We start from the raw sequence: 233,817 nt of genomic DNA, 5'->3' as shown, positions 1-233,817 counted from the left end.
AATGAGCAGACAAATCAAAGTGAGAGAGCATTCTGCAAAGTGACTGGCGTGCAGGCTTTATAGATGTCGATGTCACGAAAGACAAAGAACGAAAGAAAAAGACAAGACGGCAGAACTATGTCAGACTAAAGGAGGTGTGAAAAGTGCAAAGTGTGATCCTGGTTTGGATCCAAAATGAGGGGGAAATTTGAAGATGGTCTGTGTATTAGATGACAGTGTTATATCAGTGTCAAATTAAGTACAGGAATTGTGTCTTGGTTATGTGGGAGAATGACCTTTTTCATAGGAGATACATGCTGAAGCATTTATGGGTGAAATGTCATAATAAGAAAGAGAGAAAAAGAGAAAGCAAATGTGGCAAGATTGCTAAGAACTGGTGAATCTAAATGGTTTGTCAAAATACAAAGTTGGAAGGGGTGAGCTTGAGAAGCTAGTGTGGAAGAAACTGACCAAAGTGTTAGTTGAGAAAGAATTTGACTGGCCTTTGTCCCTAGTTCCTGGAGGGGAGACTAAATCCTTGGAATTTCCCAAGTATTAGAAGTAACATTCATGGTAGGCCCAAGTATTAGAAGTAACATTCATAGTTTATGCCAAGGAGGTGACTCATGGTGGCCCCTAAATGGTTTCACGACTTGGGCTGGCCAACCATGTGATTAAAGAGCTGGGGCTTTGAGCCCAAGGTTGGTAGGGGAGGCAGTCCAAGGAGGGGGCCTGGAGATTGAGTTCAGTCTCCAGCCAATGATTTAATCAGCCATGCATATGTAAGGAAGCCCCTATAAAAACTCTGGACACAAAGCTCAGTGGAGCGTCCTGGTTGAACTCATCAATGTGTTGGGAGATTCCACAAGGAAAGGCTTCTGTGCCATCTTCCAGTTGCACCAGGAGCCAGCACAGTAGCCCAGCATGCAGGACCCTCTCAGACCTTGCCCTAGGCGTCTCTTCATTTGGCTGCTCCTCCTGATTTATATCCTCTGTAATAAAACTATAATCATAAGAACAGTGATTTTCTGAGTTCTATGTTCTGTGAGTTGTTCTGGCAAGTTATTGAACTTGAAAGGGGTCATGGGATCCCCTAAATTTGTACTCAGTGAGTCAGAATTGCCTGTGGCCTGGGGCCCTTCTGAATTTGCAGCCAGTGTCTGAACTAAGAGCACTCCTGTGGGGACTGTGCTCTTGAACCTGTGGGATCTGTGCTAACCAGCCAGTTAGTGTTTGAGCTGAAGGGCAGCACCCCCGCTGGCGTTTGTAACACGGAACTGGATGAAGAACTCACCCTTCTCTCTGTGGCCTGCGTCAGTTTCTGGGCGACCTCCTGCACTTCCTGCCCTAAGGATTTCCTCCTAAACCACCAGATTCTCTTTCTTCCTTGGATGTCCTTGGCCCCAGTTCCACTCCCCACAACCTAGCTGGTGGGCTCTGGGTTCCTGCTCCACCACTGCCTTCTTTCCTACCAGAAAACATCTTTATGGAATTAAAGCCAACCTCGGGCATCCTCCCCCACTCAGTTAGGACCACATTGTCTCAGAATTAGGTAAAGTGATGTGTATGCGTTTGGGAAGTGGGGAGTTGTCTCAGCATCATAATTTTTCTTCTCTCCAATTCTTTTATTTCCTCCTCAGCACAACTCCGGAAGACGGACAGGATGAGTCTGAGAATTAGGGGTTGTCAGGAGGGATCTCTGGCACCACTGAACCCAACCCCCTCATATACAGGGAGGTAAACTGAGCCAGTAAGAAGGAGTAACAGGGCTGGGGTTGGAACGTGAGCCCGCTGACTCTTAGCCCAGGCTGCCTCCCCTTGACTGGGCACAGAGGCCCCTGCCCTGTGGGCAGCCATCCTGAGCCTGTGCCCTCCCATGGACGTGCACACAGAAGGAAAGGAGGCGAAAGAAGGAAAAGTGAGTAAACCCACTGGCGGGGACAGAGATACCTCCCATCCAGGCACATCCACAGCCTTTCCCTGCATCAGCTGGGACCCTGGAGGCCAAGAAGTCATTTCTGCAGGGTGTGGCAAGGCCAAATTCAACCTCCAAACACCACTGAGCTCGTTTATAACTCATTAGACATCTTTCACCCATGATTTTCAACAGCACATCTCAACAGGAAATGCTCTTCAGGGAGGGATAAATTAGGGGTTAGGGAATTAACAGACACACATTACTATGTATAAAACAGATAAACAACAAGGACCTACTGTATAGCACAGGGAACTATACTCAATTTCTTGTAACAGCCTATAATAGAAAAGAATCTGAAAAGAAAAAATATATATGTATGTACATGTATAACTGAATCACTTTTGGAGGGAGAGTGTAGCTCAGTGGTACAGTGTGTGCTTAGCATGCACGAAGTCCTAGGTTCAATCCCCAGCACCTCCACTTTAAAATAATAAATTTAAAAATAATAAATAAAAATAACTGAATCATGTTGCTGTACACCTGAAACTAACATTGTAAATCAACTACACTTTAATTTAAAAAATTAAAAACAGGAAATGCCCTTCCCTATACTTCATTTATTGGAGCCCAATTCATCTTTCAAAGGCTTCTCGGTGGGCCCGCCCCTCCCATCGTTGCCATCAGCATTAACTGGTCCTCCTTCTGTGCTCCTGCCGTCCCTTGCTCATCTCACCGTGCACCCGTTGTCTCTGAGACTAGACCATGAGTCCTACTCAGCTAATATTCCTATGTGCCTAGACTGGCAGCTGCAGAGACCTAGTGGTGTTCAGAAATGTTAACTAAATGCTTGGCTGACTGAATCTCTTGTTATAAACTCAAGGAGAAAAGACTGAATTCAACTCAATGCAAGCACAGACCGAGAGCCTGCCATGTGCAGTGCCCAGTGCCCAGAGCCTGGTGCACAGATCCCTGCTCTCCAGGGGTTCACAGCCTACCTGGGGGAAAAGTCACAGAACTAAATGATGATGATAATTATGATACACATGTATCATAGAATTTATCATACAAATAATGTCGTGCAGTGCCTGGTGTGGGAACAGTGTTCTTTGCCCAGTGATATAGCAGCCTACACTTTAGAGTGGTTTTGAAATGTATTTGATCTCAGAGCACATACATGGGAGCTGCTCTTATGGTCAACTTGTCGGCCTGCAGGGCTGGCCCAAGCCCGATTCTGGAGCCAGATCAGCCCAGATCCTAATGCCACCCCTGGCTTTTATGAGCTGCGGAACTCTGGAGCAAATTGTTTCCATTTATCTGTGCTTCAGATCTCTACCTGTAAAACAAGAGCCGTGACGGTGCCCGCCTCACAGGACTGCACAGCAGATCAAATGGGATAACGAATGATGCCCAGTGAAGGCAGTTAATATTCTTATCCAGTGGTGGTTATGCTGGCCGTCTCCTGTTGGCCCCTTCAGGTCCTCTCTCTACCCTTGTCCTCCTGGCCTCTGTCGGAGCCTGCCGACAATCGATCAGGTCCAGAAAACCTGTGCTGCAGGACTGAGAAAGAAAGACAAGACTAAAAGGTGGGGTTGAGAGGGTCTCACTCTAGCCCGCAAGACGCTAGGTCAAGAGTGGACGACGAGTTTATTTCTTGCAGTTAATTTATATGATTTTAACCCATTAGCTCATACATTCCTGCATGTAGGCAAAGGTATTGTTTTAAGGCACATTAACAACGTGTACTAAAATCATTAACTTGTATATTGTTACAGACATCATTATTGTTTACAGTTCTCGTAAAACTAAGATTAAGAGTTCCTGGAACCAAGATGATAAACTAAGGCATTGTTCCTCTAAGCTAACATCTTGACTCGTGTACTATTATCTCAGGTGATTGTTCTTCAGGCTAAGATTACTAACTTGCAGGCCGATTGCATCTCTCCTTCCAAAGGTCCTTAGTGACTTGATAGCTCAGGATGTTCCTTCAGGCCTTAATGCATCTGGCACATTCCTCAAAGGGGTGGCGGGACAGAGATTGTCCTTGAGAGATCAACCTCAGAGCCTGACGCCCTGCACTGTGGGAGTTTAGGCCCAACTTCTGTGCTCGGCAGTCCTCAGGTCATGAGTGGCCCCCCGCAGCCTCCTGGCCACTGACATCTGCAGACACTTGCAATCGGCTCCCTGAACCTCTGGCTTTGGCCAATGGTGGGCCCAGCAGGAGAAAGGAGAAGACAGTCAGGGTATTTACTCTGCATTTTCTCTCCCTCCAGGATCTCCACTGGCTGCAGGGTCCCTCCACATGGCTCTCTGGCTCTGGGGCCCCACACTGCTCCCTCCCCTCACTCCGCAGGCCCGTCACTAGTCCTGGACACTGCACTGTCCCTTGGGATTTCCCTTCACACTGCTGTGCCTCTGTAAATAATCCTTTAATTAAATTCCCCTCAAACTACCCAATATAAGTGTGCCATCTATTTCCTGCCCATACTCATCAATACAGGAATTGGTTCCAAGAGTAGTCTCAAATGGGATACTGGGAGTGGATGGATCACCAGTTCAAGGAGGACAAGGAAAGTCTCTGTGCAGTGGGGGAGAAGCGCCCAGGAAATCCACTGCATGCAGAGTCTCACCACCTCTCAAGCTACCGCCGGGATAGCGCGAAAGGCAGGGTAGGGCCCTGCATTGCTGGGGAGTGGAGGAGCGAGATGAAATGGCTTTGGCTCTTCTACACTCTGGTGTGGAGTCCTGTGGCTTCTGATGGCCTCAGGGAACACGTGCAGGGGAAAGGAGAACTAAGAGTCATCAGTATCTGAGGGGGAATGTGAGTGAGCCATGAGGACTTCTTGATGGGACCTTGAAGAGATCCCCCATCTCCCACAGACAGAGGGGCTCACATGGCTGATTAAATGCCTCTAGGTCTCTTACGCTAAGGTGAGGGCATTGATGGGGAAGGGGTGGAGCCCAGAGATGGGATAAGGATATCTGGGCAGACACAGACAAGCCTGGGAACTCTGAACCCGCAAATTCTTTTGAAGGGTCTTGTCTGTGCAGACAGCCTCCTCCTGTAGTGATCCTGTCTCCCAGGACATCAGCCTCAGAACCCTTCCCACTCCACCCCTCTTTGGCCCCAGGCCCTTTGTGAGTTAGATCCCAGCCCAGCCTGGGTGAAGAAGCTCTGGGCCCACGCTAAGAGGAGAATGCCCAGAGTCACAGGCCCTGCCAAACTGACTTGGCAAGAGCCACAGGAGCATGCATGGAGAAGATTCTAGGGGAAACAGACCCAGGAGGGTGGAAAGTTAGACCTGGTTTGGCCAAACCCATGGCTCAGGATGCTCATTCAGGATTTTGGACTTAATGTGTTGGCTCGAGTACCTGGAAAAAGCGTGAGTAGTCTGTTAGGTTGTTTAATTAAAGTCTGGACTTAATGTAGCCTAGAGTTAATAAACTTAAAACGCCAGAATTTCCTTGGCATACTATAGAGGAAGGAATCCAAAGTCTCAGAGAGACAGGAATGCTGGATTGGATTTATTATGTGCAGTCTGCTTCGCCATCCCTAGCCACATATGTTAAGGGGGCCTGGAAAACACTCCCTTTACCAAAGCAGTAAGAAATGCATTGGTGAGGACCACCAGCAACCTTGGCTTGCTCTGCTGGTGGGGCTCCGTAGGCTGGAGATGCTAGTGGGAGATGCTAGAGACTGGAACTGAATACCCTGACCTGGATGAGAATAATGGTATCCTGGTGGGGCAAAGAGCAGGTGGTGATGCTTAACAGCCAAAGGCAAAGGAACCACAATGACCCATAATAAAGCATGGGGAAGAATGGTCATCAGGTAGACAAAATGATAGTCCCGTGGGCCACAGTCACCCCTTTTCCGCAGGTGCTCCAGGACTTGCTCAGCAGACCCACGGTGGCAGGGTGGAAGCTATATTTTGGCTCAGTAATATGGTCTTCCTCTCTCTGAGGCTAATCTGGCTGCATGTCCATCCTATTTACAGCCCAGAGCTGAGTCCCTGAGTGGACACCATTCTCACCTGATCATAGATTGATTTGTTTGGGCCCCTCTAGCATGGAAGGGCTGTGCTTTATCCTCATAGACACATATTCCAGGTATGAATTCACCACTGCTTATGTCAACACCACCATTTATGGACTCACAGAATACTGTATGCATCACCATGGCATTCCACATAACATTGCCTCCAACATTGGCACACATTTTATAGCCAAGGAATGAGCTCACACCCAAAACATTCACTGGTCTTACCATGTGCCCCATGACCCAGGAGCAGTTGGCCTGATAGAATGGAGGATTGGCCAGCTGCAGGCTCAGAGCAGAGTTAAGAAACTACACCCTGCAAGGTGGACGTGCTGTCCTGCAGGATACAGTGTCTTCTTTAAGCCAAAACTAGAATTGTATATAACTGAGAGGCGGGGGTAGCAGCAGCCTTCTCACTATTATAGCTGAAGTCTATAACCTACTGGATGAACTTTTGCTACCCACCCCCATAACCTTGCCCTCAGGAAGTTTGGCGATCCTAGCATCCAAGGGAGAAATGTTTGCACCAGGCAAGGATCATAGAGTTGGAAGCTGAGATGGCCCCAGGCCATTTTGGTTTCTCATGCTGTTGAACCCACAGGCAGAGAAAGGGGGGCGGTTACTGTAAGGTCTGGGTTGACTAATCCCAATTACCAGAGAACATTAGGTTGCTACCACATAATAGAGGTAGGCACTAGGTCTGGGGATTCACACAGTGCCTCTTAATAATCCTCTGCTCAGTTGTCCTGGTTAACAGAAAACCTCAGCAACCCACAATGTCAAGACTACCGAGGACTCAGACACCACAGGAATAAAGGCCTGAGTCACCACCAGGCAGAGAACCCAGTCCAGCCAAGGTGCTGTCAAAGAAGAAGAACCTGTCACTGGAGGTGTAGCAGCTGGCCGTGATTATGAACTTGGGCCTCAAAACCACTCTTCCCCTGCTAACTTATGTGAACACCGACGGTAGGAAACATTTTAGATTCCAGTGGACATATGACCCCTTCGGTATCACTGGAAGAGAATTCTACTTGCAAGTTCAGCAGACACACGGGCTGACGCCCCGTCTGCCCCTCTGGTTACAATCTAATCAGATAGGTCAGATTTATGCTCAGTAATCATTTGGTAATATCAGCAGTCTTCTCTAATAAGTACTGCTACGTTTCCTTAATTTTCTTTCTCACATTCTATGTGGCTCATCTCAGTTTAACAACAGCCCTGGGTTTTCTACCTGGGTAGGTGAAAAAAGAAGGGAGAGAGAATCTGCTGTGTACCAGGCACTCAGGTGGGTACTCATATTTCACTGAATTCTCCCAAAAACCTTGTGAAAAGAGCTTTGGAGAGAGACAGACCTGTAAACACATCTCTGCAATGAATGCCCAGCTCCACCACTTGCCTGCTAGAGAATCTTCAGTGACTTCGTTTTTCTGAGCCTCAGTTTACTTGACGGCAAAACCGAGATGATAATACCCGATGCGTGGTTTTGAGGATTAAATGAGATGTCTGTGAACACCACCTGGCTCTAGATAGCGGGTCTGCAAATGGCAGGTTTAGTCCCAAGTGAGAAGCTCAGAGCAGAAATTCAGCTCTGGGATCTAGGGCCACATGTCAGAGCATCCTCACTGCCCTGGGGAAGGGCATTTTTAGTACCAGCAAGACTGTGGAGTCAGGTGGAGATTCCCGGGGCTCCTGGAAGGAGAGAACCGATGAAAGAGAGGGCAAAGAAAACTTCCAGGCCAACCCGTGTCCAGGAGGCTGGCAGTGGGCCAGTGGGGTAGCTGTCGCGAGATGGCCCAGACGAGCAGTGAGCAGCGGGGTGAGGGAGGTGGCTGGCGGTGGGGGAGGTTTCAGCCTTCCCGTCCCTGGGAAGATCTTGAAACTCAAAGAGCGAAGGAAGCCAGAGGGCTCGTCCCCATCTGTATTGTGGTAACTGAGCCCAAGAGGCTGGAAGGCGGGAGAGTCGTTAGGGACACCTGCCTCCCTCCCTCCCCCTCCCGGCGGGAACCCACCGAGACTGCGCGCACCTGGGCGCGGGCTGCGCCTGGGAACACGTGGCGCCCGAGGCCTCCAGGCTGCCCCACGGGAAAAGGGGCGGGAGCGCAGCGCGGGCTGCAGGGGGGCACTCGGGGCGCGGAAGGGTGCAATCGACATGATTATTAAAATACCATCAGACGGAAATGGAGTGAGGCTGACACCAGAATAAAGAATAATGTAAAGCAGGAAATCCGGAGAGCCAGGAACAAGTAAACCCAGCAATATAAAAGACATTAACATATGATAAAGATGTTAACAAGTAATAAAGAACGTCTCGCAAATAGTGGGGAAAGGAAGGATTATTCAGTGAATAGTCCTGGGGTAACTGATTAGCTCTTTGGGAAAAATAATGAAATTTAGATGCACATCTTCTATAATATACCAAAATTAATTCAATTCCTCACGGAATTAAATTGGGGAGGGGGTAAAAGTACACACGCACAAAAAGACAATACAAGTGGAAATGTATGGATCCTTTAGAGGGGCGAGGACTTTCTAGGCTTAAAAGGGATGAGATAAATCCCAATAGGGAAGATGGATACGTTAGTTCATACAAAACAAAAAACTGCAGGTTAAAAAAAAAAAGTGAAATTTAAAGTAGTCAATGAATTGGGAAATGGCTCCAGCCAAATACATTATACAGAGGGTTGGTATCTTTAATATGTGAAAGCTTTTCAAAATCAGTAAGACACTAGGACTATGAGAGGACAATGAACAGACAATACAGCAAAGGAAGCGACTAAAATGGGAAAAGAATGTTTTGATAAGAGAACTGAGATTCCATTTTTTGCTAATTAAATTAGGGTTTTAAAATTTTTATTTTATTTTTTAAAGAAATGCCAGATGGGCCTTTCGTATGTTGTGGTGGTTTTATACTAACACAAATTAGTATAACAGATGTGTGTCAGGAGCCTTAAAATACAGAGGTCTTAGATGCTCAACATCACTAATTATTAGGGAAATGCAAATTGAAACCACTACTACGAGATAACACTTCACACCCATTAGGATGACCACTATCAAAATTTAAATTTAAATTAAATTACCATATGATACAGCAATTCCACTTCTGGATATATACACAAAAGAAGTGAAAGTAGGATCTTGAAGAGCGATTTGCACACCTATGTTAATCATGGTTAAAATGGAGCAACCACTGAGGGATGTCCAGTGAGAGATGAACTGATTGGAAGCAAAATGTAGTATATACATACAGTGGAATGTTAATCAGCCTTTGAAAAGGAAGAAAGTTCTGACACATGCTACAACATGGATTATGAAGCTTGAGACTGTTATGTTAAATGAAATAAGCCAGGCACAAAAAGTCAAAGACTGCATGATTTCACTTTAATGATGTAGTCAAAGTTATAGACAGAAAGTAGAATGGTGGCAGCCAAGGGCTAGGGGAGCAGGGATGGAGTGTTTAATTTTGTAGGATGAAAAGAATTCTATAGAGGGTTGTGGTTGCACAACAGTGTGAATATACTTAATACAGACAAACTATACACTTCAAAATGGCTAAAATGATAAATTTTATGTTATGTGTATTTTATTACAATTTAAAACATTTTTAAGTTAAACAAACAAAAAACCCACAAGAAAACACAGAGGACTTTAAGCCAATTTTAAGGAAATAAGTATGAATTTGGAAAATGCTTTATAAACGACAATATCTACTGCCTCAAACAGGAAAACCCAAAAGTCTAAAAGTAAAGGAATGGCTAAATAAACCATAGTATACTGTAGTTTTATGTTTTAATAATATTTATTTTCCTGATTTTTAAAATAATACAGATTCATCATAGAAAATTTAAGAAATAAACAATTATTAAGACGAAAATAAAAACTATCCAAAATCCTAACATGCAGAGATAACCATTGTTAACATTTGGTCTGCTTCCTTCTAGGAATAATTATGTATTTCTTATGTAAAATTGGATACATATTTTCCATTTAAATTTATATCCTGTTTATTTAAACTTTCTGTATGTAATTATGTATACACATATATCAAGAAAGAGAGAACATTTATTGACTTCTTACTATGTATAAATAATAATGCTAGACCCTCTTCATGGATGTTCTTATTTAAATATCATTCCCATTGTACAGGTGTATTTATTATTTGTTATTACCTTTCCCATCATACAGATGAGGAAATCGAGGATTAGAGAAGTAATTTGGTGGAAGTCGGACAACTCCCAAACAATGTAGTCAGGATTGAAAGCTAGGCATTCTAGCTTCACAGCCCATAACTGAACCAAACTCCATTCTATATCCCATGTCATTAAACATTCTTTTGAAAACATGATTTTAAAAGCTGATGCACAATATTCACTAATATAAAAAATACAAACATTAATTCATTTAACCCTTCTCCTAGCATTAAACAATTAGGTTGTTTTCAATTTCTCTTGGTTTTTTGTTTGTTTGTGGGGTAATCAGGTTTATTTATTTATTTAAATAGAGGCACTGGGGATTGAGCCCAGGACCTCGTGCCTGCTATGTAGGCACTCTACCACTAAAGCTATACCCTCCCCTCCCCTTGGTTTTTTAATATAATACTTCAAAGAACATTTTTGTGCATAAATCTTTGTCTTATAATGACTGAATCTCTTATTATTGCATTAGGGTATATACCTAGATATGAAGTTTCTGGGTCAAAATGACAGCTCCAGTTAAAATTTAGTGGAGTCATTGAAAATGGCATTTACATTTTAAATGGCCATTTTAAACAGTAGTTTATTTTTTAAAAGGTGTTTGATGTGATGGAGCAGGGAGTATATGAGAAATCTCTGAACATTCTGGTCACTTTTGCTATAAACCTGAAACAGCTCTAAAAATTAAATTCTATTTAAAAGGGCTGTAAATACATGAAAATGCATTTATTAGCTTTTTGGCTATAATAAAGCCAGCCATCAGAAAACAGTTCAAGCTCTGGCTCTGTCACCTGCCAGCTATGTGGCCTTGGTCAGGTCACTCAATCTCTCTGAGCCTCCTGGTGTAGGAAGGGACTGTGAGAGACTGGGGGTGGGAGGGGCCCCTCCCCCGGGGAAACGGCTCCGTGGTGGAGCAGCTGAGATGCAGCTGGGCCTGTGGCCTGTGAGGCAGTCTTGTGGCTGCCTCCTCCCCCAGCCCGCACCTCAGGTCTGCAGCTGGGTCCTGCCTCCTCTCAGGTGGGCCATGGCCGGGACTTGGCTTCTGCTTCTCCTGGCCCTCGAGTGTCCAGCCCTGCCCACAGGTGAGCACCCTCCCTGCATCCCTCTCTGCGCCCCATTCGTCTGCCCAGCCCACTCCATCATGCTAGGCTTCCCTGGGTGTGGGCAGGATGCAGGGAGGCAGGACAGGGGTATTTGAGGGCCCTCTGGGGAGGCTCTCCCCAGAAGCCCATCGTCCCCTTCCTCATTGTACTCCACCTGCCAGCTACCGCACTCCGGGCTCCCAAGTCCTGCTCCCTTGGAGTCCACAGAGTTGGTAGGGAGGGCAGTCAGTCTCGGAGATATAGAGAAACCAGAGTAAGCTGGACAGGTGTCCGTAATGGGCGGGAGGATAGCCAGATCGTGTTGTGCTATGTAGGGTGGTGGGACACAGGCACCATTGTGAGGTCCCCCCTTCCTGTCCAGTCTCCTGCCCTCAGGGCTCAGGGTGTCTTGTGTTTACTCCCAGCTCCCCTTACCAGTGGGTTCTCAGAAGTCTCAAGGCCCCAGCGACTTCCCGGGTGAATTTACCCACCCTCCCCAGCCCTGGTCGTTCAAAGATGAAGGCTGGAGACAAAAGACTCAAATTTTGAGAATCCCAGCTTCATCTACAAGCATGTTTGTGGTGGGGGAAGGTCCTTGACCTTTGAATTATGGCCTCTCCGTGTTCTAAAGCTGGCCCCCAGTATGTCACAAACTTTTCCTTGCTAGGGAGATAAACCACACCCATGTGGAGCAAGGAGAGTCTGTGGCAGGAGGCCTGAGCTCTGGGAGGGAAGCAGCCAGAGTGAGGAGGAGCAATCCTGGGAGGCTTCATGGAGGAGGCAGACACTCAACTCAACTTGGGGAATGTCTCTCTGTACGGCTGAAAGTTCTCAGGAGGTCGAGCATCCTGGAGCTCACTCCCAGCCTTCCCTCCTCCCTTTGTTTGTGATGTCTTATTAACATGTGTATTGATGATAATACTAACACTTTCCTTCCAAGTTGTTTTATATTCATGATCTTTATCCTTCACAGCAGTTTTACTGGGCTGGTGTTATTAACCCCATTACATTTATAGGACAATTTAGACTCAGGAAATTAAATGGATGAGTCAGGAGTCAAACCAACTCTGTCTGAGGCCATGTCCCAGGCTTGGTCCACTGTGTCATATAGCAAAATCTTAGTCATTCTTCCAGATAGGGTGGTCTGTGGGATCTGGAGTCATAGAGATCTCAGTTCAAATCCTGAGTGGGCTACTTACCATCCACCTGCTTCTAGGTCAGTTATTTGACCTTCAAGAAATCTTTTGTGAGCATCCCCGATCTCTAAGTCCCCATAAGACCTTCTGGCATCCTTCTCTGCACCCTGGGGCATTTCTTTAGCCTGCCTGCACTTAACTCATGGTGCAAATTTGTTGGTAGGTTTTAACCTTTGAGATTCTACTTATATGAAAAGATATCCAACTGTTCAAAAATAACGTTTATATATTAAATGAGTCATCTTTCCCAAAAAGAATAAGTATGGAAAATCAGGACCATTCTGGAAAAGGTAGGACAAATGTTTACAGTCCTCACATGACTTACTTTTATTTTTTAACTTTAAAATAATACAGACATACACTTTAAATGGATGAACTGTATGGTACATGAATTATATCTAAAAAGGTTATTAAAAAATAATACAGACTTACAGAAAAGAACCAAGAATAACACAAAAAAGACTCATGCACATTCCATTCAGATTAACAAATGGTTAAAATTTTGCCATATTTGAATCAGATTTTTTTTAAAGAAACAAAAAGTTACAGATACATTTGAGGCCCCTTATGATCTCATTACAGATCCTATTTTCTTCCCTTCCTCCCCAGAGGTAACCACTCTCCTGAGGCTGGCACAACAAGGTACTGTAAGTATTTGTTTGCATCTGCTGTCCCTCTCATGGGACTGAGATCACTGAGAGCGGGGACAATATTTTAATTAATGTTGTATCCCCAACGCCTGGCACAGAAAAGTTCAGATATGATAGATGGGTGATGGATGGATGGAAGGATAGATGGATGGATGAATAGAAGGAAGGGTGGATAGATGGATGGGTGGATGAAGATATAGATGGGAAGGAGAGAGAATAGATGTAGGGAAGATGGACGATGGAAGAAAGGATGGATGAATGAAAGGGTGGAGGGAATGAAGATGGTTAGATGGATAAATGCAAGGAGAGAGGGATGGATGAGTGGGTGGAAGGATAGACTGCTACTGTGAGATGCTGGCTTGGAGGGCATGGACAGATCTAGCCCCACCACAAGTGTGTGCTCTCTTGTAGGTGCGGGCAGCACACCCTTCCCCTCTCTGGCCCCACCAATCACACTTTTGGTGGATGGAAAGCAGGAGATGCTGGTGGTCTGCCTGGTCCTTGATGCTGCACCTCCTGGCCTCGAGAGTCCCATCTGGTTCTCAGCTGGCAATGGTAGCTCACTGGATGCGTTCACCTATGGTCCTTCCCCAGCGGCAGATGGCACCTGGACTAGCTTGGCTCAGCTCTCCCTACCCTCTGAAGAGCTGGCAGCCTGGGAGACCCTTGTCTGCCATACCGGGCCTGAGGCTGGAGAGCAGAGCCAGAGCACACAGCCCCTACAGCTGTCAGGTGCGGACAGAGCCTGCACCCCTGTGGCTGCTCCCTGCCCCTGGAACCAGGGTATGGTGGGTGGGAGGACAGACTCCAGACCATGGGACATGAAGGGCATCCAAGTGCCAACCATCTAGGCTCAGAGCAGGGTGATCTCAGGGCCCTGAATCCTGGGATTTGCAACTGTGATATCTCATTCAAATCCAGGCTCTGATACATGACTTCTAAGAGGTAATAATGTCTCCTCCCTCCTAGGGTTAATCTCTCTAAATATACACCTGGGGTTACTGTCTGTATATAAATTACCCTTAATATGACACCCTACTCACCAGAACCAGACAATAATCAAACAGTAAATTGCTACCACTCACTGTTTACTCTGTGCCAGGCACGGCAGTAAACACTTCACATTTATGAAGTGGGTCCTATTACTCCCATTGTACAGGCACAGAGAGGTAATCCAAAGCCAGCCATTATTATTACTGGCCAGAAGACTTACATCCTCTTTTTGGATTATGTTAGTTTTGTCATCTTCCAAATGGAAATGTTTGTTGAATAAATGCCCCACCTTCCAAAGAAGGCTGCTAAGAAAATTGATTCATTGTCTAAAAGAGCTGAGGCACCTCAGCCTCCCAGGGGAACAGAACAGGGGCCAGCCTGGAGGGAGGGAGATCTGGGCCCCTCAGAGGACTTGCTGCAGATGGACTCAGAGTGTCCATTGCTGGTTCCTTTGTCCATTTATCCAACATGCCATGAGCGGCTGCCCTGAGCAGAGCTGGGGCATAGCACTGGGGTGGAGGACACAGCCCATCCCATTGACTCACTCCCTTCTCTTTGCCTGGCAGGAGGGGCTTCCTCAACCAGGACCTGCCTCTGGGAGCCTCTCCGAGGTGAGTATTGTGGGCCAGGATCTCAGGCTCTGTTGGGCTCTGGCTTCATGGTCCCCTTGGGGATTAGTGGGTGTTCCCTGAAGAGGCTGCCTTGCTAGGCTAGGGCACTGGCTAGCCTGGGCCTCTGCCAACCCGCAGGTCAGATGGGGATTAAATCCCCTGATCCCAGCCTAATTTCTGGACACTAGTTGAGAAAAGCACGTGAGAGTTAGCAGAAGGGTCCTTGAAGCTCTCCATGGGCAGCCCAGAGGGATGGTCTCAGCATCAGAGCCTTGGGAGATTCTTGGGAGTCCAGGGAGACTTGGGAGACTGCGTGGTGGCAAGTCCAACCATCTGCTGGACACAGAGTCATGACCCAGGTTCTGCTTCCCAACCAGAGAAATTTGAGCTGATGACTCTCCTCCTTATGGGATGCTAACTCCTGCCTGACCTTCAGTCCCCTTGGTTGTTGAGGAATAAAAGAAAATGAAGGCTAGGAAGGTGTTTATTATTCCCAGACAGAGCCTGAGGTTAGACGCCAGGAAGGACGTTCCCTGATTACCTTTTGTCTGGTGAACATTCTCCCGCGGGGCGGGTGGAAGGCTGAACAGCGGCCTGCGGGGCCGCTCACCCGCGCCTTCTCTCCCGCAGGGACGCGGGGCCAGGCGCTGCGGCTGGGGGCGCTGCGGCTGCTGCTCTTCAAGCTGCTGCTGCTGGACGTGCTCCTGACCTGCAGCCGCCTCCGCGCGCTGCCCGCCGCGCGGGGGAACCCGGCCGGGCCGTCCTGCCCGAGGGACCCCGGGCTCCCCTTGCCTCTCGCGGCCCCGCGGGCCGATCGCCTTCTCTTCCCGAAGCCTCCGCCGGTAGGATTGCCCGCAGCCCCCACCGACAGGCTTCGCCGCAGTGATGGGGGGCCCACAGGGCTCAGCCTGTCCGCCCCGCCGGCGCTTCAGCCCCGCAACGGTCGGGATCCCAGGAGCCTGGTCTGGGAAGATCGGGCCGCTCGTGCTCAGGGCCGGGTGCTCCAGACCCGCCCTCAGTATTCCTGCCTCAAGCCTCGGAGCATTTCTCTGTGATCTGCCTCCCCCAGCTGACAGGAGCATCCTGGGGGCTAGGCTCGGTCTCCCCTCCTCAAACTGAGGGCCAAGGGAAATGGCTTTGTCTCTCCCATCAGACTGGAAGCCCCTTGAGGGTGGTGATCGACCCAGGCACTGGGACATCTGAGGTGCAGATAACTGGAAACAATTAAAGGAGAACTTATATGACACAGGCAAATGAAAAATATTTTAATTCATGTCTACTCTAGGAGGAGGGAACTGGGTAGATTTAGAGGAGGCAGAAATCTTGGAAGATTTCCTGAGGGTAAGAGCCTGGGAATTGCTGAGTGGGGCCAGGGGTTGGGGAGGATGCTGTCCCACCTGTCTCCTTTCCCCATCACCAGGCATGAGGCAAGGCCCTCTCTACATTCATCTCCTCACCCTGGCCCAATCTCTTGAGAGTTGAGGGCAAGGAGCCCAGGAACCCAGGAAGATGGGGTGTTGGGCCTTATGTGAAATCTTGTACAGACTTGATGGAAAAGAGCAGGGCCAGGATCCCAGGGTGACGAGATCATAACCAATGCCAAGATCACAGGTCATAATTCCAAACTTACACGTTATTAATCAACAAAGGGTCACTATTCACTTGACAAATATTCAGTGAGAGTCAGCTCTGAGCCAGGCAGGCACTAAAGAGGGTTTTGTTTTATTTCCTGAAGAGAGTTCTTGCACTGATAGAATGTGAAGCTCCCACACTGGAGTGTAACCTGTGTGTCCCCTGTTTACCCAGTGCTGGCAGGAAATCCAGCCTTTCCCAGGGTTTTCCCTCCAATAATCACCCCAAGAATCTCTGGGTGCTTTCATGTGACTCCAGATGTCCCCTGGGCAGCATAGGACAGTTTCCTGGATCAATGGCCCTACTTTAGTCTTCCTTCCCCTAGAGTGGCAGTGGGGAATTATGCTCCAACACCCCCCCCACACACATGGCATCAATGACACTCCCAGCTTCCCTGAGCCTGTGTCCTCAAAGCTGCTGTTCAAGGAAAACCCTCACCTTCCCCTCCATCGTCCATCTCTCCCCAGCCTGGAAGGAGATTCTCCCACCTCTTTTTTGGATTCTTGAAGGAGGGAGAGGGCAGAACTTCTAGAATGAATCTGTCCACCATCCCCCTAACACACAGACTGAGGAAGGGGTAGGCTGGGTGGCAGCGGGGGTGTATCCAGCCATAACCTCAGACTTTCTCCAGCTGCTCTTCCTTCCCAGGTCTCAGCCCAGATACTGAGGCCAGAGCATGTGCCAAACTAATCTGTGTCTCAGTAAATGCCCTCAGAGACCCATTTGTTTATTCTGGAAGCAGACTCCCCTGAGCTTCAGTGCTCTTTCCTCTCTTGCCCTCATTTCCCCAATTCTGCCCTGCCCCGGACTCTAAATCCCAACTGAGCTGGCTTAACATTATTTCCCAGGCGGACTCTCTGGCCCTGGAAATCAAGTGCTATGGTCAGACTCTGAGCCTCTCTGAGCCTTACGAAGCCTACAGAACATGGAGGCCCTCAGGAGGTGTCCTCATCCTGGTATATACACTGTGGAACTCTACATACCATGGCTCCTGCTTATCCAAAGTGCCTTGTCACTCACACAATTGTTTTGAGCAAGCAGCTAGACCAGGAAACGACAAGTCGATGCACTGAGCATCAGTCTTTTAAGTCTTTATAAAATAGCATAAATATCTAACCTCTGGGAAGGAAACATAGGCACTAGAGAAACAGCGGTTTATGGACAAAAATGGAATTTGCATACAACTTCCCAGAGAAGCAGCCTTGGTCTGCGTGAGTCCATAGGACACTGAGCTCAGAGGTAGCCTGAAGCAGCCCAAAGACCCAGAGTCCTCCTCTTGAGGACACAGTGGGGTGGAGGGGTTGTTCATTGAGCCAGGCTCCGAGTTGTTGCCAGGGAGAAGGGAGGAAATGCAATCGTTCATTAGCCAAGTCCCTGACTTCTGGGACCTCAAAATCTAAAGACATAAATAATAGGGCAGAAAAGGGGATGAGGTCACACACTAAAAAAATAAATAAATAAATAACCCGTGAACTTTTTACAATCTGCCCAATAAGCTTTAGTTCCATTAACCTATTTGAGTTTCCCAGGAATAGGCAAGCCTTGAACAGCAGCTAGGAGGATCACTTTTGTCATCATACAGACAAAAACTGAGGCTCGGAGAGGAAGTGATTCGTTCTAGTTCTCACTGGGGCAAGTCTAGGGTTACTGGGCATAATAAGAAAGCTGCCTGAGGGCTGGGGACCGTTTGAGTTCCGGTCTCATTCACAGCGCTTACTAGAGTGACTGGAAATTACAACAATAAAAACAATCATTATAGTAGTAAAATTTTAAAACAAGTGCTCATTCAGTAAGAGCTTGCTGTATTATGACCCGAGAGGGGGAAGTGACGTGCGAGGAGGCGGAGAAGGTATGTGTCGGCCTTTCCCACGTCTTCCAGGACCAGAGCGCTGCTTCCTCTCCCCTGGTGCTGGTCTCCTCTAGCCCCTCCCAGAGCCTCCGTTAGGGGTGGGAAAAGATGTGCCATAGGTCACTGAGGACACCATCCGATCTCTCACTGGCCGAGGCCAAAAAAAAGATACTTTTCCCATTCGCTAGCGGGCAAACCCCCAAAAGCCCATTGGCTGCGTTGTCCGCGGGCCTCCGTCGGCTCTGGGGGCGGGCCGAGGCGGCCGGAGGAGGGAGCGCGCTGGGGGCTCGCGGTTGCCCCGGTTACACCCAGGCACGTGTGCAGTCCCGGGAGCGGCTCCGGGAAGCTGCCCAGCGCGCGCAGCCGGAGGAAGCGCAGCCCGGTCCGCTCGGGTCGGGCCCGGCTGGGCCATGGAGCCGTTACCTGAGCCCGTGTCCCGGCCCCAGCCCGTGCCCCGCTGTCTCCTGCTTTTTCCCCTGTTATTGCTCCTGCTGCTGCTACTGCCGGCCCCGGAGCTGGGCCCGAGGCAGGCCCGAGCAGATGAGACCGACTGGGTTCGGCTGCCCAGCAAATGCGAAGGTGAGGGGGCGGGGCCCATGAGGAGTATGCTGCTGGGGGGGCGGGGCTTGCGGAGAATAGGGGTGCAAGGTCCTGGGCTCTGGAAAGAGTCTCCGCTCCTCGAACCTTCTGTGTGCCTGGCGCTGTTCTGGACGCTGGGGATGGGGCGGGCGAGAGATCAGGTCTCGTTGCACCTGGAGCTCAGAAATCGGTGGAAACAAGCAATTATAATCGGGGTAGCAGATGCCGTGATAGAGGAGGTACAGGGCTTTGGGGGCTGGGTAAGGAGCATTTAATCTAGCCTAGGGCTGGGGAGAAGGCTTCGTCCAGGAAGCGCAAAGAGTGATTAGGAGTTAGACGGGTGAAGAAAAGTGAAAAGAGAGGGCCCCACTCAGGAAGCCACAGATGCAGAGGCCTACAAGCAAAGGATAAGTTTGAGGAACTGAAAAGAGCCATGTGACTGGTCTTGGGGGAAGAAGAGCTTGAGACTCTCCCCTTGTTCCCTCACCCAACCTATTTTGTGTAATTAGAGTCTCCCCCGCTGGCTGCGAGCCTCTTGAGGGCAGGAACCTTGGCTCGGATATTTATTCACACTGTGCTTGGTAGGCACCCAATGAATATACTTGGAATAAGTATGAATAAACGGGGGCGCGGGGCGCTGTGGGTGTGGGTGGAGGAAGGAGGAGGGTCCGAGACCCATCATTTTGGGGGAAGAATGGAACCTGGGGAAGCTTGGTGAGGGAGGAAGGTTTTAGGAATGTGGGACAACAGTGAATCCCAAAGACATGGGTGGAGATGTGGAATTTCAGAGAGAGAGAAGAGAGCACCAGCACACAAAGCGGCCATCCAGGACTGCCGACGGCCTCCCTTTTTTTCCTCCCCTTCATTTCTTGGTTTCCTCCTCAGACCTTTACAGCCTATTCTTCCTTCTCACCTCCCTAACCCCAGCCTCCCACCCCTGAAAGTTGGCTATAAATCTATTGCATCCAAATTCGAAGCCTACGGCTGGCCAGATGTTCCCTAAACTGTGGGAAGTGGGGGTGGCCCAGGATGCATAATCCTTTCATCTGAGAGATTAGAGGTGAGATACTTCCGAGAGGAGCTGGCTTCACTGGCAGGCCTTCCGATGTGGGTTCTAGCCTGTACTTTACCCCACTCCCTTGAATAGACAGTCAGAGGGTTTGGATGCCTTCCTGTCACTCTTCCTCTAGTCATAACCAATAGCCTTTGAGGGTTTCACTTCCCCTTCTCATTTTCTATCTTATTCTGATACCACAGAGCCCTTACTGTTTCTCTTATTATTCTCATAGCCTAAGAAACTCACATTTCTTTTCCTTAAGAGACTCAAAGAAGCATAGAGCTGGCAAAGATCTTGAGATCATTCTAGTCTGACCTGATGTTGTAGGTAACTGATAAAGAATAAAAAGGACTTTCAGTCGCAGGATGGCTTGGCAAACTCCAACCCTTAAGTTCCTCTTAGTAGTGTATTTACGTTTATTTACCACTGTTATACCTTTATTATTAATGCTGACTGGCCCACAAAGTCTGCCTCCTGGCTCAGTAGTCTGAGTGGAACAGGCTTTGGCCCCGAGGAAGGAGAACCTGCCCAGAAAAAAGCAGGTAGATGTCCATGAGGATCTGGGGTCTATGCTACGGATCTCCTCCAAGTCTGGTTCTGGGTGGAATCCCCAGAGGGGGCTTGACAAGGTTAAGTTTGGAAGAGTTGGGAAGTGAGGTTATGGTAGCCCTGTAGGGCCTAGAACACTGTGGGAGAGGAGGGCACGGGAGCCAGAGAAATGATGAGCTTGCACAGAGGGCAGGATAGAGGAGGGGAGGGAGCCCAGATGGTCCTGGATGGAGAGCCAGGGAGGTGAGACACCCTCAGTTCACTGCAGACTCTGAGATCACTGGCTTATATCTTGGAATTTTCATGTGTTCCAAGTTCTCCAAGCCACGTATTAATGGGTATGTTTTAAAGTTCCACCAAGTAAGCCTGCAGGGGATTGATTTGTTTTGGTGGTAAGTTGGTTTTCTACCTAACTCTGCTGTTGGTGTTATAAAAACGCTGATGGCATTTAGGCTGCAGACCATATTTCACTGGGAGACATCAGAAGCTGCTCGACCACAAACACATTTTCTCTGAGCAATGTTTATCAAGTACCCAACACACAAAGTCCCAGACTAGAGGAATAAAGAAAAAATCCAGTACATAATCCTAATACTGAGCACCCTTGTGGTCTAATTGGAGAGACACATGAGATGACCATGGCCCTTAGTGAGAGCATAGATCCTGCAGAGTCCCAGAATGAAATCAAGAGCAGGTGGGATTCATCCAGAAGCACTTACTGGGGGAGGAGGCTTTGAGGGTGAGGTTGGGAGAATGGGCAGACAAGCCCCAAAGCCCCTAGAGGGCATCAAGCATTTTTCTAAGGCCTCGGGCACTTCACACTTCCAGTGCTAATGCTCCTTATGCAATGGTAATTATTTGTTTAACTACTTTCCGCTCCTTTGGACTGAGTATCTGGAAGGGAGGGACCTTGTTTTCATCTCTGTATCCCCAGGCAGTGCCTGACACATAGGAGTTGTTTAATAACTGTTCGAGGAAGAGTAAGTGGAAATGAGAAAATGAATGTACAAAAAACAGAAGAAACAGGCCTCTGGGGGAGGAGGGAGCAAATTAACTTGGTAGGAATAGAGAGCTGGTGTTGGAACAACATGTGAAAAAAAGTAATAAAATAGCCGTAAAAGACATTTGGGGGACAACTGGAGAGAAGTTTGAGTGTGGACTGAGCATTAGATGATACTGGAATTATTGCTAATTTTCCGAGGATTATAATTGTTTTATGGCTAGGGAGGAGAAGGTCCTTGTTCTCAGGAGACGGGTGATGACTTATTTAGGAGTGAAGATCATGATGTCCGCAACTTACTTTCAAAATGGTTTAGCAAAAACAACGTGTGTATTGTTGAGATCTATTATTATCACATTGTTTCATATTATACATTGGTGGGAGAGTGTGGTAAATCATTAATGAGTGGAAGGTATATAGTTATTCATTGTACTCCTTCAGCTTCTCTATATGTTTGAAATTTTGAAAGTACAATAAATGATTGAAATGAAGTCAATAGGACAAGGGCCAAGACTGGACTTGGGGCAGTGGATTTTGGAGCCAAGTTTCCTTCACTCAGTGAACTCCATTTGGTGGTCTGGTGCTAACTCCTTCTCTGCTCCAAGCATTGACTCGACCCAGTCTAGGAGAGGCATCCACTTGGGTCTGTTTTGCTGGGAGCCAGCTCCCGTCAAAGACCCGGATGCACTCAGTAGGCTGTGCTGTGTATCCCTCCCATAGTGTGTAAATATGTTGCTGTGGAGCTGAAGTCAGCCTTTGAGGAAACTGGCAAGACCAAGGAGGTGATTGACACGGGCTACGGCATCCTGGACCGCAAGGCCTCCGGAGTCAAATACACCAAGTCGTAAGCGAACAGGGGACCCACTAGCCTGGCCTGCTTTGTTCCTTGGGGTTTCAGTGGCTTGAAGTTTCCTTCTCCCTTCCCATGGGAAGGCAGCTCTAACAGACCTGAGTTTGCCCACTGGTTCTCCCCACAACTGACTGTGTGGGCTTCATAAATCCCTGCACTCTTCTGGGCTTCAGATTCCTCATCTGTAAAAGCAAGACTGTTGGACCTTCTCAGTGATCCCTAGACTCTTGGATTTCATGGACCAATGTTTAAAAATATAGGATTGCCTAAAACTTTTAATTTTGCCAGATATAAATATTAAAAACAAACCAAAAAACACTTCCATCAACTATGATCATCCTTTCGAAATGAAATGATAGCTTAACATCAAATTTTAACACATTTTGCTTTATTAAAAAAAAACTACTGAATCATTTAGCTTTATTAAAAAAAATTCCTTCCCATAGAGCTGTTAAAATTGTATCTCTCTGGTCTGTGTTCCAGCATTTCAGAGCCCCCAGACCAGATGACCTATCTTCCTTCCAGCCCTGACTTCCCGTTGGTGAGATGCGCAGGCGCTGGGGTAGTAGGGCTGGAGGGATGGACCACTAACCCACTGGGGCGAGGAGGGGGACTCAGGCCCTCTTGTGCTGCTGTCTTGGCAGGGACTTACGGTTAATCGAAGTCACTGAGACCATCTGCAAGCGGCTCCTGGACTACAGCCTGCACAAGGAGAGGACTGGCAGCAACCGGTTTGCCAAGGTTGGGTTTGTGCCTGCCCTTCTTCCCCCCTGGGGCCAGGCTGCTGGTCTGGGTGCCGCTGGAGGATCGTGCCCTCGGAGCTGCCCTCCTTGGCCTCTCCTCGATCTTCATCCATTGCTGTTTGCACCCCTGCCCTCCTGAGTGGCTGACTTTCCAGTGTCCATGGGCACATTCCTGATGGCCTGGGCCTGCCCATCGGGTCCTGCCTCACCCTCAGGCAGAGATGCTCCCAGGTGGGAGTCCCCGTGAAGACCTAAGCACTTGCACAGGGAGAACTCAGGATGTGCGGAGCTGTAGGGGTTTAGAGAGATGTCAGGAGACTCTTGGAGGTGGGTAGTGACTACCTGGTCACTCCTTTGGGCCCACAGGGCCCCTCCCTGGACCTCCATCATGGTGCCTTTATGACATTTAATGCACTTACTGTGTTCACGAATGCTTCTCTCCCTGGAAAAGGAGCTTTCTTGCAACAAGACTCATATTTCTTTGTCTCCGCATCTTCCATGCCTGGTAAGAGAGCCGTCTCCCACGTTTCTCTGCCTAAGTACCCTTCTAGCAAAGGAGCTCCATCAGAAACCTCTGGGACACCCAGAGGAATAGTCTCAAGCCACAAGAGTCTTGGGTTTTCTTAATTTTATACTAATGTTGTACTCAGTAATAAATCTGTTTACTTTCATGTAAAAATGTTCAAAGTTATTTTCCATAGCAAAAAATAAAATAAAATAAAATAAAACCGAACCAACCTAAACATTCACCAGTAGGGGAGTGGTTAAATAAATTAATATGGCCATTCAGTGGACTATTATGCAACTGTGAAGCCAAGAACAAGGTAGCTATTTGTGAATGGAACTAAAACCATCTCCAAAATATATTATTAAGCCATTTAAAAGTCAAGGTGCAGAATAATCTGTATGATTTATACTGCTGCTTTGCAAAAAGCGGGGGTGGAGGCGAGGAGGATATATTTGTGTGTGCGTGCACGCATTATCTCCAGAAAGACGAGGAAATAGACTGTATGTTGTCTCTGGGGAGGAGACCTAGGCTAGCTGGCAGAAGTATTTCTACAGAACCAGAGTCCTGCCTGCCTCGCCTGTGCCATCTTCCCACCAAGGAAAGACACAAGCCGGGGGAAGAACCTGAAGCAGGGGTGGGCATGGGTGTGGGGGAGTGAGTGTGCCCACCACAGGGAGGGGAGAGAGCAGGACACACTAATTTCCTGGAAAAGGAGTTTGGTTCAAAGGGCCTGAGGGTGACATCAGAGCTTTTTGAAAGGACAGAGTACGTGTGTAGAGGGATTATGGGACTCTGGCCTAAAAGAGGGGAGAGGAGATCAAGTGTGAGAAGCCATCGGGGGTCTTGATCTTGACTTCGAGCTAGGTCCTTGGGCCTCCAGCAGCACCGGGAGAGGAAAGGTGCCTCTCTCCAGCCTCTCATGTCCGGTCCCCTCTTCCAGGGCATGTCAGAGACCTTTGAGACGCTACACAACCTGGTGCACAAAGGGGTCAAGGTGGTGATGGACATCCCTTACGAGCTGTGGAACGAGACCTCGGCCGAGGTGGCCGACCTCAAGAAGCAGGTATGGGCCCCTCTGCCCTTGGAGGCAGTTGTGCCCCACAGGACTGGGTAGGGGGATGGGTCTGAGGCCGCAGAAGGCTATCAGGAGCCAGGGGACCATGTCAAGTCATTTCACCTCCTCTGGCTTCAGCCTCCTCAGGGGAATCACAGCCACCCCCCTGTCCGGCAGTGGGTTGTGAGGCTCGGCCGGGCTCCCCCAGGAGAAGTCAGTGCCAGGGCTTTGCCAGTGTGAGGTGTTGTGATTATTTAACAGTGCGATGTACTGGTGGAGGAGTTCGAGGAGGTGATCGAGGACTGGTACAGGAACCACCAGGAGGAGGACCTGACACAGTTTCTCTGTGCCAACCACGTGCTGAAGGGCAAGGACACCAGTGAGTCTGAGGGCTGTCAGCCTCAGTTGTATGATCGTTTTGTCTGCTCCCCCTCGGGGGAGGCGGGTAGGGAGAGAATGGAAAAGAAATAAGAAATGGGCATCGTAGCATCTCTGTCCTCAGGGAGCTTGATGGGACAGGTGGGAAAGGCCCAGACATCCCCAGTGGCTCCGCCGTCAGTGCTCCTTACCCAGCAGACCAGCTTGTTGAGGGTGTCTGTCCTCTCACCCAGGCTGCCTGGCAGAGCAGTGGTCTGGCAAGAAGGGGGACACAGCTGCCTTGGGCGGGAAGAAATCCAAGAAGAAGAGCAGCAGGGCCAAGACCTCTGGTGGCGACAGCAGCAAACAGAGGAAGGAGCTGGGTGGCCTCGAGGGAGACCCCAGCCCTGAGGAGGACGAGGGCATCCAGAAGGCATCCCCCCTCACACACAGCCCCCCTGATGAGCTCTGAGCTGAACCCAGCGGCTCCTGCTGACCAAGACCGCTGACCTGGAAGCAGAAGGGTCTGGGCTATGGCTCTGGCCTCAGGCCTCCCTGCCTCGGCTGTGCCTCTTCTGCCGCGGACAGACTCCAGCCCTGGAAGAACTCAGATCAGCTGCAGCTGGCCCGGGCCGTCCTCTTCCCTCTGCCCACGGAGCGCCCCTCTCCTGACACAGGCTTCAGACAGGACTGCCGAGGACTCAGCGTGGACTCGGGTGGGCAGGGTTCGGAGCTGGACCCCAGGACTGCAGCTTGGAGCCTGTCACCCCCTCACTCCTCCTGGCACTGGGAAGCAAGACGGAGACCCCCAGCTCCTCCTTTGCCCACCTTCTTGTGGACAATTTGTGCTCTGCCCAGCCCTCCCCAGGGCTCACAGAGTAAAAACCATTTGGCCTTTTTCGTCCCAATTTCTGAGTCCCCTTCAGCCCCTCAGAGGGCCCCAGAGCCCATTATGGCTCTTCCTGCTCCTCACCTTCCAGCCGTGGGGGATGAGGTTGAGAGGCTATTCCCATCCTCTCATTACTAAGGCCTAACCGGCTGACTGTGGGGAACAGCAGGTGTGGGGAGGGCGGCGGGATGTGAGGTGAGGCTGAGCACAGTGCTTGGGCCTGGGACCTGCCCCTCAGCTGCACTTGGCCTAACTGAACCCCCCAGGGTGGGAGGGGCCTCACTCGTGCCCTGGCACCTGGCTGCCCTCATTCCTTCCCTGCATCCCACCTCTCCTCTCTCCCCCAAGGTCTTCCTGTTTGTTGTGTAAAGTGTACACGAGTGACCATACTGGTTCCCGCCCCTGCCCTCCACCTCTGTCTGGCCCTGCCTGTTGGTCTTGAACCTTGTTCCCTGATGACTACACCTGATCACTCTGCACTTCCTAACTGTTGTGCCTGGAGCCTAGATGGGAGGACACCCCAATCCCCCAACAACAGCTGGTTACACCATGTTCTCTAGGAGCAGGGGAGGAACGGGAAGGCTGGCCTCTGGGGAGAAGGGGTGGGAAGCTCAGGCACCTCCCCAGTTTGTCCTGAGGGCAGAGATCAGTGGCGTCAGTAGCAATGGTGATGATGCTAGTGCTTTAACCCTAACAGTGCACTTGGGTGGTAGCTGTTAGCCCCATTTTGTAGAAGGAGAAACTGAGGCTCAAGTCAAGGGATACACCTGAAGCCCTCCTGCTGGTAGTGGTAGACCTGCCCTCAGACTCTGGCTTTGAGCACCAGTCCATTGTATCCGCAGGATCCTGCTGCTGCAGGACCCCTTCCCCGCCGACACCTGGCTCTGACCACGTGGTTCATATTGAACTGGTTTGGATTCTTACCCTTAACCCCCCCCCCCCACTAACAAGTCTCTTCTAAAAGGAAAATAGGAAGCAGCTGTTGCTTCTTGGAAGGTGAGAATGGCGGAAGGGGCTGCCACATCCCCAGGAGCACCTGCGCTGAGGCCAGCAGGTAGGACCAGCACTGCTGAGGGGTCCCAGACTCCAGCTTCCAGAGAAGAGCCTCTGGGGTCCCTTCAACCTGGGCTCAGTCCCTCTTTCCCTCCCCGAGGTGGGGACACCAAGGCCATAGAGAGTGGGGCAAACTGGGAAGCTGCTTCTCTGGCCTATGAGGCTTAGAACAGGCCCTTGGAGGATGATCCTTTTTGGTCTGGCCCCCACCTCCGCATCTCCAGTGCTGATACCACCCGCTGTTGAAGGGGCCATGGGCAGAGATTCCAGTCCTGGACTTTGTTCTGAACACAGGAGACAACTGGGGTCAGGCATTGGAACCCAGGGCTGTCTAGGGTTTGATGGCCAGTCTGACTCCCTCATCCTATCACTAACCCACAGCACTTCAGTGCCTGGCTTACTTCCATCCCCAGAGTTTCACTGTCCTTAGAGTAGGATGAGGCAAGACCTATCCCCTTCCTGGGGTGTTGGCCCAGGGGCCGAATCCCAGGCCAAGGACCAGCCCAGAGGGCGGGCAGCTCTGTGACTGTGTTGCTCTTTGACCTGTGGCTGCATGATGAGCACCCTCTCCCGCCCCCCACAAGGCCAGACATATTACACACTCACTAGCTCCCCACCTACCCACCCCAGCAGGCAGCTTCTCCCTGGCCCAGCCTGGAAAAGAAAGAAGGCAGGATCTGGCTTCCCCACCACACACAGGCTTCTTTGAACTTGAATATTGCCTCCCACTTTCCCACATCCCTTCCCTCGATGAGGTGAGGGTACTGTCTGAGCTTGAGTGAACCTGATTTCAATCCCCTTATTAGAAACCTGATGAAAATAGGGTTTCCTGCCCTCACATGGACATGAGAGTCACTTGGATGCTTGTTAAACATGCTGATGTCGGGGTTCCCCTCAGACTTCCTGGGTGGGAGATCCAGGAGTCCATGTGGGTCTTAAGATGAGGCCAGGTGGAACCCACTTCACCAGGAAAAATTTGGGTCTTGTGTTCAGAGGGGCCAAGGCCTAATGAAGCCACATCTGGTCCTCAGAGGCACGAATTGTCAGAACCTCAGAGAGGATCTCTCTCCCTGTTGGAGACATGCATCACCCAGAACCACAAAGGCCGATGGGCAAACCTCAAGGTCAGTTTGTCAGTTTGTTCCAGTTCAGTGATAAGTCTCAGGTGCTGGGGCTCTGTAGTCTCAGAAGTGGCTGCATTGGGACCTCTCTGTATTTGTTTTAAGAGAGAGCTCCTAGGAGTCTGGCTCCTCCCTTTATTTCCAAGTTCCTGGGCGGTATTAATGTGCAGCATCTTTTTGCAAGTTAGAAAGTGGTGCTTTTCACACCTTTGACTCCCATCTGTCCGAAAGTTATTTTAATAAAAGTTTTGTTAGAGTAAGACACCTGACTGCCAGAATTCCTGCCAGAAAATGATAACAAATATACAAGCTCATGAGTTTTGCAATTTGCATTGAAGCCCCTTAAATATGGAGAATTTGTGCAGTGCACAACCTGTCCACATGTTCACAGCTGCCTTAAATCACTTTAGGTCACAAGTACGAACAAAATTCATCTCATTTTTTGATCTTGAAAGAAAAGCACATGTTTTCGTGACAGATGCATGGTCCACACCTAACTGGTTTATGGAAGGACTCTGTACTAATCCTAGCAGCAGAGCCAGCTGAATCCCTCTTGAACATCCCCTGATGCCCTAGTTTGAGCTATAAGGAGTTTCACTGAAATAATAATAGTAGTCACTTTTTTGAGTGTGTGTTACTATGTGGCAAGCACAGCTCTACGTGGTTTTACATAGTTAATTCACTTAATATTTAATGATCTTCACAAGGCCGTGGATTCAAAGTAAAATACAGGAAAGTCCACATAGGTGTACAGCTCAATTAATTTTTACAATCTGAACACCGAAGTCACCAGCACACACATGATACATTGTTACCATCACCCAGAACCCCCCACTCCCTACACACACGCTCTACAAAAAGAATGGGGATTTTTGTCTGTTTTGTTCACTGCAGTATCCCCAGCACTCAGAGTTGCCACTTAATAACTGTCTGTTGAATGAACAGAGCACAGAAAGGTTAAATAACTTACCCAAGGTCACACATTTAGGAAGTGGCCCAACCAGGTTGTGAGTCCCAGTGGAATGGCTTCAGTGTCCTGGGGCATAACCCCAATGCTGTAGAACCCTGCAGCCACAGCCAGTTGGCTCAGACCATCTTTCCTCCACGTGGCTCTCTTCTAGAAGGCACGCTAATCTATTTATGTCTTCAGAGTTCCATGTTGGACATGCAGTTGGGAGTGAGTTAACCTTCAAGTCTTTCTCCCTTTTCACTTTACAGTTGTGGATAGTTTAAAAGCAGCTGACCCTGACACTGCCCTCTAGGGCTGGCTTCTCTTCACAATTTCTTTAAGAGGAATCCAGTTTTCTTCATTCTTTCTTTAAAAGTGTACCGTCCACTTATTAAGGTTGTACTGGCCAACAGAACTTAAACTCCCACCAAGATGATTGTGATTCTCTACAGGGAGGTGTTGCACATTGACGGAGAAGTGGGCTGACCCCATCACCAGCTCCAGGGTGGCGACATCTATCCTCATCACTTCTCTAAAATAGAAAAGGTTCTCAATCTGAAAAAAACAAGACACTCAAAAAGCCGGATGTTATTTTGTTAGGAATTATACTCACCAAAGTGGTCTTGCTATTTTATTCTTCATCTCATCAAGAAGCCATCTGCTAAGTCACCTGTTTCAATGAGTGGTCCTGGCTTCCATCCCCAGCACCTCCATAAAAAGAAAGAAACCTAATTACCGACCCTGCCGAAAAAAAAAAATCAGCAAAGTATGAAATGGTCAAAGAGAACCTCTTTTCCACACATTGGTGGACTTCTCATAGATAACACTAAGCTTAATGGTAATGTCGCCACCACCAATTTGTGTTACAACCATCAATTTAGGAACCACTTTTACGCTCACTTGATGGAACTTTATTAAAGCAGATTAAGTCTTTCACGGTATATTGAGAGGCCAAAAAAGGATCCATTGTGATAAATCTGCTAGCAGACTCCATGCTGGTGGGCGGCTTCCCACCCCACCCACAGCGTCCCAGTGTTCAACAGCAGAGAAGAGTTTTTCCTAAGGGCTTGGACTAGAGTTTGGAAATGGGCATACCTCCTCTGAACAATGAATTTCTACCTGTTCTGAATCAAAACAAAAATAGCCAGGATGTCTGCCATTTGTAGTCAATATACATATACATAATTCACAATTTTAAGATTTTAATGTGTCCTCAAACAGGAATAGCCTTGGAGTTTGTCAGGTTGCAGCCCTATTTCCAACCTAGAATCTTTTTTGCAAATATACATTTGGGGATGCAGAATTTAGTCTTTTCGGCCAATTACAAATAATAAGCATTGCATATTAAAAATACCACCGATCCTTGTTTTCAGCTAAGTGAAAGTATAAATTGATATGTATTCTGTGACCTTCCCTTCCATGGCCCAGGACCTCAGATTTGGGTTATCTAAAATTCACAGGGACTAATCGAGTAAAACAAAAGGCAGTTTTGATATATTTCAGTGGACAAAGAACGTGGACAATTTAGAGATGAAGGACTGCAATTACTTGGTACATTTTGGTAGTAATTAAAGAAGATTACAACAATTAGATACAATTTTCTACCCATTGAAATATCAATGAATAGTATCTTCATGTAGAGAAGAGTTGAAACAAACATTTGTTTTGGGTGACAGCATCAATTAACAGAAAAATTCCGTTTGGAGAATGATTTCATCATAGTCATCCACATGTTCACTCTCTTGAAAAATCGTGGGAGCATTTTAAATGTTCAGAGCTTGGGGAATGATTAAACAAGTCGCAGCACATCCACTCAGTGTAGCCAAAAAATGCTTTATGCCAAGTAATTTATGGCCAAGAGAAGAAAACATGGTTTTGAGAGTTAAAAGTGGAAAAAGAAAGAAAAAGTGCTTTGAAATTGCATGTGTACTGTGATCTCAACTTTTAAAAAATGCTTCTGGATGAGAAAGAAATCAAATAATTATTAACTTCAGAACAAAAATCTTGTCTTTGAAATGGAAAGTGCATTTAGAAGCTATTCACAACTTACGAGTTTTTAAAAATCCAAACTTGCCATCAGCATTCATATTATTTTAAAAAATCATATTATAAACTCCCCAGTATAGTGTCTTTCTAAGCCTGTTGCCAAAGACCTGTCTGTGGGGTCAGTGTGAACACGAGACTCCATTACTTGGGCATGGCCCATTCAAGACTGTCTCTGTGCCAAAATAGAAAGGTGAGAATGATTATAAATCTTTGGGATTCCTCCAGCTCCAGGATTCTATAGGTCATAAAAGATGAGGGGAGGGGAGGTTTCTTTGTTCCAAACTCCATAACTGGCCCTTTCTGAAGCCAGAAGAACAAAGACAGGTGAGGAAGGCTGTTCTTGCTGTCTGGGGCTTCTCTGGGTGGCACCATCTTCCTGAATCCACTTCAGTCCAGGGTCTTGCCCCAGGAAGAGACTTTATGCTTTGAGGAGGAAGGGTAGATGTATACTAACCAAATGAAAGGACCAATTTATAAAGTAACAATGAGCAATATAATAGCAAGAGCACCAAGCACTCCCACCCCGACCCTGGACTTCCTACGCTGTGGCCACCTCCGTGGAAAGCAGTGGGTCTTTAGAAGTGCGCTTGGTTGGAGAGGAGTTGGAACAAGACTCCATCTCAGGTGGCTCACAGAAAAACCTGAAGCATCACTTCCACGACAGAAGAGCACTTGCCCCCCGCCCCCAGGTGAGAGGGATGATCCCTTGGGAACTGCTCCTGGACTTGGAAAACCAGGCCAGCACTTTCCCCAGACACTCCTCATTCTTCCCTTCCCTGGCTGGCCAGGCTCTCCTTCAGCTGGACTTTTTTCCACTGTGGACGGTTCAGCCCTGGGCGCTCATCTCTGTGGACTGTGAAGTTTCTTTCCAGCTTGGGACAGGGGATGGAGCGGGCCATCTCACAGCTCCTTCTTCTCCTGGCCCCTCCCGGGTCCTCCTGCGCACTGGGTTAAGTAGATAGGGGCCTGGGAGGGTCCTTTCCCGCCGTAGGATCGTCCAGAGGTCGGATCTTAAGGAGGGTGGGAAGGACTCGTCCAGGATTGCCAAGCAGTGCCCTCCCCGCGGCCCTGGGCCCGGAGCCCAGCAGGGGCGTGCCCCCGCGCTCACCTGCCATTGGGCAGGTGGGGCCGCCGGCGCTCCGCCAGGGGCCGTGTTATAAATGCCGAGCGGGAGGCGGCGGCGGAACAAGGCTCGTCGCAGGATGGTGGACAGCGTGTACCGGACCCGCTCCCTGGGGGTGGCGGCTGAAGGGCTCCCGGACCAGTACGCGGACGGAGAGGCAGCACGCGTGTGGCAGCTCTACATCGGGGACACTCGCAGCCGCACTGCCGAGTACAAGGCCTGGCTGCTCGGGCTGCTGCGCCAGCACGGCTGTCAGCGGGTGCTCGACGTGGCCTGCGGCACCGGGTGAGTCGGGGCAGGGCACAGCGGGACCCGGGGTAGCAGGCGGCCGGGGCAGGCCGGGGGTTAGCGAGGGCCGGGGGAACCGGGGGCTGGCGGTGGATGGGGGGAGACAAGACCGGCTCGGCCCAGGCTGCCGGATCGCGGGACCACGCAGGCACGTCGGGGCAGCCTCCTCTGCCGACCCGGAGCCGGGCCGGGGCGCGACGCCAGGGCGTGAAAAAAGTGCCCAGGCAGAACGGGCAGGGCGAGGCTGACGGCAGGAAGAGCGCGAGGAGACCCAGGGAGGGAGCAAGGGTGTGGGCACAGCGGATTCGCCTGGGGGGCGGCGCAAGGACCAGGCTTTGAGGTCAGATCTTCGCTCCTCTCATTCCTCGCGTGATGGCCTTGGGCAGCATTAACAGTTAGTACTTGTTCAACTTTTGCCCCGCCAAAGCCCTGTGCCAGGTGCTCCTGATAACATCAGTTTTTAAAATCCTCACAAAACCCAACTGAGGTAAGTAGTGATACCCGTTTACAGTTGTAAAACTTTGGCCTCGGAGAGGTAAAGGTGGAGAGGAAGTGCAGACCGAGGCTGGTTAGGGTCTGACCTGTGCTCTAAACCACCGTGCTACATGCCCTTCTGTGCTCAAGTGAATTTCCAGGAGCCTCAGTTTGTCCCCTTCCTCAAATGGGGATAACACCATCTACCTCCATGTATTGCCATGAGGATTAATGCACATTTCTAGTATGCTTGGCTTGGAATAGATGCTAAAATATAAAAGTTGCCACTAAGTGATAGATTTGCCAGGTCATTTGAGGTCAGTGGAGAGAGCCTGGGAACAGGAAGCAGAGAAATGGACTCTGAAGAGCTGAGGAGACGGAAGTGTCCAGCACAGGGCCTCCTCCTTGCCTTCCCAGGCCCCTCTGACTGCCTCTCTCTGCCTCTCCCTGCCTCTCCTTCCTGGTGCTGCCCAGGGTGGACTCCATCATGCTGGTGGAAGAGGGCTTCAATGTGACAAGCGTGGATGCCAGTGACAAGATGCTGAAGTATGCACTTAAAGAGCGCTGGAACCGGCGGCACGAGCCCTCCTTCGACAAGTGGGGTAAATGTGTCCAGTCAGGCCCCCTCAGCCCAGCCCCCAAGGACACAGTTCTCTCTGCCCTGGGATCCCTTAGCTCCTGTGGTGGGGTGTTTTGTTCTTCTCAAGGAGGACAGTAAAATTACTGTCATTTCCCTGAAATGGGAGGCTTAGGCACCAGAATGAGGTATCAAGTATGAGGGGCTAGTTTTAATTACGTGTAGTGTCTTGTCCCCCTCTCCCTGAGTAAAAACCCATAAGCACAGAGCCCTCCTTCCCATGGTAACCATGGCTTCCTCCTCCTTGGACCCCTGTTCCTCTTCACCCGTCTTGTTCATAATGATCCACTCCCCCAGACTGGATGTGTGTGTCTTGAAGGGGAAATTGAGGCAGGACCGCACTTGGTGGTGGAGGGTACTGCTGGTACCTGATCCCTCGTCATCTTCCCGGCCCCTAGTCATTGAAGAAGCCAACTGGTTGACTCTGGAAAAAGATGTGCCTCAGCCACCAGAGGGTGGCTTTGATGCTGTCATTTGCCTTGGAAACAGTTTTGCCCACTTGCCAGACTGCAAAGGTGAGAGAGGGTGTGGCCCTGGGCACAGACCCTGCTTTAAACTATATCCTTTCCAGACCCCTGGGGATGAGAAAGATGGGAGGGAGACTGGTGCTGGGGGCTCTGGGCAGACGTAGCCTCTCTGCCCCTGCCTGGAGTTCAGGGGACCAGAGCGAGCACCGGCTGGCACTGAAGAACATCGCAAGCATGGTGCGATCAGGGGGCGTGCTGGTCATCGATCACCGCAACTATGACCACATCCTCAGCACAGGCTGCGCGCCTCCAGGAAAGAACATCTACTATAAGGTGGGGCCCCTGAGGGAGGGAGGGACCAGAGTGGGAGGTGTGATCCTGGCCCCACGGTAGATGCAGAAGCTAATGCAGCCTGCTACCACCACCTGCAGAGTGACCTGACCAAGGACATCAGGACATCAGTGCTGACAGTGAACAACAAGGCCCACATGGTGACCCTGGACTACACGGTGCAGGTGCCAGGGACTGGCCAGGACAGTTCTCCTGGCTTGAGGTACCCACTGAATGAAGCAGGGGTTGGGGGGAAGGGTGCTGAGCCCACCAGTCCTCATGGTTGGTCGGGGGCTCTGTTGCAGTAAGTTCCGGCTCTCCTACTACCCTCACTGTCTGGCATCCTTCACGGAGTTGCTTCAAACAGCCTTCGGGGGCAAGTGTCAGCACAGCATCCTGGGCGACTTCAAGCCTTACAAGCCAGGCCAGGCCTACATTCCCTGCTATTTCATCCACGTGCTCAAGAGGACAGACTGAGCAAGGCCTCAGCTCCCCAGACCACTGCCCAGGAGCTGCCAGGCTCTGTCTGGGGAGGAGGGGACCAGTAGCCCTACACTAAACCCAGCCCCCAGTGCAAATCCTGGGGTGGGTGAGGGGAAGGGCAGTCTGCAGCTGGGGAGCAGGGATTTGGGTTCATACAGATGGAAGGGGGAACAATATAGTCTGTGCCTTTTTCAGACTGTATGTGTTGTGTTTATGTCGTAAGGATCAGGCTTCTGTGGTACCCACCTGCCCACCCCTGGGTTTACTCCTCCACAGCCTTGCTCTTCCCTACTCCAACCTTTCAGATCACACCACCAGCAGGGGGCAGCATACACTTTATTTTCAGCCACAGAAGGTGCTCTCTCAGGGCCCCATCCCCAGAGCTCCAGGCCCCACCTCTTCTCCTGAGCAGAGAGCCTTAGTCTTGGAACTGGCCTGGAGGGCAGGAGGGGATGCCTCCTGAGCTCTCCTGGGGCTCCTGATGCCACTCGGCACCCAGGGGATCTCCCGGAGGCAGGCAGCCGTCAGGTGGGTTGACGGCAGCAGCCTGAGAAACAGCCTTTGCTCTCTCAGGTCTCTGGAGATACCCAGGTACCTTTTGCCACCGTGGGCAGGGTCCCAGGCCGAGGAGGCTCCTAGCAGGCAGCAAACTTGCGCTGGATGCGCTTGTAGCGGAGCAGCTCCTGCTCGCTGACTGAGGGCTGCAGCCGGGCCGCAGCCTGCAGCAGGTCCTCCATGGTGAGCAGCAGTGCGGAGCTCCCGGGCTCCAGGCCTGGGGGTGACGAGAGTAGGTGAAACCTAGCTGGGGCACAGAGGCTGTGGTCTGCGCCCGAGCAGGGGAGTGCCTGGGTAGGCACCTTCTTGCCCAGAGCCCCTAATGGTCCACAGTCCCTCCACTGAAATCCAGAACTGGGCCTGGTGCCCACTAGGTTTTTGGCTAACCTATGGGGCTGGCAAGTGGCTCACCTTCCTCCAGGTCCCGAACCCTGCGTTTGAGGGCAGCTGTCATGGCATCGGAGCACAGGGAGTAGAGGTCTGCGCCTGTCAGCTGGGGAGGGCAGTGGTCCAGCACGTCCACCAGGCTCACAGAGGGCTCTAGCCTGAATCTGTTGTGGGGAAACAGGAAAGACAGAGTTTTACCTGGCTTCCCTTCCCCTGTCAACCAGCATCCCTGACCAGCTTATTCCACACTCATCCCCTAACCATCCTGAGGCTCCAGCCCTTCAGGAATCCCCCCCAACAGGGCATACTTGCGCGTGATAGCACTCAGAACACGGAGCTGAGAGGCGCGGTCCTCGCTCACCCCCACGAACACCAGCTTGTCAAATCTTTAGGGAGATATGTGGGCATAAGTGGCAGCGAGCCCAGCATGAGGGTGGAGAGGCACAGGATGGGGGTCAAGGGACAGGCCCAAATGGTCCTGGTGGAGATGAGAGGTAAGGGGTGTGCACCTGCCGGGCCGCAGAAGGGCAGGGTCCAGGAGGTCTGGTCTGTTGGTGGCTCCGATCACAAACACATCCTGAGTGCTGTGAAGCCCATCCAGCTCAGCCAGGAGCTGAGACACCACCCTGCAAAGGAGGACGTGCTTGACGCATCCTCAGCCTCCCTCCTGCCTGTGTTTCCCTCCTTGCAGGCCTTCTCCACAGGGCCCCCTGCTCAGTCATACCCCGTGTACCCTTCTGTGCAGGCCCCCATTCTCCTCAGCATTCCACACCCAACTCCACGGCCCCTTTTAGTTTCCATTATACTGTCTCAGAACTGCAAGGGCAGAAACTCTTTGGGCTCCAAAGACTAGTGCAACCTGTCTCACATCCCTCTGTCCTGCGCCCCAGACTCCATCCTGGCTCAGACCCCTACCTGTCCATCACACCTCCAGAGTCTCCACTTCGCCCCCGGCTTGGGGCCAAGGAGTCCAGTTCATCAAAGAAGATAATGCATGGAGCCGCGGCCCTGGCCCTGGCAAACACTGGGAGAGAGGAGCCCCAAGATGGGGAGGCTCAGTGGGATGTGAAGTCAGGAGATGGGGAGGGAAACCCAGGTTTGACAATTCATCACTAGCACTTCAGGTACTAGGCCCTGCTGGGCAGGATCCTGACTTGTGGAGAGGAAGACTAGCAGTGACCACGAGCAGCCTGAGGATGGGGAAGGCACAGGGGCCACTGGGGTTGGGGAAGGGCTGAAAGCCCTGCCCCTCACAGCTCACTCACCTTCCCGTACATTCTCCTCACTTTGGCCCACATACATGTTGATGAGCTCGGGCCCCTTCACGCTAAGGGAGAGGATGGGAGAGGGTGAGACTCGGCAGATGCAGAAACACACAACTGACCTCCAGGCCAACCCCTCCTGCTCCCTGGCCTGCTGCAGCCCCCAGTCCACCCGCCCTCCCTTTGGGGCCCCCTTGCTACCTGAGGAAGGTAAGGCTGCACTCGGTGGCTACTGCCTTGGCCAGCAGGGTCTTGCCGGTGCCAGGGGGCCCGTGGAGCAGAAGGCCTGAGCGCCTCAGGCCCAGGCTCAGCAGCTCAGGGTGCTCCAGAGGGAGCTGAATGGTCTCCAGAATCTCCTTCTTCACCTCCTGCAGCCCACCCACATCATGCCAGGACACCGAGGGGATCTAGCAGATGGAAAGGGCACGGTTGGGGACACGCTGGTGGAGGGACCTGTGGCCCCGCCTCCAAGGACCTGGAGTGTCTACCTTGGGGGCTCCGACGGCCTGGGAGTGAGCTGACTGCAGCTGCTCCAGCGCCTGCCCGAAGTCCTCAGCCAGGAGAGGACAGCCAGCAGCACACAGCTCCCCCTCATCCTCCTCACTCAAGCCACCTCCAGAACTGCCAAGAAAAACCCAGGGAGGCCTCTGGAGGGCCTGATGTAAGGCCTCCTCCCCATCAGGGTCCTCGCCCTCCTCCCTTCCTCACCAGCCCTGTCACCTGCACCACCTCTGGCTGCCTCACCCCTCCTGTGCCCCATTTCCTTACCCTGAGTTCTTGATCCTGGTGCAGGCTGCCCGGCTGCTGTGGGTCAAAAGGGCATAGAGATCCCCCACCACAAAGCCCTGGAACCACGGGAGAGAACACATGAGCAGGGCATAGCCGGCAGGAACCCAGCTGGAACAGGGGCCCAATGCCAATACCTCGGGGTTTTCTACCCTGACTTGCAGGGCAGCAGGAGGAGTTCCCCCAACAAGGAGTGCAGGGAGGCCTGCATCCCGCCTCGGTACTCACTGCACACCGCCGGGCCAGCTGGGCCAGGTTCACCTCTTGGCCCAGGGGGAGGTGGGCAGTGAGGGCCTGCAGGATGCTGAGCCGCTGCCCCTCTGACAGCACGGGCACCTCCAGCTCGTGAGGAAACGCTGTGTGCACGTCCGCAGGGAGGTCCTGGGCCCGGCTGGTGGTGGCCACAACCATCAGGGGAGGGCAGCTGCAGACAGGGAGTGGGCACTGAGGGCGAGAAGGGGGCCTGCCGGCACAGAAGGGCAGGGAGAATGGTGGTGCTGGGATGGGACAGGGAGATGAGTGCCCCAGAGCATCCTGGGTGGGGCTCCCCCTCACACAGGGAGCTCAGTGAAGGTAGAGGCTGTTCTTTTACTCTGACCTAGTGTCCCCCAAGAAATACCAGGGGCTGCATCCTCCTCCCTCTGGGAACCCTCATCTCAGGGCTGTCTGGAGAGCAGCCAGATGGGCGACATGTCTGAGAAGCCACCAAGGAGTGGGGAAGAGAGGGCGAAGGCTGAAGAGAGGTAGGAGGGTGCGCCACACCCCTTAACAGGCCCAGTGATGTCCGATACCTGGTGAGGGGGTCTTCATCCAAGAGGAGGCGGCGCAGCGTGGCCACCACACGGGCATCCTCACCTAGCCCATCCCGATCCCGGCCCAGCAGGTCCACAGCTGTCAGCAACAGAACCACAGGCCGGCAGCGCCGGGCCCAGGAGAAGGTGGCCTGCAGTTTTGTCTCCACAGCCCCACTACTATCTGCACAGAGGCTGGAGCAGGGCACCTGGGGAGGGGGTCCCGATGGGCCTGTGAGCAAGGGGCAAGGGTGACTGGGGCAGGAGAATGGGGGAGGGGTCAGAAGAAGGTCCAGGCCATCTCTTTTTGGGAGGGCCGGAATGCGGGAAGAAGGTAACACTAGCCAAATCCTAACTCTTTTTTGCCCTAATCTCATTCCCTGGACTGTTTGCCGACACCTTGAAACCCCCTCCTTCTTGAGAGCATCTGTCAGTACAGCTCAGCATCATGGGACCATGCCTGACCCACTGGCCCACTAGGCTAAGGTGGTGGGGCCCAGCTAGTATCCCAGGGAGGAGGGGCTGGGAGGGGCGGGCAGAGGGAGAGGGAGAGGCCGGCTGGGGAGGAGACACAGTTGGGGTCTGCTCTCTGGGGACCCTCACCTTCAGTAAGTGGAGCCCAAGGCGGCTGCAGGCAGCAGTGACTGCAGTGGTCTTCCCGCTGCCCGGGGGACCCCGGAGAAGGACACTGCTAGTTCCTGTCAGCAGGGCACCCCTGCAACCAGAGAACAGACATCTGTTTCCTCCAGTTCCTGAGACTCCCCAGGAACACAGGGAACCTCGGATGTAGAAAGCAGACACCTTCCTTGAGGCACCCCTCCCCCCAGGGCTGTCACCACACGGTGAGGCCACATTTCCCACACCACCTGTGGTACTCGGGCAGGGGCAGAGAGCGTATCCAGCAGCTGAGACTCCCTTTTGTCATCAGTAAAGCCTCTTTCTATTTGGTTCTCTCTGGTCTGGATTATATTGAGAGGAATTAGGGAGGGGTCTGTAGCTATACTTAGACCAGTGGTATGAGGACCTGTGTCTCTTGGGGCCAGGGTGGTGAAGGTCAGGATGGCTAGTGGGCTCCCCAAGGGGAAGGGCACGCTCCGAGACGGATGTCTCTGGGGAGATCCTTCCTCCTTAGCTAACTTTGGAGGATGGAGGTTGTCCCAGGAAAGGGGCCTGGGAATTTGCTTCCAGACAGGATATGGGCTAGTGGCCTGGGCCTAATGGTCTGAGAGAGGTCCATGCAATCCCACTCTGGCCAGGGCATTAGGAGTACTTGTCTGGCCTGCTGCCCCTCCAGGGATGTTCTGAGCAGGCTTTTCTCACACCCTGAGCCTGTGGTCACTCACCCTGGCTGGAGGCGAGGCTTCAGGACAGCACAGAGCTCGGTCACCAAGTCCTCCAGGCCTGGAGGAGACAAGCTGCTCCAGGGAGTGGACTCCCCTGAAGGGCGTCTTGGAACGAGGCTCAGGGTAGAACCCACCTGTGAAAGGTGGGAAGAAGCTTTAGTCTCTGGAAGTCCTTTCTGATCCTTTTCCAGGTCTACTCCCACCACTGGGGCCTCACCAAGTACAAAGAGGTATGGGTGGTGTTAGCCAAGTAGGCGCTGGTTGGCCCGTCCGGAGCTTCCCCAACTGTTTTCTTCACTTTAAAAAACATCTCCCGCCACCTGCAAGCAAGAGGCCCAATGAACCCTGGGTCCAGACCCCACACACACCACTCTCCACGGACAAGGTGGATGTCTCAATCAGAGCTCCACTGCAGGGACAAACTCAAGAGAAGTGCAGATAAATGCCCCCAGACATGGTGGAGGTGGGGAAGAAGGAGGGGGCAGAAGAAAAACAGGCAGTCTTTCTTACCTCCCTGATTGGATCACATGCATTTTGAGAGCGGGAGCTATGTGGGTCCTCTGTATCCCTCATGACAACATCACTTGAGGGTGGGTTTCTCCAAGTAAATGGCCTACCCACCTGCTCCAATGGGAGAAACCACTGCCGCACCAAGCAGTGACCATCTGACCACTTTCACTGGCTTCAGATTACAATCTCTCCCGCAAAAACATACCCACCAAGGCCGCCCAAAACCTCAGAGGAAAGAGGTCCCTTGGCTCTTATTCAATAATTCACAAGACCTCATCGCAAGCAGATAATAATGACATTTAATGATTCATGATTCTCTGTTTTGGCCACACATTAGAATTATCTGTGAAACTTTTAAAAACCAACATCTCTCACATATTGGATGATTCCATTCAGTAGGTTAGTGGTTGCCAGTGGCTGCGGGAAGGAGGGAACAGGGAGTGACTGCCACTGGATGGAGATTTCTTTTGGGGGTGATGAATATGTTCTGGAATTAGTGGCACTGACTGCACAACCTTGTGAATATACTAAAAACCACTAAATTGTACACTTTAAAAGCATGAATCTTTGGGTGCATGAATATCTCAATTAAAAAATTAAAATTTCCTTCTTTTGAAAAAAATAATAAGACTGCACAGGCCCCAGCCTCACTCTGATTCTGCTCTAATATATCTGGGGTGGGACACAGGCACGTGTATTTTTCAAAAGCTCCCAGCCATCACCGGGGCTGTGCAGTCACTGGCTTGTGTTAGAGGGAGATAGTGTTACTCAACCTACTAAGGAGGGAGAGGGTGGGTAGCAGATATCAGCTACTAGTCCAGTTTTCCGAATGAAAATATGATGAACTACTCCCTCTTTAATCCTTAGGCAGCAAGGCAATAACAGAGCCTGGGCCTAATTAAGGTCCAGTCAGGGTGTAAATTCCTCCAGGTAGAGGGGAAGCCTACCAGGTTAGTATTAGGAAACTCGTGAAACTATGACGGTAGACAGTGATTGCGGTAAAAATTAGAACATAAGGAGAACTGTCCTGTTGTTATTCACTGTAAATAAATGACAGGTGGATCCCTAACCTAGACTCTCAGTCAGGCTGAACATTGAGTCAGAGTGCCCAGGGCGAGCAGCAGAATCCAAGGAGGACCAGCCCGGGGAGGGGGAGGGGACAGGGAGACACCCCTCTCCCTTTCCTGCAGAGTGGATGGACCACCTCAGTGAGTACACGGGCCAGACCTCTGGAACATTATCTGGACACTGCTGGGGAACACTGGGCTGTGTTCCTGAGAGCCAGATGGGTACCGCAGCCTTGCGACTGGGGAGATTGAGCACTGGCCAGAACCAAGCCCTGAATGTTGACCAAGGACAAATCAGGAGCTCCAGACAAGGCTTCTCTCTTGGCAGAGGACCCAGGCTGGCTCGGCCAGAGTCCTTGGGCACAACAGGACTCTTATGCCCAAGTTCCTGCAGGCTGGCCCCACCACCTCACTGAGAGTTCCCTGAAAGTCAGGATAGTGTTGCCTACCAGCTGCCTTCTCCTAGTAAATCACCACGGGATATCAGTCCTGGGGTTTGGGGGTACACATTCTCTCCCTTCACAAAAGGCCAAGGTAGCATCTGAATTCTTTGCCTCACCATTTTATACCGAACCTCTGTGGTCAGAGTCAACAGGAGGAGAAAGGTTGGACTCCTTGTTTTGGGTCCTTGTCTCAGTTATGCTCTATTTCTTGTTCTTGGTTGAAGATAAGGAAAGAGAGAAGGGCTCTCAAGGACAGCAGCAATCCCTCCCTCCCCTGCCTTGGGAGAAAGGGTTGAAAAGGAGCATGTGCACACTTCCTCCATTAGGGCAGAAATCAGGGCCTGGGTCTCCTCGTGCTGAGTGTATGGGAGGTGTGGCCCAAATCCTGACCCAAACAGCACTGGCTGAGAATGGAAAGCAAGGAATCCCTCCTTGGTCTAGGCCATTCAACTATTCTTAATGCTTTACTTTACCTAGGACCACCGATCAATTTAGGGATAAACACCTCCCAAAGTCAGCACGCAGGGGTTCTTAATCTTCTTTCAGTCACATGTCTATCTGAGAACCTGAAGAATGTACCGTCTCTCTAGGAAAATGTACATGACAACCACAACATATTCCTATGCACAAAATTATTCCATTCAACTTGAGGGGAGTGGGTCGTAGGACTCCCGCACCCAGGTCAAGAATCCCAGCTGTAGGACAGGAGGCAGCTGCGTACCTGGGCAGTTTCTCTGGGCTTCCTTCCAGGATCTCCACTTGCCCAACTGTTGGCACACACAGAACATCCCCTTCCTGGACTGCCCTGTAACACAGCAGTGGCCCTGGTCAGCTCACAATGGGAGTCAAGAGCATAGGCCTGACACATCACCGCATGCCCACCTCCAAGATGCAGACTATTTCTTAGGAGCCTCCTGCCCACCCAGAGATCTCAAGCAGTTGTCCAGAGAACAAGTCTGACCTAGAATGAGCTGGGGGAGATGGCAGAGAGGCTAGAAAGGGGACCCGAGACCAGAGAGGGGCCAAGTAGGATCCCAGCTCTCTGGGGGCCTTTTCAAATCAGAGTGGTTTCTCAGTTTCAAATGTCCGGATTCACCTCATGGTCCAGACTTCTCTTCTGTTGTCTGCCTGGCACACCAAGAGGCTTCTAGCCACAATGTTGCCTTAAAATGTGGCTTTTTAAAATCAGAGGCTCTGTGGTACCTGAATCCAAGGCATGGGATAAGACAGGAGCAACAAGATGCTATCCTCCTGAAAGGGGTAAGCAGCTAACCTGGGTGTCTGAAAATGCCGGTAAAGAACGTGGTCGTAATTTCCGTGAGTGCTGTAGTGAGGAGAGGACACAATTTCGATGTGTAACTCCTTGGCAAACGGAGGCCCAGGCAGCACGGAGCAGCTTCCTTTGTCTTCAGAGGTGCTGGAGCACTCCAAGTACCTCTATTAGAGAAATCCACTACTTACAACCTTCTCCCAAGGAGTCAGGCTCTGCCCAATCTCTCAGCAATCAATGTTTCTGCTTTCATCCTTTATCCTTCCCATAACCACAAGGCTTGATACCCAAGGCAGCAGAGCTGAATACCTGTTTAGAAAACAGAAACCTATCCTTCTAATGAGCACCAGGAAGAGATTTTTGACCGTGACTTTTCTGACTCTAGCTCCAAAAAGTTCACCAGTAAAGATAACTGTTCTGTGAAACCTTCATGTTAGCCCAGAGCCAGTGAAATGGTAAAGACATGTAATTCTCACAAATCCTTTAAGTGACACCAGGCAGCCACTGGGTGAGGAGAACGTGGTAACCATTACCAGGCAGCCGTTGGGAATATTAACTGGACATTAGTGGGGACCCTTTGAATTCAGGCTGTAGTTAAAGGGTGTGATCTCACTGAAGCTGAAAAGGTTGGGTCAGCTGAATGAGTTCCAGCCTGAGTTCTCCAGCATTTTTCCTCCAGTCAGAAGGAAACATACATGGCTCCCATTCACGCATATTTTATATCTCTTCTTGACATCCACAGCACTAACTGGCTGTGCCAGCATTACTTAATAGAACTTTCTACACTAATAGAAATGTTCTATATTTACAAGTGGCTATTGAGCACTTGACATGTGACCATGTAACCAAAGAACTGAACTTTTAACTTTATTTAGTTTCAACTGATTTAAAAAGCCACTAAGTGGCTAGTGGCTTCCATATTGGACACTGCAGGCCTAAACCATGTATCTAGGTGCTTAATTAAACATTAGACTATATTTGTTCCTCCAAATCTTTTTTAAAAATACTTTTTACTAAACATTTTTTAAAAATATCTTTTTGAGGAGGAGGTAGGTAATTAGGTTTATTTATTTATTTTACTTTTTTAACGGTGGTACTGGGGATTGAGTCCAGGACCTTGTGCACGCTAAGCATGCGTTCTACCACTGAGCTATACCCTTCCCCCTTCCCCTCAATTATCTTCTTGAAGTAAGTTCCTAAAAGGCAGAAAGCAAAAACCTCTCTTGGATATATTTACTAAAATATTAAAATTAAATACCAAGCAATAAAGATAATAAAGAGCCTTTCCCTTCAAGGAATTTACAATATATAACTGGGGGTTGGATTACACAATTAACAAGGCGGAATAAAACAAATGCTCTCTGAAAGGCACAAAATGTTATAGAAGTAATGTTAATTAAATTTGTGGTGGTGAGATTTTGTAAGGCTTTGAGCAGGGGGTGGCATCCTTAGATTGGTCTTCAAGAAAAGGATGGTAAGATTTTAACAGAGGAGGCTAGAAGAATAGGAAGGAACTTGAAGTCAAGGATAAGCATGAGTGAAAGCACTGAGGTATCATCCTCCATGCTACTCTGCACAATGCTGGATATACTGCAGCGTTTCAACAAACTGATTAGATTTAGCAGATTATACATCTGGTGGTAATTTGACTATGACTCTCACCTTTCACCTAAATAGTGAAAGTCCTTCTCATGTACCACCAAAATATTTTAATTGTAGAGAATGGATAAAGTTAAGAGGTCTTAAGGAGAAAGCCCAACAAGATCTAAGGAGAAAGGGACCTAAATTCTACAGAACTGGTCCTCCCACTCAGTTCAAAGAAGAGGGGATAAGGAGGAGGAAGCATTCCTGACCTCAGTCCTGTATCCTACCTGAATTCTGAGCTCTCCCACTTCCAGGGGATCACAGCCGAGATTAAAAGCCAGAGTGGCAGGCACGAGGGCCAGTCCGTCAGCGAGGGGCTCTCCCAGCTGTCCGGAGCTGGGTCCCAGCCTTTCAGAAAGGTTCCAGCGAGGCTCTAGGACCTGCACTGTGGCCAAGTGTGGCAGGGAAGTGTTCGATGTCTCTCCGGCTCGGGTCACCCACACCCATTCGCCCTGGAAGAGGCCGAGGGTACGGAGGCAGCTCCGGCTCACTCCCAGTGAATCGCCAGTCCCTCCCAGAACTCCCCGGAGTCGTCGGACTGTGCCGCAAGCCGCGAAGGAGGACACTACGGGCGGGGGAGGGGGCCGGCTGCAGTCCTCAGTCTCCGGACCCAGTTTGGCCCGCCCACGGAGCTCTGTCACAGCTAGCCGTGTCCCTGGGCCCAGCAGCCCTTGTAACGCCGGCCGCGTCTCCAGCACCCGCGGTCCGGGAACTGGCAGGGCCTCTCCGCGCCTCACCAGCAACGGTCCGACTCGCTGTCCGAGTCCGGGCCCCGACGAGGTGCCAAGCAGCGCCCAGCCCAGGGCTGGGGGCCGCCGCACAGGCCGCGCCCGCACCCACGCTCCGGATCCCAGGGCCAGGAGCCGCAGCAGCGCGCGGCTAACCAGCAGCTGCGGGGGCCCGGGTCCCTGCTCTTCGGTGCCCGCGGCCGGCGCCTCCAGGGCCGCCACTAGCAGCGCCGGCCCTGCCGGGCTCTCCCCTGCAGGTCGCAGAGCCAGCACCAGGCCCAGCCCCGCCGCAGGCCAAGGGCCCCCGGGCGGCAGCAGCACCGCCAACGGGGGTGTCTCGGTCGGGAAGGGGTCCAGCACCCGCAAGACTGCCAGCGCCATGGTGACAGTAGACCAACAAGCACCGTGAAGGAGCGCGGTTTCCGGAGCCTTAGAGCCAGCCGTCCAGGCGACAAACACACCGCTTCCGCTTCCGCCGGGGGAGGAACGAGGGAAGTAGGCGGGGCGTACGGTACACGGAGCATGATCCTGGAGGGTGAGCTGCACCTTGGACTGATCAGCGTGATACCTCGATGGCAGTAAGGCGATCGCTGCAGTTACACACGCGCCCTTTGAGACGTGTTTACAGAGATTTACCTTACGCGCCTGCTCGGGGAGTAACGTCCTGTCAACTAGCCTGCCCCATAGCATGTACTTAACAGTTTATTGAATGATCAATGAATGGTCCAGTGCCCCTTGAACCAAAGCTGACCCCCTGCTGGGAGCTGTGGAGTGTTTAGGAAGGAGTCCACTCTGCGAAACTGTAGGCACTTAGGTTTGGGGGTTGTGAGGAAGATTGCACGAGGGAGTGGTAGGATTATAAAACTGTCTCAGACATGCTTATGGATATGTAGTGGTTGCTGGCTGAATAACTATATGTGATTCATGTAGCCCTGAAGTGCTTGGTGCTGCCACACCTGTTTCAACACATTCTACACAAAACCCACGTTCCAGCGTTTCTTGTCCTGTTTTTTGTCCTGTTCGATCTACTCCCACCAAATTTGAAGTGAAGACAAAGCAGCTTTGCATTTTCATCTCTCCAAAACTGGCTGCTCTCCCTCCACCAATCCTTGCAGACTGGAGACCCATTCCTGTTTCTATCCTAGAGAGGGGTGGGCAGCAGAGCAGGCAGAAGAGAAGGGTTCAAGGCTTCAGTCATGAGTACAAAACCAACAGCTTTCTTCCCGTCTGTGCTGTTACTTAGAGTACATCCTTGTCTTCCGCTCTGTATAAGACACTTGGACACTGGTTGGTCACACTTCCAGTTATTAACAATATACTTGCATTTAGAATCAATGGTTTGATTGGTGGCAGTCTACTCTTTCTGGACCTTGCATTCTCTTCCAACGATTGCCCAAATTTCTCCTTTCCTTCATCTTGAGGCAGTCTTCTACTTTGTACATTATGTATTCCTGAAAATTTTCTGAAAATTTGAGAGGTGAATATTATATTTTCATGTTATAAGATATTTCTATCCCTAGAGAGACAAGGAAATATTTTTTAAATGTTTGATTATAGTTTCTGGAGGTACCTTTAGTCCTAAACCTGAAATTGCCCAGTTTCACATCTTTAAAAAAATTAATTTATTAACATTTTTTCTTTTTCTTTCTTTCTTTTTTTTAATGGAGGTACTGGGGTTGAACCCAGGACCTTGTGTATACTAAGCATGTGTTATACCATTGAGCTATACACCACTCCCACTCCCCAACCAGTTCTATATCTTTAAAACAGCATGCAAGAACAGTCCTGAATTCACAAGGATGGAAGTTCCCATTTGGTAGTTCTAAACTCTGTGGCTCAGTTCCCTGACTCTCAAAGGGAACAAGGACCCGGAGGATGATGGGGTGGGTCCAAAGAGGATATGACTGCTTTACACAGTAGCAGGCAAGATCCAGGCCTCAGGGCTATAGTGCTCCTTGAGGCCTTGGGAGTGGGTAAATACATCTGGTATCCTGCTTAGGTCAGCACCCATACAGACAACACAAATATTCGTCCACAAATAAACATCCTTTCCTCCCAGGCTCTTCTCCCAGCAAATAATGGTTGGTATGCTGTCCACTCGGCATTACCTTGAAATCGTCATTAGTTTTTTTTCTTTTTTTTTTAAAATATTTTGGGGGGTAGGTAATTAGGTTTATTTATTTACTTATTTATTTTAATAGAGGTACTGGGGATTGAACCTAGGACCTTGTGCACACTAAGCTTCGCTCTACCACTGAGTTACACCCTCCGCCTATCATTAGTTATTGAAAGCCAAATATTACTTCTGTAAGATAACCAGGAGCCTTGATTTGTTGCCTTTACTTCCATGCCTCTTGCTTACTCTTCAACCCACTATAACTTTCCTTCCACTCTTTTGAAACTTTCCTGCAAAGATTCCCCTGTAACCTCTTAACTGCAGAATATAGGTGATACTGTTTGATCTTGATCTTACTCAGCCTTTCTCTGGCATTAACCTGACACTATTGACCAATCCTTTTATACTTCCTTTGCCATCATGACACCAATTTTCCTCCTACATCTCTGACGGCTTTCAGAAGTCATCCTCGACCCCTCCCTTTCCCTTACCATCCTTCCCACAATCCGATGAATCACCAAATCCTGTTGATTCTACACATTTCCCAATTTTGTCCTTTCTTCTCCATGCCTATGGCCACTGCTTTATAACATTATTCTCCTGTTCGAGGACTTCAGGCAGATTCTTGTGCCTTCTGCAGTTTCTTCAAGTCAATCGGCTACTGGAGTTGACTTTCTGAAACATACTCCAGTCACCTCGAGGTTTGTGTAATTTAATACATTGTATCTTAATCATCTGTTTATGCACCACTGTGAACTTCACCAGACTGTGAACTCCTTGAGGGCAGGAACTGATCTTATCCATAGGACACTGGCTTGGGCTGGGTGGGGAGTAAGGGATGCATTTCGTCAGACACTCAATAATGAGGTAGCATTTCCATTGCATTCGCAAGTGCTCAGGTCTAGCTGGTTCCCCAGCCCCAGTGCAGTAGGAACGGGGATCCTCTGTCCAAAGTTGCAACAAGCTCGGGATTCTCATCTCATTTCACCCCAGTCCCGATCTGCCAGGCTTCCCCTTTGAAACTCCTCCAGCCTTTCCTAGGAAACAGATGCCCTCGAGGACTTCTGGGAGCTCTCTCCACCGATTTTGCGTAGGCAATTAGTGCTACGTTACCCTGATGAAGAAAGGTACCCTTCATTTTAGGGCTTCTTTCCTTCAATTCGGACTGGGCGGAGTAGCAGTGGGGAAAGGAAAAAGGCTGCGAAGAATGGACGAAGCCGACGCACAGCAGACGCCGAAGTGCGGCACTTTGTGCTAAACCCGGGTTTCCCCTGACCCCCGCCTCCCACGCTAAGCTCGACCCCCTTTAGGGCGGGACCTTCCACTTCAGCCAATTATGGGAGCCGAACCCTGGCGGTTTGTACTCTTCCTTTCCAATGAGAAAAAAAGGAAGCCGCTTGGCTCCAGCGGCCAATCGGAGAAGGCGGCGCCTGGTTGTCAGGCAGGTTTGTAAGAGTTCCGGCCAATTGGAGGCGCAGATACCGCTCGACCGGGGCGCAGCGCGCAGGCGGTGGCGAAGAGAAGCCGAGCGGGCCGAGTGCGGCCGAGCAAAGCCGGAGCCGGAGCGGGGCCGCAGGAGCCGGGCCGGGTCCGGACGGGCCGAGATGCCCTATAAACTGAAGAAGGAGAAGGTAAGCGTGGCCCTTTTCCTCGTGCCTCCGCCTCGGGGCCTGCGCGGAGCTCTGGGAGGGGCCTGAGCCAGGCCCGGGACAGCCCCAGACTGACCCTCCCGTCCGGCCCCCGGAGGACTCCCAGGGCCAGCCCTCCGCCCCCGCTGCTGGTCGCACCCCTAGCCTGTGCCGCAGCTGGGAAATCTCCCACCCTTTGCCCGGGATGGAGTCCCCCCACATGCACCTCCCTCCCCTCCTCCGTGCACCGACCCCTGGCCCAGGGTAACCTCCTCCCTCCTGATCCTGCCTCACTCCCAGGTCACTCCCCTGCTTTTTCTACCCCCATCACCTCCCCATCCCCCACCCGTTTGCCGTTTGGGACAGCCCCTCATCTGAGACAGCACCTCCCTCCAAAACTGACCACCCCCCTCCCCAACCCCGCGCAGCCCCTTCTCTTCCCTCCTCCTCTCACCCGCCTGGGCCTGGGCCTGCTTTCTCCACCATCCCTACAGCCCCTTCTCCCTCCCCGCCAAGCTCCTTGACCTAGAACGGCTCTGCTTTCTCTCTCCTCCACCGAATCTGGCCTAGGCCCCTCCCTCTAGTTCTTCCTTAACACACAAACTTGTAAGCCAGGACTGAGCCCTTCCTTCTGCCGATGGAACCTAAGAACGTCAGTGTGTCTGAGCGCATTCAGTGCAATCCCTAGTGATATAGATGAGGAGACTGAGGCCCCGACAAGGGGACAGGGGAAGGGACTTGTCCAAGGTCACACAGCCTGCTGGAGGCCCAGATGTAACATCAGATTTCCTGACTTAATGGCCTCTTTTGTACCAAAGCCCCTCTGACAGGCATCAACCCACTCCCAGGTTCATCCTAAACCGGTCACCTTTCCTAATCTGCGCAGACTCCTCCTCTTATTCCTAATCTGAGGATAACCTTTGTATTTTTCCTTTTCCAGCGCTGGGTTTCTCTTTCCTGGGCCACAACATCCTTAAATTGGGATTCTGCCCTCACTATCAGATTAGTTTTTCTTCTTACTCCACAGGGCAGCAACCTCTGGACACCCTTGCCTTTGTCCTGGTGTCCTGACACAGACTGTCTCTGAATGTTGTTGCCTTCTTTCACCTTCCTCTTCTACCTCTGAACCGCCTTCCCCTCTTCGTCCCTGTCTTTCTCTACCCTCTATTTCCTGCTGTTGCTGAGGTCTGACTCAGAGGTGTGGTTCCTTTGAGGTACAGACTCACACAGAGGATGCTAGGATACCAGTTCCAGCCTCCGCCAGCTTCTACTCTCCTAGGGCTGGCCCCTCATGGTGGGCGCTGGCTCTGGCCTGGTGTTCTGCACACCCACTTTATGACCCCGTGGTGTCTTGCTTTCATTTGCCTTCTGATTGGCTGGGTTACTGGGCTGCCGTCTCTGACCTTATCAATTAGTCTTTTTCCGGGGGCTGTTGGAAGTTTGCCAGGAAGCTCTGATTCTGGATTGTCCCCATAACCTCTCAGGGCCTAAAGTTCTGAGTGTCGGGTTGGTGATGGTGTAGCAAGCACAGAACCTCCTGGGGTGCTGTGCTAGGCGGGTTTGTGTGCCCTCCCCGGGCTCCGTGCCCTTGGGGAGTGGGTATGCTGAGGTGGTTTGGGCAGCTTAGCTGTGGATGATGCACACACAGATCAGCCACATCAAGGGCTGGGGGGCTCCTTCCAGGAGTGTGGAAGGCATGGAATTTCTAGGAAAGCTGCGGAGGTCCACACCTATCTGTAGTTTTTCATCTGATAGAACAGATACTGCCCCATCCACAGAAAGCCTTTCACTACTAGAGGATTGAGAAGAAGAAAAATTCTTAGTCTTGCTAGGACTACAGGTGTAAATGTTTGGTTGGGAAACAGTATTGGAAGGATTGGGGTGCATGAGGCCAGGCATCTCTGATCTCCTTGAAGGTTTAACTCTGTTTTTGATTTCTAGTTGCACTTGGCCTCCTTCAGTGGTCGACAAATCCTGACAATGTGACTGGGGTTTGCCTGGGTAGGGTGGGGGCAAAGAGGAGGTGGGATGGAGGATCTGTATTGCTTATCCGTCACCTCTCCCCTTTCTCCTTTGTCTCTGCTGGTCCCGTTCCTTGCCAAACCTCACAGCCTCCTCCCTGAAGACCATCCTGAACCCCCAGTTGGGGGTGAGCTCTCTCTCCTCTCCTGAATTTGCAGAACACTTGGTAGGTCACTTATGGCCCTTTTGTGTTCCCTTGGACTGGAATTAAGACAGGTCTTTTCTTCACCCTTGAGATAATAACTAAGCTCCATTTTGGTTTGGCATCTCTCTTGCACACAGTAGGCACTTAATGGATGGGTGAAAAGTCAGTCCTTGCGAGTATTTGCATCCTTCTTCCCTCATGTTCTAATCTGGGACTTCTCTCTTTTAGGTTCCTGGGTGGGGTGCCCCTGTCCCCTCCCGCTTTCTTCTTGTTCATAATAATAGTAATAACACTGACTGACATTAAGGTTTTCACATGCCAGACACTGTGCTAAAGGGAATTAGGGACTATGATTGTCAGCACTCAATAGAATAGGAAAGTGAAGCTTGGTGAGAGTAGTGACTCGCCCATGCTTACCTAACAAGTAAGAGTTGGGCCTGGACCACCGGGCTGTCTCCATACCACAAGGCTGTGCACCTGATGATGGGCTGGGCTGAAATGTGTGCATGTCACCTGTTCTGCAGGAGCCAGGGAGCAGGGGTGGCGGGCCTGGTTTCCCCACGCCTCCACACACCTACACACACTCAGGCAGCCGGGATTTCTCTTTGACATGTTCCCTGAGAGATGTGTCTGAGTGCTGTAGGGTGGGTGGAGGAGTACAAAAAGGAATGAGGAGCTTATGATCACGTAGAGAGATGAGGTGTGTGTGCAGATGGGTCAGCTTTGTCCGAGAGGCCCACGTCTGGGGTGTGTGTGCAGATGGTCACCTAGGTGTTGCATCCTGCCCTCACCCCCCTCATCCTTTTCCCCTCCACCCACCGCTCTGCACCGCTCCCTGGCCCCTTGGCAAGCAGTGAGTGTGCCCAGCCTGGGCGGTGGGCATGGGAGCGCGCTCAGCCCACTGTGAGGGGCCCTGCGGGTGTGACTGCCTGGGGCTGCTCCACGCCTGGGAGTGGCTTTCTACCTCCCTGCCCCCGGATTCCAGCCCACAGGAAGCTCTCTCCTCCCCGAAATCCTTTTCCCCTCATTGTCACAAATACTTGATTTAACACTTCTTACTGAAGGGGCTCAGGTGCTGTCAAGTCACAGAACCTCAGAGCTGGAAGTGATTTCCAAGGTCCTCCAACCCGATCTTCATTTAAGGCTTGAGTCCCTTGTGCGCCATGCCTCGGTGGCGGGGTGAGGATGACTTGAATGCACCTCTGCTTGAATACTCTCAGGACTGGGGGATTCACAGCCTCACCAGGCAGCTGCTTTCTGTGCAGCTGCTCCTGGAGAAAAGTCTTCCTCTTCTGGAGCCTCAGTCTGTCTTCCTGCCCTGAAAGGCAGGGCCTGGCTCTTGGGACTCTGGATCCACACAGAACAAGTTGCATCTTTAGTCCACATGGCAGCCCTTCGTTTATTTGTAAAGATCTTTCTTGCTACCCCACCCGCCGTGACTCCTCCTTCCATTGTTAACTCTCCCAGTTCCTGCAGCTGTTGCTCTCAGGACATGCTTTTGAATCTACTCCCAGTATGGGTTGTATTTCTCCCGAAGAAAACCTAGCATGTGTCTTTGTCCCTCCCAATGTCTGATGCTCCTGACTGAACCAGATCATCCAGAATGGCCCCATCAGTGCCAAGGATGGGGCGGTTCTGTGTCCCCCAGAGCCAAGTACTCTGCACAGTTCTGTTAACTGGACAGCAGGTCGCGTGAGCTGCCGTGACAGCCACAGCACGTGGGTGATTTGTGTTGAGCTTGTAGGGAGACCTAAATCCCCAAGTATTTTTCACATTTTCCCCATCCTTTCCCTGGGCAGTTGCTTTTTTTGGCCGGAAGGATAGGAAGAGATGCTGGGCAGGTCAGTGCTCTGAGCCAGTGGCCTGGTTCCTGAGGGAGACTTCGGACTAGTGCTCACTTTTTGTAGCCATTCAGGGCTCCCCCCGTCCCTGTCTCTGCGCTTGACTGCTGAGGCACTCTTGGGCCAAGCCTGTACCTGTTGTCATCCCTGGGCCCCCTGATTATGCCAGTAGCACTTTCTAGTCTGGGTGCCATTTGTGACATCCAAAAATGGTATTCCAGGTCTTTGCAGGTGGCCTTGAGGGTAGAGTGGTGACTCCCTCCCCTCCAGCATGAGAACCTCAAGCCCCCTCTGCCCGATTTACCCCGAAACCAGTCAGAGCAGCTCATTCTGTGATACTTTTCCCTTAAGACTCCTCACCCTGGTTCTTGCTTGACATACACCAGCCTTGTGAGGCGACAGACCATGGTCATGCTGAATTGTCGTGTCTTAGAGACGTCTTCCTAACCAGATTCTAAACTCCTTGGCACCTTGGAGGGACTGAGTCTCCTTGTGTGTACCCTAACTCCCATCCCCACTGCCTCAGGTTCAAGTTAGGAGCTCAGTGGTTCTGACTGATGGACTGATTCAGTTGATGGAGGAGAATTACAACAAATACCTAAGGGATGTGGATAAGGCTCTCCCTTGCCCAGCATCTGCTAACTCTTCCCTCATCTCCCTGCAGGAGCCTCCCAAGCTTGCCAAAGGCACAGCCAAGCCCAGCAGCTCGGGCAAAGATGGTGGAGGCGAGAGCACGGAAGAGGTAATGAACTTGGGCACAGCCCTAGTTACGGTGCAGGTGCGCTCCAGCTCTTCATGGCCAGTGGGGTGAGGGATCCCGGGGGGCCAGAGGTTATCCGAGCAGAAGGGAAAGAGGCTTTCATAGCCAGGGAGGGGCCTGGACAGCCCGTCCAGACTGCCCTCTGGCAGGCTTTCCCTTTGGCTGCTATGGACCAAATAAGCCCTCCAGTTCTTCCCACTTCCCAGCGATTCCTGTGAAAGTCGATTCTCTGTCTACCAACTTGGAGTGTTGAGAATTCCTTCCCTCTTAGGGCAAAAAGCTAGGGGTCCTGGGGAGGAGGGAAAAAGTACATTGGTTGCTCAGTGGGGCGGCGAGTGGGTTCAGCATAGCTCTGGGCAGGGCAGGGGGTGGGGATTGGCTGGTGTCCCTGAGTCGAGCAGGGCTGGGTCCACGGCCCTTGGTCCCAATCAGATGGGAGCTACTGAAGGACTGTCGTGAGCAGAGGTCGCCACAGCTTGGCAGTCTAGGGCTGTAAAGCAATAAATGGCAATAGAAGCGTGCATAGGAGGCAGGGCACTTAAGGAAATTCAGAGTGTAGTGTGTCTTGGGAAGTTTGGGAGTGTGCTTAGTGGGATGCTCTGGATGGTGAACAGTCCTGGGAGCATGTGGTGCAAGTGCCTGTGTTACCCGGAAGCTGGTGACCGTTGGTCTTTGTGCTTCCTCCCTCCCGTTCTAAACTGTTCAGAGGGACGGAGGCTACCAGGCAGCGGAGCGCTCTAATGACGGGCAGGTCTTGTGGTTTGGAAAGGGGAGAGGAGATCAGTTAACAAGGGTTTGATTGGGGTTAACTCTGGATTTAGATTTTTCTGGGTACTCCTGGCCCCGTCACCTCCAAGGAGAGCCAAGCACTTTTCACACCTGCAGCCATCATTTTACTTGACTAATCAGAGGAAGCTGGGTAGGTTTTCCCCATTTTACAGACATGGGACTTGAGGGCCACAGAAGCAAAATTCCTTCTTCCTTTGCACTTACACTGGCATCCAGACATGTCTGTAGGCCAGTCCTTGTCCCTCAGTGCTGGCACTGTTTTTTCCTGGATGTGTTTCTCCCCAGCAGACTATGAACTCTGAGGGAAGGAGGCCCACACCTGTGTGCTGGTGCCCAGGGTTCACAGATCACCAGGAGATGCTTCTGGGGAGCATACCATCCAGGCTCAGTCTCCCCTTCAGGAGCCAGTAACATGCGTGGGACCCCGCTGGGCAGGTGGTTGGGAGGCTGGGAAGGTGGTTGGGAGGCTGTTAGGCAATTGACATTCAAAGCGGCAAGAGACTCAGAAACAGGATTTAAAGGGACAGGAGGGAATAGCTCAGGGGCTGCTTCCCATCTCTCACCTTTTTTTTTTTCAACATGTTAAAACCATTCAGTTTTATTAATTAACATATATTAAGTTCACAGATAGTCTAAATAAAGCCTTTTACAATGCACTGTATGATCCTAAGTCAAAATACAGATTACAGGAATTCAGAAGCATTCTTATTCTTCTGATATACTGATCTGAGAATTGTGATTTCTATGGTTTACAAAATAGAGGCTAATAACTTAGGAAACATGGATGTACATTAACTTTATGACCTTTTAGGGAGGAGTAGCCTATGCTTTTCTTGAAGATCTGTGAAGATGTCTTTATTTGAACTGTATCAACTAGTATTCATGACTTCCATTGCTTTTATGAAGATACATCAGGATACTCCTGCCTGTTCAGTTACTAGACAGACTGCCTGTCATTTCCTGAACCACCCACCCCCATCCCCGGGCCCAGGACTCACTCAGGGCTCCTGGCACCCAGCACCACACCACAGCCGCACTTAACCACAGCTGTAATGGAACAGTTCCGTGGGAATTCATTGTGTATTGGTTGTCTCCTGTGTTAACACGTGAGCCCTGAGAGGCTCTTGCTCACGCCAAAGGCCCTGGCACACACACCTGAGGCACCAGCATCTGAATGCATCAGTGAGTGAATGAGGAAACAAACCAACTTCAGATGAGAGCTGGAAGGAACCTTACAGCCTCCCCTTTTGTGGGTAGGCAGATGAAGGCAAATGAAGCAGGTTAAGTATGCTGAGTCCAGCTGATGTGATTTCTCCACTGCCCTCTGGAAAAGGAGCATGTTGCGTTCACCTTGGGCTCTGCTTTGTGAAACGCTGCTCAGGGCTCACCTGGTTGAGGCAGCTGCAGGAATTCTGCTCCATGATTTTGGGGGAAACGTACTTACATGTACGCAGAGTGGCCTTAGGCAGAGGGACAGTAGAATAGTTGGCTGCCAGGCTGGGAGGCCCAGGTCATCAAAAGCTGTTTGGTACCCTCCTTCTCTTGCCCTTTTGCTAGTCCCCAGTTTTGGGCTGTCACAGCCAAATTTACCCAATGTCCAGCATTTGTCAGTCTTTCTGGTGTATCCTAATAATAATTATAGCAACCAACATTTATTTTATTGAGCAATTACCTGTGTATTAGTTTCCTGGGTCAGCCAAAACTAATTACCACAAGCTGGGTGGCTTAAAATAACAGCAGTTTATTCTCTCACAGTTTTGGAGGCCAGAAGTCTGAACTAAAGGTGTCAGCAGGCCATGTTCCTCTGAGGTTCTAGGAAAGAACCTCTCCCGTGGCTCTCTCCTAGTACCTGGTGGCTGTGCAATCCTTGGCGTCCCTTGGCTTGTCGATGCCCCACTCTGGTCTCTGCCTCTGTCCTCACTCAGTGTTCTCCTGTATGCCTGAGTCTCTGTCCACATTTCCGCCCTCTTATAAGGACACCAGTCATGTTGGATTTACGGCTCACCCTAATCCAGTGTGACCTCATTTTAGCTTGATTACATCTACAAAGACCCCGTTTCCAAATAAGGTCACATTCACAGATGTTGGGTTGACGTGAATTTTGGGGGGACACTCTGTACCAGGAACTGAGCTAAGTACTCTGCATGCATTTAATCTTATAATCTTCTCATTTAATCTTTACAACACTCCCCTGAGGTCATCTGTTATCATCATCATCCCCATTGTACAGACGAAACTGAGGCGCAGTGACAGTAAATAACTTTTACTCGACAGTGAAACAGCAGAGCTGGAATTCATCCCAGGTCTGTGTGCCTTGGGGGCCAGTTCTCCTGTGTTCTCAATGACCTGATATGCTGGTTCTGAGATTCTAGAAGAGTCTTACCATGGAAAGGAGCCTTGAGAGGTTAGGACAGACTCAGTGGGACCTGCCACTACTGTAGGCCAGTGGTCTTTCCTGATCTGTATTCAGAGAAAGCAGTTCAGTGCTGTGGACTTTTCTATGTGCTGTGCCCTGTCCTGAGTTCTGGGAGCAGGGACAGAGGGAGGAAGACATGATCCCAATCTCCCCAATTCCCTGACATCCTTGTAGCCAGAGTTGTTATCCTAAAAACATTTTTGCTCTCCTTTAACTTAAAAACCCCTGTTGGCATCTCATTGCTCATAAATTCAGGTTTGCACCCCCGGCCATCCTGAGCTGCCCCTCCCATTCTTCCAGTGCCCCTCGTGGTGTCCTACCCCTCGGACTTGATGTCTTCCAACACGACAGGCTTTTTATGGCTCAGGGCCCATACGGATGCCTTCCCATTGGCCTGGACTGCTTTCTCTCTCTCCTTTCTTTCTTTGCCTAAATCCATGTCAAATCCAAGGTCACATCTTCAGGGATGACTTTCCTTAATCTTCAGGCACATGTTGTCACCCAGCCCTCTGTGTTCCCGCATTCTTTGGCCTCTGGTTTGGTGATGCCTTGGCTCTAATGGCCGCTCTCCTGTCCGTCTTGCCCACAAGGGCCACGTCTTAGTCACCTGTTACTCTCTACTATGTAGCATGTTTATTGAATCAATGAAGGAAGGACTGAATGAAGCCCAGCCAGACAGAGCTCCAGATGTCAGTACAGGAGAGAATGCTTCTGTGATTTTCAGGGTTTCAAACTAAAATGATCTTTATTCTGCTAGTTAATTCATTATGCAAAAGCTGTAACATTAATCTCTGTTTTTCACTGATAATTTTATCTTTTGCCTTTCTCCTGTAGTACTTTCTATTGTGCTTAAATTACATTCCTACGTCCTACTTTATCTATATTTAAATATATGAGTTTAGTTATGACCAGTGGCTGTGTTAGCATCAAGTTGGAATAGGATTGGTTTAGAGTGGGCAAGCTTGGTCGCAGTCTCTTGAGTGTGAGCATGGTGTGGAAATTCAAAGCCCCACTTGATACCAGAGGCCTGAATCTAGGAAGGCTTCTTGGAGTTCAGATCGTGTTGTGAGTTTAGAAGTGGGAGGAGGAGGTTCTTCAGGCAGAAGAGATGGCCACTACGGAGTCTCAGAAGTGGGACCAGGCAGGACACAGGCGCAGGTAGCGGGCAGGTTGGCCAGCTTACCTTTGGTCAGTGTCCACCCATGCCCTGATGGCTGCAGAAGGTTCTCCTGGGGACACCTAGTCTCCAGCCCAGGTCAGTAAAGGAGAAGTCGGAAGCTCGGGCTTTTGGGAGAAAGGGTTGAGCGTGAGTGAGTTGCTGCCCTACACCCATACGGCCCTTCTGACGAGTATGTTTCATAAGCAGAGTGAACAGACCCGGGTTTTGCTGGCCGGACCAGCTGTCTCTCAGATGCTTGTTGTATCTGGGGCCTGGGAGCTAATGGTCCTTATAAAACCAGGGTGGCCCAGTGGGGTGGGGGTGGGGTGGGCTAAGCCGGCTCAGCTGCTCTCCAGCCTTCAATACCACCATCCTGGTGGGGAAGGGACCTTAGGCATCAACTCATTGGGTGGTTTTTTTAAACTTTGATTTTCAGCCATGCAGCCTCTGTTCTCTTGAAACCTTACTTGGAGAATGTTTGGCAACCTACTGATTTAGTCCATCCCTCTCATTAGCAGAGAAAATTGAGGCCTGACTTTGCCCTTTCTGGGAAGAATGCCTCCTTTCTCTGAATGTCCCTCAGTGGTTCAGGGTGTCTGCATCTTATTTGGGAGGAGGGAGAGGCGTGTCCTTCCTGAGTCTTGTTCCTCAGCTGCCACTGTCTCACTAGTGTTTCTCCTTCCCACTCTGCTCCCCTCACTGTGCAGGGCTCAGTTCTGAGGGTTCCTAAGTCAGGACAGGAGGGGCCTGTGGGGACATGCCTGGGCTTGGCGCCCCCATCAATCAAGCAACCAAGCATTTGTTGAATGCCTATTACATGCCAGTGCTGAGGAGACCCAGAGGGGTACAAGCAGGGTCCTGGCTTTCAAGGGACTTGCATTCTAATGGGAGGATGACATGTGAACAGCTCGAGCAAGAGGTGCCACTGGCGATGATCACAGAGCCAATGGAGCAGACGAGTAGTGTCGGGAGGTTGGGGCGGAGGGATACACAAGGCCTGGACTGATCTGAGAAGGCTTTTTGGAAGAAGGTGGGTCTTGAAAGATGCACTGCTTTCTTGGGTTCCCCCATTTTAAAGCAAGGAGGATAACAAACTCTGAGGAGTATCTGAGGTGTGCTGGTTTCAAGAATTTCCAGGCTGTACTCCTAAAATCCAGGGATAGGATATAAAATAATAAAATAATAATAGTAATAATAACAACAACAACAACAACAACTGCTTATAAAGCACTTCTGTGTGCCATAGGCTGTTCATTTAAATCCTTATGACAACCCTGTGAGCTCGGTACTATTGTCATCCCCATCTTACAGATGAGGAGAGTGAGGCACACAGGGGCCTTGGGACCTCCTGGAGGTTACTCAGCTAATAAATGGCAGAGCCAGGAGTCAAACCCAGGTAGTCAGGCTCAAGTCTGTGCTCTTGACTCTTAAACTCCACAGATAAGGGTTTGGCTGTTCCTGCCACAGAGAAACGGAGGCCTGAAGCAGGGGACAGCCTGATGCACACCAGGCCCTGGCCCCCCAGCCTTCTGTCTCTCTTCCCTATCTTCCACTGAGGAGTGATCCATCCGCCACATACAGGAAGAGAGACCCCAGACTCCAGGGTGCCTTGTCCTGTGCAACCAGAATCCCGTTGGTGTGGTCACGGCAAGGGAGGTGTGTGACCACTGCTCTTGCCCCACTTCTTTGTGTTCCCCTGGTCGAATTGGTGTCTGGGGCTCATTTCAGGTGCAGGAGAGGGCCAGATGGCCAGAGCGGTCATGAGCTACACTAGACCTCAAGGCCTGCCCCAGGGCTGGACCCAGTGCTCCTCTCCTGTCTCTGATCCCCAGATAGGTCACAAGCTTGATATAATTGTTTCTATAAAAAATTCAAGAGCATACACAGCATAACATTTCTGTCTTCCTCCCTCCCCTCATCCCAGAGGATTTCCTCTTCTCCCGTTCTTACTGTCTGAAGTAGGGGCTGGGGAGGAGGTGAGCATGGCAGATGTGAGGACGGGAGGACGACTTTCCTGTGGGATGGGTACCCGGCTGGATGTGACCTCATTCCTCTGGTTCTGCTGCAGTCTCTGCTCTTGTTGTGGGCAAGGGCTGTCCTGTGGCTCAGCCTCTCCCCTCTCCCACCAGGGGGTTATCTGAGCAGTACCTGTGGGTGGGCTTCTGCAGGTGGGATTCATGGGGCTCTGACACCCATGTCTGGGAGGAAGTAAAGAAATAGCTTTTGGAAATTAGCTGTTATTTCTCCCATTGTAATATAAGCAGTGTCAGCTTGTAAAAAATGTGGAAGTAGGAAAAAGTCATCTATCATTCTGCCATCACAGGAGATAAGTCACAAACACAACGCACTTGTTCTTTTTTTTTCTTAATTGGGTTTTGGGTTCTATGCATGTGTTTTAATGCGCGTGGGCTCATTTTGTATATACAGGTTTGTATTGTCCCTATTTAACTTAGCACAGGAAGCAGTTTTCTTCATTCCATTGTTGTAGGCTTTTTGTTTTGTTTATAATTTTTATCACTGTGATAACAGGTACAGATAATACTCTTGGGCTTGTAATGAAAAGGGCCCTCTTCTGGTGTTTTGTGGCAGTCACTTTCAACTCCTAATTCTTTCCTTGCAGATTGACTTTTATACTCCAGATAAGATTCTTTTACTTTAATTTTGCGCTTTAGATATTATCTATTGACTTCCTGATTTGGCAAATTAAGGCCCTAGTGTCTATACCTCCATGCAGGCATTTCCCTTCCTCTCAGAATACTTATCACACATTTTGGGTAATATTTTTCACAGTCGAACCATGTATGATTACATTTAGTACATAGTTTTCATAAACATAATTTTAACTCCATGGTTTTCCATGTCTATTTATGTATTTGCTGTTATAAATAAGACTGTAGAAAGTGTGTTCACACAAAGCCTTTTTTTATATTTAGGACTTTTCTTAAGCAATATTTCTAGTAGTTAAACTACTGAGACATCGGAAAGAATTTCTTTTACCTTTTAACTGAAGAATGTCACACAGTCAGTAAATGATAAAATACAATAATCGTAGGTGTACTACTTAATGAATTTTTCCATATCCTTATGCTATGAACCACCTCCCAGGTCAGTCAATATATAGCATGTTTCCATTACTGGGAAGGTTCCACTCAGCCCTTCTCAGTCAGTACCTGCATCTCCCCACCCCCGCACCACTGCCACTCCTGCGGGCAGGAGAGCCACTTTTCTGACTCACAGTGCCATCAGTCCATCAATTAGCCTTGCCTGTTCATGAACAGGAACGATTATTTTGAAGGCTCATGAGGCACAGGCCGTGGGCATCACTTGGGAGACATGCCTTCTTGACCCCTGCCTTCCAGGGCTCCTGCCCGTAGTTCTCTCTGACCTGGCCTTGGCCCCTTTGGGGCAGGAGGCAGCTGCTCGCCATCCAGGCCTGTACAGATGGACTGGGGGCCAGGGGGCTGGGCGGTGGGCCAAGCCTGGGGTGGGAAGTATAGCTTGGCGAAAGGACTTCAGTGAATCGCTCATTTGACCAGGCCCAGCCCCAGCCACAACCTCAGCCGCAGCCCCAGCCTCAGCCGCCGTCATCCAACAAGCGTCCCAGCAACAGCACACCGCCCCCAACGCAGCTCAGCAAGATCAAGTACTCAGGGGGGCCCCAGATTGTCAAGAAGGAGCGGCGGCAAAGTTCCTCCCGCTTCAACCTCAGCAAGAACCGAGAGCTGCAGAAGCTTCCTGCCCTGAAAGGTAGTCGGGGAAGGTCAAGGGGGCTGGGGCACCAGGACTTGGGCACAGTGAATGTTGGCAGGATGGAGGTTTGGGGATATTTTGGGGGCATGGAAGTTCTAGAGAATGTGAGGGGGAGTTGCACTGGAGCTGGGGGGGCCAGGGGAGCAGGATGGTGGCAGGAAGGGGTAGGGGAACACCTTGCGAGGCGAGTAGGGCACAGCAGTGAAGGACCTTGGAGGAGATCTGACTGTGGCCTGCCTGCCCCCAGACTCGCCCACCCAGGAGCGGGAGGAGCTGTTTATCCAGAAGCTACGCCAGTGTTGCGTCCTCTTTGACTTTGTGTCAGACCCACTCAGTGACCTCAAATTCAAGGAGGTGAAGCGGGCAGGGCTCAACGAGATGGTGGAGTACATCACCCACAGCCGCGATGTTGTCACCGAGGCCATTTACCCTGAGGCCGTCACCATGGTGGGCACAGGGAACGGGGAACGCGGGCAGGACAGGGGCCCTGGAGAAGCCCAGACGGAGCTCTCACCTGGGTCCTGCCCCTCAGTTTTCAGTGAACCTCTTCCGGACGCTGCCACCTTCATCGAATCCCACTGGGGCCGAGTTTGACCCTGAGGAAGATGAGCCCACTCTGGAAGCCGCTTGGCCGCATCTCCAGGTACCAGGGCAGTGGGGCAGTGTCCTGGCTGCGGGGAATGGGGCACCCTGAGCCTTGAAGTGAGGGGGCCGTCCCAGTGCCTGGAGAGTTCCCCTAAGTGGATGCTCCTTTCTCCCCACAGCTCGTGTATGAGTTTTTCTTACGTTTCCTTGAGTCTCCTGATTTCCAGCCAAACATAGCCAAGAAGTATATTGATCAGAAGTTTGTCCTTGCTGTGAGTCCCGGAAGTTCCTGCCTCCCCTCCTTCTAGTCCATGCACTCTAGCCCCTCGTCCCCTCACTCCAGTCTCAGCCGCTCCTTCTGCTGACTATAGGTACTGTGTGGGGTTTCAGCTGTGTCTGGTACAAACTGACTGTGGGGGTTAAACAAACCTACTTTGCCCTTAAGAAGCTTCCAGCATAATGGAAGGAAACAAAAAAGCAACACAGTTACCTCCTCCCCCTCCCCCGCCATGGACACTTGCATACCCAGATGTCACCTGGGTTAGAGCAATCTGATAGAGTCACTCTTCCCAGAGGCTTGTCCCCACACCCCTCTCCAGAGAACCTCTGGGCTTCCCTGGCCAGGACCCAAGTCACCCCAGCCCCAGCCTTCCCTGGCTCCTGCCTCACTGGAGCCTTTCCTCCCGCCTGCTCCCAGCTCCTGGACCTGTTTGATAGTGAGGACCCTCGAGAGCGGGACTTCCTCAAGACCATCTTGCATCGCATCTATGGCAAGTTTTTGGGGCTCCGGGCTTATATCCGTAGGCAGATCAACCACATCTTCTACAGGTGAGGCCAGGAGCCTGGGCTCAGGAGCAAAGCCAGTCCCCACTGAGGTGGGGTGGGAGAAAGGAGGCGGGGTGGGGCTCTGCAGGATGCTGGAGGGGCCTCAGGGTGACAAAGAGAGCTTCTGTTTTTCCCTCAGGTTCATCTATGAGACAGAGCATCACAATGGGATTGCTGAGCTCCTGGAGATCCTGGGCAGGTGAGAGGCAGGGCAGAGGCACACATGTCTGAAAAGGTTGGGAGCGTGGGTGTATTGAGCTTGGACCTGGCCTTTTGGTCCTAACAACCCTCTCTTAACTCCCAGTATCATCAATGGCTTTGCCTTGCCCCTGAAGGAGGAACACAAGATGTTCCTCATCCGTGTCCTGCTTCCCCTCCACAAGGTCAAGTCCCTGAGTGTATACCACCCCCAGGTGAGCAGCCCTCCTCCCCACGATCCCTGACCCTGGTGGCAGAAAAGGAGGGAGGCAAGGTGGTCCAGCCTGCGATGGGGCGGCAGAGGGAGCAGTTGGGATAATTCCTCTCCACCTCCCTTCTGTTCTGGGATTTGATTTCTTTCATCAACCTCTTTGCAACCTTCTGAGTCCTGCACCTCATCATCTCCTTTCTACTGCAACTTTTTGCAGCTGGCGTACTGCGTGGTACAGTTCCTGGAGAAGGAGAGCAGTCTCACTGAGCCGGTAATTCCCCTCCTGGGCCCTGGGTCCACCTCTCCCTGGCAGTACTTGCCATTCTGCACCTAGTGGACGGTGCTGTGAGCAGCTGCTCAGGAGGGATATGGCCCACCAGGTGACATGGTTTCTTCTCTAGAGGAGCAGTCAAACCTCTGTACACCTAGGAAACAGACCCAAACCAGAGAAACATGAGGTCCCCCAAGTTGTGCCCACAAGGATGTGGGGGAGAGGACAGGAAGGCCTCCTGGAGAATCAGGCAGGTGTTGAGTGAGAACTTTATCCCCATGTCCTCCTCTTCTCGCAGGTGATTGTGGGACTTCTGAAGTTCTGGCCCAAGACCCACAGCCCCAAGGAAGTGATGTTCCTGAATGAGCTAGAGGAGATTTTGGATGTCATCGAACCTTCAGAGTTCAGCAAAGTGATGGAACCACTCTTCCGCCAGCTTGCCAAGTGTGTCTCCAGCCCCCATTTCCAGGTGAGACCCAGACCCTGATCATCCCAGGCCCTGCTTCCCAGAAAACAGGAGGGTCTTCAGCAAAGTGAACTGTATCCCCACTGAGTCCTGCCCATCCCCACCAGGTGGCTGAGCGCGCCCTCTATTACTGGAACAACGAGTACATCATGAGCCTGATAAGTGACAATGCTGCCCGGGTCCTTCCCATCATGTTCCCTGCGCTCTACAGGAACTCCAAGAGCCACTGGAACAAGTAGGGAACTGGGGAGGGGCTGGGCAGTGGGGATCTGGTTTTGGAACCTGGGAGGGTGTGGATGAACTCAAGAGCCAGTGTCTCATCTAGTCCCTCAGCAAGTGGGCTGGTGCCCACAGCACATTAATAGGACCTTGAGGGACTGACCAGGGAGAAAAAGATACTCAGGTGAGAGATCTGTGCTACTAAGCAACAGAGCAGTGGCCTGTGTCTCATCTCTTCTTGAGGTCAGATATTCCGTAGCTTTGGAGATTTAATTCCATGTTGTGAGAAGCTGATGTGATCCTCTTAGTATTAAATCCCAGTGTTGTAAAAAAGGCTTTCCTGCCAAAAGCAAGTGTGCCATGGTGTGGACAGTCTGTCATGGTGCCAGGAGGCCATCAGTGTGGGCTGGAGGGCAGGGAGTAGACGGGAGAAGGGAGCTCTTGGAGCATGGGGTGTGGGGAAGGATGGACAGGTAGAGCCATATTTGTAAATGCCAATCTCAAGTCACATGTCTTGGCCAGCGAGATGAGCTGACACTGTACAAAGGTTAGTGAAATGGGAGTAGTCCATGAGAAAACTCTCAGCAGAGACCCTCGTGGGAGAGCAAATTGCGGTCCTGGCACTGAGGGCGGGCTCAGGCCTTCTGTACCTCGTCTTTCTTCCTCGTGGTAGGACAATCCACGGGCTGATTTACAACGCCCTGAAGCTGTTTATGGAGATGAATCAGAAGCTGTTTGATGACTGTACACAACAGTACAAGGCAGAGAAGCAGAAGTGAGTACCTCTCCTCGGGGGCTGTTCATCTTCCAGCCTGGGGGCTGTTCTCTCAACCCCAATCCTGTCTTTTACTCCCTCAGGGGCCGGTTCCGAATGAAGGAAAGAGAAGAGATGTGGCAAAAGATTGAGGAGCTGGCCCGACTTAATCCCCAGGTGAGACTGTTCTGCCGCTGCCCTGGACTGAGGGGTCTGGCTTGGGCTGGGGGAGGGTTTGTTTGAGGAGGAACAGGAAGCGAAGTCACTGGTCCATGCCTCTTTTCCTCTCAGTATCCCATGTTCCGAGCTCCTCCACCACTGCCCCCTGTGTACTCGATGGAGACTGAGACCCCCACAGCAGAGGACATACAGCTTCTGAAGAGGACGGTGGAGACAGAGGCTGTGCAGGTGGGAGGGTGTGGGGGAAGGGGAAGCAGAAAGAACAGACAGCCCTGGGAGGCAGAGGAGATGGGAGCTGCAGAGCCAAGGAATAAGGGGGGGAACAATAGCAGCTCTTGGGAGTTGGTCACTACTTCTCACCTTCCGCGTACCCACGCACAGATGCTAAAGGACATCAAGAAGGAGAAAGTGCTGCTGCGGCGGAAGTCAGAGCTGCCCCAGGACGTGTACACCATCAAGGCACTGGAGGCGCACAAGCGGGCCGAAGAGTTTCTAACTGCCAGCCAGGAGGCTCTCTGACCTCCTCACCTTCCCGCCACAGGGCCACAGCCCACTCAGCCCTGGGACACTGCCCTGGCCCTCCACCCTCTGCTCCCCACTGGCTGACTTTGGGCAAGGCAGTGCCTCTCTACTCTAGGGAGGGGGATGCAGCACTTGAAGCAGGGACTCCCACAGAGTGGTCCCTCTTCTCCCCCAAATGTGTTCATGACTCCCTGCAGCTAGTACAGACAGGCTGAGCACCTTGATGCTCAGCGCTCAGATGACTTGGGGATGCCTGGCCCCCTCCTGCTCCTCACCCCACAGCTACCTGAGGCTGCTCTGAGAAATACACATGGGAATACATACGCTCCTCTTCTGTCCTCTTCAGTCTCATTTGACCTCCAGATGTCTCTCCTTCTCCCCCTCCACTGCAGGCATATAGGGAACAGCAGGAGATGATTCTCACCAAAGTTCTGTCAAGCCCCATTGGCCCCTGGAGTTAGTTAGCTGGAGGGGAGCCAACCCCCAAAGGCACAAGTAGACCCCTGGCTCCAGCAGTGTGCAGGCTGACAGAGCTGCATGATTTCCTCTTGCTCCCTGCCTGACCAAGACAATGTGGGAGGGCAGGAGGAGAAAAGCCAGAGGCTCTGGGTGATAGGTGAATAGAGCCCAGATGGACCAAAAGAAGGGCATGAACAAGCACCCACCCTGTGCCCTCTCTTTGGTGAGCAGCAGCCCTGGGATCACTGACATGGAAGGGACCTCCCTGGGGCTGACTGCTTTCCTGTGCTGATGGTTCCAAAGCTGGGAGGAAGGAAGCAGGGAGCAGTGCCCCAAGCATGGCTCCCCCCAACACCTATTTATTTCCTGTTTGTGATGATGGTGGGCAGGCCCTCACTTGTCCACTTTAGGCACCTTGAAGGGGCAAGGGTCTGGGAAGGGCTGGACCCAGGTTCCAGGGGCGCAGGCAGTGCAGCCTTTGGCTGTGTACATAGGGTGCTTTATTCTCCACAGAGTGATACATGCTATGGTGGGTTGGGCTTGGGCCGATGTCCCCATATGTACAGAACTGAATAAAGTGGGTCTCTGAGAAGAAGTCTGATTTGCCTTGGTGTGGAAAGGGAGACAGGAAGATGAAGATGGACATTACAACCAGGATGTGTTCAGTCCTGTGCTGGTTATGGCCTGGAATGCAGGGAGATAAGGCAGCTCTCAGGGTGGTCACTTCCAGGCAGGGGCAGCCTGCCGGGCTTGGAGGGCCTTCTGTACCACATCTTCCCACTGGGCATCTGATATCTCCCGAGCCCAGGCAGGAACCCCGGGCGCAGGCAGGCTTACTCCAGCCATCGTCCTTTTCACCAGCTCTACGTGTTCTGAAATTACAGGCAGAAACCAGCTGCAGGTAGAAACAATGGTAACAGCTCCCCTCTCCACTCACTGAATTAACCCAGAGCTTTTGGGCTAGCAAGGTCACTGAATCCTTTTTATCCCTAGGCAAGCCTGCTCATCCCCCAAGTCTAGAAGAACATCATTTCACCTGGATCTTAGATTACAAACTTGTTTTAGAAATGGGGTGTTCCTCTGTGATTTCCCTTTACTGGCTCTAACCAGTCCCCTTCCTCTATAATTATTCCAGAATAAAAGAATGATCTCTTACCTGGGTCCATGGGAATAGAGCTGTGGTTGCTCAATGCTGTAGCTCCCCCCTCATCTTCATCCTCGCTTTCTAATGGTGGGTCTGGCAAATGAAGCCCCAGAGCCTGCAGAGCCGGAGAAGGCAGTTCAGGGCCAGCCCTGCAGGGGTTCTAGCTTCACCTGCTCAGGAACAATGCCTCCTCCACCATACCTGGATCCGGTCCTGGATATCAGCAACTACATCTCCATCTCCCACTGGTGCCAGCTCCACTTCCTCTTGTTCAGGATCTTGGTTCAGGGGCTGGTAGGAGTAGCCAGCTGGGCCTGCCCCCGTTTCCTCCTGCTCTTCCTCTGGCTCCTCACTGCTCCAATCCCCAGTACCTTCTGTAGGGCCCTGGTGTGGCCCGAGTTCCTCAGTCTGACTGGGGAAGATACGCTCAGGACCCATGGTGTCTCCCCCTAGAACTACTGCTGCCATCAGGCAGGGGCTGCAAGAACAAGGAGGTAGGAGAAGAGGGACTGGATGAAATTAGGTCCACCGTCAGCCTTTCATCCATCTCCCGTGGTCTCCTCCTGCGTCCACAAAACATTTAAACGCCCCAAGCTTCCTGCACCCCACCCACCTCAGCCTTTCCTAGTTGCTCCACCTCTTAAGTTGGTTCTTATCTCCAGCCGGGGCCCACCCGCCTTGCTCTGCCAATTCTTCAAAAAACAGCCCAACCGGAGGCCATGCCCCCTCCCTCCAACTCACTTAGGAACTCCGGGTTGCCAAACAAGCTCCCCTAGACAAGGAGTACCCGCCCCTTCTCTCCTCCCCAAAGGGTCCTCATCAGTACCACCTGACAAACGCCCTCCAGGCCCCAGGGGCTCCTTCTAATGGCCCCAGCTGCAACGTCCCCTACCCGCCCCCGCTGATTCTCAGCACCGGTGCTTCCGCGCGCCTCACCAGCTCAGAGCCCGCGGCCGAACCCGCACCTTCACTTCCGGCGGGGCAGGACGTGCCTGGGCAACTAGTCCCCCAGCCCCGCCCCGCGTTCATGATTGACGCGAGCGGGGACGTATAGTTCACCCCTTGCCCCGCCTCCACCATCTTCTGCCCAGACAACAAAGGACTACATCACCCAGAAGTCTCGCGGCTTTGACACAACTGCACATGTGCATAACCTCCTCCGGCTCTTGCCCACTCCTGAGATCCCTTCACGTTCCTCCCCAAACCCGTGGACTACAAATCCCGGTAGGCTTCGGGCGCTTAGCGCTGGTTGCACGTGCGCACACAGCTGCCCGCTGGAAGGTCCGAGCCTGGCTGTGTTTATCTCGTTGGGGACCGAGTCGTCGGTTGGCGCGCAACGGGTTCTAGGCTGCAGGCAGCGCGAGGACCCGCGGCCCCGCCCCGGCCCGGCCTGGCAGGTAGCCCCGGGTGGGTTGAGGGACTAGGAAGATTATAGGGGCTGGGGACACCCATGCCTAGAGCTGGATTCGTGGGGGAGGGGCCTGAGAGAGATGAGATGGGGGTGGGGAGGGAGTTAGGGGGATGATGGGAAAGGAGAGTGTTAATGGGGAAAGGAGGGCTCGGGGAAGATGGTGAGGAGATCGATGGGAGACACCTGGTAGCTAGAGAAAGCCCTAAAGGGAATTGGAAGGAAGACCAGGTTATGAGGAGAACAGGGAAGCTGAGGATAACGGAAGCAAAGGGCGGGGGTGTCTGGCGTTGTGGGGGAAGGGAGGTTCGGATGACTGGAAGAAGGCAGGGATAGCGTCATATACAGGGAGGAAAATCTCTGGCCGAAAGAGGTCAATGAATATTAGCTTTCTATCCCTTAGAGGAAGAGGGCTATCGGAGTGGAGCTTGGAGTTGTGGGAGAAGGAAAAAGGAGAAAATTGCAAAGCCCTCAGGAGTTCGAGAAGGGCCAGAAACGGGGAGTGAAAATTGCAAGAGAATAGGAACGGAGTTAGGTACATTAAAGGATTTGAAGAAGCTTGAGAATGCGGCAGTGATGGAGGATGGGAGAGACCCAGGGATAAGAGGAGCTCCTGAGACCCTGCAGGCTTGTCATCCGCGAGCTTGAGTTGTCCTCACTTATGGACGAGAAGCTAAGTTTTTTTTTCTCCACCTTTGGATGGAATTGCTTCTCTCTTCCCCTGTGAATTCTTTACTTTCATATAGCTGAAGGGGGAGTAGAAGCTATGAGGGAAGATGAAGAACTCCCATTCTTAAGCTCTTCCACCTCCTTCCTATCTGTCCCCACAAGTCCAGATCCGAGAGCTTTTGGATTGAGGACAGGAGTAATGAAGTGAGAGTGGTTTCCTGCTGGGGCTATTTCAGGTTTGACAGAGTGGCTATTTAAAGCATGGGGTGGGGGGTTGAGGGAGGTTGGGTGGGGTCGGGGAGGGGGCTGGCAAGCCAGCCGAAAGCCAGAGCTGTGTGTCTTTCTTGCAAGGGGCCTCCTTTACTTGAGCTTTTTCTGCGCCTGAGGTTCTGCCTGGGTCTTCCCTCCGCTAGGGCTTCTTGAAGAGGGAGCAAACGATTCACCCAAAACCAGCAGGTGCTTGCCAGCGACGGCAGTGCCAGTCGCAGGATCTGCCTAGGGACAGAGCCTCCAGATGTACCCTTTATCACTAGGTTGGCAGATTGAGAGACCATGACCTCTTATGCCTGCTGTCTTTTTCTTGTCCTGCGCAAGGGCATTTTTGCTTTCCTTCCAATTGCTTCCACTGATTTGCAGTGCGCACCCCATCCTTAGCCCCTCTGAGGAACCCAAGTGGGAGAAAAGCTGCTGGAAACAGCTCGTTCTTTACCACAATAGCAGGGTTGGGCAAGTGGCAAGAGGAGAAAACCCCTCCTCCTCACTCCCGTTCTGTCAATGCCCAGTAGACACATACCCTTCTGGCTTAAGTTCCTAGTCTTGGCAGCATACCAGGCACAGCTGTCAAAGGAACTCCTCGTGCCTATGAGGGGCCCTGGGTGACCCTGAAGACAACAGCTCAGCTTGACAAGAGCCCCCTAGCTATCCATCCATGGAGGTCCCAACCATCTGTGGAGGTCCCTGCCCTGGATCAATCCCACCCTGTTGTGGATAAAGGGAGTATTCCATTCTAAAAGCCTAAAAGCTTTTTTACTTGGAGGCACTCATGCCAGCTTTCAATAGACCGTCTGGGGCTGGCTGGGCTATTAATAGCTCTGAGTATTTTGAGATCCCTCTCCCCACCTCAAAGAGCACAGAGATTCTTAGAGAGGTGGCAGTAAGCAGAGCACAGCCAGAGAGACAAGAGAACTAACTCACCGGCCTGGGAAGGGGGCTTGGAGCTTGGGCCAGGCCAGGGACGGGGTGGCGCCTCCATGAGTGGGGTATGACGATGTTGAGCCTTGATCAGCAGCCTGAGCTGGCAGTCAGGTCAGACTGGCCCCACCCTTCCCTGTTGGAGAACGCAGGGCCAGGGCTAGCTCCCTGACCTCGGCAGCTCCCCTGGGGCAAAGCCAGCCACCTGAGCTGCGGAGGGGTTGTGTGGGAGGGCCACCAGGGTGACACTTAGAGGCAAGGGCTAGTCTTGGGCAGAGTCACAGTGAGGCGGGCAAAGGCCTCGTCTGAGGAGCCCGTGGCCCTAATTTGTGTGCAGGTAGCAGAGGCAGCAGGCCGTGCCGGGGGGGCATGTTGCTGTAACCAGTGGCCCAGGGGATGTTACGGTGGACAGTGCACCTGGAGGGCGGGCCCCGCAGGGTGAACCATGCTGCAGTGGCTGTCGGGCACCGGGTATACTCCTTCGGGGGTTACTGCTCCGGTGAAGACTATGAGACGCTGCGTCAGATTGATGTGCACATTTTCAATGCAGGTAAGCTAATTTGGGGACCCTCCCTGGGTGCCCATGTCAGGGAGGGCAACGGGCAGCTGAATGAGGTTTGATGGTGATCCCTGTGGCCAAAGGGAGTGGGGGAAATGAGTATCTGGTTTGGGAAAAGGTGGACAGCCTGAAGGGGGGTTCCCAGGGCTGAGCAGAACTGTGCCCACAGTGTCCTTGCGTTGGACAAAGCTGCCCCCGGTGAGACCTGCCACCCGCGGGCAGGCTCCCGTGGTACCCTACATGAGGTATGGACACTCAACTGTCCTCATCGATGACACGGTCTTCCTCTGGGGCGGGCGGAATGACACCGAAGGGGCCTGCAACGTGCTCTATGCCTTTGATGTCAGTGAGTATGGGTCTTGGAGAGGCTATGTTCTGCCAGCTGGTGCCTTGTGGGGCTGGGAAGGGTGTGGGCTGAGGGGGCTGGGAGTAAGGCGCCCCAGAGTCTAGGAGAGAGTGTCAACTTGCTTACCAGGCCCACCCTCTCCCCTCCTTCAGATACTCACAAGTGGTCCACACCCCGAGTGTCAGGAACAGTTCCTGGGGCCCGGGATGGACATTCGGCTTGTGTCCTGGGCAAGACCATGTACATTTTCGGGGGCTACGAGCAGCTGGTAGGTCTGGGAAGAAACTACAGGTTTAGGGTGGGAATGAGAAAGTGGAAGGGGAATTGAAGGTCGTGGAGTGGAAGGCTTTGGTTTGCTTGCAGGTTCTGAGTGGGGAGGGATGGAGGGCCAGAGAGTGACCACTGCCCCTCATTTATTCCTTCCTTCACTTCCTCTCTCTTCCCTCTCAGGCGGACTGCTTTTCCAATGACATTCACAAGCTGGATACCAGCACCATGACGTGGACCCTGATCTGTACAAAGGTCTGCCCTTCTTCCTCTCTCCCAGGTCCCCACCCTCAATTGAAGAAACCATAGGGAGCTCAAACAGTGAAAGCTGACCCTCTTCCCCTCCCACCCTGCTCCTGCCCAGGGCAACCCTGCACGCTGGAGGGACTTCCACTCGGCCACAATGCTGGGCAGTCACATGTATGTCTTTGGGGGCCGCGCCGACCGTTTTGGGCCATTCCATTCCAACAACGAGATTTACTGCAACCGCATCCGCGTCTTTGACACGAGGACTGAGGCCTGGCTGGACTGTCCACCCACCCCAGTGCTTCCTGAGGGGCGCCGGAGCCACTCAGCTTGTGAGTGTCTGTTCCATCCCCACCGAGTCCCCTTCCCACCCATTGTCCCCACGCTCCTAACATTCCTCTCTCCTTCCAGTTGGCTACAATGGGGAGCTGTACATTTTTGGTGGCTATAATGCAAGGCTGAACCGACACTTCCATGACCTCTGGAAGTTTAACCCTGGTAAAGAGCACTGCCTTTAAAGGAGGAACAAAGAGGAATTTCGGGCAAGGGGGAGAATAATCCTGAATAGGTGAGGTGCGTGGGTGGAGAGGATATCTGGAGTAGGCAGGCCTTGAACCACCATATAAATTCTTTTTAGTGTCGTTTACCTGGAAAAAGATTGAACCGAAAGGGAAGGGGCCATGTCCCCGCCGGCGCCAGTGTTGCTGTATTGTTGGTGACAAGATTGTCCTCTTTGGGGGCACCAGGTTAGGAGGAGAGAGGGGAGGGATCCAGGAAGGGTCTCGGCCTGTGACTCACCTGGGAGACATTTGAGCGAGAGGGTCTCGTGGGTCGTCTCTGCTCCTTCCTTCATCTCTCTTTTGATCCCTACAGTCCGTCTCCTGAGGAAGGCCTGGGAGATGAATTTGACCTCATAGATCATTCTGACTTACACATCTTGGACTTTAGTAAGTACACTTATTCCCAAAGTGCTCATGTCATCAGGGTGCCTGTCTTTGGGTGGTGATATCGAGGACTGGGCTCTTTCCTCAGCTTTGACCATCTCCCTCTTCTCCACTCCTCCTTTTAAGGCCCTAGTCTGAAGACTCTGTGCAAACTGGCTGTGATTCAGTATAACCTGGACCAGTCCTGTTTGCCCCATGACATCAGGTATAGTGACTGGTTAGAAAGGGATGGGTTGAAGTCAGTGGGCAGCACAGGCATGACCTGACTGGCTTGGTCTCAGGATGGGGGAGATAGGTTTTGTTTTGCTGGAGATGTAGTGTGCTTGTGGAGAGTGAGCTGGAAGGAAATATAAAACTGTCAGCACGGTAAATTGTGTGGGGAAAAAAAAATCCAGTTTTTCAAACCAAGCTCAGAAACATCACTTCTTCCTGAGACCTGCTTATTCAGTTTTTGTTAATGTGCTGAGAAAGTTTGATTAAATCTTAGAACCTAACTGCAAAGTAAAGACAAGTTTCAGAGCTTCTGGATCACATCAGTTCCAGAATTAAGGGAGGTCCTTCCTAGCTACTTGCCTTTGAATTCCATTCTTAGGTCCAGATCAAGCACTAAGTTATTTTGCGTATAATTGTGCCCTTCTGGGTCATTCTGCGACACTTCCCTCTCCTTGTATCAGTTCAATTTAACTCTTACTTGCTGAGGGTCTCTGTGTTCAGTATTTAGTGACAGAGTATACACGGTTGAACTGATGGATCTCGGATCAGCCCAGGATTGACACATGTGCAAGTACCTAATACCAAGTAGACTGTAGCCTTGGTGTAAGGAGGTACTTGGTGAATCTATGTAGAGTGATAGAATTGCTAAAAAGAGAGGGACTTAATTTTAATGTGGTGGAATGGGTGGAGAAGGCCTCAGGGAGGATGTGAGAGCTAAGTCAGAGCCTTAAAAGGATGGGAATTGAGAGCACAAAGGGGCATTCCTGGTGGAGTGAGGGGGATAGGCTTTCGTTTTGGATCTGAGCAGAGGAGGAAAGGTAGGTTGGGAAGTTTATTGAGATTTATACACAGGTGGTTTTCTCCAAGTGTTGGGCACAAGAATACAAATATGTAAGCAAACAGGAAGTCCACATGAGCTTGCAGGTGGAGGAGTGGGTGGTACTGGATTTGGTGGTGGGTGGTGACTAATTGTTAAACCTAGTAGGGCTGTAAGGCAGAGGTGGCTGTGGGTGGTTGAGCTTTAGGAAGTAGAAGGGACTGGTATGTTCATAGCTTTGTTCAAGCAATTCTGGGCTTGGGGGTGGAGGCTCCCCTTTCTGTCCTTTCTGCCTGTCATTGTTGGCCTTCCAGGTGGGAGCTGAATGCCATGACCACCAACAGCAATATCAGTCGCCCCATCGTCTCCTCCCATGGATAGGGGGAAGTTTCTGCCACCTCCCTTCCTGAGCCTGCTGTTGTCTCCACTGCCCCTGCCCATCTCTCACCCGCCTGCCCCTTTGGACCCTGGACTCGGTATACCTCCACATGGAGTTGTTGGACTAGAGATGTTTTCTGTGCTGTGAACTCAGTGGGGAGCTGTAGGTGGGGAGGGCTAGGTCCCTTCCTCCTTGGGCCGAGGGCCCCTTCCCCTTGGTGCTCTGTCCCATCCACCTCCCTCCAGCTGCTCCTGGGCCTCTGCTCTGCCCCATGCCAGCCATGCTCTGCTGGGAATAGAAGAAGGGAATGGGGTGAAGGGAGAAGCAAGCAGTGTCTGAGCCTCAGGAGCTTCCCCCCTACCCGTATTTCCACTCCTTCCCCCTGCTTGAGCCATGGGCATTGATTGGGAGCTGAGAGTTGCAGCTGTTGGCATGAAACCTCCTTCTCCCTTACCTGGGGAGGCAAGGACCAGCAGATAATCCCACCCTTCCTTAAGCTGTTGCTGCGCCCTGACGCTCTCAGCCAGCTCCGATTTTATAAAAATGAAATAAAAATCTCCATACGTGTGATCTTTTGTGGAATATGATGGGGATGGTAGGAGTGTGCTATGGGGGCAGAGTGCTGAGGTTCTGGCTTCTCAGCCAAGAGCATTAGGCAACTAGACATCATGACGGCTGGACGTAGTCTCTCATCGGCGCGGACAGTGCCATGCGACGGAAAGGTGGCGACTTTACCTCGAGTGGGCGCTCTCTTAGGCCCAGAACCCAAGGGCAGCCCGTCTGACCCCGCCCGGCGGCTCAGCAGTGGGCAGGTTCTGCTCTGCTGTCCTGTGCCGCGTGTACTCGGCCTCCCATAGACACCGGAAGGGGCGGGGCGAGGGCCGCTGGAGCGGAAGTAGCGCCATTCGTCTTCGCCGCGCCGCACGAACGGATGCCGAGAGCGAGCTCTCGCGACTGGGCGGCTGCCGAGTCTCCTGGTGGGGCCCAGGATGATTGGGAGGACTCCAAGGGCCTGGAGTCCGAAGACTTGCGGAAGGGTGAGGGCACGGCGCTGGGCTGAGGGGTAGCGTGGGCGCTGGGGGCGGGGAGAGGATCCAGACGGCGGTGCCCGCCCGGCGCCCAGTAACTCAAGAGTCTGGTGTGGGCTCTAACCCTGTGGACGCCGTCACCATGAGACTGCTCAATTCTCTGACAGACTCAAACACTGGGGCGCCCCCCAACGCACTGGAAAGTGGGGAGTGAGAGAGGATGCTTCCTGGATTAGGACATCCTGAACAGTTTCTTAAAGGGAGGATGAGGGTTTTGCGCAGGGAGAAAACGGATGTTCAAAAGCACAGTCAGGAAAGGGCATGGATGGTTGGGGAATAGTAGGTCAGGAGTCAACAAATTTCAGAAACACTGTTGAGCATCTGTTGTATGCAGGTACAGTTCTAGATGCTTAAGAGAGAATAGTGAATAAAGCAACCCCAAAAAGTTCTCTTACCTTTTAGGGGTTAAAAAACAAAAACCAAGCAAGTTGGTATATGAAAAGACAATAAAGCACAGAATGACATACTTTAAATGGTGAATTATATGGTATATGAGTTGTATCCCAGTTTTTCAAAAAAATGATAAGAGCTTTGAAGAGAAAGCAGAGGCAGGGTTACAGTTTTTAAGTAATCACAGAAGGCCTCGCTGAGTAGGGGACATTTGAGAAATACTTTGAAGGAGGTGAGAGAGCAAGTAATAAATACATCTGGAGGAAGTGTTCCCAAGCAGAGGCAAAATTAAGTGCAAAGGAACTAAGATGGGAACATACCTCCCTGCTTAAGAACTGCTAGGATGCCAGTCGACTGGAAAGGAGTAGGAAGATTAGAGACAATATGGGGTTTTGGTCACGTGGGGGTTTCAGGCTGTTACAAAGCCTATAGCTTTTATTTTGAGCAAGATAGAAGCCATTGGGGAATTTTGAGTTCTGATCTGAAGGATATGTATGTGGAAATAAGGTGGGAGTGCTAAGATCGGATTTGCATTTTCGATGTCTCTCTCTGGGGAGCATAGCTTCAAGAGGATTGAGAGTGGAAGTTGAGAGAGCAGTTAGGAGGCTAGAGCACTGATAAAAGTGAGAGGTGTTGAGAGTATTCTGAACCAGAATAATGACAGTGGTACCTGAGCAAGGGAGGCAGGAGCCCTTGTGGGGAAGCCTGCAAAGGAATAATTTAAAAGAGAAGATGAAAGGGAAGAGGGTATAGCTCAGTGGTAGAGCACATACTTAGCATGCACGAAGTCATGGGCTCAATCTTCAAGTAACCCCATTAAATTCACCATCATCATCATCATCATACCTAATCACCCCTCCTCCCCCCAAAAGAGAGAAGATGAAAAAGAAGAAACTGGCTTGGTCCACCTCCAGCCTTACATATACACCTTAGCAAGATGAGGCCCCAGGTAACGGGAACAGATGGGGAGTTAGGTGTCAGTGTAGCACCGTTACAACTTGTGCTGCCCGGGACCTGCAGTGATGGGCCTTAAGGTTAGGATATTGGAAAGGATCAGTGACCTAAGGAGTAAGGATGGGATGGTGTCTTTGCAGCAGTGGAAGGTGCTGAGCTGAACATCTTGTGGTCCCCCCACCCCACTTCCACAGGCACATCTAACATGTCATTTGAGGAGCTGTTGGAATTGCAGAACCAAATGGGGACTAAGACATTCAAACAATTGGTAACTGGAAACAGCACTAAGAAGCAAGGTTCTAGACCACCTGTCCAAAAAGCGTGTGTTGCAGATAAGCACAGGTGAGGAGCAAGGCCTGTCCCAGTTGGAGGATACCTGGGACCTTGAGTAATTGTCTGCTTTCCTGGATGGCAGGTGGGAGGCCTGTGACCTGTCCTTTGATTTCCCTGTAGGCCTCTGGAAATGTCATCCAAGGTCCGGGTGCCATTTTTGCGTCAAGTTGTCCCCATCAGTAAGAAGGTGAGGAGGAGGCAGTAAGCACTTTCTAAGTGAAAGGACACCGAACAATTCTTTTATATTCTCTGTTCTCTCCAAAGGTAGCCCGGGACCCCCGCTTTGACGATCTGTCAGGGGAATATAATCCTGAGGTGTTTGATAAAACATATAAATTTCTAAATGACATCCGAGCCAGAGAGAAAGAGGTGTGTAGCATGGGACTGGTTTGTGGGGACTCCGAGGGGTGGAAAACTAGAGCACAGGTTAGGGAGTCTGGCAGAAGGGAGTAGGGTGCATCAGTTCACTAGCTGATGTCATCATTGGCAGGTTACTTAACCAATTTCTGCTTCAGTTTCCTAATCATAGAAAGAGATAATAATTCCTGTCTCATAGTGTCATTGAGTTAACACGTGAATCTCTTAGAATAACGCTAGGCACAAAGTTTTAGCTAACATTTACAGAATGCTAACCATCATATTCACCTTTCAATGTGGAGCTTGTGAAAAAGCAGTTGAAGAAGCGCCGTTCAGGGGAGGAGCATGAGAAACTGCAGCAGCTGCTTCAGCGAATGGTGAGTAGGTGAGAATTACCCAGGGAGGGGGAAGTAGGGAGAGCAGGTAGAAGTGGAAGGTGATTCACAGTCCCTCCTATTCACCTGTCCCCCCAATCTCATCTTTGCTCATCAGGAGCAGCAAGAAATGGCGCAGCAGGAACGGAAGCAGCAGCAGGAGCTGCGCCTGGCACTGAAGCAGGAACGGCGGGCTCAGGCCCAGCAGGGCCATCGGCCGTACTTCCTGAAGAAATGTGAGTAGGGCACAGCTATGACCGACTAGTTACAGGGATGGGGGTTGGGTGGCCATAGTGGCAGGATGCTGTATTGGGGGCCTATGAGCTCCCTAAGGGAGGCATGAAGGCTGGATCCTATGGTAAGTTGAAGGAAAGTAGAAATAGTAGGGCAGGGTTGTGTATAACCATTCCTGTATCCCTAATTAGACTATGGTCAGGAAGTGTCACTCGTATCTCTGTTTGTTAGGTTGGGCACAGAGAAGAAACTCATATTGAGAAAGAGTAGAATCATAGGAGTCACCTTGCTTCCACACACCGGTGAACTCCGGATATGTTATGTATTCGAGCAAAGTGGTTAAGAATTACGGGCCTGGGGAAAGGGAAAGGGGGCTTTCTTTGCTTACCAGCTTTTTTTCTTCCTGTGCTCCAGCTGAGCAGCGCCAGTTGGTCCTCGCTGAAAAGTTCAAGGAGCTGAAACGCAGCAAGAAGTTAGAGAGCTTTTTGAGTCGAAAGAGGCGCCGAAATGCAGGCAAGGACAGAAGACATCTCCCTTTGAGCAAAGAGTAATAAGGAACTGTCCTCAGCTCTGCCACTACCCCAGTGAGAAATGCATCTGTGGGGACACCTTTGGGCTTGCCCTGTTCTGATTCTTTCCCATTCAAGGGCGAGAATCACATCTGCCTTGGAACTAGATTGGCTCGGAGATGACTAGAGGGCTCTCTGACTGCCCCAGGGCTGACAGGAGGAGCAGGTCAGCCCTCTGCCATGCCACACTTGCCCTGCTTGGATCTGCTTCATAATATTCTAGTGTCCTTCTCCCATCCGTGCCTTAAAATAATGATTCTGGTGTAGAAAGAGAAGGACCAGTGAGTGATCTTGAGGCCAGTTGAAGGCCATAGAGTCTGTCAGTGACTCCCAGGGCTGGGACTCTGTAGGAGCCAGTTCATAAACACTCTTATTACTCATCTTTTTATTTTGTTTCTTTTGTGAGTGGCGTAGAACTATTGTTTCAGGGACATATGAGGTAGGCAATAAACCTAAGGTTCCCACAGAGTGGGAAGTCAGATCAGAGACCCATCCTACTTAAATCCAACAGCTGAAACAGTCATTCAGAGAGGGAACCAATCCCACAACTCACCTCCTTAGCTTTGATTTTGGATTCAAGGGGTGGTAGGATGTGGGACAAAGAGCTTCCCCAATAACTTGTAAACACAGCTGGCTCCCAGTAGTTGGGTTTTTTTGTTTGTTTGTTTTAGTGTTATTTTATTTGGGGGTGGTAATTGGGTTTTTTAATTTATTATTTTTAGTGGAGGTACTGGGGATTGAACCCAGGACCTTGTGCTTGCTAGGTATACACTCTACCACTGAGCATACCCTTCCCCCCTCAGTACTGTTGGGGTGGACAGTTCATACTAATGTGGGCTGGAAAATCCTCAAGCTGACAATTAAGTTTACAAGGATCTCAGGTTGATGGTCTCTCTAGGTACCTGGCAGAACCAAATACAATCCTCTCTTGAGGACTGAACTTTAAATCTAGGCCTCAAGGAATTCCTTCAGATAGAATTTCAAGGAATATGAGCCTACAGTGAAGACATAAAGCGCACGAGGAAAGAAACTACCATGAGCAGGAGTCGTAAGAAACAATAGGCAATAAAATCAAACCAGCAAGACTTGAGATGTTGGAAGTATAAAATACAAAAAAAAAGTCTTATGATGAAAGAAAAGGTATGCTAATGAAAAAGAGGACCAAATTAGTTTGATTAAAAAAATTTTTTAATGAAAAATATACTATTTGAAGTTACAGACTTTATGATTAAGTGGCAGATTAGACACATCAGGAAGGAAAATGAGCTGGAAGTAGATCTGAAGAGGGTATACCCATGGAGCCCAGAGATAGAGAGAAAGAGAAACTAAGGAAAAGAGGTGAAAAAGCAGACGATAGAGTGAGGTGTGACCCAAACCAAAGTTGCAGAAGGAGGTAATTTTAAGGAGGCTGAGAATTTTCTAGAATTGATAAAATTTATAAACTCTAAGAATTAAGAAGACCAAGTTAATCACAAATAGGATGAGGGGGCAAATAAATGACAAAGATACAGAATATTAGAAAGATTAACATCTAAAAAGCAGCTGTAAAGAAAAAGGGAGGTAGAATTAGAAGTTAGGACATCTGTTATTACTTGATATTTCTTTGATGGGGGAAAGATGTTCTGATGATAAAAATGCATAAAATGTGCTGCTCCCAGTAATTGTAAGATGAGAGCTGTAGCTACCAGGATAGTTTGGCCCAAAGGGAGTGAGGGAGCCCATGCTCCAGGGTCCCCAGTGTCACATGTATCAGTCCTGCTTTAAAGCCAAAAAAACTGATTCTGGTTGATAAAAGCAGACGAAGACTATTGAACTATTTGGCTTACAGAGGAACTAAGGTTGGAGAGAAGCTCAAAAAAAACAAAAAAAAGTCTAGTGAGGGATAAAGTCTGAGCAGTTAAAAGCACTCTAAATCCTACCTTGGAACCAGTGAGCTTTTGTGTGTGTGTGTTTAATTGAAGTATAGTCAGTTTACAACGTTGTGTTAATTTTCTCAGAACCAGTATTGATGTGAAGATGTCACTGCCACTGCAACTGCCAAAGGCAGCACTCCATTTACCCCCTGCTCTGCTCTAGACAGATGTTCCTGGCAGAGGTATCTGATCACCTGGCTGCAAGGGGGAGGCTGGGAAAGCAAATGTCTGGTTTTTTGTATGGTGGGAGGTAGATTCTTCTACCTAGATTTGTGGTGGGAGGTTTCCAAGCGTGAGAAAGAGGTTCAGGTGAAGGGTGGTCAAGAAATCATGATGTATGTCCACTATGAGACTGTACTGGCCCCCAAGCCTGCTACTTTTCCCCTTCGACAAGGAGTCAGAGGAGACTTTGGAGAGCTGAGCTTCAGCTATGGGTTTGTTTGGTTTTGGTTTTTATTGTTAATAGCTTTATTGAGATACAATTCACATGCCTTCCAATTTACCCACTGAAAGTGGGCAATTCAGTGGTTTTTAGTATATTCACAGAGTTGAATAACCACAATTTTGTAACATTTTCGGCACCCCGAAAAGAAATCCCGTACCTTCTAGCAGTCTTTTCCCCTTTCTTCCCAATTCCTCCAGCTCTAGGCAACCACCAAACCACTTTCTCTAGATTTATCTTATATAAATGGAATCAATATGTAGTCCTTTGTGTGCAAATCAGCTAAAGAGATATAAAGAATGAGGCTTTGCAGAATGAGGCTCACAAGGGGGTCAGGGTAGCAAACTTCCATCCCGAGTCAGCCTGGAGGTGTTCACCCTGTAGGGATGAAAAGCCTTGAGCGCAGAGAAGGAGGCTCAGATCTCTTTACTGGTGCTGGTGAGAGAAGGCCAGTCAGGACTGCTTGCCTGGATGGCTCGATTTGGGCATATCAGCCAGGCCAGAGTCAAAGTGGGGTTAGATGGTATGTGTAGGAGCTGGACTGCAGACTGGAACGTGCAGGGTTTGGGGGATCAAGACTGGTGTGTTCTTCCCTTAAGAATCGTAGGCTGGTCCACTGCAGATGAGCAGGTGGGTACCCTACGGGGAAGTGCGGAGCAGGGCGACTGAGTAGGGATGAAGGGGTGGAAACAGGTGCAGCGGGTGAGCCTAGTTAGTGGCCTACAGCTCCACCCATGTAGGAGTCGGTGGGGGCAGCAGCAGCACAGGGTAGCAATGGGAGAAAGTCCCATCTGGTCCCCATGTGTGGTGCACGCTGGCCTGGCTGCTAGAGCCCAGGGGCTGTCCGGTGGGAAAGGGTTGGCTCATAAAGAGAATGAGAACCCAGAGAAGCAAAGAGCGCTGGCCCCAGAGAGCTGGCTCAAGAATGAGGGCACAGCCTGGACCAATAAGAGAAACAGGCTGTGATCTCTGGCATAAAGTGGAGAGGCACCTAAGTGACAAATTGCGGCAGCCCCAGTGTGCCCACTGCTGCCCCAACCTGCTGCTGCCTCCCAGTAGCACGGGCCAGCAGGATGGTTCTGTGAGAACCAGCAGGAGCACCACACTGCAAAGTGGAGCAAGCATGGGCCCACCGTGTCTGTGTTGCTCTGTTGTCTCATCCTGGGCATCCTGACCTTCCTAAGCCCTGGCTTCTTTTTCTCTTGACTGATTTCATTCCAGGAATATCTCAGTGTTGGGTGGCACCCAGTCGCCTTTGGTCTCTCTGTCCTCTCCCATCACCTGACTCTCCCTCATCCCTCTCCCCCTCCTTTCTTCTGTAGCTTTCTCCTAATCACCTAGTCATGGACTCAGGATGCTTGGGTCACTCCCCTCCTCTGCCTCAGTGTGGGTGGGGCCAGGTGAGCCAATCATAGTAGCACAGAGCAAATCCCTCACAGTGGCAGAGGCCTGCCTCGGGCTAGTTGGGGTCCAGCTTTGGGGACAGTGTGCAGCTTGCAGGCAAGGCCCTGGGACTGGTGGAGGCAGAGTGAAGGGAGGAGGAGCCCATGAGGGCTGCAGTTCCTTCTAGGTCGGCTTCCAACCCAGATCCTAGAGCTTCTGAGTGGGACACACGTTAAGGTCTTGGGTGCGCCCAGTGGCTGCAAGGGACCCTTACCTCACCATCCTCCTCAGTCTAACCTCGGGGGGGCACCATGCACTGCAGTCACTGCTGAACATGGCAGCAAGAGGGACTCAGGGGCAAAGCTTTCACTATGTCAAATGCTCCCACACTTGGTACTCGTCAGACTCTCACAGTGACTGCTCCAGTTCCACAAACAAGGAAAACAGCCTTGCTTGATGATGTGTGTGTTACAAGCTGTCCAGCTCGTGGCAAGGTGGGCTTGAGTCCCCAGCCTTCCTGGTGAAAGCACTTCTGAGAAGGCCCTCTGAGAAGACCCTTCCGCGGAGTCTACTTAATCCCCCTGCCCAGAGGGGGATGCACAGTCCTACCCGACTCCCTCTGCCCTTCTCCCCAGGCTGCCATCCTCACCCTGAGTGGCTCCTAGCAGGCATGATGCAGCCTCAGAACAGAGGGCTCTTCCCTGTCAGTCAGGAAAGCACCCCCTGCCCCTGTCAGATTCCTAGCAGTCACCACACAGGTCAAGGAATCAAACTCTTGTATTTTATTCTGTAGAAAGCCCTGGCCCTACCTAGCCCTGGCCCCGCCTCCAGAGTTACCGGAAGGTAGCGAAGCTCTGGGTGCCGGTGCAAGAGGCATAGGGCACGCCCCGCGAGCGAATCTGTAGGGTGTGGAAGGTGAGGGGTGGGTTGGGGCCCGAGGAGCTTGGGTTTAGGGGTTCGGTGTGAGGCTCCATCACAGTCACGGGGACCGCGTAGGACAGCATCTGGGGCCGGTCGTCCTGGCGTCTCACCGTGCCCTTGCCCAGGAGGTGCAGGACGCAGGAGAGGACATCAGCACTGCTGCAGGCAGCCCCCCTGCCGAGGCTGCTGACCAAGCCCCTGGGAGGACATGGTCCCTTCTGCCAAGCTTCCAGCACCTGGTGTGGAGCGGGGAGGGGAAACCACAGGTCAGAGGTGCCCAGCTTCCCCCAACAGCTTCCGGTCCAAGCACACGCTGCCAGGACAGTGAGGACCTGGGGCACACCGCAGCCTCACTCCTCACCCACCCACAGGCTCCACACTGAGCCAGAGGCTTCAAATGTGGATCCATCTCCTCCTGTGGACGGCCCCCCTCAGCCCCCTCACCCCCCACCCACCAGGCAGACAAGCTGGTCAATGTGCAGCCCCTCGTCCCCATGGGCCTTGAGGATTCGGACGATGAGGCAGTTAAGAAGGTTCCGTCTCCTCTCCAAGTTCCGACCCTCTTCGTCCTCAGCTTTCAGGTACGTCTGAGCTGGGATGAGCCACACGTTGCCCCTCCGCGGCCTTGGCTCCTCACTGCCATCTCGAATCTTGAGCACCCCTGAAATAAGCCCTGGTCACTTGGATGGGGACCCACGAGGAGGCTGGCCCAGGCTTAGGGCAGAGTAGAAGCCCCAGTGCCCTAAGTACAAACCTCCTGGGACATCCTTTGGCTCCTGAAAGTCCAGAGGGCCCCTAGAAGAGGTGAGAGGCCCTATCGCCTGATTCAGCATGTCTGGAGACAGCCCCGAGAGCGCCAGCAGACTCTCCACAGAGACGGCCTTAGGAAGGGAAGGGAAGCATCAGGGCCCCCAGTGGAGAGAGTGCAGGGAGGGAAGAGGAGAGACCAGGCGGGAGAGGGCGCGGAAGCACGAGGGGCTGGGCAACCTTTAGCTCGTTGAGCTGCAGCAGCAGCCACATCTGCACAGTGGACACATGCAGAGTCTGGTCCCCAAACTGCAGCTCAGCCCGGCCCAGCCACGTCCACTGCAGTCGCCTCTGAGGGCCACGCTCTAGTGCAGGGCAGCTCTGACCTGAGGAGTGCCAGGGAGGAGGAGGGAGCCAGGGGCTGGTGAGGACGCACCATGGGTCGAGCTTTGTCCCCACTAATCTGCAGAGTGTGGGGCCCAGCATTTATGGATGCTGTGGTTCCTGGTCTGAGCTTCCAGAGCTCGGCCTTCTCTGTGTCTACCTCCTGGGTAAGCTTCAGATATCTGGGAGTCCACCCTGTGCCGGGCAGGCTGCGATCAGTGCCTTCGAGTAGTCCCCATTTTTTAAAGGGAGACAAGACCATGAAATGAGGAAGGACTGGGGTCTTATCAAACTGGAAACAACGTCCCCCCCGCTACTGTAGGCGCTCCCTGAGGGCAGGGTCTGAGTCTCAGGATCATCCCCCCGTGGGGAGCTTAGGTTACAGTGACTGACCAGGAACCAGACACCTACCACTGAGGGAAAGCCCTTTCTGGTGGCCTCAGATGCCTCCTGCCCCCTGTCCTCCCCACCACCTATAAAGAGGGGTCTTATTTTACAGACAGAAAAGGCAATAGTCTGGGAATCGGGTTCTGCAGCCCCACCCAGGCGCCTGCCCTTTTTTCTCAAATCCACCCCATCAAGGCTGCCCACCGCAGGGGCCACCCCCAAGCTCAGGGTCTTTCCCGGTGTCCTATCCTCTTCCCAGCTTCCAGTTCCCTCTGCCCAGCTGCTCACTCTTGTTGTAGAAGTTGGAGTATCGGTTCAAGGTGCCCCTCAGGTAGGCAGGCAGGCAGGTTCTGGGGTTGAGAGTGTGGCAGATGGAGGCTGTGGGCCAGCAGCGTGGTGACAGGACAAGCACAGACACTTCTGGCATTGCCCCTTCATAGTAGAGGTCCTCGTCCTCGTCCTCGTCCTCCGCCATGGCAGCCGCTGTTGCAGCTGCAGCTTCCTCAGCTTCCTCTCCATTCTGTCTCTCGTGGCCCCTGCCGCTGACCTCGTGGCCCACCTGGAGACCACATACAGGGTGCCCCAAAGCCAGCGGGCTCCTCTGGGCTGCCCCGTGCCTCTCTTTCTGCCACCTCCCCTCCCACTTGTTGAGTCCCTTCCCCAGCACCCACCTGTATTTTCTTCTCAGTGTCCTCCAGCTTCAGGAGTTCCTGATCGAGCCGCTGGAGCTGGTAGACGTGAAACTGGCGCTGCAGCTCCTCCGAGGTGCTCAGGCTCCGCAACATCTGCTGGGGGAGGCGGTTGGGGAAGCAGAGGCCGATCTGCTCCAGCACGGCCCCCTCCAGCCAGCTCGAGCCCACGCCCAGGAGACGGTCCGCCATGTAGTGCCTGCAGCACGCACAGCCCAGGCCCAGCCTCAGTGCAGGCGCTCGGCACTGCTGCCCGTGCCGCGACTCCCGCTTGCCAGTACCTCAGCCTCCCAGGCCCGAGAGCTGGCCCTGCCCATCAAACTGCCTCCCCCCACCTCCCACTTCCTCGTGCTACTCACTGGTAATAATGCTCAAAAGTGGTGGCTATCTCCAGGCCAGAGAAGATCAGGACGGTCTCCAGGCATCGCTGCAACTGAGCCAGCATCTCCATCCCCCGGGCCCCACCAATCCGGCTGCCCTGGATCCGCTGGTCGATGTGCCGGGCAAACTGCTCGCTCACCTGGGCAATGGGGAGAGCACAGATCAGGTGAGCGGGATTGGGGGAGGGTCTGAGGAAGGAGACATGAGTGGCCAGCAGCTTCATCAACTGGTCAATAGTTTTATAAAACTCTTTTAAAAAGTCATTAACAACTGTGCATGTTAAGAATATTAACAGTGATGAAAAGTATTTTTTCACATTCAACACAACAACAATTTAACGTGAGGAAACACAGGCACACCTCGAAGAAATTGCAGGAAGCGGTGGGAGGAGGGTTGCTGCAATAAAGCAAGTCACATGAATTTTTTGGTTTCCCAGTGCATATAAAAGTATGTTTACATTATATTGTAGTCTATTAAGTGTGAAATAAGCATTCTGCCTAAAAAACAGTGTATACACTTTAACTGAACAATGCTTTATTGTTAAAAAATGCTGACCATCTCCTGACAATGCAGAGTTGCCACGAACCTTCAATTCGTTAAAAAAAAAAAAAGCGTTATCTGCAAAGCAAGATATAATGAAGAGCAGTAAAACGAGGTGTGCTTGTAACTTATGTGCAGAGATGGTCACACCACAATGTTACTGGAACACGAGCAGCCGTGCTTCCCGCTCCCAGTCGCTGTTCTCCGCTTACCCAGGCATTATAGCATTTCAGTTTGTCATTTGCTTAACTGTGGATCTTCCCTAGGGGGCTTCATCTGTCTTCAGCTCTTATCACAGGGCCTGACACATTTTAAGCGCTTATTAAATATTTGTGGAATGATGGGAGTGGTGGAGTAAGTTACAGTACATCCATTAGATGGAATTTATGCAAAAATTTAAAAGTGAGGACAAATAGCAACACTGAAAATGGTTTTTAAGGTAAGGGTCAGAAGAAAAGAGGATAAAGTACTTTAGCTACTCATGAGTAAACCGTGTAAAATCAGACACACAAATATAGAAAGTTTGCCGAGATATGTTAGGACAGTACAAAGTGGGTCATTTTTTTTCCCTTTATTTTGAATTTTTGATAATGTGGTTCTATACCAGAATATGCTCCTCGCTGAGTGGGCATGGAAGGCTGGGCCACTTTGAGGATGTGGGGAGGGGAGTGTGCAGGGTGAAGCCCAGGGTGAGGGGAGGGCAGGAGGCTTACGTGGGCAGCTCTGAGGAAGGGGAGCTTCAGCAGGGCAGCCGCACAGCCGTTCTGCAGCGCCAGCAAGAAGGCCGCCCGTGGCCCAAACAGCTCGGAGCTCGACTTCTGCAGATTATTAAAGTGTTCGCAGTAGCGGGGCACGAAGTCATCATCCCGCCAGTGTGAGGTCAGAAACCGGTTCACCTGGAGGGAGGGAAGGGGTGGAGTGAAGGAGCGAAGGGCAACCCCACAGGCCACCTGCTGGGTTCCACCCCGCCTCCCCTGCCCACCTGCTCTTCCACCACTGCCAACCAGCAGCGGGTCAGGTTTCTCATGATGCTGCTGGGAAGCCCCCGGGTGGCCAGGGAGCTCCAGTCATGGCTTCTGTTTCTGCCCTCTGTGGAGACAGGGGAAGGGGCAGAGGGAGGCAGGGGCAGCCTTTCCTGACCTGCTGCCACCCGACATGATGGGTGGGGGTGCAGGAACAGGCTGAGCACATAGGGAGGAGAGGGTGAGAGGGACAGACTAGTACGCAAGTCGGGGGCTTGGGGAAATGCCCAGCTCCAGCCTGAACCCCCAGTACTCACTGGGCCGAGGAGCAGCCGCCACCGGAGGGGGCACCTCGCAGGGCTCCACATGCACCAGCAGGTGGGTGAGGCGGCGCACCCGCGAGGAGAAGGCAGCCGCACGGCTCTGGGGGTTGTGGGCAGCCTCCCGACACTCCAGGTACTGGTCCAGCAGCCAGCCCAGGGGACTGACGCCATCCTCATCTGGGAGATGGGAAGAACAAGCCAAGGCAAGGCATGTCTGCAGGGCAGTGGGCTGGAGGGAGTGCAGGGAAAGAGCGTGGGACAGAACAATACGGGAAGGGAGGTAGCAAGGCCCCTCCTGACCTTGTGGTATTGGCTGGCAACCGGGAGACATGGGAAAGGGGGGCCCCTCAACTGTGAGAAGGGGTCTTGGGGGGACCAAATGAACGCAGGTACCAAAAGGGCCAAAAGCACAACCCAGGTGGCTCTAGAGTAGAGCAAGAAGGGGCTGGTAAGTGAGGCTGAGCAATGGGATGGTAAAGGGGGCCGGGCTCAGTTACCGGGGGAGGTGATGTTCTGCACCAGGGGGCTGACCAGGGCCTCCCAGCAGGTCTTGCCCAGTGCTTGGGCGGCTTCATGATCAGGGAGGAAGTGATCGGCAAAATTCTGCTCCTGGCGCAGAGCCCCGTTGAGTCTGGGGAGGAGGACCGAGGAGGAAGGTGTTGGGGCTGGAGGCCTAAGTGACCCCAGTGTGCACCCAGCCTAAGATGCAGGTTACCCCAGGAACAGCCAGGTCCTCCCTTGGGACATCACAACCCCCCTGGTTCACTGGCTCACCCCATTCCCAGCCCACTGCAGAAACTTCTTTCTCTTGCTCTTTCTTCTCCCCAACAAACTGCAGAACATTCCAGCCCCAACCCAAACATGATAACCCTCCAAAGAAGCCGCCCAGCGGCCCTCTGTAACGCCCTGACCTCTGGCACACACAGGCACACACACGCTCACACACACCTAGAGCTCAGGTGTAGGAGGCTCCTGCGGTCCTCTGCTATGTCCTGGCTCCACGCCTGCGCCCGAACCATGTAGAAGAGGCGTGTATGGCGACACAGCTGCTCCCGGAACACTGGCCAGAACGTGGGCTTGGGGCCTAGGACCTCCAACCCCCGAATGCGCGTGTCGATGCCGCCCTGCAATGCACACAGGTCCACTGCCACCGGCCCCACATCCTCGTCCGAAGTGGCTGGGTGGGCCACACCCTGGGGCCCCACTCCTGGAGCTGCCCAAGACCCAGGTTGAAGCCCTGGCCCAAGATCCGCAAGTTACAGGGCGCAGAGCTCCAGGCCCAGGGGCCGCACCCCGTCCTGGCCCTCAGCCTCAGCCCCCAGCCCCACCTGCTGGCAGCGCTTTATGCGGATCTGGATGACGGGCCAGAAGCGGGTCAGGTTCTCCAGGAGGATCACCCGGCTGGCGGAGGGCATCACATTCACCTGGTGGGGGCAGAGAGTGCTCACCTCCATGTGTGTAGATGGGAGTCCTGAAAGCACCAGGGTCTGCTGCTGTCCCCTCACTGTGCCCCTCCCTCCTCTAGCCCTGGGGTGTGTGGGGTCCTGACTGGGAAGGGGGGTTCTAACGCCACCCTCACTGCTCAGGGCCTAATGCCATCACATGGGCACAAGGATGGACTTGACCTTCTATGGGGTCAAGACAGGGAGAAATATAGGCATTTAGGGGTCTGGGCAGGAGGTTGGATCCTGTGGGGGTAGCTTAAGGCATGGGACGAGTTTCCCTACCGAGTTGAGTTCTGTGTTAAGGGATGCGGTGCTGTCACCCCCGACCACCACCACCCTGGCTGGCATGTAGCTCGAGTCTTCACCAGCCACCAGCAGAGTCAGTTGCCTGCGATTGGGGCAGAGGAACCAATAGGGACCACATCTAGTCATGCCCTTACAGACACGGCCAAGGGTCATGTTCGGGGGGTGGGGGTGCTTCCCCAAGATAAACAGGGAAGTCACAAGAAAGCATGGGCGTGTGGCTAAATATGCATGGAGCGCATTACCTGACAAGGACGCCCTGGTGCATGTGCAAGGTGATGGAGTGGGAACCCGCGCTGCCGTTGGACTCCCAGTAGGTCTTGGGGTTGCGGTCGGTCAGCTTGCTGGCCCGGTGCGGGTTGGAGGACACCTCCACCTTCTCCCAGCACTTGTCCTCCTTCACTTCCACACTGGAGCCTGTGGGCAAGGGAGGAGGGATGGAGGTCACAGCCTGGTAGGTGTGGAGAGAAAACAGACGGGGGTGTGGAGATGCGGGGTAACGTGGGGACATGCACGAACCCTGACACAGGTATCTGAGGAATACATCGAAGAAGGGGATGTTGATGGGGCGGTGGGTTCGTCGGTGGTCTTCGATCTGGCCCAGCACCATCTGCACCGGGACAGCAGAGAGAAGGGGGGGAGGGGCTCGGAAACACACATGCAAAAGAAACCCAGCAGCAGTGGGACTGTCTCTAACACTGGCACGGCAGGAACAGACAGGGAAGGGGGAAGAGAACAAATGCCTCCAGGCTCACTGGACTCACCTGCCTTCTCAACTTCAGAAACAGCCCCCCTTTCCTGCCACTGCTTGGGTCATATTCTTACCCAGCTGTGAACCCACAGGCTTCTCCTTGCCCTTCCTCCTGACCTGGATACAGCCTCCCAGGATGTTGGTGGTGAGTTTCCGGTAGAGGTGGGCATGCTTCTCACACTTGAACACCATGTCCCTCAGCTCCTGAGCCAGCTCCAGCTTTCCCAGGTGCTTTTCCAGGGCCTTGGAGATGGCATCTCGCGCTCCCAGCTGATTCAGCACCACAGCATAGTCCCTGCTCACCGAGGCCAGGCGGTGCAGGAAGAGGATCAGCTCCTGGAGCACCTGTGATGGGGACAGGATGGACACAAGTCACTGACTATACACCCACTGTGTGCTGAGTGCCGGGGCTACTGCAATCAATGAGCGAAAGGAGGTAAAATCGAGGCAGGATGCGGAGACACGAGGGCTTGGTGGAACCAGAGAACCAAACAGACTGAAATGGAAGAGCCAGGAGGTGCCCTCCCACCCGGGGGTTCTCCACTACTGATTACGCCGGCAGCAGGTGCAGGGGGCACCTCCCATGGTTGTTTCTTTATAGGCCCAGCTGTCCCAAGAACCAGCTGTGGGGCTGTGTTTTGAGATGCTCAGGCCCCAAGGAAAGACACCTGATGAGGGGGGCAAGAGGGACTAGATGTGTGTGTGGACATTCAGTAAGCCCATCACAGAGCTCAAATCTGGGTAACAGCCAAAGCTGTGTGCTGCTGACACCCACTACCACTGTGACCATAGTTCTCTGGCCCCTTCCCAAGACTTCTGTGCCCAGGATGATCGCTCCACAGCAGGGGACTCTGGGATGTGATGGTCCCCTCTGCCTCCTCCATCCCCCTTCCTTCCACAGGTCCAGCCAAACAGGAACCATTGAGACTCTTAATGTAATATAGATATAATCTATTATGTGATGAAGGAGATGGCAGGAACCATTGAGACTCTTAATGTAATATAGATATAATCTATTATGCGATGAAGGAGATGGCAAATTAGATCCCACCTTTGGGTTTACTTATTTGTGTAACAAAACACAATAAGGATACATAAATTAATACAAATAATAGCCAATGTGGGGCATGTGGAGGACATTGGGAGAACAGGGACTCAGGTGGGAGCTGAATTTTCAGTATATCTTGTTATGTTGTTTTGATTGGTGAACTGTGTGAATGTATGACCTATTTTTAAAAATAAAATTCCATTTTAAAAACAAACCTAAACCAAAAGCACAAAGGCTCCACAGAGCCTTCCACAGCCCCGCCCAGGGGGGTCTGCCCTGCCAGAAGCTGCCTGGCATCCTCTCCCTCTCAGCATCTCCCCAGAGAAGGGCAGGGGTACCTCTCGGCCAGTGTCTGGGGACCGCAGGCAGGCCATGCAGGCATCCATGGCCTCGTGCCAGGGGAGCAGCAGTGCCTCAGGAAAGTCCACCAGCTGCATCAGGATTCTGGGAGCAGGGGGCGGGAGGAGAGAGATGTACAGCCGGCCTCAGAGACCCCTCTGCCCAATCCCGCCTCTCACCACCCCCTCACCTCAGAACCGCCAGGTGCAGGGCCTTATTGGCTGCCGGAGTGTCCAAGCTCCGCATCAGCACGAGGAAGGGCTGGGGCTGCCGCTGCAGCTGCAGCAGGAGTGGCTTGACGTCGGTCTCCCGGGCCCCCTCTGAGCTGAAGGCTTGCTCCAGATCCAGGCAGATTTTCCCAGCCGGACCACAACCCTCCACCAGTCGCTGCAGGGGAGTGTCCGGGCACGGAGTTGGAGCTTCTTTAGCTACAGAAATGGGGAGGTCACAAGAGATGGCCAATGTTTGTGATGTGAAGGATCAGAAAAGGAGAGACAAGACTTATAACCCTTGATCTTATTTCCTAATTTCTCCTAAAAATGTTTTTCATTATTTTTGTCCACCTAAAAGTTAGGCTTGGGGAATGCCATAGCATCTCAATGTACTTCTGTGACAGCTCCATGACAAATTTTTACTTTTCATTCTTAAAATGGCAGAGGAGCCTCCCATCTGCAAACAACAAGAGCATTTCCCTACTTCTAGAAGCATGCAAAAATCTTCTTTTCTCTATCATAGAAACAATTCAACGAGAGCTTTCAAGGATTCAAATCTCCTGCAATATTTTGACTTTACACCCTCCTTTATTCTTTGGAGGCAGCACAGTGTCTGCCTCTCCAATTCACCATTTATCTCTAAATTTCAGGTTCTCCCTAAGGTGCCATCTCTTCCAGAGGGGACTGCACAAAAATCAGCACAGGCATCTCTCCTGGGCTAGTGCCCTCCTAGAGGCCAGTCTGCAGAGCTGCTGTCTGTTTAGCTCCCCCACCTTCCACTCTGGCTGTGGCTGCTGATTCCTGGGGCTGGGCCTGGGCTTCCAGCAGGGATGGGTAGGCTGGCTGCCCTGCCAGGGCCTCAGGCCCGTACTTCCTGTAGACACGGCAGTTGAGCAGGTCCCTGAGAGCGCTGTCATCGAGTCTCTGTGGCAGAGCCAGCAGCAGGTCCTGGGCCAACTCCAGGGGCACAGCCAGCTCAGCAAGCATCTCGTCATCCAGAATCTGTCATTAGGGAGAAGCTCTCACTGCAGGCAGCTCTGCTGGCCCAGAGGCTCCAGAGGCACTTGCCAGGGGAAGGGATCTCTGCATACACCTTCTACATCCTGAACCTTTCATGGCTGGCTCCTCCCAAACAGCTTGCTAACACCTCCAAACATTCTAGACCCCTTCCCTGAAGCCCTTTAAGTTATTGACCTCCCTTTCCAAATGCTCCAAATGCTCCATCACATGGCAGCCCCCCAGCTTCTGTGTCTCCTGGCCCTACCTCCCCATCCAGGTTCTCCTGGAGGATCTGGAGAACCTCCTGATGGTCGGGTCCATCCAGCTTCTTGATAAAGAAGAGAAGCTCCCACCACTCGGCCTGGCTCAGGTGTTCACTCTCCTCAGTGTCCTCATCCTCAGGCAGCACGTAGGGCATGGCGTAGAGCTCTGTCATGGGCTTCCACCGCCAAGAGGGCAGGGCTGTGGAGATGGGTTGTGAGGCCCAGAGATGTCACTGCCCACCCGCCAGACCGCAGCTTGTCTACTCAGAGCTGACCCCTGCTTCCTCTCTGGGCTCACCTACACCCACGGCTCCACTGATCACTGTCCCCTGGTACTCATCAGCCTCAACCGCATCCTCAATGTCTTCCTCAAAGCCCAGAATCTCCAGCATGTGCCAGTGGACCCAATAAGTGCGGCCTGTCGACTCCCACAACACCTGGGTGATACGGGAAAAAAGAGAGGGAAAGGGATGACAAGCTGTGGCCCAAGGATGAGAACATGCAGTCCTCAGGGTACCCACCTGGCCAGGTCTGGAAAAACCTCCAAAGAACAAAACATATGGCATATGGAGAACATGTGCGTGCACACAAAGGACGCCTTCCCCAGATGGCCTGTCCTTGATGTCTTATGCCCCTACACTCCTCCTGGCCTTAACCACGCTGTCTTCCTCAACTTGACCTTTGGGAAAGTCTGGCTAGATCAGTCTCTTCCTGGGAGTGAGTCTTCCGGACCTCTGAGTCTCCTAAAGGCAGATTTTCTCAGTCTGCCAATGGGCCCCACTCTCAGTTGCTGACCCCCTTTTACCAACCCAAGCTTACTGAAGGTTTTCTCTTTGAGTGGCCCCCCAGATATGCCCCATCTGAGACAGACCCCGTCAGTGGTGCACCCCCACCGCACACTGGCTCACCTGCACAGGGGGCACGCCATTGTTGCTCTGCCGGAACTCGCCCTCGTCCCCAGCACTGATCTCCTCGTAATCATCCAGCATCCGCACTCGCATCCCCGGCTGCAGCGTGTCCCTCACGTACAAGGCGTAGGTATTGCCGCTTGCAAACTCAGAGCGAGGGCGAAATCGCCTAGACCTCCTGAGGGAGGCGGGGGCCTGGGCAGGCGGGAGCCCTGGGCCTGCGTCTGCCAGCTGGGGCTGGAAGATGGAACAGGAGGGCCGGGTCGCAGGCCCCTGTCTGCTTGAGGCCCAGTCCCAGCGCATGGCCTGCACCAGCTCTGAGATCAGGGTGCCCATGGCCATGCTGAACTCCAGCTCCAGCCGGCCTCTCTCCGCACTCAGCTCCTCGGGAGCAGAGTTCTGGGCTCCTGGTTCTGCAGTGCTGTCATTCAACTGATCCAGGAGGGATGTGACATGCAAATAGCGCTTCACCAGGGAGAAGAGCAGCCTTCCTGGGACCTGTAGGACACAGTCTTTGGCCTACGTCCACCCTGTCCCAGTTTTAGCCCCTCTCTCCACACTGTCCTCTGTGGACAGGTACAAACGCCTGGTTCTTAGATTTTGTCCACAGCTCCCTCCCAACACTCCCCACAGAATACCTGTGGCAGCTGAATGCCCTCAAAAGACATGGGGTGTTCAGAGAGCGTGGCCTGTGCGAACAGGGCCAGCAGGGCACAGCGGCTGTCAAAATCCAGGTGTTTCTCAATGGCCTCTTGCCGGCTCAGTGACAGAAGGATCTGGGTCCGGGTCCCTGTAACCCACACACCAATCAGTAACAGCTCCCTAACGTCGCCTGTCCCAGGCATCTCTCCTGGACCCTGGACCCTCTCAGTCCAAGCCTTTTACCACCACACACTAAGAATGATATGATTTGCTGATTTGCTTCAAAAGCCAAAGCTTACTGTCTTATTCTTAACTACTATTATCTTATAAGCAACCAGTCTAGACTCTTCTTTTGCATAGAAAGACCATTAATATGAGGTCCTTGAGGATTCAGTCTCCTCTTTCTGCAGAGATGTCCACTCACCCTCCCACCTCCTTTCCTTCCAATCCTAAGAGAAGGGCAACAGAATCATTTGTGTACTGATGAGATCAGAGATCCCCAGTGCCCTGTGAGACCCTAAACTGACACAGCCCCTCTCCTGCTCCCCTTTCCTACCCACCCTGCCCCTCACCAGCATCATGGGAGGCCAGGGCTTGTATCATCCGGCCCGCGCTCCAGCGAATTTGATAATCGGGATTACTCAGCATGTGCATGAGCAAGTCCAGGACTCTTGGGTCTTTGAAGACCCCTGTGAGGGGCTCAATGCTGGCATAGGCACTGAGCACGTGGACAGTGTGAAGCAGAGGAGCAGGAGGAACAGTGCCCACACATTCCTCCAGCTGCCGAAGGGCCCTCTGAATAAGAGACTTCACATCGGTTTCCATCTCCCCCAGCACAGATTTGTCCAGGGAGCCAGCCTCCCCTGCTGACTCCTGGGAGGGCCCGATGACCTGGCCATCCTCGCCCAGCATCTTGTGGCAGTTGGCATAGATTTCGTCATTGGACATCCATAGCAGGATGTGCTCAGCTTTGCAGTCCACTTGGTTGGAGCCCCCTTCCCCATCATCCCCGCGCCTGAGGATGAGCCAGCGGATCTGGTACTCAGGGTGCCCATCGTGGCCCACACGCTGGCGGATCAGCTCATCGGGATAGGCGTGCAAGCCTGGCCCCAGGGGCACTCTGAATTCCCTGTATCGGAGTTCCCCCACCATCCTGGCACCTGGGAACAGAAGGAAAAGAGAACAGGCAAGCTAAAGTGAGAGAGAAGGTCAGACAATCAAGGACACCCAGGAGTTAGGGCAGCAAATGTGGCAACAGCTGTCAGGCTGGGTAGGGTAAAAATCAGGGCCCAGGAGTTGCCTGCTGCAGGCTGGGTGGGGCCAGGCCTAAGGAGAGGAAAGCTGGGGTGTTTGTGCTGAAAGAACTCAAAATCTGGAGACTAAACGGAGGGTCCAAGGCCCTGCATGCAGCATGGAGTGAGTTCATCTGGAGCAGTGGGAAGGGGGCGGTGGGGGGCAGGGCAGCCTTGGAATTAAAGTGAATCCCAGAGCCCTGGGAGAGGCTGCAGCAGACCTGGGAAAGAGGGTACGCGAAGCCCAGAGGCCTGTATGTATTGGACTGCTGGGGATTGAGACTCCGAGTGTGTATGGGAAGGGCCGTTAGGTCCAATGGTTGAAGCAACGGAGTGAGTCTGCAGAGGCAAGAGACCCAGAGACCTGGGTGGTAGAGGCAGGGTGCTGAGAGCCATGGGCTGGGAGGCTGGAGGCGCCAAAGACTGGAGGTACTGGAGCAGCAAGGACGGTGGGGGCGACGCGAGGCCCCGAACAGGGTGCACAGGAGACCCGATGAGTAAGAGGAGCGAAGCTCGGGGGACCGGGATGGAAGACCCGAGAAACCGGGGCGCGCGTCAAGGTGTGGGGGAGGGTGGTAGGCCAGATAAGCCAGAATCCCGAGGCGCGGTGGAACGGGGGATGGGAGGCCCGGTGGGCGAGTGGGCGGAGGAAAATGGGCTCGGGGCAGGGGGCCGCGACGGGGCTCTGGCCACCTCAGAAGTCGACGGGGGTCCTGGCGCGAGGCCTGTCCTTCGCCGAGCTAGGGACGCGGCGCAGACGATGGCGGCAGCGCTGGAGGAGATTTGGGCCCCGCCTGGGCCCCCCGAAGGGGTCGAGGCGGAGAGGCGGGAGGGGGCGTGTCTCCGCTGGACAGGCGGCAGCAGGGGGCGTGGCGCGCAGGGACCGAACGCCCTGGGGCCGCGCCGCCGTCACCGCCCCGCCCGCGCGCGGGTCTGCGGCCTCCGGGGCCGGGCAGGGCGGGGCCTGTCCCCAGGCAGCGGCGCCGCCCGCCCGCTCCGAGATGCGGCTCATTTCCGCCAGGGCCAGCGGAAAGCTGGGGGCCCGGGGAGAGCGCTGGGGCGGAGCTGCAGGTGCCACCTCGGCGACGCGCGGCACCTCCTCCTCCGCGCCGCCCTTTCCTCTTCCTTTTCATCCCTCCCCCTACCTCCTGCCACCGGAAGTGACTTCCCCGCTTCCCAGAGTTAGAACTGCAAGAAACCATGGAGGTCATTTATTTTCCTCTCCTCCATTACATAGAAAAGGACCAAGGCAAGGGGGGCGGCCTCAGTTTTTGCCCCATTCATTGGATCCATTTATTTTCCTTCCCTTCCCCTCCACGGTTGTTTGTTCCTGTCTGCCCCCGCCCCAGCCCAGTATGTACCATCTTCCCTCCCCCCAAAAACCAGAAACAAATGAAAATAGGGGCCACTTTATTTGAGTCCAGGGATATCAGCTTTGGGCAGCAGCTGAGGGCAGCTTCACATAACTCTTCATGGGGGGCAGCGGCCGAATCTTTCGGCCAGCCCAGCCCCCCTTGCGGTGCCATCGTCCGCTGTTAGGCCTCTTGCCCAGCCAGCGGTTCCGCCCGGCCTTGCCGATGACCCGTTTGTTATGATCAACGTTGGATACGCGGCCTACTGTTGCTATGCACGTTTCCAAAACCTGACAGTGAAAGCAGATGGGGGAGAATGCACTGTGGGGAGAAAGAGCCTCACACTGTTGAGGGCCTGGACTCTTGAGCGGCTTCCTATACTCAACGAGAGAAAAGAGAGGACAGGAAAAGCAGAACACAATTGAATCTGAGTGCAGGTCCTGCAGTAGTTGAGGGTGCCAGCCTGACAAGCATGCCTAGTCACATGGCAGAAAAGGACAGACTTGGCTCCAGGCAGTTCTTAACATAAAACATCTGGGAGCTATCCAGGCCAGGAAAGGCACATTCCAAAAATTCCTCCTTTGATGATCCCTCCCACCTGCACCCACACACCCACACACCTGCATCTGTCTCTTGGATGGCAGCTGGATGATAGCCGTCCCATTCACCTTTCGTAGCAGCACACCGCAGGTTCCTGGGGAAGGGAGAAATAGCTTTGCCACCCTCCTCAGAGGAGGAGGTGGGGAGCAGATTTTCAAGGGGCCGTACCCCACACACTGCCCCTGCTTTGCCTTTCAGGAGTAGAAACCCTGAAGCAGGATACATGTAAGGTTTTATGGCAAAACACAAGCACCTCTTCGTCCTTGTTTTCCCCATTTTTCTTTGCCAGTGGACCAGACGTGGGCCCATGCGTTCAGAGAATTGTGCCCACAGGTATCCCTTGCCCTTCCAAACTGTAAGACCCCCAAGCAGCTCCTTTTTTCATACCTGCGGCTCTAATATACTGGGCCCCCCGGCCTGGCTCACTCTCCACATTGTTGACGAGGGTCCCCACTGGCAAGGCCCCAAGAGGATGAGCATCCCCTTCCCGAGCGGCGACTAAAAGACAGAATTTTATCAGCACCAGAACCCTTGCAGCCTCCCAGCCCACACACATCTGGCGGCCATCTCTCACCTGCCATTCGGCTTATGTGGTCAGAGTTCAGGATTATATCTCCAGCCTGCATGTTTTCTGTGGCAATGATCCAGCGTTTCCGGTTACCCCCAGCAACCAGAGCTATATCTGCTGACCTGTTCAGAGTGAGAAACAGGTAAGCAGACCATCTAGGCAGCCTCATGACTTCTAAAAAGCCACAGAGCAGTCATTCAGCCATACCATCATGACCCTACATCTCAAACTTGCCTACAGGGATCATAGCGGACGGTGATGATCTTCTCCTCAAAGGGTCCTGGCTTGGATTCCTGCTCGGGTCGGAACCGCAGAAAGTCAATCATGCGATAACGCTGCTTGTGGCCCCCGCCAATACCATGCACTTGGATTTGGCCTGTGGTCAGGACAGTGCGGGGGATATGACCCAGGTCAGACAAATCAGTTCCCAGCACTAGGAACAGGCCCATCCTAAGCAGAGAGTAGTGCTTCCCAACATTATGACTAGCAGGAAATGATTAAAAAAAAAATTGCACAACACAATGGGGTAAGTGGGGGTGAACACATACATGGAGCTTGGTAAAAAACATGATCCTGAAATTGTATAAAACTTTCAGATAAAATCTCTACAAATTACTGAATTCAGGAAGTTTACTGAGAGCCATGTAACTCATGTTCAATTTCAACCATTGTAAATTTGTGACGGGTGTGAAGAAAAATGTCATGGAACTTCCTGAGTATGTCCAATTCAATTACCTAGATTATCTTTGGGAACACGGACCACTTGTCTGTTGTCTGTATTCTACTCTCTTACTCTCACGCACATACTGAATGCAGAAGGAGTCTGATAAATGCTTTTTAATTACATTTCTCTGCCTGTATTAAAATACAGGCTTAGGGTCCTACGATGTTTTTCCCCTTTACTGCTTAAATCTTGCCCTTGCTCTCACCTTTGTGGTTTCGGCCCCCAGACTTCCTCATCTTCACTGGCATAATGGTATACTTGGTACAACTCTTCCAGGATACAAATTTAGCGCTAAGGGCCACAGAGGTAAGGAATGGGCGGCAGGGAAGCAACATCGAGGCAGAGGGCAGCGGAAGGAGAACATTGTTTGTCACCTAGCGATAAACAGAAATCTCTTTCACTTGAAAGCTAATTGAAGGAGAAGCCTCAGAGAACTAAGGGAGAGGACACAAAGTTTAGCTTGTAGCCTACCTCCTCCTGGAACTGCCCCAGACCAGCTGTCCAAAAACTCCACCCGCCTTCACAGCTTGCACAGATGCCAGAATGGGATGTTTATCAAGGTTTATGTGTGTTGATTACCTCTCCTCATTTGATCCTCTCACCTCTGAAGTATTTCTTCAATGGAATGTTCTCCCTTGGTGCATCTTCTTCCAAATTTGGCTCAAAACTCTCCTTCTCCAAGAAACTCTTCCCTAAACAACTGCCTTCTCCAGGGCTGCTAACTTCCACACATCCATGTACCACCATCAGCACCAATGCCTTTTGCCCATTTTGTTGCATTGTTTCTGAGTTTTCCAGATATGAATGGAGCGAGATCATTTATGTCTTGTTCCCTGCTGTATTTCCAGCATTTCACATAGTAGGTTGGTTTGGTTTTGAATTTTAAGCATGCATCTGCAAACCATCAGTCTGAAAGTTCCAGAGGTAAGACTTAACTTCTCTTTTCTGTGACTTAGTTGCCCTCTAAGGACCTTGTGATGTCTTCATGTTAGACTCTTTTTCTTGGTCTCTTACCCTGAATTCTCTAATCTCAGTAGTAACTCATTCTTAATGGTTATAATAATGGCTAAGAGCCCAGGCTTTGAAGCCAGACTGCCTAGTTCCAATAGTTGGTGTATGACCTTGGACTGCATATCAGTTTTCTCATGTAAAGTGGGAATGATAATAATTACTTTATAGAGTGGTTGAAAGGAATTCATTGATTTAAAACGTCTGTTACTTATGCTTGGCTTATGACAGACACTCAATAAATGTAAGTTATTATTGAGACCTGTACAATATTTGTCTGTAAAGCACTTTCATTTCCAATATCTCGTCTGAGGAATCCAGCGACCCTGTGAGATAGCTGTGCTTACAAAGGAGAAAGCTGAGGCTGGGAGTGGTTTATCCAAGGTCACGGGCCGGCATGACTCTTAACCAGACTCTCATCCCCCAACTCCCATCTCCTGGTGCCCTCTCCGGCAGCCTGAACGGAAACAGCCTCATTTCCGGGTAAGGTGGATTACCTGCGTGGCCAGTAGCAGGCTCGGGTCGGGGACAGCGGCGATCCGGGGCGTCAGGCTCAGAGAGCCAAGAGCACGGGTCAGTACCCGCAGGGCCATGAGCTTGGCCAGAATCGGTCGGGCTCAGCACACCACCATCACCTTTAGACAGGCCGCCTGGCTCTGCTGGATGACGCTAACAGGTCTCGGTGCTGTCGCTCCATCGTGACGTAAAGAGAGACAAGCAGAGAACCAAAGACCAAGTTGGACACACACTCCTTTCCTCCCTGCGCGTGGTCAGAGCCAATCCCGGGGTGGCTGTTAGGTCGCGTGACTGGCTAACAGGCTCCGCCCCTCAGAGCAGTCAAAACAATTGCCTCGAGCGGCAGCCATGATGGATTTAAAGGGGCAGTACCGGCAAGGGTGGCAGCGAGACCGACAGACTGCGGGTGAGTCTTTGAGGGTCCTCTGGGCTGAGAGTTGAGGTCCCGCTACCTCTTTCCTGCACTCCCGGGCAGATGACCAAATGAGCCCCTCTGTCGGATTTCACACACTCCAGTTAGACTCAAAAACTCCGCCCCCCGCGATTCTACCCGCCCCTCGGCCTCCAGACCGACAGACAGAAGGTCTGCCCCGCCCCCTGCGCTACCTATTGACTCAGTGACCTCGGGATTGTCTGGCCCCGGGTACTCGCTCGCGACGCGGACCTCTTCCCATCACCCTTGCGCATCTCGTTCTATCCCCACCCTGGGCCTCAGGGCATGTCGACAGCCTGGGAAATATCACCGCACTCCCAGGCCCGCGAGACCAACCCCCAGCGGTGCGTATCCTTGTGATCCCGCAGCCGCTCAACGGACCTGCCATCCTTCCCTGCATCATAAGGCGTCTGGGAGGCAACCTAAGGTGACTCCTCTCAGAGCCTATTAGAGTGTGATCATGATAGAGACAAAGCCATAGAAGTGACCAGGTCTTCCTCCTCGCCCGTTCCCAGACACGCCCCTTGCTGCAGGTCTCAGATCAAATCTCACTTCGTTCTTGGGAGAAAATAACTCCTCAGGCTTGGGGTAGGAGGTTGGCTTGGGGAAGGAGGAGGGACATTGGTCGTCTTTGAAGACCTGTAGGTAGGAGGTGGGAGGGCATTTGTCCTGGGTGGGGCTCTATGCCAAGTCCTCTGGGTGGCTGTGAAGTTGTGAGAGAAGGGGTGGGAACGCTGGACTTCTGGACTTTGGGCAGGGCAGATCCTTCTGAATCCTTGGCTGCTAGAACAGAGTTTCTTCCGGGCTCCTGCCTGAACGCCACAACCAAGGGCTATCTACAGGGTAAGAAGACTTCAAAGATGAAAAACGAGGCCTTTTCAAGGAAGTAGGAAGACAGCCTGAGACCTGGGGCTTCAGGCTAGTGGGGAAAGAAGGAGGGCTGACCAGGTTGGGAGATGCTGGGCTTAGCTCCGTGGGTGGAGCAGCCTGAAGACCATGAGCCTCTGGGCCTCTCATGTGGGTCCTGTGATGAAGGCTCCTCTTCTTTTCCTTCCCTTCTCTTTCTTCATTTAATTATGAAACCTGTTCTTCCCTTTTTTTGAAACCTCTGCACTTTTTTCTGTGTATCTCCTGTCTGCTTTAACCCCGTTGCTTCTACAACTCTCTCAGACACCCTCTGTGTTCCCTGTAGTGCAGCCTCTCCTCTCCTGATTCCCTTTCCTAGCCCAAGCTCTCTCTCCAACTTCTCTGTTCTCTTGTTCCTTAGTTCGAAATCCCTCTGTTACTTCTCAGCACCTTTGTTTCTTCTGCAGTCTTTCTTAGTCAATTCAATTCCTCTTCTTGCCTCTTTCCAACAACCTTAGCTTTGTGTCTAGTGTCACAAGCTGCCTCCCCGCTGGTCTCTCTCTCTCTCTCCAGTTAAACCACAGCCCCCCCCCAACTCTCATCCCTTCATTTGGATCCCCACCACCCTCTACCCAAGGCGTTCAGCCACTCTTTCCTATCTTTACTCCAGTTGAGCTCTGTTGTTTCTCTGTAGCCCAGGCAAGGGCCCCCTGCCAGGATGTCGGGTCTGGTGTTGGGACAGCGGGATGAGACTGCAGGGCACCGGCTCAGCCAGGAGGAGATCCTGGGGAGCACCCGTCTGGTGAGCCAAGGGCTGGAGGCTCTACACAGTGAACACCAGGCTGTGCTGCAAAGCCTCTCCCACACCATCGAGTGTCTGCAGCAGGGAGGCCATGAAGAAGGGCTGGTGCATGAGAAGGCCCGGCAGCTGCGCCGCTCCATGGAAAACATCGAGCTGGGGCTGAGTGAGGCGCAGGTAAGGGGGTAGAGGTAGTGCCAAGTGGCCTAGCTTCGATGGAGGAGCAGTTGTCTGATTGGAGCTTTGGGGTCGCTTGGGATCCCCATGTCCTAGATGCTTGCATTCATTCATCCAGTAAATACGTAGTAAGCCTGTACAGTGCGCCAGGCACTACAATTCTGGATGCTAGAGACACATCGCTGAACACAACAGCCATAAAGCTTTGCCATCTTGGAGCTTAAATTCTGGCTAGGGGAGGTAGACGATACACAAATAAGTAAGTGATTCAGTATACCAGAGTGATAATTGCTAAGGTTAAAAGGATAAAAATAGAGCAAGGAGAGAGGATACAATTTTAGGTAGAATAGTCGATAAAAGCCTTACTGAAAAGGCGCCATTTGAACAGAGAGTTGAAGATGAGGGAATGAGACGTACAATAACTGGGGGAAGAGCATCCCGAGCAGAGCGGACGCAAGTGCAAAGGCCTGGACCTGGAGTCCTCCCGATGAGCTCAACGCGGGTCAGTGCGGTGCAGTGCAGTGCAGTGTGCAGTGCAGTGAATGAGGAGAAGCAAAACAGAAAATGAAGCTGGAGAAGTAATGGGGGTGGGGGCAGGGGACAGAGTGTTTGGAACTGTAGGCCATCAAAAGGACCTTGCTTTTACTTTGAGTGAGACAGAAGCGATTGGAATGTTTTGAGCGGAGGAGTGATGTGGTCTAAATTAACACTTTAAGAGGACCATCAGGCTGCAGGGTTGAGAACAGATTCTAGGGGAACAAGAGCAGAAATAGGGAGGCCAGAGAGGAGGTTATGATCGCCATCCTGGAAGGAATGGATGGTGGTTTGGCCCAGGGCGGTGGCTCTGGCAGTGGTGAGGAGTTGGATCCAGGATATATTTTGAAAGTAGAACCATCATTCTCCAAGCTACCTCCTGACCCCTGTCAGTCTTGCCTCCTCCCCCCGGTAGGCTCCCCTCCCATCTATCCCATAACACTCCTACCCGGAGTCTGACACTCACAGGATGTGCCCACCTAGGTGATGCTGGCTTTGGCCAGCCACCTGAGCACAGTGGAGTCGGAGAAACAGAAGCTGCGGGCTCAGGTCCGGAGGCTGTGCCAGGAGAACCAGTGGCTCCGGGATGAGCTGGCGGGCACCCAGCAGCGGCTGCAGCGCAGCGAACAGGCGGTGGCTCAGCTGGAGGAGGAAAAGAAGCACCTGGAGTTCCTGGGGCAGCTGCGGCAGTACGATGAGGACGGGCACACTGCGGTGAGCCTGCGGGGCTTGCGGGGGCGGGGTCGCCCCAGGAGTCCTCCTCGAGGGCCAGCAGCCCCCACCTGCCCCAGCCTGGCCGAATTCAGGTCCCAACGCCACTCCAGATGACAGCAAGGGGGAAGTAATAGTCACTCGTTCCGTCAACATTCGATGAAATGACTATGAACATGTCAGGCACCGTGCACTCGCAGGGGATGGACAATGAACAGGGCAGACTGTGGGCCTGCTCTCACAGGTTTATGGGGGAGACAGATAAGCACAGGGGCAATTCCAATTCAGAATCCTAAGTACCCCAGTTAGGGAGAGCACAGCCCAGTTGAACAAGTCCTTCTAAAATTTGCTTTCAAAATATGTGGAATTTAACCCTCGTTCAACAGGCATTTATATATCTCTGTGCCTTAGGCAGTGCAAGATGTCTATCGGGTAGATGTGAGGAACCACAAAAGGGAGTTCCTGTCCTCTTGAGCTTATAATGTAGCTGTAGGAACAAGGCTTACATGTGGGAACATGTATGTGAACACACAAAGCAGCAGTGCCCGGTGCTGGAGGAGTGGTTGGGTGGGAGGAGTTCCAAGGAGATAGGTTCATGGGGGCTGGAATGGTCTGAAAGATTCACAGAGGAGGGGCATACAGGGATGGGTAAGATTTAGGTTGGATTTTTTTATTTGAATGGATTAGGAATTGGGGTGGATTTTGATGGTCAAGGAGGGAGAGGGTTGAGCTTTCTAGACAGAGTGTGTGTGTGCGTGTGACAGATAAGGCTCCAGGGCTGGAAAGGTGGTCTGCCCCAGAGACAGTGGGATGATTTGTATGGGACACACTGGTGAAGCTGAGCAGGAGGGTTGGAGGTGTTTGTACAAGGCTGCAGGGCCTGGTGGGGCAAAGCACTTTACCCAGTGTGGAAGCAGGTTGGACAGTGAGGTTTGGGCACTAAGTCCAGAGTAAGTGGTGGCCGATGAGGGGCATGGGGCTGAACTAGACACTTCAGGTACGTGTCCATAAGGTCAGACATAGCCCTGTCCTCAGGAGAAACAGGACAGACGTATAATCAGTGTAAGCACACAGGGATCAACACAGGACTATAATTAGTAGAGCTGAGGGGGAGAGAGGTGGAGGCTGGGGGATGAGGGTGCTTGGGAAGGAACCTCTCTGGATGTGAAGGAAGGGAAAGTCATGAGATTCTAGCTGAAGCATCTCTGTATTTTACATACAACAGAGGCCTAAGCTTGGTGGGACAGATGCTGGTCTTCCCAGGGGTGGGGACTTGAACAAGGGACTTAGCCTAAGCCCCACCTGTCAGTGATTTCATGGCTTAGAGGGGGCCTGAAGAGGCCACTGGGGCTATCTTGGCCCAGATATGCCACTGCTTCCCTTCCAGGAGGAGAAGGAAGGTGATGCCTCCAAAGATTCTCTGGATGACCTCTTCCCCAATGAGGAAGAAGAGGACCCCAGCAACGGCTGTGAGTCTGCCTCTGGAGTTGGAGGGTGAAGAGGGGCAGCAGGAGGCTGGTCCCAGCTGTGGCTCACCCTGAACACAGGGTGCTCACCATCCAGGGATAGGTTCTCCATTTCCCCTGGAGATGGGCTGGGGACCAGTGCTTTGATTTCCTAAGCCTCCTCCTTATTCATCAACATCTATTAAGTATTTAGTGTGTGTTGGGCACTGTGCTGGGCACTAGGGAGACCACGATGAGCACAACACAGGTCTCACCAGTAAAGAATTCACTGTCGAGTGGGAGGATGACCCTGGAGGGGAAGAGCATGTGTTCCTCTAGGGGAAGAACCAGCTCTTTCTTACCTCTGTGTCCCTGCACAGCCCCTGGCTCATGCTGGCTGTGTAAATGTTTGTTGAATGAATGAATGACTGGGGGAGCAGATGGGATTGTGCTGGACACAGAGGCAAGAGAATGGGCAAAAGAATAGTAGTTGAGGCTGGTCTCTAGAGGGAGCCTGGTGGGGGTGGGCACAGGCCCAGAACAAGACGTGGAGTGGGAGTGGGGGAGGGAAAACAGCAAAGGGAGAGGCAGCGTTGTCTGAGGAAGTCTCCTAGTCATTTTCTGCGGTGATACAGTGTCCCGCGGCCGGGGCGCCCAGCACAGCGGCTATGAGATCCCAGCGAGGTTGCGGACTCTGCACAACCTGGTGATCCAGTATGCAGCCCAGGGTCGCTACGAGGTAGCTGTGCCGCTCTGTAAGCAGGCACTGGAGGACCTGGAGCGCACGTCCGGCCGCGACCACCCTGATGTGGCCACCATGCTCAACATCCTGGCTTTGGTGTACCGGTGAGCACTGCCCTCCTCCTTGCCCAAACCTGCCTCTACGTTCCCACCTTCGTCCACCTTTGGCTCCCTTTCCTCCTCTCCATAAGGTACCTCTTCCCCCTCCATGGTGTACCCCACCAGGGGGCTTTCTCCTGTACTAGGACTCTTGCTTTCATCCTTGAGCCCTTGATCTCAGAGCATACACATCTCTCAGCTCTGGGCAGGGTCTCTTTCTCTCTGTTTTTGTATTTTTTGTCCTGTAACTTGTGGCCTCCTCTGGGCATGGCAACACTCCAGTTGTGTCGGTGAACCCTTCTCACCCCTCCCACCAGGATTCCCTTCATGGGGGACCCCAATCCCTAAATGTACCTCAGTTGTCCCAAAGGGAAGGAGGTAAGGAGATGGCTTGGGGGCAGAGTTCAGGGTAACCCCTTTTCACTTTTGTCCTCTTACAGGGACCAGAATAAGTATAAGGAAGCTGCCCACCTGCTAAATGATGCCCTCAGCATCCGAGAGCGCACCCTGGGCCCGGACCACCCTGCTGTCAGTAGTCCTTGCCCTCCTTACCCTGTGCCTTCTTAGCTTGTCCACCCTCAGCCCACTCCCTGGGGGTGTTCAGGAAAGAGGTGTGAGGATGCCTTTCTCTCAGGCACTGGCTGCTGATCCCAGTGGTTCTCAACTCTCTGAGATCCAATGACTCCTTTTTTTTAAATTAATTAAAAAAATTTTATTGTCGGGGGAGGTAATTAGGTTTACTTATTTATTTTTGAGGACGTATTGGGAATTAAACCCAGGACCTTGTGTACGTTAAGCATGCGCTCTACCACTTGAGCTATATACCCTCCACCCAATGACCCCTTCTTATAATGAGTATTTTCCTGAAACTTAACTCATAGATAATGTAACCTACTTGCACATATAATTTCCCAAAAAGTTGAATGATACTGTATTAATACGAAAGAGAATCAAGGAAAGTAATTTATAATAAAATAATACATATAATCTCTAAATCACAATAAAATGAAAGAACAGCTATATTGAGTATAGCAACAGTGGAGGACATAATGTAGTAGTCTCATACGTAACGAGTGAAGAACTTTAGATTTAGAAGAAGTAAAGCCAGCAAGTCATTCTATGTAAAAGTATGTACCAGGAAAATGATAAAGCAGAAGAATTGATGCATATGAGATTAAAATCCAGTGTTAGAATAAGTAATAACAAACCAGATTTAGTTGTTCATGATAAGAGAAAGAGAGAAATAACCTTAAGTAGGGATAATATGCCAAGACAAATGCTAGATTGTCAGAGTGGAATGAGAGATCAGCTATTTTTGAAAATGAGCTGACCGTGAAAATAATTCCCTGTCTTATGCCATGTGATAGACAGGGGTGATGCATCTCAGAAAACAGAACTCCTGTTTTGATATCCCAGCAAGTGTCAAAGCATCTATTCAGCATTTGAATGTCTGGCAGGACATTTAAAAGTTGGCAGGGCTGTCCCACACATGCAGAACATCTGTAACATCCTTGCCTCCCCAAAGGTTAACAGTGCCCCCAATCTTTATGGCAACCAAAAAAAAAACCTGCTCCCAGAATGTCTTAACACTCTCCTTAGATGGGGAGACCACCCTCACCTCACGGGGAACCTTAGAGCCATTGGGTTCGGCAGTGTCCCTTCCCCTACCTCTGGCCCTGCTGTTCGAGGTCCGTTGCAGCATCAGCATCTGATGGGGACAAGCCTATCTTCCCAGGTGGCTGCCACACTCAACAATCTGGCTGTGCTCTATGGCAAAAGGGGCAAATACAAAGAGGCGGAGCCGCTGTGCCAGCGGGCACTGGAGATTCGAGAACAGGTGCCCGTGCCCTCTACCCGTCCTTGCATGCTGCGGTGACCCCTTCTCCATTGTCTCTCTTCCAGTCTGCCCTCTTCCCTCACTTCTTTTTGTCTCACCCCCCATCTCTGCCTTGTGCCTTGTTCCATCTTTCCCTTCCCCTTGCTCCCTGCATGGGCACACGCACGCACACACACACAGACAGACACACACACAGACACACAGACACACACACACACACATCACAGCTATTGATCTTTTGCATCCCTTCAGGTCCTGGGCACCGACCACCCTGATGTGGCAAAGCAGCTGAACAACCTGGCCCTGTTGTGCCAAAACCAGGGCAAGTATGAGGCCGTGGAACGTTATTACCGGCGGGCACTGGCCATCTACGAGGGGCAGCTGGGGCCGGACAACCCTAATGTAGCCCGAACCAAGAACAACCTGGTAAGGAATGGAGGAGTAAGGGCCGTGGGAGGAGGCAGGGGTTGGAGGAAACATCATAGTTTGGTTCACTAACCTCATCGCCTTTGTGCCCATCTCTGGGGCTGCCTTTGGGGCTTAGGGTTCTGCTTCCTCCCGGTGGGAATGCAGAAGGGCAATTGCCCCTTGAGAGTGGAGTGGGAACACCCTGGACCCTGCAGCTCGAAAAGGAGGTGTGAGGAGGATCTCTGGGGAGACTCATAAAGAGACCAAGACGTGGACATCCCAGACCTGGCTGTATCCTGACCTCCTCTCTTGCTCCTGTGTTTTTCCCTTCCTGCCCTAGGCTTCCTGTTACCTGAAACAGGGCAAATATGCTGAGGCTGAGACGCTCTATAAAGAGATCCTGACCCGCGCCCACGTGCAGGAGTTTGGGTCTGTGGATGGTGAGTGGGGACAGCCTGGGCAGGGAGCTGCAGGGAGGAAAGGAAATGCAGATCAAAGGTTGGGGGTTTGACCACAGTGGTTCTCGAGGGAGCCAGACCCCTTTAGTCCAGCTCTGTCAGCCTCTGGGTCCTGGCTCCCCCCATACCATCCAGCTCTGTTCTCTAACCTTGCCCTCCCATCCCATGTATCACCCTCAGACAACCACAAGCCCATCTGGATGCATGCAGAAGAGCGGGAGGAAATGAGCAAAGTGAGTGGGGTGGCCCAGCCTGGGGAACCCGAGCCTACCAGGGCCTCTGACTTTCCCCTGCACCAGCCCAGCTCCTCATTTCCCACATGAGCACCAGCCCCGGATGCATGGTGCCTTCCCCAGCCCAGCCTGCACCCCAGCCCTGTGCCAGCTTGCACCCCAGCATCTCTGTACTCTCATCTCTGCCTTCTCCTCCCTGTCCGTCCTCCCGCAGAGCCGGCACCGCGAGGGCAGCACACCCTATGCTGAGTATGGAGGCTGGTACAAGGCGTGCAAAGTAAGCAGGTGAGCTGCCAGTGAGAAGCCAGTTTGGCTCCGATGCCTTCGGAGCCCAGATCCCAGCCTTCTGGACCTTCCCCCTCTTCCCTTTGATCTTCCCTTGGCCTTAGCTCCACTCCCTTTCCTGCTTGTTTTCTGAACCCACCTTCTCTTCCTTCTCTGGTCTCACCCACCACAGCCCCACAGTGAACACGACTCTGAGAAACCTGGGAGCTCTGTACAGGCGCCAGGGAAAGCTGGAGGCAGCTGAGACCCTGGAGGAATGTGCCCTGCGTTCCCGGAAACAGGTCAGAGACCAGGAGGGGAAGGAGGTCAGGAAGGTAGGGCCCTGGGATGGGACGGAAAACCACTGAGGCTTCTTGTGAGTCTCTGAAGAGTAAAGAGGAAGATGAGGGAGAGGAAGGTGAGACACTCTTGTGGTTGTGGTTGTTTTTAAGTGTATTCTTACTCCCTACCTTCCGTTTGTGGTTCAAGGTTCACTCCACTAAATGGGACTATTAACAGGGAAGCCCTGCTCTCTCACAACATGAAGAATCTTCTGAGGAGCGGCATGGTGGAATGGGTGAGAGGGTGGCAGTTGAGGGGAGCCCTAAATCAGAGTTTCTCAAATTGTGGGTCTTGGCTCGTTAGTGGGTCCTGAAATCCACTCAGCGTAGGCCACGGCTAAAGATAGATGTGAATCTGTATGTAGGGATGCTTTGCAGATAGAAAACGTGGGCATTTCCTTTCCAGAATGTACTGAGGCAGCACAAGGGAAAATGTTGTCTTTGCTGTGGCTGATGGTGAAAAAGTTGGAAAGCCCCACCCTGAGGAGTTCAGAAGTGGGAAGTTCCAGCTCCTTCCTTTTCCTTCCAGGGCACTGACCCTATCAGCCAGACCAAGGTGGCTGAGCTGCTTGGGGAGGGTGACAGTGGAAGGACTTCCCAGGAGGGTCTTGGAGGCAGTGTGAAATTTGGGGGAGGTGAAGATGCCTCCGTGGCTGTGGAGTGGTCAGGGGTAAGTCTGATCATTTCCCCTCGCTCTCTCCTGCCCCTCCTGCTGCTGCCAGTGTGATCCTGTAGGATGTGGATGGGATATGAGGGCGCGTTGTCCCCATCCCAGTTCAGTTCACCCATCCTTCTCAGGGGTCTCTCTGCAAGCCAGCTGTGGATAGGGCTCTCGTTGTCAGTCATTGGGCTTTTGGGGGCTGGGGGAGATGTGCAGAATAAATGGCAGGAGGAGACCCAGAAGCCAGTCTGCCTGGGATCCCCTTAGCTTCCATTCCCCATCCCTCTCTGCCAGGATGGCAGTGGGGCCCTGCAGAGGAGCGGCTCTCTAGGCAAGATCCGGGATGTGCTTCGTAGAAGCAGCGAACTTTTGGTGAGAAAGCTCCAGGGGACCGAGCCCCGACCCTCCAGGTACACAGTGTGACTGAGATGTGGCAGAGCAGCCAGGTGAGCCCTGGCTTCCAGATCCTCTAGGCCCCTCATCTCTGGAGGACAAGTGTCTCGGAGAGAAACGTGGAGGAGGTCAATGGGATGGCATGGACAGAGAATGTGGGAAAAACGGCTACCCTAGTCGGGGTGTTGAGGGGGAACGCCACCGAGCTGATCCTGGCTACTGATGCAGATAAGAGAGCTTGTACATGTGTGTTGGGGCGGCGGGTCAGATAGTGGAGAGGCAGTGATTTCATTTCTGGTGGGTGGTGGTGCCCAAGAGGCCCATAGCTTTTGGGCCACCCACAGGGAAGAGAAGAGGCCTCAATTCTTTCTTTTCCATCATAGCAGCAACATGAAGCGGGCAGCCTCCTTGAACTATCTGAACCAGCCCAGTGCAGCACCCCTCCAGGTGAGAGTAGGGCTCGTAAGCATATTGGTGGGTGAGAAGGAAAGGACAAGCCCAGTGGGAGGGGGGAGAGTCATCTGGGATGAAGACTCTGTCAGGGAATTGGAGGTGGGCAGACAGGAATCAGGCAGACAGCTTGTTGTGGGTGGTGACCACCAAGGGACAGTTTCGGGCCAGAGATAGTAGCAAATAAATTAATCAGGAGGGCAACAGGAATTGATGTTCTCTGAACATTCAAGAATGATCTGGGGATACTAATGGCTTTTCCTATTCAGCCACCACACTCCTCACCTGGGGGACTCAGGACTCTGTAGATGAGAAAGGAAAAAGAAAAAAGTATTAACTCATCTCCATTTGAGCAAACAGCAATGACAATTTAATGGGAAATAATTACTTGTATCAACGCATTCAAAGTATATGCCAATATTCATGTGGTTCTTCCAGGTATTTTCTCCATCACATTGTGGCTTTCTGGAAAATCCCAGTAAAGGCTAAACAAAGCCCCAGAGCTTGGGTTGAGGTTACAGGTTCCGTCCTAGGTCCAGAGAGAGATTGCAGCCTTGAGATGGACAGGCTCTAGGGGACAGTCTTTGGGAGGCTGAGGTCCCTGGGTTGATGGCATGATGTTGTTGGTTTCAGGTCTCCCGGGGCCTCAGCGCCAGCAGTATGGACCTCTCTTCAAGCAGCTGACATTCAACCCCCACCCCAGGTCTTCTGGGTACCCCCACAGCCCTCACAGCATTCCCTGTTGCTCCTAGCTCTTCCAACCCCAAGGTGGGGCAGTGAAGGGGGAGCAGATAACCAGAAGATTGCTGCTGCCCTTAGGGTCTTGGCTCCCTCCTCAGGAATCCCCCTCAGGAAGGACCCTCAGGACATCTTCTCCCTACCCTGTGGTCCTCTAGAGTAGATAGCTCCAAAGCCCCCAAGGTGGGCAAGGAGCAGGTACGCACCTCCGATGCAGCCTGCTGCTGGCTTTTCTGTCAGAGGGTTCGAGGCTGGCCAGCTAGCCTGCCTTGCCCTGGCCTTCCTTGTTCCCTCTGCTGCCTCACTTCAGGTCCATGTATTTCACTTTTCTTAAATAAAAGAATCAGGTAACCATTCAGCCACAGGAGTCCTGATTGAAAAGGGAAGGAAGCAAGGGTTGAGTTGGGGCCCTTCCCAGGAGGGCGAAGGGCAGTGATGGATGGGGCGGAAGGAGGAACGTTGCTTCTTGGATCTGTTCTTTCGTCCTTCCCCTGTTTGTATCCTCTCCAGTAGGGCCTGCAGGAAGGCATCTGGGGGGTGGGGGAGAAGGTGCTGTGGACTGGGTTATCAGGGACATGTGGTGGCCATGTGTCAGGACCCTGGAGTCCTGGCGCCACTGCTCCCAGCCCGTGAGGCCCTCTGTGGCGGCCCCTCCTCCTCCCAGCTGCTTGGGGGAAGGGAGGTCTAAGAAGGCCTGGGGGGCCCTCCAGAGCTCTGGAGGGGGACGAGGCACTTAACTATCCATCCCCTCTCAGCATATCCTGGAGGCCTAGCAGCAGCTGGGGCCCATCTTCTAAAGCTTGACTCCTCCTGACCCGCCTCCTACACCCCTTGCTGCTTTCACAACAAAGAAAGAATGTGGGGGTGGTGGCGCTAGGGGTGGGGGGGTGCCTGGAACAAGGGCTGTACTGGGCCTCCCCACAGCTGGAGACTTGGCCATGCCCTGACACAGCCCAGACTGTCTGTAGATGGACTTGGGATGAATTTGTCAGTTTAACAGCCTTCAGAGAGCCCATTCTCTTTACACCTTTGGGTTCAGATTGGTCCAGAGTCAAACCAGACCCTAGTCATGCACTAACTGGTCCCTCACTTTCCAGGCTACATCTCTCCTGGAGCTCCACAGTACCTCCAGGGTACCTTGCTTAGGGACACCAAGGACACTCTTCTGTTCTAAGTTTCCCTGAGGATTTCAGGTTGTTGAGAAGTGAGCTAGAGTCCACCTTTCTCCCCACTACCCAGAGAATTTGGGGGAAGTGTTGGTCAGAGCTATCAAGAAAGCCCAGAACCAACCATCTTCCGCAGGAGCCATGGAATCACAAAAGTCACTTTGGGCCCCCTGACTCCCTGCAGACTAGGCGGTAGGCACAGCCTCCGCTCTTCTTCCTCGTTCAGGAGGTCCCCCGCACTCCCCTGGGACGCCTTCCCTCTGTCCAGGATCCATCTCCAGACCCCTCCCCCAACTGCGAGCTCCTCCCCAACACGGCGGGGAGGGGGCGTCTAGGGGGCGGGGCGGCGCGCGGCGGCTGGCGGGGAAGGGGCGTCGCGGGGCGGGGCTTGGAGGCGGCGGCGGCGGCGCGCGAGGACTTGGAGGTACCCGGCGCGCGCGGCTCCGGCTCGGGACGCCTCGGGCTCGGGCTCCGGCTGCGGCTGCTGCAGCGGCGCCCGCGCTCCTGTGCGCTCGGCCTCCTGGCCCGCCAGGGATCGCCGACCGCAAGCCCGCCGTGCTCCCGCCCACTCCGTTCCCCGGGCCTGCGGCGATGGGAGCCGCGCGCGGAGCCCCGAGGAGCCCCCGCCCGCTGCCTCTGCTCAGCGTCCTGCTGCTGCCGCTTTTGGGCGGTGAGTCCCGGCGAGCTGGGGGAGCTCGGCTCGGGGAGCGCGGGAGCCCCGCGGGGTAAAGTGAGCACCGGGGAGGTGGGCTTGGGCGGCTGGAGCGGGAGAGACACCCGGACGTAGGTCAGGGGCTCGCTGGGGAGGGGCGAAGTCCCGGCAACTGGGAGGTGGCGAAGCCTCCCGGCACTCGCCCAGGGCCCCTGTCGCCCCCGCGCCCGCGAGGACGCGTTTCCAGCCTCCCTAGAGTTTTCCCGGCCTGAGCCGAGAGTTTGCTCGGGAGTTGTCGGCTCCCGGGCCCCGGTGGGGAGTTTCTTTGAGGGAAAGAAACGACTGCCCTCCACTTAGGGGGTGCAACTCGGTAGTTGGCGGTGGGGGAGACCGAGTCCCCGCGACAGACTCAGCCTAGGTGAGGGAGGCTGGCCTGGGGCCGGATGAGGGATCGACCTGCGGCGCGCAGGGCGCGGAGCTTTTGTTACCTATGCCGGCCCGGCGCTCCCGGCTTCCCTCCTCCAAGTTCCTGGGCTAGGCTGGGACCCCGACGGCCCTGATGGTGAGGGCGGAAGAAAGGAAGAATGAGGGGCCGCCCCATCTCCTCCAGCTCCTGGGCCCGATCCCTGAACCCTCTCCCTGCCAGGGTCGGATCTGGGGAGCTGAGAATCCCAGGCTGTCGCGGTGACTAATGTGTGAAGGCCGCTGCCAAAATCGGGCATGGCCGGCCTGCAAAGGTGCGGACGGGATTGGTTCTGCTCCTTCCTGGATTTCCATCCTCTCTCTTCCCCACACGGGAAGAAAATCTCTCTTTTCTATGGGCAGAAAGGCAAAAAAGAGTTCATTCTGTCTTCTTGGAGGGCCTCAGCATTTTGAGGAGGGTGCGGCCTCTATCTCCGGGGCCGACTGGACGAGACCCCTCTATCCCACACACCTTTATTTCCTGGCCAGGTCACACCTGAGAGTCACCACTGAGATGTTGAAGTGCTTTAGAGGAAAGCGCCAAGCTACCCGCACACCCCAACCAGTCTGGAGTGGAAGTTTGACCCCTGCCCCACCCCACTTCCAAAACACGAAATCTTTGATGAGGATCCTGGCAGCAGCCCTTGCTGGGGGAACCCTGCCCAGGAGACCTGGTCCTGGCTTATTACTTTCCTCTTCCTTTGAAGAGTGGCCATGGGGAGGGTGAGGGGTAGAGAATTGCTTTTTCTGACATCTTCCTGGCCTGCCAGGTGTCAAGGGGGTTTGGTATTGATGAAATCATCTTCTCCTCTACCCCTAGTTGTAAAAGGAGAGGTAATTGTCACCTGGGGCCCAGGTAAGAACAAGTTCTCGAGATTTGTAGGTTTTTCTGGAGCCGTTCTGTGTTCCTTCTGATGTGTGGGATGGTTAAGCTCATGGCAGAACCCACATCTGCTCCCAGAGGAAGTATGAAAGTTTTTTGCATGGCCAGGATTGGGGGCCCAGCCATATGGGCTGGCAGCCCGAGTGCACAGCTTTCCTAGGTCGGTGGACTGTTCGAGTTTTGGTGTGTGGGTCACCCGATATGGCTGCCTTCACTGCTGATGTTTAGAGTTCTGGAGTCCAGGGAAGATTCTGGTGGAGACGGGGCTCTTGTTCAACAAATGCCAAATTCCTAAATTCCTTCCGTGAGAAGACGACTCTGATGTTAATCAATGTTAATACGGTGACGGGTGTTTAGCAGGGGCTGAGGGAGGGTTCCTGGGGTTCAGGGGCGGGGGTCGGGGGGGGGGGGAAGTTAGGGCAGGCTGAGGGCTTGGGACTGGAAGTCTGGAATCTCCTCTGGGGGTGGGAGATGTCTTCTGCTCAACAAAGGAACATTTTAATGAGAGCCTTAAATCAGTTCCACCAAATGTGCCTTGGTGTGGAACCTGCCCGTGTGCTATAAACAGTTTCATCCGAGGCTGGGCGCCTGCTGTCTGTCTTCCAGTGAAATCCAGGGACTCAACCCACCCCTGGACACATGACTTCAGGGGGGCAACGATTTTTAAATGGATTACAGTAGATTTTTCCATCTCATTGTTTAACTGGGTAATTAGCTGGAGTTGTAGTGAGACCCCGCTGTTAATAAGGCTGGAGTAAGGGACCTAGGCCGACTAGTTTTGTGGATTAGGCCATTTTGAAGTTTGGGTAATTATGCTGTAAATGGCTGAGGATCTTTCCGAACTTTGAGATCCCCATTGTGATAAATATGGTGGAGGAGGAGGGGGCTTGACGTTTGAAACCTGGGCTTCTTCACCCCGCCGCTGGAATGGTAAGTTGTGGTCACTGCCCACCCCTGTTCCCGTCCCCCTCTCTGGGTACTTTCCTCCAGGCTCTTGTTTCTTTGGAGAAATTGAGTTGTCATGTCCTGAGATAGTTTCTGCAGCCTGTAATTCAAGCCTTTTATCAGCGATTCAGGCCTTTCTCAGATGTTAGGGAGTATGGCGGGAGGACAAGGGCAATCTCTGCATGTCACTTAACTGGAGGACTTAGTCACACTCCTAGCATTCAGGGCAGGGTTGAGTGGGGAAGAGAGCCCAGGCTGTGGAGTTGCAGTGTTTGGCAAAACAGCAACTCAAACTCTTTGACAGGCCCTGTGGCCCTGGCAGATTTCTTAACCTCACAGTTTGCCTTCTCTGTCAAGGGACTTACTTCCTGGAGTTGTGCTGAGGATTAAATGTAATGACGTATGGAAAGGGCCCTTTCTTGTTCTTCCTCTCCAGTGGTGTGCTCCCAACATACCTTCCCAGCTGTGCAGTCACCCCAACAATAAACATTTTCCACTCACTGAAACCCTCCATTCCAGCCCATCTCGGCTCTTTCAGACCTTTCTTTCCTTTCTGGCCAGTCCCCTAGTATGTGTTGCCTCCCCTCTCTTTTGCCTCACCCCACCTCTGCTTCCTCCCAGAACATGATTGCCTAGAGAACTTCTGGTCTCTTAGGACACCTTCCATATTTTGGCCCCACTTGGGTTTTAACTTATTGACGAGATTTAACTTTCGTCATGGTATCTTATTCATAGTGGGCCCTTATCTAGGTTTATTAAAAGGTGAATGAAGCTTTTGGGTAAAGGGCAGAGTGACCCGTGGCAAAGGTAAACAGCCCCTTTGCCTGCTAGGAAGCAGGGGGTCTTCTGTGCCCTTTCCAGCTTCTCTGGGTTGGGGTTGCCTGTTTCCCCTCCTGTCTGCTCTACCGTGACCCGATCAAGGAACCAAATCTTCCTTCCCTGTTTCTGGGTTGTCTGTCCTTTGTGGTGGTTTTCTGAGTTTTGCTGCGGCAGGGGTTCGGGTTTTCTCCAAGAGTTCTGGGCATGGGCATCTGCCTCTCCGTATGAAGCTGACCTGCCTGCAAAGGCCACAGCTTGACAACTATGAGCTCTGTAACAGAGACCTGGACTGTCCACAACTTTGCCATCCAAAACAAGGTCCAAAGACAAGCGGCATCAGCATTCCCTGGGAGCATGAATTGGGAGTCCCAGTCTTCATTTTAACAAGCGCCCCAGGTGACTGCACTCAAGGCTCCAGAAGTCCTGCTTGAAGCGTCCCTCCTAATATAGAAATGGAAGGTACAGAGCTTTCCTGTTGCAACAATAGGATCTGGGGCCCTAGATCTTGCATGTCATTTGAAGACTCACTCTCAGTAACTTTTAGGTCATGTGAACACTCTCCAGTGCTATGTATACACTTAAAAATTACTTCATTTTGGGTTGCATTTGAATTAGATTGTGTCAGGAAATGCATCCACTAAATGTGTGACTCCAGAAGGTGTTCAGCATTAAGTGCAAAGTTCAGTTCCTCTTGGAGCCTCTGCTTTTCCTAGGGGAGCGTGTCTCACTTTATAATGAGAGCCAGTGGAGAAACTGGATTTGTTAGGTAGAAGTTTGGTCTGTGGACGACTTTTCAGGAATACATTTTATTTATTTATTTATTTATTTATTTATTTATTTATTTATTTATTTATTTATTTATTTATTTATTTATTTATTTATTTAATTCAGGAATACATTTAGTCCATCAATGGAGGCAATGTGTCCGCTGGGCTGCGACAGTTGTTGTAATTACTAAGGTTTTGGAGGATTTCGTATTTTGGAGTGAGGCGGGTTTGTATGAATTCTGTGTGTGTTGGAGCCAGTGCAGCTTCTGTGAGATTCATCTGGGATGGAGGTTGGCCAGTTCAGACTCTTAATATTTGAGCCAAGAGCATTTGGGGCCAGGGATTCAGTCTTTGGTGTGTTCCTGATGGAAGAAAGGGTCATTAAACAGGGGTAGGTATCCTTGGCCCGTGTTCCTGGGCCCTCCCTAACCTCAGTGCGTGCCTCTCTGCAGCTGTGCCCCGAGCAGAGCTCCGTGGTGGGGCCACAGTTGCTGGTGCTGTCTTGAGCCTGGCCCTCGAGCTGCCGCCGGCCTCTCTGCTTGAGTCCTGCTCTGGCCACTCCCCACCTCCCATCTGTCTGGTCCTTTTTCCTGAGGGTGTGAAAGTCCTGCACGGTGGCTGGGTTAGAGCCCTGCTTGGGGTTCTCTGAGTTCACTGCTGAGTGCACATTCAGCTCCGCTGAGCCCCCCAGCGCTTTGGTGGAGCTGGCGCAGGAGCTGCTACAGCTAATCAGTGGTTTGAGGAAGCCCTCTGCAGTATGTCACTTTTTCCATCCTCTTTTCTTCTCTGAGTTCAGGCCATTTCCCTCCCAGTAATGCTACCCGGCAGCAGCGGGGCAGGGAGGAAGTTTTGTTGGAAGGGCTGATCTAGGCGGGAGGCCTCTCCCCTTTTGCAGCTTGGTTTAGAGTCACTGAGCCCTTGTGTCCCTGTATGCATTAACACCAAATGAACGCACAGGTGAGTAGAATGCAGTCTACCAGGTGTCCTGCAGATCCAAGTTCCCTGTGGGAAGCTTGGATCCTGGTGAGCAGAACATGCATTTACTGGTTTAGATGTCTCTGTAACTTCTGATAAGTGGGTCCTGAGTCATGGGGGTAGGGATTGTGAGTCACATGTTAAGACGAGTGGATTTGTGTTTCTTAAAAATGTGTCCACAGACCATAGGGGAATATAGTGGGAAAGCGGGTAACCAGAGGTACTGGTTAAAATTTGGGGTCCCTGAGCCTTACTGCAGGTCTGCCCATCAGAATCATTGGGGGATGAGCCGGGACAAGTATTTTATTTTCTCATTCATTACATTACATTGTGATTTTTGAATAGCCAACCAGTCACATAGTTCAAGTCTCAAAAGGAAACTCATTTTAAAAGAGCTTCCCAGGAGATTCTTATCTACACCCAAGTTTGGGAACAACTGCCTACCCGTCAGGAGGCCTTATCTGTCAGAAGTGGAGGTGTGGTGATGAGAAAGAGGTTGATATTCATCCAAGGGGCTCAGGATGGGCTCAATTCGAAGTTTTGGGGGGTCTTCTGTGAGTGAAGCTGTGGGGCAGGAGGCAGGAAGGAGACAAGATGATAAGAATCAGATGAAGTATAATGAAAAACACCAGTTGGTAAAGTGCTAAGTAGATAGAAGAACATTCCAGAATGTGTGGAAAGGTGAATCCATAATGCAGGAGCACATGGGGCGTGGGAGGGCTTCAGACTTTGCCAGTAGCGGTTGTCTGCGGTGACCCGTCATTCTGACGGAAAGGCATTGGACCAGGAGTTTGAAAACTTTTCTAATATCACACATGACAAAGGAAGAGAAGTGATATCTGTGGTGCTGTGACACCTGCTTTTCTGTATTCTGATTCTGGCTCAATTGCTGCCTTACTGCATGACCCTGAGCTGGTGCATTAAGCTTTCCAAGCCTTGGTTTCTGTATCTTCAAAATGCAGATGATACTGATCCCTCTACCCTGCCTGCTGCCTCTGGAAGTTATGGTGTAGTGCTCTCAGCTGTGAAGGCGGCTGACCCCGGGAAGCAGCCCCTCTGGCCAGCCCTGATGTCTCTTCCCTGACTTTTTGTCTCCCTTGAAGGTGTCGGCCTTTCTTTCCAGTCCTGTCTCTGAAATGGTTTGTGAGGGTTCAACCGAGTCGCTCTGACTGGCAGCTTTAGAAATAGTTTTCTCATTTGAAAGCACAGATTTTCTAAATGGGTCTCAGTATTCCAGTAGCAGCTCAGCAATGTGGGCACAGCCATTTGGCATTCTCTGGTGGGAACTCTTCCTCCCTGAATCCCAGTAGCAGATTCTCCCCAGGTGGTCAGCGCTGGTTTGGAACCACTATCTCCTCCGGCTTGCGAAAGTTCTTCCAGGGAGTGAGTAGTAAACTGTGCTTTTTGCAGCGAGGCAGGTTTTTATAATCCCTGAGGGAGGGCTTCTCTCGTCACAGGATGGCTGTGGGGTTTCCCCAGTAGTCACTCTATGTAACTTGTGGGAACTTCAGTGAGCGCCATGGGGAGGTTCCTGAGGTGCTGTGTGGTCTCCCTATGAAGGGTTAAGGTGGCCAGAGTGGGCACTAGCCTCTCCTCCAGAGGACATACTGGCTCTCTTTTGTCCCCTTCTTGGGTTGTTGTTGGGGGGTGGGCAATGAGGAGAATGCTTGTCTGCTCTTGGGACTGTTGGGGGGGTTGTAGCAGCTGGCTCTCAGGTGTCTTTTTGCACATTAGAAATAGATGCCCTTCCTCCAAGTGAATGCAGCCCTGCACAAGGACACAGGGCTTTGGCTAATGGAGCACAGGCAGTATTTCAATACGTCCCCATCGGCCGGGCATTTGAGCAGTGCAGAACCTGTACAGTCATACGTGACTGTCCCATTGGAATGAGAGCCTTGCAACTTGTGGCTCTTTGCTTCCTAGTTGGTGGGCCACGATGATTTTGGCGGCCTCTCTTCTAGTAACATGTTTCAGATGAGCCCTTTCCACTACTGTTCTCCTGCCTCCTGTGGTGGTGGAGTGGGGCCCTGCTGCTCATAATATACAACAGGAGAAGCCTGGGAGGCTGGGCCCCCGGTGCTGTACCCACTCCACAGTGTATGTCTGTGGCTCTGGAGGTTTCAGCATGTTTCTGGGCTCCTTTCCCTGCCAAAGGATTCTGCTGCCTTGTAGATTCAGGCTTCTAGCCTGCTGTGATAATTAATGTAGGAAGCTGGCTGTCTTCAGGGAAGAAGAGCCACTCGGAGTTTATTTCCCACATTTGCCCCAGATTGCTCGTGTGACCTTGGACAAATCGCACCTACCTCTTGGGCCTTAGCTTGAAAAGATCTTGGAGGACGTTTCTTGTGGTGACCTTTGAGGCCAACCCAGTCCTGCCATCCACAGCCTCCAGCTGTGCTCCTCCCACACCTCGTAAGACTGTCCTCCTCAGCCTTGGGTTTGGGAAGAGCACTTTCATCTGAGGGCTGTGTTTTATTCTGGAGGCTCCAGCGCGTGGGCACATATGTGTTCAGACTCGATCAACTGGAATTAGAGTGTAATTCCCTGGGTGCCAAGGGGAATGGAAAGGTTTGGAGAGTTTGGGGAGGGAGTTCTTATGAGAAAAAACAAAACGAGACTTTTTTATCTGTGTATGGGAAGGCAGAAATACTTACCTGGTTCATCCTCAGTATTTGAGGAACCAGTGCCCAGGGTGGGGAACCCCTTTTCTTCTTTTGCACAGAAGGGAGTTGGGAAGAAGGTTGGGGTGCTTCTGGAGAGCCTTGTCTGTGATACCTGACAGCTGTACCCAGCTTTGCAGTTTACAGAGTGCTTTTACTCACATTGACGTTCCATCCTATCCACAAGGCTCAGAGGCAGGATGAGGGTGGTTGGGGTTTTCTTGTTTGTTTTTTTCCTGGAGAATTGGGATGGGAGGCATCTGACAGGTAAAGAAACTGAGGCACAGAATATGATCTGCTGAGGCCTGCAAAGCTGGTAAGTAATAGAACTGTTTCCGTCTTCTCAGGTATCCTTGTATGTACATCACCCGTAGAAGCTATAAAATGTTGCACACACACCTTGGAACCACGTCATCGTTGGGGAGAGGATTCTGCAGCTGAGCTAACTCACGGGGTGGGTTTAGGAGCAGTCCTGCCAGAGTCAGAGGGAGTGTGTCAGTGACGTAAACCTAGAGAGAGCTTTTGGGCCACAGCATTCAGGATTGCCAATTTTTCTCACCCTCACCTTTTTTTTTTTTTTAACAAAACAGCCAGGTTAAAGTTTTCAGTGGCCCATTCAGAGGTTTGCATACATCTTAAAGTTTTTAGAGTTATGGTCAGACTATATGTGATCTAGAAGTTCAGGACCCTGTGCCAGCATCCCCAGTATTGGAGTGTTTCTCATGTGCCTGTGAGTCCTTCGTCTTCCGCCTGGTGCTTCTGGAAGGTCAAGGGCAGCGGTTACAGGCCCCGGCTTGCAGGTGCGCTGCCACATTCCAGATTGGTGTGCCTGCTGAGAGCTGTACGCTGGGGTTGTGCTGTGGTGGAGACCACGTAGGTGGTAATAGTCACCTCTGCTCTGAGTTTGCTGCCTCTGACTCCTTTTGTACAGATAGTTGTGCCCACACTTGGTGGTATAGGCCCTGGCACATAGTAGGGGCACATTGGGTGTAGGTTTCCCTTCCATTTCTGACTTGGAAGGCAAGTCTTTTAATTCTCAAGAGAGTTCAGAAGAGGTTGGACAGTGACCTCTGACATCCTGGAAGACGTAAGTTCCCTTTGGCTGAGCTATTGACCGCTCTTGGCAGTCCTACTTTGTTCTGCTTCTAAAGTTCTGCTTCTGAAGTTCTGAGGTTGCAACCCAGGAACCTATGTTCTGTTGTGGGAAGGTACAAAGCGACACTTTGGTGTTCTGATTCTGTTGTAGCTCATGTATTAAAAGAACACAAAGCTGAGCTGTGTCCCAGCTGGGAGGAGGAAGAGTAGCCTCTCCAGCCCAGCAGGTCATTAGAGAGGTGATGCACTAGGATGGCATTTGTGATCCCAAGTTCACTTCCAGGCACCTGAATAACAAAACAAATCACAAACAAAGAAAACGGTTGTCTTGCAGTCTTGGGCAGAAAAAAAAAAGGAAATGCTGTTGGTCTTGTAGCTCCAGCTACAAAGAGCAAATCATTCTGTTTGCTTAATTTAGCAGATTAAACCAGTTATTAAACTGACCAATTTAAAAAATGCCCAACTTGCCAGCAGCTTTGCAGCCTGTGATGGTGGGGCGCCTCCTCCACCCTAGGGGTCCGGGCCTCCTGCAGGAGGAACTGGGGGGGAGGGGGGAGTGCAGTGCCCTGGAACAGCCCCGGAGGCCTGGAGCAGGATCTCTGTCATCTCTCCACCACCACCGCCCCCTTTCTGAAAACTTAAAACAAAAGGCTTTTATTTAGTAAACACCCGCACCGCACCCAGCCTGGATGCATTGTCCTGAGTTGCCTGATGAAGAGAGGGATGAGTGGGGGCTTTGCCCCTTTATTTCTGTGTAAGAGGCTGGGGTGCTGTCAGCTGCTTCTCAATCTGGATGCCTTCCCTTATGCTCGTTACCTTTGTTTTGAGGATCTTTTGAACTCTTGTTCTGAGAGGTCCCTCTGAGCTGGCCTTCTCTGTCTCCTCCAGCAAGCGTCTGCTTGAGCCTCCCCGGGAGCCTCACTTTCCTGGCCCCTGAACCTGCTGCCGCGACCCAGGAAGCGGGCTGGAGAGCCTGGGCTCCGGTGGGACCTCCCTCCGTCCCCTTCCCACCCGGGCCAGGATCAAAGCAGCCTCCTCAGGGAGCAGGGAAATACTTCTCGCAATAGCCCCACCAGTGAGTAAACAGCCAGGGCCTCTTGCAGCTTTTGAAGCGCGGGGCTCCAGGCCCGGAGGAATGCAGAACATTTCATTTTAGGAGTGGACTTAGGTTTCCAGAGCTTTTGGTATTTGCAAATTTGAAACAAATGCCCTCATTTAGCAGCAGGCAGGCTGGGCAGTAAACGGGGGCTGTTTAAGGGCGTTTATGACGGTCACAGGTATTTGTGGGAAGAGGGACCCCAGCAGGTTTGGGAGAGGACAGAGGGTTTATGGTTAGGTGGGTTGTACAAAGGCCCCAGCCAGGTCTCCGGTGGAGGGTTGTTGTTAGGTGGGCTTTGTCATAAAGGCATTGCTGCCTCCTGCCCCCCAGGAAGTATCTCCGTCTGGCAGACAAAGGGGTTTGGGATGGTGTTTATCCCCCAGGGCTGATGCTAAGGGCCTGTCCCTCTCACTTGGCTACCAAAGTATCAGATTTCCAGTGAACCTTTCCTTCTCCCACTCCCAGAGCTTGAAAGGCTCATTAAATGTGCTTTATATATAACAAGTTGGCTGAGAGCTTCCCCCTCATTTGCAGCCCGTTTTGTGAGGAAGGAGTTCGGGAAACCTGTTTTCCTTTTGTTGTTTTCTGGGAGTAGGATCTCTGACAGTGCAGTTGCAAAAAGACCCTGATTTTAGGAATCAGGCAAGAAAGTGTTGTTTGCCTTTGATGGGACAGCTTAACCAAGGATGGCCTGTTTGAGGCCTCCTACCACCCAGGGAAATTCAGAAATATGTTTAGGAACTGAGTTCTGGCTTCACAACTTGCTCCTTGAGAGACCTTAGACAGTTCACTTTGCCTCTCTGAGCCTCAGTTTCTTCTTCTGTGAGATGAGGGTGATAATTTCAATCCTGTTAGATTTCTTGTGAGAACTGAGTGAGATAGTACTGTAGTTTATGAACTCCCCTTGCTCCCCCGGCACCAGTTTCAGATCTTTGAAACTAAGCTGTAATATAATTATGTAGTATTATGTCTTAGTTTAACTGGTACCATTTCCTTTTGGTGGAACATAAATAATGGTGCATCTTAAAATCAGTGACATCTTTGAAATTCTGTATGTGTAAAAGACTTAGTCTGTCCTACAGTGAATTCTTCCTTTTTTTTTTTTGTTTTAAATTGAAGTATAGTCAGTTTACAATGTTATATCAGTTTCTGGTGTACAGCATAATAGTTCAGTCATACATATACATACATATATTTGTTTTCATATTCTTTTTCATTATAGATACTATAAGATATTGAATATAGTTCCCTGTGCTATACAGTAGAAACTTGTTGTTTATCTATTTTATATATAGTAATTTGTATCTGCAAATCTCGAGCTCCCAATCTATCCTTTCCCACCCCCTTTCCCCCAACCCCCAGTAGCCATAAGTTTGTTTTCTATGTCTGAGTCTGTTTCTGTTTTGTGAATAAGTTCATTTGTCTTTTTTTAAGATTCCACATGTAAGTGATATCTTACGGTATTTTTTTTCTCTTTGTGGCTTACTTCACTTAGAATGACAATCTCCAGGTCCATCAATGTTGCTGCAAATGGCATTATTTTATTTTTTATGGCTGAATAGTATTTCATTGTATAAACATACTGCAACTTCTTTATCTAGTCGTCTGTCGATGGATATTTAGGTTGTTTCCATGTCTTGCCTATTGTAAATAGTGCTGCTATGAACATTGGGGTGCAAATATCTTTTTGAATTAAAGTTCCCTCTGGATATATGCTGAGGAGTGGGATTGCTAAGTCATATGGTAAGTCTATTTTTAGTTTTTTGAAGAATCTCCATACTGTTTTCCATAATGGCTGCACCAAACTACATTCCCACCAGCAGTGTAGGAGGATTCCCTTTTCTCCACACCCTCTTCAGCATTTATCAGTGAATTCTTGATAAGAGGTAGTTCAAATGTGATGGAGGGGATTTATTTACAGGCCTGTTTTTGTTTCCTATCAGTAATTTTCAATAGAAACTGTTTTCCTTTTAGTCTGGCGCAGAAATAACAAATAATGTTTAAGGCAGAGGTGTCATGATAGGTAACAGGGGAGGGTTGGGGTTCTTCTAAATCCTTAGAAACCAAGAGATAATCCAGAAGGGGAGATTGATGTCCCTAAGAGGGCAAACGGTCTATTGTGGAAAGAAAATACCTCTCTGATGGTAGAGTCTCCATTTTAAAAGGCTGAGCTCTTCCTGGGGAGACTGGAGATTCACTCCAGGAGTGGATTGTCTGGTAGGCAAACTGAGGCAGAACCAGAAGAGAGTAATGAACAAGGCAAGGATACAGAGAGGCACCAAAGAGGGGGACACAGTAAATGCCAGGTGTTCAGAGGATGGAGACCCGAGTGGGGCAGGCGGGAGACAGGAAGAGATAGCATTGTCCTCCCCTCCTGGCAGCACAGTTGTGCAGGGCTGATCTAAGCCTTGTGGAGACAGCTGGTGCTAATCATACTGCTTTGTGCTACCCAAGTGTTGGCTGGATGGCACCGTTCCCCCTCAGGACACAACTCAGAACTCCCAAAGGCTAGGGAATTCTTCCTTTGGTTGCGTTCTGGTTCATTCGGTGGTGGGATGGATTGGCTGCCAGGTTGGGGTTTGGATGGTATATGAAAGGAGAACGCTATGTCCCTTTTGTACGTGTTAGTGGATATCTAGAGCAAAGTTTCCTTTTTTGAAATAGATTGCTGTGTAGATACGTGTTTCAGGCACTCCATCTTATGGAGTTTTCAGAATGCATTCTTTCTGTGTGGTCGCCCAAAATTTTAACCCTTGGTAGGTGTGCCCAGCTAGGAAAGGGGCTGATTAACGGCTCGCCTGGAGGGCAAGAACTCAGAAGTCCCAGGTCTGGAGACCCAGCGCCTCTATGGAGTGAATGAATGCCCTTCTTTACTCCCTCTAGGAATGTTTTAAAGAAGAATGAAGTATTGTATATGATGTACCTTGAACAATCAGGAAGAACAGCATTGAGATTAAGAAAATTCCAGTCCTCTTTTCCTGAAAGCCTTTAATATAGGGGTAAGGGCATTTTTGATGATGTAAGCACGTATTTTTATAAAACTCTAAAACTCCACGTGAGTTTTCTTCTGGGGAAGCTGATCTTCCCATCTTCTGTCCTGGGAGGCAGTGGTTCTTTTCAAACCAGGTCAACAAATTTCTCTGAATCCCTTTTTATATCTGAGGTACCCAGAGTGATACCTTTCAGGCCCTCTCTTGTCCTGAGTTTAACCAGTTGCCCAGTTTGGGTCTAATACGCCCCAATTCCTTAATGACATCTGTAACCAGAAAAACCCTGAGAGGACTTGCATGGACCTCTATGGGTCTCCTGCCAGCTGCTGGCCTTGCGGGGCGCCAACGGTGGCAGCTGAATTAACAGCTGCCTATTCTGGGCCTGGCCTCGGCCTCAGCCCCCGGGAGAGGTGTTGATCAGGTTGATGGGGCAACAAATCCCCCGAGTCCCAGGTTGGAAGTAAATTACTGAAAAGTTGCTCTTAGACTCCTGACAAATTGCTTTCAGTTTTTGCTGCCAAAAGAGAACTCTGAAAACAGGGTGTAAATTGGGTTATTTACACTGTCTCTGTTTTTGTTGCTTCCATGAAGTTGGTGGAGGAGGGCACCGGTCCAAGGGAGCTTTTCAGGTTCCTCTGGTACCTGGCATCAGGTGAAGAGGGGGTAGAGGTGGGAGTGTGGGGGTGAAGTGCCCTTGAATGCAGGAAGTGTGGTGACCGGACAGGCCTTTGAGGTGCCTGGGACCAGCCCCATTCATTAGATCAAAGAAATACCTTTTGTTTTTCCTCTCACACTTTCCTCTGCCCTGGAGCCAGAGTCGTAAAGAGGTGGAGTTGTGAGGGTCTGCATCTGGTGGTTGGGGTGGTGGGTGGAGTCGGTGGAGGGGTGGTCTTCCCTCATGCTGTGCGCTTCCTGCATCCTGCTCCCACTGCCCTGGATGTGCAGGAGTCTGCCTGGGCTAGCCTGGGCACCCCGGCTCTGCTGGGCTGCCCGCCTGGTGAGGCCCTGCCTGAGCTGGGCTGTAAGCTGGAGATACCAGCCACACAAAGGTGGATTTCACTCCAGGCTAAGTGTTTTGTTGCTGAATCATTTGCATTCATTAATAGTAGTGAAGGGCGAGTGATATTTAAGGCAACACGATGGGTTTGTTGGAGGAGGCTGCCTTAGAGCCTCATTAAGAATTCTTGGGGCCTGGGAGAGGATGGGCGCAGCTCATTCAAAGCTTACTTAACTTCTGACTGCCTTGGGCATAGGCCAGCTACTAAAATATGAAAAATGTTTGCCCAGCAGCCCCCAGAGCTTGGCCAGACTGCCCTGGCCAAAGAAAACACACACTTACAATTCATTATTTAGCCTCCTCCTGCGAGTTCGCTCGTGTCTCTTCCTCCCCTGGGACCTTGCTGAGTTGGGGGCATGGAGGGGGGAAGCAGGGCAAGAAGGCTCCTACATATTTTTAGGGGAAGCTTGGCCTAAAGCAAGTGCTGTCTAAATTCACCCCACCCACCCCCGTGTCTCCTGACGGACTTCAGGCTGTCTCCGAGGGTTTGCTCTTTTAAATGACGCCACCGCGAATGTCCTTGTGTCTATCCGTGCCCTTGTGCTCATGTATCTGAAGGCTAAATTCCCTGAAGTGGAGTTGCTCTGTCAGAGGGTAGGAATATATCAAAGTTGGATACACAGTCCTGTGTTTATGTTATTTTTCTGGGGAGGGAGTTGATAGCTTTCATCAGATTTCTGAACCACTGCTGTTCAGTGGGGCTGTGAAAATCGCACGGGTTAACGTGTGAAAACTGGTAAGCATGATTCAAATGTGGGGCATTGCTAGGGTGACTGGAGAATGTATCATCCAACCTGGAGCATTATTATTAATAATTATGCCAAAACAACCAGCATAAGCCAGGGTTGTTCCAGTAAGTTTCCCCCAGATCTCTGAGACCTGTGTATTCTCTCTTCTGCACCACATAGCTCTGAGTTACCTGCTTCTTTTTGTTTTCTGTTCTGTCAGACGTGTCCTTTTTGTTGCTCTCAACTTGATGCTGAGTCTAGTAGGGTGGGTCAAATTCCTGACCTCTATTTTCCTGGGTGCTCAGGGGTTGGCCAAGATGTTCTTGGATTCCCAAGACCTGGATTTGAGTTCTGGAAGCAGTGTATTATGAGTTCCATTTTTCAATCTGCAGGATGAAAATGATAATCTTCACCTCTCACAGCTATGGTGAGGGTCTAATGCAGGACAGTAGGGGGGTATGGTGTTGCCTTTGTTCGTGGGAGGTGGGCTTCAGGGACACTCACAGTGGCCCACGTTGACATAGACTTGGGGGCCCATAAGGCACAGCTAGCTGTCTAGATTTGTTTTTTCCGCTTCTCCATTTATTACCACCCCCTTAATCACTCTCGTACCTGTTCCCCCTTCTATCCCACTGTCCGTGGCTTTGTTAAGATCTTGGCATTTCTCCCTTGGAATACTGCTGGAAAGAAGTGAATTTTTGAAGGCAGCATCCTTTCCCGCCCCCCTCAAAAGTGTCAAGAAGACATGCACTTTATGAAACTTGAGATAAAAACATCAGATGAAAAGCAATGGACTGAGATAAAAAGGAAGCTGACCAACAAAAGTGGAGAAGTAAAAAGGTGGCTGGCTGAGATAGTGAAGGAGGGAGGAGACAGAAAGTGCAGTAGCGGAACTGAGTTTCCTGTGCAGCCTGGAAGGAGCTGAAGTAAAAAGGACAGGTAATCTAATCAGTGTCCTGCTGTGGAGGAGCTCCCAGGATCCAGGGGAGAATGTACAGTGAGATGAAAATGATGGAAAAACATGATAATTAGAGAAATAGATTCAGGATTTTGAAAAGCAATAAACAAAGGATATACAAGTAGAATTAAAAAGCAAGAAGTATACCTTGCAGGTCGTAAGAGGCAAATAAAACACAATACATACAACAAAGGAAGAATTGGACTTTTGAAACATAAACCAGACAAAAGCAAAGACAGATATATCAGTTAGGATGATACATTTCAATGGAATGTGTCTCCCACTGAGTTAAGACAAAATTAAAATTGAGTTAGAAAAATTTCATGTTCTTTGCCTGAGATAAATGTAAGATACTGACAAAGTCTGTTTTATTCTTTTTCTAATTTAAGGCCGATGGCTTAACTTATTTCACTAATTCTTTTAGGAAATAATTTCAGATTATTAATTTTATTCTGAATACAGCTTTAAAATTAATAAATTTGAAATCAAAATATAGAATTGATGAGTTTCATTGCTTTAAAAGATAATAAAAAATACAACTTAAGCAAATCCAATCAAGAAAAAGAGAAGAAAGGTCAATAGGCAAAACAAGAAGGGAAAAGAGGCTTTAACCTCATTTGTGGCTTCACAACAATTTCTTGAGCACCTACTAGGTACCTACCTACTAGGTACCTGGTAGATTCTGGGGACACAGAGCTGGGAATGAGATAGAGCTTACTGTTCAGTGGGGAGGGCTCCTGAAAATGTGTATAATAATACAGTTGTGGCAATTGCCATGGATAAGATGTTTTAATTATCAAGGGTTACTGTGTACAATGCTATGCTAAGAATTCTGTTAGGAAAATACAAATTACTGAAATTTATTCAAGAGCCATTTGGATGACTAACTAGACCAGTAACTATTAAAAACAATTAAAAGATAGTCAATCAAACAAACAAACAAAAAAATCCTCCACCAAACTGCTGTATCAGCCAGTCTTGAAGGGAAATTTAGAAAAACATTAAGGAATATGGAGACTTGTAATCCTTTATAGGCTGTCACAGAGCCAAGGAACAGATGGACAGCTACCCTGTCACAAAGTTATAAAACCTTGCTCCCAAATGCTGACTGATAGTTCAGAAAAGGGAAATGCGCGATGCAGAAACATTGGTGTTTAAGTCTAATGTAAACACTGGCAAAGGTTAAATACTGGCAAATCTAATACTATGTTAAAGATAATGTACCGTAAACAATTAAGATTTACTCCAAACATGCATAGGTGGTTTAATCTCACGTAATTCATCAAAATAAGTCAGGAGTCATGTAGTTATCTCATGCAAAAATGACATTAGATACAAATTAATATCCTTTTTCTTTACTTTAAACCACAGCTAACATTGTATTTTAAAATGAAATTATAATGCTGTTCTCTTTAAAGAAGTCACTACCTTAAAATAATAAAATTGCTACTAGCTAATATTATTCTAGAAACTGTAGAAGAAATAATACTATAAGAAAATAAAAGTCAAAATAAAGTTAATGCTCTTTGCAGAGGGTGTCATTTTTAATGTGTGTAACTGAAGAATCAACTGAAAACCATTAGAATCAGTAAGAGTTGAGTCATTTGGCCAAATACAAAACTACACAAAACCCAGAAATTTCACTATTTACTAGCAGGTAATCTTTTAGAAAATAAAATGGAAACATTTATTCCATTCACAAAATCAACAACAGCAAAAACCGAAATACTCAGGCATAAAGCAATAGAATAGTCAGTAACTGTCACTTTTTTCCCCTCTGAATTTGAAACCAGTGAAGGCAGGGAAGAAGGAAAGACAGACAGACAGTAATTGGACAGATGGAAATTAGTGTATCTCTTTTATTACTGATAAAGGCTAGGTTGAAGAACAAGGTTTTAATCTGAGGAGAATAATCTTGTCTGATTCATCCCTGAATTAGAGTGTGTGTATGTGTAGGCTACCTATGTAAAATGTGTCCGATCTGCAGGGGGTATATATCCCTTCCCCCAACCCAAGTGGGTAGAGGAGGAAGGATCAGCCAAACAATCTCAGTGAGACATCACCCCTCCCTGGGACTTGTGGGAGGCGGCGAAGTCAGGCTCCGATGGTACCCACTCTACTGAAATGGGGAGTTATTCCCCTTAAAACTTCCTTTGCTCCCTGAACTCACAGGCCCTGGACTTCTGGGGGTGGGTGTAGGTGCCTGGGGGTGTGGCTCCTCCTTTCAAAGAAAGGGTGCAGCGGTCCACTGATCCTGCGTCCACCTCCACTAACCACACCGCTCCTTTGTGGATGCTTCCAGGACACCTGGGGAACACAGTAGATTTTTCCCCAGAAGGCTCTCAAATGAATCACATCAGGACAGTAGGTATATATTCTTTCCTGGCCTGCCTGCCCACCCACCTCCTCCCAGGACAGTATTTAAATTAATTCCAAGGCAGCTCTGCACCCAATGGTGAAGATTTACTTCCTGTCTATGTCCCACCCCCAATCATGGGCCAAACACATTTTCTTCTGAGAAGTTAAATAAGATTTAGAACAGAAACCTTCACTGTCTTGTTCACTGTTGTCTTCCCAACACTTAGAACAAATGCCTGGCACTTCGTGGGCACTCAGTAACTCAGTAACTATTTTCAGGGGGAGAAAGTAGGATGCATAATGCAGAAAAGGCCTTATATTCGTGGTCTTACTGATTACAAATTAATAGGGAAAAGATAGCAGTAAAAAATAAACAAGGAAAAAGGTAGACAGGAAGTTGAATAGAAAATTCAGCTGAACAGTAAACATAGGAAAGATTGCTTTATGTTGCTAAGGACAAACTAAATGTCTCAAATGAATTGCAAAGTAAAACGAAGTATTATTTTACGTCCTTCAAATTGGCAAAGATTAATAAGTATCAGTATTGATAAGGAAGCATACATTGGCACAGTCTTTTTAAAGAGCAATTTGTCATTTGTCAAAAACCTGAAATTGTATTCTCTTTGGTCCAGGGGGAGTTCTGTTTCTAGGAAGTCATCCTACAAGAAACATTTTCATTACCAATGTTTATAGGTGCCTGTACAGAAAGGTTCAGTTGGAACATTTGTTTGTAATGGCAAAAAATTTAAAACCATCTGGATGTCCATTATTAGGGTATTAGAGAAATAAATTGTGGGTCACTGGTACAGTGAAATAATACACAGTGGTTGAAATGAATGGGCTAGAGCCATTTGGACAGACATGGAAAGCTATCTGTGGTTAACTACAGAGCAAAAAAAAAAAAAGCCTTTTGCAGAATAGCAGCAGGTGGCATGAGTTGAAGGGTGTCTCCTAAAAGGATATGTTCAAGTCCTAACTCCCAGGACCTGTAAACATGACCTTATTTGGAAATAGGGTCTTTGCAGATGTAATCGAGTTAAGAGAAGCCTAATTGGGGTGGGCTCTAATCCTGCATGACTGGTGGTGTCCTTACAAGAAGAGAAGAGACACAGACACTCACAGCGAAGACGGCCATGTGGTGTGGAGGCAGAGACTGGAGAGATGCAACAAGCCAAGGGACGCCAAGGATTGCCAGCAGCCACCAGAAGCGGGGAGAGAGTGCGAAACAGACTCTTCCTGGAGCTTCCAGAAGGAACCAAGCTTGCCAACACCTTGATTTTGCACTTCTGGCTTCCAGAACTGTGAGAGAATAAGCTTCCGTTGTTTTAAGGCACCCAGCTGTGGTGATTTGTTCCGGCCGCCCCAAGAACCAAATATAACAGGTATGGCGCTATCCTGTAGTCACGCCTTCTGTGTGTGCGCCTGCTGCTGTCTGCCTGACAAAGAGCTTCTTCAGTCCACTGTCTACCCTGACAGCCACCTCCTTGGAAACACGGACTCCCTGTTTTGGTGATTTTTTGGTCAGGGGATAGCCTGAACCAGGTAAATTTGTGTTTCACCTCCTCTGCTTCCTCCACTCCCCACAAACAGTGTTCCAGCGGCCTTTTGCCGTGTACCCCCTCATCATCCCTTAAACTCTGAGCATCCTAAATTTCCCCGAGTTCATGCTTTGTCTTTGTGCTTCTGTCTTGCCAAGCCCCAATTCCTTCTGAAAACCTTATTTTGAAGGGCCTTTTTCCAGGATTCTTCCCCACCCCCTTATACCCCAACTCTGAGTTAAAAGCTTGTCTTGTGCACCCGCCCACCACACTGTGTGATGATGCGGTAAAGCCTAGTGATTACGGGAGGCTTTCCTCTGGAGCCATACGACCAGAGAATTGAATCCTGCATTTGTCACTTACTAGCTGTGTGACCTTGGGCATGTGACATTGCCTCTCTGTGCCTCAGTTTCCTCATCTGCATAATGGGGATCACAGTACCTAACTGGGTCATAAGCATTAACAAGCTTATGTGGCTAAAGCTCTTGGAACAGTGCCTGGCAAATATAAGTGGTCAGTAAGCATTCGCTTTTGTAATAATTACATGTTTACTTCTCTGACTCCCCTACTAAATGGAGATACTTAAAGGCAGTAATTGTGTTTTTCTCTCACGGTCCCCAGTGTCTTGCAGAGTACTTGGTGCATGGTAGGTGCTAAATAAATGTTTGTTGAATTAATGATAATAATTAATATAATTGTCTACCAGGATCCCATATTGGGCTTTGACCCTCTGCTGGTTCCACATCACACAGGGGCCGGATCAGCTGGTGTTTCCTGAGCACCTCCAATGGGCCAGGCATCCGCAGTGAAGGGATGAAAGAGTGAAGACCAGCTCCTGTCCTCATGGAGCTGAGAATCTGGTGGGGAAGAGAGTTGAAGCCCATGAAATGTTAACAATAGCAATATTAGGTCTTAATAACCGTTTGTGGGAGCAAAAGAGGATACAGAGAATGTGCATTCACAGTGAACTAGTTGGATCTTTGTTTTCCAAATTTGTTCTAATAGTAAAACGTAGATCTAGAGGCTTCGTCATGTTCAGATTTGATTTTTTTTTTCATGTATACTTTCATCAGTAGGCACATAACATCTGGTTGTCTCTCTGGAATTAGCAGCCATCAGTAATCATTGCTAGATGCATTATTTCATTAGGGTTTGTAAAATGGTGAAATTGTGTTTATCACCTGGAGACGTCTGTAAAGATAAACCTCTCCTCATTAACCGTTGGTTCACCCTGAGGTATAGCTATTCAAGAAAGGGAAAGTAAATGCTTCTTGACCAGTTTTAAAAATAGTGACTTGGTTTTCTAGCATCCTTCAGAGGTGGCCAGTGGAGGGCTTTGGACTTTTTTTTTTTTAAAACACTTATTATGAACTCATGGATTTAAAACTTACCCAATTTGTTAAGGCCATGTAGTCCTTACCCTGTTGAGTGCTTAAATGGTCCCTTCTTTGTCTGTTGGAAGCCTCGTCAAGCTGGCTCTGAACCTTTTGATGTGACCCTTTTCATCTTGCTCATTTCTTTCAACGAGAATATGTTCCAGGTTCACCCTGCACATCTCCTGCCCCAGACCTGGAGTCAAGTACTTCTCCAAGGAGGAAGGGCACCACTTTTTTAGGATATCAGTACAATATTACCAAACCACTTTCCAGAAGGGAATTAATATAATTTACACTTCCATCAGCAAAGCATGAGGACCATTTTCTCCATGCACTCAACCAGTATTGAGTGTTATTTGAAGAACTTGGCATTCATTTGGGAGGGTGGAATAATTTGCATTTCTTATTTGCATCTGTGTTCTCATTTGCATTCATCAGGTTACTGGTGCGTTGGAGTGTTTTCTTATATTTATTAATCATGTACATTTGTTTTGAGAACTCTTCCTGTTGTTTTGACCACATCACTATTCGAATCTTAGTCGCTGTTGTGGTTGATTGTAACTGTGCATCAAGGCCAGCAACCCCTTTTCTGTCAATTGCTAGAAATAATTTTCCTAATTCGTTGTTTGCCTTTGAGACTTGTTTACAGTTTCTACTTTATGTAGTCAGATGTTTTCCTTTACAAAGCAAGGAATTTTCCAGTCCCCTCTCGTTGTCCTTGGGGCCTTACAGCATCAGCTGAAGCTGAGAGTTGTCTCCAGGCATTAGTTGATGCCTGAGCATCGGCTGTGCTGTCCTCACCGAACTACAGTTGTGTCCCTTGAGGCCAGAGGCCTGCCTCATTCCAGAGTGGTCTGGGTCCATTTCTGCCCAGACAGGCTCACTCTGATTCTTCTTCATGTTGAAGGTGCTGTTAACCTGGGCACTGCCTGGAGGTTCCCAGGGCCGCAGGCAACAGAGTGTGAAGTTCCCCGCAGTCAGCAGCTTCCCAGCGGAGCCCTGCACTGTGTGTGCCGTGACCTTCTGGCTCCGAGGCTCCGTCAGGCAGCCGTGGGGCCAAGTTTGAGACCTCAGGGTCTGTTCAGAGAAAACCTCAATGTCCAGATAGCGGATATTGGGTGGGTGGCATGTTAGACATGGCACCTGGCAGCTCCAAATGGTCTGCATGAGAGGAATGCCAACAGAGGCCTGTGCGGGGTAAGAGATGGTTGTGATGGGATGGTGTTCCTAAAAGATTTTTTTAAAAAATCTTGAACATAATAATGACAAGAAATCATGGCTAAGAGCCCAAACTCACATGATACTTAATACGTGCCAGGCACTGTTCCAAACAGGCTGCGTTGGTTACCATGTGAATTTACTTTTCACAAGCCTAGAAGGTAGATACTGTTATTAGCACCATTTTATAGCTACAGAAAATGGAGACACTGAGAGGATAAACAGCTTGCCCCAAGGTCATATACTCGATAAGTGGGAGAGGAGAATTGAAGTGCAGACAGTCTGACTCCAGACGCTGAGCTCTTGCCCCATCTCCATCCGATCTGTACACTGTGGGCTGGAGTCTTAAAGTGGTGCATCTCTTAAGACTTTCCAGAGGGCACTTCATCAGGGGAAGGAGCAGCTGGTTTTACAGATGGGGGAACTGAGGCCTGAAGAACAGACTGACTTGCTCAGAGCCATCAACACGAGTCATATGCAGGTCTTTCTGCACTTAGTAGTGACACTCATGTGGTATCACAGTCAGGCTCTCTGAACCGGGAACAGAAGTGCCCTCAGACAGATGGAAATAGTGCTTGCCTCTTCCCTTTGAGAGGGCCCAAATCTCTGGGGTCTGGTAAACTGGGAGGGGCTGGTCTTAACCCAGGAATTTCCTGGGCACAGCTCTGACCTTCTGGCACCGGGCTCTTGAGGGCTGTGTGGAGGCCTGCTTTCGGGATCTCCTGGTCTGAGCCCAGTTTGGCCCTTTCTGGAAGATGAATTCTTTGCCCTTGGGTGAGGAACAGCAGACTGAGTTCCAAGAGCAGCAGGACTGCTGGGTCAGGAGTTCTGGAAAAGTTGGGTGGAAAATGCCCCGCTATCTTCTTGCTCCTGGCCTAATGGCTCCGACCATTTTTTGATGTCAGGAAGTGTAACAATACGGTACATTTATCTTGGTGAATAATAGATGAGCCTGGGGAAGGTACTCTGCTTTTCCCGGTGAATTATTTACCAGGAGCCTCTAATTTGAGGGCTCTCCATTATAAGTGGTCTGAATCAGGTATAGCTAGAGCCCCCTCCCGTCTCCTCTCACTCCCTGGTCTCCCAGATACAGATCAGCTGTAACCTTTTGGGTCCAATGTTACACTGGGTAGCCCTGTGGCCTGTAGCCAGGGACTCTGAGTTTGAAGTCCCTGTGGCCACTGGGGAGGGTAGCAGGAGTGGGTGGTGGGGACCAACCTACTGGAGACACAGGGACAGCCCTGTGGGGGTTTCCTTGGCAGGAGGGAAGCTGGGGTAAATGTGAGGCTGGGGCCTTGCTTTACAGGCGTAGGGAGCCCTATGTGTGCTTCTGTGTGCACATTTGTGTGCTCTGTGTCTTTTGTTTTTCTTGTCTCTTTCTCTGGGTCTTTCTGTGACTCTGTCTCTCAGTTTGTCTCTGTCCGTGTCCCTCTACCTGTTGATCTGGTCACTGTCCCCCTCTGTCTGGATCTGGGTCTCTCTTTGTCTCTCTCCCTCTTTTGTCTCTCCCTCCTTCCCTCTCCCTGCCCCCCCCTTCTCTCTCTCCCTTTTTTGCTCTCTGTCAATCTCCAGCCCCTTTATTTCATCTTTCTGTCTCCATCTGTCTCTCTTCGTCAGTGTCTGCTTCTCTCTCTTTCTCTGCGTGACTTTAGAGGCCTGTAAGAGGCACCTCCTGGGATGGAGGGACAGCCAGTTCCAGACTTAAGTGAAGCCAGATCTTGGTGCCTTAAAGATCGACAGAGTAGACATAAAATAAACTTTAAGTCTTTGTCATTTTTTTGGCTATTCGGTTATTGCATCAGCCACTCTTTTTTTTTTTTTCCCTTCAGTTATTTTCTGTGTGTGTGCTTTATGTTTTAAAGCACTGCCCCCCCCCCCCGAAAGTCAGCAATCCCTAGGCTTTAAGCATCTGGTAATGAGTTGCAAGTTTTTGGTGCTTTTAAAAATAACTTACAAGGAATTGTTTCTGTCCCATTATTCATCAGTTTGTATTTTTTTCAGCTGTTGTTATTGATTTGGAGATTGAAATACACATTTTGCCATCTTTAGCCAAAATGCTTTTTCGAAACAGCTGATTTTTCAAAATTGACTCTTTTTTTGGTTATTGTCCTGAAAAAATAAAGGAACAAATCATCAGTAATACAGTTAAGAAATAAAACAATACAATTAGTTTTGCCTTGTTGGAGAGTTTATATTTGAAGCCGTAAAGTGAAGTTTATAAGGAGTCCAGAAGTGTCTGATGCTTTGACTCTAATTAAGCAGCTGGCCTGCCTTCCCCTCCCCACTGTTTCCCGACCACCCCACCTAACTGGGCCAGACTCCGTTTCGTCTGGGTAATGTTGGAGCTGTGGTCGTGGCCGCAGTGGTTGACCACCACAGGAGAGCTTCCCCCTCCTTTTTCCCAACCACGCGGGGTAGCAGCTGGGGCTGAGAGGAGGGCTTTTGATGGCAGAAGCAGATCTGTCTTCGGAAGTAGGCAGCCCCCCACTCCTCTCCCTGGCAGCCTAGATGCCAGGAGGGCACCCTTGCCTCTTCAAGCCAGCGGCTCTTCCCAGCCTCCTCCCTCAGTTTGGATTCTTCTCTTTGTGTTTCGGATTGAGGCTTAAAGCCTGGAGCATCCCCTTCCCTGGAGAGAAGGGTGGGTTTCCAGAAGCAGCTGTTGGTCAGACAGATGGGGAGCGGAAGAAAGGAAGGCTGGGGGAGGGGTGCTTGGAGGACAGGGCCCAGCTTCAACTTCTGGGCCTGCCTTGCCCCTGGCCCCGGAGGGGATGGCCAGGCTGCCGAGGGCCGCGTGCGTCTCCTGCACGTGTGTCGGGCATCGCCACGTGTCATCAAGTGTGTGGCAAATGCAGCCCATTGCTGCAGGCCCTGTATGGCTCGTGCTTTCCACATCACACATAGCAGAGCGATTTCCTCACATTCCCCACTCTTGTCTGCTCCGGGAAGTGGTTTGCAGAGCACGTCTAAATATAAAAGTATGAGACCGCCTCTTTCTCTTACCCTTTGAAACCAGCTGAGGGCCAGTCTCTTTAGTCACTTTTTGGGTTTGTGGGGAGGGGGAAGGGGCACAGGAGAAGCTGGTGTTTGTGTGCATGTGCACGGGTGCGCCTGCATGTGTGTTTCCCTGGCCCTGATGGTACCCAGATGTGTGGGGCAAACAGAGCGGGGCTGGGTGCAGGGATAGAGGCCTAGGCAGGGTGCCGGGGGTACATGGAGAGGAGGGTATAGACTCAAAGAGTGATTTTTAAACTGTGGGCAGCTATGTTCAGCCACTTACTTGTTTAAAAAAATTTCATTTTCATCTCCCTCCCCAGGCCCAACGGTATGTTCCTCTGCTGGGGAGAAAGGCAGGATGTAGGTGATGCCCATCAGGAAGGCGTTTCAAAACGTAGTGCTAAATGAAATAAAGTGAGAAGCAGAGTGAGAGACGATGCAAGACCGTTTGTAGGGGTTCAAAATAGGCCCCCGTGAAACAACAACACATTGGAGCAGAGTACGGACAAAGGGAGGGTTTACATTAAACAGGACAGAATGGTGGTTGAGGGGGATTTGGATAAAAGGAAATAAAGTAAAAGAAATGAAGAGTAGCCAGCGTGGGAAGAACACAGTCATGGGAGCCAGACAGATCCAGGGGAACGGCCCCACCATTTATGGGGACAGCTTTGACCCCAGTCTCCTCCTCTGTGCAATGAGGCTGAACCACGTGGAGGGTTCTTTGGATGAGAAATGATGTGTCTTTGTGATGAGGGCCGGCAAGAAGCAGACAGTCAGAGGAGCTAAGGCAGTGCTGACTGATGGAACGTACAGGAACTGAATTCTTCTATGTCTGTGCTATTCAGTATGGTGGCTGCCTAGCCACAGGCAGCTCCCAGGTACTTCCTAGTGTGACCAAGGAAATGAATTTTCATTTTAATTAAGTTGCATTTGAATAGCCCCAGGTGGCTGGTGGCTGCCATTTGGACAGAGTGGGTGGAAGAGATTTTGACTCCTTCAGGAGCCAGAGAGGACTTTCCTCCTTGAGTGGAGTTGAGACCACCCCACCTAAAGGGCAGGGAATCATGTCTCCCCCCACAACAGGGAACTTGGAGTGAAATGCGGAGGCCACTCTGGCTGGCTGTGTGGTGTGTGCTTACTGCCTTAGAGATGGGTAAAAAGAAAGCAGAAAATGGAGTCTCTCAGAGTTTTCTGAGCCTGTTTTGAAAATCAGTGGACAAAGTCTCGGTCCAGTCACTCCCAGTGATCCTCAGGCTGTCAGTTTGCCCTCTGCTTCCATAGGAAGGACCGTGGAAGCTCACTTCCAGGTTCACCCCAGCGCCTTTCTCGCTGTGGTCCCCCAGAGCTCCTCCCTGCTGCAGCTGGGAGTCAGACCTGGTTGGGCCCCGGGTCTGGGCCTGCAGCGAGTCCCTTTCCATCTTCTCTGGGTGGTGAGGGCGGATTCTTTGTCCCCTCTGTGGTCCCGGAGCACACCAGCTGAGCATCCTTGAGAACTTCCTGGGCTTGAGCTCCTGGCTCACTTCCCAGGCTCTTGGTCCAGCAGCCCCATTGCCTTCCCTGCAATGTATATTATTTCCGTGGGCCCCTCACTGGCGTCTTCAGGACAGCTGGCTGCTGTCTTTCTCTCTCTCCTTGGGGCTGAGAATGGGCATAGAGGGTGCAAAGAACGCCTGCTTCCTCCTCGTGGTTCTGTTCCAGCCGCCCCCCTCCTTCCATTCACCAGGACTTTGGACTCCCCAGGGATCACCTTACCCAGAACATTTTCATTTGGGGTCCACAGCTCCCTAGAACTTCTGGGGGTTTTTACTTCTGTGAAAAATATGCCAACTTTTGTGTGTCTATACCTAATGTGGATTTAATTTGAATATTTTAGGGACCTGAAAAGAATCACTAAAATCCCATGAGGAAACTGAGGCCCAGAGAGGAAAATTAAATTGGCTAAGATTGGATAAAGGTAGAGGTAGGACAAGATTTCAGGTCCTTTGTCCCCCCACAAATGCTTCTGGGGTGTTCATCCCGTGGCCCAGGCACTCTGGAGGGGCGCAGCGTACCAAGTTGTGCATGCACGTTTCCCCTCCCCTTGAGTTTACTGTCTGGCTTAGGAGGAACTGCTCTCAGTCACAGCACAGGCGTGAATATCAGGAGTGTCGCAGGCAGTGAGCTATCAGTGCAAGTGTGTGGCCAAGGCAGAAGCGGGATCTCCTGGGAGGCAGGATGCAAGCTGAGCCTCGGGAACGGGAGCAGCTTGTCAGCAGTGATGCCAGGTCCCAGTTTGCAACCCCAGCTGCCTCTAACCGCACACCTGCCATTTATAGCATCATTCTTAATCCCTCCCAACCTGGCCCTCCATGTGGTGCGTGGACTCTAGGAGCTGGCTGTGTGGCTGGAGGCTGGGGGACAGGGAGAGGACTCTGGGGAGCGAGCCCTTTGTTTCTGAAACTGCCTCTGAGGCTCATCGCAGCGAATTCGGGGCTAGGTCTTGGTGACTATTCAGCCACATACCCTCAGTGCTCTAATTTAGTGCCTGGCAGCGGGGTGGTGTTTAGTTAGGGTCACCCTACTTGTTATAGGTTGTGTTAAGACTGGAAACCAGGTCTCTCTACCCCAAGCTCCTTTTGCCTGATCACACTGCCTCACTCTGGCTGGGTTTATAATTCGTTGCTGCTTCATTGGAGACATCGTAGCCATTTAAGGGTGAGAGACGTGTCCTGGGCATGGTATGGCCCTCTGAGCCCCAGCAGAAGACAGGCTGGTTCCAGGGTCAGGTGGTGTGGCTGCTGGCTGCTGGCTGAGGAGCTTCTTAAACCACACCTCCGAGCGGTTTGTTTGCCCCTCTGGGCTCGGATGCCATGTGATACTGGCCACGAGGACCCACTGCTGCCATTAGAGGTTGATCTGCCCCCTCCAGGGCCTCCCAGGAGCGGGCAGGGCAGGGCCAAGTTGTGGTTTTCATCTAAGGTGGAAGAGCTGGCCTGCTAGGTTGTTTCGGCCCTAATCCCTGGTGATTTTGTTTTGTTTCTCTAATCCGGATGTGGGAGCCTCTCCAGATATTTACAGTTAAATCCCAGGGCAGGAAAACTCAGCTGGTTTGCTGGCTCTGCGCCCTCCTTCACAGCTCTGAGCCAGGGCCATGATGGCTTGTGGTGGGCTGCGGGGCTCCTGGCAGAAAGTCCGGGGCCTTTTGTGAACACTGGGGACACAGGAGGGGAATGGAACTTTGTGCTCTGCCTCTGGGTCTCGGAGTCAGCTGTGGACGATGTTCAGCAGCCCTCTGAGCTCTCACGTTCTGGGCTTATCCTCAGACAGGCTTGTTGGTGCTAGAACCACGTGTGGAACACTCGTGGTGGACTGGTGGTAGTTGAGGGGGCCACTCCAGACCCCTCGACTCACAAGTCCCACTGTAGCATTCTGAGTTTCTGCCAGCCCAGGTAAACCAGGGGATGACTGGACTTGCTGTTCATCCAAGCGACTTACTCCTGCAGAGATCGAGATTTGTTCCTCAAAAAAGAGACCAATTCTTACGGACCATGGATCTTTGGAGCGCCCCAGAGCAGCTGAAAGTGCGCCAGTTAAACCTCGGGAGGCTAAGGGCGCCTGGGGGAGGTGATGTGGGGCAGGGACCTTGGGACCCCTGGGACCTTTCGTTTGGTGCCCTTAGAGTTTCTAGGTGGAGGGGACTTGTAGCAGGGCTGACCTCGTGTGGGTGAGAAGGCGTGGGGACCACTCTATTTCCTGGAACAGAGCATTTGTGCCTCTTGGGTTGAGGACTACTTCTCTTGGCCTATGTCCTGATGGTGTTGCCCCAGGCAGGATGAAGGAAGTTGGCAAACCTCTCCCTCAGGAGTCCATGTGCCCTAGTAGGTGCCGCGTTGGCCTGGGCTCTCAGGGTCACCTGGGAGGCAGGATATCCCCCTAGGAATATGGGCCCTGAAGCCAGGGACTGAGTCTTAGGCATGGAGGAGTCAGCCTCCTGCCCCTGGCTGGTTGGCCTGGTGCATGGGAGGGGTCACAGTCACTCGTGACCACACATACCTGTGCAAAATGCCTGTGCCAGAGCCAGCCAGGGTCATCTTGGTACCTTGGCTTGGTCCCCAGGCAGCTGTCCAAAGGGTGAAATTTCTTTAGTAAGAGAGAGAGAAGGTGGATGGAATCACCTGGTCAGGTTCTGGGATCTGTACTGGTCCAGGGGGTGTTTTTCCTCAACCAAGAGGACTAGCCCCCGCGAGATGGGTTGTTGAGTAGCCCAGATGGGTACTTGGCCTAGAGTAGCTAAAATTACTTCAGAGCAGAAAAACTTCCTGCTGCTCTCGGCGCTCCATAAAATCATGTTTACACATATGTGTGTGCACACATGCACACGTTTATACACATGGGTCGACTGGGCCTGGGGCCCAGAGAGCAGCAAGGAGGGTGGGCACCAGACCAGGAGCTTTGGGGGGGGGTGTGGGGAGCAGGAGTTGGGCCGCTGCCCACACAGCCCATTCTCAAGGAGCTGGGGCCAGGGCGCAGGCAGAGTGAGTGTCTGCATATAGATGGCTGTTGGGGAGCCAAGGAAATGGCTTGGAAAATGTCCTTATTGGGTATTTGCTGCTCCAGCTTTGTTGGGATCGTGCTTGGTGTGGGCAGATGGCTCTGTCTGCCAGTCGTGGGGGCGGGGGGCACCCTGAACCCACCATGTGCTCCGGGCTTTGCTCTGGGATTTGCACGTGTGAACCCACTTAGCTTCACACAGCCCGAGTGGTAGGGGTGGGGTCCTCGTCTCATGGCAAAGGAAGGGGTCCAAAGAGACCAGCTAAGGTGGCCTTGCCACAGAGCAGGAGGACCACTGGGCAGCGTGGAAGCTGCTGTATACTGAGCGGCTGCCTCGAGGGACACGTGGGCCACGTGTTCTGTGAGGGCCTGTGTATAGAAGGTATGACACACGGAGGGCAGACTGAGAAACGGGGCAGCTTTGGGAAGACCAGGACCAGTGTGCTTCCAGAGTGGGCCTCCGCCAGACCCCAGCCCTGGGGGCATCCTCACATCAGAGGTGATACAGGGACAGGGATGTGTTGGGGGCCATGCCACCTCAAGGCAGGTACCACCCTATCCCCAAGCCTTCCTCCTTCTCTGTCATTCAGCTAAAGCTTCTGAAGAGTTCCTTGCCTCCTAGCCCCTCCTCGTCTGGAGTCTGGCATTTCTGCCAGGGGCTCCTTGATCTTCCCGTCACCCCCCCACCCCACCGCGGACAAAACAACAGACCAACCTCTCCTGCAGCCCATGCAGATGGCCAGACTGGGCGCATCTCCCACTGTCTTCTCAGTAAACCTGGGTGCCACGGCACTGGGCCAGGCCTTGGTGGCCAGGGTTGGGGCTCCGAGCAGGGGCTGGGGTCTTGGAGGGGTCCTGGTGGCTGCCCTCCCTGCCTTTTGTAACATCTAAAGTCTGCCCCAGCCAAGCACTAACCAGGACCTGCTGTGAGCTTACGTCAGGACATAGGGCCCCACGGGGCTGGCTTTGATGTTTCCCAGGCCCTGTCCGTAGGGGCAGGGGGCTCTGAGTGGCAGTCTGGGAATGCAGCATCTCGCCACAGCTCCAGGATGGGATGCTGGGGGCTGAGCTGGGGTCCCTCTGAGTCATGCCATCTCTTCTCCCAGCTCAGGATTCTGTGGCAAGAGGTCTGTGGTTCCTGCAACCCCACAGCTCCTTTCCCTCCATCCTACCCACCCCTCTACCTGCTTATTCCTTTAAACTTCTCTGCTGTGGCAGCTCCGGGTCTGGGAGTGGTGCTGGGCCTTGCATTGGGGGAGCCTTTTGAGTCCTTGGGCAGGAAGGGTGATAACAGTCACAATCACGGGAGCTGCCCACTGAGTCAGCCGTTCCAAGGCACCTCACCTGCGCTCCCTAGTTCGCAACTCCTGACAGCTGCGTGGAAGAGGCAGAGGAAGCTGGGGCACAGTGTGTGTTTCTTACCCACGTTCAGGCACACTGAGCAGGACAGCCAGGATTGAGTTGCACCTGTCTGATCACAAACCCTGGGCTAAGGCTCCTGTGCGAGGATGAGACTCCTGGCTCCCCGCTGGGTCTGGAGAAGCTGAGAGGGGAAGTAGGGGTTCGTCAAATTTTGACACAGGTGATCTCTCTCTTCGATGAGCATCTGTAGTTCTGGATTGAGGGTCCCAAGATTTTGGTGATCCACATTGAAAGAGGCCCGTGGGGCTGCAGCCCGAGCCTGCCCATCTGTGTCAGCTCAGGGGTCGGGAAGTGTTCCAGACGCCTCCGTGTTTGCCTTCTCTTGCCCCACACTTCCTTTGAGGTCACCTCGGTTCAGCCAGTGTTCACTGAGTGCCTGTGTGCGCCTGGCATTGTCTGCACAAGGCGTGTCTACCTCTCTACCTGGCCGAGGGGAGTGAGACCCATTCTGGGATCAGATACTTCTGAGGTTGGTTTTGAGGTCCTGGGCATGGCTGGGAAGAGCATGGGGCTCTGAGTTGGCCTCCCTGGGTCATGGTCCTGGCTCTGCCACAGATTAGCTGTTTGATCTCAGGCCAATCCCCTCATCTCTCTAGACTTCAATTTACTCATCTGTACTACAAAGGGGTTGTACCAAGTTGCTCAGCGGGGGTAGGACCACACTCTTATGCGCTGTTGTCTGGGTGACTGGGGGCAGATTTGCTAACTTGTGCAGTGGGTGGGGTAGCCCAGCATGTTGGAGAACTGTCTTATGCAGAGAGCTGGCAGAACTCCAGGGAGAAGTAATGGAGGTGCTCTGAGCTGCTTCCAGCTCCGTGTGTCTTTTGGACTGGCCCTTCTGCGAATGTTGTGAGACATTCAGGGACAGCCCCTCCTCTGGACCCAGCCCTGGGGCATCTGGGACTTATCTTGACACTGACTTAATGGAAGACTGGTTCTTGTGCCTTAAAGAACCAACTCTTCTTCCCCAACCCCTGGGACTTGGAAGGGTGCTCTATGGGCTGAGATCATTCTCCAGTGGTTTCAGAGGGGAAAATGGGACTCCACTGGCCTCTTCCTTCCTGCCCTTGCTGGGCCTAATTTGGGCAGAGGCAGAGCCTGCTTCTTCACCTAACAGCCCCAGGTGGCCTGTTTATTCTCCCTGGAGGGGTGGCACGGCCTCCTCTGTGCCATTGCCCACCTGATGGTGGCTGGTGTTCCGGGCCCAGCAGCTCCAGGCCTCTGCAGGGCGTCCACACGGGCCAGGAACAAAGCCCAGGGTGTTATTATTCTGCCCTGTAACCATGCCACCTGCCTGGCCCTGCCCTCCGCCTCCCGAGCCCATCTGCTGCACGGCACCGGCTTCTCACTCTCCCCTTTGTTTGGCTATGATTCCACCGTTCGTTGCAGGGGCACCTTCTCTGAGGGTGCCCCCTGCTCCCGGCCACAGCTGCACTGTAGCTGTGCAGGAGGGGGAATGGATTCAGGTGAGAACCTAGGACCATGTGGCTCACCTCTCACTTAGCGCAGAAGAGCTGGCCTTTGCCACAGGAGGATCAAAGCCATCTCTGATGCTTGACCGTCAGTGGGTGTGTGAGTGCCATAATCCTTCCAAGAAGCTCAGTGGATCATGATTTAACTTTGCTCAATGTCCTGGATTCTGAAGATAGTGGGGAGAGTTGCTTGCCAATGTCCCCTGCTCCTCAGTCTGGCATTAGGACCTCCTATGATCTGGTCCTGCAGGTCCAAGGCCTTCTTCCTCTAGGGAGCTGCTCCATGTGCCATCAGCCCCTCCCCACCCTCAGCCCTTGGGGCTTCCTCCCTCTTTGGTGCTCTAGAGGCACTGAATGCCCACACCATTCATTTAGCACGAGCTTTGCTATGTCCTGTGTAATTGTCCTATCTCTCCCTCCAGACTAGAGTCCTGGAGGGTACTGCGTCTTCATATCCTGCGGAGTACCCAACACAGTGTAAACATTCCTCAATGGACCCTTGGCAGTTATGGTCTCATGATCATTCTCATCTGCACTTATTGGACACCTCTTGTGTACACAGCCCCTTTCCTCCTCCTGTGCACAGGGTGATGGGTGGCCTGTGTTAGGGCAGTGTCTGCAGCTCCCCCTGACCCTGCCTCTCCCACGGTCCCCATCTGCAGGTGCCCAGGCAGCCATTGTCTTCATCAAGGAGCCGTCCTCCCAGGATGCGCTGCAGGGGCGCCGGGCGCTGCTCCGCTGTGAGGTCGAGGCCCCAGGCCCAGTGCATGTGTACTGGCTGCTGGATGGGGCCCCTGTCCAGGACACGGAGCGGCGCTTCGCCCAGGGCAGCAGCCTGAGCTTCACAGCTGTGGACCGGCTGCAGGACTCGGGTGCCTTCCAGTGTGTGGCTCGGGATGACTCCACTGGCGAGGAGGCCCGCAGTGCCAACGCCTCCTTCAACATCAAATGTGAGAGCCAGGGGGCTGGGCCCACCCGCTGCTAGACCCTCAGCTCCTGAGCCCTGCGGAATCCCTCCTTCCCCTCCTCTTCTCCCATTTCCAGTTGAATGGGGTGGGCAGAATGTAGCTGTGGTTAGCTCTTGGCTTGGATTGATAAAAGAAAATTAAACATTTTAATTTTTCCAAGTTATTTTTTTCCCCTTCAAGTCTTGGACCCATTGATCTGCTGGATTCTTTTGCAAATGGCAAGAGCAGTGAAGCCATGCAGCAAAGTGTCAGCCTTGACCTGCCGGGGACCAGGCTGGCACTCCGTCTCTGGTGTCCCCATCAGTATCCCTGGCCTCAGCTTCACTGGGTTTCCCTGAACTGTCTCTTGGCTCCAGAGCCTCCAGGTTCCATCCTTTCCCTTCTGCCCTCCCACCCTTGCTCTGTTCCACCCCTCACTCTGCAACCATGACCTCTGCTCCAGGGATTGAGACCGGTTCCGTGGTTCTGAAGCATCCAGCCTCAGAAGCCGAGATCCAGCCACAGACCCAGGTCACACTGCGTTGTCACATTGATGGGCACCCTCGGTAAGAAGCCGACTTTGTGGATGGGGAGAGAAAGGGTTATTCTAGACCAGCAGAGCTGTCTCCTGCAAACTCTGAACTCCATTCAGCTGTATCTGGCTTCATTCTGTAACTACCCCCACCCACGTGCTGCTCCACGCTGACCCCTGGTCACTGAAGAGGGGTCCTGGATTCTGGGAGCTGGGAGATCCAGAGTCTCAGTCTGATTCTTCCCCTGAATTGTGTGCCTTAGTGCAAGTCATGTCCCATCCCCAGGCCTCAGTTCCCCCATTTGTAAACTGAGGGGTCTAGCCCTGACCCTCTGATTCTGCACCCTTCCCACTGGCCACCTGAGAACCCCTTGTCCCCCTGCTGCTGACCCCCTCGGCCCTGCAGGCCCACCTACCAGTGGTTCCGAGATGGGAGCCCCCTTGCTGATGGCCAGAGCAACCACACAGTCAGCAGCAAGGAGCGGAACCTGACCCTCCGGCCGGCCAGCCCTGAGCATAGTGGCATCTACTCCTGCTGTGCCCACAATGCCTTTGGCCAGGCCTGCAGCAGCCAGAACTTCACCTTGAGCATTGCTGGTGAGCCTGGGGCAGGGATGGGGAGGGTGAGGTGAGGGATGGGAGGGGCCTCCCCACTCTGCCTGCTTACATGTCTGGGCTCCCCCCACTCCAGATGAGAGCTTTGCCAGGGTGGTGCTGGCGCCCCAGGATGTGGTCGTGGCAAGGAACGAGGAGGCCATGTTCCACTGTCAGTTCTCCGCCCAGCCTTCCCCAACCCTGCAGTGGATCTTTGAGGATGAGACTCCCATCACTAACCGCAGTCGGTAAGGCATCTGGCAGCAGCCTTTATGGTGGTAAAGCTTGTGTACTGCACACTTGGTTCTCTCAAAGGGAAGGATATTATCACAGACATCAGAGATCTATACATGTATTACTTCAACTTGCCGGCAGATGGCAATAGAATTTCTTGCTGTTACCAAATGAGTCCAGCAAAGGGAAGAGTCTCCAGGAAGGGTATCTTTTCCAGTTCCCAGAGAGACACCGTGTGAGCCAGCAGTGACTCTGCATCACCACACGCTTCCTGCCCACATGGGTCTTCTGGGATAGGGGTAGAGTCTCAGGGTTGGAGGGATCCCTGGGCGATCACAGTCTGGATAGGAAGGTCCCAGATAGCAAGGATACCTTATTTACACTCACACAGATGTGCGCACATGCACACACATGCATATATTTTTGGGGAAGCAAACACTTCCAGAAGGTGCTAGGAGGTGCCAGTGTCTCTGTAGAACATCTATCCTCATCCAGGCCCTATGAGAGCAGGGAGCCCCTTTGTGGTGCTAGGTGTGGCCCTGGTCCTTGGGATGTGGCTCCCTAGACTAGGGGATGGCATCCCACCTGGCTTCAGCCCTGAGGACATCGGTAGTTCATCTGGTGCGGCCGAGGAGCTTCTGATTGCTGGGGCTGCTGCCTCACCAGCACGCTTACCTGACTCCGGGGGGCGGGGGCCCCTCCGTCTCCGCAGGTGCACACTGTTGATGACTCGCGGCTTCTCACTTGCCCTGCTGCTCGCCTCACACAGCCCCCCCAGCACATGAACAAGTGCACACACGTGCATGTGCACACACACACACCCCAGTGTGGCATATCGGCTTCCTTCTCTCTGTCCTGTTCCTGGTGGATTCCTTCCTACATACCTAACCAGCGCAGGACGGGATTCCATTGCGTTCCCTTCCAGAAGGAGGCCACTCCTTTCAAACAGCACCCTCTCCCCTCTGCAGTCCCCCGCACCTCCGCAGAGCCACGGTGTTTGCCAACGGGTCCCTGCTGCTGACCCAAGTCCGACCGCGCAATGCAGGGGTCTACCGCTGTGTTGGCCAGGGGCAGAGGGGCCCTCCCATTGTCCTGGAGGCCACGCTCCACCTGGCAGGTAGGTCCCTGTCTGAAGTGCCAAGGTAGGGACTGTCTTCAGTGTTGTTGGCATGTAAAGATTTAGGCTTGGTTTCACTCAGAGCGGCTTGGAGGGCATTGGGAGGAAGAGGATGCGGGGGTAGGGAGAGGAGGTACTGAGGGTCATGGGGAGGGCTTGTGCTGGAAAGGGCAAAGCTTGCTGTGGGAGAACATCAGGTACCCAGGACCCACGGAAACTGGGCGGTCTGCTCCTGTCCCTGCAGAGATTGAAGATATGCCGCCCTTTGAGCCACGGGTGTTCACAGCTGGCAGCGAGGAGCGTGTGGCCTGCCCGCCCCCCCAGGGTCTTCCGGAGCCCAGTGTGTGGTGGGAGCACGCAGGAGCCCGGCTGCCTGCCCATGGCAGAGTCTACCAGCAGGGCCACGAGCTGGTGTTTGCCAGCACAGCTGAGAGCGATGCTGGTGTCTACACCTGCCATGCAGCCAACCTGGCCGGTCAGCGGCGACAGGATGTCAACATCACCGTGGCCAGTGAGCACCTTTGCCCTGAAGGGCTAGGCGAGGAGGAAGGGAACCCAGGTCCCAGGAGGGCTTGGGCTCTGGGTGTGTTGGACAGAGGCTTCCGTGGTGCTCCCCTGAGGCACTCTCAGCTCTGAGCCCTGCTGGCTTGGGAACCAGTCAGCTGCTGGGAGGTGCTATTGGAGGAGACAGTGGAGAGCCACGCACAAAGGTTGGAGAGATAGCCCTCACAGAAAAGCGGTCCTCTGGCTGCAGGGGACAGTCAACACAGTGGCTCCCACTCTGTCCCCAGTGCATGGAGTGACCACGGGTAAAACGTCACCTGCCTTGCTAGGGCTCAGTTTCCTCATCCATAAGATGGGGCCAATAACAGACTCTCTACCCTATAAGGTGGTCAGAAAGATCAGTGAAATAGTTAAAAAGGATTTTTCTTTTTCTTTTCTGGGAAAGTGTTGGTGGACAAAGTTATAGGTGGTCATTATTTTATATGTTGCTATAGTTTCCAAATTTCTACAATGAACATACAATTTGTGAAATAAGAGGGGAAAAAAGTAATAAAAATGCTTGTAAGTGCCTATGATAAAGGTTTATATACTCTTGCTTCAAGCATGGAGATTTATTTACTTATTTACACCATGGCTGTGCCAAACCTTTGTGATAATTTAAAAAGATACACAAGACAAACTTTTATAGACACACACACACACACACACCATTTTGAGACCTGCTTCTTCCTACTTACCTGTTCTTTTTTCCAAGTAGGTAAGTTTCAAAAGTTCAAAAAGATTTCAGATATAAAAAGGGCTTTGTGCATTTGTAAGTTAAGATGATACCATTCCCGTTAAGATACTGACACCTCAGAGACATGCACCCCCGTGGTCAGGTCCCTGGTCCGGTGGGAAACTGCAGCACGCAGGTAACCTGTGCTCAGGAAACTTCCACCAAGACACACAGACAAATGCAAGCAGCCGCAGTCAGCCCTTCTCCAGATGGGGTTTGTGGATCACCTGTATCATTGAGGGTACTTTTAAAAATGCAGACTCTACAATCCTACTCCAGATCTCCTGCCCTAGACTCTCTGGGGGTGGGGTCAGGCAGAGAGTCTTTAACATGTGCTCCAGGTGATGCTGGATGTGGGGATGCTGGTTTTGATCTACAAGCACCAACTGAGCCGTGCCCTGTGCCTGCACTGCCCCTTGAGAAGGAGGCCTGTGAAATTAGAGAGTGTGTAATGCAGGCAGGGCTGGACCGGTGCAGAGAGGTGGAGGGTATAGTTCGGAGGAAGGAGGGCTCCATGCCTCCATTCCATCAGCAGGTTTATAGAGTGCCTCCTTTGTGCTAGGCGCTGTTCCCAGGACTGGGATGCAGTGATGAACAAAGCAGGCAAAAATCTCTCCCCTTGTGGAGCTGGTAGTCTAATAGGGGCAACAGAGCAAACAAGAAACACAATTGAATGAACAATATTATAATTTTAGGTGGCAATAGAACCATGCAGAAAAATAAAATAGGGTAAGTGACTCAGAGAGCTGGCATAAGGGCCAGGGGGAATTTAGGGGAGACGTCTCTAGAAAATGGCATTTGAGTGTTTAAATTAAGGAACCATGCGGACAGGCCCAGAGACAGAATGGGCTTGTAAGTTGGAGGGACAGCAGTAGCCTGTGTGGCTTGGTCTGAATAAGTGATGGTGACTATGAATGAGGCTGTCTGAGAGGTAGAAATTAGATCACATGAAGCCTTGTAAAAACATGGTGAGGACTTTGGCTTGTATTGCAAGTGTATCAGTTACCTACTGCTGTGTAACAAACCACTCCAAACTTAGTGGCTTGAAACAGTAGCCATTGTTTTGCTTATGATTCTGTGGGCAGTGTTCAACTGGGACAGCTCATCAATTCTTTGTGCTTTTGACTCAGCTTAGGGGTGTGTATGCAGTCAACTGATACATCTGGTGACTGGCTCTTCCCTGATGTCCTCACTCAGGCTTCTGGCACTTAACCGAGAATATCAACCAGGGTGCCTTGTTTCTCTTCCACATGGCTGCTCCAGCAGGTTAGCTCAGGCTTCCTTACATGGACACCGGGTTCCAAGAGTATAAAAATGGAAGCTATAAGGCTTCTCAAGGCATTGGCTTAGAAAGTGTAGTGTCACATCCACTATATTCTACTGGACAGGGCACGTGGCTGGCCACCTAGATTCTAGACCCCGCCCCTTGATGGGAAAGTGGCAACATCATGGTAGAAAAAGACGCGGGGGATGGGAGGACCGTTTACAGCCATCTTTGCAAACAGTCTGCCCCACCAAGTCACAGGTGAGAAGTCCTTGCAGGGTTTGAGTCCAAGAGTGACATTTCCAGAAGATCACTCTGGCTGTTCTAGAAGACTAGACTGTTAGGGTCAAGAGTCTAAACAGGAAACCAGTTAGTAGATGACTGTAATTACCTGCAGGGCATGTGTGTTGAAGGGGTTTGAACAGGTGGTTGCAGTGGAGGTGAAAGGTGGTGAAATTCAGGAGTTATTTTGGAGCCGAGGTAGACAGGGTTTGTGAAGAATGAATGTGGTGTGGGGGAGCCGTAGAGAAAGAAGTCAGTACTAGCTTTTTGGTTTGTATGCTTGGCCGAATTGTAGTGCTATTTACTGAAATAGGGAAAACTGGGGTGACCAGGTTTGGGGAGGGATCAAGACTCCTCTTTTGCACATAGAAAGCTTGAGGTGACTGTTAGATACACAGTGGGAGATGCTAGTAGGATTTGCAAGTGTGAAGTTCATGGGGGGAGCTCAGGAGCCAGACTGTAGATGTGGGACTCATCCACTTGGATAGTATTGAAGGCCATGGGCTGGATGAGATCAGTCAGGAAATGAACATGGCTAAAGCAGAACAGAGATCTGAGGACTGAGCTTGGAACGTTATGGTGTAGTAAGAAAGCAAGGATTTTGGAGTCATGCATACCAAAGCTTTCAATCCTATCTCTAGCATGTGTTAGTAAATTACCATTACTTCTTGGAACCTCTGTCTTCTTACCTGTAAAGTGGGTATAGAAACACATATGTTGGGGAGTTTATACTGATCCATAACTAAGACAGTGTTCAAAAGGGGCGGGCACATAGGCCTTCACTAAGGAGTAATTGCTTCAGTTATCACCAGATAGGACAAGGGTTTCTAAACTCAGGGCCTGGGGTAGGGGTGGGGGTGTTACTAGAATTTCTTGGGATTGGATCCATTGGCTTTGCAGACATTTGAGTCAACCTTCTGCTTCTTCTCTGTCCCTCTAAGCTGTGCCCACGTGGCTGAAGAAGCCCCAAGACAGCCAGCTGGAGGAGGGCAAGCCAGGCTATCTGCATTGCCTGACCCAGGCCACACCAAAACCCACAGTTGTCTGGTACAGAAACCAGATGCTCATCTCAGAGGTGAGAACGAGGATTGCTGCAGGGGGCAGGGCCAGGGAGGAGAGTTCATCCTCCATGCTCACCTCCATAGCTTGCTTCCCCCAACCCCCGAGGCTGCCCCAGGGAGACGTTGGTGGGGGGCAGGCTGAGAGCGCTGGTGGTCACATCTCGCATGCTGCAGGACTCGCGGTTCGAGGTCTCCAAGAACGGGACCCTGCGCATCAACAGCGTGGAGGTGTACGATGGCACGTGGTACCGCTGCGTGAGCAGCACCCCTGCAGGCAGCATCGAGGCCCAGGCCCGGGTCCAAGTGCTGGGTGAGCTGGCGTGTAGGGGAGGGCGCCTGGCCTGGCGACAGGGGAGTGAAAGGGAAGGAGCAGCAGGGCCCAGGATCCGGTCACCCCAACTCCTCCTCTTCCCCTCTCCTGCAACAGAAAAGCTCAAGTTCACACCACCACCCCGGCCGCAGCAGTGCATGGAATTTGACAAGGAGGCCACAGTGCCCTGCTCAGCCACAGGCCGAGAGAAGCCCACTATTAAGTGGGTACGGGCAGGTGGGTACCGTGCGGGCGTGGGGTGGGGGGGCAGCTGGGCAGTCCACTGGTCAGACATGTGCCTGTCTGAGGACCAGCTGAGTGCCCAGCACCTTGCCGGGAACTGTGGGACAGACAAGAAATGTAAGGGCCGATTTATAGTCCAGTTAGGAAGAAAAAAGCCAGAAACAAAAGAAGTCAGGTTACAGCGTTAGACAACATATAAGACGACTCAAGGCATCAAGTGATTGGATTGGTCCAGACAGGGCTATAAAGTCCTCCCTTCGTCCTTTTCAAAATAGTCATCTTTTCCAACATAAAAGTAATCCTTTAGAAAATTTTGGGAGAAAATAATGCATAATCCCCCCTTCAGTTATCTGTGGGTGTGTACCTTTTCCTGTGCACATCTTTTTGTTTTTACATAGCAGTTTTATTGGACGTATAATTTTCACTTATTATGCTTACATAAGTAAGTCATGCTTACTATAGACATAAAAGATGCAGAAAACTAGGTAATTTTATATATTTTTTACTTAACATTATCAAGCATTTCCCCATGTTTTTATATATAAACATTGAATAATTGCAATAATATTCCAATGACTGGATTCACTGTAATTTACTTAAATATTCCCTAAATGTTGGACATTTGAGTTGTTAACCATCCTCCCTCCCTCTCTCCTTCCCTCTCTCTGTCTGTCTCTGTCTCTCTTTTTATTGCTGCAGTAAACATCTTTGAGCCAAAGTTTTTTCTGGATTTGGGTTTATTTCCTTTGGGAAAGATTCCCAGAATGTAATAATTATGTATAAAAGGGTATGCACGTTTTTACAACCCTTGATGCGAATGGCCAAATTGTTTTTTTTTAAAGGGCTTTTACATTCCCAATAACAGAGAGAGAGTAGGGTTATAGGTTCTGAGGAGCAAGTGGGCGCTGTCTGCTCAGGTATCTGGGGGAGCTTTCTGTGGGAGGTGAGGCTCACAACAGATCTGCAGCCTGGGACGAGGGCAAAGAGCAGGACTGGCTTCTAGGAGTGAGGAATGACAGGCAGTGAGGGCCAGAGCAAGGCCAGTTCCAGACCCAGTCAGAAGTCCAGTTTGGCAGAAGTGGATTGTTATACAGGGCAGTAAGAGGTGAGACTGAAAAATTGGAAAAGGGGTAAATAACAGGGACTCCTAAGGCCCAGTTCAGGAGTCTTGGACCTTGTCTGAGGGTGGCTAGGAGCAATGGAGTGTTTTTGAGTAGAGGTGGGTGACTGGGGGCCTTGCCGGCCACCCGCGGAGCCCTGGTCAGTCCCATCATTCCCTACGTTGCCCTGCAGATGGGAGCAGCCTCCCAGAGTGGGTGACAGACAACGCTGGGACCTTGCACTTCTCCAGGGTGACCCGCGATGACGCTGGCAACTACACTTGCATTGCCTCCAATGGGCTGCAGGGCCAGATCCGTGCCCACGTCCAGCTCACTGTGGCAGGTGCGACTGCACAGGGCCCTGGGGCTGGGGCTGGCTGACCCCATGGAGTGGCAGCCTGCACCCCGCCAGCCCCGTTGCTCACTGCTCCCTGCCCCTTGCTGGACTCTTCCCAACCAGTGTTTATCACCTTCAAAGTGGAGCCGGAGCGCACAACCGTGTACCAAGGCCACACAGCCCTGCTGCGGTGCGAGGCGCAGGGGGACCCCAAGCCGCTCATTCAGTGGAAGGGCAAAGACCGCATCCTGGACCCCACCAAGCTAGGACCCAGGTAGGCTGTCCCCTTCCCACACCCACCCTGCCACTTCTGCAGCCCTGTCTCCCGCAAGCTGGCCAGGTGGGCAACGCTAGGGCTTCTCTCCTGGCAGGATGCACATCTTCCAGAATGGCTCTCTGGTGATCCACGATGTGGCCCCCGAGGACTCAGGCCGCTACACCTGCATCGCGGGCAACAGCTGCAACATCAAGCACACAGAGGCCCCCCTCTACGTCGTGGGTATGGGCCCGGGAGGGGTGTCCTGCACAAGTGGTAGGACTGGACTTCTTTCTCATCCTTGTACTCATTGGCCCCCTGTACACAGAAGGCACTGAAACTATTTTGGGGGGTGGGGATACAGCAGAGGGGCAGGGATTCAGCTGTGTCCCCACCACTGGGCCACTACAGAGTCTCCGGTTCCTTGCCTAAACTTGGGCTGTCGTTTCAATCCCACAGCTGGGGGGGTGTGCCTCTTGGAGGGGATGCTCTTACCCTAAAATGCGTCCTCTCAGGTCTCCGCACATATCCCCGGGTCAGGTCAGGAGGCAGCAGCACAGTTTCCTTTGCCCTGGAGCCCAGAGAGGAGGATGTGTCAGGTGAATGGCTCTAACTAGGGTCAGGGACTCGGGATTGGGGTCTGGCCTCTCCTGCTAACCAGCTCGGTGCCCTTAGAGGTGTTATTTCCTCTCCAGAAGCTTGCTTCTCCATCTGTAAGATGGGAGTGCTTTAAATGAGAGATTCTCAGACTTTTTTGGTTTGCAGCAGAAATGGTTTCCTAAAAGTTTTATGTGGATCTTTCAGTGGATAAAGTGAAGTGACAAGCCCCTTGGTTGAAGCCACTAGGGGTATGTGGGAGTTGGGGATCCTTATGGCCTCCCCCTCGGGCCTCTTTCTCTGTGGGATCTGAGCCCATTGAAATCCCCTAGACTAGAAGATCCCTTCTGCAGATACGTTTCTTGAAGAACCTGCTCTGTGCTGGATGATATCTGGGATTCTAAACCAGCAGTTCCCAGATGCAGCTCTTCAGGGCCTGAGTCATGGTACCAAGTCATTTAGAAAGCGTCTTAACAGTGTGGGTTTGAGGTGATGCTGACAGGTGTGCTTTTTATGTGTGTCCCGGTCCTTGTGTCCAGATGCAGAGCCAGCTTGGGAATCCCTGGCCTCAACTCCTGCCAAGCTCCCTCTGACCTTGGTGGGGCCCCTAGGATCTGGCCCTTGTCCAGTTGATGGTGGTGACCCTCCCAGGGTCACTCTGGCTTCGTCATGAGTGTCTGGGAGGTTGTCATATGTATGTGATGAGGAGGGAACCACTAAAGAAGTAGGGCCAGGTGTGCTTCATTGGCATCTGCTCACATCTCTGTGTGTCTCTCAGACAAGCCGATGCTGGAGGAGTCTGAAGGCCCAGGTAGCCCTCCCCCCTACAAGATGATCCAGACCATTGGGCTGTCGGTGGGCGCCGCGGTGGCCTACATCATTGCTGTGCTGGGGCTCATGTTCTACTGCAAGAAGCGCTGTAAGGCCAAGCGGCTTCAGAAGCAGCCGGAGGGCGAGGAGCCAGAGATGGAGTGCCTCAACGGTGAGGGGCCTTGGAAGAGGGAGGTGGTGCCTGTGCGCAGGTGCTGAGCGCCCTCCCGTGGCTATGGGGGAGAGAGCTGCGGCGCTGGAAGGAACCGCCGGCCGCGAGGTGCTGGTAGCTGGAGCCAGAGCAGAGCTTACCCCGCCCCCGCCCCCGCCCCCAGCTGGAAGCCTGGGGTTGGCGAATTCCCAGTGCCTTGGCCTCTGAGCAACCTGGCTCAAGATTTCCTCCTTGGAGGCTCTTGGGCCAGCCTCCTGTGTTTCCCTGCCTTCTCCCTGCAGTTCTAAACCACAGACGTATTTAGTATCTTTGCACATCTTATCTCCCCCCATTAGTATCTGAGTTCCCCCAAGGGTGATCTGTCTGCCTGTTTCCCTCCCCCTACTCCCCCTTTCCTCTGGCTGGGAGCCCCCTGGGGACACTGCAGGGTCTCCCCCATCAGTTTAGGAGTTTAGGAGCAGGGCCTGGGTCTCCCTTTTTGTGATTTTCCCCTTGTGCCTGTTGAGAGCTTTGTACATAGGAGACCCTATGAAAGCAAAACCCCTTATGTCAACATGGTGTCCTGGGAGCAGTGATTCAGATGAGACTTGTGCAGTTTGTTCCATTTCAGAGGTTGTAATTGGCTGCATCAGTAAGTGCTCATACCCTAAGGGGTGCCTGTTTCCCTTGCCCCTAGCCCCATCAGTTCACCTGTTGGACTGTGTGGATTTTGTGTGGAACACCAGGACTGGACTCCTTTGGTAGAAGTGGGAGATTGCTGGAAAGAGCTGAGGTCCCCATGGTGGCCTGCGTGTCAGGTCTCATCCTGACACTCCCCCATGCCCCCTCTTCCCAGGCGGGCCTTTGCAGAACGGACAGCCCTCAGCAGAGATCCAAGAGGAGGTGGCCTTGACCAGCTTGGGCTCCGGTTCCGCGGCCACCAACAAACGCCACAGCACGAGTGACAAGATGCATTTCCCGCGGGCCAGCCTGCAGCCCATCACCACGCTGGGTACACTGCCTTGGCTACCATCACCCCTGCTTAACTAAAGGCTCTGCTTGTCTTGAGGCTATGTTAGGCTAGTGGCTCTGAAGTCCCTGAAGCCCAGAACCTTAGAAATGGAGGGAGCATCTGGAGGCCTGGTCCAGTGTGTTCCCCATGCCTGTCGTCCATATACCACTAAAGATTTTGTCATTTCTGTGTATTATTTAGTTGATGTTTTCTTTAGATTGACTCCCCTTCACCTTTTAAAAAACGTTCCGCTGAAGTTTAAAAAACATTTAGCTTTTTTCTAGAAAAGACTGAGAAGTTACGGATTTGTGCTAGTTAAATTTTTTCTGGGGTTGAGGTAAGGGGGCTATAGCTCAGTAGTAGAGCACGTGCTTAACATGGAGGAGGTCTTGGGTTCAATCCACAGTACCTCCAATAGATAGACAGATAGATAGATAGAACGATCCCAAGTACCTCCAACAGGTAGATAGATAAATTTTTAAAACCTTAATTACCCCCCCCAGGTAAAGTTAAATTTAAAAATCAGGAAAAGATAAGTAAAAAGAAAATCATATTTTAAAAAAGAGTAAATTAAAAAAATTTTCTGAGCACAGTTTAAAATATATAACTGGCATGTTTATGGTGAGCCACTTAAAATTTGCATACAAACCACCTTCTAGAAAATACTGTTAATCCAGCTCCTTTATTTCATTGATGGAGACTGTCGCCCAGGGTGGGAGAGGGAGTGGTTTGCTCAGGGTCACACAGAACCGGGGCTGCTCTCTGTCTGGAGGGCAGGGTGGCAGAGACCCCCGACTGTGTGACCCAGGCCGGGCACCTCCCCAGGTCAAGGGGCTTCCCCTGCTCAGGTGGAGGTAGCCGGCTGACTCAGCCCTGTACCCGCAGGGAAGAGCGAGTTTGGGGAGGTCTTCCTGGCCAAGGCGCAGGGCTTGGAGGAGGGGGTGCCAGAGACCCTGGTGCTTGTGAAGAGCCTGCAGAGCCGGGACGAGCAGCAGCAGCTGGACTTCCGCAGGGAGTTCGAGATGTTTGGGAAGCTGAACCACGCCAACGTGGTGCGGCTCCTGGGGCTGTGCCGGGAGGCTGAGCCCCACTACATGGTGCTGGAGTATGTGGACCTGGTATGCTGTCGGCGGGGGCCCTGGGAGCCTCGGGCAGGGGATAGGGGGCACCATGGGAACCTCATCTCGTGTGAGCTCAGCCGAGACCTCGGCCTGCCTGCTTTTGCCATCTTGAGATGGTCAGCCTCCTGCCCCCCTCTGACACCTGCCTTTCCTTGGCCTGCCCTCTTCTTTCCTGTCTGTCAGCCCCACGTCTGGGGCTCTTCCCGCTTCTCCCTTTGGGCACTGCATGGATGCCTTTCGTGTCTTCTTCCTTGACTCTGGTTCTTTTTTGGCTTGTCATTTTTTGTTCTCCCCAGTGCTTGTCAGCCCTTGAGAATAAACTTACCGGAACCTGGTTCTCCTTCCCTCCCAGCAGCCCGTACCATCCGAGGGGCAGTGTTAGCCCCGCCACCAGCCTTCTCTTCCCACCCCCTTGTCATGCCCAGATCTGCCCCTCACTCTTCATTCCCCCTCCCATCCCCCAGTCCTCCAGCTGCCACTGTGAAGACAGGGTTGGGGTTGTGTTTTCTTCTTGGCTCCTAGGGACACAGGCTTCTTCACCTGCCTGTCTGGGGGCCTCCCTGATGGTAGCAGTGACTGTCCTCCCTTTCTGAGAGCTTCTAGAAGGCACTTCTTATATATTTTTCATTCCTGCTGGACTGTCCCTACGGGTGGGGGTCTGGGCTGGGTTGGGCGTTCAGGTCAGGGCTCCTCACTACCTCCGGGGCTGGCACCCCGTGAGCACCTGCTGGGTTTGATGTTTTGGGGATAACAGCTGAGCTCTGACCTGACAGAAACACTTGGCTTTTTCCCCAGGGAGACCTCAAACAGTTCCTGAGGATTTCCAAGAGCAAGGATGAAAAATTGAAGTCTCAGCCCCTAAGCACGAAGCAGAAGGTGAGGGCAGGGTGGACCTGAGGCAGGGGCAGTCCCGAGGTAGGGGCAGTCCCCTAATAGAGGTGCACTGACTGACACTTCCTGTGGGCCAGGCCCTGTGGTAAGTGCTTCACATGTGGTACCTCTGTGATCACAATGATCCTTGACGTATACGTCACTGTCCGCAGCCAGGATGGGGGCAGACACTGAGGTTTAGAGAGGTTAAGGGACTTGTCTCAGTCACAGAGCCTGCAGGTGGCTTTGTGTGGCCATATGGCCTTCATGGAGAAGAGCTGCCTTTCGTGTTGGCTGCTGGAGTAGGACGTCTGCCCCTGGCCGTGGGGGCTGAGCTGGAGGAGCTGCAGGGCTTGGCGGGGCCCTGAGCGCGTTTCTTCATTCCCCCGAGTGTGGATGACCCTGCTGTGGACCAGCTGCCCGTGTTTCACCTTCTGTGGTTTTCACACTTTGGCTTTCACTTGGGCTGTGGGCTGTCTGGCCTTTCCTCTTCGTGTCTCTGAGCAGAGGGTGGTTCTGGGCACAGAGCCCTGGCTGGGGCCCTGAGATGGAGCAGACCTGGGTTGAAACAGTGAACAAGGGAAAGTTTGCTTACTACCCCCTGCCCACCTTAGACAATACCTTCTGTGGCCCAGCTCTTCCTGCCCACAGCCTTCTCTACTCCCCTCTGAAATGGACCTACCTCCTTCCATGTGACCAGGCACTCTGCATCCAAGGTGATAGTGAAGTCACTGCTCAGCCAATCAAAGCCCAGGGCAGGGAGGCAGACTGCTGGGCCTCCCTTCCAGGTGACCGTTCCTTGCCTGGAGGCTGACCCAGGGCACAGACTCCGGGGGCTGGGCAGAAAGGCGGGGCTGATCATTTAGGAGAGTGGGACCCCAGCTGCCCCTGATCTCTCTGGGGGAGCAGCTCTATGTCCTTCAGGCTGACCTCCTCCCATTGCAGGTGAATTAGTAAGGCCCAGACAAGGCTAGTGACCTGGCCCCAGTCACCTACAGCTGGCCTCCTGATATGGGGCCCCTGCTTGCATCTCTGAGAAGCCACAGGGCTACCTGCCGTGGCTGTAGATGGGAAGCCACAGGACAGGACATGCCTCTCCAGTTGGGGGGGACGTCTGGATCCAGAGCTCACAAATCAGGACACACATGGAGCCAGTGAATCTTTACTGAGCCTGTCATGGCCCTAAGGACCTTTGGGATGATGCAAAATTAAAACTGCCAGACATCCCTGGGGCACTCGGGATCTAGTGGGAGAGCTTGGGTACGTGAGTTTGGCGTATTCCTTACTGACTTCAGGTAAAACGCAGAAAGCAAGTGGGAGACATAAATTAAAAGATGTGGAAGACGTCCATGTCCTTTAGGTGGACAGATGTTGTGGTCTCCTGGTAGAGAAAGCCATTTGAGTTCAGTTCTCAAGGACAGGAAGTAGGTGAATGGTGGGAAGCAGATGGCATCAGGAGAGGGGGGTCTAGTTGCATTGCTGTGGCTGGGATGAAGACATAGGCGGGCTGACAGGATTGTCACCATCACATGACCCGAGGGACCCTGTTCTGCTGCAAGTCATCACCTCTGCCAAAGATCTCTCCCATACTTCTTTGCCAGAGCATCTTGAACTTGGTGGGGGAGCTTCAATAAGTTGGGTTCCACACTCTTCACAGACAATATTCTGCATTAGATGGTGGGGGGAGGGCATTGCTTAAAAAATCGTAGATTTCTGGGCCATACCTCAGACTTTAGGGAAGACTATCTGAGAGTGAGGTCTGAGGACCTTACTTCTCAGACAAGCTCTCCAGCTGACTCTTAAGCTCATTAAGGTTCAAGGAGCCCTGGGGTAGGACAGTGGCTTTGAAATGGTTTTTGGTTAGAGTTCCCTATAAGAAATGCATTTTAAATCATGGCCCAATACACACACAGCTCAAGTTAATCTCTCACACTATATTTGATGCACTTAATGTTTCCTATCCTATCCTATTGTTTTTTCTTTTAACTCACTAAATTGGTTTTGAGAGTCGTGTGGGTCTCGATCAGTAGTTTGAAAAATATTCTTTTTTCAAAGTTCCATGAGAATGAAGATTCTTAGGAAAGATACATTAAAACTTGTAGGCGCTTTCTTGTGCTGATAATTCAGTGAGCTGCTGTGCCACTTCATATTCCTAGGGCCCTAGGGGAGTGGACAGAGAAAAAATTCAGTTTTTAAAGGAAGGTGGAGAGCAGGCAGGCTGCTCCCGGCCTGGCTAGAGCTGGAATGAAGCGCCATACTTGGTGTGGGTGGGCTGGGGAGAGCCCCAGCAGGATTCCGGGATAGCAGGGGAATGGTGATCGAAATCAAAGACACGGGCCCTGGGTGTTGGCATAATTGTAGGTGATGCTTGTTAGAGTAGCTGATAAGATGATGGAGATTTTGAAGTCCCAAGCACTGTAACCTGTGATTTCTCCACGGATCACCTGCAAGCTGATGGCAGGATGAGGAGCAGAGGCAGATTACCACACTTGGGGTCACCGCTCTGCTTTAAACAGCCAGATGCCCCGATGGGAAGCAGAAACCTGATGTGGGGAGAGAGCAGAAGCGTCACGGTGGCTTATCCAGAACTCGGGCTAGCCCTCGGGGTGTTAAAGTTGGAAAGGCGGGGTGGGTCTGGTCTTTACCAAAGTGCAGGTCTTTATAACAGTATTTGAAAATTAATCCCGTGGCCATCTGATGGCGGCCTGCCCAGTAGTAAGGAAACACTTAATTGGCTTGGGTTAACAGAATTCCCTTTTACTGTCCTCGCTTAGCCAGTATTTCCAGAAGCACTGCCTCTCTGGAAAGATAGCAAGTTAGTCACCATGCCAAGTCCTCCCTCTTCTGTTTCCCATGACTAGCAGCAGATTGTGTAGCTTGTGAGCTACAGCGGAGAGAGCATGCCGAGGGGAAAGGCAAGTCTGATGAGGGCACATTACAAAAGCCTTTGTCTGCCCATTACAGACAACCAGGCAAGGCCCGACAATGCCCTGGGGTTTTGAAGCCTAAAGTAGAGCCTGTCCATTTATGATGCCCTTTTACCACCAGTGGCACCTGGGACATTTTGAGGATGGCAGACTGGAAGCTGTTTTGGGAACGAGGCCTCTACTTTTCCTTGGAGATACAGTGCTGGGCTCTGCACCCAAGGAGGGCTCAGTAATCCTGGCGGGCCTGTTGACCTGACCTCTTCTCACTGGTTATACACATTTGGTTGGAAGCTATCTGGAGATTTTGTGGCTTCACTTTTAATAAAGAAAATGCACCAATAAGATGAAATTTTCCCCAGCTGCATTCAGCACCTCTGCACGGGCATGTCCATCAATACATTGCATATGTAGTGGGTCCAGGTTGCTGGTGGTTTGGACCAGGGCTGTAATAGGACTTTCTGCAGTGGTGGAAACATTCCACACCTGTGCTGTCCATGCGGTGGTCACCAGCTCCACGTGGCTACTGAGAACTGAGAATGTGGCTAGAGAGCCTGAGGAACTGAATCTTCAATTTTATGAAGTTTTAATTAGCCTAAATAGCCACATGGGGCTAGGGGACATCGTTTTTGGACAGCACTGGTGTAGACCTTTGTTTTTAAACTGTTTTTGACTGAGACCTACAGTAGTGCAAAAAAAAAAAAACAAACCCAAAAAACAAAAACAAACCATTGTACATCACAGTGCAATACAGGCATATGTAAAAAATGAAAAAAGGATAGTTCAGGTCTTTGGAGCAAGGGCTGCCTGTTCTTGCTTGATCCTTGAATAAACTTTTCTCTACTCTAAAAAAAAAAAGAAAAAAAAATTTTCAAACACTTACCAAGTGTGATACACTCTGATATTTTCTATTCCATTTTTTTAAAAAAAATGCTAGTTAAGATTCACTAAATTGCTTTTATGACATACATAGGTTTTGACCACAGTTGGCAAACCTCCAGTGGAGGTTGCGGGGCCTGCAGGGATGTCACTAGCCGGTGCGCACAGACTGAGATCTATCTTTGCAGTGACCCCTCTCCCAGTGTTTGGACCCAGCTCCTTTGCCAGCCTTTCTATGACCCCGTGAGCCAGGCCAGTGAAGCTGCTTGGAGCCAGCCAGGGATGCTGAAGGGCTAGTCCGTAGCCAGCGCCGCGGCCCTAGGCTCACTGATGGCCGACAGGAGAGGTGGCTGTGGTGCTGAGGAAAGAGCCAGGCCTTGGCATTAGGCTGGGACCATGGGCCAAGCTGAGGATGAGTCCACCTCACAGTGCAGGCAGGGGAGCGGCCGGCCTAGCTCAGGGCCCAGCACACAGTAGGTGCTCAACAAGTTTCCCCATCCCCTTTTCTCTGGTTCAGTGGTCTCCTTTGTGCCCTGAGTCACAGGGCAGCAGCTCACATTCACCTTTGTTCCTTTTTGAACTTCAGGAACATAGAATCAGATTAACCACAATCTTGGTTAATCTGTGACATACTCTCGTTATTGGTCCACACACAGGCTGCTTTTACTTATTCTTATTTTTTAACATGCTTATTGGTCATTTGTATGTGTGTGGTTAAATTTCATTTCGATATTTCAAACTTAAAAGACTATACGAATTGTTCAAGGAACTCCTACAAAATCTTTATCCAGATTCAATTGTTTACATTTTGCTCCTTTGCTTTATTATTCTCTGTGTCTGTATATTACTTACGGCTTTTTCTCTGAACCATTGGAGATAAGTTGGAGGCAGAATTGACCTTCTGCAGTCAGCTATGTGGGAAATGATACCTTGTTGGTTCTTACTAGTATTTTTCTAGATCACCCAAGTTACCGGTCAACGGTCACGTTCTCTTTCTCTCTCCATGTCACATGTGTTCACTTCTCCCTCACGGATCCTGAGAGTGAGTCTGCGTGCTGCAAGGAACATGCAGCTGGCCAGTAACTTGTTGAATAATCTTCCACGGGGACCTCTTTGCATTTCTGTCTGCCTAGTTTTCATACACAAGGAAGTACTGCATGTCCTACATGTCCCTCGGTCGTTGCTCCCAAGGTTTGGATAAGGTGACGGAGGCAAAAGGGCCATTGGTCTCTACAGGCAGTCTCCTGATTTCTCTGTTTGGCATGAATCACCTTCCCCCAGGTGGTGGCACCCTTCTGCAGGTACAATTCTAATCTCCCTTCTAGACTGCCCTGTCACTGGGAGCCCTGTCTTGCTGTCCCTGTTACATCCCACCAGCACCCAGTGGTGTATGGCGGACAGTAGTTGCTCAGTTAATATTTGTTCAGTGCATTGATGTATACTCTTAAAGTGTTAGTGTATCTTAATTACAATTACATTTAATATGTTATATAATGTATTATATATAATTCACATAGCTCAAAAACTTTTAAATGGTATCAGTGAAAAATCTCCCAAGCCTCTTACACTTCGGAAAATAGTTTTGTATTACTTTGAAATGCTTGAGATACTCCCAGTCCATGACCCCATGCCTAGGTATCTTAGAGAAACTCCTGCATGTGTACACTCATAAGAATGTTCACAGCAGCACTGTCCTTAATAGCCAAAATCGGCGGGGGGGGGTCCCCACAAATATCCATCGGCATTAGAATGAATGAATTATGGTGTATTCGTGGTGAGAAATAACGCAGTTCACTGATATCCCAAAGAAAGGATGAATCTCACAATGTTGAATGAAAGAATCAAGGCACAGAAGATCATTCATTTTTGTATGCTTCCAGCCTTATCTGCTTCTAAAACAGGCAAAACGGGATTATGCTATTTAGGAACGTATGTGTAAGTGGTAAAACTACAAAGGACAGCCAAGAAATTATCACAAAAGTTGGGATAGCGATTACCTTTTGAGGAGAGGAAGAATTTGTGATGGGGAAGGAGCCATTGGGAGTTTCTGGGGTCCTAGCATTGTGTTGTTTTTTAAAATTTTTTGGAGGGGGAGGCATTTAGATTTATTTTTGTTTATTTATTCATTTACTTACCAGTACTGGGGATTGAACCCAAGACCTCGTGCATGCTAAGCACGTACCCTACCACTGAGCCCTCCCCGACCTAACATTGTTGGGTTTTGCTTTATTAACTTGGTGACTCTTCATTGGGTGTGGGCGTTCTAATTATTCGTGAAAGTAGCCATATGTCCATATGTTTTATGAACTTTTCTGGATGTAGTTCACAGCACAAATATAAACCAGAATTTCTCTACCTTCCCTCTAGCCTCCAGTGCCCCTCCTCAGAGGCAACCAGTGTGTGTGTTTGTGTGTGTGTGTCCATCTCCTTTCACTCACCCACATTTTATATACATACATGTGTGACTGTTTATTTTGTTTTTCATGAAACACAACTAGTAGAAAATATGTAACTTTGAAGTGGAAGAGAAAAAGGAACAGCTCATAAAGATGTGAGTGGTGATCACTGCCCAGTTATTTTTCACTCTGCAGGTGATTACTGTGTCTTCCCCCTGCCCCCCCACGCCACTCACTTAATCTGGCACCTGTTGTGGTGGGAGCAGTGCCAAGTGCTTTATTTCATTCAGTTCAGTTCTTCCAAGAACCCAGTGAGGCGGGTCCTATTATTCCCATTTTACAGAGAGGGAAATAGGCTGCTATTCCTTTGCCTTGGGGCTTCTGAAACATCACATCACTGAGGTGGGGGCACTGAGACCCCAGCAAGGGCTGTGTTGAGGGCGGTACCCCAACCCTCTGGTCCTGAGCTGCTCTGACAGGCCCCTTTGTCTCTCCAGGTGGCCCTGTGCACCCAGGTGGCCCTGGGCATGGAGCACCTGTCCAACAACCGCTTTGTACACAAGGACCTGGCCGCTCGCAACTGCTTGGTCAGCGCTCAGAGACAGGTGAAGGTGTCGGCCCTGGGGCTCAGCAAGGACGTGTACAACAGGTAGAGGGCACAGGGAGGGTTGTGAGGGGCAGAGGGCAAACTCAGCTGGGGTGTGTGGGAAGGGGCTTAGCCAAAGCTGGAGAGCCTGGGAGGGGCAGAACCTTCCCACCTTCTCCCAAGGGTGCAGTGGGAGAGGACCACAAGTCCCTGATGCTCACACATTTTCTCTAGTGATAAAAAAAATTAAAAACCTTGAAAAAAAAAGTTGAACTTTATAAATGTTTATATAATTTAACTATTCATATGGTTCCCTCTGTAACTTCCTGAATTTAGTAATTATTATTTTGAAGCCTAAAACTTAAAGCTCAGCACCCACGAAGGGCCGGAGATCACTCTGGAATGCCCATACACACTTCGTGGTGCCTCCGCGAACTTCCCCTGCGGTCAGCCAAGCTCTGACTCACTCCAGCTGTCTGTTGCTTTAGTCATGATTGGTTTATCACTAGTAAAGCTCTTTAACATTTCTTTTCATTGAATGTGTTCGTTTTCCACATTTTAGTGGAAAACGTTAGTTAGCTTTTTAAAAATAGTGACATTTAGGCAACGTTTGATCCTTCATGGAATTTTGTAACCATCAGACCCCATGTAGATGACCCCAGATTTCATGCAGTATATGCCCCTCCCACCCCCCATGCTAAGCATAAATGTTTCCAATTTCCCCAAATGTCTTGCTACAGAAAAGCGGGGTCCTAGCCTGAGTATGAGACCCAGACCTTGGATGAGGTTGGCATTCCAGGCTGTGCCCCTCACCCCACCCCCATGCCTGTGTGTCGTTCTGTCCTGCAGTGAGTACTACCACTTCCGCCAGGCCTGGGTGCCCCTGCGCTGGATGTCCCCCGAGGCCATCCTGGATGGCGACTTCTCCACCAAGTCTGATGTCTGGGCCTTCGGAGTGCTGATGTGGGAAGTGTTCACCCACGGAGAGATGCCCCATGGTGGGCAGGCAGACGATGAAGTGCTGGCAGGTAGGCAGCTGCATTTCCAAGGGGCAATTCCAGATGCTCTCTAAAACTTGCTGAGTCCCGGAGCCCGTTCAGCCTGCCTCCCTTCTCAGGGCTGGTGTTAGCAGGTCCACGGATATGGCCACTCCAGTTGTTAGATCACTGAAATACCTTCATCCTGCTTGGTAAATAGCCCTTGTCCCCATTGCTCACTCAGGCCACTCTGACACCTGCCTGTTGACCACACCTCAGCCCCCACGCATTGGCTGCTGCTTGTGCTGTGTGGACCCTGCCCCCCACCATCCGGAGGGAGCTGGGGCCAGGGCGGGTCTTCCCCTTTGGTTGCAAGATAGTTGCCATAAACTCCTTGAGTCAGGGCTCCCCAATACTGGCTGGTGCCCCCCGGGGTCTGCCTGTGGGAACTGCAGGCTCCATAGAGGATCGACAGGTGAAATACTTTGACCAACCCTCTTCCCACCATCTTTCTGCAGACTTGCAGGCTGGGAAGGCCAGGCTCCCACAGCCTGAGGGCTGCCCTTCCAAGCTCTACAGGCTGATGCAGCGCTGCTGGGCCCTCAGCCCCAAGGACAGGCCCTCCTTCAGTGAGATTGCCAACACCCTGGGAGACAGCTCTGCAGACAGCAAGCCGTGAGGAGGGAGCCCAGGCAGGCTGTGCCTCAGGATGGCACGGGCAGGGGAGGACCTCCTGAGGGGTGCCCACAGCATGATGGGCAAATCCCCGTCCTCCTGGGCCCCAGGGGCCCCGCCCTGGCACCCCAGGCACTGCTGAGGTCTGGCAGGGCCTGGGCTTTCTTCCCCTTCCTCATCCTCAGCCCATGGGGAGGCTGATTCAGACCCAGACTGGGTGACTATGGCCTTGGGCTAGGCAGCTTTCTCTGCTACCCCTTCCCCCATCAGGGACAGTGTGGGTGCCTCAGGTAACCCCAGTTTCTGGCATGGGTCTCCTCCCTTTGACCGGGTCCAGTTCTGCCACTCACCTGCCAACTTCATCCCCGGAGGGCTAGGCTGGAGGTGAGCCAGGTTCAAGGGGAGCTCCTTACTATACTCAAGTTCCTGGGTAGTTCTGGCGCCCAGGGCGGTCCCACTTTGGGGTCTGTACTAGGATCACGGAGGACACAGCCAGTGAGTCCTCCCCCCGTGGACTTGTGCACACTGACCCAGACCTGTGCCTCCTCCCCACCTTTCTCTCCTTTCCTCATCCTAAGTGCCTGGCAGATGAAGGAGTTTTCAGGAGCTTTTGACACTATATAACCCGCCCTTTTTGTATGCACCGTGGGCGGCTTTTCTATGTAATTGCAGCGTGGGGTGGGAGGGCGTGGGAGGTAGGGGTGGGTCCTGGAGGAGATGGGAGGGTGGGCCACCCAGCCTCACACCTTTATTGTTGTTGTTGTTGTTTGTTTTGTTTTTGTTTTGTTTTTTTTTTACACTCGCTGCTCTCAATAAAGAAGCCTTTTTTACGACCTCCTGCTGATGCTCATTCCCTACCGTTGCCTATGAATGATGTCCCTTCTTTCCTTACTTATCAGAAGGGGCCATGTGCCTTCTCAGAGTCTGTGGGGCTTGGGCAGGGATGACTGGCAGACACTGGTCCTTCTCTAGTTTGCAGAGCAGTTGAGTGTGGGCTTGGACGCGAGGCCAACTCCTGTTCACGTGACCCTGTGTTGCTGTCTGCCAATTAATGGCCTAGTACTCACTCAGGTGGGGAGCGTAAAAGTGTGAGGAGGGGACTAGTTAGACAGGATTGAAGGAGTTAATGACAGATTCAGGTCTCTGATTCCTTTTAAGAGTCTCAGAAGGTGATGGAGGAGACAGGACTGAGCAGAGATGTGCTTTGATGCTTCATGGACCCCAGGCTTTCAGCCCTCAACTGGATTAAATCCTGCCTCTTCGTTACCTGGACCTTGTATCATCAGTTCTACTCTACCTTATGGTAACTTCAGCATGGTCCCCTCCTAAAGAAATGAGTCCTGAACTCTGGACTTGCTCTAGTTCCCTCTGTTCCTGACCAAATTTCTCAATAATGAAAATAACAGCTATTATTTATTAAATACTTGCTCTGTACCAGTCACTTTGCTAAGCATTTAACATGCATTATCTCATTGAATTTCTGCGACTACACTATTAGCTGGATATTATTGTTCCCATTTCACAGATTAGGAAACTGAGGCTCAAGGAGGCCAGGTAATTTCCCCAAGGTGACACAACTAGTAAGTGAACCACTGTTGTTGATACACAGAGTGGTACATCCCTGGGGTGTGTTGAAGTGAAAGAAAAAACAAACAAACAAACCAAGAACAGTTTCTCTAGAGCAATATTTTTCAAACTATGGGTTGCAACAAGCATTAAAAAACATGAAACATAATAAAATGTATCACAGTATATTGTATACTTTAAAGGTAAGTATTGTTTTGCAAAATTTTGTTCTTCTGTTGGATATGTGTTTGTGTATATTGGGTTACATATTAGCTATTGGGGTGGTGCTGCTGCATAATAAGTCTTAGTCACTTATAACATTTATTTTTCTCACTCACAGATCTGAAAGTTGGTGACATTTGGCTGATCTTGACTGGACTTGGCTGAGTTCAGCTGGGCTTGGCACCTAGGTCTGGTTTGGGTCTACTCTGCCGGCCCCAGAGCATGCTCTCCTGCAGTAGCAGGACCACAAGAAGTCCAACCAGATCATGCCAGCACATTCAAAAGCTTTAGTCTATTAACACTTTTTCAGCCAAAGCAAGTCACGTGTCAAAACCCAACATCAGCACCACTAGGATGGGACTGCAAAGGATGTGGCTATCTAATTCCAACAGTGGGTGTGAAAATTGGGAACAATAATCGAATTCAGCCGAGGTTGCAATGTAAAAATGATTGCCTACTGTGGTGGTGGGGGCACTACTGTAGAAGGTCATTAATCACTAAGCCTCTTCTTACTCCCAGTCTTTTTGTCCAGTCTGCAGTGGCTCTCGCTGCTGGCCACATCTGCCTTTTCAAACTCTCCTCTCTTGCCTTTGGTGATGGTACACTGAATCCACCTTCTCTGACCAGGCCTTCTCCAGCCCTGATTGTGGCTTCCTTCCTCTGCCTGCCCCCAGGATGGCTGGATTCTGTCTTCTGGCCTTCCTCTCTCTATATTCTCAACCTCAGGAATCTCATCTTACCTCATGTGGCTTTAACTGGCCCTTTGGTGTGGACACTTCCCAAAGCATTTGCTCCAATTCCAGCCTCTACCTCAAGCTGTAGACTCACATTCCCCTTTCTCTACAGGATACCTCTCTACCTGTTTCCTTGGCCCCAAACTGAACTTACCTCTCTCCCAATCCTGTTCCTCCAGCCAAGTTCCCTGTTTCCGTTCGTGGTACCACTGTTTGGAGAATAGTCACCCTTACTTAGCATCTCAATCCATCATGAGCCCTGTTCTCTGCGCATCCCCTCCCTGTGCAGCCCGTCACCAAGATCCGCTTATGCTACCTCTGCCCTGTCTCTATTTTTGCTCAATTTTAAGGGAAAATTTGCATAAAAGTAATACTGACCATAGAAGAAGTCAAAAAGTCCAGACTTGTATAAAGCAAAGAACACCTTCCTCTAGTCCCCAGACCTTACTCTCTGGCCGTAAGCGCTATTAATGTTTGGAACATGGCTTTCCTGACTTTGCCTGGGCACACTGACTCGCAACCTTTCCATTTCCTCTAATACTGCCATCTCTATTGAGACCTCTTTTCTTCTGTGTGAAGTTAAGAATCCCCGAGTAAAGGTTAATTTCCAATGAAAACAATTTCAGAGTGTTAGTAATTTTGTGGGGGGAGAGGGTGATGGCAATTTTTTAAAAGCAATCTTAATTTTTCTTCTGATATTATTTGGGTGATAAAACCAGGAGAAAGAAAGGAATGTTGGGGTGGGAATGGTGTGGTATGAGGGAATTCTGATGCCCTTCTGGAGGCCCTTCACGGTCTGGGTGGACATGACAGGGGGCTACAGTGATTGAGGCCTTATTGGAGAAGCACCAAACTCACATTCCAGAGAGGCCAGGCCGGGGACTTATCTGAGCTCGGTGGGCTGTGCAGTCTGTAGTGAACCTGAGAGCAGATGCTTCTGCGAGCCACATCATTCAACTCCGCTCCAGGCTATTGTGATCCTGTGGCCACACAGGCCCTGAGTTGCTAAAAATTCCAGTTTTTTGAGAGATGCCGGATATTCAGATGTTTATGTAAAACCTCCTGATTTTAAAATATGGTCCAAATAAGACGTATATATGAGCCAGTTTTTAATTTTAACTTTATCCACATCAATGGTTTTGGCACCTGAACCTGCAATAATCCAGTATGGTGTAAGGTCTCCCTTTGCCCTTTGGTGACAAAGGGCTGTGAAGATGAAGCCGTCCCTAGCAGGCAAAGGCGCTGTGGCAGTAACACTGGTGTGCAATGGCCCTGTGGTTGGGTGAAATCTGAGAGAGGGCAGCCTATGTGAAGGGAAGATGGGAGCCGTTCTCACCCCCGGGCACCCTTCTGGGTGGGTGTGACATACAGCTGTTGTTCTCTGGGATGCCACCACTGCCGGTTGCCTCCCTGTGTGTCTAAACTCAACATCTCAAACCAAAAAGTCTTTAGAAGCCAGGCAGGCATGACCCCCCAAGGCTGTGGTTGTAAAACTGTGACTCAGACAAATCCCAAGCAACCGTTTGTGGCCCCTGAAGCCCTTCTGGAACCTATTTATCTATTTGACCTGTTCTTCCTCTTGAGCTAACGCGTTCCATATGTTTAACTACCTGTTCTGCAGAGTAAATTAGGAAAAGAAAAAAACCTCTTTGAAAAACTATTGGGAAATGGAGAAGAGGAGGGCTTTTAATTCCTGTATTTAGGGTGATGAACAAGCCCAGGTTTTTAATAAATGGGTGTATGTATGTGTATGTACATACACACATGTGCTAGCTCACAAATCACTTGAACATACTTTATTTCAGTATTTTACAAAATCTTTACATTGTGATTCAGTCAGAAATGCAGTTTGTCATCCAGTACACACACCCACTGAACCATATGAAATGGACAATATCCCACCCTCTGGACCTATAAAATGGCAATTTTATTTGGTTCAACCTAACATTTATGCAAACAAAGGTTTTATGCAACATTTGCTCTTGTTTTTTGTGATACCAATTAATTTATTATTTTAAATGCTGGTTGCAGTACACTAAATTGATTTCACTACCACTGTTACTAATGATTCACAACCAACCTCTTTATTTAAGCTTTTTTAAAAATAATTTCACATTTTAAAATTTCAATTTATTTTTTATTGGTTTTGGCAGGGGAGGTAATTAGGTTTTTATTTATTTTAGTGGACGTACTGGGGGTTGAACCCAGGACCTTGCTAGGCATGCACTCTAACACTGAGCTATACCCTTCCCCCTCCAAGGGCTTTATTTAATCTTCACAACTTTTAAGGCAGGAATCATCACCATCTCCCATCTTAAACACAAGAGGATGTTTATCCTGGGGATGAGGTGATTACCTCACTGACCACTTACTCAGACCACCACTGCGCTTTAACTCATTTAATCTTCATTAATAACTTCATGGGATAGGTACCAACAATGAGCAATGGGGAGTTTGGAGACGTCGAACACTTGTTTCCAGACTCCAGGTTAGGAAGAGGCAGCTTCCAGATTATAATAACTTCTGTAAAAGCAGAGCTCAAGCTATTTTCACTGCCTTGGAGCTAAGAACCAGACCCTGACCCTGACCCTGATCCTGGGTTTTGCAGCACTGCAGTCTCTTTTTTTTTCCTACATGGGCTTTTCTTGGCTTTCAAGAGTGTGTATGTGTGTGAATGTGTATGTGTATGTGTATGTATGTTGTGTGTGTGTGTGTGTGTGTGTGTGTCTATTTACGCGTGGGTGTGCCAGTGTGCTCCCTTGCTTGCTTAAACTTTCTGCCCGGCTACACTTTTTCCCATGCCTTTGCACTGGCTGAGGGGTGGGCTTTATCCCTGGGACCACCCCCTCCCCCAGCCCAGGCCGCAGCTGGAAGTCTTCACTGATCTCCATCTTTTCTCCCTGCCCCCACTGAGGAAGGGGAGGCCGACTGTCTCCCCCGGTCTTTTCCAGATGTACGTCTGCCAAAGACTGACACTACGCCCCCCACTCCCCCAACCCCCGTCCCAGTACAGAGGATGATGAATGAGGACCCGAGAGCCGGCCTGGTGGGAAAGTGTAGTCGCCTTGAAAAGAGAGGGAAAGGGAAAGGAAGTCGTGGGGGGTGGGGAGGGGAAGAGGTAGAGCCTACAGGCCGGGGCTGGATAGCCGGGACCCAAGCCTCCTCGGCTCGGCCAGTAACTTAAACTCCCTTAGGAAGGCGTGGGGAAGTGCTCCAATCCCTGCACTCCCTTGGAATTTGGGTGGTATATATCATTTACTGCAACCCGCACAATCCGCTCAGGGACTAATCCACTGTAAACCTCAAGCCCTTCCAGCGCCGAGTTCAGAGTGCTGCTCCCTCTCCTCCGCAAGACTGCGCTCCAGTGCTCTCCCAGCCTTCTCCGTAGGTTCCTCCCAATTCTCTTACCATTCTTTGGTTCGGGGGGGCGGAGTCGTACCTCCTCTCCTGTTCCTTTAAGAGGCGTCGGCTCCTCCCCCTTCGGAGTCGCCGTCTGACGCGGGATGACAGCAGCGAGTTCGGTATGTCTATGCAAATAAGCGCCCCCTGTGGGCCAATGGGGAGCGGAGGTGCCGGAACCGCGGACCAATGGGGCGGGGGTGCAGGGGCTCACCATATAAGGAGCGGCCTCGCCATAAAAGGAAACATTGTATCTCTTTATATGGGGGGAAGGGTCGGGGGATCCCTCGCCGCCAGCGCGTGGTCCCGGCCCCCTCCACCCGCCGTCTCGGCCGCGGCCAGCAGCCCCTGCCCCCCGGGGGACGCTGACGGCCGCCGGGCGCGCCGCCCTAGCGTACGGACAGGGGGCGCTCCGCGCGGCCTGGGGCAACCCGGGCCACAGGGGCAGGAAAGTGAGGGCCCAGGTCGGCCCGGGCGTGCAGGGGCCCCGGGTTCGAAGCGGCAGCAGCGGCAGCGATAGCGGCACTAGCAGCAACTGGAGCGCCGGGTTGAGCCGGGAAGCCGATGGCTGCGGCGGCGGCTCCGATTCCTCGCTGACTGCCCGTCCGCCCTCCTGCATTGAGCGCCATGTTACCGAGCCAAGCTGGGGCCGCGGCGGCGCTGGGCCGGGGCTCGGCCCTGGGGGGCAGCCTGAACCGGACCCCGACGGGGCGGCCGGGCAGTGGAGGTGGCGGCGGCGGCGGGACTCGCGGGGCTAACGGGGGCCGGGTCCCCGGGAACGGCGCAGGGCTCGGGCCCGGCCGGCTCGAGCGGGAGGCTGCAGCAGCAGCGACAACCACCCCGGCGCCCACCGCGGGGGCCCTCTACAGCGGCAGCGAGGGCGATTCGGAGTCGGGCGAGGAGGAGGAGCTGGGCGCGGAGCGGCGCGGCCTTAAGCGGAGCCTGAGCGAGATGGAGCTCGGCGTGGTGGTCGGTGGGCCCGAGGCGGCGGCGGCGGCCACCGGGGGCTACGGGCCGGTGAGCGGCGCGGTGAGCGGGGCCAAGCCGGGTAAGAAGACTCGGGGCCGCGTGAAGATCAAGATGGAGTTCATCGACAACAAGCTGCGGCGCTACACGACCTTCAGCAAGAGGAAGACGGGCATCATGAAGAAGGTACCCAGCCGGGAGGTTGGCTGGCCACGGGGGACCGGGAGGGTGGGGACGCGCAAGGGGAGCCCGGGAGGAAGGCAGAGACGAGGCGGAGGTGAGAGGCGGCGAGTCTGCAGGAGGTGTGTGGGAGGGGATGGCTGTTGCCCCGGGAAGGGTGAAAGGGGAGGGGCCGCCAGGGAAATGTGGGGAGAGGGGAGATGCAGCGAACGTCCAGAAAAGAGGGGAAAGGCACCTAGGTGGGAGTGACGGGCGCGAGAGAGGAACGGGGCCCTTGCAGAGCGGCGGGATGAGGAGTGGTAGTGGGAGGCTGCGAGGCTGCCGGGGAGGTAGTTAATGAGACCCGGGGGTCAGTAGGTCCAGTGCTCTCTGGTGTTTGGGGGAGGGCGCCGGAAAAGCAGGGAACAGAAGAGAAGGTATGGGGGTGAGGAAGCTGGAGCTGCATAATAACAATGAGCCAACATGTGTGGGAGGAAGGTGGGCATCACTAGAGTAGTGCTGGCTGGAAGGACGGACAGGGCTGATGACCGAATGGGGTTCAAAAGCCCCAGGTAAGGGAGCAGGGCAGTAGAACTGATGCTGCCCTGAGCATCAGAAACCAGGTCCAGCAATGTCCGCGTCTCTTCTGTGCATCCACTGGAAGCCGGCACACTCCCTGCAGGCTTCAGAACCATTTGCCTTTGGGACAACTGGGATATCCAGCCCTAGGGAAAAATCTGTGCATGGAGTTTGGGGAGAAGCTTTGCAGAAGTATCTAGAAATGCCTCCTCTTCTGGCTGATGGTGCAGTGAAAGGAATGAGGAGAGGAGTTATCTTGGGTTATAGAAGATATGGGGAGGGATGGAAGCAGAGGAATTGAGAAACAAGAAGCTAGAACTCTGGGAACATTGGCTGGTGTTTATATCTGTCCCATATAGAAACCAAGGCTGCTTCCAGTGAGTAGGTTGTGGAACTTTGTTAGGAGTGAGGATGCCACCTATGGGGCCATCCTTGAAGGTCCCCTTCCTGGGCTTACGGCAGGGGTAGCTGCTAATCTATCTGCCATCTCCCATCACTTCAGACACGGTTGTATCAAGACAAAGAAAGAAAAAAAGGGGAGCCTAGTATTATAGAACAGAACAAATGGCAACAGGTTAGCACCTGTGCAGTTTCTGGGAAGAAACAAGGACATTTTGGAGCCTAAGTGGCCCCTTATCCCTAACATCTCTGTGACCTCCAGTGTAGTTGCAACTTCATCCTGGTCCCTGTGACCGTGAGGAGGTGGTAGGAGTCATCTCTTCATGAGGCTCTGGGCACCAAGCTGTAGTGAGGAGCAGCTCCCTGGGCCCCTCCGTGTCTGCTTAGGTTGTATGTTCTTTCACTGGGAGCTGTGACTATTTGCTTGGGGTATCTGCAGGTCAGTGGAGCTGTTCCTCAAAGGAGCATGGGGTTTTTCTACTCTTCAGCTCACCTTCAGATATCCTGATAGGACCCCCTTAGAGTCATTGGAGAGGAAAGTCACTTTGGGAGTGGGGGCTTGATATCACTGTGTACTTCCCTCTCTTTCCTACTTCCCAAGGAAGGTAGAGATTAAAAGTTTTGCTGACCTACCCATCTCCTCCCCCCTACCCCCAGGCCTATGAGCTGTCCACGCTGACAGGGACACAGGTGCTGTTGCTGGTGGCCAGTGAGACAGGCCATGTGTATACCTTTGCCACCCGCAAACTGCAGCCCATGATCACCAGTGAGACTGGCAAGGCACTGATTCAGACCTGCCTCAACTCGCCAGACTCTCCACCCCGCTCAGACCCCACCACAGACCAGAGAATGAGTGCCACGGGCTTTGAAGAGACAGACCTCACCTACCAGGTGTCGGAGTCCGACAGCAGTGGGGAGACCAAGGTGTGTTTGGGTCCTCTATCTAAGGGGAAGGAAGGGGAGGGACTTGACCGGCAGAGAGGGGAGGGGGTCTCTCTCTTTCTCCCTCACCCAGGACAGGTGGATAGGTGCCCCGTGATGTGGAGTGGAGTCGGTTTAGTGCCCCACATCCTAGGGTACAGGTGTCCATCCTCGCTATCCTGACAGGAGGCCGGCCCCCTAGATAAGCGGGCGGCCTCCGTGCCCATATAAGGCCGGCTCCGGCTCCACGCCGGCCTCCCGCCTGCAGCCCGCCTGCCTGGCAGGGCCCTTGCATTCCTCCCGCCAGCTGTCTCCCCGCTGGGGGCGGGGGCATCGCTTAGCCCTGCCCTCCTGGCCGGCTGGGTCGCTGGGGAGTAGGAAGGGAGCACTCATGGGTTCCAGGGTTCTGGGGAGCCAGCTCTGTCAGCAGGCAGGCTGGCTGACTGGGCTGGAGACTATCTTACTAGCCAGCCGCCTACCTCTTCAGGATGTCCGGGCCTGCGCACGTTAGGGAGCTTATTCGCCAGGCTGCTAGGGATGCCGGCCCTGGTTACGCCTCCCCCTTCCTTTTCCCGGTAAGGAGAGGAGGCGGGGCTTCCTCCCTTGCTGCTCTGCGGAGCTCCACCTTCCGGGTGGCCCTTTTAACTGACCAATCCGAGGAAGCGGCACTGTTTGCCTTAGCAACGCGTCCGCCAATCAAGGGCTTCGAGCTCCGCTGCTTAGCAAACATCCCGCGCTGACCCACCCCAGTATCTGAGCCCTCTCAGTTCCCTGGGCTTGGTTCTCGGCTCGGCCCGTGGCTTCTTCCGTCCCCTTCTAAGAACAAAGGCTCCCTGAGGGGAGAGTCAGTGCTCTAGGCTCCCTACTGTCTTAGTGGTATAGCATCAGAAATAATTTTCAAACTCTTAGCAGTAGGGTTCATTTATTCCCAGGAAATTTTGCTGAATGAATAAATTCCTTTGGTAGTTTAAATCTTAAGTATTTGGCATAAAGTGCTTCCTTGCCAAACCCCCAAGATTGCTCTCAAACATTAAGCTTCCTGAAAAATTGTCAGTCCCTATCTCAGAAGCCTGGCAAATCAGAGCTGGAAGGACCCTTTTTAAAAGACCAGCCCCCTCATGTTTACAGAAGAGGAAAACTGAGGCTCAGAAAGAGGAAGTAATTTTTCCAAGAAAGTCACACAGATTGACACTGCTAGAGCTGGGAACAGATCCTGAGTGTCCTGATCCCCAGTCAATGTGATTACCACAGTTCATTGGGGCAGAGAACTCAGGGAATTATGATGGTGACATTATTACTGCCCTTTTTATGAGCCAGGCACTGTTCTAAGTGCTTTACCATATGATAACCTACTTAATCTTCACAACACTTACAGGGTAGGTATTATCCTTTTACAGACAGAAAACTGTAAAGAAAAAGCAGCTCAGCAGCTCAGTAACTTGCCTGAGGGTCAGGCTCCAGGTAAATGGTGGACCTGGGATTTGATCTCAAGCACAGTGGTTCCATTCTGGGCCATCAATCTACACAGAACACCTGCAGGGGCAGGGTCTGGTAGAGGCTCACCACTCCATCTTTACTCTGGGTGTAGGATACACTGAAACCGGCGTTTACCGTCACCAACCTGCCGGGTACCACCTCCACCATCCAGACAGCACCCAGCACCTCTACCACCATGCAAGTCAGCAGCGGCCCCTCCTTCCCCATCACCAACTACCTGGCACCGGTGTCTGCTAGCGTCAGCCCCAGTGCTGTCAGCAGTGCCAACGGGACTGTGCTGAAGAGTACAGGCAGTGGCCCCGTTTCCTCTGGGGGCCTCATGCAGCTGCCTACCAGCTTCACCCTCATGCCTGGTGAGTCACAAGGGGCAAATTGAGCATGCTAAGAGTGGGTTTAGGGCTGGCACAAGAACCTCTTTCCCTACTCAGAAGGAAGGTGAACTAGGGCCAGAGCCTGAAAGAAGACTCTTATGTCCCATTGCCAGGCATGCCCTCCCCACTGCGACCCCAACTGTCCTTGTCAGTAAGTTTCAGCCATACACTCTGGCCTTGTCTAGCAAGCCCAGCCCTGTGCCCCCCTTGCCACAGGGACAGTAGACATCCTACCACCTCCCTACCTTGACTGGAGGGCAGATCATCTCCTTGATGGGTCAGTGCCTGCTCCTGTGTCAACCAAAGACAGTAGAGGCAGGGCTTGGGGAGGGGGGAGGGGGGAAGGGCAAGAGCAGAGTGTGGAAGCCCCTGGAGACACAATTCTGGACATGAAGGCACCCAGGAAAGATAGTGATGGGAGTCGGGGACAGAGTGCCAGACCCTGGGTCTGGGGGTGTTTGAGGGTGCTTGGTGGTGCAGGTGGTGGCTGGGTAGGACAGAGCACGAGTAAGTCTCTGTGTCTCATAGGTGGGGCAGTGGCCCAGCAGGTCCCAGTGCAGGCCATTCAGGTGCACCAGGCCCCACAGCAAGCGTCTCCCTCTCGCGACAGCAGCACAGACCTCACGCAGACCTCCTCCAGCGGGACAGGTATAGCTCAAAGCTTTGTCACCTCCCTGCTCTGCCTCCTTCATGAGGCCTAACAGCAGGTGCCCAGCAGTATCCGTCCTATAACTAAGGTCAGAGAATTTCTGAATGTGGACACTGAGGCTTTGGGGTTAACCCTTACTCTAATCCTTACAACAAAGTCAGGTAAGGATGGCTGGGTTTTGAATCCTGCCCTGCAGTAGGGCTGTGGTTTTCAGGAAGAAATTAGAGACCATTGACCCTACATTCTTCCTTACTCAGCTGAGAAGTCTGAGGCCCAGAAAGAAGGTATTTGCCCAGAGACACACGTTTGCTCAGTTACCAGGGAGGCTTTACAGAGCAGTTGTCTCCTTGTGAAAGGGCGTCTTAGGTTTTGAGTAACCATAATTCCCCTCTGTGTCTCTAGTCATTTCAGGAATGATGAGACACTTTCAAATAAAATTACTTTTAAGTTCTTGTTGTTTACAACCTTGTTACACAAAGTGTGGTCTATGGAGGGAAGACCAGCATCATCCCAGCACCACCCCAGTGTCACCTGGGAGCTTGATGGAAATGTGGACTCTAAAGCCTCACCCCACACCTACTGAATCAGAATCTGTATTTTAACAAGATTCCCTGGTGACTTTATGCACATTAACACTTGAGAAGTGCTTGTTTAAAAGATGAATTTGTCAGCCATATGTTGAGGAAGAGGAAAGAAGAGTGAGAACAAATGAAAAAACAGGATGAAGGAGCTCTCTAAAAGAAGAGCATCTGAGTTTCCTTGGGTAGGGTCAGTCATTGTAATCTGAGAGAAGGGGTAGATAATCAAATAGTACGATGTGAGAGGATACACTTAAAGGTTGGCGCTGTTGTGTTCAAGAAGAAATAGGGCTTTTCTTAGCCTATGACGGGGAACACAGCAATGGGAAATGGCAAGAGAGCTCTGGAGGCCTGGAGTTCCCGGGGGTGGGACGCGGGTTATCAGTAGGGACCAGTGCCCACCTCCCTGACGTGTGTCTGTGTTTGCCAGTGACATTGCCCGCCACCATCATGACGTCATCTGTGCCCACGACTGTGGGTGGCCACATGATGTACCCTAGCCCCCATGCGGTGATGTATGCACCCACCTCGGGCCTGGCTGATGGCAGCCTCACCGTGCTCAATGCCTTCTCCCAGGCACCGTCCACCATGCAGGTGTCCCACAGCCAGGTCCAGGAGCAAGGTGAGTTGGGGGGGCAGGGCTGAAGAAAGGAGGACCATTTCCTCCTTTACACACACACATACTCAAACACTCCCCACAACTCAGATGTGCACACTCACACACACACAAACTAGATGCTCACACGTATACATACATGTACACACACACCGAGGCTTACACACACATTCCAACGCCCATCTTGTCCACTCCGACACTCATGCACGCTGGAACTCACACTCACATGCACACTAAGACACATTTGGACACTCACTCTTGGGCATTTTATCTGAGACTCACTTGGTCACTTAAAGCCTTTATCACCACTCCTCCAATATCTGGAAGTTTCTCTTGAGCAATCGATTTGAGTTTCTCCTGTTGTGTGCTAACACAGGTGGCGTCCCCCAGGTATTCCTGACAGCGCCATCTGGGACAGTGCAGATCCCTGTCTCTGCAGTTCAGCTTCACCAGGTAGGTGGGGGCCACCTTTCACCCAATCCCAGCTGGCCAGCCCAGCCCCTTCATCTTGACCTTGGGGATTCCATTACTGGGTGCTCCAAGCCAAGATCCTTAGCTGGGAGGCCTATCCATTTTCCTGATGGGCCTGTGGTTGGGGGGCAGGCAGGCAGGCAAGCAGGGGGAAGCCCCCCATCCCCTCCTGACACACCCTCTTCCCTCCAGATGGCGGTGATCGGGCAGCAGGCCGGGAGCAGCAGCAACCTCACCGAATTACAGGTGGTGAACCTGGACGCCGCCCACAGCACCAAGAGTGACTGATCCGCCCTGCCGCCCTGGACAGATGGCCCGAGGGACGGCACCACTTATTTATTGTTGCCTTTTCACATTTTCTTTACACACACGTTGATGGGCCGCAGGAGGGAGGCGGGGAGGAGCAGTGGGCAGCCACAGGACTGAGCCCTCTCACTCCAGCCAAAGAAACAGGCCAGCCTGCCCTCCACCCCGTCCTCCCTCAGCCTCCCCTCCTTCTTGCTCCACCTCCTGTTTCTGTTGATGGTGGGGCTGTCCTCCCTCCTCAGACTCCTCTTGCCAGCTTGGCTCCGTGTTTGCCATGAGTATTAGCTTACCAGTGGGACCGTGCTCCCCTTCCCAGACACAGGCCTCTGTGGGACTAGGCACTGTGTCCCCCCTGAGGAAGCAGTTGGGGTCCTCTCCCCAGCCTCCTTGCTGACCCCACGTCAGCACTGTCTGCCACAGGCTGGGTTGAAAGAGCCCTACCCCTGCCCCTCAGGGAGCCAGCTGGGGAGATGTGGTGTCTTCCCTTAAGTGGCACCCACTGCCCTTGCAGCTCCTGAGCAGCAGGGCCTGTGCATGAAGCAGGGTCCTGGGGCCACCTGCCCTGCCCTGCCGCTCCCCGGGAACTCCAGGGGCTGCTGGGTTGGAGGGAACCGCCAGTGTTCCCTCTCCCCCGTCTTCCCCCCTCTCCTCCCAGCTGCTTTACTTAAAGTTGATTTTGAACTTTTTATTTGAGGAGACGAAGTGAAAACAAATCTATAAATATATATTTTTAAAATATTTAACTTTTTTTTATGGCGTTTTTCTCGTCCCCCTCCCTGCCCGAGCTTCCCTTCCCTGGGGAGCCCTGGGGCTCCCCGGAACTGGCTGGGCCTCTGGGGACAGAGCTACCCCACGAGTTCAGGGCCTGCCAGTGTGGGGGGGAGATTCTGGGATTGCCCGGTCCTGGGTTGTTTCCAGGAGAGAACCGGGGGAGGGGCCCTCAGGCCATGCCCCAACGGGGTGGGGAGGGTGACCCACAGCCCTGGGCCTCTTTTCGCCCTTCAAGGCTGTGCTAGGGAGCGGGAAGAGGGAGACCAAATGTGGGGGTGGGGGGAGGGTTTCAGAGGCAACTGACTTCATTTGTGCCACACGCATGGGCATTGCAGCCTTGTGCTCCCCCAGGCATGCAGCTGCCTGGGGCTCAAGTTGCAGTGAGCAGGGTGGGGTCTGGGAGGGGGTGAGAGGCAGGAATGGGGGGCAGAAGAAATGGGAGCAGCTTTTGGGCTGAGGGCAGCGATAGGGGAGCCAGAAATGGCAGCTCTCCCAGGGAGTGAGCAGCTACTGTAACTTTTTAAAATTAAGACAAAAAGCCTTGAAGAAAATGACTTTATTTTTCTAAGTGTAACCTCAGTATTTATGTAATTTGTACAGGGGCCGTGCCCCACCCCTTCTGCCCGCTTTGGAGTAGACCTTGAGGGTGGGCCAACATAGGGAGAGGGTCCCTGTGTCAGAGCCTACCTTCACCACCTGTATCCAGAGAGGGAGCTGTTTCAGAACAGGGCAGCTGTGGGGTGGAGTTTAATTAGCCCCTTAGGACTGCCTTCAGTAGGAACAAGCCTGCTTCTGTGATTAGGTGAAGGGGTGGGGGAAGTTTTTACGCAGAGCCTAGCTATCAAGGGGATGATTTGCCAACATGTTTTGAGAACCTCCGAACCTCTAACCCCCATTGCTGTCTTGCCCCAACTTGGGGTGCCAAGATGGAAGTCAAGTCATCTTTCTGGCTTTCTCCTGGAGATAGCTGGGGGCTTATGGGTGGCTTACAAGATTGGGGCATGGCAAATCAGGGGCCAGAGAGTGGGGGAGCTTGGGACTCAGGTCTGTAACTGCCCAGCCCCTTTCTCTGCTCTTGTTTCACTCCACCATCACTCACTCACTCCCCACTCCCCCACCCAGGGGAGGAGACCTTGATGAATTCCTCCTCTCCTTCCCACAAAAGACAGACCCAGTGAGTGAATCAGGCGAAGTGCTTATAATGTGTGTTGTGTGAGCGTGCCCTTGGGAGAATATGCGTGCGTCAGGGATGAGGTGGCATTTATACGCGCAGCAACCCTTGGTGTTTCCCTTCCTTGGTGGCTCTGGGGTGTGTGTGTGTGTGTGTGCGTGAGCGCGCGCGTGCCTGAGTGAATGTGTGTGTGTGTGAATGTGGGGTGTGTATGTTAGTGGTTTCTACTTCCCCTGGGATGCTGACCCAGGAATAGTGGACATGGTCACAGTCCTATGTACAGAGCTTTCTTTTGTATTAAGAAAAAATACTCTTTCAATAAATGTATCATTTTTGTGCACAGACTGTGGGGTCTTTGCCTTTGTTTTACCATAAAGGGAGGTAGGGTGGGAAGTACCAGCGCGAATCAAACCCCAAAATTGCTCTGAGAAGCAAGCCGAGCTGCTTGATAAAATGCTAACAGGTGTTTTGGGTTGTTGAACTCTGCGATTTAAATTAAGGAACATTTAGGAGGGCTGGGGCCTTTATCTTTGGCCCCAGCTTCACTAGGTACTTAAGTCAACACAGAGATGAGAAATCTTAATTAACAGGAAAAGTGACTCAACGAATCCAAAGCAACCAGTTCGGGAAACTCATGGCCACGTGACCTAGTGCAAACTAGGAGGACAGACCTAGGGTGGGAGTGTGGGTTATTAGGTTTCCAGGGGAGGAAGGCCGACCTAGGGAAGGGGGGGGCCGGAGTTCAAAGTTGATACTGGATGGAAAGGGCTGCCTATGTCTGCAGAGTAAGGAGCCAAGCCCCCACGACCCCGGGCTCCGCGGGCAGCACGCCCCCAACGCAGAGGCCTGCGGGTACTACGCATGCTCCGCCTGCGCGCGGGGCCGCGGCGCTCGACTGTGGGCCGCGGTGGGACCCGTAGCCGCCCGGCCGTGCGCGCACTCGCCGTGTGACCCGGAAGGGAGCCGCTGAAGAGGCGGGGCCAGGACAGCCGGACCAGCGCTGGGTCCCAGCGAGGGCCGAGGGCCACGGCGGTGGGAGGTGAGAAGCGAGTTCTGCACCCCTCGGCCGCTGCCCCGTTCCGCCCCCAGTCCCTTGCCCACTCTCCGTGGGGCTGACGACAGAGCCAGGTCTTGGTCTCTGAGATTCGCACTGTCCCGTCAGCTTCCACCGACCGCGCCCCCCACCCCTCACCCCCTCACCGCAGCCCGTTCCCACGGCGGTGCGAGCCTCCTTTACCACCTCCGCTGGTCTGCAAGCTTGGGCCTGACCTTGCCACCTGCGCCTGCTTGCTGTCTCATCCCTGCGTTCACACCTCACCCTCACACCTCAATTAATTGCTCCTGTTCTAGGCCTGGCATAATACCTTGCTCTCTCCCCATTTAGGCCTTTCCGATTTTGTTACCTCACCCTGCTCATCATCTGTGCGTCGCATGTCACTGGTTATCTCTCAGTCCTGCCCTCTATGCTAACTGGACCCCTATCCCAATTGAGATCCACATCTGTTTCCCCGCCTCTTCACGCCCTCTACTCTCATCTTCTTTCCCTGTACCCCAACATGACCCCTGTCCTGATCACCTTTTCTACATCTGGGTTTGCAGTCCATTCTTATTCTCACCATTCCCCGTTGCCCCTATACTGTTTTGTATCTTTCCCTGATCACTAGCATAGCCATCATTTATAATCTTTTTCTGGCTTAGTAATGTTGCATTTATCTGAGGACTGCCCTTACCTTCTCTAAGAATGTTAATATTAGATTATATTTTACAGACCTCTCACTATGTGCTAGAGGCTGTTCTGAATGCTTTATGTATGGTATCTTAATAAGTTTTTACGACTTTATGGGTTGGGTATGAATATTATTACCTTTTTGCAGAGGAGGAAACTGAAGCTTAGAGATTAAGTAACTTATCCAAAACTACACACACAGTAAGTGAAAGAGCCAGAATTCAGAGTCACATTTATCTGATTCTGAAATCTGTGCTGTATTGCCTCTCTAATACCTCTACCATCTCCTGACCTTATTCCCTACCCTTCAGTGCCAGGATTACCACCTCCATCTATATCTACCTGACTTATACCTACGTTTTCATACGGCATAAGTGCAGGGTGGGACCTGGTCTTTTTCTCCCATAATTTTATCTGGCCCCCTAAGCCCTTCCCCGTTTCACAGTAGTCTCATACCCTTTTCCCATCCAGCCATCTGGATACAGGGGCCTCCTTTCATCTCTTCTCTCTGCCATGGCCCAACCCTTCATGTTCACATTCTAGCTCTGTCCTGCCATTTATACTCCCTGTCCTGTCCTTTCCCTGTCCTGACTTTCCTCACTTGTTCTGGCTCCACTGTCTTACAGGCTGCCGTCCTCCCTGCTCACCTGTGTCATCCTAAGTCCTGATCTGTACCCCTCAGCCATGCAGACTGTCCAGACGGTCCTACTTAACTCTCAGCTCTTTCTGATACCTTGCCTGTAATTCTTTTCATCCTCTCTTGTGACTTTTTCCGTTTCTTAAACTTCTTTGTTTCCCTCTCTTTTCACTCCATTCTGCCTCTCTTTTAAATCCCAGAGTATGTTTAAGTAATTTATTTCAGCCTATTCTTGACCTTCTCTCTTTGGCTTCTAAATTCCGTACAGTCTGCCAGTCACCACCCATCCTGTCTGTGCCTCAAGATTCCACTCCCTACATGAAGTCTTTTCCCTTTCCCATACTGCCTTTACTTCTCTCCTTGTGTGTCCTAGGAGGTCAGGATGGTGGGGGAACGGCGCACTGGGGACCTCATGGTGCCCTTGGGGCCCCGGCTGCAGGCATATCCTGAAGAACTTCTTCGACAGCGGCCTGGGCATGATGGCCGTCCTGAATACCTGATCCGATGGACTGTCCTGAAGTGTGGGGAAGTGGGCAGAGTGAGTGAGGAAGAGGGCAAGGCAGAGCACATCCTCATGTGGCTGTCAGCCCCCGAAGTCTACGCTAACTGCCCCATGCTGTTAGGCGAGCGGGCATTATCTAAGGCACCTCAGCATGAAACAGCTGGGGGCTCAGGAAGCTTTCCGCGAGACCCAGGAGGCCTGGATGATGTGGCAATGGGAGAGATGGAAGCCGATGTGCGGGCACTGGTACACAGGGCTGCCAGGCAGCTGGCAGAAGGGGGAACCTCGAGCCTCACGGCCGCTGTGCTCCACACCATCCATGTGCTCAGTGCCTACGCCAGCATCGGGCCCCTCACTGGGGTCTTTAGGGAGACGGGAGCCCTGGACCTGCTCATGCACATGCTATGCAACTCTGAGCCTCAGATCCGTCGGAGCGCAGGCAAGATGCTACAGGCTCTGGCAGCCCATGATGCTGGTAAGAGACAGCCAGGGGAAGAGGGAAAACACTGGAGAGAATGGGACCACTAGGAGTAAGAACAGGTGGAGGAGGGGTTTCCCAACTCTGTCAAAACACCTAATATTTGGTGAATATCAATTTCATTGCAAAGGGAAAATAAGATTAATAAGCTACCACAGGTACATAAGCAGGATAAAATGATAGCTTTTTAATCTGGTTTATCTGTCCATTCTCAGGGCAGTAGCAGGGAAGAGAAGGGAGTAAGTTTATCTTTTTAAACTGGTTTGAGATTTGTTAGTTGGTTATGAAGTCAATTTGGTGGTTTACAATCAACATTTTTGATGTAAAATATCAGCATGTAGCACTTAATAATGTAAGTTTTGTAGCAAGAACTATGTTTTAGTTCCACATGTGCACACTTGTATCAGGTTACCCCAGAAAAATGTATACGTTGCTGTGAGTCTCAGTCACAAAGAAATTTGAAAGCCTCTGGGGTAGAGAGTCTGGGGAAAGAGGGCAGGGTGGAAGGAGAATCAGGGATGGAGAAGACATGGATTGGGTGTGGATTACAGGAAGTCGGGCTCACGTCCTTCTGTCACTGAGCCAGCAAGATGGCATCGAGCAGCACATGGATTTTGACAGCCGCTATACTTTGCTGGAGCTGTTTGCAGAGACCACATCTTCTGAGGAACACTGCATGGCCTTTGAGGGCATTCATCTGCCTCAGGTACCCTGGCAGCTGTGGGGGAAATGCTGTGCACAAGTCCTGGGGCATCATTTCTGAAAATGTGGTTCAGGACTGCATAAGCACCAGAGCCACAGGGGGAGTTTATTAAAATTAAGGTTCACGCTACCCTTTCTGCTCAGAATTTCTGAAATTAGAACTCAGGGTCTGTGTTAAGGCACCCCTGGTGTGTTTCTTACATGACTCACAGTCTGAGAACTACAGGCGTGGGGATGAAGCCTTTATATTCTTCTGTAGAGGATGGTGTTGAGGGGAAAGGAGAGGGGCTCAAGCTGGGAGAAGGGGAACCCACACCATAGACTGTGTCCTACAGATCCCAGGAAAGCAGCTCTTCTCCCTGGTGAAACGTTACCTGTGTGTCACTTCCCTGCTGGATCAGCTGAATAACAGTCCGGAGCCAGGGGCTGGAGACCAAGGCTCCCCATCCTCAAGGGAGGATTTTGGCCGGGTGAAAAGCCGGGGGCAGCGGGAGCTGGAGTTCAGCATGGCTGTGGGCAGCCTCATCTCAGAGCTGGTGCGGAGCATGGGCTGGGTCCGGAACCTCAACGAACAGGGCACACCACCGTCCCGGCCAACGCGGTCCATCTTTCAGCCTGGCATTTCAGGCCCCAGCCTTTTACTGCCCGCCGTTGTTGCCACCCCCAAGAAGCAAGGACGGGCCTTCCGCCAGCGCTCCGAATTCTCTAGTGAATTCTTCAGTGGCTACAGGGAGTATTACTTGCAGCGCTACAGTGAGTACGTGCAGCAGACGCTGCAGCCGGGGATGCGAGTGCGGATGCTGGATGATTTTGAGGAGATTCATGCTGGGGACGAGGGCGAGTTTCGGCGGAGCAAAAATCGTGTGCCCCCTGTGCAGGTGAGTGAGTGTGCGGTGGGGGGACACTGTTGGGAGCCTTATTTGGGCGGGGCACAGCTGGGGCATGCATGCAAAGGACTCTTAGAGGCCGGCCAAGGAGAAAATTCCGAAGGGAATTCGAATGTTTAAAGAGGTCAGCAATTGAGAGAGGGGGCTTTTTGGAGGGCTGAGAAAATCTGGCAGGAGTGGGTGGGCTGTGAGGTCAAGGAGGGACTCACACCCAGGAAGCGTAACTCACCTATCCAGACACCCTCACCCCGCCCAGTGGAGTTGGCTTTGGAGGGAGTGTTGGAGCAGAGTCAGGATTGGGAAGAGATGAGAAGCAGGACCTACCTTGATGGGGGAAGGGAGCCTTTTGTCTCCGGAGGTTTCACAAGCCTAGCCAGGTGCGCATCTGAGGGCTGTGTGCCCAGGCTCTAGGGCTGGCCATGTCCTGTCAAGCCTGCACAGCACAGGGTACAGAGGGCTGAGCCCTCTCCCTTCTCTCTCTCTTCCTCCCTCAATACCAGGTCTTTTGGGAGTCGACGGGCCGTACCTGCCGGGTGCACTGGTACATGCTGGAGATCCTGGGCCCTGAGGAAGCTGCTGAGGATTCGGCTTCAGCAGCCATGGAGAAGGGGGCAGGGGCTACAGGGTTGGGCACAGGTGAGCCTTGGAGGGGACAGGGGCATCATGTCTCTGAACAGAGGAGGAGTGGCTGGGATGCAGCCGCTCCTGACCAGGATCTGCCCCAGAGCTTCAGAAATCCACTCTGTTCTGGCGGGGCTGAGACCCGCTATACTTGTCTCCTCAGCACTTCCCTCCTGGGACTGGAAGCCGGTGGACGAGCTCTACTCTTTGCCATACCTCCAGCCCGAGCCTCGGAAGAATGAACTGGGGTACCTGACCCAGGCTGAGTGGTGGGAGCTGCTCTTCTTCATCAAGAAGTTGGATATATCTGAGCAGCAGCCGATTTTCCAGAATCTTCAGGAGAACCTGGATGAGGTGTTGCAGGCCTGAGATACCTGGGGGGTTTGGAGTGGGGTTAGAGGTGGAGTTCTCTGAGGTAGTTCTCCACGTGGGACTGCTTGAGGGGAGGCTGGAGCTAGAGGGTAGAGAGCATGCGGGGTCCTGCTGGGGGAGGAGACAACTGCTGGGAGGATCTAGACGTGGAAGGTAAGCAAGGCAGGGTGAGAGGTGGCCACCCTTCCGGTTACTGTCCCCAGGCCCTTTGTGTCTGCTTGTTCCTGGAATACATGCCATTTCTGTTGACAGACCCTGGGTGAGAAGGCCCTCGGTGAGATCTCCGTGCCCGTCACGATGGCTGAGGGTCTGCTGCAGGTTCTCAGTAATCGGTTTGAGGGCAGCACCCTAAGTGACCTGGTCAACTCCCAAATCTACACCAAGTATGGACTGCTGCCCGACACCCTGAGCAGCTCGTCTTCTTCACGAAGTCACTCCTGTACCCCAGATGCAGAAGAGGAGTCCAAGTCAGAGGCCAGCTTCTCAGAGGAAGAGACTGAGACCCCCAAAGCAAAGGCTGAGGCCCTTAAGGCAGAGACAGAGCCCGCCAAGGGAAAAACTGAGCCCTCCGTGGCACAGAGTGATTCACAGCTGTTCAACCAGCTTCTGGTGACCGAGGGGATGGTTCTGCCCCTTGAGACGAAGGAGGCAGCCAGTGGTGAGTCAGGTGCTGGGACGGGAGGGCAGAGAGGTTGGAACAAGTCCTGGGGCAGTCCTCAGAGAAGTGGATAGTCAGGGTAGCGGGCAAGCGTGGAGTGAGGTCACTTTTGCGTGGGAAGATGCTTTGGAAGCTTGCATCTATTTTCCTTCCTTTGACCTTGATAATGTCTACTCAGTCACTACTCCCTTTCTTCATATTCCTGGGAGAGGAGGGCCCATTTTCCAGAGTATCATCATCTTCTTAAATCCCTCACACAGAATTGGAAAAGTTCTGGATGCAAGCTGCAGTAGTGAACAGTGTCTTAAAATGTCAGTAGGATCACTGGGCTTGACCTTTAACGACTTCCAATGTGGAGGTCCACCATTTTTTTAAGCCACTGCCTTTCGCCCATCAATTTCAGAAATGGCTAGAGCCTTGCGGAGCCCCGGTCCACGCAGCACCCTGGATCAGCACGTGGCAGGGGTCGTGGCCACTGTGCAGATATCCAGCCTGGACACAAATCTGCAGCTTTCAGGGCTCTCTGCCCTCTCTCAGGCCGTGGAGGAGGTCACTGAGCAGGACCACCCTCTGGTCCATCCTGACAGATCCCTGAGGTTAGAATGCTGGGGAGGGAAGGGCTTATGGTTTAAGCTCTCAGTGGGGGAAGTTGGTGGTGGGAGGGAAGGAGCTATGAGATCAAGAGTTAGAAAGGCTGAGGGGAGAGAAGGGTTAGCCTGAGGAGTGCTGAGCAGGAGGGCGGAATATTGCGATGGTTAATATTCTTGGAGCTTTTGTTCTGGGCCAGGCCCTGTGCTTAGAATTTTATAAGCTTTCTCTCATTAAATCCTCTCTCCTGAGGAAGACGTGACACTATTCTCACCCTGTTGTGCGGGTCAGGAAACTGATCCTTGGAGAATTTAAACTTACCCAGAGTTTGACAGATCACAGAGCCGGGATTCAAACCTAGGTCCTTTTGGCTTTAGAGCTTGAGTTTTCTTTTCTTTTTCCTCCCTCCCTACTTTCTTTCTATTACATACTTCTTAATTATACAAATAATGCACAATTGCATTCTTACTTTAAAAGATCCCGAAGGATATAAGAGAACAGAGAATGAAAAGCCAGAGTCCCTTTTTACCATTGTTGTCACACGTCCCAGCATGTATCCTTCAGACCTTCTAGAGATGTACACTTGTTCGTGTGTTTTCTGAGTTTGTGCTTCAGTGTACGTGCTCACACTCTGCCTGTTCCTGCAGCTTTCCCCCGTGCTCTGTGTGTCTGGGAGGGCTCTCCACGTCGCTCCACGTGGCGCTGCTTCATCCCCACTGCTGCCTCGGACGCTGCAGTATGATTATATCTAAGTTCGAATCCAGTGCTCTAGTGGATCTGTTTTCCCTCACATCTGCTACCAGTGGATATTATCATTTTTAAAAATCTATCAGATTGGCAAAACTTAAAATAATTGGTAGCTCCTTCTTTTAATTTCTTCTTTCTAGTGAAGTTAGGCATATTGCATGCATTTGTTATGTTTCTTCTATAAATATTCTTATCCTTTGCTCACTTTCTTACTGGGTCTTTGTTATTTTCTTGTTGATTTACAGACATTCTGAGTATTAATCCATTACATATGTTACAAATATTTTGCTTGTCTTTTTTCCCCCCAAATCATACTAACTTTATTTTCTGAATACAAAATAATATCCATTCACTGTAAAAAAAAATTAGAAAATTATGAAGATAACAATCATCTGAAAACACCTCATGCAGTGATAGTCACTGTTAACATTTTGGTAAACATCCTTATTCATATTTCTATATTCATATGTATTACCTACATGTGTATATTAACTTTTTTTTAGTAAATCATGGCTACCAGAGGGGAATATATATTTAAAGCAAATTTGGTTCACATGTGGTCATCATAAAGCTCATGAGAAAAGGCCGAGCTTTCTCAGCACCTTTATTTGCCTTCTTGCTCAGAATTTCTCTTTTTGTCGTTAGTCCCTCCCCAGTTCCCAGGCCATCTCTTCGATATGCGTCTCTGTCACTGGGGAGAAAGGTGTCAGTCCAGCCTTTCTCCTCTTATGAAGCACAGCGGGTCTAGGCACTCAGGAGGCACTTCTTCCTTCCTTCAGATCAGCGTTCCCGCGGGGCCCTCTTAGCTTTGTGGGTAGTGCCTTTCACTGGGCTGAAGTTTTAGATTTTCATGTTGCTGTATTTTTCAACTTTTTTTTTATGGCTTCTAGGTTTTAAGAGGCTTTATTCCATTCCAGGATTATAAACATATTTCCCTCTACTTTCCAAAAATATCTGTGTTTTACTTTTTACATTTATTTTAAAATCTGTTTGCGGTTTATTTTTGCAAATGGAGTGAAGCAGAGCTCCAGCTTTCACTTTCTCAGATGGCAGTCTCGTGTCCCTGCCTCATGTTCCAGTGCTCCTTCCCGTCCTCACTGTCTGAGATGCCACCTTTCTCTCCTCATCTCTTGATCTCTTTGGCTACCCTGTGTAGTTCCCAGGGTTTTCATTATTACTAAAGTTTTTATTTGTATTTTGGTAACTACTAGGCAAGTTTACCATTACTTCTTTCCAAACATTTCTTGACTATTCTTGCATGTTTTCTCTTCCTGTGCCTGAATCTGTCTATCATGTTTTCAAAATCTTTTAGTCATTTTGATTAGAATTTCACTGAATTTATAGATTTATTTGAAAAGATGAACCAGCATTTATAACCATTTTGCTCTACTGCTTACTTCATGAGGTCAAGAGCCCAAGACAGATTGCAGAGGAGAGGGGATTGGGATGAAGCTGAGGGAGAGAGAATAGATTGGAGGGGCGTGGGGGTGATAGACTGGATGTTCATGGGTAGGGTTGGGCAGGTAATGAGGCCTTCCCCGGGAGGGGGAACCCCTATGTCTCTTCTCTCTCTCAGAGAGAAGCTAGTGAAGACGCTGGTGGAGCTGCTGACCAACCAGGTGGGAGAGAAGATGGTGGTGGTGCTGGCCCTGCGCCTCCTCTACCTGCTCATGACCAAGCACGAATGGCGCCCCCTCTTCGCCAGGGAGGGTGGCATCTATGCTGTGCTGGTTTGCATGCAAGAATATAAGACTTCTGTCCTGGTGCAGCAGGCAGGGCTGGCGGTGAGTGGACTGGACCTGGTGGTAGAGAGTGATGGGTGAGGCAGGCAGGTTGCGGGGCTCCTGATTCTGGGAGGTTCTATGGGGATTCAGATGAGGAGACGTTGGGATGAAAAAAACGCAGGTGGATTGAGGCGTTCCAGCTGGACTGTCCTGGAGATTGAATGTGGATTTGGAGAAAGGGAGAAGAATGTTTTTAGGAGTGACTCCCAGGTTTAAAATTGAGCAGCAGGGAGGATGAGGTTGTCATTTGCTGAGTGGGAGAATGTTGGAGGAGGAAGAGGCGTGGGGAGAAGCTCAGGCTGAATTTTCAGGTGTGCTGATTTTCCTGCGGGTTTTTATTTATAACTAAGTGTCTGATTAAAGACTAATTTTCTAGATGTGACAGTATGTTTTAACCCTTGTACCTTAGTGGTACCGGTACCCTGAAGATCTCCTCCCCCACCAGATGCGGGTAAGGCGAAGCCAGTGTTGCCATTGTCTTGCTGCCCAGGGCCCAGAGAGTGGGGAGGGAGGCCCGCATTCAGGGAGGGAGAAGTAGCTTCCTGAGTAGCCCAGATAGCAGTGCTGGCTGTTAGGGAGGTATGGGCAGGGTGTGCTCTGTGTAACCTGAGAGTCCCCCGGGGGTCAGGTAGGCCTCATCCAGAGCAGTTCTGAGAATGGATTCCGACAGTGTAAGAGCAACAGCGGGGATGGGAGCATAGGTCCTCTCAGGGCAGGCTGTCCCAGGAGAGGCCTGGAGGCTCTTTCCTTTATGGGGCCAGCTAGGTGCTGGTCCCCCCAAGAGCAGCCAAACATTTATAGTCTAGGTCATGTCTGCTCAAAGAATTCCCTGGTCCTCTCAAATTGCATGAACAAACTACAACATTTGTCTCTAAACTCAGACTCTTCCCCTATAACAAAATTGCATCCTTTTTAAAAATATCTTAAGGTCTACAGAATTCAGCTAGTTAGGGGAAAGTAGGGTAGCTGAAAGGAGAAAGCCTCATTAGGAGGTGGCATTTGCTTGACGGGTCCAGCCTTCATAAGGGAGATTGTCCTGGGAATTATTTCTAATTTGCTGCATCCCTAGAGGGTTTCTTCTCAAGAGTCAACCCTTTCACCAGCCAAGACATTCTCTATCCTAATTGTATAGTGTTCATCTTAATTGAGGTTTCTCTCTAGTACCAGCAAACAAGCTTACACATTACAAGTGTTTTTTCATACACTTCTAACCACTCTGCCTGTGATCAACCCAAGTAACCTTGTCTGGGAGGGTTGAATACTGGCTTTGGAGGCCAGGGGATGTAGGTGTGGGAGCGCAGGTGTGCAGGTAGCAGCAGAGGCTGTGGAAGAGGATGAGGTTGCGTAGGGAGGGAGCGCAGGGAGAAGAGAGAGGGGGACAAGGAACTTCCATGTTTAAGGACCAGGCAGAGGAAGTCCAGAGAGATAGGACAACCAGGAGGATGAGAAGTTGTGGAACTCCAGGGAATAGAGATTTTGCAAAGGAGGAGTGGTCCAGCGAGGTGGAAGACAACTTCAAGGAAAGCCGTGAAGACAAGTAGAGGCTGTGAAGGGCTCCCTTCTGAGGGGGAGTTTCCGGAGCGGGCGGACACCCCGGCACCCACCAGCCTCGGTGCTGGCAGGGAGAAGCTGCAGGTTTCTGTTTCCATCCAGCCTTAGGGTTTTTTGTTGGCTTACTTCCCCGTCCTTTCTGCCTCTTCTCCTCTCCCCTTCCTTCTCTTTTCTTTTTCTTTTTTCTTTTTTTTTTTTGGCATTTGATGTCCCATCACTACCTCTTTCATTTCCATCTCCCCCTTGACCTATTTGCAAACAGCTCAGCTGCCCCAAAGTTTTAGGTCTAGAACGATGGCCCCTCCCTCTGCCTGGTGGCTTTGCCCACTTCTGACTCTGCTTCCACACCCCTTCGCAGGCACTGAAGATGCTGGCCATTGCCAGCTCCTCGGATATCCCCACTTCTGTTACTGGCCGAGATTCTGCCCACCCTTTGTTTGATGCCCAGATGACCAGAGAGATCTTCGCCAGCATTGACTCAGCCACCCGCCCGGGCTCTGAGAGCCTGCTCCTCACTATCCCTGCAGCCGTGGTCCTGATGCTGAACACGGAGGGGTGAGGACCTCACCTTCCAAACTCCAAACTCCTGCTAAGCCCCAAGCTCTGCTGCTCCTGCCCAAGTCTCGTGTGTTCCCCAGAAATTCCCCTCCCATTGTTACCTCTGGGTAAAATGCTGGTCATCCTCTCCGACTGTTGTTGAAACAAAGGCCAAGTAGTTGAGGGTAGGGACATTCCAGGGAGAGCAGAGACACCCTGCCCTTCCTGCTAGGGTCGGGAGATGTCTGGCCTCAGAGGGAGCCCTGGAGCCCCTCCCTCCCCTCTGTCCTTGCTTCCAGCTTCCAGCGCGTTTACTCTTTCAATTTCTTCCTGGGTTACCTCCCTCCTCCCAGGTGCTCCTCTGCTGTGAGAAACGGCCTGCTCCTGCTCAATCTGCTTTTGTGCAACCACCACACTCTGGGAGATCAGATTATAACCCAAGAGCTGAGAGACACCTTGTTTAGACACTCGGGTATAGCACCGGGGACAGAACCCATGCCCACCACGCGCACCATCCTCACAATGCTTCTCAATCGCTACTCGGAGCCACTAGGCAGTCCCGAGCATGCAGGTATGGTTGTGGACAGGGTGGCTGTGCTGAGGAATCAGTGCCAGCCCGTGGCCAGGAGGGCTAACTTGTACATACTGGTACCTTCTGGAAAGACACTATGAACCTTCAGCAAATGAGTGAGGGTTTTGGTGCTCAAGTTAGGTCCTAAGGAAAGCTTCCAGGCCGAGAGGAGAGGGGGCTCTAGAACAGGTACAAGGAAATTGCCTTCTCTGAATGGCTTTAAATATATGAGGATGCCTGTCTGCCTGGGCTGGGTCTGGTCCTCTCTTATTAGACACTGGAAGATTGGTTGGAATAACTTCTAGAGAGACCTCCTTTTTAGAGGAATTGTAACTTATGGTAGAGAGTTTGTGACTAGAATGTGAAATACTGATGTCATAGTGAAGAAGCCCTCTGTATTTAACACGTAAAACCCAGGAGTGTGGGGGAAACCAGAGTGAGCATTGTGTGTCTTCTAGTCTGTACATGTGAAGCCACCACACTGGGTAGTGTGTGGATGTAACTATAATAGCTAATATTTATTGGCTTATGGAATAGCACAGCTGACTTTCAGTAATAAAAGGTAATTGCATGACTGTGAGATTAAAACTGTGTTGTGACTAACTTAACAGTGTCTACTGTGCTAGACTCTTTTTTCAGATATAGCTACGTATATATTAGGGGCCAGAAAAAAAATCCCCCATAATTGGGTAGAAACTGCAGACATCCACAACACACAATGGGAAGAAAATCTGGGAGTGGTTTTCTGCCTCTGCCCATTTCTCAGTTTGACTGACTTGTATGACTTTTCTTCATACCCATTTTTCCTTCCTGTGTGTCTGGGCAGCAGCCCTGGAGACCCCTGGCGCCCAGGGCCAGGATGGGTCCCCTGAGCTACTGATCCGATCCCTGGTGGGGGGCCCGTCTGCAGAACTCCTCCTGGACTTGGAGCGCGTGCTGTGCCGCGAGGGCAGCCCTGGGGGCGCTGTGAGGCCCCTCCTCAAGCGCCTCCAGCAGGAGAGCCAGCCTTTCCTCCTGTTTTTGCGGACCCTGGATGCTCCTGGGCCCAACAAAACTCTGCTGCTGACGGCGCTGAGGTGAGGGGCCTGCTTGGAGGGGGTGCCTGTGCGTCAGAGGCCGGGGCACTGGCAGACCACAGGGACTTCACTTGTTTGCAACCCTTGCCAGGGTCATGACCCGGCTGCTGGATCACTCTGAAGCAATGGTCCTCCCCTGGCACGAGGTCTTGGAGCCCTGCCTCAGCTGTCTGAGTGGCCCAAGCAGTGACTCTGAGGTACCTGGGCCCTGGCAAAGGTGGGGGAGGGAAGGGCAGCCTCTGGGTACCAGCTACCTTGTGGGGCTCCAGAGGGCACAACACAGCCTTTCTGGATGGGTCTGGATGCTGGTGGGGGGATGTGTGTGGGAAGGACAAGGCCAGTGTCATCTGAGTCTCCAGAACTGGGACTCTTGGCTGCCCTTGAATTTTAGCTTCTGGGCTTAGGAGAAGCCCACATTCACTAGTCCCCACTGTCCTTATTCTCCATCCTCGGAGCTTGTGCCTTGTGTAGCAGGGCTCAGGCACCAAGACTGGCTCTGGAGGCAGCTTGGCCCTAACAGGAAGAAGCTGTGCCTGAACTCTGCCCCTGGCAGCTCGTGCTGGAGTCCCGGCGCCCCAGGGTTCTGTGCCAGCCTGTCTTGGTGCTCCGCTTCCCCCGGCGTTCAGGTTCTCCAGAATCTCAGCCCCCACACGCCCTTTACTGATCCCACCCCTCGGCCTGTACACAGCCTGCCCTCTGCTTCCTCGCGGTAACCTCTGTGGCTCTGGGCCAGATTGTTCAGGAGCTGCTCTGCTTCCTGTATCGCCTGGCCTCGATGCACAAGGACTATGCCGTGGTGCTCTGCTGCCTGGGAGCCAAAGAGGCCCTCGCCAAAGTCCTGGACAAGCACTCGGCTCCGCTGCTGCTGGCCTGTGAGCTTCGGGACCTGGTGACAGAGTGTGAGAAACACGCCCAGCTCTATAGTAACCTCACCTCCAGCATCCTGGCTGGCTGCATTCAGGTGAGGAGGCCGGTGGGTCCGGAGCAGAGGGAGAACATAAGCCAGAAGCAAAGGAAGGGGATTCAGTGTGCGTCCCTGTTTGGCACAAGTGGGTGGCAAATCTAGGACACTTATTCCACAGCCTTTACCCCATGTGGTTCTATTCTAAAGAAATTTGGGGAGAACAGGGCAGAGTGTTCTGATGTCCCTTGACTCTTTCTCCGTATGTGTTTCCTTGTCCCCCACCCCTTCTCTGCTGTCCTGGTGCAGATGGTGCTGGGCCAGATTGAGGACCACCGACGAACCCACCGCCCCATCAACATCCCCTTCTTTGACGTGTTTCTCAGGCATCTCTGCCAGGGTTCGTGCCCAAACTTGCTTTCTCCTGGCTCCCACCCCAGCATCTGCTCCCCTTCCCTTCCTGCTCCCTAGCCCTTTCCTTTCTTCTCTCTCGACTACCCAGGCTTCCCCCTTGTCCACAGGCTCCAGCGTGGAAGTGAAGGAGGACAAGTGCTGGGAGAAGGTGGAGGTGTCCTCCAACCCGCACCGGGCCAGCAAGCTGACCGACCGCAACCCCAAGACCTACTGGGAGTCCAATGGCAGCACCGGCTCCCACTACATCACCTTGCACATGCACCGCGGGGTTCTCATTAGGTGTGAGCATGCCCGTGTCCATGTGTGTGCCTACACACACACACACACGTGTTCTGATGTGCCCCAGTGTACACGTTGACCTGCTCTTCCTGTACTAAGTGCAGACATCCTCTCACTCCGTGAGCCTGTGACGTGCTCCCCTCACAGGTCAGATGTCAGCGCCCTGTGCTCGGGTTGAGGGAAGTCAACAGCTCACCCACTCTTCTTGTGGGCATTTGTTTAATGTATCCTCTGTTCCAGGCACCCTGCTAGGGGCTGGAGCTATACAGACAGTAAGGTATGGGCCCTGTCTTCAGGGAACTTACAGTCTTGTTGGGGAGCCAGGCTGGTAAATCAGGAAGAGCAAAGAGTAAGAAAAAAGTTACAGTTGACAAGTGTACTGGATCCTGAGGCCAACTGAGAGGTCAGGGAAGGTTTCCAGAAGGAGGGGCTGACCAGGTTGAGTTTGAACTAGAAATTAGCTAGATAAAGAGAGGGCAGTGGACACTCCAGGTGGAGGGACAGCATGTGTGCGAAATGGAAGCAAGAAACAGTGACGTGCTAGGGGGATTGGACTGTTTGGCTGGAATGAAGGGTGTGTAGTGAAGTGGCAGGAGATGGAGTTTGAGTTTTATTCTGAAACTTGAAGAGCCATTGAAGGGTTTGAAGAAGGGGAGAGACAAAAGTAGATTTTTAATTTAGAGGCCTCTGATAATTCTGGGAGTTTGGGTTGCAGGCCAGGAGAGAGTTGGAAGGTGTATGCAGTGGCCTGGTTGAGCTGAGATGAATGTTCCATGAGGTCGAGGGCACGGGAATGGATAGCAAGGAGGTGATGGACTGGGAGGTCTTAAGAGGTGGCATCTGTGTCTATGGGACCTGCCATCGGCTGGATGCGGGAAGCCGGGCTGGAGAAGTCACAGTGACTACTGGGTGGGTAGCAGTTTTCTTTCCCAAGAGAGAAGTAGGAAGAGGAGCAGTTTTCTGCGGACAGATGATCATTCCATTTGGGTGTGTTGACTCTGAGTGCCCCTGGGGTGTGGCGTGGAAATGTCTATGGGATGCACAGCATGAAAGCTCAGGAGAGTGGTCTGGGGTAGAGATATGGATTGGGAGTCATTAGGATGTTAACTTTCGGTTGAAACTATGGGTTTAAATGAAGTCACTTTTGGGGAGGATAAAGGGACGAGCAGGGGGTCTGGGGAAGACTGACTTAAGCAGAGGGACAGGCGTCCCAGGGGGATGTGGGGGTCTGAAGTTGTTTTGCATCAAGACCAGAGCCCTGGTTCTGACTGATTCCTTTTTCCTTTCCCAGGCAGCTGACTCTGCTGGTGTCCAGTGAGGACTCAAGTTACATGCCAGCCAGGGTGATGGTGTTTGGGGGTGACAATGCCAGCTGCATCAGTACAGAGCTCAACATGGTGGGGACCCTGGGCCTCCTTTCACATTTCTCTCCATCTTTCTGTTGGTCCCAGGGCCTTATCGGAAGGACCAGCCCCAGGGGAATGCCCACATCCCTTCCTCTGGGGCAGGCACTGCTTCCTAAGCAGCGAGAGTGGAATGAGGGTGGTGGAGCACGCAGGTCCTTGAGCGCAGTGCGGGAGAAGTGAAGGGCACATCCTGTCACAGACATGGTCGCTGTCAACAGTCCTTTTAGCTCCACTTCTGGAGCTGACAGCTCTCTCTTCTCCCCAACCCCGCCAGGTGAGTGTGATGCCCTCCGCCAGCCGCGTGATCCTCCTGGAGAACCTGACCCGCTTCTGGCCCGTCATCCAGATCCGCATAAAGCGCTGCCAGCAGGTGGGGCTGGGGGCCGGGGACAGGGAGGTAGCACTGGGTCTCCATTATGGCTGGTCTCTCCAGCATTTGGGAGCCAGGGTCAGGCCAAGGTTCTTCCTTGGTCTATGTCCGGCTGGCCCAGGTATCTGTTGGGGTCCAGAGATGCGAAAATGCCGCCAGGGAGCTGAGGGTGTGAGGCCTGTTCACACTGCAGGGCGGCATCGACACCCGGGTTCGGGGTGTGGAGGTCCTGGGCCCCAAGCCCACTTTCTGGCCACTATTCCGAGAGCAACTGTGTCGCCGTACGTGTCTCTTCTACACAATTCGGGCACAAGCCTGGAGCAAGGACATTGCGGAGGACCGCAGGCGCCTCCTCCAGCTCTGTCCCAGGTGGGTGGGCAGGAGGCCACAGGCAGGGCTGAGGTGGGAGGAAGGATGGTTAAGGAGCAGGACACCGCCAAGGAGATATGCTCCCCGGGTGTCTGAAAAGTAAAGCAGCAGCCAGACAGGAGGGGAAAGGGCAGAGGTGAGAAGTGTGTGATGATTGGGGAGAGCAGGGTGAGGGACCGCACTGGGAGGGTGATCAGGAGTTGACTGCGCTTGAGCAGAGGCCTCAGGGAAGTCTTAATCCTGGACCAAATACTCTGTTCCCAGACTGAATAGGGTTTTGCGCCACGAGCAGAATTTTGCCGATCGCTTCCTCCCTGATGATGAGGCCGCCCAAGCACTGGGCAAGACCTGCTGGGAGGCCCTGGTCAGCCCCCTGGTGCAGAACATCACCTCCCCCGGTAACCACCCTGTCCCCTGGCCCCACTAACCCATCCTTGTTAGTTATTCCCAGGGATGACCTGAGTTAATGCTCTTGATTCTCTTGGTTCCTGTCTTTATCCCTGAAGGCCTGACTCCTCAGTGTTCCTCTCCTTCCTGCCCCAGGGACTGCTCCCTGAGATTCTGGTATTGAACCTCCCCCCTACCCCAACCTGTTCCTGTAGCCCCAGACTCTAGCCGAAGCAAACCTTGGTGAGGGGAGGACTAGGGCCCTGCTGCCCCCAAATCCTTTTTTATACAATTGCTCCTTCTCTCTCTTCCTCCTGGACTGTCTGTTACCCATTGCCCATGGGGACCCATCTTCTTTTAGATGCAGAAGGTATGAGCTCCTTGGGCTGGCTGCTGGATCAGTACTTAGAACAAAGGGAGAGCTCTCAGAACCCCCTGAGTCGAGCAGCTTCCTTTGCCTCCCGAGTCCGTCGCCTGTGCCACCTGCTGGTGCACGTGGAGCCTCCTCCCGCGCCTTCTCCTGAGCCGTCCGCTCTGCCCCGTGAGTCCCAGTCATGGCAGGTTGAGCTAAGAATCCGGGCAGTGGTGATATCCGACTCTTCCCTCTCCGGGGTTTTAGTCTTCCTAACTGCTTTGCTGTGGGCCTTTCCAGGTGTCGGTACCCAGGACCCCAGGACTCACCCGGGGCTGAGATGAAACCCTTCCCTTGTGCTCTGTCTCCACAGTCAGCAGGAACAGTAAAGGTCGGGACCGGAGCCCCGGGCCTTCACCAGTGCTTCCGAGCAGTAGCCTGAGGAACATAACCCAGTGCTGGCTGGGCGTGGTGCAGGAGCAGGTGGGCAGGGGCCGGGGCTGCTGGGCTGCCCACAGCCTGGGGCTGCTCCTCTGATGTGATTTCCCCTTTCTTTTCAGGTCAGCAGGTTCCTGGCTGCAGCCTGGAGGGCCCCAGACTTCGTGCCCCGTTACTGTAAACTCTATGAGCGCTTGCAGAGAGCAGGCTCCGAGCTCTTTGGGCCCCGGGCGGCCTTTGCGTTAGCCCTGCGCAGCGGCTTCTCGGGCGCCTTGCTGCAGCAGTCCTTTCTCACCGCTGCCCATGTAAGTACCTAGGGACCACCAGCCTCCGGGACATTGGGCTGGAAGCTTGTCTCTTTCTGCTCTGCCCTTTCACCTCCTTTTACTCTCCACCTTCCTCCTCCGCTCCCTCCCTTTCCATCACCCCTAGATGAGTGAGCAGTTTGCCAGACACATCGACCAGCAGATCCAGGGTGGCCTGATTGGCGGAGCCCCTGGGGTGGAAATGCTGGGGCGGCTTCAGCGGCACCTGGAGCCCATCATGGTCCTCTCTGGCCTGGAGCTGGCCACTACCTTTGAGCACTTCTACCAGTGAGTGCAGGTCTGGAGAGGTCAGGCATGGGAGGCCTAGCACCTAGAGAGGGGGAGGATTTGAGTCTTAGAGGGAAGATGAGGGAGGAGCAGTGGGGAGGCGAGATTAAGATGCAGAGGTGGCCGTGGCGCTGGTGGGAAGGACGAGGTGAGTGATGGCCTGTGATCCAGGCAGGCTACAGCAGAGGGACCTACCTTCTGGAGGGGGAGGCTGGACCTGGGCCATGCCGAGCGCCCACACTGAGGCTGGGCCTGGGCTGTGCGTGCTGCAGGCACTACATGGCGGACCGTCTCCTGGGCGTGGGCTCGAGCTGGCTGGAGGGGGCCGTGCTGGAGCAGATCGGCCTCTGCTTCCCCAACCGCCTCCCCCAGCAGATGTTGCGGAGCCTGAGCACCTCGGAGGAGCTGCAGCGCCAGTTCCACCTCTTCCAGCTCCAGCGGCTGGACAAGCTGCTCTTGGAGCAGGAAGATGAGGAGGAACAGGGCCTGGAAGAAGAGGAGGTAAGAGCAAGGGAAGAGAGTGGGAGAATAGGAGAGCAGAGAAGACTGGACCAAAGAAGAGAGCCCAAGAGCCCTTGAAATCCTTCTTTCTCTCAGGAGGAAGAGGAGGAAGAGGAGGCTGAGAAAGAACTATTTATCGAAGACCCAAGTCCAACAGTTTCTATACTGGTCCTGTCACCACGCTGCTGGCCGGTCTCCCCACTCTGCTACCTGTACCATCCCAGAAAGTGCCTTCCCACAGAATTCTGTGATGCCCTTGACCGCTTCTCCAATTTCTACAGCCAGAGTGAGGAGATAGGGACAGGCAGTTGGAGATTGGGGTGAGATTTGGGGTGGCAAGAGAGGACGAGGAGAGGACCTTTGGACAGGATTGGGTAGACATGAAGAAAAAGCAGTCTAGAGACAACAGTCTCCTAGGGAAGGGTGAACAGTGTGGGTTACATCTTCATTCCTCTTTTATTGTTTTCTTCAACTTTGTATGAATTTGTTCTATTTTTCTTTTTCTAACTTCAAGTTGCATGCTTACTTAATTTTTAGTCTTTTCAGATTTCTTTTCAAATAAAAGTATTTAAGGCTATAAATTTCCTTCTCAGCACTGCTTTAGCTGCATTATATAAGCTTTGTCTTTTTTTTTAGTTTTTTTTTAATTGAGGTCTAATTAGTATTCAGTAAAGTGCACAAATCTTAACTATGGCTTAATGAATTTTGGTTATAAATATCCATATGCCGTCCCATAATCACCCTCTAGATCAAGATGCAGAATATTTCCAGCACCCCAAAAGCCTTCCTCCTTTGTGTCCCCTTTCTAGTCAGTATCTACCAAGAGAAATGATTACTCTTTTATTACCAGAGATTTTTGCCTGTAATTGAACATCATATAAATGGAATCATAGAGTATGTATTCTGCTGTCTGATTTCTTTTACTCAACATAATGTCTGTGGGCGTTAGTTGTATCATTACTTTGTTCTTTTGCATTGCTGAGTCATATTCCACTGCATGAATATATTTACCCGTTCTGCTATTGATGGACTTTTGGGATGTTGCATAAGTTTTTACTCATGTGGTACTTTGTTGTTTATGTTTAAGAATTTTCTAATTTTCATTATTATTTCTTTGATTTATTAGTTTTGGAAGTATATTTTAAATTTCTAAACTTTTTTTTTTGCTTGGTTATCTTTTTGGTTTAGATTTTAACCCTCAGTCCATTGTGGCCAAAGGACGTGATTTCTGTGACTCTGAGTCTTTGCAATTTAATGAGACTTCTTTTATGGCCTACTAGATGGTCAGTTTCTATAAGTGTTCCATGTGTGATTAAGAATAGTTTTGTATTCTTCAGCTCCTGACTGAAGGATTGTACATATTCCACTAAGTTGACCTTGCTAATTGTATTGTTCAAATCCTCTATAACCTTGCTACCTTACTCGTTTTTGTCTGCTTAATCTATTACTGAGAGGTGTGCACAAATCTGCCATTATAATAGTGAATTTTTAAACTAATATTCATGTCAGTTTTGCTTTCTATATTTTTGACTATGTTATCAGATAAAGTTTTAAAATCATTTATCAGTACTATCCAATAGAACTTTCTGCAAGTGATGGGAAAATCTTTTTTGCAGTGTTCATTATGATAGCCATTCGTGGCTGTTGGGCACTTAAAATGTGACTAGTGTGACTGACGAAATCAGTATTTAGTTTTATGTACTTGAACTAGTTTAAAGTTAAAAAGCCACACATGGCTAGTGGCTACTGTAATGGACTATGCATGTTTAGAATCTTCGTGGTCAGTTAAGCCCAATTATTATGAAATGACCATCTTTCTAGTAAGGTTTTTCCTCTTAAGGTCTATGTTTATCTGGTATTAATAGTATACCAGCTTTCTTCGATTTGTAACTTTTTAGTATATCTTTTTCTATCCTTTTACTTTTTTTTTGGATTGATAATTGTTTTAGGTCTCTTTTATTGTGGTAAAATATGAATAGCATAAAATTTGCCATTTTAACAATTTTAAGTGTACAATTCCGTTATCTTTTTACTTAAAAATTTTTTTGTTTGGAAATAATTTCAAATTTACAGGATATTTGTAAGAGTAATACAAAGAGCCCTCATATACTTTAAAAAATTTTTCTTTTATAATATATTTTTATTGAAGTCTCTTTATTATAAAGTTTGTCTTTTGTTAACGCTTTGCTCCATTTGCTTTTATCATTTGCTCTTTGTGTATATATACATATGTAAATATATATGTGTGTGTATAAAGTATGTATATATGTATACATGTGTATATATATATCCACATATATAGATATATAGGCATACATTTTTCTCTGAATCATTGCATATATGTTGGCCCTTTGCCCTTAAATACTTTAATACAAATTCTCTAAGAATAAAGTATTCTCTTATTAAGTCACAGTACAGTTATTAATCTCAAAAATTTAACATTCATGTCATACTTTCAGTCTACCCTCCATATTCCTGTTTTGTAGACTGACTCCATAATGTCATCTTATTTTTTTCTATTCCAGGACAGGATCCAGTCTTGGATCACCTGTACATTTAATTGTCATGTCTCTAGTCTCCTTTCATCTGGAATAGTTCCTCGGCCTTTCTTTGTCTTTTATGATATTGACATTTTGGGAGAATACAGCCCTTTACATTTTTCTAAGTTATTCCTCATTTTAAGTTTGTATGTTTCATCATGATTAGATTCAAGTTATGCATTCTTGTCCAGAATATTAACTAAGCACACAGTTATACTTCTATAGCACACAGTTACCATCTGTCTCTCGTTTGTGATTTTAATCTTCACAACCTAGTCAAGAGGTTGTTTGACTTCCCCACTGTGTAGCTAATATTTTTTTCCCTTGGTGCTGTTAATAAGCAATCTGCAGCAATATACTTTAAAACATGCCAGTATGCTCCTCTCAGAATTTCCCCCAGTGTCCTTTTACTTTTTTGGTGGGGAGGGGTGATTAGGTTTATTTATTTATTTTTAATGGAGATACTGGGGATTGAACTCAGGACCTCGTGCATGCTAGGTCCTGAGCTATACCCTCCCCCCAGTATCCTTTTACTTTTAACTTTGCCATACTTTTATATTTTAGGAATGTGTCTTGTAAATACCTAGAATTTATTTTATAATTAACTTAATCTCTTTTTGAATTGTCAATTTTAGCCTAGTTATAATTATTATAAGTGATGATATATTTGGCTTTTACTTCTAACATCTTATTTTTCATTTACCCTTCTTACCATTTTAAATCTTAGTTATTTCATATACACAAAAAATATATAAAACATGTACAGTTAAAATAAGACTAATAAATCAAACACCATAGATGTGATTCTGCCCTGGGTTTTTGTGCATTTTATTATTTTGGATTGATTTTTTTAAAATTCCTTTTTGGTCTCTATCAGTTTTGGAAGTTACGCACTCTATTTCTGTAATTGATTGCCCTTATATTTTTAATGTTTGACTTGTTAATATCACTTCCCACTTTCCTGAACAATAGAAGGGCCATAGAAAATCTTATTCCAGCTCTAACTCCCATCTTACTTGTTACTGTTTTTCAGCATTTTAAAATTATCTTCTTTTAGCCTCCCAATTACTCATTATTGTTTCATTCTGTTGATATTTAGATTTGCCATCATACCAATTGCTTTAGTCACCATGCCTTTTGTATCTTGACCCTTCTTTTCTAAATTCAGTTTCTTCCTAATGTCCATCCTTTATAAGTTTCTTCATTGAGGGAATATTTTTGGAAAACTTTCATCAGTTTTTATTTTAGAATGGCTTATTTTCACCCTTGTTTTAAAGATCTTTTTATTATGATAAATTTCAGACATAACACAAAAGTAGACAGAATAGAACTCCAGTATACCAACATATATCAATTCATGGTCAATCTTGCCTCGTCTGTATCCCGCCCACTTTCCCCAGCCCTCAAATTTAAAACATCAGGACTCACTTTTTAAAAGCAGGGACACTATAATGATCAAAGTTATGAATACAGCGGTTTCTAATGTCACATATACAGTTAGTATTCATATTTCCCTAATTGTCTCAAGCTTTAAAAAAAATTTTTTTTTTGCCTATTGAAGATCCAAACAAAGCCCACACATTGCATTTGATGACTGATATCTTTCATTTCCCTTCATCTGTAGGTTCCTGCCTCTGTTTTCTTCCCTTGCGGTTGTTTGTGCTGGAAATTGGTGCTGGCCAAATAGAGTTGTCCAAATTGAGTTGTCCACAGGCTGGATTGTGCTGTTTGTATCCACACGGCGTCCTCTGCCATGGTCCTCTGTCTCCTTTATTTCCTGAAACAGATATTTAGAAGTAGAAGCCTAATCAGGGTCAGGGTCGATTTCTTGGGCAAGAACACTTTGTAGGTGGTGGTGTGTACTTCCACCAGGAGGCTGTCTCTTTGTGATGTGAAGGTGGGTCAGTGGGTTTCGGTGCTGTCAGTTTGATCTGTAAACTGCCTATAGTTTCCCATCAGCTGTTCACTAGACACTCGTTCAATTTCATTGCCATTAAGGTTATGAACTAGTGATGTTCTGCTTTTGTCACTCCCTCTTCAACTATTAGCCGGAATGCCTTTTCTATAAAGAGAAACTTCCTTTCATCAACTTTTTGGTTACCCTGAAATATAGTTTATGCAGGAAGCTTGATTCTTTTCTCCTCTCCCTTGTTTTTAACCAGTTTTCAAAATAGCATGTTGGTTCTCTAGCCTTTTCCAAAGATGACTTGTGAGGTCTGTTTAAAAAAATATATAATGAACTTGTGGCTTTTAAAATATTTTTGTGTTTCAGTCCATCATAGGTGTTTTTGATGTTCACATTGTCCTGTCTTTGGCCAAACCTCTCAGATTGGCCCCTTTTGGTACCCTCTCCCTTCCACAGCGTCCTTGCTTTCTAGTCTGAGCAAACATCCCAGGCTCATAGGAGGAGGAAGAGACCCAGCCCAGGGCAGCTCTGCTCTCTGGTGTTTGTTCCATGGAGCCCACCTGGCACAGGGCTGGGCACGGGGTGGGCCCCCTGATCCCTGCGGTTTGCCAGGGGGGCCAGGCAGAGAGGAGGCTGAGCTCTGGAGGCTGGACGAGGCGCCTCCATGACGGTTACTGCTGGGCCCTGCCCCTGCAGAGACAGGCAGAGCTTGCTGAGCGGTGCACCCTCGCCTCTGCCCTGACCCCTCGTTTCCCTCCTCTTTGTTTCCACTTCTTCCCTCAACACTTCCCCAGGTCAGAAGCATCCAGCTCTGGACGTGGGACCGCGTCGGCGGCTGCAGTGGACGTGGCTGGGCCGGGCTGAGCTGCAGTCTGGGAACCAGACCCTGCATGTGTCCACCGTGCAGATGTGGCTGCTGCTGCAGCTCAACCGGGCGGAGGTGCCGCAGCCCCTTACCTCCCGCTGTCTTCTCCTCTCCTTTGTCTGTCTCTGTCCTTCCCGCAAACTCTGTTCCTCCTTCCATCCTTCCTCTTGTTTTCCTTTCCCTTACCTACTCCTGACTGGCCATGTTTCTCCTGAGCAGGAGGTGTCAGTAGAGAGCTTGCTGAAGACGTCTGACCTCAGCCCCGAGCTGCTGCTCCAGGCACTCGGGCCCCTCACCGCTGACAGTGGCCCTTTGACCCTGCACGAGGGTCAGGACTTTCCACACGGGGGTAGGTCAGTGGGGGGGAGTGCTGAGCCTCTGCTCCGAGGGGGTGGGGCTCTCTGGGTGGGAGTAGAATAGGGGGCGAGAATGGGGCCCCTTCTCCTCCTCAGGTCCTGACTGGGAGTGGGTTCCAGGTGTGCTGCGGCTCCGGGAGCCTGGGCCCCGGCCCTGTGGGGAGGCCCTGTGGCTGCTGCCTCCCCAGACGTACCTGAATGTAGAGGAGGAGGAGGGCCGGACCCTGGAGCAGAAGAGGAACCTCTTGAGCTGTCTTCTTGTCCGTATTCTCAAAGCCTACGGGGAAAAGGGCCTCCACGTCGACCAGCTGGTTTGCCTGGTAGGCAGAGGGGACCAGGGAGGAAGGGGGGAAGGGCGTCATGCTCGGGGTTGGGGGTTGGAGCCTGGGGTCATCACAGGGAAGGCAAAGTCAGTACGAGGCCTTGCAGGGTGACATTTCCAACTGCGTTTTCTGTTCCTGACGGGCAGTTAGAAGGTAGAGACCAGACATGAGTGTTGACAGTGTGTCAGGCCCTATTGGAAGAGTGTACGTGACTAAGTCATTTAATCCTCACATTTAATAGTATTATTATTATTACCCCCATGTGACAGATGAGAAAAGTGAGGCAAGATTTAGTAAGTCATCCATACTCACACAGTTGGTAAGTGGCAGAGCTGGGCATTGAACCCAGGCGGGCTGGCCCATCTAGGTTAAAGCGGCCCGCCTTTTTCCTGTCCTCCCGTCCAGGTGCTGGAGGCCTGGCAGAAGGGTCCAAATCCCCCTGGAAGCCTGGGCCGTGCTGTTGTTGGGGGCGTGGCCTGTACCAGTACAGACGTCCTCTCTTGCATCCTGCACCTCCTGGGCCAGGGCTACGTGAACCGGCGCGATGATCGGCCCCAGATCCTGACATATGCCTCTCCACAGCCCATGGGGCCCTGCCGGGGCCAGGCAGAAGTCCCCTTCTACGGCAGCCAGACCTCCGAGACCTCCAAGCCTAGGTAGCCACCCCTAGCCGGCCCCCCTGCTGCTGGGCTCCAAGCCAGTAGAGAGGGGTGGGCTCCGCAGGACAGATGGCACTGCAGTGATGTGCATGGGGTCGTAGTGCCAAAGTCAGGCTTCCAGTGGAAAAACGCTTTGCTTCTTTCTTTGTCTAACCCCGTTTTCCCTGTCTCTGGTATCTCCCCCACTTTGCTCGTCCTCATCCCCTGCTCCCAGCACTGTCACCCCCTTCTTTGCCTCTTTCCCAGCTGGAGGCCTTGCTGTCCCCATCCTCCTAAAGCCAGCCCTTACGCAAGGGACCCAGACATGTAGCCTCCCTTCTGGGTGTCTTTCAGTCTAAGCAAAATTGAAATCTTACACAGTTGTGTACTGAATACTAACTGTGCACTCTGCTCAATGAAATACACAAACCCCAGTTTTCAGGAAATCTGTTCTACAGAGGAATTTGCCAGAGGATGCCCCTAATTACTTGGCACCCTAAAGCTTTTTCATCAGCTCCAGTTCACCAGAAGTTGTTATGGCTCTACCTTTATGCCTGCTGTTTGCATTGTGTGTAAAGTGCGTTCTCTGGAGCAGTCTTTCTTAGACTTTCACATGCACACACAGCACCCGGGGGTCTTGTTAAAATGCAGATCCTGAGTCAGCAGCACTCCCTGTGACGCCTCTGCTGCCGGTCCACAGACCACCCTTGGAGGAGTAAGGCGTCCTTACCCCTGCCCTCTAGATTCCGGTAGTGCCCAGATCACTGCAGCAGCCAGCCCCACCCCTACTTACAGGTGCTTCTGTTGGGGCCGTGCTCGGACACGTGGCTTGGGTGGTTAGCCTCAGGCTGGTTAAGTAAGCGCGAGGAGGGATGCACAAGTCGGGTGTGGGGCCGGCGTGGGGTTCAGCTAATAGGCTGGACACGCAGGGCAAAGAGACTGACCGCTGACTGCTCTCTCCCCTAAGCCCAGAAGCTGTGGCCGCCCTGGCATCCCTGCAGCTGCCCGCAGGCCGCACCATGAGCCCCCAGGAGGTGGAAGGGTTGATGGAGCAGACAGTGCAGCAGGTGCAGGAGATGCTGAACCTGGAGCCCGATGTGGCTCAGCACCTGCTGGCTCATTCCCACTGGGGTGCCGAACAGCTGCTGCAGAGCTACAGCGAAAACCCTGAGCCACTGCTGCTGGCGGCTGGGCTGTGCGTCCCCCAGGCCCAGGCCGCCCCCACACGCCCCGACCACTGCCCTGTCTGTGTGAGCCCCCTGGAGCCCGACGATGACTTGCCGTCCCTCTGCTGCATGCACTACTGCTGCAAGGTGAGGCTCCGCTCCCTCCTGCCCCTGCTCTCCTGCCCGGGCACAGTCCTTGGGGAACCTCTGGGTTCCAGCCCCAGCACTGCCATTTCCTACCCTGGGCAATGTTGGACGAGTCTCTTAGTCCCTCTTAAACTGGTTTTGTCATGTGTCACCTGCCGTGACACTCTGAAGGTTGATTGCTAGGATCTGGCGACATGTATCAGTGGTTCTCAAACTTTGCTGCATATTATAATGACTGGGAGCCTTTAAAATTCTGCTGCTCAGAGTGTACCCCAGACCAATTAACTCAGAAACTCAGGCATCTGGAGTTTTAATAACTCCTCAAGAGATTCCAATGTTCAGCCAGATTTGAGAACTAGAGATAGAGAGATAGACAGACAGACAGGTGGAGAGAGGGAGGGAACTCAGGTAGGTAGGTAGGGAGATGGTACACACACACACATACAGAATATACATCAGGGCACTTTGTGAATGAGAAGTGTTGTTAAATTGCTGATGACGATGATTTATGGTTTCCTTATCACCATTCAAGGCTCTTTATCCTAGAATATCACTTCTTTTATCATATATACTCTTATTTAATATAAAGATAAAAAGAAATGGTTTAAGCCAGAAAACAGCACAGAAGCAGAAGGGAAGTAGGAGCAGTCAGGCTGCTGTAAAGTGGAAGCAGAGAGGCTGAAGATGGGGGAGTCTCCACAGGCAGGCACCCCCCAGGTGCCTCACAGCTCTTAGAACTGCTCCCAGGTCCAAACCCATCGTAACTGGAGGAGCGCCTTGTTGCCATGAGTTCTAGCCGTCTGTCCCCGCAGCGCCCCCCGGCGGTGGGTGACCTGGGCATGTGTGTGTCCCTCTCTCCTTCCCTTTTGCTCGGCTCCAGGCTACTCTTCTCACATAGCTGCCTCTGCTCCCTTCTTCCAGGTTCTTAATTATTTCATTTACACTTTTCACTTTTTCATTCAACTAACACTTTTCATGGACTCACTCCGTGCCTAGCACTGGGTGCTGTGCGAGGGAGCGGGGAGATGCCAGCAGATGACCCGAGAGCTGGCAATAACCGCGGCTGACACACAGGGGACTCTCTCTGTGCTGTTGTGCTGTTTTACAGGCATCGTCTTGCTAAATTCCTGTAGCAGTGCTGTGAGGTACGTGTTTTTACAGCCCCATTTTACCAGCAGATGAAGGCACTCAAAGGAGAAGCAGTTTGCCCAAAGTCAGGATGTGGACTTCGGCAGTCTCACCCCAGGGCACCCCCTCCACACTCCTATAAGTGCAGGGAAGAAAATACAATGGGGTCATGTCGTAGGAGGTGACAAAGGTTAGGAGTGGGATGAGGGGTTTATCAGGGACTCTGGATGGGGAAGGCCAGTCCGAGGAGGTGACTGTCTTGGGAAGAGCATGGCAGATGGAGGAAACGGCAAGTGCAGAGAAGCTGAGCTTGGTGGCTAAAGCCCGGGAATGCTGGGGGACAGCAGGAGGAGGAAATTTGGGAGGCAGACAGGGGCCCGACTGGGTTGACATCAGAGACAGTGGCTTTTACTTCATGGGAAGCCATGGTGGGTTTTAAGCAGGGGAGTGATATGATCCGATTTCCATTTTTGAAAAGATCATTTTGTGTGGAGAAAAGGCTTGGACAGAACCAGAGTGGAAGGAGGGACACTGGTTCAGAGACTGCTGTACTAAGGCAAGAGATGGTGGCAGTTGGCATAGGGACAGTGGACAGGTTGGGACACGTCTGGAGGTGGCACTGACAGGGTGAGAAGTGGGGACTTAGGACAAGGGAATCAAGGCAGTTCCTGGGGTTTTGAACTGAGCCTCTGGGAGGATGGGATGTTACCTTTTACTAGGTTGGAGGAAACGTTAGGGCTGGGGCAGAGGGCAGGTTTTTTAGGGGAAATTCAATCTGTTGTGGCCACATGTAGTTTGAGCTGCTTTGTTGGACACTGTGGGACTGGCCAGTGGACAGTAGACTTTTGAATCTGGAATTAAGTGGAGAGACTTGGCTGGTACCACCCAGGGCGCTGAGCATGGAATGCCCCGACCCCATAGAGATGAGACAGGGAACCTGAAAATGGGACTGAGAAAGACAGGCTGATTGAATATGTCTCAGGCAAGGAGGAGCCTAGGAATAAGTCACAGCTGAGCGGCACAAATGGCAAAGCAGGAGCGGTCAGAGACGGGAAATCCTGGGGTCTGCAGCAGCTGGAGGAGGCTTCCCGGGGTGAAGCTTGCGGGGCAGGGTGCGGGATGGAGAGTCCAGGCTGGAGACTGCACTCCATCTGAGCCAGGCAGTGGGGACAGTGTAAACCAAGGGCAGGCTCAAAGCAGAGGGGCCCCCTGGGGGAGTGGTGCGGGCTCCGGACTGGGATGCTGGCCTTTGTCCCTCAGAGCAGTGCTCCCAGCCCACGGCACCTGTGTGCCTGCCAGTGTGGGCGTCCGAACTTGGAGAAATTTTCTCTGTATGATCTCAAAAATACAAGAATTTTGCATTCAACTTCCCGATTTACCTGGGCTTGTCTCACTATAAAAAGGAGTTTGTTTTGTTTAATACCTTGAGTGAAAATAGTCCAGTAAAGTACTTCCTATCTCTCTCGGAGCTTTGAATCCGCTCCCCTGCAGTCGAGCTGTATTGTCTGGGAGGCTCGGCAGTCAGCAGTGTAAGGATGGGGTGGTTAATGGAGTCTTCTGGAGGCTCAGGTGCTCAGGCCACGTCGCCGGCAGTGCGGGGAGAAGGGTGGGAAGAGCTTTTCTCAGGACAGGCTCCCACCGCAGGTTAGGTGAGAGGGGATGATGGCCTGGGATGTGGGAGCAAGAAAAGGATTTGAGAGTCGTGAAGGCTCCAGCACTGGTGATGGGGGAGTGGCGGGGTGGCTGAGGAGGGTTTGGGGGTGCAGCAGACGGGGCTGTTTTGAGGAGGCTGAGTCCAGGGAGGCAGGAGCATGGAGCCGGGCAGTGAGGCGAGCAGATGGAGCAGGACAGGCCTCCGTGCGGTGGCCCCGGCCGGCCCCCCGGCCTCCCTTCTTGCTTTCTCCAAATCTTCCTTACAACTTGAATCTTCTCCTTTTTCTTGATTTTCTTCACTCATTCCTTTCAGGTCCACCTCAACAATGATTATATTCAGGTTACTACCACAGCCTGTACATCCTCCAAGTAAACTGAAATTTGGGCCAATCTCAGGAAAACTCTTGGGAGCCGGAAAGATTAGGGTCCGCTTTGAGGCTACTGTCGAAGCAGGCTGTGTGTGGCCTCGCACACCCCGGGAGGGGCGCTGGCTTAGTCACTCTTATGCTGCTCCCATGCCGCCCCTCCTGTGTCCCTCCTAGTCTTGCTGGAATGAGTATCTGACGACTCGAATCGAGCAGAACCTTGTGCTGAACTGCACCTGCCCGATTGCTGACTGCCCCGCGCAGCCCACAGGAGCCTTCATCCGTGCCATCGTCTCCTCACCAGAAGTCATCTCCAAGGTACCCCTGCCCTGGGAGGCTCCAGCACACAGCCCTGGGGATCTAGCGGGCTGACGCGTGGGGGGCCTGGAGGTGTGGCGTCCCAGGCCCTCACCTCCTGCCACCCGCATCCCCCCAGTACGAGAAGGCCCTCTTGCGTGGCTACGTGGAGAGCTGCTCCAACCTGACCTGGTGCACCAACCCCCAGGGCTGCGACCGCATCCTGTGCCGCCAGGGCCTGGGCTGTGGGACCACCTGCTCCAAGTGTGGCTGGGCCTCCTGCTTCAACTGTAGCTTCCCTGAGGTGGGCGCCCACCCCTGCCCTGCCCTCCAGCCAGGATCTATACCCCTTGTGGCCCTGTCTTCAGCCTGCTGCCGTCCCCCCGATGTGACCCCCCCCCCCCCGCCCTCTCTCCCACGCAGTAAGGGCTGAACTGTGCCCTCACTGCCCCCTCCTGCTCTAGGCACACTACCCTGCCAGCTGTGGCCACATGTCTCAGTGGGTTGATGACGGCGGCTACTATGATGGCATGAGCGTCGAGGCCCAGAGCAAACATCTGGCCAAGCTCATCTCCAAGCGCTGTCCCAGCTGTCAGGCTCCCATTGAGAAGAACGAGGGGTGTCTGCAGTAAGAAGGGGTTACTGTGGCACTGGTGGGGTCGGGGGCATGGGAGAGGGTGGGAGGCCAGGCGGAAGGAAGGGGCTTCGGGCTTACCAGAAAGCTTGGCACACAAGGGCAGCTACTCAGCCACCTTCTGGGCACCCTCTAGAGTAACTCCTGGGCCTGAGTGTTCCTTCCCCCACTCTTAAGTCTGTGCTTTGTGAGGGAAACAGAAGCCAGGGTGCGGTCGGTAGGGATGGGTCAGGTTCAGAAGACTGTGAGGGCAAGGGAGGGGTCAAAGTGTCTTCAGTGGTGCGTCCTTAGTGCTCCTGATGTGGCCCTGGCCAGAGCCAGGAGCCCTCGGACCATCTAGCTTCCTCCATAGCATGACCTGTGCCAAGTGCAACCATGGATTCTGCTGGCGCTGCCTCAAGTCCTGGAAGCCAAGTCACAAGGACTATTACAACTGCTCCGCCATGGTAAGGGGCTGGCTCCCGGAGGAGTCAGGATGGGATGCTGCGGCCAGGCCCTGGGAAAAGAGGGCTCTGTGTCCAGAGCAGCCGAGCAGCTGTTGGGGCAAAGGCTCAGTGGGGCGAAGACAGAAGCCACCTGGGCCTGCAGGTGCTAGGAGTTCTGTCCTGGGAGGTCTGGGCATAAGGACCTTCAGCCCCAGAGTTGGACTTCTCACACTGAGGTGGCTGCAGAGGCCAGGTGGGCCGGGCACTCTCGGGGTACTAGGGCACGGCAGGGCAGGGCAAGGACTTGAGACAGAGCCTGGCTCCACTGCGGAGTCACTTAACCTGTCTAAGCCTCAGCACCGTCATCTGTAGAAGGGGTTGATAGGCCGACCTCCCTCAGAGTTATGAGGATTAAATGCAGAAATCTGGCTAAAGTGTCAGAAGGCCTCCATGAATGGTAGCTGGTCTGAGTATTACTCTCATCCTATCCTGGCAACCACCCAGCAGCCCTCTCCACCTGTCCTCACCAGGTAAGCAGAGCAGCTCGCCAGGAGAAGCGGTTCCAGGACTACAACGAGCGGTGCACCTTCCATCACCAGGCCCGGGTGAGCAGGGAGGGGACACCTGGGTGGGTGAGGGGGTCAGAGGGCAGGGCCAGACAGGCGGGCAGGGCCAGAGGTCCAAGGAGGGCTGGTGTGACTGGGCGGGCAGGGGTGCCTGTGCCGGCCCTGACCCCCAACCCCCCACCCCCGACAGGATTTCGCTGTGAACTTGCGGAACCGCGTATCTGCCATCCATGAGGTGCCCCCACCCAGATCCTTCACCTTCCTCAGCGACGCCTGCCAGGGTCTTGAGCAGGCGCGAAAGGTTGTTGGGCTGGGGGGCTGCTGGGCCAGGTGGGGGAGGGAGGAGGCAGCCTTGGCAAGAGCGGGCTGACACGGCCCCCGCAGGTGCTCGCCTACGCCTGCGTGTACAGCTTCTACAACCAGGACACAGAGCACATGGATGTGGTAGAACAGCAGACAAAGAACCTGGAGCTGCACACCGACGCCCTGCAGATCCTCCTTGGTGAGGCCCCTGCCCCAGCACCCACCCCACCTCTCACGCTTCCTGTGCTTCAGAGCCTGATTGATTGCCATCAGCCTTGTAAAATTCAGGTCTGCAGATGTACAGGCCAGAGCCTCAGATGACCTTTCCTTTGACACAACTTGTCCCCACCCCTAGAGTGTAAGCCCCGTGGGAGTGAGTGGCCAGACCTGTGCCTGGTAAATGTTGGTAGAGGGGTGGGTGTCAGTAGGTGTCCGCAGAAGGAAGGGAAGAGAGGGATCCCCTGTGCCCTGTCCCCTCGCAGAGGAGACCCTGCTGCGAGGCAGAGACCTGGCCTCCTCACTGCGCCTCCTGCGGCCCGAGCACCTCAACACGGGCCTGGAGCTGCTGCGGCGAGTCCAGGAGCGGCTGCTGGCCATCCTGCAGCACTCCACCCAGGTACCGCCCACCTGCCCTTCTCCCCGCACTTGGCACACGGTGGGGTCCTCCAGCCCTGGGGGGATCTGAAGCAAAGGCATGGAGGGCGAATATGTGCCGGGAGGCCTGGGTGTATGTATGTCCCAGCTCCCAGGCCAGCCTGCCTGCCCATCCACTGCCTGGCGCCTACAAAACACAGGAGTCAGCCTCAGATCAAGGGTATTTGGCCAGTGCTTGCTCCTCAGAATCACTTGGGGAACCTTTTCAGAAGATTCTCCCCAGATGTGGATTCAGAATCGTAGGACTGGGGCCAGGGATCCAAGGTTCTTTCCAGCTCTAGTCCACTGACACTGAGTCTTAAGCTAGGACTCTGCCCTTGGGGAGCAATAAGTAACTTGGGCAGAAGCAGCATGAATGCCCACGGTAAGCGCCAGGGTGGTATCCTGGGTCCCTGGAGAGCACCTCTGAGCCATTCCACAAAGGCAGTGCTTGTGAAGTACTGTGCCGAGTGAGGGGAGGAGGTGGGCCTGGTCCGGGCAGGGGCCTGGCACCTCATAAGCCCTCAGAGAACGTGGGTGGCAGGAATGCCAGGCACAGAAGCCCAGCGTCCTCTCCTGCTCCCCACCACCCCTGTCTCCTTGCCAGGATTTCCGGATTGGACTCCAGAGTCCGTCATTAGAGGCTCGGGAGGCAAAAGGGTCCAACGTGCGCGGCAGTCAGTGAGTAGGGGGTGCAGAGCGACGGGGCGGGTAGTGGGGGAGATGCCATGCCTCCTCTGGGGCTGAGTGTGATGCTCGCTCCCAGGCCCCAGGGCTCCTCGGGGCTGGAGGTGGAGGAGGAGGAAGATGACGACATGCCCGAGTGGCAACAGGACGACTTTGATGAAGAGCTGGACAACGACAGCTTCTCCTATGATGAGGATTCTGAGAATCTGGAGCGGGAGACGTTCTTCTTTGGAGACGAGGAGGACGATGACGACGCCTATGACTGAGGGGGCAGGATGCAGGGGGCCTGGAGCCGCCCTGGAGTCAGGAGACTACAGGGGCTGGGCGGGCGCCCCTTTCCTCCTTTCGCAGGGGGAGGTGGTTCCTCGTGTCTGTGGAACCTTCTGTTTACTGAATAAACTCTTTTCATATGTTCCCTGGAAGCTAGCTGGACAGCTTCAACTCCCCGCTCCCTCCCACACACCCAAACCTCCTCTTCCTCCACTGTTTTGTTTAGACGTCCATACTACTGCATCATCACAGAGGGCCCACAGCAGACCTTGTGACCTACGCTGACAAAGGGACATGAGGGTCCACAGGGTACAGGGCCAGGTCCAGGTGGGTATACTTGGCTGGGACCCAGCCAAGTATCAGAGAGAGGAATGGACATTCCCCCACGACTGGCTTCCTCCAAACTCTTGAATGTTCCTGGTGGGAGCGTGAGGGCTTTAGGAAGTATCCTCCTCTTGGGAGCCTGTAGACTTTTAAAGGGTCTCTCTACACCTTAAAGTGAAGGGGGAGTTAAGAGGATATTACTGAGGACCTGCCCCTCACCCCATACAGACAGAAAGAGAATCATCAACCCACCTTTTAATTTGGTTCAGGGGCTAAGAAGTAGGAATGGTACTAGAGCAGAGCGTGGGCTCAGAAGAATGTAGTAAACTGGGCTTAAGTCAAGCAGTCGGCTCAGGGCACCTGCTCGGGAGAATCCGCCTCAAAGTACCGGTCCAGCAGGGCCTCCAGCTCTGCCTCCTCGTAGTCCCACACCTGGAACCGCCAGCCATCGGCTGCTCCCCGGATCATGGCTGAAAGTTCTGGGAAGGGCAGAGGGAGGTGAAAGAGGCTCCCTCCCACACTGCCCTCGTCTTGGCTCCCAGTCCTGTCCCTTTCTAGGGGGTGGGCAGTGGCCTCAGGGCTCCCCAAGGAAGGCGCTGAGGGCCAGGTCCTCAGAGAGCTGGGGAGGGAGGCAGGGGTGGCCACCCAGGGCTGGGAGTGCTCACCTCGGCCAGACTGTGGGCGGAACAGGCACAGGATTCGTTTACTGAGGGCCACAGCCCGGCCCAGCTCGTAGCCAACACCCAAAGATGGCTGGGTCACTTCTGCCACAACCACTGGGAAGAAAGATGAGACCAAGGCTCACCCTCGGCCTTGGGAGGGAGAGATGACAGAGCCTGGGTGTGATGGGGCGAGGGGGTGCTCTAGGGAGCCCCTTCTAGGTAGGGAGGCCAGGTGTGTCCAGGGGATCTAACGCCCAGGGGAGTCTGCCAGTAGAAGGGAGGGCCCCTCACCATCTGCCTGCTGCAGCCAGGCCAGGTCCCGCTCATGGATGAGCCTGTCACTCCCAGCAGCCTCTTCCCCTGTGGTTGAGAGAAAGTGGGTCAGGGCCCCGTGCTGCTCCTCAGTCTCTCTCCTCTGCCTGACATCCCCAAACCTAGCTTGCTCAGGGAAGGGGGGAGATGTAACAGATGACCCCCAAGCCTGCCCAACACTTGATTTCACTGGTAGGAGTGAGGAAATGCAACAGCCCACAAGAAAAATGCAGTCCTGTGCAAGGGGTTGTGTGATTAGGGCCAGATGAGTGATACAGGTGTAATGAAGAGAAGGACGTACTTACTGTGGGTTAATCAGAGGTGAAGAGGAGAAGGAATCGCATCCCAGGTTGGGAAAAGGCAGGCAGGAGCCAAGACTGGCCCGTGCAAGGAAACGAGAGCCTAACAGGCTCTCAGGCTTTGGTGGGTATGAGAATCACCTGAGAACATGAGCAAGCTACAAAGAGCCAGGTGTCAGTGTGCCCGGGCTGCTGCCTGAGCTCGCCATGTGATCCTCATACCCACCAAAGTTTGAGAACCAGGGTGCAAATGCCAAGTGTAACTACTAGGAGGTGGTGGGAAGGAAGGCAGGAGAGGTGCTGGGGTCCCAGCGTTCCAGCTTGATCCAGGGTCATAGGCTCACCCGAATCACAGCCGATTTTGGTAAAAATGGACTCTGAGGCTTTACCGCAGGACCTCCATTTTCAACAGGCTCCCTCAGATTGCTGAGCTCAGTCAAGTTCCAGAGCTCAGCTCATCAGGCAGGAGGGGACAGACCCTGAAACCAATGAACCTGAACTCTCAGGGGCGCAGGCTTCTGGCTTCTTTCCAATGCCTCAGCAATTTTGAAAGCTGATTTAAAGAGGTCTCTGAGAACTGCATTAGGTCCCACAAATCCTGGATCTGCTCCGGGGTGGGGTAAGGGGGAACCACTTAAGGTTTTGTTATCAGAGAAGCAGGAATTCTGGCACAATTTCCAAAGTGCAAGGTCAGCCAGGCGCCTGGTCAACCACGCAGCAGGAGCAGAACACGTTAGTAACAGCCTGAATAGAGGGCGTGAGAAAGACGCTGGTGGCGAGAACTGGGGTCTGTGGCTCTGAGGGAGGGCTGATACCCCTCGAGGCCACAGAGGGGGAAGTAGGAGGATAAGCTTAGTCTTAGGTGGGGGAGAAGATGGCAGCGAGAGAAGTGGGAACTGAAGCAGGTATGCCAACTCCCAGTCTGCCTCCTCCCTACAAACGCCTCTGGAAAGTGCCCAAGGAAGTTCTCCAAGAAGAAACCGAATATCGACAGTAACTGAATGCGGAGAGTGGGCTCCCGGGGGCGGTCTACTAGGAGGCGCGGGGTCTGTGCCTGGGGCCCCTTTACTTCTCGGGCAGGGACGCTGGTGGGAGCAACCCCGCAAGAGGACCAGCCCCGCCACCTGGACAGAGCGCGCGCCTGCCCCGCCCGCCTCGCCGCCCCGACTCGGAGGACTCACCGCGCGACCACCGCGCGCCCGCCCCGCCGCCCCGCGCTCTGAAGGACTCACCGCTCGCGCTCAGCTCGGCGGCCGCCACGTGCTCGGTGAGCACCGCCCCGAAGCGCCCCAGCCGCGACACGATGCGCTGGTACAGTGCCTGGTCCTCGCGTCCACCCCGGATGCTCCCGCAGAAGTACAGGGCGCGGCGGCCGGGCTCGCTAGGCGCCCGCGGCTCCCGCGATCCGGCCGCCGCCATCGCCGCCGCACGCTCCTCCCCGCGCCAGGGGGCGCCCGCCCACGTCACGTGACCCGCCCGGCCCCGAGCATCCACACCTGTGAATTGCAGACGCCCACAACACCCACGTGTGGGAACCCACTGCCTCCCCGATTCATAACTTTCACTTGTCCCGGCAGAAGGTGGGGTCCTCCCCACCTCACCCACCGCTCGCCGCCGCCCCCAGGTCTCCCCTTCTCTGCCAAAAGCAACTTCATCCTCCCAGCTGGAGGCCCCAAACCTCGGAGTCATTCTTGACTCTTCTCTTTCCTTCAGACCTAACATCCAATCCACTGGCAACTCCTATCGGTTCTCCTGGACAAATATTTAGAGATTCTGACGCTTACCTGCCCCTCCACTGCCGCCACCCTCCTCCTAGTCTCCACCGTCTCTCTCAGCAGCCTCCCCACTTTCCTGCTACACAGTCTGGTCTCCAGCAGGGTGACCCTGTGAACCCATCAGTCAGGTCATGACCCTCCTCAGCCAAACCCTCCAATGGCTCCCATCTCACTTGGGGTAAAACCCCAAACCCAGCCCCAGTGGTCCCACCGGCCCTTACAGGATCTGGAGACCCTCTTTCCTCTCTAATCCCAGCTGCACTGATTGCCCTCACTGACTTCTCTGCGGTCCCACTGGCTTCCTGGCTGTTCCTCTAGCGACCTGGGCATGCTTTTGCCTCAGATCTTTTGCATTTGCTGTTCCCTGGAGCCCTTTTCTCTCGGAAAGTTCCCTGGTCACGCCCTCACTTCCTCCAAGTCTGTTCAGCTCACCTTCCCTGAGCCCTCTGCAATATGGCAGCCTCCCATCCCCATCACCTTCTCTGCCTTGCCTTTCCTCCTCTCATGTACCATACAGTTTGTTAGTGGTGGTGTTTGTCTTTCTACAGTAGAATGTAAGTCCCGAGGAGGGCAGGCATTTTGATCTGTTTTGTTCACTGCTGTACCCCCAGCTTCTAGAACTGTGCTTGGTACACAAGGAACATTTATCAAATATTTGTTGAATGAATGAGTGGATTAAATGAGAATTTGCATTTGATAGCACTTTGTAATCTGCTCAGCCCTAGACTAAGCTGATAGAAGCAGGGTCTTCATGAAGACAGGCAAACACAGCGTGGCTCACTGGTAATAACAATGATTTCTCTTTCATTCTATTAGGAAAATTGCACAAATATTGGACAAAAAATTCAAATTGAACAAGAGAATATTCAGTGGAATGGGAATCCTGATTCACCAATCCCACTCCCCAGAGGAAAGCACCATGGGTGCTTTCTTCTGAATTCTTCCTGAATAACTATACAATAGCAATGTATGGGGTTACAGAGCAGACACTATAATAATTTTTAAAGTTGCAAAAACACAAAAGAAGGCAAGGAGATTTTAGGATATCTCTGTCCTCTGAGGGGCCCAACTCCAAAGATCACCGACCACAGGGCAAACGTGTGTGCACAGCTGTGCACTAGTGCCCCCAGCACCTTCTCACACGCAGTCACACCTGTATCCTCAGCAAGCCAGCCACTGATGACAGAGTCCTTGATGAGTGACCTCCTCCACCTTCCTAACCATTGATCACATCTTCCTTTGGTTTTCCCCACGGGTGAGCCACTCACATGCACATATATACACAGAGCATCTTGTTTCTGCCTCTGTGTCCTAAAGAAAATAAACTAGCCTCCATCTCCTTAGGGCCCAGACTTCTGATGTGGCTGACCTTCCCCTTCCAGCTCAGCCTGAGGGAGAAAGAGTAGAAGGGATACTTTGTCTCCAGATGGAAAACAAAGGCCTGCCATTGGTTCTGTATCCAGTTGAGTTGGCTGAAGCTGTGGGACTAGCCATGGCCGGCAGCTCAGATGTTCGGCTCAATGCAGCGAGGCCTGAGAAGGAGGGACAGGACACCAAGTGATGGGATGGGGGAACAAGGATGGTGGGTAGGCTAGCCTCGCAGCATGGTGGGGAAAGTGTCTCACCAGGTGACCAGAGGCCAGAAAAGTCCTAATTCAGTTACTTGCTAGCTCTATGACCTTGGTCAGGTCCCTTAAACCCTCTGAGTCTCAGTTTCCTCCTCCATAAAGTTGGTAAGAGATGTTATCTTGCCTTAATTATGTACTTTGTTTGCATAGGGTGCAGTTCAGATACAGTATAGGTATGCCTTGTTTGTTGTGCTTTGCTTGCAGTGTTGCATTTTTTTCCACAAATTGAAGGTTTGTGGCAATGCTGCGTTGTCAGATTATGGTTAGCATTTTTTAGCAATAAAGAATTTTTAAATTGAGATATGTGCACTACTTATTAGACTGCAGAGGGCCCAAGGAAACTTTCTGGAGTGATGGAAATGTTCTAAAACTGGATTGTAGTGATGATTGTACAACTCTACAAATTTACAAAATATTATTAAATTTATACTTAACAACTGGCAAGTTTTACTGATATATAAATTATTCCTCATAAAGCTATTTTTTAAAAAGCAAAAATAAAGTATGGAAAATATGAAATTCAACAATGATCAATTTATGACAAATCTTGTTTCATCTATATGAATGTCCAATTTCCTCACTGTACTATTTTGATGCAAATTCAAGATCACATTATTTCATTTGTAAATATTTTAATATGTGTCTCTAAAGATACTCTTAAAAAAAGTAACCACAACACTATTATCACAGCTGAAAGATTTAGTAACATTTTCTTACTGTCATCAAATATTTTAACAGTGTTCAAATTTCCAGCTGTCTTAGAAATGTTATAAATGTTTGTTTACAATTTGTTTAAAATCAGGAGCCACATCAAGTTTACATATTGTGATTGGTGGACATATTTTTGAAGTCTCTTTTAATTAACACCTTCCCCCTGCATATCTTCTCTCCTCCCCTCACCTGTCCTGCAGATATCCTACAGTCAGCAGTTTACTGATTATATTCCTGTAGTGCCATTTAAAGTATTCTTCCGTCCTATAAATTGGTTTTGGATCTAGAAGTATGATCAGATTCAGGTTCATCTGTGAACAACACTACTTCACAGGTGGTGTGCGCTGCCATCATGGGGCACACAGTGTATAGATGTCTCTCTTTTTGGATGTTAGAAACCACTGATGCTCTGTGCCCAGACCTATTCATTCATTCATTGGATACCCCAATAAAAAATGTTTAAAAGACATGAAAATGCAGAACACCACCTTAAGGCAAATGAATTATTATAAAATATTCCTGTAACCACCACTCATGTCAAGAAATAGATCATCAGCCATGCAGAAGTTTCCATGTGTCCAATCCCAGTTACAGCTTTCCCATTCCTCCAAAAGTAACCACTGCCCTTACTTTTATACTAAGGACAAAAAAAGACATAAATAGTGTGCATCCCTAGACAGGTGGTTGAACCTTACTCATTTTCTACATGCCTTTTTAAAGTCTTTTTCAATCTATAGCTCTGCAGATACTTTTTTTTTTTAAAGCACATGTTTTGTGCAGGACTGACTTACTCAGTGGTCACTAAAGGAGCTATAAAAGGAGTAATGAGGAGTCAGACTTTAGACTCTATTTGGCTTGGGAAGGGCCAAACTTAGCTCAGGAATCGGTGAAATCCACTTAATATCATGCAGCGATGTGTGAAGGATGGAGAGATTCAAAGAAACATAAATGAAGCCTGTGGAGGACCCCTTCCAGTTTATCCTCACATTCCCGCAGTTAACACCCAGATCAAACATCACTGCCAGCCAGGAAGGAGTAGCAGGGACCAGATTTACCCTCTCATGTATTTTGTCTGTTTGTTTGCTTTTCAAATGTGACTTTCCTTTCTCAGATATGTTGTAGGGGGAACAGGGTTGAGAATCTCTGTCCTCATATATACTACACCTACCTTACTTGGGTACATTCTTGGTCTGATTCCGTCCCCATGCCAGTGGCTAGGATGCTGTCCTGCTGGTGACATCACTTATGGAAATGTTGTGAAAGGCGGGAACATCTGGACTCAGTCCTGTTTCTGTGTCAGGCATCTGTAGAAGCCAAAGTAGGAAATTCAGCCTTAGTGCTCAATTGTGTATTTTCTTGTGAATAATTATGAATTTTAAAATTTATTACAAAACGTAGCAAGTAAGAGAAAAGTATGGAGAATAGTGTATCAAATATCACTGTATCCACTACCCAGTTTTATCAAATCTTAAAATTTTATTGTCTATTTCAGACCCATATATATAGTACATATTAACTGTACTTGTAACTATATATTATATACATACAATATCAATTATGTATATATGTATGTATATAATATTGATATCTATGTATAGCAGATATCTATGTATATAATAGTATAATATCAAACAGATATTATATATAATAATTTTAGATAATATATACAATAGTCTATGCACACATACGTTACATCAAGTTTGTTTGTTATATTTTTATTTTTCAAATTTTCTATATTTTTACTTTTTTTTTTAACCCATTTGATCTATCAGTTGCTAAGGTAATTTTGTTAAAATCTCCCTTTGACAGTGGATTTTTAATTTTTTTCTTGTAATTTTACCCATTCTTACTTTGTATTCTGAGACTGTTAGTTGAGAACAAGTTTAGAATTGTTACATGTTCTTGGTGGTATACTTTTGTCCTTATGGTGTGACCCACTTTTTTTCCTAATGAGTTCTTTTGGACTCATCTATTTTTACATATTTAATTTCAACCTTTCTGTATTCCAAGCATGTCTTTAGTAAGCAGCTTATATCTGCATTTTTAAAAAGCCAGTGGTCTATCAGTGGAGTTCATCCATTTATATTTATTGTGATTACTCACATGCTTAGAAGTTTTTCCTATTATCTTTTTTGCACTTTATAGCTACTATGCTTTTGCTTTGCTTTGTGTGTGTGTGTGTGTGTTTGTCATGCTTTCTCTTATATGGATTTTTAAAAATTGAAATTTAATTGACATATAACATATTAGTTTCAGGTATACAATATAATGATATGACATATGTATATATTTTGAAATGACCACCACAATAAGTTTAGTTAACATCCATCTGCACACATACTCACAAAATTTTTTGCATGTTGAGAAATTTTAAGATCTAGTTTCTTAGTAACTTTCAAATATACAATACAGTAGTGTTAACTATGGTCACCTTACTGTATATTACAGCCCCAGGACTTAATTATCTTATTCCTGGAAGTCTGTACCTTTGACCACCTTCACCTATTTCACTCACTCCACGCTCCACTTCTGGCAACCACCAATCTGTTCTCTGTATCTATGAATTCTCTCTCTTTTTTTTTTTAGATTTCACATGTAAGTGATACAGTGCAGTATTTATCCTCTGTCTGACTTATTTCACTTAGCTTAGTGCCTTCAAGGTCCATCCATGTTGTTGTGACTGGCAGGATTCCCCTTTTTTAATAATTAAGTAATATTCCATTGTGTATATAATATATATATCTAATATCTAATATATCATATATATGTGTGTGTGTGTGCGTGTATATATATATATGTGTGTGTGTGTGTGTGTATCACATTTTCTTTATCCATTCGTCCATCAATGGACACTTAGGTTATTTTTATGTCTTGGGCTATTGTAAGTAATGCTCCAATGAACATGGGGGTGCAGAGATATCTTTTGAAGATAGTGACTTCATTTCTTTAGATAAATACTCAGATGTGGAATTGTTGGATTATATGGTAGTTTTACTTTTAATTTTTTGAGGAACTTCCATACTGTTTTCCATAATGGCTTCACTGGTTTACATTCTCACCAACAGTGTGCAAATGTCCTCTTTTCTCCACATCCTTACCAACACTGGTTTTTATTTCTTATCTTTTTGGTAACAGCCATCCCGACAGATGTGAAGGGAGAGCTCACTGTGGTTTTGATTTGCATTTCCCTGATGATTAGTGGTGTTGAGCACCTTTTCAGGTACCTTTTGGTCATTTGTATGTCTTCTTTGGAAAAATGTCTATTCAGATCCTCTACCCATTTTTAAATCAGATTTTTTATTGAGTTGTATGAATTCTTTATACTTTTTAGATATTAACTCCTCATCAGAGATATGATTTGCAAATATTTTCTCCCGTGTCATAGGCGTTGCCTTTTCATTTTGTTGATGGTTTCCTTTGCTTATACTTTTCCATGTTTAACAACCAAAAACTGGAAGGATGTACGAAACAAAGATGTTTGAATATTGACCATCAGGCAGCACAGGACAGTGACTCCTGAAAGACCAGAAACAAGCCAGGTGAGGTTGAGGTTTGCAGGCAGGAGGGACCCAGGCTGAGTCAGGCTGTCTCCTTGAGCTGGGGAGATGGGGTAGGGAGTTCAGCAAGGCAAGACAGCTAGTTTGCAGGACAGAGCACAGGATAGGAGAGAGAGATCTGGAATCTCCAGTGGGTTCCCGGTGCTGGTCAGCTATTCAGCACATGTGTGTCAGAAAACTATCATCTGAGGTGGGAGAGAACCACCTGAAAAGAGCAGAGCGAACAATCTTCAGAGCTCACACAAGGATGGAAATTGTGACTTTCCCTCCAGCTGATGTGGAAAACCTCATAATTCATGGCGCATTGGGTAAATGATGCCAAAGGGTTTGCCTCAGTGGTGGGGAAAATTAGGCCCGAATAGGTGCTGTTCAGTTCCCAACTATCAAAGACTTAAAAATAAGCTTTGAAAGGATCAAACTGTTTCTAAGTGAATTAACTGCATCCTGAACAAAGCCCAAGAATATTTACTGAAATACAAAAATATCCAAGACCCCACCAGGTAAAAGTCACTGTACTTAACATCTAATAAAAAATTATAATAAGGAAGATGTGGTGTGTATATACATATATATACACACACACACACACACACACACACACACACACACACACACACTGGAATGTTACTCAGCCATAAAAAAGAATAAAATATTGCCATTTTTAGCAACATGGATGGACCTAGAGATTATCATACTAACTGATGTAAGTCAAAGAAAGACAAATATTATATGATGTCACTTATATGTGGAACATAAAAAACAATATAAATGAACATATTTATAAAACAGGAACAGACTCAGACATTAAAAAAAATCAATGATTACCAAAGGGGAAAAGAAGGGAAGGGAAAAATTAGGAGTATGGGTTTAACAGATGCACACTACTACATATGAAATAGATAAACAACAAGGACCCACTGTATAGTGCAGGGAACCATATTCAATATCTTGTAATAACCTATAATGGAAAAGCATCTGAAAAAAATATATCCAAATCACTTTGCTCTACACCTGAAACTAACACAATATTGTTTTGTTTGTTTTTTAATTTAATGGAGGTACTGGGGATAACACAATATTGTAAATCAACTATACTTCAATAAAATTTTAAGAAATAAAATAAAAATTCCAGTATGGAAAGGAACAGAAAAATATGACCCACAGTGTGAAGAATAATCAATTGAAATGGATCCTGAAATTGTTCAGATAATAAAATTAGTCAACAAGTATATTAAAAGAGTTATTATAACTATTCCATATGTTTAAGAAGTTAGGGGGAAAGGTATAGCTCAAGCAGTAGAGTGCATGCTTAGCATGCACGAGGTCCTGGTTCAATCCCTGTTACCTCCTCCAAATATGAATAAATAAACTCAATTACCTCCCCCTCGTTAAAAAAAAAAAAAGAAGTTAGAGAAAAATGGAACACAGAAGATTTTTTTAAAGACCCAGATCGAACTTCTAGAGATGTAAACTACAATGAAAAATATATTGGATGGGGTTCATACCAGATTAGACACTGGCAAATAAAAGATTAATAAACCGAAATAAATAAATGTAGAAACTATCCAAAATAAAACATAGAAAAAAGACTAGAAAAAAATGAACAAAGCATAACTGAGCTGTGGGACAACTTGCACAGTCTGTATGCAGGGTATTCAGAGTCTCTGAAGGAAAGAGGAGGGCAGAAAAAATATTTGAGTAAATGATGGCCAAAAATTTTCTAAACTCGATGAAAACTATAAATCCACAGATACAAGAAGCTCAACAAACCCCAAGCACACGAAACATGCATAAAACTACACCAAGGAACATCATAGTCAAATAGAGTAAAACCAATGATAAAGAGAATATCATATAAGTAGCCAGCAGGATAAAAGACATCACATACAGAGAAACAAAGATAAGGATAATGGCAGATTTCTCATCAGAACAAATGCAAGCCAGAAAACAGTAGAGCAACATTTCTAAAATACTGAAAAAGAAAAAAGACAACTCTGAATTCTAACCCAATCCTCAAAGAAGACTGTGTCTTATCTCTGCTCAAAATTCTCCAGTGATTTTCTGTCTAGAGGTCCGAATCCCCTGGATACTGACTCTGAGACAGAGATGCTCATGCAGGAGGCTTATGGGGAAGTGCTCTGACTATCAACATTTGGGGAGGAGTGAAGGAAGCAGCACTGGGCAGAGGAGATTCTGAGCTTTGATGCAGCCTCAGTCGAAGCCTTAGCTGACCCTAACAGGGGTTTGTAAATGGGATGTCCCTTCAGAGCTGCCTTGAGTTGGGGTGAGGACCTGGCCTTGGTGCTCACAGGCTGATCATCGATTGGCTATGGGATGCCCCAGGAAGGGCACGTGATTGTGGATGAGGCAGCTCCCTTGGCCAATGGCAATTCTCAGAGAGAGAGTGAGCTGAGAGCTGTGAATCTTCAGCACCCCCGGCAGCCAGGGTAATGAGTCCCCAGATTCTGAAGGGGGATCTGGATGGCTCACCACATTGGCCACTATGCTTCCAAAAACTAAATGGAAAGAATCCAGTTGTCTTAACACGGCACAAAAGGCCCTTCATGAACTTGCACATGGTCACCCCCAACTCACCACATGCTGTCTTCTCAGCCTGTGCCCTGGCCCCACTCATCTGTTGAAAAACTCTTACTAATCCTTCAAATTACAGCTGAATACACCTCCTCTGAGAAGCCTCCTCTGATTACTCTTGCAGACTCAGTGATCCTTCTTCCCAGCATAGAGTTTTGGGGCATGAACTATGGAGCCAGGGTTTGAACCCCAGCTATGCCCCTTGCTAGCTGTGCATGTAACCCAAGGCAAATAACTCAATCTCTCTGCATCTTAGTCTCCTCATCTATAAAATGGGTATAACAATAGTACTGCTACCTCAAAATGTTGTTGTGAGGGTTAAATGAGTTAATATGCATAAAGTCAGGACTGTGTCTGGCAGGAATAAATCGTTACCTCTATTATTGTTGTTATTGTTGTTGAAGGTACTCAATGTGCATTTGTTGAAGACATGAAGGATGGAAGGAAGGACCTGAGAAAGACAAAGTGCAAAGAATGTCCAGGGAATGCTGAGCAATCCAATCAGTCAGAAGGGTAGTAATAGTCTCTACGGGCCCATATTGGGAAGAAAGTTTCATGTCATAGTAAGGAGTATGCATGTTATTTGGTAAGAGAAAAATGAGGGTTTGTCAACAGAGGGGAGAAGAGGCCAAAAAAAAAGAAAGGGCCAAGTTGAGCCAGGAGGTAAGTCATGTATACAGCGAGGTGAGAGTTACAGGTGATGATGTTAGAAGAAATGGGGGGGGTCCTCATATGGGAGGATGGGTACAGGTGAGGGGAAATGAGTCTAGAGGAAAGTAATATGAACATATGGAGGATGCGTTGGAGACTCAACTGAGGCTGACGGGAACAGGTGAGGAGTGACAGTGACATCCTGGGACTGGAGAAGATAAAAATTGATGGAGACAGGTGAGGTTTGTGGAGAGAGATGAGTGATGGAGGTGGGGGTCAAGTGCACAGAAGAGATCAGTGAGGACAACCTAAGAGCGGGAGCAGGTCCATCCGAGAGAGAGTCCTAGGGCCGCAGGATCGGAGAGCAGCAGAGTAGAATGTGATGTCAGAGCAAGGACGGTGATGTAAGAGCCGGGGCGGTGAGGTGGTGATGTCAGGGCTGGTGCTGATGCTGGCGACGCAGTGCATTGTGGGCAGCTCCCCGCTCTGCCGCTGCCGCCGCTGTCGCCGAGGAGGATCGGGGCCGGGTCGGGCCGGGCCGGGATGGTCCCGGTCAGGAGGCCGCCGCCGCCGCCGCTGCCGCCGGAGGGAGCGGGCCATCCAGCGCCGCACTGAGCCGCCCCCGTCCCCGCCCCGCCCCGGTCCCGGGGGATGCGCCGCCCCGAGCCGCTGCCTCCGCCGCCGCAGCCGCAGCCGCAGCGGGCACAGAGCAGGTGAGGCGAGGCGGGGCGGGGCCGGGCCGGCGGGCCGGGCGGGTTCGGGGAGGGGGCCCCTTCTGTGGGCCCATCGGGCCTCTGGCCTGGCTCACTTCCCAGCGCAGCCTTCCCCAGCTCCCCCTCCCTGTGCCGTCTCCGCCCGAGCTGGGACGCTGGCCTACACAGCCTGGGCCGCATCCCGAGGCCTGGAACAGCGCCCTGCCCCCCAGCACACATACCCACCCTCTCCAGCCTGTCCTCCAAGGGGTTTGCTCCTGGCTTCTAACCTCTGTCCTGGACCCTAAGGCTTCACTCCCCTGTCATCCCTGACAGTCGTTCCCAGCTGTCTTCATAACCTCTCTCCTTGTCTTCAGTCCCTCCATTCCTGCCATCAGCCTCCTTACTTCCCTCCTCACTCCTTCAACTGTACCCACAAACACCTCTTGGGGTCCTGTCCCCTCATCACTTGTCATCATTATCCCTCACCTGTTTCTATCTTATGCAACCCTCTCTTCCGATCCTGTCACCCCTTGTTCCTTGCATTCCCCTCTGCCCCCTTCCACATCTCTTTTCATGTGTTCCCAGTACCACTCACCAATCTCCTTCACCTCTTCTTACCTGGGCTCTCAGATTCCCCCACACACCTGGCTCACACCTTGCATAGGTGCACATCAACACCTATATGCACGTGCCATGATGAACTCCTAACCACTTAGTATACTGCCACCCCCCACATGACTGGCCCATACTCTTATACATGCACACTCCCTGACAGATAATCATAAAAACCTCCTCCACAAGCCCTACCTCACTACACACCCATGCCTCCACACATCAAAGTGTCCTGAGGTGGCAGTCATGGGGCAGCCAGGTTCCTCGTGTTCGTGTCATCCAACCCTAGCCTGGGCTAAGTGCAGTCCTCTGAGGTAGAGAGTGGGAAGGATGGTGGGCAAAGGCAAGAAACCCTCATTTATTCTCCTATCTCCACTCCCCCTTTTCCCACCTCACCTCTTCCTTCTATGCTTGCCCATTTATAAAATGGGAGCAGGACTCACATCTCCCTCATCAATCTATAGAATCCACCATCACAGGACTGGAAAGCCCACTGGAGATCACCCTGTCTAACTCCTTAAGGTTCCCTCCCTACTGGTTGAATTGCTTCAATCTTGTCCTTAACCTGCCTCCACCTTTATTCCAGAATCCCCACCCCTACCTCTCCCTTCATCCTGCCACTGTCCTCATTACCCTCCGAATTCCTGATTCCCCATAACTGCTTGGT

General features: G+C 51.4%; 14 protein-coding genes and 1 long non-coding RNA gene across 43 annotated transcripts; 9 read left to right on the top strand and 6 right to left on the bottom strand.

Annotated features, from left to right (window-relative positions):
* Nucleotides 1-11,150: 11,150 nt before the first annotated feature.
* On the top strand, nucleotides 11,151-15,713 carry PTCRA (pre T cell antigen receptor alpha). The gene is made up of 5 exons (XM_072944687.1): nucleotides 11,151-11,208; nucleotides 13,014-13,046; nucleotides 13,466-13,786; nucleotides 14,614-14,658; nucleotides 15,289-15,713. The coding sequence occupies exons 1-5, from the start codon at nucleotides 11,151-11,153 to the stop codon at nucleotides 15,711-15,713; spliced, it is 882 nt and encodes a 293-aa protein (XP_072800788.1).
* Nucleotides 15,714-18,228: 2,515 nt separating this feature from the next.
* CNPY3 (canopy FGF signaling regulator 3) lies at nucleotides 18,229-25,744 on the top strand. Of its 2 annotated transcripts, XM_072944981.1 has the most exons (7): nucleotides 18,318-18,718; nucleotides 22,045-22,168; nucleotides 22,658-22,739; nucleotides 22,793-22,915; nucleotides 24,366-24,488; nucleotides 24,741-24,858; nucleotides 25,091-25,744. In XM_072944981.1, exons 1-7 carry the CDS (start codon nucleotides 18,550-18,552, stop codon nucleotides 25,306-25,308), a joined length of 957 nt encoding a protein of 318 aa, XP_072801082.1. In that variant the 5' UTR covers nucleotides 18,318-18,549; the 3' UTR covers nucleotides 25,309-25,744. The 2 variants fall into 2 exon arrangements, with proteins under 2 accessions (XP_006202056.1, XP_072801082.1); XM_006201994.4 differs by lacking the exon at nucleotides 22,658-22,739 and having other exon boundaries at nucleotides 18,229-18,718; nucleotides 22,819-22,915.
* Nucleotides 25,745-32,045: 6,301 nt separating this feature from the next.
* On the top strand, nucleotides 32,046-34,891 carry GNMT (glycine N-methyltransferase). 2 transcript variants are annotated; one of them, XM_006201993.4, is made up of 6 exons: nucleotides 32,046-32,302; nucleotides 33,254-33,381; nucleotides 33,815-33,931; nucleotides 34,074-34,216; nucleotides 34,315-34,436; nucleotides 34,519-34,891. In XM_006201993.4, the coding sequence occupies exons 1-6, from the start codon at nucleotides 32,055-32,057 to the stop codon at nucleotides 34,688-34,690; spliced, it is 930 nt and encodes a 309-aa protein (XP_006202055.1). In that variant the 5' UTR covers nucleotides 32,046-32,054; the 3' UTR covers nucleotides 34,691-34,891. The 2 variants fall into 2 exon arrangements, with proteins under 2 accessions (XP_006202055.1, XP_072801081.1); XM_072944980.1 differs by having other exon boundaries at nucleotides 34,315-34,398; nucleotides 34,519-34,654.
* A 123-nt stretch (nucleotides 34,892-35,014) lies between these two features.
* PEX6 (peroxisomal biogenesis factor 6) lies at nucleotides 35,015-45,951 on the bottom strand. The gene is made up of 17 exons (XM_072944979.1): nucleotides 44,982-45,951; nucleotides 43,114-43,277; nucleotides 42,562-42,645; nucleotides 40,038-40,140; nucleotides 39,821-39,954; nucleotides 39,081-39,192; nucleotides 38,478-38,686; nucleotides 37,915-38,110; nucleotides 37,669-37,745; nucleotides 37,389-37,521; nucleotides 37,102-37,307; nucleotides 36,904-36,965; nucleotides 36,554-36,662; nucleotides 36,148-36,264; nucleotides 35,947-36,024; nucleotides 35,663-35,802; nucleotides 35,015-35,468 (listed from the first exon to the last, which is right to left on the bottom strand). Exons 1-17 carry the CDS (start codon nucleotides 45,861-45,863, stop codon nucleotides 35,332-35,334), a joined length of 2,943 nt encoding a protein of 980 aa, XP_072801080.1. The 5' UTR covers nucleotides 45,864-45,951; the 3' UTR covers nucleotides 35,015-35,331.
* Nucleotides 45,952-48,950: 2,999 nt separating this feature from the next.
* On the top strand, nucleotides 48,951-66,667 carry PPP2R5D (protein phosphatase 2 regulatory subunit B'delta). Its single transcript, XM_006201981.3, has 16 exons — nucleotides 48,951-49,229; nucleotides 53,899-53,976; nucleotides 61,895-62,105; nucleotides 62,356-62,555; nucleotides 62,641-62,751; nucleotides 62,873-62,965; nucleotides 63,391-63,521; nucleotides 63,658-63,717; nucleotides 63,823-63,931; nucleotides 64,145-64,198; nucleotides 64,497-64,667; nucleotides 64,772-64,899; nucleotides 65,557-65,658; nucleotides 65,742-65,814; nucleotides 65,929-66,045; nucleotides 66,199-66,667. The coding sequence occupies exons 1-16, from the start codon at nucleotides 48,975-48,977 to the stop codon at nucleotides 66,334-66,336; spliced, it is 2,031 nt and encodes a 676-aa protein (XP_006202043.1). The 5' UTR covers nucleotides 48,951-48,974; the 3' UTR covers nucleotides 66,337-66,667.
* Nucleotides 66,668-67,281: 614 nt separating this feature from the next.
* Nucleotides 67,282-71,511, bottom strand: MEA1 (male-enhanced antigen 1). 5 transcript variants are annotated; one of them, XM_072944978.1, is made up of 4 exons: nucleotides 71,214-71,511; nucleotides 68,144-68,420; nucleotides 67,955-68,057; nucleotides 67,282-67,670 (listed from the first exon to the last, which is right to left on the bottom strand). In XM_072944978.1, the coding sequence occupies exons 2-4, from the start codon at nucleotides 68,408-68,410 to the stop codon at nucleotides 67,519-67,521; spliced, it is 522 nt and encodes a 173-aa protein (XP_072801079.1). In that variant the 5' UTR covers nucleotides 68,411-68,420; nucleotides 71,214-71,511; the 3' UTR covers nucleotides 67,282-67,518. The 5 variants fall into 5 exon arrangements, with proteins under 5 accessions (XP_072801079.1, XP_015092914.1, XP_015092913.3 ...); XM_015237428.3 differs by lacking the exon at nucleotides 71,214-71,511 and adding an exon at nucleotides 68,879-68,975; XM_015237427.3 differs by lacking the exon at nucleotides 71,214-71,511 and adding an exon at nucleotides 68,835-68,917.
* KLHDC3 (kelch domain containing 3) lies at nucleotides 69,184-79,660 on the top strand. 7 transcript variants are annotated; one of them, XM_072944975.1, is made up of 15 exons: nucleotides 69,475-70,255; nucleotides 71,548-71,760; nucleotides 71,939-72,115; nucleotides 72,268-72,383; nucleotides 72,566-72,637; nucleotides 72,747-72,960; nucleotides 73,040-73,126; nucleotides 73,266-73,374; nucleotides 73,502-73,575; nucleotides 77,608-77,755; nucleotides 77,867-77,933; nucleotides 78,011-78,115; nucleotides 78,406-78,480; nucleotides 78,596-78,713; nucleotides 79,126-79,660. In XM_072944975.1, exons 2-15 carry the CDS (start codon nucleotides 71,607-71,609, stop codon nucleotides 79,260-79,262), a joined length of 1,653 nt encoding a protein of 550 aa, XP_072801076.1. In that variant the 5' UTR covers nucleotides 69,475-70,255; nucleotides 71,548-71,606; the 3' UTR covers nucleotides 79,263-79,660. The 7 variants fall into 7 exon arrangements, with proteins under 7 accessions (XP_006202052.1, XP_031544425.1, XP_031544424.1 ...); XM_031688564.2 differs by lacking the exons at nucleotides 77,608-77,755; nucleotides 77,867-77,933; nucleotides 78,011-78,115; ... (1 more) ...; nucleotides 78,596-78,713; nucleotides 79,126-79,660 and adding exons at nucleotides 69,203-69,339; nucleotides 73,699-73,777; nucleotides 74,917-75,551 and having other exon boundaries at nucleotides 70,182-70,255; XM_006201990.3 differs by lacking the exons at nucleotides 69,475-70,255; nucleotides 77,608-77,755; nucleotides 77,867-77,933; ... (2 more) ...; nucleotides 78,596-78,713; nucleotides 79,126-79,660 and adding exons at nucleotides 69,184-69,339; nucleotides 73,699-73,777; nucleotides 74,917-75,551.
* A 4,125-nt stretch (nucleotides 79,661-83,785) lies between these two features.
* CUL7 (cullin 7) lies at nucleotides 83,786-97,664 on the bottom strand. The gene is made up of 26 exons (XM_072944972.1): nucleotides 97,248-97,664; nucleotides 95,835-96,422; nucleotides 95,259-95,410; nucleotides 94,621-95,118; nucleotides 94,011-94,149; nucleotides 93,715-93,911; nucleotides 93,224-93,452; nucleotides 92,429-92,666; nucleotides 92,238-92,343; nucleotides 90,969-91,196; nucleotides 90,620-90,710; nucleotides 90,346-90,517; nucleotides 90,080-90,185; nucleotides 89,681-89,776; nucleotides 89,301-89,476; nucleotides 88,850-88,983; nucleotides 88,347-88,529; nucleotides 88,050-88,156; nucleotides 87,781-87,963; nucleotides 86,506-86,666; nucleotides 86,129-86,345; nucleotides 85,746-86,016; nucleotides 84,927-85,072; nucleotides 84,694-84,820; nucleotides 84,395-84,600; nucleotides 83,786-84,175 (listed from the first exon to the last, which is right to left on the bottom strand). Exons 2-26 carry the CDS (start codon nucleotides 96,412-96,414, stop codon nucleotides 83,852-83,854), a joined length of 5,067 nt encoding a protein of 1,688 aa, XP_072801073.1. The 5' UTR covers nucleotides 96,415-96,422; nucleotides 97,248-97,664; the 3' UTR covers nucleotides 83,786-83,851.
* A 283-nt stretch (nucleotides 97,665-97,947) lies between these two features.
* On the bottom strand, nucleotides 97,948-101,795 carry MRPL2 (mitochondrial ribosomal protein L2). Of its 2 annotated transcripts, none has more exons than XM_006201980.4 (7): nucleotides 101,304-101,795; nucleotides 100,004-100,172; nucleotides 99,309-99,450; nucleotides 99,081-99,196; nucleotides 98,894-99,004; nucleotides 98,527-98,600; nucleotides 97,948-98,196 (listed from the first exon to the last, which is right to left on the bottom strand). In XM_006201980.4, exons 1-7 carry the CDS (start codon nucleotides 101,397-101,399, stop codon nucleotides 97,984-97,986), a joined length of 921 nt encoding a protein of 306 aa, XP_006202042.1. In that variant the 5' UTR covers nucleotides 101,400-101,795; the 3' UTR covers nucleotides 97,948-97,983. The 2 variants fall into 2 exon arrangements, with proteins under 2 accessions (XP_006202042.1, XP_031544431.1); XM_031688571.2 differs by having other exon boundaries at nucleotides 98,147-98,281; nucleotides 101,304-101,794.
* On the top strand, nucleotides 101,650-113,248 carry KLC4 (kinesin light chain 4). 7 transcript variants are annotated; one of them, XM_006201977.4, is made up of 16 exons: nucleotides 101,650-101,728; nucleotides 103,296-103,577; nucleotides 104,595-104,825; nucleotides 106,210-106,291; nucleotides 106,903-107,113; nucleotides 107,548-107,635; nucleotides 108,843-108,944; nucleotides 109,197-109,370; nucleotides 109,693-109,792; nucleotides 109,991-110,043; nucleotides 110,258-110,328; nucleotides 110,501-110,609; nucleotides 111,178-111,318; nucleotides 111,604-111,719; nucleotides 112,086-112,149; nucleotides 112,786-113,248. In XM_006201977.4, the coding sequence occupies exons 2-16, from the start codon at nucleotides 103,320-103,322 to the stop codon at nucleotides 112,834-112,836; spliced, it is 1,851 nt and encodes a 616-aa protein (XP_006202039.1). In that variant the 5' UTR covers nucleotides 101,650-101,728; nucleotides 103,296-103,319; the 3' UTR covers nucleotides 112,837-113,248. The 7 variants fall into 7 exon arrangements, with proteins under 7 accessions (XP_006202039.1, XP_015092908.1, XP_072801071.1 ...); XM_015237422.3 differs by having other exon boundaries at nucleotides 101,659-101,728; nucleotides 112,089-112,149; XM_072944971.1 differs by lacking the exon at nucleotides 101,650-101,728 and adding an exon at nucleotides 101,945-102,182.
* LOC140687692 (uncharacterized) lies at nucleotides 112,357-115,447 on the bottom strand. 2 transcript variants are annotated; one of them, XR_012062132.1, is made up of 3 exons: nucleotides 115,197-115,447; nucleotides 113,097-113,260; nucleotides 112,357-112,454 (listed from the first exon to the last, which is right to left on the bottom strand). It is a non-coding gene; the product is annotated as an uncharacterized lncRNA (long non-coding RNA). The 2 variants fall into 2 exon arrangements; XR_012062131.1 differs by lacking the exon at nucleotides 112,357-112,454 and adding an exon at nucleotides 112,483-112,681 and having other exon boundaries at nucleotides 115,197-115,433.
* Nucleotides 114,429-172,720, top strand: PTK7 (protein tyrosine kinase 7 (inactive)). Of its 6 annotated transcripts, XR_012062129.1 has the most exons (22): nucleotides 114,429-114,726; nucleotides 147,717-148,004; nucleotides 148,465-148,567; nucleotides 148,940-149,130; nucleotides 149,225-149,375; nucleotides 150,330-150,478; nucleotides 150,723-150,989; nucleotides 154,245-154,378; nucleotides 154,539-154,674; nucleotides 154,792-154,911; nucleotides 156,211-156,360; nucleotides 156,478-156,628; nucleotides 156,726-156,853; nucleotides 157,126-157,209; nucleotides 157,986-158,189; nucleotides 159,025-159,180; nucleotides 160,066-160,298; nucleotides 161,097-161,177; nucleotides 167,868-168,019; nucleotides 168,806-168,984; nucleotides 170,767-170,911; nucleotides 171,515-172,720. XR_012062129.1 is itself a non-coding variant. In XM_072944967.1 (21 exons), exons 1-21 carry the CDS (start codon nucleotides 114,648-114,650, stop codon nucleotides 170,814-170,816), a joined length of 3,186 nt encoding a protein of 1,061 aa, XP_072801068.1. In that variant the 5' UTR covers nucleotides 114,429-114,647; the 3' UTR covers nucleotides 170,817-171,072. The 6 variants fall into 6 exon arrangements, 5 of the variants coding, with proteins under 5 accessions (XP_072801068.1, XP_072801064.1, XP_072801066.1 ...); XM_072944967.1 differs by lacking the exon at nucleotides 171,515-172,720 and having other exon boundaries at nucleotides 170,767-171,072; XM_072944963.1 differs by lacking the exons at nucleotides 170,767-170,911; nucleotides 171,515-172,720 and adding an exon at nucleotides 169,452-170,308.
* Nucleotides 172,721-175,713: 2,993 nt separating this feature from the next.
* Nucleotides 175,714-185,327, top strand: SRF (serum response factor). The gene is made up of 7 exons (XM_006220504.4): nucleotides 175,714-176,681; nucleotides 178,290-178,556; nucleotides 180,142-180,403; nucleotides 180,950-181,069; nucleotides 182,079-182,270; nucleotides 182,641-182,717; nucleotides 182,928-185,327. Exons 1-7 carry the CDS (start codon nucleotides 176,157-176,159, stop codon nucleotides 183,021-183,023), a joined length of 1,539 nt encoding a protein of 512 aa, XP_006220566.3. The 5' UTR covers nucleotides 175,714-176,156; the 3' UTR covers nucleotides 183,024-185,327.
* Nucleotides 185,328-185,689: 362 nt separating this feature from the next.
* On the top strand, nucleotides 185,690-219,484 carry CUL9 (cullin 9). 4 transcript variants are annotated; one of them, XM_072944961.1, is made up of 41 exons: nucleotides 185,690-186,022; nucleotides 187,720-188,323; nucleotides 188,878-189,032; nucleotides 189,364-189,906; nucleotides 190,416-190,551; nucleotides 190,700-190,890; nucleotides 191,161-191,566; nucleotides 191,970-192,162; nucleotides 194,478-194,685; nucleotides 196,595-196,791; nucleotides 197,127-197,344; nucleotides 198,174-198,420; nucleotides 198,512-198,617; nucleotides 199,154-199,381; nucleotides 199,631-199,721; nucleotides 199,843-200,014; nucleotides 201,306-201,411; nucleotides 201,695-201,790; nucleotides 201,984-202,159; nucleotides 202,424-202,557; nucleotides 202,908-203,087; nucleotides 203,272-203,381; nucleotides 203,459-203,641; nucleotides 203,769-203,929; nucleotides 204,202-204,430; nucleotides 204,527-204,716; nucleotides 209,671-209,816; nucleotides 209,961-210,090; nucleotides 210,218-210,417; nucleotides 210,826-211,076; nucleotides 212,026-212,371; nucleotides 215,695-215,835; nucleotides 215,954-216,118; nucleotides 216,279-216,442; nucleotides 216,801-216,894; nucleotides 217,404-217,478; nucleotides 217,630-217,740; nucleotides 217,824-217,941; nucleotides 218,225-218,358; nucleotides 218,983-219,056; nucleotides 219,142-219,484. In XM_072944961.1, exons 2-41 carry the CDS (start codon nucleotides 187,729-187,731, stop codon nucleotides 219,326-219,328), a joined length of 7,587 nt encoding a protein of 2,528 aa, XP_072801062.1. In that variant the 5' UTR covers nucleotides 185,690-186,022; nucleotides 187,720-187,728; the 3' UTR covers nucleotides 219,329-219,484. The 4 variants fall into 4 exon arrangements, with proteins under 4 accessions (XP_072801062.1, XP_072801060.1, XP_072801061.1 ...); XM_072944959.1 differs by having other exon boundaries at nucleotides 210,194-210,417; XM_072944960.1 differs by having other exon boundaries at nucleotides 198,171-198,420.
* A 410-nt stretch (nucleotides 219,485-219,894) lies between these two features.
* DNPH1 (2'-deoxynucleoside 5'-phosphate N-hydrolase 1) lies at nucleotides 219,895-222,390 on the bottom strand. Its single transcript, XM_072944962.1, has 4 exons — nucleotides 222,162-222,390; nucleotides 220,610-220,678; nucleotides 220,322-220,432; nucleotides 219,895-220,135 (listed from the first exon to the last, which is right to left on the bottom strand). The coding sequence occupies exons 1-4, from the start codon at nucleotides 222,346-222,348 to the stop codon at nucleotides 220,008-220,010; spliced, it is 495 nt and encodes a 164-aa protein (XP_072801063.1). The 5' UTR covers nucleotides 222,349-222,390; the 3' UTR covers nucleotides 219,895-220,007.
* Nucleotides 222,391-233,817: the final 11,427 nt, after the last annotated feature.

Source organism: Vicugna pacos, chromosome 20 (assembly GCF_048564905.1).
Source record: "Vicugna pacos chromosome 20, VicPac4, whole genome shotgun sequence".
Classification (NCBI taxonomy): domain Eukaryota; kingdom Metazoa; phylum Chordata; class Mammalia; order Artiodactyla; family Camelidae; genus Vicugna; species Vicugna pacos.
This window is presented reverse-complemented; position numbering and strand designations above follow the sequence as displayed.

Excerpts from the sequence above, each read along its gene's own strand:
- SRF (XM_006220504.4), top strand. The coding sequence starts at position 176,157 with ATGTTACCGAGCCAAGCTGGGGCCGCGGCGGCGCTGGGCCGGGGCTCG. Across the intron at positions 176,682-178,289 it reads AGACGGGCATCATGAAGAAG|GCCTATGAGCTGTCCACGCT; the intron begins GTACCCAGCCGG and ends CCCTACCCCCAG. Across the intron at positions 181,070-182,078 it reads GACCTCCTCCAGCGGGACAG|TGACATTGCCCGCCACCATC; the intron begins GTATAGCTCAAA and ends TGTGTTTGCCAG.
- PPP2R5D (XM_006201981.3), top strand. The coding sequence starts at position 48,975 with ATGAGAAAAAAAGGAAGCCGCTTGGCTCCAGCGGCCAATCGGAGAAGG. Across the intron at positions 53,977-61,894 it reads GAGGCGAGAGCACGGAAGAG|GCCCAGCCCCAGCCACAACC; the intron begins GTAATGAACTTG and ends TCATTTGACCAG. Across the intron at positions 66,046-66,198 it reads TGGAGACAGAGGCTGTGCAG|ATGCTAAAGGACATCAAGAA; the intron begins GTGGGAGGGTGT and ends ACCCACGCACAG.
- KLC4 (XM_006201977.4), top strand. The coding sequence starts at position 103,320 with ATGTCGGGTCTGGTGTTGGGACAGCGGGATGAGACTGCAGGGCACCGG. Across the intron at positions 104,826-106,209 it reads ATGAGGACGGGCACACTGCG|GAGGAGAAGGAAGGTGATGC; the intron begins GTGAGCCTGCGG and ends CTTCCCTTCCAG. Across the intron at positions 106,292-106,902 it reads AGAGGACCCCAGCAACGGCT|TGTCCCGCGGCCGGGGCGCC; the intron begins GTGAGTCTGCCT and ends GCGGTGATACAG.
- GNMT (XM_006201993.4), top strand. The coding sequence starts at position 32,055 with ATGCCGAGCGGGAGGCGGCGGCGGAACAAGGCTCGTCGCAGGATGGTG. Across the intron at positions 33,382-33,814 it reads GCCCTCCTTCGACAAGTGGG|TCATTGAAGAAGCCAACTGG; the intron begins GTAAATGTGTCC and ends CCCGGCCCCTAG. Across the intron at positions 34,437-34,518 it reads GACAGTTCTCCTGGCTTGAG|TAAGTTCCGGCTCTCCTACT; the intron begins GTACCCACTGAA and ends GCTCTGTTGCAG.
- KLHDC3 (XM_072944975.1), top strand. The coding sequence starts at position 71,607 with ATGTTACGGTGGACAGTGCACCTGGAGGGCGGGCCCCGCAGGGTGAAC. Across the intron at positions 73,127-73,265 it reads CCTCTGGAAGTTTAACCCTG|TGTCGTTTACCTGGAAAAAG; the intron begins GTAAAGAGCACT and ends AATTCTTTTTAG. Across the intron at positions 77,756-77,866 it reads TGTGTTGCAGATAAGCACAG|GCCTCTGGAAATGTCATCCA; the intron begins GTGAGGAGCAAG and ends ATTTCCCTGTAG.
- CUL7 (XM_072944972.1), bottom strand. The coding sequence starts at position 96,414 with ATGGTGGGGGAACTCCGATACAGGGAATTCAGAGTGCCCCTGGGGCCA. Across the intron at positions 94,150-94,620 it reads ATGGCGTGCCCCCTGTGCAG|GTGTTGTGGGAGTCGACAGG; the intron begins GTGAGCCAGTGT and ends CGTATCACCCAG. Across the intron at positions 86,346-86,505 it reads ACTTTTGAGCATTATTACCA|GCACTACATGGCGGACCGTC; the intron begins GTGAGTAGCACG and ends TGCGTGCTGCAG.
- PEX6 (XM_072944979.1), bottom strand. The coding sequence starts at position 45,863 with ATGGCGCTGGCAGTCTTGCGGGTGCTGGACCCCTTCCCGACCGAGACA. Across the intron at positions 36,966-37,101 it reads TGCAGCCTTACCTTCCTCAG|CGTGAAGGGGCCCGAGCTCA; the intron begins GTAGCAAGGGGG and ends CCTCTCCCTTAG. Across the intron at positions 35,469-35,662 it reads GGTTCGGGACCTGGAGGAAG|GCCTGGAGCCCGGGAGCTCC; the intron begins GTGAGCCACTTG and ends CGTCACCCCCAG.
- CNPY3 (XM_072944981.1), top strand. The coding sequence starts at position 18,550 with ATGGAGCCGTTACCTGAGCCCGTGTCCCGGCCCCAGCCCGTGCCCCGC. Across the intron at positions 22,740-22,792 it reads GATGCGCAGGCGCTGGGGTA|GCCCTCTTGTGCTGCTGTCT; the intron begins GTAGGGCTGGAG and ends AGGGGGACTCAG. Across the intron at positions 22,916-24,365 it reads GCAGCAACCGGTTTGCCAAG|GGCATGTCAGAGACCTTTGA; the intron begins GTTGGGTTTGTG and ends CCCCTCTTCCAG.
- MRPL2 (XM_006201980.4), bottom strand. The coding sequence starts at position 101,399 with ATGGCCCTGCGGGTACTGACCCGTGCTCTTGGCTCTCTGAGCCTGACG. Across the intron at positions 99,451-100,003 it reads TGGGGGCCGAAACCACAAAG|GCCAAATCCAAGTGCATGGT; the intron begins GTGAGAGCAAGG and ends TCCTGACCACAG. Across the intron at positions 98,197-98,526 it reads CATCCAAGAGACAGATGCAG|GTTTTGGAAACGTGCATAGC; the intron begins GTGTGTGGGTGT and ends TTTCACTGTCAG.
- DNPH1 (XM_072944962.1), bottom strand. The coding sequence starts at position 222,348 with ATGGCGGCGGCCGGATCGCGGGAGCCGCGGGCGCCTAGCGAGCCCGGC. Across the intron at positions 220,679-222,161 it reads CGCCGAGCTGAGCGCGAGCG|GGGAAGAGGCTGCTGGGAGT; the intron begins GTGAGTCCTTCA and ends TCTCAACCACAG. Across the intron at positions 220,136-220,321 it reads CCGCCCACAGTCTGGCCGAG|AACTTTCAGCCATGATCCGG; the intron begins GTGAGCACTCCC and ends TGCCCTTCCCAG.
- CUL9 (XM_072944958.1), top strand. The coding sequence starts at position 187,729 with ATGGTGGGGGAACGGCGCACTGGGGACCTCATGGTGCCCTTGGGGCCC. Across the intron at positions 192,163-194,477 it reads CATCCTGACAGATCCCTGAG|AGAGAAGCTAGTGAAGACGC; the intron begins GTTAGAATGCTG and ends TCTCTCTCTCAG. Across the intron at positions 216,443-216,800 it reads AAGAACGAGGGGTGTCTGCA|CATGACCTGTGCCAAGTGCA; the intron begins GTAAGAAGGGGT and ends CTTCCTCCATAG.
- PTK7 (XM_072944963.1), top strand. The coding sequence starts at position 114,648 with ATGGGAGCCGCGCGCGGAGCCCCGAGGAGCCCCCGCCCGCTGCCTCTG. Across the intron at positions 156,361-156,477 it reads CGTCCAGCTCACTGTGGCAG|TGTTTATCACCTTCAAAGTG; the intron begins GTGCGACTGCAC and ends CTTCCCAACCAG. Across the intron at positions 157,210-157,985 it reads CAGAGAGGAGGATGTGTCAG|ACAAGCCGATGCTGGAGGAG; the intron begins GTGAATGGCTCT and ends TGTGTCTCTCAG.
- PTCRA (XM_072944687.1), top strand. The coding sequence starts at position 11,151 with ATGGCCGGGACTTGGCTTCTGCTTCTCCTGGCCCTCGAGTGTCCAGCC. Across the intron at positions 13,047-13,465 it reads CCTGAGGCTGGCACAACAAG|GTGCGGGCAGCACACCCTTC; the intron begins GTACTGTAAGTA and ends GCTCTCTTGTAG. Across the intron at positions 14,659-15,288 it reads CCTCTGGGAGCCTCTCCGAG|GGACGCGGGGCCAGGCGCTG; the intron begins GTGAGTATTGTG and ends TCTCTCCCGCAG.
- MEA1 (XM_072944978.1), bottom strand. The coding sequence starts at position 68,410 with ATGGCAGCAGTAGTTCTAGGGGGAGACACCATGGGTCCTGAGCGTATC. Across the intron at positions 68,058-68,143 it reads ATATCCAGGACCGGATCCAG|GCTCTGGGGCTTCATTTGCC; the intron begins GTATGGTGGAGG and ends CCGGCTCTGCAG. Across the intron at positions 67,671-67,954 it reads CTCTATTCCCATGGACCCAG|AACACGTAGAGCTGGTGAAA; the intron begins GTAAGAGATCAT and ends CTGTAATTTCAG.